At 43.1% G+C, this 288,358-nt stretch overlaps 2 protein-coding genes and 2 long non-coding RNA genes across 15 annotated transcripts; 2 read left to right on the forward strand and 2 right to left on the reverse strand.

The window, feature by feature from the left end:
- Positions 1-2,047: 2,047 nt before the first annotated feature.
- Positions 2,048-17,125, reverse strand: C8B (complement C8 beta chain). 2 transcript variants are annotated; one of them, XM_069981315.1, is made up of 12 exons: positions 17,006-17,125; positions 14,528-14,672; positions 13,616-13,757; positions 12,808-12,949; positions 12,111-12,243; positions 9,522-9,719; positions 8,597-8,837; positions 7,012-7,140; positions 6,763-6,926; positions 5,627-5,780; positions 4,570-4,638; positions 2,048-2,480 (listed from the first exon to the last, which is right to left on the reverse strand). In XM_069981315.1, the coding sequence occupies exons 1-12, from the start codon at positions 17,047-17,049 to the stop codon at positions 2,329-2,331; spliced, it is 1,713 nt and encodes a 570-aa protein (XP_069837416.1). In that variant the 5' UTR covers positions 17,050-17,125; the 3' UTR covers positions 2,048-2,328. The 2 variants fall into 2 exon arrangements, with proteins under 2 accessions (XP_069837416.1, XP_069837417.1); XM_069981316.1 differs by lacking the exon at positions 17,006-17,125 and adding an exon at positions 16,108-16,301.
- A 14,789-nt stretch (positions 17,126-31,914) lies between these two features.
- On the reverse strand, positions 31,915-209,095 carry DAB1 (DAB adaptor protein 1). Of its 11 annotated transcripts, none has more exons than XM_069979392.1 (16): positions 208,986-209,095; positions 169,401-169,594; positions 117,673-117,812; positions 104,534-104,632; positions 90,276-90,407; positions 89,322-89,441; positions 87,352-87,390; positions 82,575-82,640; positions 75,308-75,367; positions 66,020-66,067; positions 60,369-60,431; positions 50,740-50,848; positions 40,930-41,475; positions 37,792-37,916; positions 35,177-35,272; positions 31,915-33,225 (listed from the first exon to the last, which is right to left on the reverse strand). In XM_069979392.1, exons 2-15 carry the CDS (start codon positions 169,465-169,467, stop codon positions 35,192-35,194), a joined length of 1,695 nt encoding a protein of 564 aa, XP_069835493.1. In that variant the 5' UTR covers positions 169,468-169,594; positions 208,986-209,095; the 3' UTR covers positions 31,915-33,225; positions 35,177-35,191. The 11 variants fall into 11 exon arrangements, with proteins under 11 accessions (XP_069835493.1, XP_069835499.1, XP_069835492.1 ...); XM_069979398.1 differs by lacking the exon at positions 208,986-209,095 and adding an exon at positions 185,831-185,887 and having other exon boundaries at positions 50,833-50,848; XM_069979391.1 differs by lacking the exon at positions 208,986-209,095 and adding an exon at positions 185,831-185,887.
- LOC138798798 (uncharacterized) lies at positions 108,072-112,254 on the forward strand. The gene is made up of 3 exons (XR_011364168.1): positions 108,072-108,148; positions 109,305-109,354; positions 112,213-112,254. It is a non-coding gene; the product is annotated as an uncharacterized lncRNA (long non-coding RNA).
- On the forward strand, positions 112,944-113,968 carry LOC138798795 (uncharacterized). Its single transcript, XR_011364167.1, has 6 exons — positions 112,944-112,986; positions 113,163-113,198; positions 113,349-113,381; positions 113,525-113,563; positions 113,694-113,711; positions 113,799-113,968. It is a non-coding gene; the product is annotated as an uncharacterized lncRNA (long non-coding RNA).
- Positions 209,096-288,358: the final 79,263 nt, after the last annotated feature.

Raw genomic sequence — 288,358 nt, forward strand, 5'->3', positions numbered from 1 at the left:
GAAATCCCGGCACTCGCAACTGTAAGCTTATAAGTGATGAATCTTTATTGCGTGAAGCTGTACGCGTTCCGACCTACTGGTCTTTGTCAACAGCGTCAACAGCAGCTTCACGCAATAAAGATTCATCACTTATAAGCTTACAGTTGTGAGTGCCAGGATTTCTTCATCTTTGTATCACTGACAAAATGGATCACATGACCTTAAGGTCCTCAGTGTGGAGCAGTAGAGAAGAAGAGCAGGCAGTAAGTGGTATGTGTGTGTATGGATGTTAGGCCTCATTCTCATCAGATTCAGGCTGTATGTTCAGGGGTATACATCAGAGTATTTGCAGATATGCATGCTAACCTCAAGCTCCCTAAAGTACATCTGAACCCAAGCGTGCAGCATTTGCATACCGGTGGCTGAAGAAGTTGGATGCGGCCCCAAGGCTGCCTGGAAAACATGGATACAAGCATAGGCCATAAGTTGTATCCATGATTTCCTAGACTCCCTAGGGCTGCATTCAACTTGCCGAACGATTGGGCTCTAGCATGTTTGAGATACACTAATCCAGGGGTCCTCAACTGGCGGACCGCGGTCCGAACCCGGACCGCGGAGGCCAGCTGTCCGGACACCTGGTCAGACCTCTTAACCGCCCCAGATCCGGTCCGTCCTAGGGCGGTTAGGAGGTCCCGCTCCCCACCGCACAGCCTCCCGTCCCATAGGCATACTGTCCTTAGATGTCAGTATGCCTGTGGGGCTGGGGGCAGTGTCGGTCTGGCCCCTGGCTGATACGCGCTCTCTGGGGACGTCCCGGGGATTCCCCAGCAAAGCACGCACCAAAGACCTCAGTGTACGCTGCCGGCCTGAACATCCCGGAAGTTCAGGCCGGCGGCGTACACTGAGGTCACTGGTGCGCGCTCTGCTGGGGAATCCCCGGGACGTCCCCAGAGAGCGCGTATCAGCCGGGGGCCAGACCGACTGGAGAAGAGAAGACAGGCGCAGCAGGGGAGCGAGGTGCTAGGTAAGTTGTGGGTTGTTTTTTTTTTTTTTGTCTGGGGGCCATCTACAAGGGGAGAGCGCACAGGGGGGCTATATACTACAGCGGGAGAGCATAGGGGGCTATATACTACAGGGGGAGAGCACAGGGGCTATATACTACTGGGGGGAGCTCACAGGGGGGCTATATACTACAGGGGGGACCTCACAGGGGGGCTATATACTACTGGGGGGAGCTCACAGGGGGGTATATACTACTTGGGGGAACTCACAGCGGGGCTACATACTACAGTAGGTGAGCACAGGGGGCTATATACTACATGGGGAGCTCACAGCGGGGCTATATACTACTGGGGGGAGCTCACAGCGGGGCTATATACTACTGGGGGGAGCTCACAGGGGGGCTATATACTACTGGGGGAGCTCACAGGGGGGCTATATATTACTGGTGGGAGCTCACAGGGGGGCTATATCCTACTGGGGGGAGCTCACAGGGGGGAGCTCACAGGGGGATATATACTACAGGGGGAGAGCACAAGGGGGCTATATACTACAGGTGGAGAGCACAGTGAGGCTATATACTACTGGGGGAGAGCGCACAGGGGGGCTATATACTACTAGGGGAGCTCACAGGGGGCTATATACTACTGGGGGACAGCGCACAGGGGGCTATATACTACTGGGGGAGCAACAGGGGGCTATATACTACTGGGGGAGAGCGCACAGGGGGGCTATACACTACTGGGGGAGCAACAGGGGGCTATATACTACCAGGGCAGTCACCCCCTTTGTACCTAATATCAAAGTGCTGGTGAGAGAGAAAAAAATGCCAATTTTCCCGCTAATAAGCAGCAATTCTGTACGTAAATAGCTGAACGTTTGTGAAAAGTAACAAAACACATTTCCTACTGATGTTCAGCTCGGACCTTCACCTGACTATAGATCCCGGTAAGTGGACCTTCACTAAAAGTTGTTGAGTACCCCTGCACTAATCTCTAGTAGTCAATATTTTTAGCCATCTTTTACTCTTACACCGGCACTATATTTAGCACAAAAACATCAGAAGATGCAATGGGAAAACCAGGTCTAATTTAATGAACAGCAAAAATAATGTTTACAATAGAAAAGCATAAAAATCTAATGAGAGGATTCACTTTGTGATGTCAGAGCTGTGTGCCATGAGCCAATCACATGTCTTCCCTGCTGCTCCCCCTCTCGCAGCACGCAGTCTCACAGACACAGAAACTGCAGCTGCATCTTCCTCCTCCACCTTGTCTTCTAAGTTTTACACTACTTTGGGGAATGGGAAAGAATAGACACTTGAGAAAGTTTGGTAGTAATAAGTATTCTTTAACAGCTCCTAGTGTCAGCAGCGGCTCCTTTACACGGTCGGCCTCCGTTTTGTGGAGAGGGGTTATTACACTGACGCTCCCTCCTCTGAGCTCTCCCCGAACATGTTGTCCAGCTTGACCAGCAGCTCCATTTTCCATCTATTTTTGGAGCTAAAAATACAACAAAATTTAATCTATGAGAAAAGGCTAGCAATGTGTGGATCCGATCATGGTCGATATCATATAAAGGACGTTCTTATAATGGTTATGGAAGGATTATGGAAAACGCAAGATTATCTATGGGAAAATAGTATGGTTGATCCTCATATTTGACTTTGAGTCCCTGCAGTGTTTAACCAATGAGTCTTTGTGTGTTGGTTGTGCCATTGGGTGAGCTAAAGCAGTCATCATGTATAGAGTCAAAATGTTAGGGGGTAAAGGTGTAAAATGATGCTCCTTGACCCCAATGTGAAATCTGTAGCAGGGCCCCATAAATCCAGGCTTTTCCTATGTGTTGGAGTTGCCTTTGGGTCCTCTTTGACACCAGAGTTGGGCTGGGACTGCTACACCCGCATTATAGGGTATGAGATAATGGGAACTAAAAATAAACGAGTCGAGCCTCCCAAAGATATTCTCACCGGTCCGCACTTCCCCTGTGTTTTCTTGTGGTTCTACGGTGTCTTCAGCTTCCTGTAGAGTGACAGCTTGCTCAGCCAATCTTTGGCCATGGTGTTGTCTCATCTTAGTCAGCCTGTGATTGGCTGAGCAGGCTGTCACTCCTGAAACAAGAGTGACAGCCCACTCAGCCAATCACTGGTTGACTGAGGCCGGACAGCACCCATGGTCAGTGATTGGCTAAGGGGGCTGTCACTCTAGAGACAAGAGTGACAGCCCGCTAAGCCAATCACTGGCCACAGTGCTGTTCCACCCCAGTCAGCCTGTGAATGGCTGAATTTGCTGTCATCGGAAAAGATGGGACTGCACTAGAGAAGAAAGAAATCGGGGAAGTGTGGACAGGTAAGTATGACAGGCGAACTTTTGAAACCGCAGTAAAACAGTTAAACGCCTGCAACTGTTTAGCTGTTTAAGTGTGATTCATAGAGATGAGCGAGTAGTGAAATATTCGAGCTTTGAGAATTCAAATCGAATAGGCAACAAAATTCGACTATTTGAACAAATAGTCGATCCCATTATAGTCTATGGGAAAAAAATTAGCGGCACTTGGAAATCCAAATTCGACCACTTGGAGGTCACCAAGTCCCCAATGAAACCTCCCTAAACGATGCCAACACCTCCGGAATGACACTGGGACATTAGGGGGAGCATGCCTGGGTGCACCCAACACCCCAAAATCGCAGTATAATGCCACTCTCCGCAGTTGAGAAGGAAAAATATTTGCGAATGCTTTATGAACGTTTATGGCAATGTTCACACATTTCGTTCTTATTTCTTGCGCAGCCTTACATACATGATTCCAATGTGCGTCTGTAGCGCATCATGGTATTCCCGCGTATCACGCATCATGCTGTACGAACGTTACTGGAACAGTATGTATGACATGCCTTTTTCTGGGCTACTGGAACAGTATATATCAGGTGCCCTTAGTGGGCTGCTGGAACAATATGTATAATGTGCCCTTAGTGGGCTAAACCAGGGACACTATGAGTCAACTGTACACACAGGGTACTGGAATGAATACGCCTGCTGATGCTGCTGCTGTTATCATCGGGAGCCAAGTATTTAAGATTCGAGGTCATGTGGTTCAGCCATCCAATGAGGGTAGATGCCGTTTTCGTGCTGCGTGCGTACTCCCAGGGTCCCTCACTGCCTTCCTGCATGGAGATTGGATTAAAAAAAGAGCCAAGTGCGATGGGAGGGCTTTCGAATGTTTCCCGCGTATTCGCCACACTACTTGATTGAATTCGAATCTTTCGAATACCGCAATATTCGATCAAATACCATCTCGATCGAATCGTATTCGCTGATCTCTAGTGATTCATTAAAGTTCGATTTGGCAGGAACTCGAACTTTACATTAAAATTCTGCGAACCTGTTGAAATGAACTTTTGAAAAGCTTGCTCATTTCTAATGGGAACCCTCACGGGTTATCTGCACATAGTGGGGCTAATGCTCTGCCCACAATGGGAGCTCTTGAGTCATGGATTTCACCCCCAAATGAAGAGTGACTCTACCATGTTTCCATTAGTAATAAATATATAAGTCATACAGAGACCCTATATGGACCAATCTAGTTATTTACCTGGCCTCGCGCTGATTTCACAAGCTGAGCCTTTGAACCCTAATGGACAAACACATTCACATCGATTTTCTGTAAAGACCGAAGAGGAAAAAAAAGTTATTAATCCTCCTACATAGGAGTCAGGCACAAAATGCTCTAAAAGTAATTGTTATATTAAATCCAAATTAAAGGGAATGTCCATATCCTGTGTGTAATCTGATACTACAGTCCTGTACTACACCCCTGCATGTTCCAAACCTCCGGAGGGAACTTAGGGTATGTTTACACTAAGGAATACATGTGGATCACGCTAAATTTCCGCCCGTGCCATAGACTACACAAGATTCCGCCATCCATCTAGAGAATGAACCGGTTCATTCTTTGGACGGACGGCGGAATCCGCCCATCCATAGAATGGAGTGTATGGCATGGGCAGAGGTGCGCATGGCCGTGAGCGACGGTATAAGCGACGGAATCCGCTGGGACTTCTCCGAGCGGATTCCTTAGTCTGAACATACCCTTAGAGTCACAATGCACCAATATGATCTAACACCCTCCCATTCAGACTGTAATAATTTACTGCAGTATCATTAGAAAAAACTACATACAAAGTACAAAAGGTAAAAAAAAATCTGATCTAGTTGGATGAACCCCAGATAAGTTATATCAAGTTAGTTGTACATTGTTATAAAAAATGGGAGGAGTCGTTGGTGTGATGTGTGCACTAAGCCAATCAGTCTCCCTCTGCTTCTCCCTCCCCCCTCTCACAGCATACAGTTTTAGAGACACAGAGAGGAACTTCAGCTGCATCTCAGCAATGGGACCCCAATTAGTCAGATACATATCACCTAAACTATCAGGGGCGCCAAACTTGTGGCTCTCCAGGCATGATGGGAATTGTAGTTTTGCAAGAGCAGGAGGGCCGTGAGTTTGACACCTTTACTATAGCTAGAGGATCATTTTTAACCCCATTAGATAGAGCACCCTGAGAGTCAATGGATGTTTACAACATAGAAGAAATTACATTTTTCCCAAATTTTCATTTTCTTCAGAAAAGTAAATGTTGGAATATTCTTACCGGTGAACACTGCCATGCCATTGTTCCGACACGGTGCGCAGCGGCAGGAACTGGTCTCCCTCTCGAATTCCTCCAGGGCGCGCTTCATGTTCTCTTGTAAGGTGTTTGCACCAATGAAATCATTTATTGTTACAAGTTCATACAAAGGGCTGGCCTACACGAGGGACATTGAGAAACAGGAGAAGGCACTACTGTGAATGTAAGAAGTCACAAAGGAAGCACTTGAACTAATATACCTTGTATACTTGCATTTTTGTTACAATGTATCAATGCGGGGAGGAGCCGCCAGACTGCCTGAGATTTAGGCGCTATATGATAGATTTGGTGCATCTTTGGACTCTACTGTCTAATGATATCCCCCTATTGGTTGAAATCACTTACACCAATATTCGGCACTAAAAGTTTGGTGCATTTGTGGTACATTGGGATGAGGACTGTTTGTGGTGATAAGAGGAGGCTGCTGTAAAGTGATCTGTACAGCATTACAGCAACATTTGACACCAGTAGATAGCATCAGAACTTGGCTATGTTCACATTACGCAAAAGTACTGGCTGGGATGATCTTTGCAGAGACCGGCCGTTCCGTGACTAATATGTTCCGGTCTAATACGTAGTATGAACATAGCCCAAGACAATACCAGCTCCCTGTGGAACAACCTTTTCAAAGGTCACATAGCACGCTCAGTGATGCTTCCCATTCATCTCAAGGGGACAGAGTCTGTCTTTTGCCGTCTATGTCCATGAGGCCTGATGTAAAGCATGTCACTAAATGCTGTTAAGAAAAGCCCAGGCAACATGGCAGCCCCCAAAACAATGTACAAAAAGTAAAATAAAAAAAAAAACTAAAGTCAGAAAATAGAAAGAGATTAAAATAAAAGTACAAGTTTAAGTATCTGACTCTTATCGGCAAAAATTTTTTCCGGTGAGACATATCCTTTAAAACTTGGCACCAATTACTTCAATGAAACTAAGCTGCAATACCCTTTACAAACTGAGAACAAGGATGGTGCTGTTTCTGGAAGTACTGTACCTTTGTTTGATGCTTCCTTCAAGGCTCTGCAGTATTATATGCAACTTGTAGTACATTGTAATTACAGATAGTTATCAATATAAACAGCCTATTAGAATTGCAATACCTTGATGTTTATGATCTCTGGGTTATACAGTACGGCGTCTCCCCATTCTTGCATTAGCTCCGGGGTCGGAAGGTTTCTGTATGCAAGTGAGGTCACGTATTCACTAGCCCCGCCCCTAACAAGAGCGACAAAGTCTTCCACTACTTTACGATTAGATCTGTTATCTGCAACATAAGATGTCCATGCTCATTGGATAAACCATCTTCCTTTATATCTCTAGCCTCCAGGCTGTGGCATGCAGCGTCTTACCTTTAATTTCCTTCAGGACGTTGTTGCACTGAGAATCCGTTTTGCCGACACCCACCCATACGCCCTCGATATTGCCTCCAAGGGAGAACGCGGCATTCGCACATGAGCGCACATCATCTAGGGAATAACCTGTTGGGATAAGGCATTTAGAGGGTTTTTCAGTATTCTGTGGGGAGTCATAGGGAGCTCTGAAGTACAGGAGCAGAGAGCAATGCGGGATTACTGACATAGTCATACTAATACCATGAACCATCACTACTCAGGGGGCTCTAGAAAGCCTTTATAGTTTCCCTTACTTAAAGGGGTACTCTAGGCAAGGGAATTTCTTTTCATATATGCTTGAGGAAGTAAAAAGGCACACTTACCTCCCTGGCCCCTGTGCCACCACTATCCTACTGCTCTGTCCTGCTGTTGTAGGCCTGCCCAGCCAATGAGCACCTGAGGCGGGGCACCACAGCAGTCACTGATTGGCTGGGCAGGCCTGAAACATCATGGCCCAGTACCTGTACCAGTAAGTGGCCGAACAGCAGGACAGAGTAGAAGGATAGCAGTGGCACAGGGGCCAGGGAGGTAAGTGTGCGTTATTATTTTTAAACAACTCCAAAAAGTCCCTTCTCAGAGTACCCCTTAAAGAAATATGTAGAGAAAGCACAAGTCAACCACTGCTTGTTTATGATCCCATACCCTCTCATCCAGGGTCCATTTTGTTGTTGGACAGCCCTACCCTTCTGATGATTGTTAGACGTGAAGGACAACAAAACTCCTGGACCATTTTTTTTTCTTTTTTTCTCTAGTGCCTGAGCTGAAGAATCCTTCATATCTACAATAGGAAGAAACTGAGCTGCCCCCTAAGCCCCCATACCAGGATCGCTTTCTCCTTCTAGGGCACATATGTATTAGGTTCATATAATTTAGGACAATGAAAACAAAATCTGCCTTCTGGAGCCAGAAGTGTCTTTCCTGGGAATTCTTCCACCCCCCAATATTTAAAGAAGTCTTTATTCTTGTCTATTACAAGGCCATTACTTTATATGGTCACTTGGAAAACTCTAAGTTACAACTAAGGCTATGTTCACACTGCGTAAAACTACGGCCGTAGTTTTGCGGTGTGTAACAAAGCCTTATGTTGAATGGGATCCTGGCCGGAACGTACACACATCGCACACGCTCCGGGCGGAAGCCCATGCGGCGCCGGAACAAAACTGACAGGTCAGTTTTCTGTGGCCGGAATTCAGTGAAAGCCCTGTCAGTTCACACAGTGAAGCGAGCGGCTCTGGCCGCTTGCTTCACTGTGGACTATGGGAAGCTCTGATGCGGGCGCGCCCTAATGCGCCCGCATCAGAGCTCCGCGGCCGGAAAGATCACCCGGCCAGTACTTAAGTACCGGCCGAGATGATCCGGCCAGAGACCGGCCGTTCCGGTCACGGAACGGCCAGTCTCATACAACGTGTGAACATAGCCTTAATCTGTAAACTAAGGAACGGGGCTTGATCTTCTATCCTGTAAACAACTTCTGATCTGGGTTGGCCCCTTTAACCAGATCGTGATTATGATAAACACCGATTCTAGAAAATATTTCAGTTACCTTCTTTCTTCATGGATTCCTCATTTAGGATCAGTGTATACTCATACACTCCGCCCAGAGAGGCCTCCGTAATGAAATGTGTCCCGTAATCCCGGTAGAGGTCTCTGTATTCTCCGTACACATATTCCATCGGTAACTGCTGTACTCTCTGGAAAAACTCTGAATGAAGCATCAGGTTTCGGGCTTTGAGTTTGTACTTCGCCACTTCTAGGTCAGATCGTGCGTGGATAAATAAACTGTTCTGAAATATCCAGAACAAAACATTACTAGAAAATTAGAACCTGGACATGGGGAGAGTGGGCTAGAATTGGATCTAGTCTAGAACATGATGTTATTTCATACGAGGGCCTCTTTTTAGACCAGGCCATAATTCTAGTGGGTTAAAAAAGTTTCATCCCACATTAAGTGCTACACGAGAAGACAACTATATCATACATGGTGCAAGGTAGGTATGGGATCCTGTTAAAGATTTTGCATTGAGGCCCAAGAACACCATCTCATCCAGAAGATACTTTCATATGGTCAATGTGGTCATACTTTTGCCTAGTCATGGCTGTAAATACCAAACGGGGCAATGGAAAATGTTGGTTCTCCATCCTAACAAAGGACGCGTAACCTAAGGTCCAATGGCCCATGGGGTATGGTGGTGAATCCAACTACAGCTTGATTCCTTAGCCCCAAATAAGACACAAGCATGGCCCCTATAGTAAGATGTGAGATGTGGGGGACATGGCCCATCATATTAGTTTCCTAATACAGCCTATACATAGAATTATGTAAGTGCAATATCATATGATTTACACACTTGTAGACATTACACATTGGCACTCTTTTACCATTGTTGGACACCAGCCAATTTTCTAGTTATGGGAAATGACTTTTCTCTATAATGTACAGGGCAGTCACATGACCACCATATACTCACCGAGTGTGAATATTTTGATGTCCTTTCCACATAGGTTTTGAAGTTCATATTATTCATACTGAACCCCAATTCAAACACAGACGGGATCATAAGGCCAACTCCGAAGCTGGTCTGTGTTTCATGAGCTTTGAATACGTTACTTGAAAAGTCTGAGTACGATTCATATTGGGAAAGGGAAAACTCATATTTGCCTTTAGCCTGTGAAAGAGAACTGAAGAGAGATGACATGGAAGAGAAGAGAGAGCAGATGCAGAGAGAACACATTGGAGAGAGAAGAGGCAGATATAAAAGAGGACATAAAAGAGAGAAGAGAGTAAATGTAGAGAGAACACATTGGAGAGAAAAGAGGCAGATATGAAAGAGGACATAGAAGAGAGGAAGGAGCGGATGTAGAGAGAACATATTGGAGAGAAAAGAGGCAGATATGAAAGAGGACATAGAGGAGAGGAGGGAGCCGATGTAGAGAGAACACATTGGAGAGAAAAGAGGCAGATATGTAAGAGGACATAGAAGAGAGGAAGGAGCTGATGTAGAGAGAACACATTGGAGAGAGAAGAGGAAGATATGAAAGAGGACATAGAAGAGAGGAAGGAGCTGATGTAGAGAGAACACATTGGAGAGAGAAGAGGAAGATATGAAAGAGGACATGAAAGAGAGGAGAGAGCAGATGCAGAGAGAACACATTGGAGAGAAAAGAGGCAGATATGAAAGAGGACATAGAAGAGAGGAAGGAGCGGATGTAGAGAGAACACATTGGAGAGAGAAGAGGCAGATATGAAAGAGGACATAGAAGAGAGGAAGGAGCTGATGTAGAGAGAACACATTGGAGAGAGAAGAGAAAGATATGTAAGAGGACATAAAAGAGAGGAAGGAGCGGATGTAGAGAGAACACATTGGAGAGAGAAGAGGAAGATATGAAAGAGGACATGAAAGAGAGGAGAGAGCAGATGCAGAGAGAACACATTGGAGAGAAAAGAGGCAGATATGTAAGAGGACATAGAAGAGAGGAAGGAGCTGATGTAGAGAGAACACATTGGAGAGAGAAGAGGCAGATATGTAAGAGGACATAAAAGAGAGGAAGGAGCGGATGTAGAGAGAACACATTGGAGAGAGAAGAGGCAGATATGAAAGAGCACATAGAAGAGAGGAAGGAGCGGATGTAGAGAGAACACATTGGAGAGAAAAGAGGCAGATATGTAAGAGGACATAGAAGAGAGGAAGGAGCTGATGTAGAGAGAACACATTGGAGAGAGAAGAGGAAGATATGAAAGAGGATATAGAAGAGAGGAGGGTGCAGATGTAGAGAGAACACACTGGAGAGAAAAGAGACGGACATGAAAGAGGACATAAAAGAGAGGCGAGAGTAAATGTAGAGAGAACACACTGGAGAGAGAAGAGGCAGACGTGAGAGGACATGGAAGAGAGGAGAGAGTGGACACAGAGAGAAGACATGGAGGAGAGAGAAGAGGCAGACATGAGAGAGGACATGGAAAAGAGGAGAGAGCAGATGTAGAGAGAACACATTGGAGAGAGAAGAGGTAGACATGAGAGAGGACATGGAAGAGAGATTATATAAGGTGTTGAGAAAGGGCATTAAGAGAACAGAAGTGGAGAGAAGAGTTTGAGAGAGGACATGGCACAAAGAAGGAAGAAAACATGGAGAGAATACATAGAAGAGGAAGAGAGTAGACATGAAATAAGATATGAAAGAGAGAAGATATAAGAAATAGAGATAAGACATGACAGATGGGAGAGTGGAGAATGAAACATAGACATAAAGAAGGAGGGAGAGAAAAGATCTGGAGAAGACATAAAGAGAGGCCATGTAAGAGAGAAGAGGGCCAACACTGAGAGTGGACTAAAGACAGAGGAGGAAGAGGAGATTTATAGAAGACATGGAAGACAGAAAATATAAGACATGGACAGAACGGACATAAGGAGAAGACATAGGTCAAAGAAGAGACACATTGAGAAGACATGAAAGAGAAGAGACACATGGAAGGAAGACATGGGAGAGAAGAGACACATGGGGAGAAGACATGAGAGAGAAGAGACACATGGAGAGAAGAGACACATGGAGAGAAGACATGGGAGAGAAGAGACACATGGAAAGAAGAGACACGTGGAGAGAAGACATGGGAAAGAAGAGACACGTGGAGAGAAGACATGGGAAAGAAGAGACACGTGGAGAGAAGACATGAGAGAGAGAAGAGACACATGGAAAGAAGAGACACATGGAGAGAAGACATGGGACACAAGAGACACATGGAGAGAAGACATGGGAGAGAAGAGAATGGAGATCTGACAATGATAGAAGATATAGAGGTAAAGCTATGGAAGAGAGAAGAAAGCATAAAGGAGAGAGGACGTGGAAAGGATTCCTCTTGGAGGGAAGAATAGACACAGAGGGAAGCTGTAGACATGAGGACATGGTAAGGAAGAAGGAGACACTGAATATATTCACACTCTGTAACTCGTGACCCAGGGATGTTTTCCACTGCTTCCAAAATAGTAGACTATGCTGAAATATCACTGTATAGTCCATCTCATACACCTTATACACTGTTTTGTGGTGCCACTCATACTCACTTCAGGACTAAAAGTTTCCACATTATAAGGCTTCCTGAATCTGGTCCCCAGGATATAATGGGGCGAGCAGCCTCCGGCATAATAGCGGTGATCTAATACGAAGCCTTCCCGGTTATTGGTGAGTAGATTGAGTCTAAGAAAAGATAGTCTGTCAGTTCCCATCATACTATGAGCTCTCACAGCTATTACCTCCCATCTGTACAGAGAATAGTTTGCTGCTCTGTATTGTGAGAGATGGGAGCTCAGGCATTATATTGTAGTTTAATGTAAAAAGTAAAGCCATTTTATCTGCATCTCTCAAAATGCATAAAGATTTGGGATTTGGGGATTAGATCAGTGTTTCTGCAAGAATTACACTGCAGATTCATTATATATGGTGCATCTAGAGCCACCACTAGGGGCAGCTGAAGAGCTTATTGCCTACAGATTTGGTATTGCATCCAATGTAAGCACTGTATATGAAAAGCTGACAAGCTGCCCCTAGTGGTGACTGTGGGCAGGCAGAATTATAAAATTTATGTCTATCCAAGAGATCTGTATTAAAAAAAAATTGAGCTCCATCTGATAGAAAAATACATGGACATTAGACCTCTTAGTGTTGGCTAAACTTTCACTTTGAGTTCTGGTTACATAGGATCAGTGTAGGATGTTTCTACTTTGGTTTAAGATCATCCCAGGTCCCATGGAGGGCACCTACCCTGCTGCCAGATACTCTATTGCCCAGTATTGCTCCATCTCATCGGTACACGAACTCCGGACGACCTTACAGTTCTTCTCATCCGACATGTCGCCACAGTCATTGTCGCCGTTACACAGGAGCCGACGCGTGATGCACTTTCCTGACAAGAGGAAAATTTAAGGAGAATAATCAGTATTGAGAGACTAAAATATTCAATATCTGAAAGACCATTCAACGGCCAAAACACTAAATCCAACAATTGTTACTCTGTGATGGACCCAGGAACAGTGGAAATGTTTTTATCATTGAAATCAAGCCACCACTCTTTGTAGCACTGGTGTTATGGTTGTCTAGGCCCCTCTCATTGCTCTTAGCATCACTTAATGACCCAATGTTCTAGTCTGATTTCAACCAAGTAGATATAATGTTACCCATAGCCAGGGCTACATTGTGTCTGTAGGTCAAAGCCCCCAAAATAATACATTCGGGGCTGGGCTGGGGTGTCCTGCAACTAGCAAGACAAAGACCCCTCAACCATTAAGTAGAAAGTCCATGACCAGTAGAAGTTGTATAGTAATTTCTACTACTGCCGTAATCATGGTCAGCACTAGAGGGGGTTGTCTATATATATATATATATATATATATAAGCCTAATGGGTATAGCTGTGATAGGGCCCTGTAACTTGATATAATTTAACTCTCCATAGGATACTCCTCTTCTCTGATGGGTCATTCCAACCCTGAATCCATCTACTTGTTAAAAGTTGTCTGACCTATGAATGAAGGATGAATTATGGACGTCTATACGTTATGGTGAATACTTACCAGACTCTACACACTGGAAGCCTTCACATCTTTTCGTGTTCCTACACATGGTGTTGGTACTGCAGCTCTCCTCCTGTCTGTCTATTACATAGCAGGGGTCCCCCTGGAACTGCGGGACTTGGCTCATCTGGGTGTATCTGTACTGTGTAAAGAGCACAGTCATAGAGATATTACAGAAAGGGATCCTCAGGGGCGGGGGATACTCCAATGTTAGAATTTATTGTCAAGTTATATAGGCAAGGCAGCAGTAGTGGAGTCCAGGAGCCGTTCTGAAGAAGCCTTATGCACTTCGCTCATGTGCGTGTATGAGCACTGTGTGAAGAGCAATACACAAAGATACAAGAGGTAGGGAACCGCAGGGGCGGGGTATACTTAAAAGGGTTGTACCAATGTTAGAATTTACTCTGAAATCAGATAGATAAAGCTGTGGTGGTAAAGTCCAAGGGCTGTTGAAGAAGACCTAGATGAAAAGGTCTGCTACTTTCTGTCTTGTTTTGGAATGTGATAATATTTTTTTTATATAAAACTACTAAAGCATATACTGGAAAATTGATGAATCCCTCCCATTGGGGACAATTTAAGTGGCATACTCACAAATTATGGTCCACCCCTTGCTTGGTGTAATAAATTCATTAGATTTAAGGCCAATATATCCTGATAAAATGGCCTAATAAGTATTAACAAAAGGTCCCCCTCCTATCCACGCCTCCTAGAATACATAATTTTGCAGCTTTCTCTATGAACTGGCAGCTGACTGACCTCATGCACTGCTGAGCGATACTCAATGAGCCTGCTCAATGGACTCTATTACAGAGTGACCTCTCATTTACATTGAGCCAACACTGAGGCTTCAGGTATACAGCTCCTGACTCCTTTGTAAAAGGATCATTTGGAAATTTGTGTTGCACTTACTCTCTTTTTTTGACACGGGTCACATGAGCTCCAGGAGGACCATCCGGAGAGAACACAATCTACAGGTTCTGGAGTGTTCTCCACAGATCTCTCCCATCTCCTCTTTGGGAGACTCTGATGGGCGGCAGCTTCATGGGATTGACAGCTACACACAAGTAAAAGTTTTTATGAAAAAAAAAAGGAATATTTATCTTAATATTTCCAGGATTTGTCAGTAATGAAAAATAAATTCCAATATCTAATTAAAACAAGTTGTTCAGTATTGCACAGATCATTACCGGTTAATTGTCACTATGAACGATCTGTCACTGAAGCCTCACAGTACGAACGGCATAAATCATGGAACTCTATAGAGTGAATCGTCCTTTTTATATCACCCTTTACTATCGTGGATAAAGAGAGTCCATCAGAAATTATAAAACTGCTTGTACATAGGGAGCAGCAGTGGCGTAGCTACAAGGGAGGCAAACCAGGTAGCTGACATGGGGCCTTATGGCAGCGTGGCCTGCCTCCATGATAGCTTCACTAACAGCTCTACCCCCCCGGACAGCATGTGTGTGGGGGGGAGGGAATACAGTTTTTTGCTATGGGGCCCCATGAATCCTAGTTATTATATTATTGTTAGTTACAGTCTTGTAGATAGAGTGCAGTATTATAGTAGTTATATTCTTTTATATAGGAGCAGTATTATAGTAGTTATTTTCTTGTACATAGGAGGCAGTATTATAGTAGTTATATTCCTGTATATAAGAGCAGTATTATAGTAGTTATATTCCTGTACATAGGAGCAATAATATAGTAGTTATATTCTTGTACATAGGAGCAGTATTATAGTAGTTATATTCTTGTATATAAGAGCAGTATTATAGTAGTTATATTCTTGTACATAGGAGGCAGTATTATAGTAGTTATATTCTTGTATATAGGAGCAGTATTATAGTAGTTATATTCTTGTATATAGGAGCAGTATTATAGTAGTTATATTCCTGTATATAGGAGCAGTATTATAGTAGTTATATTCTTGTATATAGGAGCAGTATTATAGTAGTTATATTCTTGTACATAAAAGCAGTATTATAGTAGTTATATTCTTGTATATAGGAGCAGTATTATAGTAGTTATATTCTTGTATATAGGGGCAGTATTATAGTAGTTATATTTGTGTATATAGGAGCAGTATTATAGTAGTTATATTCTTGTACATAGGAGCAGTATTATAGTAGTTATGGTTCAGGGAAGAAAAAGAGTGCTGCACCTCACACCTATGGCTGATACTAGTACCTCTCGGCTGCATAAAAAACATCAGAATTCTGTATGTGAATTGATCAAGCCACACTGCCCCATGTACCTCGTGCAGGTATCTGATACACATGGGTCCCTACGCTAAGTCCACACTGTGCCGGTCAGTGACCACCACCCCCGCAGGCGAGCACAGTCAAGGAAGGGAGGCCATGGAACGGCCCTGCAACCCCCATGCCACAGGACCAGACCCAAAAATGCCACACCAAAACCCAGCCAGCACCACCGGCAGAGGAAGCTGCCCCCAAACAGCACAAGTCTGGATAAGGTATTACACTCACCATAGCTATCAAAGATAGAATGGGACAGACAGGAGGGATTAAAACCATGAGCACTCAGGTGTCTCCTGCTAATTGCGGTCATGTGGGTCTCACCAGGAGGAGTGCAATACACGGAGAAAAGAGAGAAACAAAATACGGTTATATTATAGTAGTTATATTCTTGTATATAGAAGCAGTATTATAGTAGTTATATTCTTGTACATAGGAGCAGTATTATAGTAGTTATATTCTTGTATATAGAAGCAGTATTATAGTAGTTATATTCTTGTATAGAGGAGCAGTATTATAGTAGTTATATTCTTGTATATAGGAGGCAGTATTATAGTAGTTATATTCTTGTACATAGAAGGCAGTATTATAGTAGTTATATTCTTGTACATAGGTGCAGTATTATAGTAGTTATATTCTTGTATATAGGAGCAGTATTATAGAAGTTATATTCTTGTATATAGGAGCAGTATTATAGTAGTTATATTCTTGTAAATAGGAGGCAGTATTATAGTAGTTATATATAGATATATAGATATTTAGCAACCTCCGTATTATCACCATAAGGGTAGATATATATACAGCCATTTCCAATGTTTCCTATAAAGAGATGTGAGAGCTATTCTGCATATCCTTTCTTTACATTGCACTTAGTAATGATCTCACATAATGTATATCAGTAACCTCTCTAGTTATTTGCAGGCAATTTACAGTTTTTAAAAGTCATAATCAACAAAGAACAGAAGATCCTTGCTGTGCTGAAGCTTCACTTCTTCCCATAAACCAGCATGTCTATGATTTATTGACCTCGGCTCTTCTAAACTGTACCCCAACCCATGCCAACATTTTCCTACTGTTATAATGGATATAGCTTGCAGGATTTCCAATCACACACAGTGCGAGCACTTACCTGGTATACAGCCCTAGGCTCAACAGAATGCCATATAACAACATGACAAATAAACCTCACAAGAGTCTTTTTCTCAGTTGGAAGTGATTCCTCTGCACTGACCACATAGGGTTAGGAAATAACACAAAGTAACTGCCCAGTCTAGGAGAAATAAACAAAAAAAAAAAAAAAAAAAAAAAGTAAAACAAAAGGAAAAAAAGAGGGAGAGCTAAGAGTGCCACCTTCTGGTCATTGCTGATTTACAGCTTGCTATGTAACAGTATATTTTTTGGCAGATCCAATATATCTCTTCTGCTCTTACACTCACACAATGTAAGAAGTGATAGAGACCAACAAAAACATTGAGAATGAGTCTGCTATTGTAAATGAGGCAGGCAGTAGAAAGGGAGATGACACAAAAATGACATGCTAGAATTACAATGATACAGTTTTCATGTTATTGAACAAGGTTGCCCTCTAGTGTTAGTTCTGTAGAAGTACAGTCATTTTTTCCCCCCATAATAGGTATCATGGATCTCCTTGTCCTAACAGCTATCTAAAAGCGTCTGCAGTTTAGAACCGGAATTGCAGCTGACAAAATTCTCTTTAAATATTGTTCATGTATGAAAGATTTTGAATTTGTTATAAAGTTAAAAGAAAAAACTGATGACATCCAAGATATGCCAAGACTGCAGGATATGTACCAGTGGCTGCACAATTCTGGCGTTCAATATATCAGAGTGACATCAAGTAACTGAGCTACATATAGAGATTTCTGTTTATGTTGTTTCCTAGATAAATAAAAAATATATAGATAGATAGATATTCTTTTTCTATTAGATATGCATAGATAGATAGATAATAGATAGATAGGAGATAGATGATAGATAGACAGACAGACAGATAGATAGATAGATAGATAGATAGAAGATAGATAGATAGATAGGAGATAGATAGATAGATAGATAGGAGATAGATTAGATAGATAGATAGATAGATAGATAGATAGATAGATAGGAGATAGATAGATAGATAGATAGATAGATAGATAGATAGATAGAAGATAGATAGATAGGAGATAGATAGATAGATAGATAGATAGATAGATAGATAGATAGGAGATAGATAGATAGATAGATAGATAGATAGATAGGAGATAGATAGATAGATAGGAGATAGATAGATAGATAGGAGATAGATAGGAGATAGATAGATAGATAGATAGAAGATAGATAGATAGATAGATAGATAGATAGATAGATAGATAGATAGGAGATAGATAGATAGATAGAAGATAGATAGATAGGAGATAGATAGATAGATAGATAGAAGATAGATAGATAGATAGATAGATAGATAGATAGATAGATAGATAGGAGATAGATAGATAGATAGATAGATAGATAGATAGATAGATAGATAGACAGGAGATAGATGGATAGATAGATAGATAGATAGATAGATAGATAGATAGATAGATAGGACATAGATAGATAGATAGATAGATAGATAGATAGGAGATAGATAGATAGATGATAGATAGATAGATAGATAGATAGATAGGAGATAGATAGATAGATAGATAGATAGATAGATAGATAGATAGATAGATAGATAGGAGATAGATAGATAGATGATAGATAGATAGATAGATAGATAGATAGATAGATAGATAGATAGATAGGAGATAGATAGATAGATAGATAGGAGATAGATAGATAGATAGATAGATAGATAGATAGATAGAAGATAGATAGATAGATAGATAGATAGTGTTTTTATTTTTAGTATATTCTTATGGGGGAAGCCATCTTGTTTGAGCTGTTTTAAACATAATTTACTAACGTGCTTTATTGAAAGCATCAAGTACATAGACACAATGAACAAAAATAAACATAAAATGCAGCAGCAACCTACAGGTGCAAGGGCCTACCGTATATACTCCTCCCAGTGTACACACGATAAACACCTGCTCTGTAGATATTAAAAAGTGAGGATCTTAGCAAACTATTTGATCAAACAGAGTGTACCATGTCATCAACGTTAACATTTCCAGACCCTATCATATGGGGGCTGCAGCTGCTGTGTTATCTATATACTGGTGTCACTGGTCACTGTACATTTGTCTGTGACCTGTACCTTACTGTAAAGCAGAAACTTTTCCAACATCTTAGGTGTACTGTACTGTACTGTATTTTGTACATTTTCTCCGTACCTTTATCTGATCCGACAGACGCGATGATACATTGTTCTCAATTCCCATGTGCAAACTTTAAAGTCACTCTGTGTATTTGTATAACCTCTCACTAAGGCTAGGTTCACACTGCGTTTTCAGCATCCGTTTAACGGATCCGTTTTTTTTAACGTCCAGAAAAATAGGGTCAGCAACGTTTTTTTGTCCGTTTTTGTCCGTCAAAAAAAACGGATCCGTTTTTTTTTATAATGGAAGTCAATGGAAAAACGGATGCACACAAATGAATCCGTTTTTTGCAATCCCTTTTTCATGCGTTTTTTGCAAAAAACGGATGCGTTAAACGGATGCTGAAAACGCAGTGTGAACCTAGCCTAACCAGTCAGCAAATACCTGTAGTCATAGCTTTCAGGAATTCATGTCCTAATGATTTAAGTTGTGTTTTGGTAATGTGTGACCAGGAGCAAATATTAGGAGATCGACAGACAGAAAAAACACATGATAACAAAAGTCATGTCTCTACAACGTGTACAAAGGAGCAGTATTATAGTAGTTATATTCTTGTATATAGGAGCAGTATTATAGTAGTTATATTCTTGTATATAGGGGGCAGTATTATAGTAGTCATATCCTTGTATATAGGAGCAGTATTATAGTAGTTATATTCTTGTATATAGGGGGCAGTATTATAGTAGTTATATTCTTGTATATAGGAGCAGTATTATAGTAGTTATATTCTTGTATATAGGGGGCAGTATTATAGTAGTCATATCCTTGTATATAGGAGCAGTATTATAGTAGTTATATTCTTGTATATAGGGGGCAGTATTATAGTAGTTATATTCTTGTATATAGGAGCAGTATTATAGTAGTTATATTCTTGTACATAGGAGCAGTATTATAGTAGTTATATTCTTGTATATAGGGGGCAGTATTATAGTAGTTATATTCCTGTATATAGGAGCAGTATTATAGTAGTTATATTCTTGTATATAGGAGCAGTATTATAGTAGTTATGCGGTTCAGGGAAGAAACAGAGTGCTGCACCTCACACCTATGGCTGATACTAGTGCCGCTTGGCTAAATAAAAAACACATCAGAATTTTGTGTATGAATTGATCAAGCCATACTGCCCCATGTACCTCGTGCCGGTATCTGATACACATGGGTCCCTACACTAAGTCCACACCGTGCCAGTCAGTGGCCACCAACCCCGCAGGCGTGCACAGCCAGGGAACGGGGGCCATGGGACGGCCCTGCGACCCCCATGCCACAGGACCAGACCCAAAAACACCACACCAGAACCCAGCCAGCACCGCCGGCGGAGAAGGTCGCCCCCAAGCAGCACAAGTCTGGATAAGGTATTGCGCTCACCATAGCTGCAGCAAACAGAATGGGAAAAGACAGGAGGGATTAAAACCATGTGCACTCAGGTGTCTCCTGCTAATTGCGGTCATGTGGGTCTCACCAGGAGGAGTGCAATACACGGAGAAAAGAGAGAAACAAAATGCGGTTCAGGGAAGAAACAGAGTGCTGCACCTCACACCTATGGCTGATACTAGTGCCGCTTGGCTAAATAAAAAACACATCAGAATTTTGTGTATGAATTGATCAAGCCATACTGCCCCATGTACCTCGTGCCGGTATCTGATACACATGGGTCCCTACACTAAGTCCACACCGTGCCAGTCAGTGGCCACCAACCCCGCAGGCGTGCACAGCCAGGGAACGGGGGCCATGGGACGGCCCTGCGACCCCCATGCCACAGGACCAGACCCAAAAACACCACACCAGAACCCAGCCAGCACCGCCGGCGGAGAAGGTCGCCCCCAAGCAGCACAAGTCTGGATAAGGTATTGCGCTCACCATAGCTGCAGCAAACAGAATGGGAAAAGACAGGAGGGATTAAAACCATGTGCACTCAGGTGTCTCCTGCTAATTGCGGTCATGTGGGTCTCACCAGGAGGAGTGCAATACACGGAGAAAAGAGAGAAACAAAATGCGGTTCAGGGAAGAAACAGAGTGCTGCACCTCACACCTATGGCTGATACTAGTGCCGCTTGGCTAAATAAAAAACACATCAGAATTTTGTGTATGAATTGATCAAGCCATACTGCCCCATGTACCTCGTGCCGGTATCTGATACACATGGGTCCCTACACTAAGTCCACACCGTGCCAGTCAGTGGCCACCAACCCCGCAGGCGTGCACAGCCAGGGAACGGGGGCCATGGGACGGCCCTGCGACCCCCATGCCACAGGACCAGACCCAAAAACACCACACCAGAACCCAGCCAGCACCGCCGGCGGAGAAGGTCGCCCCCAAGCAGCACAAGTCTGGATAAGGTATTGCGCTCACCATAGCTGCAGCAAACAGAATGGGAAAAGACAGGAGGGATTAAAACCATGTGCACTCAGGTGTCTCCTGCTAATTGCGGTCATGTGGGTCTCACCAGGAGGAGTGCAATACACGGAGAAAAGAGAGAAACAAAATGCGGTTCAGGGAAGAAACAGAGTGCTGCACCTCACACCTATGGCTGATACTAGTGCCGCTTGGCTAAATAAAAAACACATCAGAATTTTGTGTATGAATTGATCAAGCCATACTGCCCCATGTACCTCGTGCCGGTATCTGATACACATGGGTCCCTACACTAAGTCCACACCGTGCCAGTCAGTGGCCACCAACCCCGCAGGCGTGCACAGCCAGGGAACGGGGGCCATGGGACGGCCCTGCGACCCCCATGCCACAGGACCAGACCCAAAAACACCACACCAGAACCCAGCCAGCACCGCCGGCGGAGAAGGTCGCCCCCAAGCAGCACAAGTCTGGATAAGGTATTGCGCTCACCATAGCTGCAGCAAACAGAATGGGAAAAGACAGGAGGGATTAAAACCATGTGCACTCAGGTGTCTCCTGCTAATTGCGGTCATGTGGGTCTCACCAGGAGGAGTGCAATACACGGAGAAAAGAGAGAAACAAAATGCGGTTCAGGGAAGAAACAGAGTGCTGCACCTCACACCTATGGCTGATACTAGTGCCGCTTGGCTAAATAAAAAACACATCAGAATTTTGTGTATGAATTGATCAAGCCATACTGCCCCATGTACCTCGTGCCGGTATCTGATACACATGGGTCCCTACACTAAGTCCACACCGTGCCAGTCAGTGGCCACCAACCCCGCAGGCGTGCACAGCCAGGGAACGGGGGCCATGGGACGGCCCTGCGACCCCCATGCCACAGGACCAGACCCAAAAACACCACACCAGAACCCAGCCAGCACCGCCGGCGGAGAAGGTCGCCCCCAAGCAGCACAAGTCTGGATAAGGTATTGCGCTCACCATAGCTGCAGCAAACAGAATGGGAAAAGACAGGAGGGATTAAAACCATGTGCACTCAGGTGTCTCCTGCTAATTGCGGTCATGTGGGTCTCACCAGGAGGAGTGCAATACACGGAGAAAAGAGAGAAACAAAATGCGGTTCAGGGAAGAAACAGAGTGCTGCACCTCACACCTATGGCTGATACTAGTGCCGCTTGGCTAAATAAAAAACACATCAGAATTTTGTGTATGAATTGATCAAGCCATACTGCCCCATGTACCTCGTGCCGGTATCTGATACACATGGGTCCCTACACTAAGTCCACACCGTGCCAGTCAGTGGCCACCAACCCCGCAGGCGTGCACAGCCAGGGAACGGGGGCCATGGGACGGCCCTGCGACCCCCATGCCACAGGACCAGACCCAAAAACACCACACCAGAACCCAGCCAGCACCGCCGGCGGAGAAGGTCGCCCCCAAGCAGCACAAGTCTGGATAAGGTATTGCGCTCACCATAGCTGCAGCAAACAGAATGGGAAAAGACAGGAGGGATTAAAACCATGTGCACTCAGGTGTCTCCTGCTAATTGCGGTCATGTGGGTCTCACCAGGAGGAGTGCAATACACGGAGAAAAGAGAGAAACAAAATGCGGTTCAGGGAAGAAACAGAGTGCTGCACCTCACACCTATGGCTGATACTAGTGCCGCTTGGCTAAATAAAAAACACATCAGAATTTTGTGTATGAATTGATCAAGCCATACTGCCCCATGTACCTCGTGCCGGTATCTGATACACATGGGTCCCTACACTAAGTCCACACCGTGCCAGTCAGTGGCCACCAACCCCGCAGGCGTGCACAGCCAGGGAACGGGGGCCATGGGACGGCCCTGCGACCCCCATGCCACAGGACCAGACCCAAAAACACCACACCAGAACCCAGCCAGCACCGCCGGCGGAGAAGGTCGCCCCCAAGCAGCACAAGTCTGGATAAGGTATTGCGCTCACCATAGCTGCAGCAAACAGAATGGGAAAAGACAGGAGGGATTAAAACCATGTGCACTCAGGTGTCTCCTGCTAATTGCGGTCATGTGGGTCTCACCAGGAGGAGTGCAATACACGGAGAAAAGAGAGAAACAAAATGCGGTTCAGGGAAGAAACAGAGTGCTGCACCTCACACCTATGGCTGATACTAGTGCCGCTTGGCTAAATAAAAAACACATCAGAATTTTGTGTATGAATTGATCAAGCCATACTGCCCCATGTACCTCGTGCCGGTATCTGATACACATGGGTCCCTACACTAAGTCCACACCGTGCCAGTCAGTGGCCACCAACCCCGCAGGCGTGCACAGCCAGGGAACGGGGGCCATGGGACGGCCCTGCGACCCCCATGCCACAGGACCAGACCCAAAAACACCACACCAGAACCCAGCCAGCACCGCCGGCGGAGAAGGTCGCCCCCAAGCAGCACAAGTCTGGATAAGGTATTGCGCTCACCATAGCTGCAGCAAACAGAATGGGAAAAGACAGGAGGGATTAAAACCATGTGCACTCAGGTGTCTCCTGCTAATTGCGGTCATGTGGGTCTCACCAGGAGGAGTGCAATACACGGAGAAAAGAGAGAAACAAAATAGTAGTAGTAATAGTAGTAATAGTATAGTAGTTATATTCTTGTATATAGGGGGCAGTATTATAGTAGTCATATCCTTGCATATAGGAGCAGTATTATAGTAGTTATATTCTTGTATATAGGAGCAGTATTATGGTAGTTATGTAATGTGCAGAGAAATACAGTCAAAGCACTCACCGGTCGTAGGTTCTTGCGTGACAGCAGCTTTATTCAGCTCAACATCACAGGGAGGGATAGATGGAATAGGTGCGGGAGTAACAGAGGCAGACGAACGTTTTCGCGCCGCAGCGCTTTGTCAAGTCCTTTACACGTCACTACCGGGGTGGGGGTAACTTATATACCAAATTAGCATAGTGAGTCGTGCATCAGTGTAACAAAAAACAGGGTGAGTATAAATAATACAAAGTGATGAAAATAATACAACATCTTACAGGAAAACACCCCAATCGTTCCTTTCATTGAGGCCATTTGGGCCAGTGGCATCTAGTTTAGCGATCCAGATTTCTTCTCGCCTGAGGAGTCGCTGATGCCTATCGCCTTCAGTACACTCTACCCTTTCAAGTCCTATATACCGCAGGGGCGCAGTGTCTCCTGCGTGGACTCTGTTCACATGTTCGATAAGTCGGGGGACGCCTTTTCCCGTTCTTATTGAGTACGCGTGCTCCTTGAACCTGGTCCACATAGGTCTCTTGGTTTTGCCTATGTAGAACCGGCTACAGGGGCATAGCACTGCGTACACAACATACGAGGTTCTGCATGTGATAAGGCTATGGATATTACAGTCTGTGCCATTCAGATTAATAAATGCAGTGGGGATCAGCTGGGAACAGTACTTGCAGGACCCGCATTTTTTGTTGCCTGTCAGAGTACTGTGTGTCAGCCATTCGCAGCCAGTTCCTTTTGTACCCTTGTTCACACTAAGATTATCGCCGATGGTCCGATTTTTACGATACGTAATAAGTGGTCCCAACTCTGCTATCTGTTTGAGGTCCTCAACCTGTTCTAGGACATGCCAGTGTTTATGGATAGTGTTAGCTATGACTCTGTTTAGGGGTGAATTCTGGAAACTGAAAATGAACCTTTTTTCCTGGTTGTCAGTGCGAGGTTTATTAGTCAATGTTACGTTCAAGGTCCTCATCGTTATGTGGACGATGTTTTTGTGATGTGGGATGGTGATGAAGCAAGCTTTGCCCTTTTTTGTGGAATATCTCAACCAAGTGAACAATGTCAATATGTTCTTCACTCATAAAGTGGGAGGGCTATCCATCGATTTCTTGGACGTACAAGTTGATATTGAAGAGGGCAGATTAATTACTTCTGTTTTTAGGAAAAAAACAGCATGTAATTCTGTACTTCACTATACCATCTCTCATCAAACAAGGTGAAAGACTCTATCCCGTTTAGTCAGATGGTAAGACTTAGGCGGATAAATAACACTACTGAGTTATTCCGCAAACAAGCAGACGACTTAGAACGGAGACTACGTATCAGAGAGTATCCTAATAATGTAATTACAGAAGCGAGAAGAAGGGCTAAGGACCTTGAACGTAACACTATCCATAAACACTGGCATGTCCTAGAACAGGATGATGACCTGAAACAGATAGCAGAGTTGGGACCACTTATTACGTATCGTAAAAATCGGACCATCAGCGATAATCTTAGTGTGAACAAGGGTAGAAAAGGAACAGGCTGCGAATGGCTGACACACAGTACTCTGACAGGCAACAAAAAATGCGGGTCCTGCAAGTACTGTTCCCAACTGATCCCCACTGCATTTATTAATCTGAATGGCACAGACTATAATATCCATAGCCTTATAACATGCAGAACCTCGTATGTTGTGTACGCAGTGCTATGCCCCTGTAGCCGGTTCTACATAGGCAAAACTAAGAGACCTATGTGGACCAGGTTCAAGGAGCAAGCGTACTCAATAAGAACGGGAAAAGGCGTCCCCCGACTTATCGAACATGTGAACAGAGTCCACGCAGGAGACACTGCGCCCCTGCGGTATATAGGACTTGAAAGGGTAGAGTGTACTGAAGGCGATAGGCATCAGCGACTCCTCAGGCGAGAAGCAATCTGGATCGCTAAACTAGATGCCACTGGCCCAAATGGCCTCAATGAAAGGAACGATTGGGGTGTTTTCCTGTAAGATGTTGTATTATTTTCATCACTTTGTATTATTTGTACTCACCCTGTTTTTTTTTTTGTTGTTACACTGATGCACGACTCACTATGCTAATTTGGTATATAAGTTACCCCCACCCCGGTAGTGACGTGTAAAGGACTTGGCAAAGCGCTGCAGCGCGAAAACGTTGGTCTGCCTCTGTTACTCCCGCACCTATTCCATCTATCCCTCCCTGTGATGTTGAGCTGAATAAAGCTGCTGTCACGCAAGAACCTACGACCGGTGAGTGCTTTGACTGTATTTCTCTGCACAATACATTCAACTCTCATCTCTATCGGAGCACCTCCGGCAGGACTTCGCGACCGAGTCCATGAATCCGCAGTGGTCCTAGTGAGCTGTTTGAAGTGGTTATCTGTGTGTCAGTTAGTGCCGGCTACTATATCTTCGTGACTGATTATGGTAGTTATATTCTTGTATACAGGAGCAGTATTATAGTAGTTATATTCTTGTACATAGGAGCAGTATTATAGTAGTTATATTCTTGTACATAGGAGCATTATTATAGTAGTTATATTCTTTTATATATATATATATATATATATATATATATATATACATATATATATATGAGTAGTATTATATACACTACCTAGTTTGCTAGTATTTTAGCTGTGGTTTTGTGTCTTTTCTGTGTCAGTGTTTTGTTTCCATAAAGTTCTTGGAGTTTGTCCTTTGCTTGGATAACATGAGGCTTCTGAATATCGGCAGTAATTCTTTTTGATGGTCAGTGCGTGTCAGTAAATATCACACGTAATCTCCTTTTGATTGATCTTCATCATCTCAGAGCAAATAGAAGATAAGGAGAAGGCTCTTAACTGAGACATTCAATAAACTAAAAGTGAACATTTCACAGTTTGAGATATTTTCGAAAAACAAGCGTTGATCTATCCAGTTATTTTCTGTCGTGTAAAGCATTGAGATGTATATCTGATCCCAGCGGTTTTGTCCGTAGATTGTTGATGCGGAGAGACTTTTTCTTGACCATGGACAAACACCTGTCTCTGTCTTTTTTTAAAATAATTCTGACACTAAAGTTCTAGAAATAACATATAACATGAGCAATAAGTCACTGAGGTAGGTTAGGGCCATAGAAGACCCAGAGATTCTTAAGTATTTTCAGTCTCAAGTCTGTGGAAGAAAAAAATCACTACAGAAATGACTTTTTTTTAACAAGATAAATTAATAAAAATAACCTGTATATTTAAGGGCGCATCACACTGGGCAGCAATCTTAAAAATTGTATTCACGTGACAACCTTTTTTACATGTCTCTATTAAAGTCTTATTTAAGAAAAAAAAAAAAAAATAATAAAAAAAAAAAAATATATATATATTTTTTTTAAATGTTATATTGAGCGTTGGTAGTAAGGGGTAACACAGTCTCCTTGCTGCCACCAATGGCTGCAAAAGCCCTGGTCCTGCCACAGTTGCATATCACTAGTGCTGCTGCATGTAGATACAGAGCCTCCCCTGATGTCTATATAATACATGTTAGCATTGGAATAGATATTACACTTGAGGAAGCTGTCTGTGTCACTAGCGCTGCAGCCATAATACAGTGCAGCAGACTGAGCAGTGACTAACAGTTTTCCCACTCGTTCTGCTACACTAATGACACAGACAGCTTCCCCAAGTATACTGTCTATTATAACATGTATTGTATAGACATCAGGGGAGGCTCAGTATCTGCATGCAGCAGTCTTAGAGATTTGTAATATGGGTGCACCCCGACCACAACCCAACACGACCTCATCTAGTGTCCGTAAAGTGAACTACAATAGGAAGGATAAGAGTGGTAATTGCCCACAAGGACCACAGCTCCAGGGGTCCTAATCTAGGACCCTCAATGCACCTCCTCCTAGACATGTTAAAAGATGAACATACCCACTTTTTTGACCCCTTTAATTTGGGGCAGAGTTTATGCCACGTGCTTGACATGTGCTGGTACAGCCGACTTTTACTTGGACTTTCTTATGGGCCTGGTGGTGGTATTCATGACCAGAACCACAGGGTCTATGATGCTATGCTATATGTGGTTGAGCATCATTACCCAGAAATATAAATCATGATTATTTTTTATGGATTAGGTAAAGAAATGTCATCGTATACATGTCTTCTCTTGTAGACATCTTGGGGGAGATTTATCAAACATGGTGTAAAGTGAAACTGGCTCAGTTGCCCCTAGCAACCAATCAGATTCCACCTTTCATTCCTCACAGACTCTTTGAAAAATGAAAGGCGGAATCTGATTGGTTGCTAGGGGCAACTGAGCCAGTTTCACTTTACATCATGTTTAATAAATCTCCCCCCTTGAATCTGGGTGTCACAATCAATTGTTGACTTCATCAAACTGGTGTAAAGTAAAACTGGCTCCGTTGCCCCTAGCAACCAATCAGATTCCTCATTTCATTCCTCACAGACTCTTTGAAAAATAAAAAACGGAATCTGATTGGTTGCTAGGGGCAACTAAGACAATTCTACTTTACACCAGTTTGATAAATCTCCTCCTTTTCATGACTCTTATTTTTCCAGGAATTAGAAAAAGTTGAATTGAATAAATATAATTCTGTTCATAAAGCAGAAAAATCAGAGGTGGAAAGTTAATTATTAGTATTGATCGTCATCTGCAAAATCCATTCACCAAAGAAGATCCATGTAAGATGTGATTAATGGGAATGTGAAGTAATGCGGAGAACATGCTATATAATAGTTACACCTGAGTGTCTTTACGGAGAAATGTTCTTCTCAAAAAGGCAAACATTATGGTATGATCCATGAGTTAGTGAGAAGACTGTTTAGGGGCAGAGAGGGCCCAATGCCAGGGTTTACAATCCTCCCATGTTATAGTTGGATCCACAATCAGTCAGGTGATGGTTTGAGATTCATTTTAGCATTTTTTCTAAATCCATAAATCTCAGTCCGCCTTTTGCCACCCTAGGCAGCTGCCTACTCCTCCTACCTTTCATCCTGCCTATAAAACTATAATGGAATAAAGAAGAAATGTAGGTCAGATCATTGCAGTCTTGTAGCCTTGAGTGTTTATTGGTCAATATTAATCAATCAAAATATTAATCTGGAGTCAGATTTCTCTTATAGGATTGTTGGAAAAAAAAAACGTCTTTATTGTAGCTCTCCCAGTTTGCAAAATTTTGTATAAAGATAGCAAAATAATAGGTGCTTTATACTTAGACTAGACCAGGGGTGTCAAACTCAAATATAAAATTAACAAATTGGACAAAGTCACGGGCCAACCTTGATCATTATTGAAGAGTGCATGAAGTGTTCCTGGTACTGTCAGAGCAGCGAGCAGCGTTCTGCAATAGTCTCTTATATAGTAGTCAGCCCCTTACAACAGTTTTTGTGTGACTTTTGGGGGGCAATACAATACTTTAATAAAAATTTTAGCCGTACTTCTCCTTAAAAGGGAATCTGTCACCCCTGGATGGACCCCCGAACCTAGCCTACCCCTGGATAGGGCCCCTCGAACCCACCCTACAACCTGGATACGGCTCCCCATACTTACTCCATCGTGCCAGTCCCACTCCTGATGCCGATCCCACCGTGGAGATATGGCCGCCCGCTCATCTTCTCATGTAAGTATGGGGGGGTCGTATCCAGAAGTAGGGTAGATTTGGGGGGCCATCCAGGGGTGACAGGCTGTCCCATAAGCTTGGACCCACCCTTCCCTGCGGCCCTAAAGACCGCAGGAGGCACCTGGCGCAGGATGTGTACCGGGATATCACTGCATTGCCGACATCGGGACTCCACTCACATATTCCTAGGCTGCAGGCTAAAAGCTGCCTGTGGCCTGCAAGATTATAATATGGGCGGTCTGAGTGGCCATCCTGACCTCCTATATTATGATCAATGCCATGTCACCGGGCCAGATGTAATACAAATTGTGATTTGTATGGCTGGCCAAAAATAATGGCGCCGCTGGCCAGATTTGGCCAGTGGGCCAGTTTGACATGCCTGGACTAGGCCTGGACTAGACAGTCTAAAATGTGTCAAGTTTATAATGTACTTGTGAGAAATATGTCACAATATGAGACTGTCTAGTCTAGGTTTACCCTGACTACAGTCAATTATAAACAGTATAAGAAAATCTGGCCCAAACATTTTTACCTTTGTTCCAACACTAGGAGAAGCCTGTCACATAACTGTGCAACCTACTGATAGACACCTCTGTAGGAAAAGGTGGTCAACAGAAATCCATAATGGTTCTGGGTTTCATAATGGTTGACACATTTTACGGTCTTGAAACCTTTGTGAGAAACGTGATACTAGAAAATATTGGGGGGAAAAAAAAACTTGTGCTCATTTGGACCTCAAAAAATCTGCTTTGAACTTTCAGACTTTTTCTTTTCTTTAAAGCCTTTTAAAAGGACTGTTTTTCTTTTAGCAATCTGTTTATAGGCGATTTTTTTCTGGCTCATATAACTGCCTATAAACCTAGTGGGAATACAGCCTAACAGGTAAGGGTATGTGCACACTGAGAAATCCAGAGCGGATCTCCCGCTGCGGTTTCCCTCCACTCGCCCGTATCTCCACCCGTGCCACCATTTGATGGTCGGGCGGATTCCGCCATCTGCCTAAAGAATGAACCTGTGCATAGAATGGAGTCTATGGCATGGGCAAAGATGCACGCGGGCGCGAGCAGCTGAATCCTCGGCGGGTGATCCACCCGGAGTCCTCAGTGTGCACATACTCTTAGGCTATGTTCACACTACGTATATGTCAGTGTTAAACTCCATCCGGGGATTTACGTAAGTTGCGGACGGCTACGTACGGTCCACGAACTTACGCTCGTAGTCTACTAACGCTTCCCGAGCACCTTACGTAGCGATCTGACAGCGGTCTTTTACATGGAAATCTTCACCTAGCCCCGGACACCCCACAGAACCTTTTGGATCGGCAAATCAAAGTGCAAAAATGAAGAAATCACCACTACGTACGGGACCGCATGTTACTCTACGGGCGGAAGTTCCGGCTTTTTCGTCCTCAAACAATGGTCTGGTTTATTTTTTACGCCGCCGCGTACGATCCTGGCGTAAGTTCTTACGAAGTGTGAACTGTGCAGCCGTAGATCGTATACTTTCCATTGTACGCAAACTATGTAAATCTTATTCACGGAACGCGCTATGTCCGGAGACTTACGTAGTGTGAACATAGCCTAAAAGCGTAAAAATACATAAATTGCAAAAGCCCTTTTTAAAATGTTAGATGTTTGCCAATTTTTAAAAAATTTAGCATGACTTTTCCATTGAGAATCTCAAATCTTAAAGGGCCTATACTGGTGGAAGAGCGACCTAAATAATAATAATTAAAAAAGAAAAACCTTTGTCTAAAAACTGCAAAAAAAGCAGTCTCTATTCTGTTGATATGATCTGAACGCTCCTGACTTTCATCGATTTTTCATCTTTAGCTCTTAAATGCACAACCCCGATAGACTCTCAGTCCAGCAGTGAAGGATTGCAGACTAAGATTTTTTTTTTTTTATCAAGGCCAGTGTTATTTTAGGCTTCCAGGACTTTCATGAGTCTCACAAGTAATTCTGTTTCTCCTAATAAAACAGAAATGGTCATACAAGAATCCCCATTCAGTTTATTAGATTTTGACAGGATAATTACTCAGCACTTGGAAAAAGAAAGATGTGATATGAACCCTGTTTATGACACTTCGTAACAAAGTAACAGCCAATGTGTTAGATTCAAATAAAAAAAAATAAAAAAATTAAAAACAAACAAAAATTCTTATATTTACAAAAACCTGTCATTTCTAAGGGAATTATTTAAAGCCTTTCCCCATGTTCAAGAATTTTATGTCACGGTTATAAAATAAAAATCATTTTTTTTCTTCCTAATGTACAAAAGAGACAGAGATGAGTTGTTTAATCACAGAATTTTTTCTTTTCTTTTTTTTTTTTATAACAAAAATTCATGCCTCCAAAGTTCCAGAACAAAGTCTGATTTGATCCAAATCCAGATTTGGAATTATTCCAGAGTTGTCGGGCAAATGAATAAGTTTTTTTTTCTTTTTTTTTTTTCAAAAATGGCACGAGTAGAAGAATCTTGTCTGCATAGCCGAACAGCAGCAAGGTTAAGTGCGGAGGAAAAATACCTCCCAACTCCTTTATTATAAAGTTCCTTTGTTAATAATAACAATCTGGTCATTGTAATGTCCGATACTCCGTACAGTGTTTAGAATCTGGTCTAGAACGGTGCAAGCCCCGAATGTCCTCTCGCCAGTCCAAGAGGCCATATCATAAAAACAATACTCATTTTCTTATAGTACCCAGTCTTCGGAAAGTGTGACCCCTCCCATAACCCTTAACCCTCCAATAACGAAACAAAATAAAAGAAAGAAAAAGGTGTCTTTTCAAGCAACGCCTTGTGAAATAAAGAAACCTTCCTTCAAATTGACGTACGGATAGTTTTTGAAAAAGTCTCTAGCAAAACATTGACAAAAAAAATTGTGTAAACTTCAGTCTCGTCATCTGTAACTTTTTTTTTGCTACATTACGTTTATTTTATGAAAAAAAAAATCAAAGAAAAAAAAAAGAACAAAAAGTTGTGGAAAGAGTAGTAAAATACTAAAGACTTTGTCCTTCAGAAAAGAAAAAAATTCAGCCAAATGATCAAGTCTAGAATCAACGTTCCTTGCAAAGCTTTCGGGTTAATGATGTTAGAGCCGGTGTGTCTTCCGTTCACCCTTGTGCTCCGTTCACCAGGGTTTTGCTCTTCTTTCAGGACGCAGGTAAAAACCATTGTTGCGGTCCATTGAAAGAATGCAGCCGTTGAGTTGTTGAAGCCAGCCGTATGTCCAGTCAAGTCTTGGAGCGCTACTAGCTTGGTAACGCTATTTCTTAGGTCTTTTGATCTGAGCATAGATAGGATCTTCTGATCTGACCTGCAGATGGAAAAAAAAGGATCTGCTTGATTCCCAACATTAGTTAAATGCACGAGTGCCTCAAGCATACAGTACATTTACATATCAGACACCAATGTTAGGCTGGGGTCACACTGCGTTATTGCTGTAATTTTTTATTCGTTTTTTCCATTGACTTCCATAATAAAAAAAATGGATAAAAATGCTCCCTTTTAATAAGTGTACACCAAAACGTGGTCGACCACATTTTTTGTGTATGCTAAAAAAACAGATTCTTTTTTTATTTGTGAAAAATCAGATGCACACAAGTTAAACGGACAGCAAAAACGCAGTGTGAACCCAGCCTTACACTTATTTACCCCCTAAATAATAAGAGTATTATTGGTACAGATAAGTAAGTCAATTCCAGTTTCTTTCCAAAAATTCTAATCTTAATTTTTTTGGATAAGGGCTCGTTCGCACTATGGAATCCGTGCAGGCAATTCTTTGAGTGGAGAGGCGTGAAGAGCAGAGGCACGTGAGGCCTCCCATTAAAAGAGATAGCAGGTGGGATTCGGTGCAGAAATCGTGGCTGGGCGTTCCGAGCAGAATCTCTGCACCAATTCGGTAGTGTCAACGGGCCCTTAGTTTTAGGATTCATCTTGGACAAACTGCTGTTAAAGGCACTGTACTCTTTCCCTGGGCTGTTCAGAACAGGCCTGTTTGTGTGTATTAAACTCTTAAACTGTGTGTGTGTTGGATATCCATCCAATAGAGGGCCTCTCTCCAGACAGCTGTATTCTTCACTTAAAGGGAACCTGTCACCCCCCCGTGCCGGGGTGAAGGCTGCCCGACCCCCCGCTAGAGACCCAGATACTTACCTCATCTCGCCAAGTCCCGCTCCTGGAGCCGGTCCGGTGCGGCCCGGTGCGCGCGCTGCAGAAATGAGTCCGATACCCATAGAAAATGAATGGCTCCATTCATTCTCTATGGGCTTCGGACTCATCTCTGCAGAGTGAGCGACATGCTTTCGACAGGGATATCTCCGTCCTGGGACCCGCTCCAGGAGAGGGACTTGGCAAAATGGGGTAAGTGTCCGGGTCTCAAGCGGGAAGGAAGGGGGGGGGGGGGGGTCGGGTGGCCTTCACCCCGGCACAGGGGGTGACAGGTTCCCTTTAAAGCTAGGTATATCTTGTTCTTGTTGCCTTCTTTGTTCCTTGTAGTACTTGTACTTCTTGCCTAATCTTTGTATTTGTCTTTGTTTTACCTATCACTATGTCTTTTCACCTCGCTGTTGTTTGCAGACATACTAATCCTTGCATCATAGAATCCACTGTAAAACAATTGGTGTCAGAAGTGGGATGTATCGATAAATAGGTCACAGTGAGGGGGGGGGGGATATTCATAAGCACTCACTAAAGTTTGTGTCGAGCAGGATACCTATTCCAGGGATAGAATAAACAGCAAAATGAGGACCCCAGCAAGTGGTGGTGTTTATATTGGCTTATTTATTGCTGATACAGGTAGAGAGGGTATCTGTATTACGCTTCTGTGTGCTTGTAAAATCAGCCTTGATAGTTGACGGTTGTTGTTTATCAATGTAAGTAAACTATGTCTTTACCTATTGTGTGCAGTCCTATTTAGTCTTTCATCATAAGACCCACAATGAAACAGGGGTAGCAGCGGGTCAACTATTATATCACAATTTTTATGAAGCCATTTCCATCTTTTCTTTTTGTCCCGCGAACCCCTCCCACCCCCACCGACACCACACTCAACATAAACTTGAACATCCCTGCAGTATGTCTTATACTATCATAAAAAATAGCAGTCGCATTGGATGCCATGAGCATAGATGAGGTGTTACATGCCACACAGACACCACACCAAAGAAGACCAAGCAAGAAGGCCATGAGATGATAAAAAAAGTGTCATCATGCAAAACAATGCAACAAACATGACAGCAAGAATAGGAGGAAGGACAGATACCTACCCCAGTCTGTGCTCTCTAGCTGCCGACCTGTGAGCTTATAGAGTCACCACTGGGCTCACCTACATCAGCAGAGGCCGACGCCTGAGAAGCATCAGGCTACAACACAAGAACAGAGGGACAGGTTAATTCTGAGGCAGACAAAGCAAAAGGCAAAGTTTAGTACAGAGAGAGAAGATAAAGCGTTAGGAGGAGGCAGAGATCACATAGAGGAATGTTATGTGCTTTACTCCCCCTGCCTTTAAGATTAATATAATGCAAAGATTTGTGATCAATTCTTTTTATACCAGGATAGAAGTTCCCCATAGACCAGTGATTATAGTTATACACAGTTGATGTTTAATTACATTACCCAGCATACAGTTCTCATAGCATGCTACATAATTACAGAGTTAAAGGGCCACTCCAGCGGGGAAAAAAATTCTTTCAAATAAACTGATATACTTTGTAATTTACTTCGATTAAAAAATCTCAAGTCTTACAGTACTTTTCAGCTGCTGTATGTCATAGACATAGATGAAGACATGTAGGACGTACAGCAGCTGATAAGTAATGGAAGATTTCAGATTAGTTAATAGAAGTACATTACAAGTCTCTGTCACTTTCTGACACCAATTGATTTGAACAGATTTTTTTTTTTTTTTACAGACTTGCCCTTTAATAAGGTTAAAAAGACAAGTCCATCAATTGCAACCTACAGAAATCCTACTGTTTAGATCCAGAGAAAGGCAAAAACCTGAATGAGGCAGATCCCAATTGCCCCATCACAGGGAGAAAAATTTGTATTTTTGCAACAGCTGAAAAGCACAACTTGATCACCAGGTTACCCAATTTTTTGCCAAAAAAAGATTGGGTGGGAAATTAACAAAATTTGCCGCATTGGAGGCCACATACCTTTTGCACAATATCACACCCACTTAGCACCAAGTTTACACGGTCTAAAAAGACTGTTTTAGTAAATGTGTCTCATTATGACCACTACCATACAGTCCCAGTCTAAAAGGGTCTTCACCATGACCACTTATTTTCTTTCCACAATGTCTGATTGTGAGTGGTCCAACCACCAGGATGCCTGTGATCCTGACAACAAAATCCTCAAAGCTCTTTTCTGCATGGAACACCAGTTCACATACTAGACTACTACTGTTGAGCGAGCATACTCTATTGTGCATAGTGTATACTGCAGGATACATTAGAAATCCGTCCATCAATGGACAGCATACCGCCGGAGTTCTATCATGTCTTGCAGTAACCTATTGCATTTTTTCATTCTAATTGTTGTACATTTCTTTTACACATCCCTTTAAGGTTAGAACAGGCACCCTCCGCACTGCTACGCAGGGGGCACTGGGTTAAATGCTGGCAATTTTTTTTTAAACGTATTTTATTGCCCCCTAAAAGTTATACAAATCCCCAATATACACTTATTACGGGAAATGCACATAAAGTGCTCTTTTCCCTGCACTTACTACTGCATCAAGGCTTCACTTCCTGGATAACATGGTGATGTCACTTCCTGGATAACATGGTGATGTCACTTCCTGGATAACATGGTGATGTCACTTCTTGCATAAAATGGTGATGTCACAACCCGACTCCCAGAGCTGTGCGGGCTGTGGCTGCTGGAGAGGATGATGGCAGGGGGACACTGAGGGACACAGGACACTGGAAGGACACTGAGCATCCCTCTGCCATCATCCTCTCCAGCAGCCACAGCCCGCACAGCTCTGGGAGTCGGGTTGTGACATCACCATTTTATGCAAGAAGTGACATCACCATGTTATCCAGGAAGTGATATCACCATGTTATCCAGGAAGTGACATCACCATGTTATCCAGGAAGTGAAGCCTTGATGCAGTAGTAAGTGCAGGGAAAAAAACTTTATAAGCATTTCCCGTAATAAGCATATATTGGTGATTTATATAACTTTTGGGGGGGCAATACAATGCTGTAATAAAAATTTTCGCCAGACTTCTCCTTTAAGCATTGAAAAATGCCTAATTCAAGTAACAAACATTTTAGTGCCCACTCAACAATCCAAGCATTATCTTTGAGGGTACTGGATATTGCTCTGAGTGCTGTATAGAGTTGTCTTTGGCACCCTGTTCCATTCCTCAGGAGCTTCAAGAGTTCTGTTCTTTACATCACATGGGTCTCCATAATCAATCCTGTGTTTAGGGATGTGTCCATGATGGCAAAATCCCTTTAAGGCCAGAAGTCTATGGAGTTGAGCAATTGTGGTTGTCTTAGCAGTGGTATCAAACAAGGATAATCCTTGGGACCACCAGGAACACCATGTTACCTATGCTACATCCTAACTTCTATGTTACACCTGACTTTAGAGTGATCACGTTTAGTCCTCCATAGTTTATAGTAACTTTAGGGACAAATCCCAGAGGTTTATGAATTTGTGACATTTTTATTAGTCACTTCAGTTGACTTTCCCTCATCTTGCGGCTCTGCTGGTTTTTCCAAATCACTAACACATTTCAGGCCTCGAAAAGACATTTTACAAAAAGACAAGGCTGCCTTCATCTACTCCAAAAAGAGTTCTTCTCTCCATTTTTCTATTGTCTGGGGGAAGAGGATTAGAATGTGAATATGTAAGAACAACTTACAGCATCTTCTACAGTTTTGCTGGGACTTTCAAAGCCTTCTTCAAAGATGTCGTCTGCATTGGGATCACTTGTGTGAGACGCCGAGGACTTTGATGGGGAGCTCTGCCTTGGGGCTGGAGTCGGAGCTGGAGCAGACACAACATTGGAAACAAATTAGAATATTATATAGAACACAGGGAAAAATCTCATGTAAACATCAAGTTTTTAAGAAAATCCCCCCCACGAAAGGAAAAAAAAAAAATTCATGGAGAGTATTAAAATGACATTGAGAAGGAGTGCAGCTCTGGAGGACATGCTTAGGTGGAGATAAAAGAATCATTTGTTAGAGGATAGATAAAGAACATGGCCTGTTATGAAAGCCATATTTCATTTTATATTACAGATTTGCCTGCCAGACGTTAAACAGACTCCATCAAATTCTTTTTGGAGTCAGTGGTTCGAAACTAATAATTTTCCTCTGCAGCCTGTTTGCTGTCTAAACCTGTTGAGATGCATTTTTCATACAGAAACAAATGCATTCATCACGGCGCCGTATTTGGCTCAGGAGAAGGCGCCGGAACATCGTCTTTTATTCCGCCGCCGTATACATATGCAAGTGAGGTGGGATCCTATCTGGTCGCCGGTGATGAATTTTTATTTGGAGGCAAATGCCGGTGTCATTAATGTTCTGTCTAATGAAAAAGGACACTCCGAGTCAAGCTACGGGCTCAGGGAGAAACGGCGCACCGCGGATGGATTCATAAGACGGTAAATGAAGAGATTTGTCATTTACTGACAATTCATTCAAGGAGGAATAAAATGCTGACAGTAAAAAAGAAAAATGGCTGCAACCCAGAATGTTTGTGAGCAAAAAGTATCAGAAAAAAAGTTTTAGAGAAAAAATTGCCTTTATATTATTGTGTTAATTTTTTCTTTTAAGACTTGGCCGCAACTTAAAAAAAAAATCAGCCATGTTGGATTAAAAAAGTATTACTCCCCTACCCCGATCCTCCGCTGATGCTGTTCAGGAGTTCACCGGTCCCCACTGATTTCCTTTTTCTAGATCCTATCTTGACTTCCAGGAAAAGGCTGGAATCACTCAGCCAATCACTATAGGGGCGTGTCACTGCTCCAGCATGTGATTAGCTGAGTGTGTATTGCCTGTTTGGGGATCGGTGAGTTTCAGAAAAGCAGCAGCAGGGGAATTAGTGAGGCAAACCTACAATAACTTTTTGGTGTATTGTTTTTTTCTGTCTATATATGCACTTTTTCTGCATATTTTCAAGAGAAGCCTATGGGAAAAATGGCTAAAAAATAGGCCATACCTGAATCCCCCCCCAAAAAAAAACCTTGGTCAGGGGAAATGGCCTATCTTGAGAATGGGGATGGCCACTGGAAGAGGTGTTACTTGAATGTGCCACCCTGCTCCAAAAATGTTCAGTGGAGCATTAGGGCGATTTCAGTGCTCAACTGAAAAGGCGGCCATATACCTTTAATACCTGACAGAACGATCAGCCATCAGTTGTATCTCTTGCCAGCTGCAGTAAACTATTTCATTTTTTTCAATCTACTTTTTGTATATTGCAGACCTTGAAGGGATGTTTAAAAATAAATATACAAAAATTTGAACAAAAAAAATACAATAAGTTTCTCTAAGACACATTAGAACGCTGGCGGTATGCCACCAAATGCCAGCATATTGCCAGAGTTCTAATGAGTCTCAGAGAAACTTATTGCATGTTTTTATTCAAATTTGTGTATTTTTTGTTTTAACATCTCTTCAAGGGACAAAATATACAAAAATGAAAAAATGTAGGATAACCAGGCACCCTCTGAGCATACTTGGCTAAATGTTCCAGTCTCCCATTTATTTCACTGGGGTTCATTGAGAACTCAAGCACTGAAAAATGCTTGACTTGAGTAATGAGCATTGTAGTATTTTAGTGCTCACTCAGCATTATTCATTTCATGTTTATAGACACAAAAAGGCAGCAAAATGTGGAGACTCATGCTACATGTGAATGCATTTAAGGCCTATTTACATACATACCTTTTTTGTGGCTCATGTGGCTTTAGAATGGTTTTAGAAGTGTGTCATGCATTTTTATGTGTTTAGTTTCATAGTGTTTAAGTATCTCTGTTTCTTAATTGTTTAATAAAAAAAAAACAACCAACAACAACAACATAAAAGACACATTCAAGCATGAAAAAGACACTGGAGGTGTATGAGAAAAAAATGCCACAAAACCCTTTTCAGGCTTCTTTTGTCCATTTGTCAGGAAATCTCTCAGCACATATGGCAGACATATGCATAGACCTTCGATGACCCCAGAAATGCCATAAAAACTGTATTTTTCCACCATTTTGGCTGTTTCTATCAGGTTTAAAGAAAATGCATACTGTGTTTTTAAAGGGGTATTCCGAAAAAAATAAATTCAACATTTTTGTACAGATTAGTGAATTACTTCTCTTTAAAAAATTCAAAATATTCAGTACTTATCGCCTGCTGTATGTCCTGCAGGAAGTGATGTATTCTTTCCAATCTGACACAGTTCTCTCTGCTGCCACCTCTGCCTGAGACAGGAACTGTCCCGAGCAGGACAGGTTTTCTATGGGGTTTTCCTACTGCTCTGGACAGTTCCTGACATGGACAGAGGTGGCAGCAGAGAGAACTGTGTCAGACTGGAAAGAATACACCACTTCCTGCAGGGCATACAGCAGATAAGTACTGGAAAGCTTTTTTTTTTTTTTTTTTAAATAAATAATTTACAGTTTGTATTATTTTCTGATACCAGTTGATTTGAATTTTTTTTTTCTCTCCACAGTACCAGATGGTGGAAATGAACATCTATAACTCTCTAATAAACTGATCTGTTTAAGTGAATGGTCACCTTCTGCTTTATAATATACACTGAACCCTCAACTTGTCTCCTTATTCAAAAATACTAAAGCTTCAGTTCCGCCAGTTTGAACTGGCATCTCTCCTAAATAGTAACTCTTCCCAGTGGAGGATCCTCATGGGTGGGGCTTTTTCTGGGGGAGGGGTTATCTTTATGATACAGGCTGCTGGCTCCTCCTGGAATCTTATTTTCCACACATATAGGCCTCCAATAAATATCCTATAGCTCAGCCTGCTGGCCCCAGGGCTCTGGTACTTACGTGAATTAGTAGACGGTGAAGTGGAAGTCATAGGCGTCAAGTTTAATTGTGAGATGTCAAAGTCGTCACAATCGTCTGTATCCTGAACCAACCCAACTTTGTCGAAGTAGCTTGAGAAGGCCTCTGAGGTACAAGAGAGGGACGGTTGATCGGGCTGCCGGGATGGCACCGGAGGAGGGTTTACCATCTGAAAATCCTTAAACATCTCTTTCGTTACTTTCTGGTCGGGCTGTAGAGGACATGGTCGCATTGAGTCACTGGTTGGTGGAACAGCGGCTACAGGGGCAGTAGTACCTTGAAACATGGCTGCTTGGAAAGGCAATACAGTTTGTGTTGGCATGAAGGCAGTAGGTGGAAACTGGCCAGGAAGGGTTGGCCATGGCTGTTGCTGAGTAGGAGGGTAGAGGCCCGGTTGAGCCCATGCTATCGTTTGGCTTCCCTGCATGACCTGAGCAACTGGAGACTGGCCACCAAGAACCATCCCTGGTTGTAACAATGGTTGTTGTCCCCAGAATGAAGGCTGGACAGCGCCCATAGCCACATAGCCTAAAAGAAATCAAAAGACAACACAATGAGACAATGAAGACAGAAGAGGAAATATGACTTCAGTATAAACACATGGAGGACCATGGACTTTATGTATAGCACTCCAACAGGTCAAACAAAGTATTACAGCCTGTCCTTAATAAATCAGAAAATCTCCTAGGTCCCAATAAAAATCTGTAAAGCTACTAGTAGAGAAAATCTCCTGTGACTAAAAAGTTCCTTTCCACAAGCAGCACATGGACACTGGTGGATTAATTCTTCTTGCATATTGCGGCTGTAGAGAGATTCAATCTGACTGTAGAGCCCAATGGGAAGCTTGATATAGACCGTTGCCAATGGGAAATTAATTCAAGGTAATCTGTCAGCTGTGATTGACGTTCCAAACTGCTGACACTGTTATGTAGCTGTAGGGGCAAGGAAACGCTTGATACCTTTCATATATCCATCTGTGCTTCCATAACATGGAAAAATGCCTTTATTTTCTGGTGCAAAGTATCACAAAGATGTTCCCAAGGTCCCTAATGGCTAAGGACTTTAATGCCTCCTTATTCCCCCTCCCATCCCTATGTCTGCTTGGGGCTTGGCTTCCAAATCTTGCACATGCACGTAATTTATACGCAGAGTACAGAACAAGATTTGGGAGCACGGGGTGAAACTTCCCTTTCATCATTTACATATTCTGAATCATTAGGGACAAATTTCAATTTTCTGTGGAGTGATTTCCAGGGTCACCCCGCTGCCCCCCTCCTATCAGTCTTCTTATTATCAGCCAGGTGTGAATTAATCATGTCTTGTAAATCTCGACTTTGAACCTTCCTTTCCCAGGAGGCCAAGCTCCGCGCCACTGAGGAGGTCACCGGACTAATTTACAGGGAGTCTTTGCAGAGTTTTAAGGGTTAATTTAAATCTGACACCTCTGTGATATCATCCATCTTGTTTTAATGTACTTATCATGGAGGCTATGCAGCTATAATAGTCACATGGGGGGAGGGAAGGGGGGGGGGCGTTCTACTGTAATCAGGAGATAGCGGTAAAGTGGTAAACTGTTATTCTGAAACTGGAACATCTCTTTGTAAGTATTATTCAGGAACTGTACGGAAATTGTGGGGCATGGTATAGTGGTATTATACAATGCATTACAATATGGAAGTACAGTATTATTATGGCATTGTAGGGCAATATTTGGGCCACAGTATGTTAATATTACAGAATGTATCACTTTATGTAAAATTACACAGTATATAACTATATGGCAGTATTATTGGGGCACAGTATTTTGATATCACACCACATATCACTATAATGCAGTATTATTTAGGCACATTACAGTGATATGACATCACTATATAGTAGTATTATTTTGGCATGATACAATTATATTACACATTTACATCACTATATAGCAGTATTATTTTGGAACAGTGTAAAGCAGTGCAGTACATCATACATCACTATATGGTAATATTATTTGGGCACAGTACAGTGCTATTACACCATATATCACTATATTGAAGTATTATTGGGGCACAGTATTGTGATATTACACAATACATCACTATATGACAGTTTTATTAGGGCACAGCACACTGATATTACACCATACAGCATTATGTGGCACTATTATTAGGGCACAGCTCTCTGATATTACACTATACATCTATATCTGCCAGTATTACTAGGACACAGCAGTGATATTACACCATACATTGCTTTATGGCAGTATTATTGGGGCACAGTACAGTGATCACACAGTACATCACTATATAATGGTATTATTAGGGAGCAGTACAGTGATATTTCACTGTACCACATTATTTGGCAGTATTATTTGAATCCAGTACAGTGATATTACACAGTATATCACTATATAGCGGTATAATTCAGGCATAGGACAGTGATATTACACAGTACATCACTATATGGTGATATTATTAGGGCACAGATTTTACACAGTACATCACTATATGGCAGTATTATTAGGGCACAGCGATATTACATCACTATACGGCAGTATTATTAGGGCACAGGACAGTGATATTACACAGTACATCACTATATGGTAGTATAATTCAGGTACAGGACAGTGATATTACACAGTACATCACTATATGGTAGTATAATTCACTATATAGCGGTATAATTCAGGTACAGGACAGTGATATTACACAGTACATGACTATATAGCGGTATAATTCAGGTACAGTACAGTGATATTACGCAGCACATCATTCACGGGTCTGGCTGATATGTTACCCCAATGCCCCCCTGTGCCCCCCGGTTGTTCTCAGCTCGTTCCATACAATATGGAGGACATGACGACAGCAGCGCCGATCGCTGGGTTACGATCCTTGAGGACCCCTATATCATATCCACATCTTAGGTGCACTGTATACTGAGGCTCTGAGCCCGTCTCTGCTTCATATTCTTCTGACCTCAGACCTATGAAAATCACTTCATTGGAATATCATGAATAATCATTGCGGATCCAGCAGGCGGCCAAGAGGTTTCCTGCTGAAGATGCCTTCAGTATGTAATAAGGATGGAAATAAGAGGCAATAAGAATTCTCCATTATAATGCAGAGAAGCAACAAGATGACAACCGTACCACAAACACGTCACAACTATTCCTGAGTGGGTGCACTTATATAATAGACCATTCTCTATTATCCTCCAGTCACATCCAGGGCTGCTGGCAATTGTTGTTTACACTAAGCTTCAAGTCTTTATGTCTCTCTGTACCCCCTGCTGGTTCAGTGTCTGCATAAAACATGTTCTGCTGTAGTGCATTGTGGAAGATGGAGACATGCAGTATATGAGGACTGGTATAAGTATCTTCTGATGTGACACTGAGATGTATCAGAAAACATCACAGATTATGCTGTATGCCCTGTGATCCTCGCTGATCGCTAGAATGAAGGATCGAGTAGGAAACTGTAGTTAGCATCTTCCATTGCATTATCCCTCCATTGTAGTCAATGTTTGAGTTAGCTCTAAGCTGCATTCACCCCCTGTTGGTTCAGTGTCTGAATAAAGCATGTTCTGTTGTGGTGCATTGTGGGAGATGCAGACATGCAGCAGCTGGAGGTCAGTATAAGCGTCTTTTGCTTATACTGGGGCTACAAGGTTCCATCAAGTAGGAGACTGTAGTCAGTATGTTCCATTTACTCAATGAGGCTGTATTGTGCATTAGAGTCCAATTACAGTCAATGTTAGGGCATGTGCACACTGTTGGAATAGGCGAGGAATTTAAAGCGAAATTCGCTCTTAAATTCCACTTGAAATTCCTCCCATAAAATATAAATAGAGCAATGGACCATTGTGTTCAATAGGATTTCCGCTCTGTTCACAGAATTTTTGCAGAATTTTCAAGCAGAATTTTCTGCCGCGGAGACGCTTTCCGTCCAAGGGGCCCTTGCATGCTACGGAAATCATGCTGCGGATTCCGTCTCTTGCCCCCCCCCCCCCCCCCTGGGCTCCCGCTTGAAGTTAGGCAGGTCCCATAGGCTCCATTCTATGGTCAGGCGCATTCCGTTGTCCGTCCAAAGAAGTGACATGTCAAATCTTTGGGTGGACGGCTGAATCTGCCTGAGCATGGACTGGAGTCTATTAGACGGGTGGAGAGTGGAGCGGGAGTGCGCACGGAATCCGTGGCAAGTTATCTGCGCGACAGGTCAATTCGTTGAGCCAATTTCGCTAAAGAAATCCTGTAGAAGTCAATGGGGCTTGAATTCTGCTTAAATTCCACTTGCATTCCGCTGAATTCTGCCAGAGCTGAAATGAAAGCGAGAAATGAAAACTTTCCTCTTCAATTTCTCGCCTATTGCTCCGTGTGCACATAACCTTAGCTCTTAGCCTGCATGCGCCCCCTGCTGTTTCAGTGTCTGCATAGAGCATGTTCTGCTGTGATGCACTGTGGGAGAACCGAGATGTAGACATGCAGTATTCGTTAGACATGTAGATGTAGACATGCAGTTGTTAGGGCAGGATATGGGCGTATATATGTGTTCTATCAGATGTATCATTTTCTGTCTTTACTAATACATGGGCTGTTGGCCACTCCCTCTCCCAATTAGCCCCACCCACATTAAGAATCACTATTTAAAATAAAAAGTAGCAACACTTTGCACAAGTACAATTTTTTATATGTGCAAAAGTTGCACAAACTGATAGATAAATTCCCCGCTATGTTGGCTGAGTGAAATGCCGAGAGTGGCCACTAGGTGACGCTGTGGCTCTGCGCTGAGAACCTTGCACTCTTTTTCCTGTTTTCCAGGCTGAACGCTGATGAGCAGAGTCTTCAATTATGAATAAACATACGGTCGACCTGCCGCATTGCTTAGAATTAAGTAAACACCGCCATCCCTTATCCTGAATGACCGCGCCTAATTGCTTCATGTGCCGGTGATTGGACACAGAGAACTACGGGGGATTTTCGGTACATTGGTGCACACACAGCATTACCGTGCCTGTCCATCCCGGCAGACAGGGGGTAGTTACCTGGAGCACTTAGGTGGGAAGAAGATGTCACAGTGTTTCCACTGAGCCGTATTATCCGTATGTAAAATGGGGACGGGAAGGTCTGATGAAGGGCGACATCCGCAGGGGCCCCTCCCCCGAACACTCACAGACATTACTTTCAATGTGGGGTCACTCTGGTGAGGAGGAAGGGTCCTTAGTGGGCAAGGCTTTGGCAAGATCTCACTTCCCAACCTGTGGCTCGCCAACTGTTTCAAAACTACAACTATCATCATGCAAACAGCCAAAAATGGCTCACTAGCTGTTGCAAAACTACAACTCCCATCGTGCAAACTGTCAAAAATGACCCTACTTTTGCAAAATTGCAACTCCCATGATGCCACTAGCTGAAAATGAGCCACCAGCTACAACTCCCATCATGCCAAAAATGACCCAACTGTTGCAAAATTGCAACTCCCATCATGCCCTGAATATCAGGAGGAGTTCTGGTTTTGCAACATTGGCGACCCACAGGTTAGGGAACTTACATCTTTTTTTTTCCCCCTATACATATACATTGTTTCAGCTTCTCACCAGTTTCAAGCAGCTGAGGGTTTGTTACAATGTATCAGTGTAGAAAACTCCCCGCAGTGGCAGCACTCATCCCAGCTGTTTGGTAAGGACTGTTATATAACAGGGTATAGGATACAGTCCTATCCTGATGCTGGTGGGTTATAGTATACACCAATAAGGAAAAACTGATGGGGCAAAAGAGCTTTGATCTGGTTAGCTGACAGGTCCTATGTGCCATTCTGGCCTATGGGAGGGGACACCGGGTGTTGTGCATCCAACTTCTTCCAACTAGCGTTCCCATCCAGCATCATATATAGGGGAATGAACATCTTGGCTAGTTCTTTAATCACAGCAGAGATCACCCCACAGAATCTGCAGGATTTGCCTGTATGATGCCTGTCTATGTGCTTCCTTCTGCATGTCTGTATGTGTGTTCACATGTATGTGTTTCTGTGTGTATGTGGCTGTGTGCTTGTCTAGATATAGGTCTATGAGTATCTATGTGTTGCATCTGACTGTATATAGCCATGTGTAGCGATCTGTATGTATAGATGTCTGTATCCAAGCCTATAAATACTGTATATTTATATGGGTGTTAATCTATGTCTGTATGTATGTCTGTGTATGATTGTATATGTATGTCTGTGTGTATGGCTATATATATGTCTGTGTGTGCTGTGTGCGTGTATGTATGTATATGTCTGTGTGTGATGTGTGCGTGTATGTATCTATCTGTGTGTGTATGGTTGTATATGCATGTGTGTATATTTCTGTGTGCATGTGTGTATATGGTGGTATATGTATGTATGTATATATCTGTGTGTGTATGGTTGTATGTGTATGTCTGTATATATCTCTGTGTATATGATTGTATATGTATGTGTATATATGTTTGTGTGCATGTATGTACATGTGTGTATGTGTGTGTGTGTGTATGGTGGTACAGTATATGTATGCCTATATGTCTGCGTGTGTGTAAATGTATGTAAATGTATGTCTGTGTGTATGGTTGTATATGTGTGTATGTATATATCCATGTGTATGATTGTATATGTCTGTGTGTATGGTTGTATGGTTGTGTATGTATGTTGGTATATACAGTATATGTATGTAAATATCTGTGTGTATGGTGGTAAATGTCTTTGGGTGTGTGTGTGTGTGTATAGTTGCATATGCATGTCTGTATACGTTTGTGTCTGTATAGTTGCATATGCATGTCTGTATATGCCTGTGTAGATATGTGTCTATGTCCCCATTCTTCTGTAGCTTCTTCCTATATGCTCTGGGCCCCCTGATGACCTCTTGCCCCCTTTAGTATCAGATATATCATTACACTGCCATGCTTCTCTATGATCAGGACCTGCCGCTCACCCGGATTTGCTCAGGATCAGCTTATACCATTATCCAGTCTATCTGTTTATACAAATCAGATTACTTTGCGGCTTCTATTGGCCACAGGTGGAGGATCGATACTGAAGCGTCTACAGAAAGGTTAGCCATAGATTTTCCTCCTTCCCTGGTAATTTGTCGGAGCCCCCGGCCCCCCAGGGATGATTTACTCATGTCCTATATGTCAGGTCTCCTTGCTGCAAGTCAGCTCTAATTATTACTATGGTATGAGTCCTCAGGATAACATCACAGGATACAATGTAGCAAGAGAAAAAACAGTGAAGCCAGGAAAAGGCTTAAAGGGATACTTACAGTGACATTCTGTTGTTGCAAAACTACAACTCCCATCATGCATGCGTTCATACCTTACTGTTTACCAACCAGCGACTCTCCAGCTCTTGTAAAACTACAACTCCCATCATGCATGTGTTCATACCTTACTGTTTACCAACCAGCGACTCTCCGGCTCTTGTAAAACTACAACTTCTATCATGCCCTGACAACTGTAGACTATGGGAGTTGTCGTTTTTCAGCAGCTGAGGAGCCACAGGTTGGGGGACACTGCAGTACATAGTATTCACAATGTATGTGTACAGGGTATGCCCTTCAAGTATTTCAAGGGGGAGCATGGTTATAATATGTATCTTATTATGAACATCTTTAGACCAGAATCACACACTGACAAAAAGGGATACGACTACTGCAAGCAAACCAGGCGGATGTTGAGTGTTAGCACATGCAGTTTTTCTGTAATGGATGCCGCCATTTTTTCTTAAAGGAACAATAACATTTTTACATGAGATTTTCTTTGCTGTTTTTGGAGTTTCCCGCTCTTACAACTTACGTTTCCTGTGGTTGTCCGCCTATAATAATATTTCATTTGGATGACATTGCTGGGCATCCATCAACACATGACGGGTCTGGGGCTCTTGGTGGTTGACAAAATAACCAGAGCTGGGAACGGTTATGGGCTCCAAAGCACCTGATGCCCTTATTTTTGTGAGGTCTCAGGTCATTGATTTACACAGTTATCATTTACCATGTCTCAATGACATCATAACTAATGGTTGAAAATCCCTATAAGGGTAGCTTCACACTGACACTGTATTGCAGCGGATTTTATGCTGCGGATCCGCAGCAGATTTGATCTAAATAATTAAACACAGCATCAAATCTGCTGCAGATCCTGTATGTGTGAATGCACCCTTGGGCCACATTCACATTCACGGAGCGGCCGGTCTCTGAAAAGATCATCCCGGCCGGCTTTGGCACCGCAGAGTTCTGATGCAGGCGCATCCGTGCGCGCCCGCATCAGAACTCCCCACAGCACACTATAAGGCATATGGCCGGAGCAGCTCGCTTCATTATTGTGAACTGACAGAGTTCTCTGTGGCCGCTATTCACTGAATAGTGGCTGCAGAAAACTGACATGTCAGTTCTTTGCAGCGCCGCGAGGGATCCCGGCCAGAGCGTATACTATGTGTATACGCTCCGGCCAGGATCCCATAGAAGAAAAGGCAACAAAGTATGGCCGTTGTTGTCGATTTCAACAACGGCCATACTTTTACGAAAACATACGTTGTGGGAACATAGCCTAAGGGTGGATTCACACATAACAGATTAGGCTGCAAACTTGATTTATCTGAGTAGAACTTGCAGAAAACCATATGCTTGCTGCCAAAACTCTATTGAGATGACTTGATTTTCAGCTGCAACAAAATATGGCATGTGTGAATTCGCCGCAATACTTCTGCTAGGGCACAACATCTTTGGGGTTACACACCTATATTTGGTCTATAGCTTTTCTTAGCGTCTCCTGACTCTAGCACTACACGGTCGTCTCTCCTGAACTGTCTTTGTCAGTAAATATTTGCAAGAAATAACAGTTCTGGAGTATCTTCTCTGTGTTCTGCTATTCCTCTGTTATCCCTCCTGGAATGCATGCATAAATTGACAACGTGTAGTACACTGATTGGACAATATTTAGGGACACGCCCCCTTAACAAGGGGAATTGTCAATTTATTCCTACATTTCCAGGAGGAATAACAGAGGAGCTGCACAAGAAGTTGCGGAATATAAGTGTTTACTGAAAACTTCCATTACTTGATTATATGGATATACCGTATGTTGAGCTTCATAATAGAGTTATCGTATAGATGTCATCAATGTATCCCTGTATCCTGCTCAGACCATGGTGGCGACACACTACAGTAGTCAGACTAGATATAAAGATATATGACATAGTACTATCCTATGGCCCACATTTACTAAGCTGTTTATGCCAATCTATGACATAAATTGTGCTCAAAAGCAAATGATAAAGTGCATAGTAATAGTAATAATAATAATGCAAACATTGGTGTCAAATTTGAAAAGCGGCAACAAAAGTGCACAGTGATGTTAGATTGTGGTCGAATTACTGAAAAAAAAATGTTAGAAATAAGCGTGCATCTGATTTTCTAATAGTCTGAAATGCGTCAAATTTTTTAAAAGTCATGCACCCTTTAAACAATTTGGCACAAATCTCTCTAGCTATCACCTTAGATCAGGGATGGGGAACCATTGGCCCGCCAGTTGTTGCAAAACTACAATTCCCATCATGCCTGGACAGCCAATGCTTCGCTTTGGCTGTCCAGGCATGATGGGAATTGTAGTTTTGCAACAACTGGTGGGCTGAAGGATCCCCATCCCTGCCTTAGATGGTGTATGCCAGTCTTAGTAAATATGGTCCGATGACTTCTGCTATCACCAGGACCCTCCCCACCGGGTCTACACCTAAGACCACTGTTCCCACCACCACTTCATATCACTGAGAGTTTCCCGAATAGACAAGGGCCTTTTGTCACCTGATGGCAGAGCAACGGGATTGTAAGAAAGGGGTCCGAACATAGGAGCAATGGCTGGGTGGAGCTGGGTGGGGTATTTCATAAAGGCATCACCTGGAGTCGCCGGGGTCTACAAGACAAATCAACAGGGAGAAGATTTGGTTACAAGGATCATAAGGCAAGAAACACGTCAGATACAAGGCAACAAATCAGCAGCAAACGTCCTGTAATCCGGCATGGAGGTCCGTCATGTGATTATAGGGGAGGCTGGGATTAGACTGTGTCATCATGTGGCAGACGTCAGATTGTATGGATGCCGGATTAAAGGAGATTTACGGTAAATTGTTACAAATATTTATCCACCATTCACAGCACCACATATGTAGCAGAGTCAACTATACATCATGTTTTTATAGAGCAGTTGTTATCCGTCCTAGGCAAGTCCTTAAAGGGGTACTCCAGCGAAAATCTTTTTCTTTCAAATAAACTGGTTTCAGAAAGTGATATAGATTTGAAATTGACTTCTATTTAAAAATCTCTAGTCTTCCGTACTTATCAGCTGCTGTATGTCCTGCAGGAAGTCTTGTTTTCTTTGCAGTCTGACACGGTGCTCTCTGCTGCCCTCTCTGTCTGAGACAAGAACTGTCCAGAGCAGGAAAGGTTGTCTATGGGGATTTGCTACCACCCTCGACACTTCCTGACATGGACAAAGGTGGCATCAGATAGCACTGTGTCAGACTGGAAAGAATATACCAAATGTAAGACATACAGCACCTGATAAGTACTGGAAGACTTGAGATTTTTAAATGGAAGTAAATTTCAAATCTATATAACTTTCTGAAGTTGATTTGAAATAAAAAGATTTTTGCTGGACAACACCCTTTAAGGAGAAGGAACCATAATCTTTCAGTTCGTACAGTATAATGTAAGATTAGATTTTGCTTGGGATGCGTTCTCTGCAAACCGAATACATTATACCAAAAATTCTGAAGGTCACTGGACAGCTCCATGTTGAATACGACACAGGATGCTCTATACTTGTATAGGATTGTTGCATACAAACATTCAGGACAGGTATGAAAGAGAACAAATCATCAGAGATTACTGTACACCAGGTTAATTGCATTTATTGGCTTGTGAACAGTCATTAAAAAAAAAAAAAAATCAAAAATATTGCAGTTCCTACACTGGCCACTAGAGGAGATATAATAAGTTGACACCCCATGTTTTCTGCAGGTCACTTGTCAGCTTTGCTGTATAGATTGGGACAGAATGAACAGAGTCATCTCATAATCCTTAGAGGGCTGAAGCATTGCTGGCAGCTCTGTTGTACTGCTGAAGGACTGGATATGACCAGATTGTAATGTTATAACCAGTACTCACAGGTGATCCAAGTTAACCATCAGAAGGGAGCGAGGGTCCCAGGGTCCCAATCCTGAACCTGGGTCCACCTCTTTAAAGTAGACCTCCATTTGGGCCTACGTAAACTTTTACATGTCTTTACATCTTTCATTATATGGCATCAGAACTGGAGCAATTGGAGAAGGTATCTGGTCTGATGGATCACATCTCCATCATGTAGACGGCCAGGTGTGTCACTTACCTGGGGAAGAAATGCTACCAGGAAGCACTATGGGAAGATGGGATGTGATGGGCAATGTTCTGCTGGGAACCGTGTGTCCTGGCATTATGTGGATATTACTGTGGCACCTACCTCCTACCTAACCATTGTACACACCAAGTCCCTCCCTAATGACAGTGGGTAATCTCCCGGCCACACTGCAGACATGGTTCAGGAAGGAGCAACATGACAAATAGATCAAGGTCCAAATGTCCCAGACCTCAATCCGATCGATCCTGTGTAGGATCCATGGAGGCCACACCTCACACCTTACAGGATACCACAGGAGACATCACAAGTGTCCGCACCTCACACCTTATACCACAGAAATATGGGGTCAGCACTTCACACCTTACAGGATCTGCTGCTGATACCACAGGAGACATAACAGGTCTATGTGTGGAGTACCCCCGGAGGTGTTATATCATAGGGACGGACGGTCACTTTCTAGGTGTTGTAGTGTGACACCACTCCGGTGGTGGATGGCCGAGATACAGCTGGTCCTTGGGGTTTTGTCAGTGCCTGGTGGGCACACAGGTGTGATGGCACGCCTGCTTTTAGGGTGTAAGGCCGGTTGTACCCTTTTCCCCTGTGGTCAGTGTCCTGCTGGGTTGCTACCGGGTCTCTTGGGATAGTGTAGTCACGGGTGATATAGTCACAGGTGGCCAGAGCGGTGTAGTGACCCTCCCGGATAGTAGGGCCCGCCACCCACAGAAAGGGGAAGTGTCCCAAGGTTGCGGTGTGTATCCTGTGTAGGTGGTGATGAATGACCACCTTGTTTACTACATTTACTACTTGTAAATGTGCGTCAGGTAATACAGAAGATCTTTAATATACATTTGACAAAGTTCTAATAAAGAACATAGGACAACCAGATCTGTAGGATAAGTGCAGTGTAGGAGATAGTTGTGTTGGTAGAGTTGTGCTGAGGTAGAGTAGCAGAGAGTAGGATGCCGTGAGAGTCTCAACCCATGTAGTAATGTGCTCTGCCGGGATGTTGGAGGATGAGGTAGAATACTTAAAAGAAGAAGAAGACCTGTGCCTGTGTATTGACCTCTGTTTAAGTCTTTACACCACCACTAGTGTTGGCCAAACCGTACTAATGGGTGACACAGGTCCCAGGCCTCGTTACCTGGGTTAAGCAGAATGCTGAGGGTTCCCTGCTGACACCCTGGCTGCGAGATGGAGTTTATAGGCTAACTACATAGGCTTGCTCCCCCCGGATCAGTTCCTAGCTCTTTGGCTCTATAGTGGATACCGTCCTGCTCTGTGACTTCTCCTTGTCCACGGCGTGGGTTGAGGTTATCTTTTAACTAGTCCTCTCCTGAGAGGCTTTAACACTGCATAGTGCTTAGTTTAAGTACGTGTAAAAAGGTTGATAACAGTGTGCTGTCTTGCGTCCTACCCATGCGGGGTACTGGCTAAGACTGACTACTTGGGGACCTGACAAAGGGCCAGGGCCCAGACAGGACCGCTGTGGAGAGCTATCTAACCTGTGTCCTTCTTCCACACCATCCCAAATGGAAGACTCTTGCTCCTCCCCCACCCATGGGACTTACTTCCTCTACAGCGTGTAGGGTGCGCTCTGATTGGGTTAAAAGAGTGCAATAGAAGAACAGAGAGGAGAGATGATAAGAAAGAAGAAAGCAGAAATCCTACTGGTCTACAGATTCTGGTAACACACAAACACAATAACCGTTTGCGATCCTTCAGCTTCCACATACTTATACACAATACAGCGACATCTAGTGGCCAAATACTTCTTAATACTACTTTCATCATAATAAGACCACAAAAAGTACAGACTTTTGCGAAGGGTGTATGTAACAGTAACACCCCTAGTGGGACACCACATATGGAGTACCTCACACCTTACAGGATCTGCTGCTGATACCACAGGAGACATCACCGGGATATGGGTTCCGCACCTCACACCTTACAGGATCTGCTGCTGATATCACAGGGGACATCACAGGGATATGGGTTCCGCACCTCACACCTTACAGGATCTGCTGCTGATATCACAGGGGACATCACAGGGATATGGGGTCCGCACCTCACACCTTACAAGATCTGCTGCTGATAACACAGGAGACATCACAGGGATATGGGGTCCGCACCTCACACCTTACAGGATCTGCTGCAGATACCACAGGAGACATCACAGGGATATGGGGGCCGCACCTCACACCTTACAGGATCTGCTGCTGATACCACATGGGACATCACAGGGATATGGGGTCCGCACCTCACACCTTACAGGATACTGATACCACAGGAAACATCACAGGGATATGGGGTACTCACACCTTACAAGATCTGCTGCTGATACCACAGGGGACATCACAGGGATATGGGGTCTGTACCTCACACCTTACAGGATGCTGATACCACAGGAGACATCACAGGGATATGGGGTCTGTACCTCACACCTTACAGGATCTGCTGCTGATACCACAGGAGACATCACAGGGATATGGGGTCTGTACCTCACACCTTACAGGATGCTGATACCACAGGAGACATCACAGTAATATGGGGGCCGTACCTCACTCCTTACAGGATCTGCTGCTGATACCACAGGAGAAATCACAGAGATATGGGGTCCTTACACCTTACAGGATCTGCTGCTGATACCACAGGGGACATCACAGGGATATGGGGTCCTTACACCTTACAGGATCTGCTGCTGATACCACAGGAGACATCACAGGGATATGGGGTCTGTACCTCACACCTTACAGGATCTGCTGCTGATACCACAGGAGACATCACAGGGATATGGGGTCTGTACCTCACACCTTACAGGATGCTGATACCACAGGAGACATCACAGTAATATGGGGGCCGTACCTCACTCCTTACAGGATCTGCTGCTGATACCACAGGAGAAATCACAGAGATATGGGGTCCTTACACCTTACAGGATCTGCTGCTGATACCACAGGGGACATCACAGGGATATGGGGTCTGTACCTCACACCTTACAGGATCTGCTGCTGATACCACAGGAGACATCACAGGGATATGGGGTCTGTACCTCACACCTTACAGGATGCTGATACCACAGGAGACATCACAGTAATATGGGGGCCGTACCTCACTCCTTACAGGATCTGCTGCTGATACCACAGGAGAAATCACAGAGATATGGGGTCCGCACCTCACACCTTACAGGATGCAGATACCACAGGAAACATCACAGGGAGATGGGGTCTGTACCTCACACTTTACTGGATGCTGATACCACAGGACACATAACAGGGATATGGGGTCCGCACCTCACACCTTACAGGATGCTGATACCACAGGAGACATCACAGGGATATGGGGTCCGCACCTCACATCTTACAGGATCTGATGCTGATACCACAGGAGACATCACAGGGATATGGGGTCCGCACCTCACACCTTACAGGATGCTGATACCACCGAAAACATCACAGGGATATGGGGTCTGTACCTCACATGTTACAGGATCTGCTGCTGATACCACAGGGGACATCATAGGCACCAGGGGTCAGAGACAACATTAGGCAGGAGGTCTTATTGTTATGGCTGTGTCGTGTATACTGTATATAGGGACGCCTCGGCCTGCACAGCACATTTGCCCCTGGTAGATGCTTCTCTGCTTTCCAGTGATTTCATTTAATTATCCGTCTCAATCCTCACTAAACAGTCGCAGTTTATCAGACAGCTGCCTGCGGCCCTAACGTATCCCCAAGGCTCACATCTGCCAAAATGCTTTATTAGAGCAAGAAAAGCGCAATAATATTAAGCAATTTTCAGTGCACAAATGTCAACACGGGTCTAAAAGTTACCCCCTGACATATTATATGGGAGCCTGGAGAATAGGGGGGGGGGGGGGGAGGGGCAGGTGGCTTGTACATTGTACATTGTACATTGGTTTGTTTATTTAGGTTCAAACCTAAAATCATCGCACACCAACTGCGCATCGCTGCATAGAATAGCAATGCGCGGCGGGCGACCGAGGATTCCACAAGCAAAAAAACAGAAGGTGCAACAGCAACCCACAGGTGCAAGGGCTTACAGTATATACTCCTCCCAGTGTACACACGATAAACACGATTCCACAAGCACCATACAGTACTTTACCTAACCATGTTGAAGGTCTTCTCCTGCGCTCCTTCTTCCTCCGGGTCCCGCGCACAGCAGCAGCTTCGGTGCGGCCTGTCTTAGCGGACAGACTGCTCAGCCAATTACTGGCCAGCACCGCTGCGGCCAATGATTGGCTGAGCGGTCTGTCAGCTGCTGCTGCGTGTGGGACAGGGAGGCAGAAGGAGCGCAGGAGAAGACCTGCAACATGCTTAGGTAATGTATGGTGTTTAATCAAGGGCTGCAAGGACATCGATGTCCCTGCAGCCCTTGCTAAACGATTATTGGGGCGTGTAATAGGCCCAGTAAACGAGCACCGATCTAGCAGATTGTCGCTCTTTTACATTATTAACAGTATCTAACAGTATCAGTGGTTTGGAATGTGAATTGCAGCTGACAGAGTATTGTAATGAAAACTGTAGACTGAATACAATTGTATCACTTCTCAGCTGAGAGCAGGACTAGCTATGTACAATGTATCAGACTGGAGTCCAGGCTGTGTAGCTCACAGAGCATTGTCTAGACTGGATACACTGTATTACTTTGCAGCTGGGAGCAGGACTAGCTATGTACAATGTATCAGTCTGGAGTCCAGGATTTTTAGCTCACAGAGCATTTTCTAGTCTGGATACACTGTATTACTTCGCAGCTAGGAGCAGGACTAGCTATGTACAATATATGAGACTGGAGTCCAGGCTGTGCAGCTCACAGAGCATTGTCTAGTCTGGATACACTGTATTACTTCGCAGCTGGGAGCAGGACTAGCTATGTACAATATATCAGACTGGAGTCCAGGATTTTTAGCTCACAGAGCATTTTCTAGTCTGGATACACTGTATTACTTCGCAGCTAGGAGCAGGACTAGCTATGTACAATATATGAGACTGGAGTCCAGGCTGTGCAGCTCACAGAGCATTGTCTAGTCTGGATACACTGTATTACTTCGCAGCTGGGAGCAGGACTAGCTATGTACAATATATCAGACTGGAGTCCAGGATTTTTAGCTCACAGAGCATTGTCTAGTCTGGATACACTGTATTACTTTGCAGCTGGGAGCTATGTACAATGTATCAGCCTGGATGCTGCCAATGAATGAACAGATCTGTCCTGACCCAGTTCTACTTCCACACAGCTCTAATCTCTTACATTGCATCAATCCAGGGAACATTTCCTCCTATGTGCTGGGAATACACTGTAACAACCCTGGAACTAGCCACACACCGGAACACAGTATACTATAAAGTTACAAAGCCTCTTCATTATACAATTATTAATAAGACGGAACGAGCACAATATCTCGAGAAGGAATGACATTTCCCTCCCTATGAAAATACTTTAGATTTTATATAAAAATACATTAAAGGAATATTCCAGGCAAAAGTCCCAGCCAGATCAGAGAGCGACTACAAAGCGTCACCCTGGAGGACTCAACCACTCTATGATAGCTGACTGATTTCAAGAGAAAATCTGCAGTGCTTCTGTCTTCCTCTGGGGGCGCTGTTTTATCACATACTATATACTTAGACACAGTACAAAGGCATTCACCCTTTCAAAAGTCCAGAGACGTGTGGATAGTGTCAGTGTTTTTTTCATACAGCAATACTTTCTTAAAGTGACCTTTAAACATTTTTTTTATATGTCCTAAAGACTTAAAGGGGTTATCCAGCACTACAAAAACATGGCCAGTTTTCCCCCTCTCTTGTCTCCAGGTCAGGTGTGGTTTGCAATTAAGCTCCATTTACTTCAATGGAACTGAGTTCCAAACCCCACCCAATCTGGAGACAAGAGAGGGGAAAGAGTGGCCATGTTTTTGTAGCGTTGGATAACCCCTTTAAGTTTTAATCGGTTGTAGATGTTCGGACGGTAACCTTTAATTATAAATAGCTGGAAAGGCTGGATCCTACATGCTGAATATGAAGCCCAGGAGAGGCAGCTATATAGTGTAGGGTCCGTCCAGTTGAGGTCATCGTCATTTTTTTTTTTTTTTTAAAGTTACAGGATCACTTTAAGGACCAAATACAGTTTTATGTTTTTTTTTGTCTCTATGCATTCTCCTTCTCTCTCTCAGCCATTATTTTGCTATGTGATGCACTATTGAAGACAATTTTTCGGTTATAGACTGGAGATAGTATAGCTACAGTTTTGAGGTCAAAGGGTACTCCGGCAATTTTTTAAATTTCTTTCAAATCAACTGGTTTCAGTTATACAGATTTGAAATTTACTTCTATTTGCAAATCACCAGTCTTCCAGTACTTATCAGCTGCTGTACGTCCTGCAGGAAGTGGTGTATTCTTTCCAGTCTGACACAGTGCTCTCTGCTGCCTCTGTCCATGTCAGGAACTGTCCAGAGCAGGTGCAAATCCCCATAGAAAACCTGTACTGCTCTGGACAGTTCCTGTCATGGACAGAGGTGGCAGCAGAGAGCGCTGTGTCAGAATGGAAAGAATACGCCACTTTTTACTGATAAGTACTGAAAAATGTAAGATTTTTTTCATTGAAGTAAACTACAAATCTGTATTACTTTCTGAAACCATTCAATTAGTACCCCTTTAAGTTTTTATGCTAATTTTATTTTTATAATTGCAAAATGCATAAAAACTCTCTTTGGCACACAATGTGGCATTTAAGCCACACCCACTTACCCCTAAGCCCACGCCCCCTTCGTGAAAGGAGGCACCAAGGTGCATGTAATTTGTATGGGGGGTTAGGGCAGATTTGCATTCGTAGATCTGGCCCATTGTTTTTATCTTGTTTCTATTATTATGCTATTTCCCATTCACTGTAATGGACGCAATACCTTCCCCGAATAGATGTTAGGAATAGGAGGACATCAATCGGTTTGAATGTGTTTTCATTGTTCATTGACTTTTATTGTATAGAAATGAGTTTATTCAATGTTATCTTTTGCGTTGTTTATTTTATTACCTTTATTTAAATATTCTGACTTCGTTTTAGATCCCGTCAGGAGACGTCTACTTCTTAAGTATCTTAGTTAAAACTATAATGCGGTCTTATAGTGCTTGATGATGTTATATTGTTGTCTATGCATATGAAATGCGCTGGCATCTGGTAGGCACTGCACACCTCAACATACGACTACCGCCTCACATTTGTATGGGCAGAAGGATGGCTGGGTGGCTGCCACTTCCAGCACCTTCACTGACTGATTGTTCACCAGTGACAGCGCTGTATATTTTGTAGTGGCCGTTCCTGGTACTGCAGCTTACTGCATCTTGGTTTCATTTAAAGGCGTTATCCAGCGAAAATTGATTTCAGAAAGTTTTATAGATTTGTAATTTACTTCTATTTAAAAATCTCAAGTCTTCCCATACTTATCATCTGCTGTATGTCATGCAGAAAATGTTTTCTTTTTAGTCTGCTGCTACCCCTGTCCAAGACAGGAACTGTCCAGAGCAGGAGAGGTTTTCTATGGGAATTTCCTACTGCTCTAGACAGTTCCTGTCTCGGACAGAGATGGCAGCAACGAGCACTGTGTCAGTCTGGAAAGAAAACACCTTTTCCTGCAGGACATACAGCAGATGATAAGTATGGCAAGAATTGAGATTTTTAAATAGAAGTAAATTACAAATTTATATAACTTTTTAAAACCAGTTGAAAGAAAAAGATTTTCGCTGAATAACCCCTTTAAGTGTATGGGACTGAGCTGCAATACCAGGCACAGCCACTGCAGAATGTATGGCGCTGTGTCTTATAATAAAGAGGTTGCAGCTCTTGGTGGTTTACTTCTCACAGGGGTGAGTACTTTTGCAGGGCATCATAGTCTACATTTTATTGTAACAATATCCCAGCATTCTTCTGATACACTTTTATATGCATTTTTATCGATTTAGTTTTTTTATGGAGAAACTGGGATCGAATCCCTTTGAAAAGAAAAAATTTAAGCCGTACTTACAGAGGGAGATGTTACGTCGGGCGGAGTAGACATATCCCCAAAAAGCGCTAATTGTGTCACAGCCTAAGAGGAAACAAAAAGGGGTAAGAGAAAGAAAACATTACTGATTTCTTATGGGCACAATACAGTGGCAGGAATTAGTGACATGTATGAAATAGAACTTAAAATGTCACTCTCGTATTTTTTTTTTTTTTTTCTTTTTCAGAAATCAATAGTCCAGGCCATTTTAAGAAACTTTGTAATTGGGTTTATTAGGCAAATCTGCCATTATCTGCATTCAAAAAGACTTTCCCCAGCCCCCCCCCCCCTCCTCTCTCTCATTCACTGCTCATATCAGGAAATTGTGTCTTATTGTATCAGACGTGCCCTTTCTGTTCTATGGACAGGGGAGGGGGAAGGAGGAAGGAGGGAGATTAGTCGGCAGCAAAGAGCAGAGAACAAAGGATTACAGCAGGAGCTGTGTGAAAGCCTCTATTCAGAGGTCAGAGAGGTCAGTGCTGACTTCAGAGGAGATAGCCAGGGGAAATAGCTGTAAATTAACTCTTTGTTGTCCTGTTTTGGTGCCTCATCTTCCTCCACCCCTCCCCTCTCCATAAAGAACAATGAAGACCGGGGGAGAGCTTCAAACTGCTTTCTCATGATAAAAATGCATTTTTCGGCTAAAAACCCAATTACAAAGTTTCTTAAAATCGCCTGGACTATTGATTTCTGCAAAAAAAAAAAAAAATAAATAAATTAAACGAAAGGTACACTTTAAAGGAAAACTCCAGTCATTACATCACTATGTTGGATGACCTTGCCCACTGCTTACAGAAACCCCAGTCTGATCATTCTAAAGGTAAATCTATTAATCCCTGATTCCATGAGGCATTGCCATCTGGTATTTGACCCAAATGTTGGGAGGAGCCTCTTTGTCATGTGACTGTGCCTATCCACTTTGTATTGGGGGAGGGTCTAATATCTTAGTAATAATGATGTTGTTACAATGTGGAAACCAGATTGTAACAGTGATTAATTGGGGTGTTACATTTTCAACTGGAGTTATCCTTTAAAGGGGAACTCTGGTGTTTTTTTTCTTTCAAATCAACTTGTCTCAGAAAGTTATATAGATTTGCAATTTAAAACTCTCAAGACTTCCAGTACTTATCAGCTGCTGTATGTCCTACAGGAAATTGTGTATTCTTTCCAATCTGACATAGTGCTCTCTGCTGCCAACTCTGTCCATGTCAGGAACTGTCCAGAGCTGCTCAAATCTCCATAGAAAACCTCTCCTGCTCTGGACAGTTCCTGACACAGACAGAGGTGGCGGAAGAGAGCATACAGAATACACCACTTCCTGCAGAACATGCAGCAGCTGATATGTTTTTTTAAGGTTTTTAAATAGAAGTAAATTACAAATCTATATAAATTTCTGACACCAGTTGATTTGAAAGAAAAAAAAATGCTTGAGTACCCCTTTAAAAATCTGGAAAAGAAAGTCAATTAAAAAAATCATCTAAAAATAGATTAACACCAAAGATTTTTGAAATTATATGCAAATCAAAAAGGTTTCATTGTAGTTTCAATTTTTATTCGGCACATGCAATAACATTAACACAGTAGAAAAAAAGTGGGGGAAAAAAATTCCTTAAAGGGGCTCTCCAGGACTGGGATATGGATATCCTAGTGGGTCCCTGCTCTGGGCCCCCCATCAGTACAATGTATAGTAGCATCCCTTCAATGTTTACACAGGCACAATGGCTCGTTCTTAAAGTGTTCCTGTCATGTAACACATTATCAAAAGCTTTAAGTGTTTGCTTCGTGAGCGTTCAACTCCCTACAGATCCCTGGATATAGGCAGGTGGTGGACAGGATAGCGCACTTCACTCTTTAACTGGCCGCAGATTGCACAAGATGGCGCCATTATAGGTTTATGGGGCTGTCTCCTGCAACTGGATGGAAATCCCAAACAACCGGAAAGTACCGTGCTAGAGATCGGCAGGGGAATGAACACTCACATCTCAACCCTGCAACATGACAAAAGTTTTCTATAATAAAATATAATGGTTCCCTGGCCAGGTCCCTGTACGTCTGATTCCAGTATTGACATATGAGCAAGTATTTCCAATGGGAAGGTGGTCATGTAGCATATCAAAGAAGACCAGAATTGTTGGAAGGATTGGATCCAGCGCCTTCAGCTCTGTGTTCAGCACCATGGACAGCTCTGCTGGATACAATTGTCATGAATAGAGATGAGCGAACCTCGAGCACGCTCTGCATTTGATTACCCAAGACCATGTGAGTCCTGAATAACATGGCTACAGCCTATGGCCTATGACTATATCCATGTTTTTCAGGCATCCTTAGGGCGGCATCCAACTTCTTCGGCCACCGATAACAACAAATTCTCAAAAGTTGTTTGGTTCCGAAATAAAATTAGCCATTTCTTAATGATTTTTATGTGCTGAATTCAAATATCACAAGGAAAAATGTTAATTGGCTCTAGTTTCTATGATATGGAAGAGTTCTCATGTTACTGTTTTGTGAATTGTATAGAATAAAGTATAATAGCCGACAGATTTATTACTTCTGCAATCTTAAGAAAGCAAATTTACTGTTCATAAACTCTTGAAATATATTCATAGGAAACTTAGTTCTATCTGAAATCAACTACAATTTACAGGCATATCTAAGAATTTTTACAAATTAATTATGTTTATTGACCTCTGGGATGTAGCTCCTTATTCAATGGTTACTCGGTGCATTTACACATGTCTTTTGTATTCATACATGGGATTGTCTCTGATAACTGTCCAACAGTAATCTGCAAGCATTGATGGGTTCCATTGAGGCTAGGTTCAAACTGCGATTTTTCAATCCGTTTTTTTCATCAATTTTTTTGCAAAAAACTGATGAAAAAAAACGGAAGCATTTGTAAGCATTTGTTTTGATCCATTTTTCCATTGATTTCCATTGTAAAAAAAAACGGATCTGTTTTTTTAACGGACACAAAAACGTAGCTGACACTGTCCGTTTTTTTTTTCTATAATGGAAGTCAATGGAAGAACAGATGCACACAAATGCATACTTTTTTTCATCCGTTTTTAGCAAAAAAACGGATTTCAAAAACGCAGTGTGAACCTAGCCTTACCCTGATACCTTTTTTCCATATTGGTCATTCTAAGATGATGAAATATACCAGTTGATGATGCAATACTGATGATGCAAACTTTTCCCAGTATTGTATCACAGGCTGTGAGAAATATAGAAAGTATGTCTATATCTTGAAAATTAGAGCCATTTTCAAAATTTGAACATCATTTTCGATTTCAGCACCCCAAAATTAGTTAAGATCAACTGTTTTCATGTCGGAACCTTTTTGGCCGTTGACCAGTGCAAAGTTTTACAAAGCCAAGCATGCTCAAGGTTCGCTAATTTCTATTCATAATAATTGTATCCAGCAGAGCTGTCCATGGTGCTGAACACAGAGCTGAAGGTGCTGGATCCAATCAATATTATCTTTTGAACCACAAGAGATACTGCAAATCGATTTCTGAGACAATTCTGTTCTTCTATGATGCTACATGACTATATTCCATTGGGAAAACTTGCCCTTGATCCAATATGGTGGCTTTGATGGCAGCCATGTTCTGGACATAGCCTAAAAGATATTCCCTCCTCTCCTATTACTCATTAGAAACATTCAGAGTGAGACCATTCGGTTGATCTAATATATGATACTGATTTCTATTTCCTATCAATACAAATGATTATTATTAGAAGAAGAAGAAGAAGAAGAAGTAGTAGTAGTAGAAGAAGAAGAAGAAGAAGGAAAATTACAACTGGATTAAAGAAAATGATTTCCATTAAATGGAAATGAAGACTCCAGAGTAATGTTACCTGGGCAGGCCCGCCCCCTTGGACTCTGCATTGGACACAATGCAAAGTATCGGATCTTTCTGGAGTGTTCCTTTAAGTAACGTGCCGGGCTCTCCTGCCGCACGCTGCTATGTGGCAGCCACTCACACGGTAATATTGTTTGTTACCAGTGAGGAGGTTTATGAATGAATAATTTACAGAGCACTTGACCTCTTTTTAAGCTTATTTAGAATTTTCTACTTAAGAAACCTTCAAAAAACTAAACATAATGTCAGGGAAAGCCGGAGAAAGGAGAACTGGGAATAGATCCAGAGGAGGACGACCTCACGGCTCCAGCCTGTGCTGCTACAGAGGAGGAGAGTGTAATAACACTATAATATGTGCACCAGGGCAGAGAGGGGGCAAAAGAGAAGGGACAGAGAGAAGGGGCAGAAGAGAAGGGACAGAGAGAGGGGGCAGTAGAGAAGGGACAGAGAGAAGGGGCAGAAGAGAAGGGACAGAGAGAAGGGGCAGAAGAGAAGGGACAGAGAGAGGGGGCAAAAGAGAAGGGACAGAGAGAGGGGGTAGAAGAGAATGGACAGAGAGATGGGGCAGAAGAGAAGAGAAAGAGATGGGGCAGAGGGAAGAGGCAGGAAAGAAGTGAAAGAGAGAGGGAACAGAAGATAGGGGGCAGGGAGAAGAGACAGAGAGAGGGGGCAAAAGAGAGGGGCAGTGGGAGGGGCAGAAGAGGGGGACAGTAAGAGGGGAAAGAAGTGAGAGAGGGGGGCAAGGGGGAAAGGCAGGAGAGAAGAGAAAGGAGAGGGGCAGAGGAGAAGTGACAGAGAGAGGGGGAAGAGGAAAACAACAGAAGAGGGGGCAGGAGAGAAGGGGCAGAAAGGAAGGAGCTGAAAAAAAAGGCAGAAGAGAAGGGGCAGAAGAAAAGGGATGAAAGAATAGATACAAGAGAATCAACAGGAGAGAGAAGGGGCAGAAGACAAATTGCAGGAGAGAAGGCACAGAGAAGAATGGTAAAAAAAAGGGGGTAGAAGAAAACGGCAAAGGACAAGTGGCAGAAGAAAAAGGACAGCTGAGAAAGGGCACACAAGAGACAAAACAGAAGTGGTAGAGGAGAGGGGCAGACAACAGAAGCCCAAGAGCAGCAGGTGTGAGGTCAGTATTTGACCCCATGACTACCTTATAATTTCAGAGACAGGGGATTTTGCTGTGGTTTTAGACACAGGGCTGATCAGCGTTCTGTTCAGTTTGTGTAGTTTCACATCAATGAGCATCATATCACTTTGTTTTTTGCACACGCAGTTTTGCACATTTCCGTGAGCAGAATTCACAAGGATTTCAGCATGGAATAAACACCAATTCTATACCAACACCCATGTGAGCTGCCATTGTGTGACAATATTCTACAGGGAGCTGACACTTCATATAATATTAATATGGCCTCCCTCTAATCCCACCCCGGGTGCTGAGCTGCTTTATATCTACAGAGAGAGGAGCCGAGAGACATCCACAGTTATGACCTCCTGGCTGCTATCCACATGGGGAGATGGTGGGAAACAGGCCTGGGGTCTTCTGCATTGTGACATGACAATACAGGACCCCTGCATTACAGAATAGTGACCCCCATGTGATCTCCATGGTGCGATCCTTTATTAGATTCATCAATCACAATGATTTGATAATATTGGAAAGTAAAAAAAAATTAGAACTTGTCTGAATCCTCATCTGTGATTTGCCAAATTTTCTGTGCCCCTTAGAGTCGCGTTTCATGGTGTGACTCTATGGCGCTACTGTCTTACCTCGATGACATCACAAGGATTTTCATCAAAAGAAATTAAGTCTCCATTCTGTAACAGCAAAGAATGATTGATGAGAGTGAAATGAGCGACACAATCCTGAGTAATGACGAATATGAAGATGATGCATGGCAGGACGGGGCGGAGGAGCGGACACCTCGGGAATGGTAATGCTAATGGACGTAATGGGCTCGATCCATCACGAGGGAGACTGAGTAAAGTGAGAGGGTGACAAACTGCGGGGAGCGCTGATCCGCGTCACATGCTTTAAAGGTCATTGCTAAAAGTCACTTATTGCAGTGACTAGAAGCAGAGAAGCCACCCCTACTGCAAACATGGTATGATCCTGGTGCATTCATGCAAAAGAATATTCTCAAAAGGTTGATTCCATCTGTGATCATGAATGGGCTCGGTAATTAAAGGGCAAGCTCACTTCCGAGAACAATTATAGAAACTATCAGTAGATATATACGGCAGATGAACAGTAAGCACTGCTGACTGGCAGCACTGGAGTCCTGGGTTTGATTCTGACCAAGTACAAGATATATATGGAGAATGTATGTTCTGCCACACACCCAGATATTCTGATTCATTTGGAGTGTAGATTGTGAACCAGCATTTCCTGTATTATACTCCAGAGCTGCACTCACTATCCTGCTGGTGGGGAAACTGTGTACATACATTACATAACTTATCCTGTACTGATCCTGATTTACATCCTGTATTATACTCCAGAGCTGCACTCACTATTCTGTTGGTGGGGTCACTGTGTACATACATTACTGATCCTGTACTGATCCTGAGTTACTTCCTGTATTATACTCTATAGCATCACTCACTATTCTGCTGGTGGCGTCACTGTGTACATACAGTACTGATCCTGAGTTACATCCTGTATTATACTACAGAGCTGTACTCACTATTCTGCTGGTGGGGTCATGTACATACATTACATGACTTATCCTGTACTGATCCTGAGTTACATTCTGTATTATACCCCAGAGCTGCACTCACTATTCTGCTGGTGAGGTAACTGTGTACATACATTACATTACTTATCCTGTACTGATCCTGAGTTACATCCTGTATTATACTCCAGAGCTGCACTCACTATTCTGCTGGTGGGGTCACTGTGTACATACATTACATTACTTATCCTGTACTGATCCTGAGTTACATCCTGAACTATACTCCAGAGCTGCACTCACTATTCTGCTGGTGAGGTAACTGTGTACATACATTACATTACTTATCCTTTACTGATCTAACATGTCTAGGACTAAGAGTGTCACGGTCGCAATTTTTTAAAATAGAAATCAAAAGGAATTGTGATCACAAGCAGTTTTGCAACATATCCTTTTTATTTATTTATTTATTTATAAGTTTTCTATGTCTAAATGCATCTCGGCCTCTTCCTGCCTGACTGTGCTCCATGCTCCCTCTGTGCAGATATTTGGTCTTTTCTATGTTCAAAAAAAAAAAAAAAAGAGACCAAACACATGAAGGCCCTATCCTCTCACAGACGTGGAGCGGGACAAATCTTCACTGCACACGTATACAGCTGCTGCGTGTCCACATTCAGTAGCCAAGAATCCTGGGGGGTGCTCACATTGTACGGTCAACTCTCCTGTCACACAGCACCAAAACTAACTGATTTGTTGCATAACAAAGAGCATTGTCTCCTGATAACTTGCAGAGCTGATGATATAATTAGTAGAAGTTAATAATATAATTAGCCTTAGTTGATATTCAACCTGTATGATGAGCAGGTGTCTTTCACTGCATGAGCTCACAAAGACTTCTATGTCTGGAAGACCAGATATCAGCACGGAGGGAGCGTGGACCAGTTTGGCCGTATGTATAACATTGATATCAACATAAAAAACTTAAAATAATGGGATTATATTGCAAAACCCCTGTTGATTTCTTAAGAAAAAAAATTACGCTTTCAGTTACATGGAATATTCCAGATTATAGAAAAGCTGTATGAGTCTTACATCATCCTGGGGAAGGATCAGTGACTAGTAATATATAGCATGTGTGTGGTAGTCACCCATTGCAGTCCTATCTTACTGGCAAATCACGTAACCCTGTATCTGGAGATCCATTATAACATGCCAGCCATGTCACTTTAACACAAGCTATATAATTCTTCTTTCATTGTGTATTAGTTGTACATGGAAACAATCAGCAATCTGCTGCTTAGTGATAAGAAATGTCTGGGACTCCTAGCAAGCTTTTGGTTGCACCCCCTCCCCCCCTGACTACTAAGATGCCAAATGTAGTCAGAACTGCAAAACTGCACACGCTGGTCAGGTGTGCTTGCAGTTTAAGGGAGATTTGTAGAACCTGGGAGTCCTGCTCTACCACCTGATTCTGCAAATGATGACTGCGCAGGGGGCCCGGTGTATTGCAGGAGCAGGCAACAGAGCCCCCTGATGCAGCGACCCCTGATGGATCCTTAGTGATGTCCATGCAGCCCTTGCCCAAACACCTGATACCCTACCTCTCCCACTCAAGGTCTTCTCTCCAGCTTCCTGGTCCTAGCAGCTGCAGCGTCTGAGCAGCCTGTGATTGGCTTAGCAGCCTTTGATTGGCTGAGCAGCCTGTGATTGGCTAAACGGCCTATGATTGGCTGAGCGGCCTGTGATTGGCTGTCAGGGACCAGGAAGCTGCGGAGCGCAAGAGACAAGACCAGGAGCAGGGAGAGGTAAGGTGTCAGGTGTTTGGGCAATCGTCAGCCATGCATCACTGTTACTCGTAGAATGTTGTCTCTGTTACTTGGATCAATAATCGCCCGATTTGGCCGATTATTGCTATGTGTAAAAGGACCCTATGGCTGCTACTGTGGTAGCTACACCACTGAAATGACAGATCTGTTACAAGCAGCTTGTTGAACATATACAGTATATATATATATATATATATATATATATATATATAGCGATTTGCTATTGGTAAAGCCCATGTTATTGCAGGATGGAGAGTCCCTGTAATATACAGGGGCCCTCAGTGTATTGTACGTATCTAGTGTTGTTACCGCTGACATTTTGCTGTATGATAGATACAGGCGACATTTGCTGTGAGGAGAAGCCGTCCCTCCTTTGCCCTTGAAGTCGCCACCCTCCAGTAATGGACGCCATCGACCTGCGCCGGGGTCATTACTTATTCTAAAAATAAATATATCCATGGCACTCTCTGAGTGCGTCCTCATCGCTTATCCAGACAAACAACCGCCGTATGACATCACAGACCGCCAGCGACCACAGACGTCTCATAAAACATCTCCCAGGTGCGGACAGGGAAGGACTTTTCTATCATTCTTTACGGTAACAGGTGAAGTTACAACGGAGGAAGCATAAAGAATGGAGAAAACCAAGAACATGTTTAGATTCTGTAACATCTGTAATGATATCAGGTCATTCATGCAGAACAAAATGGTTAACAAAATCAAATTGGACTGATGTAGCAGAGCCGAGTGTGTTTTCTTTTTCTCTCTGTCGTGCAGTAAGTTTACCTGCAGTCCCATGAATGGAGATGGAATAAGAAAGGGAAATATTGTGATATCAGAATAGATTGTATCCAGCTGTCAAGTCGGCTCTGACAAACTCAGCTCTTGAATTGGGAGAATAGTGAACTGAAGGGAAAAACAGGACGTTGCAGATGTAGCAGAGCTGAAACTTTTTTTGCTTATACTGTAACCTATTTGATATAGGGGTAAGCTGTTCCAAAGTACAAGTCATCTCTGCTACGTCTGACAAACTCAGCTCTTGAACTAGAAAAATAATGAAACAATGAAAAGCCTAGAATTATGCAGATGTAGCAGATCTGATCATTATTAGAGATGAGCGAACCTGGTTCGGGTTCGAGTCCATCCGAACCCAAACGTTTGGCATTTGATTAGCTGGGGCTGCTGAACTTGGATAAAGCTCTAAGGTTGTCTGGAAAACATGGATACAGCCAATGACTATATCCATGATTTCCACATAGCCTTAGGGCTTTATCCAACTTCAGCAGCCACCGCTAATCAAATGCCGAAAGTTCGGGTTTGGATCGACTCCAGCATGCTCCAAGTTCGCTCATCTCTAATCATTATGTTTCCTGTATTGAGAGTATCAATAAATGATAGATGAGATGCCAGTAGGGTCGTGTAAATGGAGATATAACCAGACACCGCAACAGTGAATGCAGCTTTGGATGTGACTGGAGTAGAAGACAATGTCATTTTTGATAAAAGTATCAAGTGACTGATAGGTCAATGATAGATTTGGTATCACATATGGAGACTTAAAGGGCCAGTACATCTAAATTTGACAGCTGATATCAGTTACATAATGTGAATGTCTCTGTGGGACTCAGTACTGAAAATAGCATTAAAGTGTAGTGTCCCTTTAAGAGATGACTGTGGGTGTTCTTCACTTGTCACATTGTATCTTATTAGTGTAAATATGGAATGTATCAGTTCAAGGATCTGTCAGAGGAGAGTCAGGAGGATGATGCATGGCATGCGGATAACCTCCCGATCCGCCCGCCTCCGCCAAAGGCCAGGGCTGCGCTCTGCGCACCGCAGGGGGACGGGTCAGGGGACCCCAATTTATACTGTTCACAGATGTGAGAAGATCTGGTGATGAAACAGAGGGGACAATGCATCAGCTACTAAAACTGATGTGATACACACAAGGGAGAACAAGTACTGTAGATTATATGTCTCAGGCTTAGATACAATGGAATATATACCAAACATGTACTATATACATATAGGGGGAGATTTATCAAACATGGTGTAAGGTGAAACTGGCTCAGTTGCCCCTAGCAACCAATCAGATTCCACCTTTCATTTTCCAAAGAGTCTGTGAGGAATGAAAAGTGCAATCTGATTGGTTGCTAGGGGCAACTGAGCCAGGGTCACTTTACACCATGTTTGATAAATCTCCCCCTTTATAACCCTATTGCACATACTGTCCATCTACTTTTGGATCACCCTGTATATATACAGTATATATCATTAGCCATGTCCGGGCAGCCCTGGCTTTTAGTGTAAAATAATAAAGTTTATACATACCTGTCCATGCTCTCCATTGTCTTCCTGGCTGCTGCCCGTCGCCACTGCTGGAACTTCAGAGCAGTTTCACTTTACACTATGTTTGATAAATCTACCCCATAGTATGTATATATAGCAGCAGACGGTATCAAACATGATAACCTTAGATACAACTGCTCAGCAAACACTTAATGGGCTTAGATATACTGCTCAGCACTTGCATAGACTTAGATACAGCAACTCGGCCCAGTATCACACATGAGAAACTTATATACTACTGCTCAGCAAACAGTATGACACATGATAGGCTTGGATACACCTGTTAACCTACAGATTTATGTGATAGGCTTAGATACACAGCTCAGCAAACAGTATCACCTATGGCATAGATCAGCGATCCTCCGGGCAGCCCCCCCGCAGCTCCCCGCCGCCCCTCCCACACTCACCCGCTCGCTGCTGCTGCGTTGAGCGAGCGGGGAACGAGGAGCAAACGAGCGCTCGTTTGCTCCTCTAAACGACCTGTGAAATAGGGGCTTAAGATACAGTGGCTGAGCAGACCATATTGTACCTTATAGGCTTTAATATAAAGTTTAGAAACTAGTTTTATATATTATAGACCGAGATACAGCAGCTCCACGGTCAGTATCAAACAAAACAGGCTTAGATACATAGCTCAGCAAACAGCATTACACATTGTAGGCTAAGCAGACAGTATCACATATGGCTCAATGAACAGTATTATACTTTGAATGCTTAGATACACTAGCTCAATGAACAGTATCAGGCATAAAAGCATTAGATACTCTAGCTCAGTAGACAGTATCACACATGATAGGCTTAGATACACTAACTCAACAGATAGTATAAGGTATAATAAAACTGGAAACACACACTAGCTCAACAACAGTCAGTATTGCTTATCACAGGCTTAGATACAGTGTGGCGCATCTGTGGGGGGTGCAGGGAGATGATTTGTATCCCCCCATTACAATTATATGGGAAGCTGCTGCGCTGTCAGAAAGCGATTCCAGCGGAGAAGTGCGAGCTCAGACGAAGCGTGCGCCATAAACCTCCCCGCGCTGTTATTAACGCCTGTGGACACAAAGTTATTATTTTTCAACTCAACTTAATTATTTTGTGTCATAAAGATGTTGTATGAGCGTCTGGCAGCCGCGTTCTGCACAAAGACGGGGGGACGATTAAAGGACCGGCAACTCTACAATACAGCCTGACCAACTGCTTTCTTATAGAAACAGTGCCGCCTTAAGCCACAGGACGTGTCAGGTATTGCAGCTCAGCTATATGTGTCGAAGCTGCAATACCACAAACCACCAGTAGGCAGGGGTGGCAGTATACAGTACAGTATAATGTAAAATCTACTTCAAAATCTGATTTTGATACTTATTTGCCATGTCTAAGCATTGAAGGGGTGATTTAAAGGGGTATTAATGTCTGAGAGGTCTTACCTCTAGGACCCCTATTGGTTCTGGCCCCTAATAGCTTCCTCGCTTGGCTCCAACTTGGGGTGTGACCCATCAGAAATGCATGGGACGAGAATACCCCTAGAAGGGTCAGCACTGCGGGTATCATGCAATATTACATCTTTATGTCCTTTTCCAGTTGCATTCACAAATCTGTATTGCATCATGGAAGATGGAGGCTTACATCAGATATTCTGGGCGTTCACTACATCTCCCACAATGCAACGCATCAGTACGTATCCTCTAGAAGGCGCTAGACAGGAGGTCTTTTTGAATGCAGCTCCAGTTGTAGCTGGAGAATACAAAATGGCCAGTACATTATCTGTCAGAGCATGCTGGGAGTTGTAGTTTTGCAGCAGAGCTTAAGGTAGGGGATTACTGCTATATAACATATATGACGTGCTGCAAGTTCTGGGTAAGGTCTGGGGGCTCGGGCAGTAAAGGGTTATTTCAGCAGATACGGGAGGAAATGTCAGATGTGACATATGAGATAGCGCTGTCAGAGGTGATTACATTGCGCTTCAGCATCGCGCCCTAATTAAGACGCCTCTCTGACAAATGCCGCGATCTAATCTAACCGTCCGCCAGCGCTGATCGCTACCAAAAGAAATGTCAAAGGCTAAAAATGTACTGAAAATTATACAAAGAAAATAGAATCTGTTACACAAAGGATATTTATATATATATATATATATATATATATATATACACACTGGTACCTTGGTTTAAGAGTAACGTGGATTAAGAGCGTTTTGCCTTCACAGGGTGGTCTACAGCCCTGTACTCTGACCCAGGAATTCTCCCCCACCTTCCAAATCATGGCAGATCTGTCAGCCTTTCCCACTATAATGTGCCTGCACTCACACTCAGCTATACACACTGCTGCTTTAATGTGGCTGCACTTACACTAAGCCATTCACACTGCTGTATATAAAGTTTCTGTCACTGTCCTCCTAAACACATACCTTCTCCTTTAGCCACACATGCTCCTGTGTGGCTGTGGTAGAACTACAGCTCCCAGCTTGCTTCTGTGTGACAGAGGGAGAACTACAGCTCCCAGCTTGCTTCTGTGTGACAGAGGGAGAACTACAGCTCCCAGCATGCTCTTGTGTGACAGAGGTAGAACTACAGCTCCCAGCATGCTCCTGTGTGGCTGTGGTAGAACTACAGCTTCCAGCATGCTCCTGTGTGACAGAGGTAGAACTACAGCTCCCAGCATGCTTCTGTGTGGCTGTGGTAATACAACAGCTTCCAGCATGCTCATGTGTGGCTGTGGTAATACTACAGCTTCCAGCATGAGCCTGTGTGGCTGTGGTAGAACTACAACTCCCAGCATGCCCGTGTCGCTTTGGTAGAACTACAGCTCCCAGCATGCTCCTGTGTGGCTGTGGTAAACTACAACTCCATCATCCAAAGCCACCCCCAATGCTCCTCCCCTGGACCAGAGACAGGTGAGCAGTATGATCCTCCACTCCACCTCCTCTTCAGGGCAGAGACAGTGTTGTCCTCCAGCAGCAACAGCTCCCTGCGGACCAGATATAGCCGCAGCATATAATCCAGCCCTCCACCGCTCTGGGGGACAGTGAACTGGCCCCCTGTGTAAAAGGTTTGGGGACCCCTGCTATACACTATGTTGGGGCAGCCATGAGGCTATACTGTATGTGGGGCTGCTCTCCACTCTGAGGACCTTTGGGTCATGTGATCAGGTCCTTCACCCTTTCCTCTCTCTGTGCAGGTCCTGCTCTGTCTCCTGTGTCTTCTAATATTCAGCCCTCTCAACCTGCGCTACAGTGAGGGGGCTGAACATTAGAACACCGGGCCCCTCTACCTCTCTGGGCTCTAACATTTGCCCTGGTAAGCCCCATGCTGACGCCAGCCCTGTGCGGTACCATACCTCCCAACAATTTTTATGACCCAAAAGTAGAAAATTGTACAGACATTTCTATACTTTTTAATTTAAGAATTCACTTAAACAGGATCTGCTGCAGATTGATGCATTTAGTTACATTGATATCTGCAGATCTGCAGCAGATCCTGTATGTGTGACTGCATCCTTAGGCCCCATTCACACAAGAGTAACAGTAATATAATATTAGGAAGTAAGTGGTCCATGTGGTTGCTTCACTATGACTTACATATCACAGACTAGATAAAAACCACGAGAACCATCACATAACAACCTAAAAACCTAATTCTGAGACATTATGTGACAGCTCACATAGGACAACCTGAAGAAAAAAGAAGAAAAAAAATAGTTGTCCCCCCAATTCACCAGGCATCCTACACATTAAAACACAAGTGATACACTGACAGCACCAGGAACAGCATTACCGACCATTGATGTGAACAGAAAGAAGGGGTGCACGATCATTTTGAGGCTTGTGTCAGCTGATCTTAAAGTAAATTAAATAGGATTATCCAAAATAAGGGGGGGGGGGGACTTTTTTTTTTCCTGGAACAGCGCCACCCTTATCCCTTAGTTTGTGTCTGGTATTGCAGCTAAAAGGTGCTGAACTGCAATACAAGTGGACACATTTAATGCTGTTTTCGGAAATTCTGGACAATCCCTTTAAACATTCAGAGTCATACAGAGTCAATATGGGGATGTTTTGCAGTCACACCCAATGTGCATTTGTGTTATTAAGGGGTCAAAAAGAGCCTATTAGGCCTCTACTCCCCGGATATAATATTTTAACTGAACACAGTCATATGTTATCATAGATGCATAGATAGCAATAGAAATGTCTTAAGATAAGAAATGATACGTACACTTATCGGCTGACTTTTTGGCACGTCATAGACACCTTCTTTCTTATGGCTGGTAGGAACCTAGAATTAAGTCAGATATGTTCTAGGTAAATATGGAATGTAAATGTATCACAGTCACACACAGAACAGTTATGTCAGGACAAATACAAGACAGACATAGCTAGCTGCAGATCCAGTATGGACATGGTGCGAAACCAGATCTATCCAATACTCAGAGGCTGATAGTATAAAGTATGCATAAAAAAGAGAAAAAAAATAAGGAACATAAAATACAATAATTTGCAGAGTGGAGGATTATATAAAGAATGTTTAATAAATGTAATATAGGACCTTCCTATATTAGCTGGAGGACCACCAGTGCCATTCACCTCAATAGGCACTATGTAATACTTCTTTTCTCCTGTAGAGGAGCTGCAGGCTAAACTATGTTTCTCAGATCACCTTGTGGGCTCTGACCAGAACATCAGAAGAGACAACCGTTACCAATAACCCTCCACTGCATCATACGGAACCGACCGGCTGGCACAGGGGTACCACCATAAAGTACCTATACAACACCATCTGGCGTCAACCCCCCCCCCCCCCCCCCCCCCATCCCCACCTCCCAGTGGAGTGACTGTAGATGCTACATCAGGAATCACAGACTGGTCACATGCTGATTCTCTTTATCTTTTACTACAGGTGATAGAGATAGATAGATAGATAGCTATACAAAACTTTGCAGAGCTATATAGTGCTATACAGAGAGCTATACCAAACTATACAGAGCTGTACTGAGCCATACTGAGCTATACAGAACTATATAGAGCTATACAGAGCCATACTCAGCTATGCAGAACTATACAGAAATGTACAGAGATATACAGATCTATACAGAGCTATATAGAGTCATATAGAGCCTTACAGAACTATAAAGAGCTATATAGAGCAATACGGAGCCATACAGTGCCATACTGAGCTGTGCAGAACTTTACAAACTATACAGAGCTATATAGAACTATACAGAGCTATACTGAGCCATACTGAGCTATACAGAACTATATAGTGCTATACAGAGCCATAAAGAGATATACAGAACTATACAGAGGTATACAGAGCCATACAGAACTATACAGAACTATACCGAGCCATACAAAATTATACAGAGCTATATAGAACTATACAGAACTATACAGAGCCATACAGAACTATACAGCACTATACAGAGCCATACCGAACTATACAGAGACATACAAAACTATACAGAGCTATACAGAGCCAAACCGAACTATATAGAGCCATACAGAGATATACAGAACTATACAGAGCCATACAAAGCCAAACCGAACTATACAGAGCCATACAGAGATATACAGAACTATACAGAGCCATACAAAACAATACAGAGCCATACAGAACTATACAGAGCCATACAGAGATATACAGAGCTATACAGAGCCATACAAAACTATACAGAGCCATACAAAACTATACAGAACTATACAGAGCCATACAGAGATATACAGAACTATACAGAGCTATACATAGCCATACAAAACTATCCAGAGCTATACAGAACTATACAGAACTATACAGAGCCACATAGAACTGTACAGAGCTGTACAGAACTACACAGAACTATACAGAGCCATACAGAACTATACAGAGCCATACAGAACTATACAGAGCCATATAGTGCTATACTGAGCTATACAGTGCTATGCAGAGCCATACAGTGCTATACAGAGCTATACAGTGCTATACAGAGCTATACAGAGCCATACAGTGCTATACAGAGCTATACAGTGCTATACAGTGCTATACAGAGCCATACAGTGCTATACAGAGCTATACAGAGCCATACAGTGCTATACAGAGCCATACAGTGCTATACAGAGCCATACAGTGCTATACAGAGCTATACAGTGCTATACAGAACTATACAGAGCCATACAGTGCTATACAGAGCCACACAGTGCTATACAGAGCCATACAGTGCTATACAGAGCTATACAGAGCTATACAGTGCTATACAGTGCTATACAGAGCCATACAGTGCTATACAGAGCTATACAGAACTATACAGAACTACACAGAACTACACAGAGCCATACAGAGCCATACAGAACTACACAGAGCTATACAGAACTATACAGAACTACACAGAGTCATCCAGAACTATATAGAGCCATACAGTGCTATACAGAGCCATACAGAACTATACAGAGCCATACAGAACTATACAGAGCCATACAGAACTATACAGAGCCATACAGAACTATACAGAGCTGTACAGAACTATACAGAACTATACAGAGCTATACAGAGCCATACAGAACTATACAGGGCCATACAGTGCTATACAGAGCTATACAGAACTATACAGAGCCATACAGAACTATACAGAGCCATACAGAACTATACAGAGCCATACAGAACTATACAGAGCCATACAGTGCTATACAGAGTCATACAGTGCTATACAGAGCCATACAGTGCTATACAGAGCTATACAGAGCCATACAGTGCTATACAGAGCCATACAGTGCTATACAGAGCTATACAGTGCTATACAGAGCTATACAGAGCCATACAGTGCTATACAGAGCCATACAGTGCTATACAGAGCCATACAGTGCTATACAGAACTATACAGAGCCATACAGTGCTATACAGAGCCATACAGTGCTATACAGAGCCATACAGTGCTATACAGAGCCATACAGTGTTATACAGAGCTATACAGTGCTATACAGAGCTATACAGAGCCATACAGTGCTATACAGAGCCATACAGTGCTATACAGAGCTATACAGAACTATACAGAACTACACAGAACTACACAGAGCCATACAGAGCCATACAGAACTATACAGAGCCATACAGAAATACACAGAGCTATACAGAACTATACAGAACTACACAGAGTCATCCAGAACTATACAGAGCCATACAGTGCTATACAGAGCCATACAGAACTATACAGAGCCATACAGAACTATACAGAGCCATACAGAACTATACAGAGCCATACAGAACTATACAGTGCTATACAGAGCTATACAGAGCCATACAGAACTATACAGAGCCATACAGAACTATACAGAGCCATACAGAACTATACAGAGCCATACAGAACTATACAGAGCTGTACAGAACTATACAGAACTATACAGAGCCATACAGAACTATACAGAGCCATACAGAACTATACAGAGCTGTACAGAACTATACAGAACTATACAGAGCCATACAGAACTATACAGGGCCATACAGTGCTATACAGAGCTATACAGAACTATACAGAGCCATACAGTGCTATACAGAGCCATACAGAACTATACAGAGCCATACAGAACTATACAGGGCCATACAGAACTATACAGAGCCATACAGAACTATACAGGGCCATACAGAACTATACAGGGCCATACAGTGCTATACAGAGCCATACAGAACTATACAGAGCCATACAGAACTATACAGGGCCATACAGAACTATACAGGGCCATACAGAACTATACAGTGCTATACAGAGCTATACAGAACTATACATCTGGAGGTATCTACACCATACACTCAGCCAGTCACTGGTCCCCATCCTTGGCTGGGATGGAATGGTTGCTGTTTCTCTGCCTCCCTGTGCCAGGCTGACTGGCATGTATACAGGCCTCTTGTCCTGGCAGGCAGCTGTGCACTATCATCCAGAATCCCTGTGACCCCAGCATCTTCCCGGGATGAGGAGAATTACAATGCTGTACATCAGGAGATCTCAGCAGACTCCTCGCACCCCTTGGGCCCAGCCCGCCAGTATCAGACTGGGCACAGTGATCAGTGGCGGATGATGAGTATTTCAGGAGAGGAGTGTGTTGATACTGATGATCCTGACAACAGAATTGTATGTAACAAGCAGTGATGTGCAGGGTATCCAGCAGCACAGAGGATGTCAGGAGAGGAGTGTGCTGATGGACTGACAGTTATATGGTGGAAAGGGCAGGACCTCGGACATAGGACAGTGCAGAGGGTCATGACTCCAGAGCTGAAGTTCTATAATGCAGCTTTATGTCACCACAAAAGTCACTGAGAGCCTTCTGACAACTATGGATCAGATGTTACAGATACTAAAAACCCATGCAAGATGTCACATCAGATGAAATACTGTGTGACAATGATATTGTTTAGAGAGGAAGAACAAAAGCAACAAAAACGCTGAAAAACAGCAACAAAATAAATAATTGAAAGATACTTCAGAGACCAAATCACTCAGGAATTCAGAGAGGAAAGAAACAACCATTGTATACAGTGTATATACTGAGGAGGAATTGTGATGTGACACCTGGAACAATACACAACCCACCTCCTGTATTCTGCTAATGGGGAGAGACACAAACCCAAGATTACAGAGAGTATAGAAGAGTGGAGAGATGGGGATGAGAATGGGCTGTATACCCCCTCTGGTCACAATGCTATACTGTATATATGTGCTTGGTATCTCCAGAGCTGCACTCACTATTCTGCTGGTGGAATCACTGTGTACTTACATTAAATTACTTATCCTATACTGATCCTGAGTTACATCCGATTCCTGTATTATACTCCAGAGCTGCACTCACTATTCTGCTGGTGAGGTCACTGTGTACATACATTACATTACTTATCTTGTACTGATCCTGAGTTACATCCTGTATTATACTCCACAACTGCACTCACTATTCTGCTGGTGGGGTCACTGTGTACATACATTACATTACTGATCCTGTACTGATCCTGAGTTACATCCTGTATTATACTCCAGAGCTGCATTCACTATACTGCTGGTGGAGTCACTGTGTACATACATTACTTATCCTGTACTGATCCTGAGTTACATCCTGTATTATACTCCAGAGCTGCACTCACTATTCTGCCAGCGGGGTCACTGTGTACATACATTACATTACTTATCCTGTACTGATCCTGAGTTACATCCTGTATTATACTACAGAGCTGCACTATTCTGCTGGTGGGGTCACTGTGTACATACTGTACATTACATTACTTATCCTGTACTGATCCTGAGTTACATTCTGTATTATACTCCAGAGCTGCACTCACTATTCTGCTGGTGGGGTCACTGTGTACATACATTACATTACTTATACTGATATATCACCAAATGAATCTGCCCCTTTTCTATTCTGTATGCCAGGGGCGTATGTTAGTTAATGTACTCCAATGAGTTTACAGCAAATGTGAGCGTCAGTCCTAATATTATTCGGTAAAATCCGTACACCTGAGAACAATCACTTGATTACATCCCCGGTAAGTGTACACGACCTGCAGTGCACTACCATCCTAATACATGTGAGAGACCGGAAAAGAGAAAATACTTCATCCTAATGTAAATGTTACAGCCAGTGCACTATATTGGCTGCCAAACCTGCTCAGAATATTTAGACAATGTATCAGATCTTCTGTATTTCCAGGTTGTTATTGTGCATAAATAATAATAGTAATAATAATAATAATAATGGACAGATGATAATAAAAATAAAGGACAATATGTTCTTTACCAGTATTACATCATAATCTCATTTATTATTCTATATGTCTTCATGTTTTACATAGGGGGCAGTATTATAGTAGTTATATTCTTGTACTGTATATAGGAGCAGTATTATAGTAGTTATATTCTTGTATAGAGGAGCAGTATTATAGTAGTTATATTCTTGTATATAGGAGCAGTATTATAGTAGTTATATTCTTGTATATAGGAGCAGTATTATAGTAGTTATATTCTTGTATATAGGAGCAGTTTTATAGTAGTTATATTCTTGTATATAGGAGCAGTATTATAGTAGTTATATTCTTGTATATAGGAGCAGTATTATAGTAGCTATATTCTTGTATATAGGAGCAGTATTATAGTAGTTATATTCTTGTATATAGAAGCAGTATTATAGTAGTTATATTCTTGTATATAGGAGGAGTATTATAGTAATTATATTCTTGTATATAGGAAGCAGTATTATAGTAGTTATATTCTTGTATATAGGAGCAGTATTATAGTAGTTATAGTCTTGTACATAGGAGCAGTATTATAGTAGTTATATTCTTGTATAAAGGAGCAGTATTATAGTAGTTATATTCTTGTACATAGGAGGCAGTATTATAGTAGTTATATTCTTGTATATAGGGGCAGTATTATAGTAGTTATATTCTTGTATATAGGAGCAGTATTATAGTAGTTATATTCTTGTATATAGGAGCAGTATTATAGTAGTTATATTCTTGTATATAGGGAGCAGTATTATAGTAGTTATATTCTTGTATATAGGAGCAGTATTATAGTAGTTATATTCTTGTATATAGGAGCAGTATTGTTATGAGTTATATTCTAGTATTATAGATATATTCTTAGGCTACGTTCACACAGAGCAAAAGGAGCGGATTACGCAAGGAAATATTTCCGCCTGAAATCAACTGACGCTGAATTCCGAGCAGAATATAAGCAGAATGCAAGCAGAATCCCTGCGTATTCTGCTAGGAAAGTGTTCAGCTCGTAATCAGCTCTTGACAAATTCAGCGCGGAATACTCGAGGAATCCGCGCTGAATCCGCATGCATTCAGCGCTGAAATTCAGCGAGTATTTGGTGAGTAAACTAGACTATACCAGAACATATACTAGAATCCTCCTCCCCCCCCTTTTCCCCATTTCCGCGCTGATTCAGCGAGTAATTTCCGCTTGTATTACGCTTGTATTCCGCGCTGAATCCGCGCTGAAACAGAAAATCAGAGCCCCATTGATTTGTATAGGCTTCCGCTAGCGGAAGAATGAACATGTTCATTCTTCTGGCGGAAAGCGGATTAGTTCAGTGCGGAAATTCCACTGTGTGAACTGCAGAGCAGAATTTCCATTCAACACAATGGAAATTAGCTCTGCACCTATTTTAACGGCTGAAATTTCAGCGCTGATTCAGCGCAGAAATTCAGCTGCTTTTGCTCAGTGGGAACGAGCCCGTAGATTTCAGTACTATAGTATAAACTGTGATTCAGCACTATAGCATATTCTTGCAGTAGTATTACAGTATGTATTATTGTCTAGAAATGCCATGTTCCTATTAGTAACCACTCTTTCATGTAGTTGTCAGTTATGACTGGAGTTGGTCTTTGTTATGGTTGTTATGTTCCCTTAGTTCAGTATGATAACACCTGCAGTATAGATACACTTCTAGTGACATTCCTGTACATAGTATGTGCAGTCTGGCTTAGTATACAATACAATGACATTATATGACAATGCTAGTACCTGGTATATGCTTTCCTCAGTGTCTGGATCACGTATGGACTCATGGCCAGCTTCAAACACTATGTACTATAAGCGGCATCCAGCAGAGGAGGGAGAGCGCAAGGGACAGCAGGAAAAATAGAAAAGACGGAAATTCAGATACAAAATGGAGAAAGCAGCAAAACAGAGAATTTCACCAGTGTACATGCAGCATTACAAGCATTACAAGAAGAACTTTTTAGTATACAGTGATTTGGCTTTATTTATATAGGACGGACTGTTGCTTTTAGGTTGCTGTTATATATGTGTTAGTGATCACAAAAAAAAATAATAATAATAATAATAATCACAATTTGATGTTAAAGTGGTACTCCAGAGAATTTTTATTTTTAAATTCACAGGTGTCAGAAAGTTAAATAGATTTGCAAATAACTTTTATTTACTTTTGAATATTTATCAGCTGCTGTATGTCTTGCAGGAAGTGGTGTATTCTTTCCAGTCTGACACAGTGCTCTCTGCTGCCACCTCTGTCCATGTCAGGAACTGTCCAGGGCAGTAGAAAATCCCCACAGCAAAACCTCTCCTGCTTTGGACGGTTCCTGACATGGACAGAGGTGGCAGCAGAGGACACTGTGTCAGAGTAGAAAGAAAACTGCTGTATGTCCTGCAGGACATACAGCAGCTGATAAGTACTGGAAGACTTGAGATTTTTATATAGATCCTAATTAACTAATCTATATAAGGGCCCTATTATACGGAGCGATGATCTGCCGAATCATAGTCTAGACAACTATCAGCCGAGGATAGCAATCATAGCTATGTCTAATAGTAATGCACGGCTGACGGCTGATGAATGTGTAAAGAGAATGATATAGAATATGCATACCTCTCCATGCTTCCCAGCGCTTCTGCCCATTCCCTGGTATCTTTCTGGCTTCTGCCCCCCACTGTAGCCACTGGAACTTCAGAGCCGATCTCTGGACAGCACCGCAGCCGGTATTTAGCTGAGTGGCCTGTCACTTCAGAGATGGGCTCTGAAGCAGTGGCGACGGGCAGCAGCCAGGAAGACAATGGAGAGCATGGACAGGTATGTATAAACTTTATTATTTTACACTAAAAGCCAGGGCTGCCCGGATATGTCTAATGATATATACTGTATATATACAGGGTGATCCAAAAGTAGATGGACAGTATGTGTAATAGGTAGGGATGGTCCGAACCTGCCGAGGTACGGGTTCGTATGAACCCGAATGCTCGGCAGCAGATTCCTGCTGCGGAGCGGGCGGATCCAGCGGGAGTAACGCCTGGAAAACTGGGATACAGCCTATGGCCAGTTTTCCAGGCGGTCCTCCCGATGGAACCGCTGCCGAGGGTTCGGGTTCGTACGAACTCGGTTCGGACCATCCCTAGTAATAGGGTTATAAAGGGGGAGATTTATCAAATATGATGTAAAGTGAAACTAACTCAGTTGCCCCTAGCAACCAATCAGGTTCCACCTTTCATTCCTCACAGAATCTTTGGAAAATGAAAGGTAGAATCTGATTGGTTGCTAGGGGCAACTGAGCCAGTTTCACTTTACATTATGTTTGATATATCTTCCCCGGAGTCCATAACCCTATTACATATACTGTCCACCTACTTTTTGACCAATATATATATATATATATATATATATATATTTTTTTTTTTTTTTTTTTTTTTTTCCCTGACTAGTTGATTAAAAAAAAATTCTCCAGAGCACCCCTTTAATATGCACACCGCACATCTGTGGCTCATCCAGGTGTTTGATCATGGAGCGCTTTCATGTATCTATAAGAGGGAACCTTTTACACCCCAGACCTGCAGGACCGACATGGAGCTGGTCAATATTACGAGGATCAGAGTCCCGATAACCCAGATACTTCATCGCTGATAGACTCCAGTAGATTAGAGCGTGCTGTATGTGACTTTGATGGCTGTGTGCCGTGAATTACAGGGACCTGTGCCGCCATCTCACTCAATGTGGATCTAGATAATCTGATTCGACTCGCTAAGCTTATTAATTCTGGATTAATAGTGAAACAATGTGACTGCCGCCCGGCTGTGAGAGTCACACAGAGGAAAGTCTGAATCTACAAAGGGGAAACCGCGAGACTCCTGCAGTTTAACACAACCGCCTCTGGTTCCATAGAACTGTTTGACCTATATTGTCGGAGGCCATTGTGCTCATGGAAGAGCCGAGCACTGATATCATTTGTGTCATTTTAGAATAGTTCCAGCATTACTAAAGCTCCAGATTATCAAAACATTTATTACAATACATTTAAAAGCTCTGCATGGTCTTTAAGGGGGGTTCTATCCTTTTACAAGTTACTATGATCAATTCTTTATACAGATGTCCATAATTCGGACACATTGCTTCAAAGCTCCTGTACAGACATAGCTTTTACATGTAACATACTGACTGCGTACAGCCACCACTAGAAGAAGCTTACTTTAAACTGCATAATAGCATAGTATGAGGTATGCCCTTGAGCTCCCCCTAGTGGTGGATGCAGATAGCCAGAATCCGCTCTGCATCAGAAAAATGCAGCTCTGGCTGCTATAAAGATACATTTTATAAAGAATCATATCGTATAGAAGGAAATTAGCGGCACTCACCACTTTGTAGCAATTTCAACGTTCCTTTATTGAAAAAAACACAAAATATTTTCATCGTAGGTGAGACACCACACCACGCCAAAACTGTGTTGCCACCTAACATAGTTTTGGCATGGTCTGGCGTCTCACCTGCGATGAAAATGTTTTGGTTTTCTCAATAAAGGAACGATGAATTTGCTACAAAGTGGTGAGTGCTGCTAATTTCCTTCTATACAATATGATGAACTGAAAGACATAGCTGAATACCTGTTCTATCTGCCTGCAAGGACTCACTCCTTATATATTGGATGGGAGAATGTGTTTCACGGGAAGGTAACTCCTGCTGTGCCGCTGCTGTTTCTTTCTTGCGATTTTATTGATTTAAGAATATTGACTTCAGGATAACCATAACACTTAAAGGGAATCTGTCACTAGCTGTATACTGCTTTAAATGAGGGCAGCATAAACTAGTGAAAGAAATGCTGAACAGATCGGTGTATTACTTACATCATTCTGTTCAGCCGTTCTCCTAATATGCAGTAGAATAGGATTATTGCCATGCCCCCTCCCCCCACCCTCCAGTTGCTGATTGACAGCTGACTGCCTATACACAGCATGGATAGATAACTGCCAATCAGCAGTTGGTGGGTGGAGTTTTCTGCTTCTCATGAATATCCAGGACTACTGGGCACATGCACATAATAGAGAGGACTACTTATTGTCCATGTACATGGATATCTCTGGATCAGCTGCACAGAACAATGTAAATGATACATCATTCTGTTCAGCTTCTCTGTCACTAGTTTATGCTACCCTTAGCTAGGACAGCCTACACCTACCGACAGGCTCATTAAGGAGGATCATTACCATTAGAATTATTCCCAATCTACCATGTTATAGAGGAGGAGCTGAGCAGATTGATATACAGTTGTGTGTAAAATTGTTCAGCAGAATTTAGAAATTATTGATTGAAATCTCTGTTCTCTCTGGGCTCAGGAGTCCAGTGGGCAGTCCTACTCTACATATGTAACTGTCAGTCACTGCATAGGACCACCCACTGGACTCCTGAGCCCAGAAACCACATAACCATATATCAATCGGATCAGCTCCTCCTGATCTATAATATAATCAGACTGCACGGCAATGTTCTTTGTTTTGTCCAGTTTAGAAAATTCATTATTCATACACCCTATTAGGGAATTCTGGATCATCGAGCAGGGTTCTACGTTCATATAGCTATTCAGTGACGTAAAAGGGCGTTTTACAGCAATAGAGAAACACACATCGCTGCTCTCTTCCAAAAATAACGCCACCCCCGTCATCAGGTTGTTAGTGATATTACAACTCAGCTTCATTAACTTCAATGGAACCGAGCTGCAATAGCACACACAACCTCAGGACAGGAGTGGCACTGTTTCTTAAAGGAAGCAGTGAGTGTGTATTTTTTTATATTTCAATCCTATAGAACCTGTTACGTGATTCACATTCAAGTAAATGGGTAGAATTGTGTACCCATAGAGGTATTTTGGACTCATGGGATGACATCATAGGTGTAACTATGACATCATAAAAAAGAGGGCCAACCCATACTAATGGAACTTAATATAATTGTACATAGTAATGTTAGATATTATACATTATACATATAATTTGGGGGCTCATCTCCCTTTAATGGGCATTAGATGTTTTATGTGGGGTTGTGGGAGGGGCATATATGCTCCGCCCTATAGCTACACACCAGCTGTGTTCTTTTTTAACCCATAAATGTATAAGATTTCCAGTGGATACACAGACAATAAATTTTCCTCATTACGGAGCCGGATGGCGCTAGGAAAATGCACACAATTAGCTAGAACATTAGCCAATCCAGACCTATACCCAAAGGGCCGTCTCATAAAAGTCCCAATCTCTATTCTTAATAGCGTACTAAAAATTAAACACTTTAATCTGGATTGGAATAATATTCAATTCCTATTTAAATAAGCGAGCAGTAAAATAAGATGAAACAATAGATCACAGAGAGGCTGAGACAGTATCGTAATTGGTTTCAGTTGGGGCGGATAGGAATGATATATCCTGTTTATGACCCCTTAATAAACCGTAACTGTGTATCGCATTATCGCCGCTCCACACATTTATTTACAGCAGATTGTATTGTTTCTCCGCCAGATGAGGTTACCTGGTAAACAGGATCATCTACATCTTCTTCCAAAATTGTCTGAAGCAATGCAAGCGGAAGGAGAAAGAAAAGCGGACATAAAAAAGGCAAAAGTGAATAAGGATTGTGATCGGAATGAAAGACACAGGAAAGACAAGGCTGGAAATACTGCAGATCCCCTGACATGTGCTAATACATCCTGCACACTTGACTATACTGGACTATACATTTTACATAGGAGCAATGATTGTGCCCATTACTGTACCGCAAAATACAGTATAGCGAAGGCGCAGCCGGATCCCATTGCGGTACCTCAAACCTGGCATCAATCTTATATCTAGTTTTCTAATTCTAAGAAATTCTATAGTTTATGTTTTATTGGGTAAAGCTGACCAATGCTTTTAGAGGACTATCCTATGATCTGGCCTTTATAGGACTTTTCTATGATCTGGAAAGGATAATAAATAAAGTGCCGACAGATCACATTAGAATCACCCAGCCAATTCTAAGGCAAATACTTTGACTGGTTGGGTTGGATTTTTGTGGCCCGAGTACAGATGTAGCAGAGCTGAACATACAGAATTTCATTGGGTTTTGAAGAATGACAGTCTTAAGCCCCACTCCATTGTGAATGAAGGCTACTAGTGACTATGTTTGGCTTCGGTACTTTTTTTGTGTTTTGTTTTGGAATTGGGACAGAGATAGTCACTGCTAGCCTACATTCAGTCCAGTAAACTCAATGTACCCACTACGAGCAGATATTCCAACATATATTCGCTAACATACCTTACATCCTGAACGCAATGTGAATGAAGCCTTGGCTATGGTACAGTGACAAACTCAACTCTGCTGCATCTATATGTCAATACTGAAATTGTTTGATCACTGGCATGTCCACATAACCATACATATGGGAACCATCTTTCTATGCCAAACCTTCATCTAATGCAGTGGTTCTACGGCTGTTATGAAACTATAGCACACTGATGATTCTAGTTGAGTAAGAAGTGGAGAGTGCCAATTGGAGACCCATCAGCTAGTGTCTGTGGTCTTCAGTCATTACTAGAGATGAGTGAACCTGATCGTGCAGCATTTGATCACAGGTGGTTGAAGAAGATGGATACAGCAGTAAAGGCCCTATACAGGAGGAGCAAGCGAGCGCCAACCTATCAGATCAGTGCTTACTATTACATGCACCAACAGCGAGCAGGTAAGAGCGAGGGTGGGGGGGTGGATGCGGAAAGCTGCGGTAAGGGCTCCCCGAAAGATCTTTAGATGGTCCGAGTGGCCTCTAGGAGATAGCGGCGATCTGCTGCCACCATTCCTATTACACGGAGCGATGGCCGGCACACCGTCCTTATTGCTGAAGTTTTTTTCAACATGTTGAAAGACAAGGATCAGCTGACATCAAGCATGTCAACTGATCGTTGCCTTTTAACAGGAGCTATTACACCCATTAATTATCGGCCATAACGGCCGATAATAGGCCAAATTACTTGTAGGAGTAATAGGGCCTTAAGGCTGCCTGGAAAATATGGATACAACTATATCAACTGTATCCATGTTTTTCAGGACTCCCTAGGGCCGCATCCAACTTCTTCAGCCATCGGTTATCAAATGCCACACGACCGGGTTCGGATGAACCTGAGCATGCTCAAGGTTTGCCCATGAGATCAATTGTCTGGGCACAGTCTACTAGTGACTATGTTTGGTCCATTCCTGCAGTTTGGAGTCTTATAAAATAACATGATACACCTGTTGTCACTAGTAGACTGTGTCCAGTCCATGGAACTCAATGGGTGCCAATATACAATGTCAGAAATATGACCATACTCCTCGCATGCTGAGAGTTGTAGTCATCTGGAGACCTCTGACTTAACATCTATGGCTGATGGTTCAGTTGTACAATTTGCATTCACCGGATAATTTCCTACACTGGTATCATGGTATGGGTCAGATACGTGGCCCTTTACCCTCTGCAATCTGGGTACCTGATATACTGCCTGTTCACACTGTTTATCTTTTTGTGCTTTCTTCTCCATTTCCTCCCTCTGTTTCAGTTCATAGATAAGCTGGAATAAATCTCGCAAATCCAAGATGACTGGCTCGGCCTGAAATTGAAGGACAATACTTGAAATTAGTTTTTCGGCAAGAATTCCATGTATCTCCTCCCTGACAGCGACAACAACAAAACGTTTCCTAAATATTGTCTGACTCTTCGCTAACATCAGACGCTCGCAAAGGGGCTCCGAGACACCGGGAAATGTCACCGGAGGAGGACGGTTATTAATCAGCGGGTGAAGGGAAGAGAATTCCTACGTGGGGCGATGATGAATTCTTCCTGCAGCCGCCAAGCCTCATGTTTACAGATTGGGCGATAAGATGCGGAGCTGATTCATAAGCGGCATGCGTCTATGTGGACGCTACCTGCGGCAATCTCAATACCGCATGTTATTATGAACCTTTCAGAGGTATTGATAAATGACAGTGACAGAACGTGAATCAAACACGCAGCAACATGGGATTTCTATTAATAATGGCTCTCATCATGCTCAACTGAGGAAGAGGCCATCTATAAAGAGAAACGTACTATAGGACTATACAGAGTGTCATGTAAGAGAGATGGATGGAGGACAAAACAAGTTATACAATGAATCTGATCATTAGACATAGAACCTTCTCTATAAGATCTCATGCAATTGGTCTGATCATGGTTGGCCATTCAGTTTCATGGTTGGCCATGTAGTCCCTAAAGTTTACCTAGAACAAGGGTAGGGAACCTTGGCTCCCCAGCTGTTGCAAAACTACAACTCCCATCATGCCTGGACAGCCAAAGCTAAAGCTTTGGCTGTCCAGGCATGATGGGAGTTGTAGTTTTGCAACAGCTGGAGAGCCAAGGTTCCCTACCCCTGACTTAGAATGAATCTCTATACTTCTATACTTACTGCCTGGGCGGTTTTTATTGCCACAAATCTGTGGTTCCCCTCCTTCCCACACACGTATCCGAACGCCCGGTGGTCTGTAATATCCTTGGCAATGTAGGAGATTTCATGTACGGCATGATGGTGGTGGAGAATCTGGAAAAAATAAGTAAAAGATCCGGAAGTGAGTTTTAAAAGTAAGTATTGATTCTTTGATTTTTTTTTTTTTTCATATTTTTGGAGCCCATAAAAGAAAATATTAAATATTTACCTAGAAAAATTACAAATGTTTACATTTTAGTTTTATGAGAATCAACCAGTTTGACTGCAGACTTGTTCCTTATTGTGGGATAAGTAAAGGGGAACACTGCCTTTAGGGTGGGACCTTGTGTTGTAAAATCCATCTTTTGCTCCATAGGGAATCTGTTTGGGGTTCTCAGTTTCAAAATCTTTAAATTTGTCAGTGTGACTCTTTATGGTGGACTTCCCCTTTAAATGATCAAACAGCAGTAAATCACGTTATGTCCCTATCTGGCAGATTGTTTGTATCTTTCCTAAAGTCATAAGGAACAAATGATTCTTATTTTTCCATTTTGGCTTTCTTATTGGGGCCAGAACATTTGCATCTAGTGAATTATGTATTGCAAGGTTCTGCCCAGAATACATCAATGAATATTTAACAGACAAGCCGCTAAATCTGCCATTAAGATTGTAGCAATAACTTGGATCAATGTATCAGAGTCACTCTGATACATATAACCCACCTGACCCGCCAATCAGCTGATCAGGTTATCAGGCACAGCGCCATACCTTTAGTAGTGGCTGTGGCTGGTACTGCAGCTTAGTCCCATTATCTCAAATTTAGCTGTTCCAAATCCCTGAATGGCAATGCTGCCAGAAAGTGGTGTATCTCTGTAATAGGGGAATTTTCCTTTTATATAATTACTTTGCATAATAAAGTGCCTCTCCAGCTATTCCAAAACTACAGCTCCCAGCATGCTCTAGTACATATTCATGTTGTATAAGACAATAGTCTCTAATCTTTGGCTTTCCAGTTGTGACAAAACTATAACTCCCAGTATGACCTGACAGTCATTGGTTGTTATGGCATGCTGGGAGTTGTGGTTCTACAACAGATGAAGGACTACAGGTAGGATAACACTGGGCAAAGGGGGTTTAGACATGGCTATGAGTGAAAGTATTTATTTAAAGTGGTTATCCAGCACTACACAAAAATGGACACTTTCTTCAAGAGACAGCCCCCCTCTTGTCTCCAGTTTGGGTGTGGTTTTTGTAACTCATTTCCTTTGAAGTGAATAGAGCTTAAGGGTATATTCACACGAACGGACTCGCAGTGAGATCCTCGCTGCGAGTCCGGCAGGTCCTGGCAGTTCCCACACACTATATACTCGCTGCGGTCGTTCAGTATGTAATTCTACCGCCCTTAACCACTTCTGCTCCTGCCCGGCTCCCCCGCTGTAAGCATACATTACCTGTCCTCGCTGCACGGGTCCAGCGTCCTGCTCTCCCGTCCGGCCAATCAGTGTGTTGCCCAGCCGCAGCCACTGATTGGCCGGACGCCGGACTTGTGCAGCGAGGACAGGTAAAGTATGCTTACAGCGGGGTAGCCGGGCAGGAGCAGAAGGGGTTAAGGGCAGTAAAATTACATACTGAACGACCGCAGCAAGTATATAGTGTGTGGGAACTGCCAGGACCTGCCGGACTTGCAGCGAGAATCTCGCTGCGAGTCCGTTCGTGTAAATATACCCTAGAGGGGTTATCCAGTGCTACAAAAACATGGCTCCTTTTCCCCCTCTCTTGTCTCCAGGTCAGGTGTGGTTTGCAATTAAGCTCCATTCACTTCAATAAAACTGAGTTTGAAACCCCCTCCAATCTGGAGACAAGAGAGGGGGAAAAGTGGCCACGTTTTTGTAGTACTGGATAACCCCTTTAATTGCAAATCGCACCTGAACTGGAGACAAGAGTCATGCTGTCTCTGGAAGAAAGTGGCCATGTTTTTGTAGCACTGGATAACCCCTTTAACATAGGAGGGATATATGGCTGTTACAGGTAATGCTATTGTGTTCTGCAGTGATTTCCAGAGCAGGAGATCCGTCACTTATGCAACTTTTTTTTAAAGTTGTTGAAAAGTCATGGAGTGTTAAAATGTTATAAGAGAAATAGATACAAGATGCTCCCAGACCACATGTGATACAAGGAAATGCACAAAAACAAGTGGCTGAGTAAAAAAGAGGATGTTCCCGGCTGAAATCCTCAACTGTATGTTAATGTATAAAGTGAATGTTTACCATCAGGTAATTGATAGTTATAAGTTCCTGCGAGGAAATGTCACCGCAGCGACAATGTTAATTATCCCTGTGAATGTGTTGTTGTGATTCACGGCTCCCACATGACAAAACCGCCAACGGAGAGTGAGAATCCAGCATCTGGCTCCCATTCAGCCCCAGGGTCCTCTATGGACTGTAATAATACCTCACAGGGACACCTTGGGGGAGATTTATCAAACATGGGGTAAAGTAAAACTGGCTCAGTTGCCCCTAGCAACCAATCAGATTCCACCTTTCATTTTCCAAAGAGTCTGTGAGGAATGAAAGGTGGAATCTGATTGGTTGCTAGGGGCAACTGAGCCAGTTTTACTTTGCACCATGTTTGATAAATATCCCCCATTGTGCTCGGTATCTGTCCTATGATTTTCCTGCTCATTCATGTAGCATTATGTGATCACTGGAGTTTTCCTTTAAGCTTCCATTGAGATTAGTTAGGATATGAATCTATATGAGTCTCATTATCTCATCTCCCGGAGCTGTCAGGACCGCCGACCCCTAGAAGCTCGGACCCGATGTGTCTGATATGTCGTCTGTAGCATTTCTAACACCTTGTCTCCTGCGCTGTCCTCGCCATTGACCGTTCTCCCATCATTATAATTACCCTCTCCAGATGATCAGGCCGCTCACACCGGTGACATTTTCATACATTACTAAGATGTGAACGTCCACATGCAATAGGAGAATAATGTGTGGTACCTGCACTGACCAGGTAGATTAAAGGGGTACTCCAGAGAGAAAAAATTCAAATCAACTGGTGTCATAAAATGCCAGAGATTTTTAATTTACTTCAGTGTTTTAGTACTTATCAGCTGCTGTATGTCTTGCAGGATGTGGTGTGTTATTTCCAGCCTGACTCAGTGCTCTCTGCCTCCACCTCTGTCCATGTCAGGAACTGTCCAGAGCAGGAGAGGTTTTCTATTGGGATTTAGACAGTTTATGTCACGGACAGAGGTGGCAGACTCCTCAGACTAGAAAGCTGTGCAGGCTGTGGCTGCTGGAGAGGATGATGGCAGGGGAACACTGAGGGACACAGGGCACTGGAAGGACACTGAGCATCCCTCTGCCATCATCCTCCCAGCAGCCACAGCTGCACAGCTCTGTCGGGTCATGACATCACCATTTTATCCAGGAAGTGACATCACCATGTTATCCAGGAAGTGACATCACCATGTTATCCAGGAAGTGACATCACCATGTTATCCAGGAAGTGACATCACCATGTTATCCAGGAAGTGACATCACCATGTTATCCAGGAAGTGACATCACCATTTTATCCAGGAAGTGACATCACCATTTTATCCAGGAAGTGAGGCCTTGATGCAGTAGAAAGTGCAGGGAAAAAAGCACTTTATAAGCATTTCCCTTAATAAGTGTATATTGGTGATTTGTATAACTTTTGGGGGGCAGTAAAATACTCTAATAAAAGTTTTCGCCGGACTTCTCCTTTAACAAAATCCTGAGGCTCCTGTGAAGTCAACCCTGTCTGTAGGTCTGTGTAAAGTCAACACTAGTCTGAGGCTCCTGTGAAGTCAACAGTGACACATGAAAGCCAGTTCAACCATCAAATTTTTGTGATTTACAAAAGATTTGGGTAAAGTCTTTAGGGTCTGTTAACTTTTTAGAGAAGTACCATGAAAATAAGATCACCAAATGCTGGGATCTCCAGTGATCAGCAGAGAGCAGCAAACGATCTATTCTCCTGCAGCGCCACCATATGGGAAATAATGTATTACATGAAAAGTATTACTGATGAGGAGGAATGGCAGTGATAATGTTTGATGATGATGGTCATTTATATTGGTGGGTATAAGGATCCATTTACACAGACAGATTATTTGACAGATTATCTGCAAAAGATTTGAAGCCAAAACCAGGAACAGACTATAAATAGAGATCAGGTCATAAAGGAAAGCCTGAGATTTTTCCTCTTTTAAATCCATTCCTGGCTTTGGCTTCAAATCTTTGGCAGATATTCTGTCAGATAATCTCTTTGTGTAAATGGACCCTAACTGATAATAATGGAGAGTGATGATGATGATGATGACGATAATGATCATACCTGTAGAAGACTGATGATGATTTAGGACGACTGATCATAAAGTGACTAATGATGATTGATGACAAGGATGATTATGATACGTTTGGTAATGACTGATGATGACTGGCAGTGATGATGATGATGATGATTTAGGATGGAAAAGATGACTCATAATGACGGCTGCTGCTGATTGAAGACAAGGATCATCATGATTGACAATGATGATGATGATAGTGAGGATGGTTGATAATAATGCTGATTGATGATGACTGAAGATGACAGCTGTGAGGATGATGATGGTGAGGATGATTAATGATGATGAAGGTGATCATATCTGGTAATGATTAATGATGATAATGGGGGTTGTGCTCCCCTTCATGTACCAGCCCCCCTACTCCCTGTCTGTCTTCTTCCCTGTATCCTCAGAGTTGCTGTGTACTCTTCTCCGTCACTTCTCGTGCTCTTTGCTCTTTCTGGCTCCGCGCCCCGTCTTTATCTCACAGATAGACCTGGCAGGACGCCGATGTGAGGCACGGAGTCTCCAGGGGCCACGTTATTCCGCTGCCGAGTATAAGTGACCTAATTGTGAGGATCCAAGAGCCACGCTACGGGGACCCTGAATATTGTATGGAGATGTCCAAGCCGCAGCCAACTCATCATCTTATCCCAGCGACTGACTTCACAATGTGACCATGTAACCTGAACATATGAGGGATACACGGTGATACATCCTCTGCTTGTATACAGCTCCGTATCTAGGCACATTTACAATCAGAGATTATGGAGTATTTCAGGAGATAGTATACTGATATATACGACAGGTAAGGAGACCATACTGCCCAGCAGCACAGAGTATTCTGAGGAGTTAGTATACTGATATATACGACAGGGGGGGGACTGTGATGACAATGAGGACAGGGATCTATGTAACGGAATGGAGACACATTGGAGGTCGCATAGTTAGAGGGGCAGGTACTAAGCAGCACAGAGTATTCTGAGGAGTTAGTATACTGATATATATATATACGACAGGTAAGGAGACCATACTGCCCAGTCGCACAGAGTATTCTGAGGAGTTAGTATACTGATATATATACGACAGGTGAGGAGACAATACTGCCCAGCAGCCAGAGGCGTAGCTAGGATTCACGGGGCCCCATAGCAAAAATTTTTAAGGGGCTCCCCTACCCTAAGCACAACACAAAGCACTGTGTGTATGTATATATGTATATATATATATATATATATATATATATATATATATATATATATACACTATATATATATATATACACACACACACACACTTTACTGCTGGTGTACTGATAACCCCTGAACTCTGCAAGGAGCTCTGCACATTTTCCTTTCCTACTTGATTGCTATCTGGAGAACAGAGGTCAGGGGTTATCAGAGCAGTGAAACAGAGATCTCAGTCTTCTGCTTGTTAACCCTTTTTTTGTTTTGTAGCATTTAAGTAAACATTGGGTCACTTACACGCTGCAATACATAAATGGTTAAGCAGAAGGACACACGCTCTTACCTTCTCCTCCAGGCCCCCCTCCTGCACGGGCCCCATAGCAACTGCCTACCCTGCCTCTATGGTAGCTACGCCCATGCCAGCAGCACAGAGTATTCTGAGGAGTTAGTATACTGATATATATATATATATACGACAGGAGAGGAGACCATACTGCCCAGCAGCATAGAGTATTCTGAGGAGTTAGTATACTGATTATATATATATAACGGAGACACATTGGAGGTCACATAGTTAGAGGGGCAGGTACTAAGCAGCACAGAGTATTTTGAGGAGTTAGTATACTGATGTATCGCAATGTGGGAAGACCATACTGCCCAGCAGCACAGAGTATGTAAGGAGAGGATTGTGATGATAGCGAGGACAAGTCTGCAGGGAGGAGAGGAACTGAGACAAAAGGAAGGTCACATAGTGTGACAGGAGTGTAAAGACTTTGTATGTTCTCTCCCTGTTTGTGTGGGGTTTCCTCCCACACCCAAAACATACGGATAAGTGAATTTACATTGTGAGCCGTATTGAGGACAGGGAGTAATGATTGACAAAACTATGTAAAGTGCTGCAGAATCTGTGTGCGCTATAGAAATAAAAGTATTATTATTATTATATGATGCTAGGAGGGGGATTGAGACAAGTGGAAGATGTGAGACCAGCAGCAGCACAGAGTATTTAAGAAAAACAGTGTAGTGATAGTGAGGACAGGGCTGCATATATCAGGGGTATGATCACTATGTGAGGGGGTGAATGTAAAGATACATGGGGGAGGGGAGGGGCTCACAGGCTGTAAGCTACATGGAAGAAGGGTCCTTAGCAGCACAAAGTATTTCAGGAGAGGAGTGTGCTGACTGCCCTGTCATTCGATGATGTGAAAAGAGTGGGAGGTCATAGGCTGAGAAATACATGGCTGGAAGGGCAGGACCTCAGCAGCACAGAGTATTTCAGGAGAGGAGTATGCTTATCCTCTAAGGCAGGGATGGGGAACCTTCGGCCCTCCAGCTGTTGCAAAACTACAATTCCCATCATGCCTGGACAGCCGAAGCTTTAGCTTAGGCTGTCCGGGCATGATGGGAATTGTAGTTTTGCAACAGCTGGAGGGCCGAAAGTTCCCCATCCCTGCTCTAAGGGGCAGTGACCTGTCCTCTTATGTTGATATTTCTGAGGACAGGGTTAGGGTAATATTGTGAGGACGGGAATGGGGACAAGTATAAAAGAAATGTAAACAGGGGTGTATCTCATATTGGTTACATTGTAACAGACAGGACACAATATAATTGCTCTTCTGAATGAAAAGATCTGAGGGATCAATAAATCTCTCACTGTCATTCTATGTATTGCTGAGATCTTGTGCATGTCATTCCAGCTCTGGCCTGTAGGGGCCAGTATATACAGGTGTTCAGATGATCTATTGTTACTGCAGAGAATAACATTTCCAGTAATATTTACATTGAGAAGAATGATGAAAATGAGGGCGTAATGTAGATATCTGTACGGGAGCTAAGAGTTATCCCTCTTCTGTCTGACCCTGCATTCCATCCTTACTCCCCCCGTCCGGACATACATCTGCCACCAGGCACTTTAGGTGTCACAATCCAATGAAGAATGTAATTGAGCCGAGGCTGGGAACATGCACATTAGCTGAAGAGTCCAGGTGATACAAATGACTCTCCAGACACGGAATGAAGTCAGTCCTGCAAAACCCTGCCAGAGATGGAAAATCCCAACGATGCCGCTCGTACTATTGGCGTCCATTGTTTTACTTGAGCTGAGAATCTATAATCTGTCGCCTGCAGTCACTGAGGCTTAGTGGAGGATTCTGGCTGTAGATATTCTAGAAAAATAGGCAAAATGACAAGTGCTTATAAACTATAATAAAGCTGCAGAGTACTAGTCATAGAGTATACAGCTGCTATGGGGTCTTAGGAGGTGGGCGCCCTATGGGTGGGCACTGTAATCCCCAGAAGAAAGGCGAGGGTCAGGCTGCTCTTGTGTCCTATGCAGCAAAAACTGAAAATTAAAGCGGCTCTCCAGCATTATAAAAAGTACCCCTACTTTTCTTGCAAAAAAAGCGCCACCCCTGTCCTTAGGTTGTGTGTGGTATTACAGTTAACCGCTCATTTCAATTGAACTGTGCTGCAATACCACACCCAAACTGACAACAAGGGTGGCGCTGTCTCTGGAATAAAGCGTTCATGTTTTTCTGAGCCTGGTATGTGTACAAAGGGTGATGAGGGTTGTATGAGCCCCAAGGCACCATCATGATTAGTCTTTACTTATCCTGGGACACAGTTTGCATGTTTGAGATGGTCTGATGAACTTTTGTATCTAATCCTATCATGTAAACTTTGTAAAGGAAACAGTACCGGCACTACCCTTCAGGCACAGCTGCTATGGGGTTGCATATACCAAAAACACTGTACGGGGTGCTCCTCATGGAATACAAGAAACATTCATAGATATGTCCGTGAAAAAGAAAAAAGTATTGATGTGTAGACTTTATTTCATATAAACTTTAAAATTCAGCAGGTTCATCTGTAGCGGGCTCGGACACCAACCACTAATTAGCACAAGCTAGCACAGCCATTTCGCGCACATGCGCGTTTCGTCTGATGAAGCGCGCATGCGCGCAAAACAGCTGTGATAGCTTGGAAATTGGATAGATTTCTTATGGCTGCCAGATCATGGTCGTGGCCACTTTTGGGTCATAGTTCAATCATACAACACCTGTAGTGCGCGAACAAGCACACTCGTCTGGACTGTTCGGATTCAGCAACGTTCTCCAAACCTGAAAGCTTGGCATTTGATTCCCGGATGCTGGAGATGTCAGATGCCGCCCTAGTGAATCCTAGAAAACATGGATACAACCATAAGCTGTATCCATGTTTTTCTGGCAACCTTAGGGCAGCATCCAACTTCTCCAGTTGCCGGACATCAAATGCCGAGTGTTCAGGTTTGGAGAAGGTTGAGCCCACAAAGTTTGCTCAACTCTACTTGCAACATATCCTTAGCAAAAGTTGGTGGCGATTTTCTACCTGGGACATTCTCTTTGACACCATAAAGACCACATGACATAGCAGGTAATGGTGGTGAATGGTGAGGAATTGCAAAAAAAAAAAAGAGAGAGATCTATCCTCGATGGATTTTTGCATGCGACTTACTTTGCCACCATTGACCTTATGGGATTGGTTTATTTTAGGCCGGGCTTCCACACATGCGGTGTTCATCACATTCTGAATTTGTACGTGGAGACACAGGGGGAGATTTATCAAACTAGTGTAAAGTAGAATTGTCTTAGTTGCCCCTAGCAACCAATCAGATTCCACCTTTCATTTTTCAAAGAATCTGTGAGGAAAGAAAAGTGGAATCTGATTGGTTGCTAGGGGCAACTGAGACAATTCTACTTACACCAGTTTCATAAATTTCCCCCCACAGCCTTAAGACTACTTTGGTAGTAGGGAGACTACAATGTTTCACCTCCTAATCCACAGTCCCAGATTTAAAGACAAAAAAAATCCCAATTTTTTTTTTTCCAGATACTTTTCATTTGGCAAATAAAATCCCTGTATTTCCCGGGAAATGTCAGACATATGGGTTGAGGGTTTTAGTCGAGGAGAAGTGATGGCACAGATTCCAGCCTTCCTCGCGCTGGGCCTGACAGATGCCTCTTCATTAAGTCTGCGCACTTAACTTGTATAAAAAAAAAAAAAAAACAGCCTTATATTTCTGCTAACCGATTCTCGTTCGCAAAATGTTCTGCAATTAAGCAGTGATTAAAAAAAACAAAAAAAAAACAGAAATTTTATTTAAAAAATGTCCGCCTTCATAGCCGGGGGGGGTGGGGGTGTCCTTTGGGATCTTTAATCTTCGTTTGCGTAACGCACATTTGTTCAATGGCAGATCAAGTAAAACAAACTTAATGAAGCGAGCGAGCGTAGTTTATAACGCCATAATGAGGCGCCAGCTATTGAGTATTTATCCCCGCTGCTGTCCCTTTATGAAGGAGCCATGTTGAAAACAGAGATGGAATTTATTGATGTGAAAATTTTGCAGATGGTCGTGAAAATCCGGCAAAATCAGAAGGAGCTCTGCAGAGCGGTAGCCAGGATTACCGGGAGACGGTAACCAGTGGTGCGCTGTCCCTTTAACTCCCACCTTCGTACCTGGATTTTATTCTCCTCCTAAGGAAGGAGTAATTAGTGGCGGTGATACGGGACCTCCGCGGGGTCCGCGCTCTGTAAACAGCCTCATTAATTGGAGATGTTGGAGAAGAGAAGCTCGGTTTAATAAAATCCACCCTCCCACTCGCGGATAATCAGATAATGATGAGCACAAATAGCGCTAATTAATGCGATAATTAATATTTCCTCGCTGACGAGGTGACCGGTGACTTAGCGAACAATGCTTCATAAACAGGGGAAGGCTAGTTAACCGTTTACTAGCTAAACCCCAGCACCATAAATTTTTCAGGTGGTGCAAGTCTCTATTGAATTCTTCCTCCATCTATACCTCCCCAGTACACCTCCCATCATGCCCTGACAATGCTGTACCCCCTATAGCATTCTCCCTTAGCTTATAGCTCCCCAGTCAGTGATGTAGCTAACATATAGGCAGACCATGCCACTGCTGAGGGGCCCATGCACTAAGGGGGTTCCCAAGCTCCTGGACCTTTAAAGGGGTTATCCAGCGCTACAAAAACATGGCCACTTTCCCCCTACTGTTGTCTCCAATTCAGGTGCGGTTTGCAATTAAGATCCATTTACTTCAATGGAACTGAGTTTCAAAACCCCACCCAAACTGGAGACAACAGTAGGGGGAAAGTGGAAATGTTTTTGTAGCGCTGGATAACCCCTTTAACTGTCATTGATCATCACAAAAGCTCACAGTTAAAGGGGTACTTCTGTAAAAATATCTTTCTTTCAAATCATCTACTGTCAGAAAGTTATGCAGATATGCACTTTAGTTCTATAAAAAAAAACTCCATCCTTTTAGTACTTTTCAGCTGCTGTATGTCCTGCAGGAAGTGGTGTATTCTTTCCAGTCTGATAGTGCTCTCTGCTGCCACCTCTGTCAGGAACTGTCCAGAGCAGTAGCAGATCCCCATAGAAAACCCTTTCCTGCTCTCCAGACTAGGAAGAATACACCACTTCCTGCAGGAAATACAGCTGCTAATAAGTACTGGAAGACTCAAAATTTTTATTTTTTTTTAAATAGAAGTAAATAATAAATCTCTGGCACTTTCTGACACCAGATGATATGAAAGAATTTTTCTTGCTGGAGCTCCCCTTTAAATGCCATGGAGCTCTGGATGACAGAGCAGGATGCCATTTTTGTTCTGCCAGTCTCCCTTGTGGCCAGAGGCGGCACTGCATCTCCAGCCGAACTCACCTGGCCTGGGAGGTTTTGTAACAGTTAAAGAGCCACAGTTTGAGGAACAATGCAATATGGCCATTAAAGGTTCCCAGGTAGTGTTCAGCGGACCTGTCTAACTGTTTGAGTTTAGGCAACAATTTAAAAACTTGAACGCTCGGCATTTGACTCTCGGTGGCTGCAGAAGTTGGATGCCACCCTAGGGAGTCCTCGAAAGCATGGATAAAGCCATAAACTGTATCTATGTTTTCCTGGTATCGAACCGTCTAAGGCCACGTTCACACAACGTAAAGTTTCTATTTATCACGGCCGTTGTTGCCGATTTGCAACAACGGCCATGATTAATAGAAAATTTACATTGTGCTGCAGACAATGGAATCCCGGCCGGAGTGTATACACGTAGTATAATCTCCGGCCAGGATTGCAGGCGGACGCAATAAAAAATGACATGTCAGTTTTGTGCGGCCGCTATTCAATGAACCCTGAACAATGAAGAGAGCAGTACCGGCTTGGGAAAACTTCACTGACACCAGCTCGGCTGGGTCACAGATTGGCCGGTGTCATAAGTTGTGTGAGCGTGGCCTAAAAGTGGAAACAATACGGAACTGAAAAAAAAATTAGCGAAAAGCTGATATTGCGCTTAACATGCAGGTAAAATGCAGTGATGTAGAACGGCTCCCGCCGCACCCGTCCATTCTTCACTCGGATTACGTTCATTTTAAATTGTCTGTATAAATGACCCCGGCATCTGCTCGGTCCGCTCCCCTCGCAATGTGTCACCAAAGCCGCTGGTTACAGCACATTCTGCCTCTCTGCCCCGGGTGCCCCCATCTGCAGGATCCAGGTGGTTCGGTTCCCCTCCCTGCTCGGCTCCCCCATGCACCGCACTCACATGTCTTGTAGTGGAGCAGACACAAGCAAGAAAGCGCAGTCCCTGGTGGCTGCCGCTGCTGTAGAACAGGCTGCCGCACAATATATCTCTGTCTGGGATCAGCCTATTAGTATGTCTGTTTGCTTTCCATCTGACGGTAACCGCTTGCTTTCAATGCAAAATCAGCACAATCGCTAAACAAGCGGAAGAAATTAATTGGCGATTAACCACATGGTGGCCGGAGATCTGCAAACACCCTTGTTCCTTGTTCTGTGTCTAGTTACAATTCAATACTCATCTGTCATTGGAATGATTGGCCTTAAAGGGACTCTGTGCTAACAATCATACCATATTATTATAAGATAGGAATATCCCTTTAAGGAGCAGGAACCCATGAGCATGGTGATAGTGTGAGATTTCTTATAACTGGTTTGTGATAGAATTTTATTCCACTGATAATTTATTCCAAGATCTAAGGGACCTTTACACAGAGAGCCTTATCTGACAGGTTATTGAAGCCAAAGCCAGGAACAGACTATAAACGGAGAACAGGTCATAAAGGAAAGACGGAGATTTCTCCTCTTTTCAAATCCATTCCTGGCTTTGGCTTTAATATTCTGTCAGACAAATCTCTGTGTAAAGGCAGCTTTAGGGTCCTTTTACACACACAGATATCTGACAGATTTTTGAAGTCAAAGCCAGGAATGGATTTGAAAAGAGGAGAAATCTCAGTCTTTCCTTTATGACCTGTTCTCCGTTTATAGTCTGTTCCTGGCTTTGGCTTCATAAATCTGTCAGATATTATATATTATATGTGTCAGATATAATATTTATTGGCAGCTTATCACAAAATTTCCTTGAATAATCATAGAGAAGAGTGTCAGGAGGGGAAAGAGTGGACTGTGCACACCACAACTTCTCTCTCTGTGATTATAGAGATTAATGCAGGAAAGGGGCAGAGAGGACTGTGCTGCCTTAACTGCATGACCAAAGAGTTCTCTTTACAATGATAAAGATGAGTGCGGGGAAGGGATAGAGAGGACTGTGCAGCTGTGAGTGTATGGCCACACAGTTATATCTATGATGATAGACATGAGTGCAGAGAGAGGATAGGGCGGAGATAGAGAGGACTGTGCAGCTGTAACTGTATGACCACACAGTTCTCTTTACAATCATAAAGATAAGTTCAGGGAGGGGATAGAGAGGACTGTGCAGCTGTAACTGTATGGACACAGTTTTCCCTATGATCATAGAGGTGAGTGCAGGGAGGGGACAGAGAGGACTGTGCAACTACATTTATAGGTCACACAGTTTTCTTTATAATGGGGCATAGCTATTCAGGAGCACTTTGCCTTATCATTAAAGGGGTTTTCTGGGGAAATATGAAACTGTGCCCTGCCTCCCCATGCAGTAAGACAATAAACTAGCCCATATGTCTACTGTATGCGGAGGCAGGACACATTTATATACTTCCCCCAGTAAACCCCTTTAAGGGCAGAGTCAGCATTTCCATCAGAGGGTCATGCTGATGTTCTGTCCCAACCTCACACTTTTCTGACTGGCTGCTGTATGTAAGCACAAGCTCAGCAGGAAGTGAACAGCAGATTTTTATTACAGTAACTACGCACCCAGCAAAAAGGAGATTCTAACTACACAGGCTGAAGCAAAGACACCATCAAGGGTCTAGAGAAAGATGGGTGCCAACCTCTAAGATAATGGTGGTCGGGGTCTCAGAACTGGTTGAATCCAGTATTACAAGACATCACACAAGAAGACGTCTCGGGGGATGATGGATATGGGTCATGCTTTTACATTGTAAGATGAGAATTGCTCATAAAAATAGAAACAAGAAAAATCTTTTTAATGTACGACCATTACAGGGAACAAAGGGAAATCGCTGGAGAAGGTGATGGATCGAGTCAGGAAATAGCAATTCGCGATACACCCCCCTTCTCCCCGAATCGCAGAATACAATCCTACAACTGTGACTATAGCAAAGACACAAAATAAAAAGACGTCAAGAGGGCGGCAGGGGTGAGGTGTGCAGTGTGTAAAGGAGGGGGTCGCGTTGCACACGGTTTTCCAGGTATGTTTCCCATACATATTAAACAGTTGCGTCTACTTACACCGGTCTTTTCATCAAAGATTTTGATTCCTCCAAAGGAAACGGTTAAAAAGACTTTTTGTTTGTGTTCGCCTTTTGATCGCGCTCCCGCTGCAATACCCTGTCGAGAGAAGAAAAAAAATAGATAATCTTGGGTTATGGGGTCACCCTATTATTCTGTGGCCCTTTGAAATATTCAACTTAAGGGAGGACTGACAAGGCTTCCGGAACGTTCAGTCACTTTTCGCAGAGGATAATCATTTGTTAAAGTTTTTTTTTAAGGCTTTCGCAGGTCACAATGCGATCCTGATAGAGACGTATAACTAAAAAGTGGTGCAGCAGTGAGTGGAGATGATCTGCCCAATTCATACAGGCTTCAGTTCACCAAAGACATTTGCAAAGCTCAATGTAGTATTGGTGGTAAAAAAAAATCCATGGAAAATTCTATATGGCCGCGGTTTAAATTATTTTTCTGAAATTCAAACAGGCATTGGGTTACATGAGACAATTCTGATTGCTGAAGCAGAGAGAGCCTGTATGCAGAGAGCTCCCCCTGGTGGTGACTTCTGACACCAGAATTATATCATGTAATCCTATAGCTCTAGGAAGTGTAGCAGCACAAATGATGCACATAAATACACTAAGGGAGATTGTGGATCATCTATGGAACAGTCACAAACTACAGCATCACGGCTTATAATTGACACATTGTTAGTAAATGAGACCCAATGTGCCAGTTCTTTTGCATTAAACTAATTGTTGTGAAAGAGCAGTTCAGGCATCGTGTCATTTCTGCCCGATTTCTAGGATGACGCTACTCGCCACAATGAGATAATTTTCAGGCAGCTTTTGACGGCGTAATGGTGACAGTACATTAGTGGAGGTTTATAGAAGACTCTCATGGTGCGTTTACACGTAACGATTATCGTGCGAATTTGCGCGATAACGATCGAATTCGAACAATAATCGTACGTGTAAACGCAGCGAACGATCAAACGACGAACGAGAAATCGTTCATTTTGATCTTTCAACATGTTCTCAAATCGTCGTTCGTTGTTCACAAAAAATTCGCAGATCGTTCCGTGTAAACAGCCGTTCGTTGATTTAACCAATGTGTGAGATAGGCTTAAGCGATCGCAAAACGATTTTCCGTACGATATAATGTACCGTCTAAACGCTGATCGTTATGGAAAAAAAATCGTTACTCCGACTTCGTTAATCGTACGATCGGGCCAATTATCGTTTTGTGTAAACGCACCTTGAGTAAATCCCCTCTGCCCCAACACAATAATGGTTGCTCTCATCAAAGTGTATACAGGTGACAAATGTGGCACTCACCCATGGTAGTTTAAAACAGACCTTTATTCCATGCTTGGGTCACAGGCCTTGAAGAAGCGCACACTGCCTGGTGTGTGAAATGGTCCATCGCCCCTCTACAAGCCTCTGCTCCGTGACCCAAAGCATGGGATAAAGGTGTGCATCAGAGCATTGCATATATATGGTAAGTCCCCTAAGGCACTTATACATGCAATGCAAAATGTGTAAAAAAAAAAAAACCTTATCGCTTTTTTCTGCCTTCAAAAATTATTAAGATTGAGCCGAAACCCTTGTGTCACACTGCTGGGGATAAAGGTTGTTATGCCTGCTTACAAGATGAGAACATTAATCTGTAAGACCTCCCGGGCTCCATCATCATCCTCCCCGCCTCAGATAAACCTCTCAATTATTGGGAAGAAAAGAATCCAACATCTCTGAGACAAGGGGACATTTCCCGGGCGCCATGGATGGCATATTTTGTCAGCAGGTGTCGGGGCTGCGTGTTGGGTAAGTGGAAATAGAGGGGATTAAAACTCATTTCTAACATGCATATTTCCAAGATGATAAAAGGAATTAGAAATAAAAAAAATTGCTTATAACTAAGGTGTAAAGCGCAGTGAAAACCAGGTTAAATATTTAGACCTGCGGCATGCAACCTGGGGGTGCTGGGGGTGGCTGCCTACTGCAGGGATCCCAGGATGTACCACCTGAACAGGTCATGTATCTAAGCCCCACTTTTTAAGACCGGGTTCACACATCGTAAGACACTGGCGTCCGTGAAGTTTATCCCGGCCAGTACTGCAGTACCAGACGGATTCTTCACGATTCTTTTCTGGCGAATTGGGATGCGGGCGCACACAATGGAAAGTGCGGTCTGAGCTACACTCTCCATTGTGTGAACTGTCAGTTCTGTGCGGCCGCTATTCATGTCAGTTTTTGCTACGGCCACTAGGGATCCAAGCCGGAGTGTATACTATGGGGGAGATTTATCAAACATGGTGTAAAGTGAAACTGGCTCAGTTGCCCCTAGCAACCAATCAGATTCCACTTTTCATTTTCCAATAAGTCTGTAAGGGATGAAAGGTGAAATCTGATTGGCTGCTAGGGGCAACTGAAACAGTTTCACTTTACACCATGTTTTATGAATCTCCCTCTATGTGTATACACCCCCCATTTTTTTTAATTAATCCAATTAATCCATTAATTCAAAAAATACGTTGTGTGTGAACATAGCCTAAGTCAGATTGCTTATGCTGGTTAGTGTTATACTATGCTGCAGCACTGATCAGTGATATCAGCCTCTGCTACTAGAATCGGCCTCAGGCTGGATTGGGATTTGTCGTAAAATACGGATAAAATGTGGTCATATTTGGAATCCTATAACGGGCTCCATTAAAGTCTATGGGACGATGTGGGGCTGTGCACACAATGGGAGGGCAGGCAGTGGTTTTGCCAAAAACTACAAATTCTACAAAGAATCTCTATGGGGGAGATTTATCAAACTGATGTAAAGTAGATTTGTCTTAGTTGCCCTCGACAACCAATCAGCTTCCACCTTTCATTTTTTAAAGAATCTGTGAGGAATGAAAGGTGGAATCTGATTGGTTGCTAGGGGCAACTAAGACAATTCTACTTTACACCAGTTTGATAAATCTCCCCTATGTCTTAAGGCTGGGTTCACACTACGTATATTTCAGTCAGTATTGTGGTCCTCATATTGCAACCAAAACCAGGAGTGGATTAAAAACACAGAAAGGATCTGTTCACACAATGTTGAAATTGAGTGGATGGCCGCCATTTAATGGCAAATATTTGCTGTTATTTTAAAACAACGGCTGTTATATTAAAATAATGGCAGTTATTTACCGTTATATGGCGGCCATCCACTCAATTTCAATATTGTGTGAACAGATCCTTTCTGTGTTTTTAATCCACTCCTGGTTTTGGTTGCAATATGAGGACCACAATACTGACTGAAATATACGTAGTGTGAACCCAGCTTAGAGGTGTAACCAAGAGCAGGTGATATCTGCCTATAATTGAAGGGGGCGCCACAGAGCTGATACTATTATGTCACATCATGGACACAATAAGTCAGTCATCAGTTGGAATGCTCTCCCCCCTGCAGCATGTGATAATGGAATCTTCCCTGTGGTGGTGACATCATGTGATGACATCATCATAGAATCCTGTTCTATATTCTTCTGCCTGATGAGATTTCCTCACATTTATCATGGCAATCCGAGGAGGAGGAGCAGCGATGCTGCTTTATGTACTTGGAGCAACATGATAAATGGCTCTTCAGGACGCCCTATACCAGGTATTCTTCATAGTATTCTATATAGTATCCCTAATAGGAAAGCTTTTCCTCCAGGAGTTATAGGGGTCTCTAGTAGCACTATATACAGTCTATATATACAGTAATTATATACAGTGTATATGTATAGAATAGCTCTATATACAGGATATTATATATATATATATACATATACATATATATATACATATATATATATATATATATATATATATATATATATATATATATACACACACACACACACACAATAGCACTATATACAGTATATACCTATACAATGGCACTACAGACAGTATATATATATATATATATATATACACACACATACACACGCAATAGCTGTATATACAGTCTATGCATATGCAACAGTGCTATATATTGTCTATATATATATATATATATATATACACACACACACACACATACACAATAGCACTATATACTGTCTATATGTGTATATGTGTGTATATATATATATATATATATATATATATATATATATGTATGTATGTATATATAGTTTAAAGTCTGTAAGAGCAGCACAACTTGAGGGTGCCCACAGGTAGTCTTGACCAAGACCTCCACTGTATATCAAAAAGGATCGCCCACAGCACTCCAGGTAAATTAGAAAAATCAGGTGTTTTTTATTCCATAGTGGTGCAGCACAGCATACAAGTCAAAGTGCGACGTTTCAACGACCTTCCGTCGTCTTTTTCAAGCATACACTTGATTTTTCAAGCACTTGATTTTTCTAATTTACCTGGAGTGCTGTGGGCAATCCTTTTTGAGATATATATATATATATATATATATATATATATATATATATACTGTATATATATATATATATATATATATATATATATATATATATACATACACACAATAGCATAATATACAGTATATACCTATACAATGGCACTACAGACAGCATATATATATATATATATATATATATATATATACACACACACACAACCCCACACACACAATAGCTCTTTATACAGTCTATGCATATGCAACAGTACTATATACTGTCTATATTTATATATATATACACACACAATAGCACAATATACAGTATAGGAACTGTGACTATGAGAAATATTTTACACAAAATCTATAGAATCTGATAACTATTTTTCTGTACTTCCAGGACGGACAGATGGATATTACATAGAACAGAGATTTTTGACACACAGGCCGGTGAGTGCACAGGGATGCAGGGGAGCGGCGGATGAGCGGGAGGATGGCTGGATACTCAGCATCGTCCTCGGGAGGACTTCCTGCTGGTTTAATGGCTTCTTTTCTCCTTATTTCTTGTAGACAAGCCTCCCGCTGTCAAGGAAGTGGTTGAGCAGATGCGCCCATTCCCCACCGACAAAGACAGTAAAATATCCTGTAATGCTTTACTGCTCCACCACAGACTACCTGCTGTTAGGAGCACTGGCGGAACTACCGCCGTAGCAGCCGTAGCGGCCGCTACGGGGCCCCGCCGTATCGGGGGCCCGTGGCGCGGGCCCCCGGAGCTCACATAACCTGTAGCACCCGGCGGCCGAGCAGGCCTCCCGGGTGCTACAGCTGTTTGGGGTCCAGGCAGTGGCCACGAAGGGGGGCCCGCAGGGCCCTCCCGATCAATCACTCTTGTGACCGCAAGCATTGTTTTGCTTGCGGTCACAAGAGTCGGGCTCCGTCTTCCCCCGGCTGCTGCGCGGCTGCCGGTGGTGTCGCGTCTTATCCCCGGCAGCCGCGCATCCCAGAACTCCCTGCGCGCCTTGGGCCCTGACTTCCGGTTCCGGCGCGCAGGGAGCTCTGGGATGCGCGCGCTGCCGGGGATAAGACGCGACACCCCCGGCAGCCGCGCAGCAGCCGAGGACAGACCAGGAGGAGTGAGGATCAACGTGGGAGCGTGTTGTCAGGTGAGTTAAGTTTTGTTTTTTATCAGCCTGCAGGGTGGGGGGGAAGGATGGGGGCCATCTATGAGGGTGGGGGGGAAAGAGGGGGGCATCTATGAGGGTGGGGGGGAAAGAGGGGGGCATCTATGAGGGTGGGGGGGAAAGAGGGGGGCATCTATGAGGGTGGGGGGAAAGAGGGGGGCATCTATGAGGGTGGGGGGAAAGAAGGGGGCATCTATGAGGGTGGGGGGGAAGGGGGCATCTATGAGGGTGGGGGGAAAGGGGGCCATCTATGAGGGTGGGGGGGAAAGAGGGGGCATCTATGAGGGTGGGGGGGGAAAGAGGGGGGCATCTATGAGGGTGGGGGGAAAGAGGGGGGCATCTATGAGGGTGGGGGGGGGCATCTATGAGGGTGGGGGGGGGAAGAGGGGGGCATCTATGAGGGTGGGGGGGAAAGAGGGGGGCATCTATGAGGGTGGGGGGAAGCAGGGGGCATCTATGAGGGTGGGGGGAAGGAGGGGGCCATCTATGAGGGTGGGGGGGAAAGAGGGGGCATCTATGAGGGTGGGGAGGAAGAGGGGGGCATCTATGAGGGTAGGGGGAAAGAGGGGGCATCTATGAGGGTGGGGGGAAGGAGGGGGCATCTATGAGGGTAGGGGGAAAGAGGGGGCATCTATGAGGGTGGGGAGGAAGAGGGGGGCATCTATGAGGGTGGGGGGGAAAGAGGGACCATCTATAAGGGAGGGGGGAAGGGGACCATCTATAAGGGAGGGGGAAGGGGGCCATCTATAAGGGAGGGTGTGGGGAGAGGGGGCCATCTATAAGGGAGGGTGGGGGGAGAGGGGACCATCCATAAGGGAGGGTGGGGGGAAAGGGGGCCATCTATAAGGAGGGGGGAGAGGAGGCCATCTATAAGGGAGGGGGTAGAGGAGGCCATCTATAAGGGAGGGTGGGGGGAGAGGGGCCATCTATAAGGGAGGGGGTAGAGGAGGCCATCTATATGGAGGGGGGAGAGGAGGCCATCTATAAGGAGGGCAACATGGGGGGAGAGGGGCCATCTATTTGGGGGGGGCAACATAGGGGGAGAGGGAATACACAGTGGGGGGCATATATTATTAGGGGGTCACATAGAGTCAGGGATACCCACTAAATGAGGGTGTAAAGGGGACAGTACAGATGTGCAGTGTGTATAGAGATAAGGATGGTGCCAGAGTGAGGAGTCTAATATGTCTGTCTGGCAGATTCTGTGGATTCGTGGCTCGGAGAAGTTTTCATAATGGCCCAGGACGGATGGAGAAGATGAAAAGGAAAGAACTCCGATCAGAGAAGACGTCTCCTGTAAGTCACTTAATATAACTGTACTGTAATTTATATGGTGTACAGAACCTGTGTAGAGCTGAGTGTGTTTATGGCGTAGTGGTCGATTGAGGGGGTTGGGGCCCCAATCAAAAGTTTGCTATGGGGCCCAGCCATTTCTAGTTACGCCCCTGGTTAGGAGGGCACCTCTTCCCCTACCCTTTAGCAGGGCCCCTTCTCTTGCCCCTTCCCATAGTTGGGCCCCTCCTCTTACCCCTCCCCTTTGGCAGGGCCCCTCCTCTTCCCTTTCTTTCAGCTGGGCCCCTCCTCTTACTCCTCCACCTTTTAACTGGGATCCTCCTTTTGTTGCTCCACCAAAGTTTGGGCTCCCCTCTTACCCATCCCTCTTAGCTAGGCCCCTCCCCTTACCCTCTCCCCTTTATCTGGACCCCTCCTCTTACCCTTCCCCCTTATCTGGGGCATCCTCTTTTCCCCCTTTATCTGGGCCCTTCCCTTTGCATCCTCCATAGATTGGAGCTCTTGTCATCCCATATAGACTGAGGCCCCTTCTATTTCCCCTCCCCCTTATCAGGCCGCTCCTCTTGCTTGGTCCACATGCCCATATGAGACTTAATATATGTGTTCTCATAATGGTTTTGTTGTGGAGTGTTCCTGGTATGTACTGGTCAGTATGAGGGGTGAAGGCTGCAGCGCCATCTACTCTCATCTTATTGTCAGACATCTTGTGCTCACTGGTCAGAGATGTTTTGATGAAACAAGGAGGAGCGATACATCATTAGGCCGGAGGCTATAAAGTTGTAGCTAGTGGGTTTTATTCTTATTAAACATTAAACTTTTCTTTTTATATTACAGAATTACCGATAGTGACACAAATAACCGACTTAGACAATGCAGGTGAGTATGACTGTATCCTGCTGAAGAACAGGGCAGAGATGTGTTTGTGAAACAGGAGGCCTCAATACAATATTAGGCTATGTTCACACTATGTAAGTTCCGTAGTAATTTCTACGGAACTTACGTAGTGCTGCAGGCTGAGGGAATCCAGGCCAGAGTGTAAAGACATGATATACACTCTGGTCGGGATCCCTAGCGGTGCCGCAAGAAACTGACATGTCAGTTTTCTGTGTCTGCTATTCACTGAATAGCGGCTGCAGAAAACCCTGTCAGTGCACTCAATGGAGCCAGCGGCTCCGGCTGCATGCTCCATTGTGTGCAGTGGGGAGTTCTGATGCGGGTGCGCGCAGATGCGGCGCTAAAGATCATCCTGCCGGTACTGAAGTACAGGCCGGGATGATCTCTTCTGAGACCGGCCGTTCTATGACCCGGCCGGGTCACATAACGGCCGGTCTCATACTACGTGTGACCATAGTCTTAGGCAGGACACTATAACCTAGATATAACTAATGTTATATCTAGGTTTTACTTTTAATATTAAACATTACTCATTTTCTTTTTACATCTCAGATTTACAGGAAATGACACTTTTTGTAGAAAAAGGATGGAGATACACAATATTATACAGGAGGCTTTAATGTTATGACTTTTTTGTTTTTATGAAATATTAAACATTTTTTTATATCTCAGGAATAACAACAACTCCTATACCTGTACCAGTGGACTCTGAAGGTGAGTATGACTATATCCTACGGTACAGAATGGCAGAGATGTTATGGATGCGCCAATATAATATTATACAGGAGGCTTTAATGTTATATCTATTTCTTTTATTGTTATTATTATTATTATTATTATTATTATTATTATTATTAATAAACATTACTCTTTTTTACTTTACATCTCAGATTTACAGGAAATAACGCATGTACCCAACTCTGATGGTGAGTACGACTGTATCCTGCTATATCTGTGTTCTTTCATCATAACATGTTGTATAGACACAAGATGAAGAAACACTATATTACACGGAAGGCTTTAATATTATTATAGTTTTTGTTTTTTATTAAATATCTTTTTTTTTTTCTTCTCAGAAATAACAACTATACCTATACCGGATTATGACAGTGAGTATGAGTGTATCTGTGTTCTCTCATCCAAACATGTTTTATGGGCACATGGTGGAGAAACACATTATACAGGAGGCTTTTATATTACAATATTATAAAAAAAATTTTTTATTAAATATCAAACTTTTTTTATCTTTCAGAAATACCAGCTATGACTCCCGATCCAGCAGACGATAAAGGTGAGTATGACTGTAATTGCAGGATAGACCAACAGCAAGATAACATGTCCCGTCATTCATATATTTGGCCGCTAGACCAAGATCTGATGTGAATTTCCTCTAACACTATGAATGTCTGTGTTTCTTTTAGGCTCGAGGTCACCAAACTGTAAGTAGTGGGATTCCACAGTTGCTTCTTCTTCTCTATATTGATCTTTAGTATCTGACTGACATGTCCGATTTTTTATGTTAACAGAAAAGAAACCAACATATAGTGGCAAAGAAAGGCGAGAAGCTTCCATCCTGCATCCCAACTCTATATATCTTCACCCCTACCCCATATACTCCCCCTTCCCCCTTCTGAAAATAAAAATATCTAAAAAAAAAAAAACCCTCACCCTATATGTTCACCCCTTCCCCATGTACTCACCCTTCCCCTTCTACAAATAAAAATCTGCTTTAAAAAAAACTCAGTTTTTTGTCTTGATCTTTGTTAAAAGTAAAAATGATTTCTCAGCTTCACAGTGTGGTGAGCGAGGGGTCTGCAGGATATTATATGCAGGGCTAGCAGGTGTTGTGTTACCACTGTGGTTCTTGTTAAGGTGCCTGAATACTATTCAGTTCTCCAGTCAGTTCAGAGTGATAGCAAGACACAAGACACAGTTCCTGCTGCAGTGAAGCCTGGGCCTGGCTCCGGCCAGGACCCTTGTCTGGGACCAAGATACAGACATTTCTAAGTAACTACTAGCATGCAGTGCTAGACCCCCTCAGGAGAAAAGGACATCCTCTGAGGATCACTTTGTCAATGCCAGGGATACTAGCAACATCGTACAGGGCAGTGACTTGGATCCAGTTAGGCACTGACCCCAGTGGAACAAAGCTGCAGTTAGCCTACGTATTCCACTGTGTAATGCACAGCTAATGTTCGGGAAGTCTGCTCAACCCAGAACAGGGACCTGGGACCTCGTACTACCCTCACAGGACAAGTACCTTGACACTGTAGGGCATTGGGCAGTCAGTAAACGTGAATCTTTTCTTCTTCTCTACTACTCTTAGCTACACTATTCCGGCAGAGTACAGTACTACATCGGACAGGGCCCTAAAGATGCTCCACTACTCCATTTTTCTTCCGGTTCACAGACTTGTTTGGTCTCCTATCTGCACCAGCAGTTATCGAAGCAATATTTATTTTTGTGTACTGCACCAGAGCACTAAGTAACCGGACAATATTCTGGTTAAGTCATTGGACTCTGTCTATTTTTTTTGCACCAACACACCAGCATATACATGGACTAACTAAACCTGCGAAAGCAGAGCCCGTCCAACCGGGGGTGGGTAATAGTCACTCCAGGCTACCGTGACAAGTGCCCAAGTAACTCTAAACCCACCTAGCTGCCACAACACCGCTAGAGCTACCCTGGCCGACAGCCACTATCCCGGTGCTCCCGCCGCACTTTTAATGGTGTATTGTCTTCTGGCTACAGTTTTGCCATGATTTAGAAAAAAAAAATGCTGTTTTACCACGATTTTGCACAAATCAGGGCATCATAACATTATCTATAATGTACTATGAATACCACGTAGTGCTACCATAGTTACAGTGGGGGGCCCGAGCTTGGTGCACAGCCCAGGGCCTATGGTAAAGTTAACCCGCCCCTGTCCCCAATCCATTGTTTTCCTGGTACAGTTTCTAGTGTATAGCAACCTACTAATCTACTACTTGATCTGTCCCTGGTATTGGGAAGTTTACTGGTCTAATTCCTAATATCCAGTAATTTATGGTCCCTGTTACCACAGGTTAAGTGGATTGGTCCCTGATGTTGAGAGGTTAACTCATCACTTTCCTGTTGCAGGTTTGGTCCCATTTACAAGGGTTCAGTGTCAAATTTATAGTGTCTGAAGGGTCAATGTCCATTATCATGATCATGAAATAAAGAGCTCTAATCCCTGGTGTGCTGAGGTTCTTGATTCAGTCTTCAGTCTACCGGTCTGGTGCCCCAATTATTCAGCTCCCCAGACCCTGGAGTCTAGTGGTTAACTGTCCATGCGTTCAGATCTTTAGTTTCCGTTGTCCATTGGTTCAGTTCTTCTATCTCTGTTATCCATCGGTTCAATTCTTCAGTCCCCATTGTCTTTTGGTTTAGCTCTTCAGTTCCTGTTGTCCATTGGTTCAGTTCTTCAGTCCCCATTGTTCATTGGTTCAGTTCTTCAGTCCCCATTGTCCATTGGTTCAGTTCTTTAGTCCCCATGGTCCATTGGTTCAGTTCTCCAGTCTCTGTTACCCATTGGTTCAGTTCTCCAGTCTCTGTTGTCAATTGGTTCTGTTCTTCAGTTCCCATTGTCCATTGGTTCTGTTCTTTAGTCCCCATTGTCCATTGGTTCAGTTCTCCAGTCTCTGTTACCCATTGGTTCAGTTCTCCAGTCTCTGTTGTCTATTGGTTCTGTTCTTCAGTCCCCATTGTCCATTGGTTCAGTTCTTTAGTCCCTATTGTCTATTGGTTCAGTTTTTTAGCTCTTCAGTTTCTGTTGTCCATTGGTTCAGTTCTTCAGTCCCCATTGTTCTTTGGTTCAGTTCTTCAGTCCCTGTTTTTCATTGGTTCAGTTCTCCTGTCCCTGTTACTCATTGGTTCAGTTCTCCATTCTCTGTTGTATATTGGTTCTGTTTTTCAGTTCCCATTGTCCATTGGTTCTGTTCTTTAGTCCCTATTGTCCATTGGTTTAGTTCTCCAGTCTCCGATACCCATTGGTTCAGTTCTTCAGTCTTTGTTGTCTATTGGTTCTGTTCTTTAGTCCCCATTGTCCATTAGTTTAGTTCTCCAGTCTCTGTTGTCTATTGGTTCAGTCCTCCAGTCCACTCTGTCCAGTAGTTCTTTATTATACAATGTTTTCTCATCTTAGTTGTAGCTATGAATTTATATATGTACCTCCTGTCCTATTCATTTCATATTTATGTTCTACTAAAATGAGGACAGCCAAGCTGTCCATTGGAGGTCTATCAGATTGCACCGCAGTCTTCTAAGTAACACAATAGAATGAATATAGCTGGTAATCTCATTGTAAGCTTGATGAGGAATCTACAGTAATGTTACCATCTGGGCGTCACGTCTTCATATCTCTTATTGACTTCTATTGCTTCTTGTGTTCCTCAGGATAAATATTCTATCACATTTGAGCAAGCAGCTGCTCTGGGAATCTCAGATAACACCGATCGCCAAAGCTTATCCCCCTGCTTTATATATAACATGTATTCAGGAGATTATTTGTCTTTTAATAATATTACATTTCAGGTTTGTGGCTGAAAGCTTCTTCCTATCTGATGGCTGCTTGTGGAAGGAATTATTCCTAAACCATCCATTGCTCATTTGGTGCCATGGCTCCCCGTATGCTGCAGAGCTGTACATCGAAAGCATCCTCTCACAATGGTCTGGAGCCAAATACATGAGATATGTTTGTTGGCACAACCCATTGGTTTTATAGGATCGTCCAACAATCTCATCTGGCTTTGGCATCTCTCATTAAACAAAGCAGACAATGGACAGTATTGGCAGGAACTTTTTCCCTTACTGGAACAAGCATGGTATGGGAGTACCAAAGGCATCCCTACTAAGGAGAGAGCCGATGCAGACGCTATGGAGACCATGGTGAATGATCTTCATTGAGTAGCAAGACCCTAAGCAAGGAAAGTTCTCCTTTAAAGGGGAACACCAGCATGAAATGTTTTCAAATCAACTGGCAACAAAAAGTTATATAGATTTCTAAATGACTTCCATTTAAAAATCTCAACTCTTCCAGTACTTATCAGATGCTGTATGTCCTGCAGGAAGTGGTGTATTCTTTCCAGTCTGACAAAGTGCTCTCTGCTGCCTCCTCTGTCCATGTCAGGAAGTGTCCAGAGCAGGAAAGGTTTCCTATGGGGATTTGCTGCTCTTCTGGACAGGTCCTGACATGGACAGAGGTGTCAGCAGAGAGAACTGTGTGAGACTGGAGAGAATACACCACTTCCTGCAGGACATACAGAAGCTAAAAGGAAAGGAAAATAACTAGAGAAAATGCATAGAGACACAAGGACATAGTGCTGGCTGGCCCACTGCATTAATAAGACGACCAATAAAAGTATAATGAGACAATACCTTGAGTTTCATCATTGAATCCTGGCATAACTTGTCTCCTCTTGCGGCCGAAACCTCATCGATCCCAATCAGTTTTGCCTTGTACCGAACACCGTCCCCTTTAAACCTTTTTATTAAAGTAGCTTCACTGCGATCTTGGCCTGCAAGGACATGGGAAAAACAAAAAGTGTTCAGAAAAACATAAAAGTCACAACAAAGAAGACATCTCCCCCCTCAAGGTACAGCAGGCCCATGAAAAGTAACATTTTAGACATATCTGACTACCAAATGTTTTCGTTTTTTTTGTTCCTGCTGGAGGCTACACTGGTGCAGACAACAAAGACGGCGAAGAAATTCATAGTAAACAACAAAAATAATTGCCATCTGCTTGAAAATATAGGACACAGAGAATCACAATCCCATGCTATTAAATGCATATGTTCTGCTTCTCCTATTGTATTTCATACAGCAATATGATGCATCCATTAATTCATTTTACTCCTAAACATCATTTATAACAATATGCGACTTATAAGGGAACCGGAATATCCAGATGTTTAGAATTTGTGGAAATTAGATTATTGTGCTAAAATAATCCACTCGCTAGAGAGCAGTTACATCACTGAGAATGAAGCCTATCAATCACTAGAGAGCAGTGACATCACTGAGAATACAGCCTATCCATCACTAGAGAGCAGTGACATCACTGAGAATACAGCCTATCAATCACTAGAGAGCAGTGACATCACTGAGAATACAGCCTATCCATCACTAGAGAGCAGTGACATCACTGAGAATACAGCCTATCCATCAGTAGGGACCAGTGACATCACTGACAATACAGCCTATCCATCACTAGAGAACAGTGACATCACTGAGAATGCAGCCTATCCATCACTATAGATCAGTGACATCACTGAGAATACAGCCTATCCATCACTAGTGGTGACATCACTGACAATACAGCCTATCCATCACTAGAGAGCAGTGACATCACTGAGAATACAGCCTATCCATCACTAGAGAGCGGTGACATCACTGAGAATACAGCCTATCCATCACTAGAGATCAGCAGTGACATAACTGAGAATACAGCCTATCCATCACTAGAGAGCAGTGACATCACATCGGCTGAACTTCAAATAACTTGCCCGCTGTGATTTTTCAGCCTTGGCTGGAATTATCCTTTAAGACAACTTAGTGAAGCAATGTATTTCTTTTCTGTGCCAACCCCCCAGATTGCTCTTTCTAAGCTGCTGTGTGGTTGTGCAGGAGGAATACGCAGCATATGGACAGGGAAATATGGTAGAACTATAAACAGTAACCCGAATCACACTGCAGTTTAGCGCGGCTCCTTCCCCATGTTAGCGCTTCACCTCACATTGTCCTAATACTGATAATTCTGAATAAAGAAGATTTTCCCGTTACCTTCAGCAATAAGCGGCCAGCTATGGCAGGAGTGATGGCGGTAGTTATGTCCCCCGGCTCCCCCATAAGCCTCCATGTTCAGCTCATACACAAGGATGTAGTACAGCTCTGTGTCTCCGCGTGTTCTGGTTTCATATGGAGACATATGACGGTTATTTTTAATTCAATATATAGAGGGATATCTCCATACATACAAGATAACAAGCTGCTATTTCCACTATCAATTGGTGGAGGATATATGACTGAAATTACATAATATGAGATTGCAGCCTATGGAGTTCTATAACTAATAATATAACAGTCATCATGGGACAAAGGCAAAACCTAAACTGGGTCAGCATCCCCTTAGTAGGTTCCCACTATCCCCCTCCTCCTGCTTCATTACATCCATTGGAGTTGACTATATAGGGTCAGTCCCATAGAAGTCCTTATGCCTGTTACCCTGTGGCCATGCTTGTTATTCAATAGGATCACCATTGGACAAATCCTCAAAACCAGGTGTCCAAGGTATCCAAAAACCTATTATGGGGCTCTGACTTTTGGGACTGTTGTCTCTTGATGTCTATGGGAGTCCACATTGCCACAAATGGCCACAAAAAAAGACAAATTGCCACTGAAATAGTCTATGTAGCCCTTAAGTGGTTTTTCTGTCTTCTTCTAAAGTCTATGAACCCCACCCCATCAGACTGATAATGGATCCAGAAAGAGTGCATTACATCTATCTATTATCTATCTATCTATCTATCTATCTATCTATCTATCTATCTGTGGTGTCCCACCACGGGTGTTGCTACTTTGAACATCCCTCGAAAAGCCTGAAACTTAACTTTATGTGGTAATGAAGTTATGTATAAGTTTTGCCACTTGATGTCATTATAATGTATGTACATTGCACAGCTGTAGTGAATCAAGGGTTAATGTTTTTTTCGGCATCTGCACTACCAATGAGAGCAGCTCTTTCCTACTGCCTATCTCTATCTTCCTTTCCCTTTTCACTCTCTTCTTCACCACTCACAGAAGCTGTTACACACCTTGTAGAAAGTTGTCACATGGGGAGAGGAAGTGTACACCCAAACTTACTTAGGTCCCGGTAGTGACTAAATCCCATACCGTACAGGGACCTCGCTGGGGGCGCGCACACAGCTCTCCAGGCAAACCGCGCCCCGGTCAGATTTCATTGGCTGCTCCACTCTGGGATTCCTAGCAGCTAAAATCAGACCCTGTCGGACCCCCGACCCTAATCCGAACTTTTAGTTTTAGGGTTAGGATTGGGGGTCCGATTAGGGTTACTACCAAACTACTTAACTATCACCTGCCCACACAACAACTCTAACCCTCGGGATTGGTGCTAATCAGGAGGGTTAGGGTTAAGGTTGGGGCTGTGGGGAGGGTTAGAACATGACAAGCAGTGGGACATAACTCTAATCCGACCCCCAACCTAACCCTAAAACTAAACATTCAGATTAGGGTCAGGGGTCCGGCAGGGTCTGATTTTGGCTGCTAGGAATCCTGGAGCGGAGCAGCCAATAAAATCTGGCCGGGGCGGGGCTTGAGAACTGTGTGCGCGCACCCAGCGAGGTCCCTTTACAGTATGGGATTTGGACGCTACCGTTAGTTCTCATCTGTTTCTCAGAGGAGCAAGACACACAGGTCAGGCATCCCTCCTGAGTTAGCCAGGGACGTGGCTCTGCCAGGTTCCCCGTCCGCAACAGACCAGCTGTAGTGTACAGATGTATGAGAGGCGCAGAAACTTTCTTCTTTGAAGCAACTCTTATTCTTACTATGCAGTGCTAAACACCCAACAGAGAGGACAAGTCAGGGATCACCCCAACCCGCGCTGTGAACATCTCTAAGAGTGCAGGACGGTATCCTATAGCAGAGGAACTGATCCAGATAGAGCAAAGTTGCTACAAGCCTACTTACTCGGACACCCTCGGACACTTCGCTCAACTCAGGTAACTAGGAATGGGGCTTGTGTCATCCTAATAGGACGGGTCACCCGAGACTGTAGGGAAGCAGGTGACACAGCAACAACAAAGGTCGAGACACAGGCACAAGTATTCTTCTCTCAAGTATTCTCAGGTATTCTTCTTCTAAAGTTCCGGCAGAGCACAGTACTAAATTGGGTTGGGACTCTCAAGACAAACTCCTCTCAACTACTCTGAACTCTCAAGACAAACTCCTCTCTACTGTTCTCAGCACGCAACCCATTCAGCACTATCATTTTACTTTCTACCTCAACAGCTCTCAGTACAGATCTGGAGAAGTCAAGTCTGTATCAGTCACATATTCTATTATTCACTTTTATCACAGATTTTCAAGTAAAAAGGAAGTTTATTTATTCTACTGGGACTCAAAGATTATTGTTCCGGCACCTACACACAGGATACACCGTCCTTGGGTCATCTCCCCTTTCTGTGGGTGGTGGTACCGACAGTCCGGGTGGGTCATAACTCCACTCTGGACCACTGTGATAAGCACCTAAGGGACGACAACCTACTATCTGGGCTATATTCCACTGACCAACCACTACAGTAGTGGCGTCATACTGTACCACCTAGCAAGTGACCACATATCTATCTTTCTATCTATCTATCTATCTCCTATCTATTATCTATCTATCTATTACCTGCAGAAATACATACAGTAATTTCCATGCATAGTTTCTCTGTGTTTCTTAGTCTTAGTAGTCCGTGGAGCAGCCACTATAATTTAGTTATTTTTGTTGCACTTTCCGCATTTACCTTGCACGCAGCTTCGCACTATATTCGCCGCCCTTAATATAATATTGGGGCACTTTCCGAGTTAGTTCGGGAGGGCAGGGGGCCGGCATTTATCGGCCTTTCAGAAGCGCCGTGGCCTATTTATGGAAATATTTCTTTTTTTCTCCTTCTCTCACACTAAGGACTGAATGCTGGTATATACGGAGCCGGCGGGAGTTTCCATAGTTACCAGGCAGCTATTCTAAGATGTATTGGCAGCGCCTTGTAGTGTGCGAGGCTGTCTCATCTAAACGTGTTATTACTGTACAGAAACGGTAACTGGTTTCCAAAAGGGAGAAAGCAAGACATTTAGTTTAACAAGTTAAAAGATGTAAAATGCAAAAAAAAAAAAAGTATTTAACATAGTTTATTAAGTTAAAGTGTCTGTAAGTTATAGGGATCCTGCTATAGGGGTGCAAGGGTGGGGGGAACCCATGGCCCAACATTATACATCACTGCTACCTCTTCTTTATCTATCCTTACATCCTAGGGATATGTCAAAACTTCAGACCCCGACTGATCGCGAGAACTAATAGGGAGAAGCGCACAACTGAGCACTTCTCCCCACTTACTGAGACAGTTCCATTGACTTATATATAGACTTATACAGTATAACCAACCAGGTGGTATAGAGACAGGTGATAATGCACTTAGCATTGACTTCTATCAGCAAATCCTAGTGATTGATCAAGGTCCCCACACTCAGACCCCAATCAATCAATACTGTTCTGGGAACATGTCAAAGATTTTCTGAATGCTCAGTGTTCCTTTAATGTTACCAGTGTTTTGTATCATGTTGGTCATGATATAAGATGTGTTGGAACAATGGCTAACTCAGCTCTATCCCCCTCTCTCCCAGCAGCAAGTCCCAGCACAAGCTCAATGAGCTGGTTCCTCCTGCCATCTTGGAGGTAGTTGTGTGTTGGGGGTAGTTGTTTTGGACTCAAAATTCTTAGGGGCACAAAATGTAATAATTATTGCACACCCTAACCTTGTCTGGTGAATGTAAAGTGAGCAGTGGTGCATACAGTCAGTGTATACATTGTATGCAGCACCACTCAATACTTTACAGAAGCAGGGAGTCCCCCTCCTGTGTGTATACCCTATGGTGGGTTATGCCATAGCCAGATCCCTGCTCCTGTATACTGTATTCACCATCATTCGGTTCACGGCTAATGCAAGGTACAGTTTGCATTACTGCTCTTAATGCCCTTACACCCATCTAGGCTAATGTGACGGCTTCTAGGGCACCCAGATCTGAGTGTACTGTAGTGAGTGGTGATGCATACAGTGTATATATCATTACTCACTTTACATTGACTGCAGTGGCTTAGGGGGCACAATACTTGCCGCAGACTCTGGTCACCACACTGGGCGGATACACCATGATGCCAGTGTACAGTAAGGACACAAATAACCAGGCCATCCAGTAATGGATGCTGTTCAATACTGACAGGTCTATTTAAATTGGCAAAGTTCAACTTTTTCTGGATGATTCCTCTAGTCAAGTATTGATTCTTCAAGCCTCCTTGTCTTCTGACCTTGGATTTGTCAGACCCCCTATTAGACCCTCTGTCTTTGATTTGTTGACCCCTATTAGACCCTTTGGTAGAGATTTATCAAACATGGTGCAAAGTGAAACTGGCTCAGTCGCCCCTAGCAACCAATCAGATTCCACCTTTCATTCCTCATAGACTCTTTGGAAAATGAAAGGTGGAATCTAATTGGTTGCTAGGGGCAACTGAGCCAGTTTCACTTTACACCATGTTTCATAAATCTCCCCCTTTGTCTTTGATTTGTCAGACCCCCCATTAGACCATCTGTCTTTGATTTTTTTCGGACCCCCTATTAGACCCTCTTTCTTTAATTTCTAGGACCCCCTATTAGACCTTTTGTCTTTGATTTGTTGGACCCCCTATTAGACCCTCTGTATTTGATTTGTTGGACCCCTATAAGACCCTCAGTCTTTGATTTGTCGGACTCCCTATTAGACCCTCTGTATTTGAGTTATCGGACCCCCTTTTAGACCCTCAGTCTTTGATTTGTTGGACCCCCTATTAGACCTTCTGTCTTTGGTTTGTTGCCCCTTTGTTTGACCTCTTCTCTAATCCTCTGGATTTGTTGTCCCTCACTAGATTTCCAGTTCCACCACTTTAGCCGCATTACCCATTGTATCTTTTGCCAACTGGTGACTCTTTTAGAAGAAAGTGACCCGGGGGTCCTGGTGAGGGTCCCTGGTGAGGTTTCCTGATGATCTCTCAGACTGTGCCCCTCACTTTAGCCAAGTTTCCAAGGTGCCTCTGCCTTTTAAGCCTCTTAATGCCCTGACTGTGATTCTTACCGAGATACGGTACAATGGTTTCCCTCCGTCCCACCAGAATCATTACGGTGCAAACACAATGTGAATAGAACCGTTTCATCAAGATAAATAGAATATACAGAAAATTCTGTGCAGCCGAACCAGGAAACAAAAGAAGAGCTACGACTGCCATAATACCGGCGTCTATGAGGAGCGATAGCATCGGATGTCACATGTGTTAGAATAACATGAAATGCGTCTGGTGTCTGGGAGAAGCCTTTGGTCTTTTCTTCTCCGCATAAAAAGCCATAAAGACGTCCTGAAAGCTCCCCCATAATTAATTACATCCCATACACAAGACTGAACTCATCACAAATGAGAAAATTACAAATGTTAAATTGAAAATTACAGGTCTTAAAGGGATATTCCATGTACAGCATAAAGCCAGTGAGACCCACTTGTTTACGATCGCACCATTACACCTATATCTGGAGACAATGTTCACCTCTCCTTAGAGGTATTGATTTCCCTGAGTATTAGTGCAGCCTAGGAGAGTATGTACTCATGAACAGTGTTGACTTGACTTGCCGAGCTGTTCGGGTCCAGCAATGTTCTCCAAACCCAAACACTCGGCACTCATCTGGAGAAGTTGGATGCCGCCCTAAGACTGCCAGAGAAACATGTATACAATGGCATCCAGACGTTCAACCATTTACTGCCCCAGACCACCAGGGATTTTATTTTTAAGGCTATGCTCACACAACATATTTTTTATAACAATAACGGCCATTGTCAATTAAAACAACCTTCGCTCTTTTCATAAAAAATGAGCTGCACTGATGTCAATGCCTTGATCACACAATGTACTAAACAACGGACATAACATGGAAATCAATTCTTTCCAACCGATCAGCATTGATTTTGATGCTATTTTCACTGCGAAAAAGGCCGTTATTTAACACTCAAGACAATGACCATTGTTTTTAAGTGCCAAACAACGGCCATTGTTCATTCGTGAGAACATAGCCTAAATCCTGTAGTGCCCTAGACGACCAGGGACATTACCATCAAACCCTTGTCTGTCTAAGACCACTAGGGACTTTGATGTTAAACTTTTAACTGCCTACTCTTACAGACTTTGGCTATGTTCACACTACGTAAGTACCGAAGTAATCACGGTCATTGTTGCCAATTTGCAACTACGGCCATGATTACTACAGTACTCACGTAGTGCTGCATAGTATAAACTCCGGCTGGGATCCCTAGTGGTGCTGCAAAAAACTGACATGTCAAACAAAACCTGTCAGTGCTCACAATGAAGCGTGTGGCTCTGGCCGCACACTCCATTGTGTGCAATAGGGAAATTGGATGCGGGTGCACACTGGTGAACTACCTGCCTCTTCCTTCAAAGTAAAAGACCACTTTCTGCCCCCTCCCACACACACATATATTTAGGGTGCTGGTCCTCATGTATTATACCAGACCCCATAGCAGCAGAAATATCCTCATAGATACGGGTATGCATACTTCATACTTGTGTGCGCCTCATATAACTGTGTGCGCCTCATATAACCTTCCTCCGCTACCTGTAGAAATGAACAAATAAATGTATTTCATGTAATTCCCTATTATCTGCAGCGGCCTCATAGGGGCGGCTAATCCATCACAGTGACACCCCCTCCCCCCCCCATAGATGCCCCTCTCACCCGCAATCTTCCTCATAGTCGCCGTCTCTTAATCTATTCATAAGAGCGCACTCTAAACACTGATCCTATCTGGTAGTATCGGAAATATGCCGCCATCTCCCAACAAACTCCGTCGAAATTATATAGCTGGGGCACAATGTGATTCCGGCTATGAAATTCTAGGTTATCTCCCCAAATCTGGATTGAACGAGGTCATTCTGTAAATTGTATGATCGCTCGCTCCGGGCCTGGAAAGTGTCACCGAATAAACGGGCAGCAGGAACTGAAGGCGAGGAGGGGTGGAATATCACCGGAGGACACACTGAGTGTATATATAGCTACACATCCATTTGTACAGCTGTATACGCATACATATCCTGTCTTCATTGTATTTCATTTATTAGTGCTGCAGTTTGTACTCCAGAGCTGCTCTTCATTAAAGGGGTACTCAAATTTGTTTTTCTTTCAAATCAACTGGTTTCAGAAAGTTGTATAGATTTGCAATTTACTTCTATTTAAATATATCAAGTCTTCTGGTACTTATTAGTTGCTGTATGTCCTGCAGGAAGTAGTGTATTCTTTCCAGTCTAACTATGTGCTCTCTGCTGCCACCTCTGTCCAAAGCAGTAGCAACTCCCCATGGAAAACCTTTCCTGTTCTGGACAGTTCCTGACATGGACAGAGGTGGCAGCAGAGAGCACTGTGTCAGACTGGAAAGAATACACCACTTCCTGCAGGGCATACAGGAGCTGATAAGTACTTGAAAACTTAAGATTTTTTAAAAGAAGAAATCTACAAATTTATATAACTTTTTGACACCAGTTGATTTGAAACAATTTTTTTGTAAGTAGATACAAGAACAATTTGGAAGGCAACTGCAGCTATCTATGGTCACCCAGTCACTGAGCATTGATATATACAAGGTAGTCCCATAGTGAATTCCCCATGCAGGTCACTCCTGTGTTCAGGACGCAACATCCACATGTATCACAGATGCTGAGAACACACAGGAAGAAGGACGTTACTATAATGTTATCTATATGCAGTGCACCCAGTCTGGTTATAATAGCCTGCAATCGGAAGATGATGGTATAATACATTATCTTGAAGTCCGTTTTCCGTCTAGATGGGTTTATTTGCATACATTTCCCAGAGTTCATTACTCAAGTCTCCCTCACAGATTTAATATTCCATTCAGCGGAGTTATCGTGGGCTCCTACAAGATTAGAAGATAGATAGAAATCACTGACCGCATTCATCAGGGTGACCGCATCTAGAGGCATCCATAATGCCTTCTATCCTCTTTACTACTGCTCGGCCCGTGTAAGGGCCCTATTACATGGGACGATTATCGTGCGAAAAATCGTTAAATCGTTTAAATTTAAACGATAATCGTTCTGTGTAATTGCAGTCAAGGATCGAAAAATCGTTCGTATGTAGTTGATTAAAGGTGCGTTTACACGAAACGATAATTGGCCCGATCGTACGATTAACGATGTCGGAGTAACAACGGAGTAACTGTCAGCATTTAGATGGTACGATATATCGTACAGAAATTCGTTTTGCGATCGCTTAAGCCTATATCACACATTGGTTAAATCAGCGACTGTTTACATGGAACGATCTGCGGATTTTTTGCGAACGACGAACAACGATTTTGGAACATGTTGTAAGATCAAAATGAACGATTTCTCGTCCGTCGTTTGATTGTTCGCAGCGTTTACACGTACGATTATCGTGCGAATTCGCGTGATAATCGTTTCGTGTAAACGCACCTTTAGATCTGAACCTAAAATTATCGTTAATCATTTGCTGTAATTCGCTCAAGTTCCACGTTTTTTTCACTAATCGTTCAGTGTAATTGCACATTGTTCATTGTTTTTCTGGGATCAGAAGGAATAAACGATCATAGTAACGATCTCAGTAATGATCATAGTAACGATCGTAATTAACGACCATCGTTCTGTGTAATAGGGTGAACGATTTCAGGTTAACGATAAACAATCTCGTTTGTGATCGTTAATCGTTAGTCGTTAATCGTTAAAAATGGCTCAGTGTAATAGGACCCTAAGTGTCAGTCTTTACTGTAGTTCTAGTATTCTATTCAAGAATGCAAAGAAGTTCTCCACCAGAAGGAAAGGAGCTTGCTCTTCTTAAAGGGATACTCCAGTGATTTTTTTTTTTAATTCCTTTAAATCAACTGGTGTCAGAAAGTTATATCGATTTGTAAACAACTTCTATTTAAAAATCTCAAGATTCCAGTACTTAACAGCTGCTGCATGGGCTGCAGTGAGTGGTGTTTTCTTTCCAGTTTGACACACTGCTCTCTGCTGCCACCTCTGTCCACGTCAGCAACTGTCCAGAGCAGGAGAGGGTTTCTATAGGAATTTGTTTCTGTTTCAGGCAGTTCTTGTCACTGACAGAGGTGGCAGCCAAGAGCACTGTGTCAGAATAGGAAAAAAAAAAAACTTCACTTCCTGCAGGACATACAGCAGCTGATAAGTACTGGAAGACTGGAGATTTTTAAACAGAAGTAAATGACAAATCTATATAACTTGCAGGCACCAGATGATTCAAAAGAAAAATAAAGTTTTGTCGGTCTACCCCTTTAAAACATGATTGTTGAATTTTAGCCAATTCAGAGTTTCTCCCTAAGGTGGCAGCAGAGAGCAAGCTCTTTTTTATCTGCTAGAAAGCTACTTTGCATATTTATTTCCCATAGAGCATTGCACAATCTTCTCAATGAGTTACACTACCTACCAGGAGTCTATTCATGTAACAGGAGGTTCTGGATGAACAATTTAATCTCAGAAAGTAGAGCCCAGAATGCAGATGTTTCTTACTATATGTTATTAAGCAATCTGCAGCCGTGATCTATGAGGCTCCATTGGTAGAACATTATGCAGGATTTCTTGTGATGTGAGAGTTTATCAATAGTTCACCTGAGCATGCCCCATCTCCGGGGTCAGCCGTGGATTATTTATGTAGCCGGATTTCACGGCGTGTCACCCCGAGCCGCACTATGAGTCATGAGAGGCCGCTCCAGCCCCTAGCTTTTGCCTATGTTTCTCATCTTTGATTACATCGACTTTATGATTCATCATACAAGCTGGAAACATCTGTTCCACAACCGGTTACTGCGCCTATTGCTCCTGTAGAGCCGGTAGGCAGCCGCCCACGAGGCCTGGGGGTCACTCTGACATCATGTGGGGGTGTATAGGAACCCCCCATCAGTTACAACCAGTCTTCTGGGTTAGGAGTGTGGGCTGGTGTCAGGCAGCTGCTTAAAGGGGCCTGCTTTTTTTTTTTGTGCTATGGACTTTCTGTCATCTATCTACGTCATGCTTATTTAATGAGAGTAAATCAGCAGTTGTTGTTGACAGATGCAAATATATTCAGTATATGTAAACACTTGTTTTGCGAATATTTTATTCACATCGGGCCCTTCTGCGCCACTTGCGCCAGAGGGAAGGGGGTTAACGGGGGGCGCGGTCTCTGCATGCTTTACATTTAACATTTTGCAGTAGGTACACATGGAGGGGCTCTGGGGTGAATGTAATTTAGGTAGCGGCTTTGTACCTCTACATATACCCTGTGAGCCTCTGCGCCATGGGGACATTTCTAAGCCCGGTGGAAAAAAGGTGACCCCGGCCGAAATCTTAGGACAATGACATACTCTTCAGGAGGCTGGCCGGACCGCTCCAGCCCTCCCTCATGCTGGCCCCCCTCTGGCACGTCATCAGCTGCTCAGCCGTGATTGGCTGAGCATAACTATCATAACTGAGCATAACTATGCCATGAGGGAGGGCTGGAGCGGTCCGGCCGGCCTCCTGAAGAGTACGTCATTGTCCCAAGATGGCGGCCGGGGTCGACAGTAATGCAGTGATTATAATGCACCACACTTCCGGGGGTGGGGGGAACACGGGGAAGGGGGCCATTCACTTAAATAACACACATTACAAAGTTGTATAGTGAATAAATGTGTAGCACCACACTACCCATTTAATAAATGTACCCCAGAAATCTCGGGATGAGCAAAGGCTCTAGACCAAAATGTTTGGTAAGTCTTAGAAATGGTGGAAGGCAAACAGAAATAATATATAGTGTAGAAAGATAGAAGATAGATAGATAGAGATAGGAGACAGATAGAAGATAGATAGATAGATAGATAGATAGATAGATAGATAGATAGGAGACAAATAGATAGAGAGATAGATAGGAGATAGATAGATAGATAGATAGATAGATAGATAGATAGATAGAAAAATAGATAGGAGATAGATAGATAGATAGATAGATAGATAGATAGGAGATAGAGAGATAGATAGATAGATAGATAGATAGATAGATAGATAGGATATAGATAGAAAAATAGATAGATAGATAGATAGATAGATAGATAGATAGATAGATAGAAAAATAGATAGATAGATCTGGGAAAATTAATCAAAATAGAAATACAATTCTTTCTTCAGACAACAAGTAAAATAAAGTCAATAAAAAAGTTGAACATTTTTGCACAACAAACATATGACACATTATTCGCACCATTGAGTGATTCCTTTAACATTTACGACCTACACAGAAACCATCGGTAAATCCCCCCCCCCCCCCCCCCCCATAATTCCTTATCTCATAACTAAACAAAATCTGATGTTCTAAAAACTTTTAGTAGCAAAAAGTTTCCAAACCCATCTCTTTGTACCTCTCTTTCCCATGAAGCCGCAGCACCTGCGAAGCCTTTTAAGCTTCCTATAAAAGCAGTAAGCAGGAATTTACTAGAAAGTCTTAAAATCTTCGCAGAATGATCAGCGCAGTTATGAGAAAACCGCCGGAGAATTACTCACTAACAGAGGCCGGCGAACGGCTCCGATGCCAGAGCCAATGAGATAGAAATTCAATTTCTCATGAAATCTCTTCAGTTTCTTAGACTGCAAAAATAACATTAAGCTGAGCGGGCGGAGAGGAGAGCACAGAGCGTCCGGGTGAGCTGGATCCAACCTCTCTACAGCTTTACGCCTCTCTACAGCTTTACTCCGGATTTTCTCTCTTTGCAGCAGAGTCCTGGTCACTGTAAACCTTTTACTGTAGAGAATCCCTTTGTTAGGAATCCAGCTATAGTTCAGTAAACGAAGATTAAGAGGCTCAAGCTTATCTCCTGAATCTATATTGAGTTAAAGCTTCATACAGTGATAGAGGCTGAACGAATATAACAAGTTATCGGAGGAATAATAAAATGTTATAGACATAGGCCCATTCCCGCATGGGGAAATATGTGTAAAACTGTTCTATTTTAGCTGTTCTGTTCTGCATTAGCTATTGGGAATTTTGATGTTTTTTGTTGCCACCTTAAACATACATTATAATTTCTGTAAAGTTTGCGTAAATGAATAGGAGAAAAGAATTTAAGAAAATCTGTAATATACCTTATCAGAGAAAAATGCCTCCTCAATTTATCGAGCTCATCTCTGCTAACCTCAACATTCACTGTGCAAAATCTGCTTAAGACGATCAACTCGGACAGAGAGAGGAAGAGGAAGCCAGGGACACTCAAAAAGCTTTATAAAGTGTTATATTAAGTTACAGCTGCCCATAGAAGTCTATGGAGAATGGGGAGCAGCACAGGGGCTGAGGGACACAAGGAAGCTGCTAAAAGCTCTAGTTTGTGTTATATCAGATTACAGCTGCCCATACAAGTGTATGGAGAAGGGACAGAGAGACAGTAATGGCCCTATTCCACGGAACGATTATCGTTCGTTTTCGGACGATATCGACCGCTACGGACGATAATCATTCCGTGGAATAGAGTGCAACGATCAGCCGACATCGTTCATGTCGGCTGATCGTTGCAGTCGCTTGTTTTTCAACATGTTGAAAAACAAGCGACTGATATAGCAGCGATCTGCTGCCGTCGCTCCGTTGAATAGGAGCATCGGCAGCAGACGCTGCTATATCCTATGGGCTGCCCGGACGATCAGCGATCCCCCGGGCAGCCCCCCCCGCAGCTCCCCGCCGCCCCTCCCGCACTCACCCGCTCGCTGCAGCCGCGTTGAATAGCGGCGGCAGCGAGCGGGGAACGAGGAGCAAACGAGCGATAATAGCGCTCGTTTGCTCCTCTAAAACGACCCGTGGAATAGGGCCATAAGAGCTGCAGAGACAGAGGCAGAGAGATAAAGGGAAACTGCTAAAAGCTCTAGTAAGTGTTATATCAGATTACAGCTGTCCATGGAAGTCTATGGAGAAAGGAGGAGGAAGAAGCTGCAAAGATACAGGGAAACTGCAGAAAGCTGTAGTATATATTATATGTCCACCTGTTGCATGATTAACAGCTCCATAATGTCCTCTATGCTGCTTCTGATGGTGTGTCATACATATATAGGGGAGCAGGATCTCCTCTTCGGTGTGCAGTCTATGGAGACATCATAGCAGGCAGTCTACACGTGGCATACAGGTGGGAAGCGGAAATTCAAAGCCCCATTGACTTCTATAGGAGTTCTCTAGCGATATCTATCATGTCATTTCTTTAGGCGGAATGCGGATCCCCAGCTGAATATTACGTGTGTAAATTCCACCATGTGAACAGCAAAGCAGAAATCCCTTTGAACACGATCGGTATGTATTTTACAGGTGGAATTTAAAGCGGAATCCATGTTAAATTAAGTGCGGATTTTGTAGGGAATTACCCGCCACCAACTAGGAAAATACAGACACTGAACCAGCAGAGAATACCTGGGAGGGTCTACAGGGCCAGCAGTAGAGTATATCGGCCTGTCCTCTATATGTATGTCCCTTAATACATTGTGTTGTATAAGATTGAGCGATGTGTCAATGAAATGATTGTCCCTTCAGAATCTCTATTTAGTCGGGTGAAGGGGGATGTAAAACTGCAGTATAGGAGCAGATGTCACATACTAGGATCCTATGCATCATATGTAATAAGGCTTACTGTATACTGTAGATGACAATGTAGAGACGGATTCTCAAGATGAATATGTCCGGGGGGTGAGAGGACTCACAGCTTTCTCGTGTCCCGATATAAATGCGTTCACCCGACAAGCCCCTCAGCCCCCGGCAAGGACACCAGGCCCCATTACATGGAGATCATGTAAAAATCATGAAAGTGCCGTCACATCACAGAACGGTGATCTCCTGGCTGCGGGATGAGAGGAGCTTGTGATGTGGAGACAGATCAGTCACTACATACAGTACCATGATGAGAGCCGCCTGGTATCCAGCTTTATTGCTATTTAGGGTAAGTTCACACTGAGCAATAGGTGAGGAATTAAAGAGGACATTATCCTGAAGAAATTTTCCTCTTCTTGAGTTGGTGCTGAATTGGTGCAGAATTATGAATTTCCGAAATTTAATGCCCCATTGACTTCTATAGGATTTCTCTGGCGGAGAAGATCCGCCGCGGAATATTACGCACAAAAATTCATTCGTGTAAACGGCAAAGCGGAAATCCCATTGAACACAACAGGACATTGTTCTGTACATATTTTACAGGCAGAATATGCTTTAAATTAAGCGTGGATTTCACCGGAAATTTTTTGCCTATTGCTAAGTGTGAACATACCCTTATCATTATAATAAGAAGATCATTATAATCTTCACAATGTAGATCAATAGTCACTCTGATTAAAAACTACAACTCCCATAATGCCCTGACAGTATTTGGCAACCCATATCTTTCCAGCTCTTACCAAACTACAACTCCCATGATATCCTTGCAGCCCCCAGCTGTTGCCTGATTACAATTTCCATCATGTCCTGCAAGTCTTTAACAACCTGCATCTCTACAGATGTTGCAGAACTACAACCCCCATCATGCCATGACAATGTTGAACAACCAGTGTCTCTCTGACTGTTGCAAAACTACATCACCCAGCATTCCCTGTGTGTCTCCCCTGCTGTTACGAAACTACAACTCCCAGCAAGGCCTGACAGCCTTCAGCAATGAGGTCATGCTGGGAGATGTAGTTCTGCAACAGCTGGGGGAGTCACAGGTTGGAGAACACTGATCTAGAAGGCGGCCTAGTTCCCAGACATTGTGGATGTAGTTTCCATTAGAGGAACATGAATAATGTCGTCCTTTCCTATATGCAGCGGATTTGCACTCGCTTTCCATCACATCGCATTTATTTCTACACAACATATGAGGGGTGCCCCTCCCCCAAGTACAAGCTTCTATCCACCCCTAATGCATCCTATGGATTGGGGGTCACAAAAGGGTTAAAAGGATTGTCGCATCAGGATTACTGAACTGTAAAAAACGGGCATGTATCATAAAGATTTACCTTCTGTACAACATAATACATTGTGGTATTACATGGCGTCCTGGAAATACAGGGAAATGCATTATACATATCTGTGTGAATAAGGTGCACGGAATCAGTGATGAATCGGAGGACGTTCTCCAGGGTAAAGGCTGAGAATTATCTACACAGCCCTCATCATCCAAGGCCGAGACAATTACTGTGTGAGACAATCTAGGGATTAACTCAAGGAGAAGTGTAAGTGTCACACAAGGTAACCCCAAGGTCACTGCCGGATTGCTGCACATCTTACTAAAGGATTACAGAGGAATCAGCCCTTGTATTATACTTGTACATCATTTCCATAGCATCAAAGAGACAATGACAATGGTAAACCACATCCAAAGAGCAATAATCTCTAATAGCTACATGTACAAATGTCCTCAATGTGCAAGAATAGGACTGCTAGAATACTGCCCCCTATGCAGAAGAATATAAGTACTATAATACTGCCCCTATGTACAAGAATATAACTACTATAATACTGCTCCTATATACAAGAATATAACTACTATAATACTGCTCCCTATATACAAGAATATAACTACTATAATACTGCTCCTATATACAAGACTATAACTACTATAATACTGCTCCTATATACAAGAATATAACTACTATAATACTGCTCCTATATACAAGAATATAACTACTATAATACTGCCCCTATATACAAGAATATAACTACTATAATACTGCCCCTATATACAAGAATATAACTACTATAATACTGCTTCTATATACAAGAATATAACTACTATAATACTGCCCCTATATACAAGAATATAACTACTATAATACTGTTCCTATATAAAAGAATATAACTACTATAATACTGTTCCTATATACAAGAATATAACTACTATAATACTGCCCCCTACTGTAAGCCTCTACTGAGTGAAGTGTTACACTCTGTATAAGATAAAGTCATCCTGTATAGCATGAGTTCCTATACTGCAGGCTTTCCTGTATACAGCTGCACCCTCCTCTCTGATTCATGCAAACAATAAAATCAAGCATTGTAGTCAGCAGTCTGGCGGAATCTAGGCCGCCCCATTATTCTAGTTGTCACCCATTGCTTACCGCTGATATATCTACTCTATTTTATCTGTCCAACTTAAAACATTAAGAAAGTGTGCACTTCATCAGTCATACAGCATAGAGACAGACAGATAGATAGATACGGTAAAATACGGTAAGGCCCCTTTAAGTACTGTCTGTTCTTCACCTGGTAATAGCTCTGTGTATAGTTGTTGTCAGGAGGTGAGGAATCACTTGTTACATTGTATCCTCTCCATATGGTAACATTACTATGATGTTTTTTTTTTTTTTTTTTTTAGTTTCTTCACTTAAGAAGCAGCGTGCAGTAAGTGCGGCCCCCACGCTGAGACATTTCCATCTGACAGCCCCATGTGTCTCGCCTCTGCTGAGACTTTCTCCATTATGTGTGAACCCGATGTAGAATCTTTGCTCTGATATTGTCTTCACGCCACGTGGTGCATTACTCCTCCTGAAGAATCTGGGGGGCTCCGGCGTTAAATAACATGACAAGCGTTGACCTTGTGACCTCAGGGAAGTCACATCATGGCTGCATAGAGCAGAGATGTATATGGATTATAGGGGACAGACCAGAGCAAAGCAGCATGGGGGAGTGAGATGGTGTCTGACGGGCCCCTCTGCCACCCAACAGGACAGGAGTAGCATACAGTGCCTGTATCTGCAGGATGGAGAAGATGAGGACCACTGTCACTATACAGCAGAGGAATGGCTGACTGGTTCAGATGGGTCTATACCTTGTGGAGGAGTCTCTGATTTAGCTAAAATTCCTTATCATGTTTCAAGACATTTATGTGACTTGGATATTAACTTACAGGAAAGCTACCCATATCTTTTTTTTTACATGGTCTTGGATTTTTAGGAAATCTGTGTGGTTGTATATTTACAGCTGCACAGTCCTCTCTGCCCCCTCCCTGCTCTCATCTGTATGATCATAGAGAGAACAGTGGTCATATAGTTACATCTGTACAGTAAACTCTATCCCCTTCCTGTACTCACCTCTATGATCATAGATAGAACTGTGCGGTTATACAGTCACAGCTGCACAGTCCTCTCTATCCCCTCCCTACACTCATCTCTATGATTACAGCTGCACAGTCCTCTCTATCCCCTCCCTGTACTCATCTCTGATTACAGGGAGAACTGTGGCCATATAGTTACATCTGTACAGTCCTCTCTATCCACTCCCTGTACTTACCTCTATGATCATAGAGAGAACTGTTTGGACATACAGGTACAGCATCACCTCCCAGTACTCACCTTTGTGATCATAGAGAGAACTGTGTGGTTATATAGAGTTACAAATGTAAAGTCCTCTCTATCCCACCCTGCACGCATCTCTATAATCATAGAGAGAACTGTGTGGTCATACAGTTACATCTGTACAGTATACTCTCAATCACCTCCCTGAACTCATCTCTATGATCACAGAGAGAACTATGGGGGGGATTTATCAAACATGGTGTAAAGTAAAACTGGCTCAGTTGCCCCTAGCAACCAATCAGAGTCCACCTTTCATTTCTCACAGACTCTTTGGAAAATGAAAGGTGGAATCTGATTGGTTGCTAGGGGCAACTGAGCCAGTTTCACTTTACACCATGTTGGATAAATCTCCCCCTGTGAGTATACAGCACATCCATCCTATAGGAAAGCATCCAGGTGAAACTACAGACCAAAGCTGCAGGCTGCCAGGGCATGCTGGGAGTAGTAGTCCTGCAACAGCTGGAGAGACACCAGTCGGGGCCCACTGTTATAGACTCTTGTAGGAGCCTTATAACAGTATCTGCTAATGCTCATTATTTCCTATTGAGAGAATCCAGCTGCCTGCAACACAAAGGAAATCTGAAATATGATTCCCTTTATAAAATCTGGGTCGGGTCGCTGGATGAAAAATGCGCTGGAGGAAAAAATTGCAACCTCTGCGACTGATGTCCCGGCAGCTCTCTGCCTGCTCACCCCATTTACCGTACAGCTGCGGAGCCACAATGGAGGATGGCGGCTTTACGAATGATTTATTCTGCAGAATAGGGACTAATAGACCCAATGGGCCTCGGAAATACAGATGTCCCGGCTCCTGCTGCGGAAAAGCGAAATACAGCAGCCGTGCAGATTCCAGAGGCGCCGATGCCAAATCTGAAGGGCACCGGCGACTCTTCCCTCCATCGCTTCAAATGATTCATGACATTGTTACTAGAACAGAGACGCGGCACCTTGGAAACACCGAATAAAAGATCTCCTGGTGACAAGCACATGTACTGCCCGGCCGGCGAATAATACCGCAACAGCTTCCAGCCTTTCTTCTCACACAATGCTGTCAAGGCGATGAAACGCCAGCGGAAAAGCACCAAGAACCGCGTCAATGTCATCGATTCACCGCGTCAAAAGCCAAATTAACATACAGTAATTACACTACATGGTAATTACGCAAACAACGTCCCGCAGGAGGATCCGCCGCTCCGGGCAAAGCGCTTCCTCTATTGGCAATCGCCAGTTACATTGTCATAAGGGAACGACAAGATCATCCGGAAAAGGGAAGTTATGATTGTCACCCAACTTTCCCAGACTCAGAATGGAGAAAATACAGATTTTTGATTGTCACCCAACTTTCCCAGACGCAGCAGAACTGAGAAAAAATTTACTCCAAGGGGAACTCCAGCGAAAATCTTTTTCTTTCAATTCAACTGGTGTCAGAAAGTTATATAGATTTGTTAATTTATAATTTATTTCTATTTAAGTCTTCCCATACTTATCAGCTGTTGTATGTGATGCAGGATTTTTTTTTTTTTTTTTCAATCTGACAGGAACCATCCAGAGCAGTAGCAAACCCCCTTAGAAAACCTCTCCTTCTGTGGACAGTTCCTGACATGGACAGAGGTGGCAGCAGAGAGCAGTGTGTCAGACTGAAAATAAAAAATTATTTCCTGCAGGACGTACAGCAGCTGCTAAGTATGGGAAGACTTAAGATTTTAAATAGAAGTAAATTACAAATCTATATACCTTTCTGAAACCAGTTGATTTAAAGATTTTCAATGGACAAAACCTTAAGATGGTTGTCACCCAACTTTTCTAAAGTCTAGGTAACTAAAAGAGTTCAATGGAATTTCTTCTGTTCGTCTTAAAAAGAGAAAAAAACGAAAGAAAGCCAAGATAAGATTTAGCAGTTTTTCTCTTTGCTTTTTGGAGGCCAGAAAAACGCCACAAAAAAAAAAAAAAAAACACAGTTTGACAACATCCTACAGATACCTTTGGATTGAGAATTGATATTACTTCTTCCACAATTAAGTTATTTACTCAGCTCTGCTACATCTGAGAAAGTGGTGAAATAGAAACCATTGCTTCACTGTCAGTGACTCAGAGTCTAATATAACTTGGGTGATGCAGATTGAACTGTTTTAAGAATGCACATAGCACTTCCCTGACCCCCGAGGAACAGGTTCATTTGCTTGGCAAACACATCACAGGCTCCGGGGTATTAACGCTGAAATTAAATTCTATACTTCTATCCATATTAAAGTCATCACATGACAGGAATATTGTGATTAGAAATACTCAGTACACTGCATGCCCACTACACCAGATACTACACTGCATGCCCACTACACTAAATACTACACTGCATGCCCACTACACTAAATACTAACACTGCATGCCCACTACCCCAGATACTACACTGCATGCCCACTAAATACTACACTGCATGCCCACTATACCAGATACTACACTGCATTCCCACTACACCAGATACTACACTATATGCCCTCTATACCAGATACTACACTGCATGCCCACTACACTAAATACTACACTGCATGCCCACTACACCAGATACTACACTGCATGCCCTCTATACCAGATACTACACTGTATGCCCTCTATACTAAATACTACACTGCATGCCCACTACACCAGATACTACACTGTATGTCCACCACACTGGATACTACATCGCATGCCCACTACACAAAATACTACACTATATTCCCACTACACCAGATACTACACCGCATGCCCACTACACCAAATACTACACGCATGTCCACTACACCAAATACTACACGCATGTCCACTACACCAAATACTACACCGCATGCCCACTACACAAAATACTACAACGCATGCTTACTACACCAAATACTACACACATGTCCACTACACCAAATACTACACCGCATGCCCACTACACAAAATACTACACTATATTCCCACTACACCAGATACTACACCGCATGTCCACTACACCAAATACTGCACCACATGCCCACTACACCAGATACTACAGCGTATGCCCACCACACCAGATACTACACTGCATGCCCACTTCATTAAATACTGCACTGCATGCCCACTACACCATATACTACACCGTATGCCCACTACACCAGATACTACACTGCATGCCCACTACACAAAATACTTGCTCTGCATGCTCACTAACCTACACACTCAATAAACTGCATGTCCATTGATTTTTCTGAACGGATCTTACGTTAGCACAATGACGGCCATCATTATGAACCACGTCTTTCATTTTTAAATAGTGAAAGGGCTTATTCACACTTCCTGTAAATTATGGGCCCTACGGCTGGCAGCTGTACTTTTCATTGTGCGCACAACTATTATCTACGGCCGCTGTTTGCCAAACTGCAGCTGTAGAAAACAGACATGCTCATTATTTTCTGTGGCCGCAGTTCAGCAACGGCCATAGTTTATACCCTGTGTATACTGTGTGTATACACTATAGCTGTTGTTGCATCGAAATCAATGCCAATGTAATGATTTCATTACCAACTTTTCCCTGAAAAGAGCGGCCGTTGTTAATCAAATTTATACTTTGTGTGAACACAGCCTTAAAGTAATAAATAAAAGAACATTCTAGATAAAATAAGTGTGAGCCCTTCCCCCTTCTCTACATGTCTCAGTATATTATGATGCTGCGGTGATTTCTTATTTTATATGACTTTGGGGAGATTATATTGCTCTTCTGTTTCGGCTTCATAACATAAAACACACAAACACAACGACGTCGCTTTCTTTGTAGCCGGTAACTCCGCTGTCAGCTTGATAGAATAAATACCTACGTAGAAATTTGTAATGAGGAGCCGGCCCCCCGGGACCCCACCAGGCCTTTAGATCACTGCATCGACAGCAACTTGCTGGGGCTGCACCTGTTCCGCAGACTGTGTATGCAGACCCGGGGGTGGGGGCAGGGAGCGGTGCCACCGGCGACTACCAGCCATGTACACTGTACCGCTAATTATCTTTAGAGGAAAAAAAAAAAAAAAACAAGACACAGGACAGGTGGTCTCCCATGTTAAATTATGTAGCAGAGTTTTCCGCTTCTCACCGGCGCTGCTTCTTTCGACATGATCGCAGCAGACAGCTTTTTGTCCTAACATCTGTCCTACTTATTCTTAGAGGGGTTTTTTAGACGCTGACACAACACAATGCAAGAGAACTAATAGGGCGGAGTGGGCCGTACCATCACAGGCTGCACTGCTTACAGTACGCTGCGTCTCACTTAAAGGAGAAGTCTGGCAAAAAATTTTATTAAAGTATTGTATTGCCCCCCAAAAGTTATACAAATCCCCAATATACACTTATTACAGGAAATGCTTATAAAGTGCTTTTTTTCCCCTGCACTTATTACTGCATCAAGGCTTCACTTCCTGGATAACATGGTGATATCACTTCCTGGATAAAATGATGATGTCACGACCCGACCCTCTGCCATCCCTCTGCCATCATTCTCTCCAGCAGCCACAGCCCGCACAGCTCTGGGAGTCGGGTCGTGACATCACCATTTTATCCAGGAAGAGACATCACCATGTTATCAAGGAAGTGACATCACCATGTTATCCAGGAAGTGACATCACCATTTTATCCAGGAAGTGACATCACCATTTTATCCAGGAAGTGACATCACCATGTTATCCAGGAAGTGAAGCCTTGATGCAGTAGTAAGTGCAGGGGAAAAAAGCTCTTTATAAGCATTTCCTGTAATAAGTGTATGTTGGTGATTTGTATAACTTTTCAGGGCAAAACAATACTATAATAAAAATTTTCACTGGACTTCTCCTTTAAATACGATGTATACAGCCATGTATTACTGGAGCAGCACTTCATGTGAGTATATGATGCCTTGTTGTATAGCTTATTACAGCGCCACCTCCCTTTCCAGCAGTCTATAGAAATATTCATGAACCTCCTCAGTCACCAATAAGTCCAATAAAAGAAAAAACTTCCCTTTAAACATTGATGTAAATTAATTTCAGTACCCTTCCTGGCCACATGGTGTGCAATATCCAAACTAAAGCTGCATTTTTGTTAAAAAAAAAACAAAAACATTCCACTCAAACATAGCTTTTCATATTTTGCTGCCCATGGTGAGACTAACAATTAATTCCAGACATGTTGTTATCTATTCAGTCTCCTTCCCCCAGTTCTGAGCTGCTGCTGCTTTCTTCTGAACACACAAAAACCTGTGTGTGAGCTTTTCTCTCATCTCCCCATCCACCCCCTTTATCTGCAACTTTATAGCATCTTTGTAAGTTGCTAGTCACACATCTGTGGTTCTGTCCATAGTTGCAGACCTGAATGTGTGAACAGGGCCGTGATCAATGACCTGGAAAAAAAAGCACAGGTCCTAGTGCAGACCCAAATTTACGTTACGGATCGCTATCTTCTATGTAATGGTCCGTGCAGCATGGAGCACTACTGATCGTAGTGCAGTCAGCAGTCGCAGGTCCACAGGCTGCACTATGGGCCTAATGCTGGGAGGGTTAATCTGAGGTCAAGTTGCTGATGAATTCAATGTAATTTACCCTTTTGGCATTACAAAGTTGCAGATAAAGCCTGCCAGCAACTTGTTTATATCAGCTCTCTCCTAAGGGAGGGGGGAGGAGGGGGAGACAGAGAGAAAAGCTCACACACAGATTTTTGTGTCTTCAGCAGAAAGCAGCAGCTCAGAACTAAGGGAAAAAGACTGAATAGATAATGACAAGTATGGAAGGAATTGTTAGTCTCGCCATGAGCAGCAACACATCAAAAGTTATATTTGAGTGGAATGCCCCTTTAATTAAACATTCTTTTCACTTATTTCTTAGTTTGTGGATCTAGAAGAACTGGGAGAACCAATATGTCGGCCACTCCGGAGAATATCCCTCAGCTTTCTGCCAATAGGGAGTCCTGGAAGAAGTTTTTATGATAGAACTATAAATGGCTCCCCGGGAACTTGTGGCTGCGCTGAGGGCTGCTCGGCGGTGTAAGTGACATCTATCACCAGGATTATACCGCGCTTCAATGATTTATTTAATTAATGCGATCAATGGCGAGCGCAATGTAGGATCATTAGAATCCAGACAGGAACGTGAAGAATTGAGGAGCGAGAGGACAAGGCAAAAATTAGCCAGCGACAATTACAGCTGACAAACTCCTTAATGGAACCGTGAAGGCGAGCTCCTTCCTTCCTGGCGGACGTTCACCTGAAGACACGCCGCTGCCGATACGGCGCCTTTCATATAAAACAATGGGGGCTGAAAGGAAGATAAAGTGATTTATGATAATGTGATGTGCGAGCGCGAACAAAAGACAATGCCAGCCGGAAAAAAAAGCAAAATGCACCTATGCCCCCCCCCCATCCCCAAAGTGGATAATAACTCATATTTTATTCATTCTTACATTATTTTCTGGGCTCCTCGCTGCTTTATGTCTCCGAATGACTGCGCTAAGTGGCCGGATATTTATACCATGGACTGAGGTGACTGCGAGCCATACATCAGCCATGTGCCGCTTATCTAATAGACCATGCGGGGTCAAAGGGAAGAGCATAACACCCATCATTGTGCCCTGTCCAATCTCCTGGCCTCATACAGGAGATACCCAGGTTATACCATCAAGGCCTGTATCACTATATACAGGAAGATCTATAACTTATACCAGCTGTACATATATAACTATACACAGGAGATACCCAGGTTATACCAGCTGTACGTATGTAATTATATACAGGAGATCCCCAGGTTATCCCAGCTGTACATATATAATTATATACAGGAAGATCTATAACTTATATCAGCTGTAAATATATAATTATATACTGGAGATACCCATGTTATACCAGCTGTACATATATAATTGTATACAGGAGATACCCAGGTTATACCAGCTGTACATATATAATTATATACAGGAAGATACCCAGGTTATACCAGCTCTACATATATAATTATATACAGGAAGATCTATAACTTATATCAGCTGTACATATATAATTATATACAGGAGATACTCAGGTTATACCAGCTGTACATATATAACTATATACAGGAAGATACCCAGGTTATACCAGCTGTACATATATAATTATATACAGGAGATACCCAGGTTATACCAGCTGTATATATATAATTATTTACAGGAGATACCCAGGTTATACCAGCTGTACATATATAATTATATACAGGAGATACACAGGTTATACCAGATGTATATATATAAATATATACAGAAGATACCCAGGTTATACCAGCTGTACATATATAATTGTATACAGGAGATACCCAGGTTATACCAGCTGTATATATATAATTATATACTGGAGATACCCAGGTTATACCAGCTGTATATATATAATTATATACAGGAGATACCCAGGTTATACCAGCTGTACATATAGAATTATATACAGGAGATACATAGGTTATACCAGCTGTACATATTGAATTATATACATGAGATACCAAGGTTATACCAGCTGTACATATATATTATATACAGGAGATACCCAGGTTATACCAGCTGTATGTATATATATACAGGAAATACCCAGGTTATCCCAGCTGTACATATATAATTATATACAGGAAGGTCTATAACTAATATCAGCTGTAAATATATAATTATATACAGGAGATACCCAGGTTATACCAGGATTGTACGTATACTGGACCTATCGCACACGCATTAGCTTGTCATATTGCAGATCACTATTAAGGAACAAACTGCATATAATAATTTTTTTGTCAGCGTTCTTTATCTTACACCCAATATGGGGCGCAGATTTTAACAGCAAGGATTAAACATTAGAGTGAGATGCGGAGAGAGAAACTTGTGTTAGAGGAATATGGAGGAGCCTGTAATGCCGCCCAGAGGAGCACTTAGTGCAATACAAAATGTAGATGTGCTTGGTGTATGGTCTGATGCACAGTATCTAGATTACACATCTGCGGATGAGCCGCTTATCTCTGGCAATGCGACCTAATTGGATGATAACAAGGAGCGTATAAAGCAGAGATGGACATGGATTCTAGAGGGGAAAGGAGTGCCTGATACTGTGTCCTGAGCTAACCTTATAGCAATGATATCCCAGTACACAGGGGGCAGTATTATAGTAGTCATATTCTTGTATATAGGAGGCAGTATTATAGTAGTTATATTCTTGTACATAGGAGGCGGTATTATAGTAGTTATATTCTTGTATATAGGAGCAGTATTATAGTAGTTATATTCTTGTACATAGGAGCAGTATTATAGTAGTTATATTCTTGTACATAGGAGCAGTATTATAGTAGTTATATCCTTGTATACAGGAGCAGTATTATAGTAGTTATATTCTTGTATATAGGAGCAGTATTATAGTAGTTATATTCTTGTACATAGGAGCAGTATTATTTTAGTTTTATTCTTGTATATAGGAGCAGTATTATAGTAGTTTTATTCTTGTATATAGGAGCAGTATCATAGTAGTTATATTCCTGTATATAGGAGCAGTATTATAGTGGTTATATTCTTGTATATAGGAGCAGTATTATAGTAGTTATATTCTTGTACACAGGAGCATTATTATAGTAGTTATATTCCTGTATATAGGAGCAGTATTGTTAGTTATATTCTTGTATATAGGAGCAGTATTATAGTAGTTGTATTCTTGTATATAGGAGCAGTATTATAGTAGTTATATTCTTGTACATAAGAGCAGTATTATAGTAGTTATATTCTTGTACATAAGAGCAGTATTAAAGTAGTTATCCTCTTGTTCATATGTAACAACATGACAGTAAGGGTACTTTTATTCATCTGGGTATTATGATTAGCGTCCACAACGTCTGTATTATTTGCCAGGAATATTCTCCTTGGTTTCGCCGTATCCTGGCACAATGAACATTGCACATTCAATAATCATCTGTAGACGTCTGTGTTATAAATGACAGGCGTGACGCTGAGTCCCATCTCAGTAATAAAGTAATGTGCCATTACCATGCAGGACAATATTTCCAGGAAATTATTGGTGTTCCCTGATTAGTATTATGGTTTATTAGAAGAGATAATGGGATGGCTGATGCTTTCCTCCATGTGCAGTGGACGCGACGCTTCCGTTTTACATGTTATAATGATTATTTGTGTTTTCTCTCTCTCTTCCCTGGAAAGGTTTATGGCGGCTGAGATGCTTATTGAGGAGGCAGGACATAATTGGAAATTAAATGTTATAATTCGGCGATGCGTTCATTACATGAGAAAAAGTCAATTACTAGATGGACACAGGGAATGTCTATTATTTATCATGTTCTGGATGCGAAGAATAAAGAACACGGCAATCGCCAAATCACTGGAGAGCTGCACAGAGCTCTATGAATTCATAGGAATTGCTGTAATATTGAAATAAGAGTCCGCAACTTACTGGAATGAGTTTTGGGGAGAATTTATGACGTTTCTGCAACAGGTTTATAGGGTACAAAAGCTGCAGTTTTTTATTAGAAGGACTAAGGTCGGTTTAAAATCTGGGGAAAATGGCAATAAAAATGCCATGGTGTTTTATTTTTATTTTTTGCAAGAACATCAGCAGCCAGATGTTAGCTGGAAGTCAACGGAAGTTAGTGAGTGTACATGCTTGGCGTTTACATACATGGGGGTGGCGTTTTCCTCACCTTTTTGGAAGTTTTTGAGGCTCTGTGGAAGTTGTTCCAATTTGTAGCATGCTGATAGTGTGGTGTTTTTTGATCAAACTGTGCCCAGCCTCTTGCTCACTCAGTTTTAAGCCAGTGTCTCTGATTGCAGATCAGTCCTCTGTTTTCAGGTATGTCTGAAAGAAACACTTAGATATAGTTGAATCTCTGACCCCAAATGTGTTGGAGCTGTGGTCTAGGGGTAACTCACCTGTCTAGAGACCTGCCAGCAGGTCATTCCTTGGTTCAAATTTGTGTTGAGTGGATGGCCCCAATAAAGGTAAATAATTGCTGCTATTTCAAAACAATGGCGGTTGTTTTAAAATAACAGTAATTATTTGCCATTAAATGAAAGCCATACACTCAATTTCGACTGTGTTTTCAATCCATTCCTGGTTTTGTTTGCAAAGTAGTAACAAAAATACTGAGCAAAAATACTGTGTGTGAACATAGCCTTAAAAATGTAGAATAATCAGAAGGAAAAAAAAAGAAAAAAGTAAAGAGATATTTCATTTCCGTCAGGGTAGTTGAACCAAAGAAGTACCTGTTGGCAGGTCTCTAGACAGGAGAGTTACTTCTAGACCACAGCTCCAACCATACTGGCTTTAGAGATTCAACTATATCTAAGTGTTTTGTTCAGATATAAACTGCCTACAGAGGACTGATCTGCAATCAGAGACACTGGCTAACAGCTGAGCGAGCAGGAGGCCGGGCAGCATTTATTATTCATGAAGAAGGGGGAGGAGGAAGAAGTGGAGAGGTGTGCCAGACTGTGGCACAAACAACTCTTATTTGGCACTTCAGTACAGTAGGATTGTGCATAATTCACTGCACGGACAAATTACTAAAAGTTACCATGCTCACAGCGCTACAGAATACAATTGTCTACAAAAAAGAATCTTATCTTTTTTTTCTAAATAATTTTTGCCTTTTTTTTAATCTAAAATAAACACTAGAAAAAAATGTCTACACTAAAAATCTTTTTGATTTTTTTTATTTAAAGGGTCCATTTTCTGTCTGCTGGATGTAAATATGTGCATGGACATCTCTCTTATTTGAGCTGTCTCTGCTCATCAGCTCCGTGATGCCGATGTGTCTTGTGTGACATTTATCAGTTGTCTTTTTTTGCAGTTATTTGTTAATATGAAGACACAGAAGAGAAGGAGATCACCGGAGGCGTCTATTGGAGCCTTCTGCAAAATTATAAACGTCCTCTCCAATTGTCTCCTGACGATTCCGCTATTGAAGGTAAAGACTCCAATCTGTCACCTCTGGCCAATACTTCCTAAAGTATGGCCAATTGTGCTGGAGGGGACATCCCATAATGCACACACAGCTGCTGAACCGTCCTCGCTCAACGGCTCTATGCAAATAATTCCGCAAGAGCGGCTTCCACTCTGGATGAGGGCACATCTGGGCTCTAGTGGAATAACAGGGCGTTATGTTGAGTTCCACTCATTCATATTTGTACACTATATTTAAAGGTATATATTAAAAAAAACTGTGTATATGTGGTGCGAGTATTGTGTGCTGTGGGGGTGTATTGTGTGGTGTGTGCATCTGTGTGTGTGGTTTGTGTGAGTATGGAGGTGAGTGTCTGTGCGTGCGTGTGGTGCGTGTTTGTGTGTGTGGGGAGGGAGGATGGTGTCTGTGTGTGTGGTTTATGTGTAGTTTGTTTATCTTTGTATATGTGTGTGATGTGGTTGTATGTAATATGTGTGTAAGTGATGTATCTGTGTGTGGTGTCCGTGTCTGTGTATGTGTGTATTGTATAGTGTGTGGTTTTTGTGTAGTGTGTATGTGGTATGTGTGTAAGCAAGTGTGTGTGTGGAGGGGGTATGTGTGTGGTTTGCGTGTAGTGTGTGTCTCCTTGTGTATATGGTGTGTGTGTGTGTGTGTGTGTGTGTCTGTGTGCATGCATTTGTGTGGTGCATGTGGTATGTGTGTGATGTGTGTGTGTGTTTGTGTGTACATGGCACTAGGCTTTAGAGGAATAACGGGGTGTTATGTTCCGCTCCCCTCATTGATATTTGTACATATATGAATGAGTGTGTATGGTGTGTGTGTGTCTGTGCGTGTGTGTGTATCTGTGTGGTATGTGTGTGGTGTGCGTGTCTGTGTAGTGTGTGTGGTGAGTGTTTGGTGTGCGTGTGGTGTGTGTGGGTGTGCATGTAGTAAGTGAATGTAGTGTGCGGTGTGTGTATATGTGTGTCTGTCTGTGTGGTATGTGCGTGGTGAGTGTGTCTGTGTAGTGTGTGTGCTGTCTGTGTGTGTGTGTAGGAGCGTGTGTAGGTGTTTGTATAATATGTGTATGGTGTGCGTATAGCTGTATATATGTCTTTGTGTATATTTGCATGTTTGTGTAATAATATTGGGAACAATAGAAATGACAAAAATACTAAAATGTAGAACTTGCTATTACTTTGCCTAAGTTAAACTTGATTGATTAAAGGGGATCTCTACAAACCTTAGTTTTTAGAAGAGTCACTTGCCAATACCTTCATCCCTAAATACCCCCTGGTAGATTCACCAGGGATCAGTTGTGATCATAAATATGTGTCACATGATCCAGTTACAGTAATGTAACTCCTGGATGCAGCTGTGCTGGAATGAAGCAGATGGCACTGTAGCACTAGTGATAAGTTTGTACACTACGGGCAGAAAGTGACACCCCGATTAACCCTTTACAATATGTTTCATGGTTCTCCCATAATCCTGAGAGGTTTTTTTCTCCCTAAACCTCCAGTCACTTTCTATAATCCAAAACATCCTGATAAATCAATTGCCATCCTAAAAAACAGTGTTTAAGATGAGAGAAGTGGATTGTGAGACCCAGCGGTGTCAGGGACCGATGTGAGTGATGAGGATAGGCTGGTGCCGTACAAGCAACACGAATGGATGAAAGAAAGAAATGTTAAAAAAAAAGTCATAAAAGACTGGAAAACACATTTATAGAGAAATTTCTGATAAATTTCCTAGAATATTCTATTTTTTTCTATTATAAAACATATTTTCAGAAATTTTCACAGACAAGAAATACAATGCAATATCTGCTATATATCAGAGTAAAGGAGAAAAATCATCATCTCCACAGCTCTATGCAATGTGGAAACGGTGTATAGATATTTGTAGAGTGTTAGGCGGGGGTGAGGCTTGGGGAGGGGCCTGGAGAGAAGTTGGGGGTGGGAACTATGAAGATTGATCGTATGTTTTCATTCAGTATTTGCTGACATTATGTTAGGGGATTGCTATTTAGGCAACTGCACACCTCTCTATACTTGGTATATATCCTCCCATCATTACTACTCACTGACATGACAGTATGCCAGATGCTAGAAACCACCGCCACCCCACACACATCACATGACTATTTAATGTAAAGTTTCACTAAGTAATTGCTGACTCGGCTCATTCATTATTCTCCTTATACACGAGACGCCTCAGTCATTAATGGGTTAATTGTTGGAGCTTGAACATTTTTCTCTCCGTGTCATTATACATTTTAATTTTCATCTCAAATACGAAATCAATGATTGGGATTTGTTTCCATTTTTCAAAAGTTAATTATAATGAAGAAAAATTAATGATTGCCATAATATATAACAATATAATAGCCTGCAATAATATATAATAAGCCATACCGAGGAAACCTATTGTACATGTGGTGAATAACATTTATGTAAAATACTTCCTTATTACAATAGAGGGCAGTATAACAGTAGTTATATACCTGTATATAGGAGCAGTATTATAGTAGTTATATTCTTGTATATAGGAGCAATATTATAGTAGGTATATTCTTGTATATAGGAGCAGTATTATAGTAGTTATATTCTTGTATATAGGAGCAGTATTATAGTAGTTATATTATTGTATATAGGGGGCAGTATTATAGTAGTTATATTCTTGTATATAGGAGCAGTATTATAGTAGTTATATACCTGTATATAGGAGCAGTATTATAGTAGTTATATTCTTGTATATAGGAGCAGTATTATAGTAGTTATATCCCTGTATATAGGAGCAGTATTATAGTAGTTATATTCCTGTATATAGGAGCAATATTATAGTAGGTATATTCTTGTATATAGGAGCAGTATTATAGTAGTTATATTCTTGTATATAGGAGCAGTATTATAGTAGTTATATTCTTGTATAAAGGAGCAGTATTATAGTAGTTATATTCTTGTATATAGGGGGCAGTATTATAGTAGTTATATTCTTGTATATAGGGGGCAGTATTATAGTAGTTATATTCCTGTATATAGGAGCAGTATTATAGTAGTTATATTCTTGTATATAGGAGCAGTATTATAGTAGTTATATTCTTGTACATAGCAGCAGAATTATAGTAGTTATATTCTTGTACATAGCAGCAGAATTATAGTAGGTATATTCTTGTATATAGGAGCAGTATTATAGTAGTTATGTACAAACAAAAAAGAGTCAAAGATACGTGCACTCACCGATATAGTGTGCCGCTGGGGTACTTTACTGGAGGTTACATCCACACATGCAGGGAGGGGGGAGTGGAGGCAGGTGTATTCTCAGTAGTAGACAACAATTGTTCCACGTGTACCCACGCTTCTTCCGGTCTACGGAAAATTCTTGTACATAGCAGCAGTATTATAGTAGTTATATTCTTGTATATAGGGAGCAGTATTATAGTAGTTATATTCTTTTATATAGGAACAATATTATAGTAGTTATATTCTTTTACATAGGAGCAGTATTATAGTAGTTATATTCCTGTATATAGGGGCAGTATTATAGTAGTTATATTCTTGTATATAGGAGGCAGTATTATAGTAGTTATATTCTTGTATATAGGGGGCAGTATTATTGTAGTTATATTCTTGTATATAGGAGCAGTATTATAGTAGTTATATTCCTGTATATAGGAAGTAGTATTATAGTAGTTATATTCTTGTATATAGGAGCAGTATTATAGTAGTTATATTCCTGTATATAGGAAGTAGTATTATTGTAGTTATATTCTTGTATATAGGAGCAGTATTATAGTAGTTATATTCCTGTATATAGGAGGCAGTATTATAGTAGTTATATTCTTGTACATAGGAGCAGTATTATAGTAGTTATATTCTTCTACATAGGGAGCAGTATTATAGTAGTTATATTCTTCTACATAGGGAGCAGTATTATAGTAGTTATATTCTTCTACATAGGGAGCAGTATAGGAAAAAATTGCACCAACAAATTAGACACAGAAGATTATGGACAACTTTTGTTACATCTTATACTATATTGCTACCATTTGTAACATAAATAATAGAATAAAATGAAAATAATACACTTATGATGCCTACACTATATAGGACAGTACAATACACCCACAAAAGCACAATCAATATTTTGCAGAACAGATATATCTGAATATATCACAGTAGCCGATACGGTATCTGTTGCTGCAACATGTGACTAAATGGTAATGTTGCAGGGAGACTGTGGTTGGAATCCTATGTCCCCTCCTTGTAACCTTGGACAAGACACTTCATCTCCTGACGTGTCGAGAATCGGATAGACCGTAGGCTTGATTAACCAAGAGAAGAATACTTAGAAAATGTTGTCACTGCATTGCTGAGTAAATAATATATATATGGTATGTATAAAAGATGCCTCTGTGCCCTTACATCAGGGAGATGGTACAATATTGCTGCTTCCTGGAACGCAACTTAAAAGAAATAACAGCGAGAGGGAGATTTACAAGGAAATGATCTTTACATTGAGAAAAAAAAAGACGTCATTATATGACTATGTAAGATAATACACCAATGTGATTTCAAGGCAACTAGGTAAATGCCCAGGGGCATCAATACCCTGAACTCCGCCACCAGCCATGCACAATTTGCACACAGTATTATTTATCCACTACATGGCATTACTATGGGCAGCGCTGGTGATATTGATGGGTATCATCCTGCACTTTAATTTGGGCAGTGTTGACTGGTATATTATATTTGGGCAATATATAGATAATAACTTTTAGTTTCCCTTTTTTGATTTACAGTGTGTTTACTGGGCACAGTAGTTCTTCAGCTAGCTGGTAGGCATTAGGACCCTGCTGCCCGCCCATGACTGAGAGAACTGGAGGATGGGATTTAGCAGGGGAAAGTCACATAGCTGCAACATGGGAGACACATAGCTCCAACATGGGAGACACGGCGTAATACTAAGAGCTGCTGCAGGGCATTACACAGATGTGCAGCTTGATAGAGAGATCTGCTGCAGAGTATTACAGAGAGATGCAACCTGATAGAGCTGCTGCAGAATATTACACAGAAATGTCGGGGGCTAAAGAGCTGCTGCAGAATATTATACAGAGGAGCAGTTTGATAGAGAGATCTGCTGCAGAGTATTACAGAGAGATGCAACCTGATAGAGCTGCTGCAGAATATTACACAGAAATGTCGGGGGCTAAAGAGCTGCTGCATAATATTATACAGAGGAGCAGTTTGATAGAAAGGGCTTCAGCAGGACATGATACAGACAATCAACTTGATGGAGAGCTGCTGCAGAATATCACAGAGGAGCAGCTTGGCAGAGAGAGCTGCTGCAGAATATTACACAGAGGAGCAGCTTGGCAGAGAAAGCTGCTGCAGAATATTACACAGAGAAGCAGCTTGGCAGAGAGCTGCCGCAGAATATCACACAGAAGCAGTTTGGCAGAGAGCTGCTACAGAATATTACACAGAGGAGCAGCTTGGCAGAGAGAGCTGCTGCAGAATATTCCACAGAGGAGCAGCTTGGCAGAGAGAGCTGCTGCAGAATAATACACAGATTAGCAGTTTGATAGAAAGGGCTTCAGCTGGACATGATACAGAGATGCAACTTGATGGAGATCTGCTGCAGAATATCACAGAGGAGCAGACTGGCAGAGAGAGCTGCTGCAGAATATTACAGAGAGGAGCTGCTTTGCAGAGAGAGCTGCTGCAGAATATTACACACAGGAGCAGCTTGACAGAGAGAGCTGCTGCAGAATATTACACAGAGCTGAAGTTTGTCAGAGAAAGCTGTTGGAGAAAATTATACAGATGAGCAGTTTGTCAGAGAGAGCTGCTGCAGGATATAACACAGAGAAGCAGTTTGTCAGAGAACTGCTGCAGGATATTACACAGAGGTGCAGCTTGGCAGAGAGCTGCTGCAGGATATTACACAGAGGTGCAGCTTGGCAGAGAGAGCTGCTGCAGGATATTACACAGAGGAGCAGCTTGGCAGAGAGAGAGGTGCTGCAGGATATTACACAGAGGAGCAGTTTGTCAGAGAGCTGCTGCAGAACATTACACAGAGGGAGAGGTAATAGAGCTGCTGCAGAACATTACATAGAGGAGAAGTTGATAGAGCTGCTGCAGGAGATTACACTGAGGAGCTGATGTAATGTGCAATGACTGCAAGAGATAGCCTGAGGGCCTCTGAATGGAACATCATCAGCCTATGAGTAGTTGTCAGTTGTCAGTTGAGACCACAAGCTGTAAGTGTCAGGTACTGACCCGTCTCCTATCCAGCTGCTATGTGATCTTATTGCCTATAAGACAGACACTGAATGAGTTGTTTATTCCCCTGTACTATTACAGACTGACAGATCCGGCCGGGTCAGTTTGCTGTATTATCACTGGTTTTTAGTGGTAAACTTTGCTTTTTCCCAGTAAAGACTCCACTTATACTATAATCTGGTATAGTTTGGTGTACTCCATGCTGGACACGTATGCTAGGGGGTACAGTCTATGTTTTGGGGGTACGCCAAGTTTGAGTTGTGCCATAGCCTACCAAGATGGGTCTGTAAAGCCCAACATGTCCATCCTAAAATCCAAAGCCATATACATAAAAGTATAATATATTATCAAGATGACTATAAAGAAAGAAGAGCAATAGTGGATTTAGCACTGAAGAAGGAAACAAAACCATCATCCAAAGTAAGCAGAATCATGGACGCACTGGTAACTGTGGAGCCCAACACATGGAAAATGAAATTTTAATTCTAAGCCTCATAATAAAATCATGGGCCGCGCTTAGCTCCAGCTTCTCAGAACTCTGTGCTATTTTTGAGCATCCAAGTTTAACATATGACTCTGAAATATTCCATTGGCCTCGGATGCTGAGAGTTGATTTAAAGGAGCCGTCCTCGAGAAGCCGCCTGTCACTCACCGCCGCCATGAACTTCATTTATTTATCGTGTGTTTGCAGGAGCAGACTGTGTCAGAACAATCTTTACCAGGGCCCAGACTTCTTGTAAAACTTGCCATCTGTTCTGCCATGTTCTGTGCTGCTCATCGTGCCAAGAGTGCAGAGAAAAATGTCACACTAAATAAAAGGCAGGAAACGCCGGCAGGAATTTTCTACATAAATTTAGAAAATTATTTCTGGATTTTAAAATTAAATTACATTTATTTATTTATGCTGTAGCTATATATCTCTCTATTTACAGTGTATCTGTCTAATATATATGTCTATTAATGTTTGTCCTATCTATCGATCTATCTCCTATCTATCTATCTATCTATCTATCTATCTATCTATCTATCTATCTATCTATCTATCATCTATATATCTATCTCCTATCTATCTATCTCCTATCTATCTATCTATCTATCTATCTATCTATCTATCTATCTATCTATCTATCATCTATATATCTATCTCCTATCTATCTATCTCCTATCTATCTATTTATCTATCTATCTATCTATTTATCTATCTATCTCCTATCTATCTATCTATCTATCTATCTATCTATCTATCTCCTATCTATCTATCTCCTATCTATCTATCTATCTATCTATCTATCTATCTATCTATCTCCTATCTATCTATCTCCTATCTATCTATCTATCTATCTCTCTTTCCTCTTTCTTTCTTTCTATCATTTATCATCTATCTATCTATCTATCTATCTATCTATCTATCTATCTCCTATCTATCTATTATCTATCTATCTATCTATCTATCTATCTATCTATCTATCTATCTATCTCCTATCTATTATCTATCTATCTATCTATCTATCTATCTATCTCCTATCTATTATCTATCTATCTATCTTCTATCTATCTATCTATCTATCTATCTATCTATCTATCTATCTATCTTTCCTCTTTCTTTCTTTCTATCATTTATCATCTATCTATCTATTTATCTATCTATCTATCTATCTATCTATCTATCTATCTATCTATTTATCTATCTATTTAGCTATCTATCTATCTCCTATCTATCTATCTTCTATCTATCTATCTATCTATCTATCTATCTATCTATCTATCTATCAATCATATATCTATTATCTATCTCTCTATCTATCTATCTATCTATCTATCTATCTATCTATCTATCTATCTAATCTATCTATTATCTATCTCCTCTCTATGGTATTAATGTTGTTCCTTCTCCGCTGCATACTGTATATTGATCCCCACTGACATCTTTCCTCCGATTCCTCATCCAGCCAGTGCTGTGTGACTATACTTGGCTATAAGGACAGTATTGGGGGGCTCTCTAGCTTTGGGCCCCTCCTGTCCTCTCCGGTAGAGGCTGGGATAATGGCCTTAAGCCTCCAGTAATTGGGGCCGGATATGGATCTGGGTTTTAATTGCTATTTTTAGGCAGTGGAGCAGTGAGTGTCTATGATCACAGGTTACAATGTATCACGTCTATAATTACTGTCAATCTGAGATAACGAGCCGTCTACATCGTTACAGACGCCTCACTGCAGTGAATGCCTTGCGTGTTTGAAGACGCCGCGTCCGTTTCCTGGGCCGTTTCATTGACCCATTTCTGGAGAGCGCTTAGTTTTATCGCTTCCTCTATTCCCACAATTGATGCCTCATGTCACCTCCAGTTACTATCTCTATAGGATGTTTTTCTCTTTGAACCCTTGGATTTTTTTTCAAATGCAAATTGGAGGCAGAATTCCTCAGTGACCTTGGAGAAGGTGGAAGAGTCGTCATTGTCGCCTTTTACAGGAAGCTGATAAATGACCTGATGTGTCTGAGGGCAATGAGCTCAAGCATTCTGGGTCACAGGTAACAATTAAAATGGGTGCCATTGAAACAACTCCCGCCCCATGTGATCTGTAACATACTGTAAAGCCCCTCTTGCTGCTGCTGAGAGGTGCGGGGGCTGCCCGGGTGATCGCTAGATCGTCGTGGCAACCCATAGCGTCTAGCAGCGGTGTGCTGCCACCGCTCCTGTTCCATGGAGTGACAGCAGCAGATCGCTGCTATATGGGTCGTTTGTCTTTCAACATGTTGAAAGACCAACGACTACAACGATCAGCCGACATCGTTCATGTCGGCTGATGGTTGTGTTCTATTACACAGGACGATTATCGGCCTTAAAGTGACACTGTCACCCCCTTTTTGCATTCTGACTTCTCTACACAGGTGTAAAGGGTAAATTTAGCAGTTTTCATACCTTATTACCTGGGTGGGGCTTCACGGCTGAAGCCCCACTTAGCCCTGTCCCCTCCGTGACGTCATCTGCACATAGGCCTCGGCCCTCAGCGGCCATTAGAAGGGCCGGCCTAAAGGTCTGCGCCCCACCCCCACTAGATTGGCCCACATCAATGGCCGCTGAGGGGCAGTGCCTATGAGCTCATGTCACCACATAGGGGTGAGGCTAAGTGGTGCTGGGGGCGGGGCTAAGTGGCGCTTTGCCTGTGAAGCCCCGCCCAGGTATCCCAATCAGCAGATGATAAAAGATCACTTTTTACTGGAACAAGGACCATGACGTATGATATAAAATAAGGTATGAAAACTGTAAAATTTACCCATAATGCAAAATGGTGGCAACATTGTCACTTTAAGTCACTTCATTTAGCAAAAATTACTCCTTACCCCAGAAAAACAGCTCTAAAACCTCAACCACTAGTTGTCTCTCTTCCCTGCATTTTGTTGCACTGCCTGTTGTTAGGGGAAATCTGTCTCTATTGACAGCCTAAGCAAGACAGATGACAGGAAGTGGGGGCTAGGCTTAACCTGTGCTGTAGATGAGGAGCAAGCGAAAGAGAGAAAAAACATAGACTGTGTACCTATAAACTGTGATGCTCCGGATGATCTGCACTCTCCATTCAGGTTAAAGGCTTCCATGTCACCTTATATCCTAAATAACCTGCTTTCGAAAGAGTGCTATGCCTTCCAGTTATGGATAAGACATTGCAAAGAGGGCGCCATTTTGAATTTTGATCTGAGGCCATATCTCTATGGACAAGGTGAGAATGGCCCCCTAGTGATTCAGTAGAGCAAAGAGAATACTGCTTCCTAAGCCAGACTCCTTATCAAGGAATCATGGGGCTGGAAGTAACTTGCACCCATTGGTTCCGCCTCGATAGATCATCTAGTAAATACCCAGAGAGAAGCTGATGTGGTGACAGGTTCCTATAACAGGCCGAGCGTGCTGTGATGAAATGGCCGCTTTCCCTCGGTGCAGGTGAAGGAGACGCTTTAAACACAGTCCACAAGGCAGATTCAATTTCTTTGTCATTGTGAGACATGTCAGAGCGCGGATGTAGTTGTTATGTCGCTTTCCATAAAGATTAAACGTACTATCTGCGGGCGCTGTCGATGCCAGAGGGGACCTCAGTAATAAACGTCTTGTTATCCTGACATCTATAGGAATCTCTTCGTCTATTGACACATTGACAGTCACATCATGCTCCGTGAGAAGAAAGAAAAAAAAAAATATATATATATATATATACAGTATATATATATATATATATATATATATATATATATATATATATATATATAAAATTCTGTGATCATGAAACCCTATGGTCGGCCGTCCTCTTGTTACCTGACTACACAGAGGCTCAGAGCCCCAGTTTGCATTTAGATTAAAAATTGTAGAAGAATTTTCTGTAGATATAAACAGCAAGTGGCGACTATCAATTTACAATAGTGAAATACTCTCGAGATCCCTCGTATGAAAGTGTCTCAGCTCTATCGGAGGGTAATTGAGCATGACAAGAGCAAACTTTTGGATTCTTCTTTTTTGCTTCAATAAAAGAAACTTATAACATTATATAATATAAAAAAAAAAACAACAACATATGGACGCCCCTCCAAGCAACCAATATTCCTCTTATGTGCTTGACAATAGACGCAGCAAGTCTAATATACCATTACCTTTCTTAGAGGAGTATTCCAGTGATGTAGTCTATGTTATATATTATGTCAGTACATTACGCTTTGATGAAAACTGTCTGATCTGTGGTTTTCATTGTACCACTTCCTGTCTATTGTACATCTTATAACAAATTTCTTGCTCCTGTTATACACTCTAGCTGGAAATTTAGCCAACACTATCTCCCACTACACCTTCTTGTCTGTACCCTCGCCGACTACACCCACATAGCAGGAGGTAGACAGAGTTGGCTGAATTCCACCTACAGTTTACAGCAGGATCAAGAAGTCTGGCCAGGCAGCTCTATCTCTCAATACACCTTCTTGACTATAGCCATGTCCATTACACCCACAGGATCCTCAACATAGCGTGAGACAGAGTTGACTGACTTCTCATTTACAGATTACAGCAGAATCAGAAATTTTGTTCAGGCCACTCCATCTGTCACTACATCTTCTTGTCTATAATCGCACCCACTAGGTAGATAGAGTTGGCTGAATCCCCACCTACAGTGGACAGGAGGATCAGGAAGTCTGCTCAGGCAGCGTCATCTCCCAATACACCTTCTTGACTATAGCCACCCCCACTGCACCTACAGGGTCCTTCACAAGGTAGGAGGTAGACAGAGTTGGCTGAATTCCCACCTACAGTGTAGAGCAGGATCAACAATTATGTTCTGGCTGCTTTATCTCTCACTACATCTTCTCCTGCATAACCCCACCCACAGGATCCTCCACTTAAAGAGAGGTAGAGAGAGTACCTTGTACCTGGATTCCATCCTACAATGTACAGCAGGATCAGGAAGTCTGTTCAGACAGCTCCATTTCCCACTACACCTTTCTAATTATAGACACACCCACTACCCATAGGAACCCCAACACAATAGAGTCAGATAAAGGTTGCTGAATTCCCAAATACAGTGTACAGCAGGAAGTCTGTTCAGACAGCTCTATCTCTTACTACACCTTATTGACTATGGCCCCACCCACAACTCCAACAGGATCATTGGCTAAATTTCTAGCTAGAGTGTGCAGCAAAAGGGGGTGTGGCGTCATGACGTAGGACGCCCTGCTGCTGCGCTCCTGGCTGTGTGCCTGCCTCCACCTCCCTCCATACCTTCTCCTCCTGACCTCGGGACTTCTTTGCCCGCCATGAGGCTCTGAGGCGGCGTCGGAGACGGCGGCACCCCGGATCGGGGACGACGGCCCTGACGCGGATGATGGCGGGACGTACCGGTGTGGTGGCATGCCTGCGGAGCTCCTCCGGGTGCCCCTTGGGGGGGCCGCGGATGCTGGCGATGGTGCGATGGTGCGGTGGTTTGTTGGCGGCCGGCGCTTGCTGCAGCCGTGGGACTGCTCCAAGGCGTGGAGGAACGGGATCTAGATCCGGCCGCATGAGAAGATCCATACGCGGCTCCGGTGATAAAGAGGAGACATCCGGTCACTGGTGAGAGCAGTGGACCGGAGGTGCCTCCAGATGTCCCACAGTCTTGGTGGACTCTTCCCCCCCACAGGACGTCTGTTGCACATTGGGAACCAGTAAGTGGCTGAGCTGGCTGAGCTGGGCAGTATGGGGACTCGGATCTCTCTCATCCCCCAGTATCTGGACAGTATCAGTATATTGCAGAGGCCTCTTGGCGGACTGTCTGGAAATCTGTATGAACTTCCTGGACTTATACTACCTATGTCCCTGAGGAGGTAATGGAGAAAAGGTTCTTAGAGGAGTGTTTAATATAAACTGGAGAGGCAAGCTGGTGTAAATCCTGAGCACAATCAGTCCCGGGCCACGCCAGCGCAGAATGCCGCCTAAAGCACAGAACAGGAAGTCCGTTGGTGCCGTCTCCCCGAAAGATGCTCCAAGAGCCTCAAAAATTGATAAGTACATGAAATCCCCTGTGCAGCCGGCTAAGACACGGCAGGCCCCTACAACTCCCCCTGCTGGGAGAAATCCTGATTCTAATTTAGAAGAGGGGTGCCTGCCAGAATCAGCTGAATCAAATACCTTAGAGGTGATACTTTCTGAGCTTAAAAACTGCACCAAGTCAATTGGAGTCCTGGCTACAAATGTGGGCTCATTAACGTCAGATGTATCCATTATGAGAGATGACATGAGAAAGATGAGGGAGAAAATTGTGTCTATGGAGGAGTCAGTACCTGTATTGGAAAAAGATGTAACTGAGCTGAAAGCTAAACTGCACTTAATGGGAAATCAGCTATCTGATGTGCAGTCTAAAGTAATTGACTTAGAGGACCGGGCAAGAAGGTCCAACATAAGACTGCTCGGTTTTCCTGAGGGGGTAGAGGCGGCTGACCCGCTCAAGTTTTGTTATGAATGGATATTGGATACGTTTGGGAAGGATGATTTGTCACAGCTTTTTGCACTGGAACGGGCTCACCGGATACCTTTTAAGCCTCCCCCCCCAGGTGCCCCCCCAAGGACCATGATTATTAAAACTACTAGCTCGGCTGACCGGGATAGAATCCTGAGAATGGCCCGACAGAGGGATTCTATCTTATATAATGGGTCTAAAATTGCATTATTTCCTGACTTCTCTTTTCAGACTCAAAGGAAGCGTGCATCCTTCAGGGAGATCAAGAAGAGAATGCATAGCGCTGGAATCTCGTTTTCCCTCATCTTTCCAGCTAAGCTGAGAGTAATATACAAGGAGTCGGTAAAATTTTTCCAGAATCCTCAGGAAGCCTCGGATTGGCTGGAGAGGGAGGGAATGTGAGAACATGAAGTTATCTTTTGTTCTCCTCTTCTTTTTTTGTATGTTCCTTATTTCTCTGGTCTTTTTTTCTCTTCCTCTTCTTCTACTGGATTGTTTCTGCGGAGGGGGGGGGGGGGGGGAGGGGGTGCATGGCTGAGGGGGTGTAGCAGGAGTAACACCAAGGTTAGAGGTCGTTGAAGCGGGTGACTTCCCGCTCAGGGGCCATGAGATTGGGGAGGGAGGGGGGGGATATGGAGGGAGGGGCAGGGGAGGGAGGGTTGGCTCGTGGGTTGGGTTTTTTTTTTTTTTTTTTTTTTTTTCCTTCTATTTTGAATGAGTTATAGAATATTGGTATGGAACATTAGGGGTATGTCGGACAGACTGAAAAAAATGGCAATCCTGGAGGTTATAACTAAACATCTTCCTGCGATAGTTATATTAGTGGAAACTCATGCCACTAAGGACTGTGTCCCTTTAGCTAAAAGAAAATGGGCCCAGCTGGAGTACCATTCGGTCTGTTCGGCATACTCCTCTGGAGTCTCGATCTTCATTCACCATAAAATTAATTTTATTTGTAAAACTGTTAAAATTGATACCAATGGGAGGTTTATTTTTCTACATGGCACATTGGAAGGAGTTGAAACTATTCTCGCAGCAGTTTATATCGCTCCTCCTTTCAGAAACGAAATACTGATTAATCTTGTAGGGTTTATGAAAGAGAGGAATTGTGAAGCAAGTTATGTGATGGGGGACTTCAATTGTGTCATGAATTATTCTCAAGATAAGAGACGCCCTACGGGGACCACTGAGCAATGTGTTTCTCCCTTATATAGATTATGTGAAGAGCTAGGCTGGGTAGATGCCTGGCGAGTACTAAACCCTGGGAAGACCGGTTTTACATGCTATAGCACCTCATACGATACAGCGTCCAGAATTGATCTAGTCCTGTGCAATGATAAAGCACTGAAATATATAAGGAAGATAAAAATTGAACCGAGGTCTGTTTCCGACCACACCCCGATCTCTGTGGAGATGGTGGGAAAGAGAGTGGAAGCGGCTCCTCCCCCTTTCAGGCTGAACCCCTATTGGTTGACAATTTTACAGAAAGAGGATGTAATTAGGAAAGAAATCTGTACGTTCTGGGAGGTGAACAGAAATTCAGCCGATTTGTTGGTTGTTTGGGATACGTTTAAAGCTTACATAAGGGGTATCTTCTTGAAATTGATCTGTCAGAAGAAGAGGGGTTTTGCCTGGAAGGAGAGGGAGCTGTGTGAGGACGTTGAGAAGGCGGAGGCCTCCTATGGGTCAGATCGCTCTGTTGACTCCTGGAATAGGCTCCAAGAGGCGCAGGAGAAATATGCAGCCTTTTTATCGGAGAAAGCGCAACATAAAGTCTTTTTCCAGGGTCAGCAGAGATATCTGGGTGGAGGGAAACCGAATAAATTCCTGGCAGGGATCCTTAAAGGTAGGCAGGAAAGACAGGATATTACGCTCCTTAGGGATTCTGGGGGGTGTTTGATCTCGGATAGTAAGGAAATTGAGCAGGAGTTCCTGAACTACTTTGTTAAACTATACAGCTCGGAAAGTAAAGTTGGAGAGAGTGAGCGTGGCGACTTTTTTGAGCGCGTCACTCTCAACTCTCTCTCTGAGGAGAAGAGGGGGTGGTTGGAAGAGGATATCACTCTGGATGAGCTAAGGGACTCATTGGGATCATTTTCTGGGAATTCTACTCCAGGGGGGGATGGGTTGCCTTTTCAGTTTTATAGGAACTACTCGGATGTTGTCCTGCCCATGTTGCTGGAGGTTCTCAATGAATCCTGTGTTAGGGGAGAGCTACCGCAATCTATGAGAGAGGCCCATATTATACTTATCAGGAAAAAAAATAAGGATGCTACGGAAATGGAAGCCTATCGTCCAATATCACTTTTGAATACGGATGTTAAATTGTTTTCAAAGGTTATAGCTAGACGTCTTGCCAGTGTGATAACTGACTTGGTGGGGCCTGAACAGGGAGGATTCATGCCGGGGAGAACCGTGCATGATAATCTGGGTAAAGTGTTTGCAAATATTCAGTTTAGTGCTTCTGGCTCCCGCTCCATCCTGTCACTTGACGCCACTAAGGCGTTTGACAGGGTGGAGTGGGAGTTTCTGTGGCACTCTCTTAGAGTTATGGGACTCGGCCGGAGATTTATCGGATGGATCCAGACTTTATATAACGATCCAACTGCACGTTTAATAATTAATAGGGTTCCTTCCGGCAGTTTCTCTCTCACTAGAGGCACCCGCCAGGGTTGTCCTCTCTCCCCTCTTTTATTTGCGTTATATATTGAGCCTCTGGCGGCATGGGCACGGCAACATTCAGAGTTTAAGGGTTTTGGTTTAGAGGGGGAAGATAGCAAGATATTACTATATGCAGATGATATTTTGTTGTTTGTCTTAGAACCAGATAAGTCTGTCCCAAGCATAATTAATAATCTGGAGCAATTCGGAGTTCTGTCAGGGTTGGAAATAAACTGGGGGAAATCCTGGCTTCTCCCATTGGATGAGGAAATTAATAGTCCAATTGGTGAGGTGAGGATAGCTAAAAAAAATGAGGCCTTGGAGTATTTGGGAATAAAAATAACGGCAAAGGGGGTAGACTTTATTCCAGCAAACCTCACACCCTTTCTACAGAATCTGGAGAGGCGTGTAGGGATTTGGAAGAAGTTGCCTCTTTCGATGGCCGATCGTCTGGCCATTATAAAAATGGTGGTTCTTCCCCAGTTGCTGTTTTTGTTTGGCGCAGCCCCGGTATGGATAAGCGATAAATGGATAAAAAAAATAGAAGTATTATTAGGTAGTTTGATCTGGGGAAGAAAGCGGGTACGTATTAAATATGAGAAATTTAGTTTTCACAGTCAGAGGGGAGGGTACTCCATGCCAAATCTTAGGGTTTACTTTTTGTCTTCACAATTGGCGGTTTTGGTTAAAAATCAGAGTAATTCACTTAACGGTTATTTGAGATTAAAATATAAGGCACATAGTATATTTGAATTATTAGAATCGGGGAGACTGAATTCAAATCATCCTCCCGACTGTACAATAGAGCATTTAATGGTGTTGGTGTGGAAATCATTGAAAGGTCTATGCAACACAGGTGGGCATCTGTTATGTACCCCAATTTGGGATAATAGTAACTTTCCGGAGTTTGAGAAAATTCAAAATAAACAATTTTGGGTAGATAAAGGTCTTACTGGGGTGGCACAGTTATTTCACCAGGGGAAAATTCGCAGTTTTAGTGAGGTGGCCGTAGAATTTCGGCTTGAGCACAAGCATGTTTTTTACTATTTTCAGCTGGCCCATGCGGCGAGCCGGTCTGTAAATAAAAGTTTGTTTAGTTTATCTCAGAATACGGTTATGCACACTTTAATGGCTATGGGGAATATGAGAAGGGGTGTATCGCTTATCTATAAACGTACGGTATTGGATATTAAAACAAGGGCAGACTTTAGTTGTCGTTTAAAGTGGCAAGAGAACTGGGGGGCGATTTCGGATGAGAGCTGGGATAATATTGTTCAGAATATTGGTAAGGTTTCATTGTGTGAGGAACATAAATTAACCCAGTTTAAGATTCTACATAGGAGTTATTACTCCCCTGCGCAGTTGTATAAAATGCAGATTAGGGAGACTTCATGTTGCCAGCGTTGTACTAACTCTGAGGCAGATATAGCTCATATGTTTTGGGATTGTCCAGCAATTCAAAGATTTTGGAAAGAGGTAGCAAGGAGTTTAGACACAAAATTAGGTTATAATGTACCTTTAACTCCTTATATAGCCATTTTGGGTGCAACCCCTACACTATCTGAGCGTGATGATGTTATATTAGTTTTAAGAACGCTATTTTATGCCAGGTTAACGATTTTGAGAAATTGGATGAATGGTGACCCGCCGTCCGCGAAGGAATGGGTAAATGTAGTCTCGAAAATTAAAAAATATGAGCAGGTCTGGTATACCAGAAAAGGAATAAAGGGAGAAAGGGCTTACTCACTGGTCTGGCATAAATGGTAGTTTTTTGTTTTTTTTTGTTTTTTTTTTTTCTCTCTTCTCACGAGCCAGGGTGGGTGGGTGGGGGGGGGAAGGGGGGAATTGGGGGGGTGGGGGTGTGGGTAGGGGAGGGTTTTAACAATTATTATAATGTAGTAATGTTTATTACTCATTGTTTATACTTGTGCAATCTAAGTATTTATTTGCAAAAATAAAGAGAATTAAAAAAAAAGGGAAAAAAAAAAAAAAAAAAAAAAAAGAGTGTGCAGCAAAAGAAGGAAGTCTGTTACAGTAGGCTGGAAAGTCAGAGGCAAAAAAAAAGTAGTAAATTAACTTTATTTACCAATATATGTTCAAATTTAACTCACTTTTTTGGAGGCAATTTCCATTTAATGGGATTGTCCATTTTGGAGAACCCATTTCCATACACCCTGAGGCTATGTTCACATTATGTAAAAGGCTGGTCTCTAAAAAGATTATCTTGGCCGGTACAGCATGATCTTTAGCGCCACAGAGTTCTGATGCGGATGCGTCCGTGTGCGCCCGCATCAGAACTCCACACAGCACACTACGGAGAGTGCGGCCGGAGCCGCTCACTCCATTGTGTGCACTGACAGGGTTTTCTGCAGCCGCTATTCAATGAATAGCAGCCGCAGAAAACTGACAAGTCAGTTTTCTACGGCGCCACTAGGGATCCCGGCCGGAGTGTATACTATGTGTATACACTCTGGACGGGATTCCCTCACAAGGCAGTACCGTGATTCCCATGGAACTTACGTTGTGTGAACATAGCCTAATAGTAATTGTAGAGTTCAAGGAGGGGTCTACTGTTCAGGACCTTCCATTGAAGTGAATTAACACTGTGTAATGCTTCATATCTCCTGTGGTGGCGCTGCAGGGTCACTGATCACTTATTGCCCGGTTCCCCTGAACAATTGTTGGCAGGTCTCTTTCCCCTGATCTCTGGGGGACATAACCTCTGGTCATATTATACATGCGGGATCCTTCCTGTCTTAGATCCCATCTCTACACCTCCAGATCAGTTCTACTTTGTAAGTTCAAAAAGAAATCCTCATCTAGAATTAAAGGAGAAGCAGGAAATGAATTGTAGCCAGTTCTTCAATATCTAATTATTGTATCAATGTTTAATTCTCCTCTGCGCTGTTGCTTAGCAACCCCTAAGAATTCTATGGATCTCTGCGAGTCATTAGATACACTGTTACATCCTATGTGTTTCCTTTGGCTCTTTGTAGATGCCTCCCAGTCATATTCTCTGACAGCAACAACACTCAATAGTTTACAGTACAGGTTGTGCCACCGCTAGGACCTCCAGCCATAAGCTGTGAACTGTGGGGGAGATTTCCCTGCAGCGCCACCACAGGTGAAATGAAGCATTACACCATGCCTATTGGAATCATTGCTCTGTATACATGGGTCCGCCAAAGAGAGATACTCTTTGTAACCAGTCTGACGTGGCTAAAATATGAGGGTTCAGAATGGGAAATCTCTGATGTTCAGCATCTAATTTGATATAGTATTAGCTCATAGATCCCCATGTATGCTAAACTTTTGAGCTATACAACATAATAAGCCTTTATTGTAATGTTCTTCAACCTGTCTTTCTTTAGCTAGAGCTTAAAGTTTCTCTGTACCCACAATCTTAGACCCCCAAACCGCTTGTACCTTCTGATAGCTGCTTTTAATCCAAGATCTGTCCTGGGGTCCGTTCGGCAGGTGATACAATTATTGTCCTAAAAAACAACTTTTAAACTTGCAGCCCTGTGTCAAATTGGTGTGGCCTAGAGTGCCTATGCCCTAGGCTTGCACCGCCTCTCTGTCCCTCCTACCCACCCTCTTTACCATTAGGAATGCCCCAGACAGGATTCCTCCTTAATTATCCAGCACCTATGCAGTGGCCAGAAAAGTGATGAATAGGAGAAATCCTGCCTGGTGCATTCCTCATGGTGAGGAGGGTTGGGAGGAGGGACGGAGAGGCGGTGCAGACCTAGGGCACAGACACTCTAGGCCACTCCAATTTGACACAGGGCTGCAAGTTTAAAAGTTGTTTTTTAGGACAATAACTGCATCAGCTGCCAAACGGACCCCAGGACTCTATCTGACGGTTCAAGCAGTTTGGAGGGGCAGATTGGGGGGACTGAGTCACTTTAAGGCTGTCATGGTAAGATGGGAGTTGTAGTTTTGCAACAAATGGAAATCAACTGGTTCAGGAGAAACTGTTTGATACCTGAGCAAATGACTTCCTGTAAATCCCAATCCTCTTTTCCCCTTCACAGGAAGCTTCTCTCCGCTGTCTGGATACATCTCACAATCCATGTCCAATTCTCGCATCCTCTAATAAGGAGCTGTACTGAGCTGAGGTAGAACACGCACCACCTACAAGTGTCTGGAAACATTTACCGTAGCCTTCCATAATCCTGTCTAATATCCTCTGCTGACAATCACCGACTCTCACCGCTTGTTAACCACAAAACTGGAGGAAGTTTCTATGTAGCGGAATCCAACAGACGTCATAGTGGATCCTGCTCATGGGAAATCCTGCACAGCGATAGACCTGACATAGCGTGGCAGCGACTGGCCCACACTATGCCAGTAGCATAAAAAGTCGCATTTAAGATTGCACCAAAATTGCACAGGTCAAAGTGCTGCAAATGCATTACTGTTGTAATCCTAATGAAACAAATATATAAAGTGTAAAAGAAAGTTCTGTTGGGAGATCCCAATTCTCGCTAACCACCATCTCTACATCATTGGAGCACAGTACTTTGTTATTTATAAACATAGGGGGAGATTTATCAAACATGGTGTAAAGTGAAACTGGCTCAGTTGCCCCTAGCAACCAATCAGATTCCACCTTTCATTTTCCAAAGAGTCTGTGAGGAATGAAAGGGGAATCTGATTGGTTGCTAGGGGCAACTGAGCCAGTTTCACTATACACCATGTTTGCTAAATCTCCCCCTATTGACTTTATACAATAAAAACAAACCAGGTTACAATGTATCAACTTGTAGCACTGAACATTATACAAGACAGGTGAGTACAGGACTGAAAGCTATAAGTGGTTATTATAAAAGCTCAGCAGCTTTATATTGTTATAACAAAGCAGTGTCTATAATATAAGAGGAGCGGCTGACACCTGTCACATGTTACGTAAGCACTGGACATACCTGACATATGGCAGGTGAGAGGTTTCTGGACTTTTGCCATAGAAGAATAATGCAGTCAACCTCTCTCCTTCCTGTTATGGCTGATAACAGGGAGAAATAGAAAGTGCTACATTAAAGGGGAACTATCAGCAGGTTAGATGAATCTAACCTGCTGCTAGCCCCCTATTGGGCAGGAGGCGCAGAGGATGAAGGTATCAATCTTACCTTCATCCTTAGCACTGTTACTGTGCACTCCTTGCACCATTAGGAGCACTGACCCACTCCCATAGCGCCGATCTGGTCGGCCTGCTCCATTGATAATCATTAGAAGGGGAGGGACAGCCGGAGGCGGATCAGCACTATGGGGGTGGGGCAGTGCTCCACTACGATGAAGTGTACCGGAACGACGCCAAGGATGAAGGTAAGAGACATACCTGCATCCTCTGCATTTCCTGCGCAATAGGGAGGTTCGTCTAACCTGCTGATAGTTCCCCTTTAAGGCTGAAGTGGCAGATAACATGGACCAATAGATAACAATCAGCATCACACTATCCAAAATGCCTCCCAGTGAAATATGCTGGCATGTTGGCCTATGCATTTCGGCCAAAAGTCCCATCCCGCTTGCAAATGTAATGACCAGACTTGACTGCATCATAAGGATCTATGGGCAGCGATGGGGAACCTTCGGCCCCCCAAACTACAACTCCCATCATGCCTAGACAGCCAAAGCTTTAGCTATGGCCATCCTGGTTGTCAATGCAGTCAGACTACGGATCTTAGGGTTACCAGTGAAATTGATTCTGGGGCCCACTTTACAACTATATGCAGATATCACTTGACCCCCAACTGTTATAGACTTTAAGATGGCCACCTTCATGTGCACACGGAGAATGCATTAAGCAGCAGCTGCTTGTTGGGTCAATCCGAGACTGAATACAGCTCAATGACATGTGCTATTGCCCCCTGGTATCAGCCACGTACACCAGGGAGAGACTTGCTGATGGATTTCCTTAGGTTAGTGGCCCCTCCAGTTTTTTCCTTTGTAGCACTATTCCCCTGAAACTTTTTTTTTTTTTTTTTGCCATGATTTCTGTAGAAAACATTAGAAGGACGGAATTCAGTATAGGAACCATTTCTGTGAAATATCATTTCCAACATGAAAAATAAGAAGGTTGTGTAATATAAGCGCCGGCCTGACACTGCACCTCCCAGAACATGAAACGTACCTTTCTTTTTTGATTCTTTCTTGGCGCTGGTTTTCACGGCCACTTGAAGTTCTGCCTCAGTTGACATCCTATTAAATCCTCCTTAGACCTCTTCACACAGATCCAGGCTCATCTAGAAGTCTTCTCCAACAGAATCGCTTAGCCCTTCAGATGCGGCTCTCCAAATCACATATCTCACTCACATCTTTCAAGAGCTGCGGGAGAAATGACAAACAGCCATGTTAGAAGGGGCTTGGGGGGGATGCGCTTTGTCACAAGGCATGGAGCGCACTTGAAGGTTTGCAGCTTGGCGGTCGCAGCAACCTTTTCCATGGTGTCAGTTGCTACTTATAGGAGACCATCATTAAGAGGCTGCAATTCTCCTTCAGGGAGGATGGAGCATGCTCAAGGTGACAACCAGGCAGAAAGTTTTCAGGATACAAGGTTAAGTTTTTAAAGTTAAGCAAAGTTTCCAGAAACAACTATGTGTGTTTGTACTGTGAGATTGTGAGATTAGTGTGTGGTACTACTATGAGGCTGGCACTATGGGACTGCTAAGAGACTACCCCCGATGAGACAGTAGGTTGGCACTTTAGTAGTACTATAAGGATGGCATTGTGGGACTGCTATGAGGATGACACTGTGGAATGACAATTAGGTTGGCACTGTGGCACTACTATGAGAATGGCATTGTGGGACTACTAGTAGGCTGGCATTGTGGCACTACTATGAGAATGGCATTGTGGGACTACTAGTAGGTTGGCATTGTGGCACTACTATGAGAATGGCATTGTGGGACTGCTATTAAACTGGCACTGTGGGACTACTAGTAGGTTGGCATTGCTGGACAGCTATGAGGATGAGACTATGGCATAATAAAGTATAACAAGGATGTGGGAGGGCACTTGTGGCTGCAGGACACCTGCACCATCCTTCCTGAGAGGAGGGGGATGCAGCTGCAGTTTCTGTGTGTAAGTCTGCCTGCTGTGTAAGATCGGAGGGTAGGACAGGGAGGAGGGGGAAGCAGCTGCAGTTTCTGTGTCTTAGTTTGTAGGCTGTGAGAAAGGGGAGGGGACGGAGCTACAGTTTGTTTTACTGATTCTGTATATTGTGGGAAGGTACAAAGAGGAGGGAGATACATCTGCACCTTCGGTGTTTTAGTCTGCATCTTGTTTAAGGAGAGGCGGGGGGAAACAGTCTGATAGATGCAGTGATATAGCTGCAGTTTCTGCATGCAACGAAAGGAGAAAGGGAGGTGAGAGAAAAGGGGGGATGCAGCTGCAGTTTCTGTGCAATGAGAGGGGAGGGGGAGGAGATATCTTGATGCCTTAAAGTATATTATAATACCCTTACATAAAGGTATGAAGAGCCAGTCCACTCTAAAATGTACTGTTACCAACAACGGAAACAAGCCCCCACAATCTGTAGGTTATAAAACATCTAATAGACCTCTGGGACAGCCGGAGGAGGGATTGTGATCCCTGTTCTGTGATAATAGATATGCTATAGATTCGGCTTTGTACATCAGACCTTGTAACGTGAGATCTGAAATGTAGATATGAATAACTATAAAAAAATAAAATAAAAATAACTCAATTTATTCCAAAACTCCCTGGCAACCAACGTGAAGTTATCGGAATATTTTGCATTTATAATGTGAAAGCCGGCACAGATCTGGTGGGGAGTGAGAAGCTCGGCGTCTATTTCCAACATTCCAGCTGTCCTGATATTTGATCATGTGGATTGAAGTTCAGTAAAAATAACACGATCAGATCTCTTCTGATCATCAATGTATATAAAGTAACACCTGGCGGGGGACTTTCATATAAAGGGAACTCATCTCTATTACCAGCCCTTTCATAATAAGGACACCAATGGGAATCCATTGTAAATGTGGGAACAGTTATACAAACTAAAAGTACCAAACAGGGGTACATCACATGATCCCTCTAAGCCAGTAGAGCAGCAGTACAGATGAGGATCACATGGTGTAGCCTGTGTCTCTTGATACAATCTTCAGAAGACAACACCATTATAGCCAATTATTCACTACTAGCGTCATTGTCTTCTGGACTGATTCACAAATAATAGGGATCAAAGCATCGACTAATCCGGTGAAACCAAGAAATCACAGTCCAACATTATGCAGAAGAGAAATGGTTCCCCATCATAGGGTCTGCCTATCCCCACCATAAGGCCTGCCCCATCTGCACCACACAGTCTGCCCTTTCTCCATAGGATCTGCCCCTTCCACCACATAGGGTGTGCCTATCACCACCAAAGGGTCTACTACTTCTCCACCGTAGGGTCTGCCTATTACTCACCATAGCGACTGCCCCTTCTCCACCATAGGGTCGGTCTACCACCACCAAAGGATCTACTCCTTCTTCACCATAAGGTCTGCCCCTTATTAACCATAAGGTTATCGTGATATAATACAATTATTACAGCACCAAAAATGTCTTCACCATTATTTACCCCCAAAATATAGTCACACCGAAAACCACAAAGAAAAAACATCACAACGTCCAACAGAGGTAATGGAAGGAATAAAGAAATCCAGATAAATTACAGAAGCGTCATATAAACCTGACAGTAACTTTTTATAAGGGAAGAAAAAAAAAATAGGATGCCCTGTAATCTATAGTATACAGTGTGACAGAAGGACAGCTCCGAACACCTTCTATCTATCTATCTATCTATCTATCTATCTATCTATCTATCTATCTATCTATCTATCTATCTATCTCCTATCTATCTATCTATCTATCTATCTCCTATCTATCTATCTATCTATCTATCTATCTATCTATCTATCTATCTATCTATCTATCTCCTATCTATCTTACTGTAACCAGGTATCTAAATTCAGATCTCTCAAATCATCACTGCCCCTAGTGGTGAAACTTGGCAGAGTTCTTTGCTCACTGTCTCCCCCCGGTTACATATTATGTAAATGTATGAAAACTAAACTTTTAACTACCTTTAATGCCTTTAATGCAGACAATTGATTCAGCCGCTGCCAAGGGCCGCAAATAAACTGATAGAAAATCCAATTAAATGTATCCAGATTCATATTTAAACCCTCATAGTAGATGGCGGATAAATATTTACATGGTTGATCGCCTGCACTTTATTAAAAAGCACAGAAGTAAATGTGATTAGTATTCAGATGGAAGAGAAATGCTATTAATGGCATCCCGGCGGCATCGGCACATGACCCGCAGCCCGAACCCCAGCAACACAATGGAAATACAACAATAGAAATTATCTCCTATCTCCTATCTATCTATCTATCTATCTATCTATCTATCTATCTATCTATCTATCTATCATCTATCTATCTATCTATCTATCTATCTATCTATCTCCTATCTATCTATCTATCTATCTATCTATCTATCTCCTATCTATCTATCTATCTCTCTATCTATCTATCTATCTATCTTTCTTTCTTCTATCTATCTATGTATCTCCCTATCTCCTATCTATTTATCTATCTATCTATCTATCTATCTATCTATCTATCTATCTCCTATCTATCTATCTATCTATCTATCTATCTATCTATTATGTATCTATCTATCTAGTTCCAGAACTACAATTCCCATCAACTCTTAACAGCAGGCTTACAAAGGCATGCTGGGAATTGTTGCTTTGCAGGCGCTGTACCTCCACTATCCACCAAACCAGGGATATTGTAATTGATCCATCCTCTACCCTAGACCACCAGGGACATAGTAAGTAGACATTGTAATTCATTCCTTTACTAGCCTAGACCACCAGGTATATTGTTATCAACCCCTTTAACTACACTAGACCACCAGGGACATTGTAATCAACCATTGTACCACCCCGGACTATGGATATTGTAATGAACCCCTTTGCTACCCTAGACCACTGGGAATATTATTATCAGACCCCTGACTACATTAGACCATTAGTGCAATTGACATTACCATGTTATTACTCATAAAGAAAAATAATTAATTAATAATAATAATTACTACCGCTCTGCTCATAATCAGCTTCTGTAAAATTGTATCCAGCCTTCATGATGCCGTCCCCTTGTGGTTGTGCTGGGTTAACAATTGTTTCCGAAATCCTGTAGATGTTCTCATCCTAATCTTGTTCTGATCTTCTACAAGGCCGCTCTGACGGAGGCCGCAATGAGATCCCAGACAACAGAACATTCTGGTGAGGAAGGGCCTCCGGCCTACAACCTTGCTGTGTCTTTAACCTGAATTGTTTATCCTAAGATGGGAAACGGGACCGGGGTGGAAGGATTTGGGGTTGGATTTCTAGATAAAATAACGATTATTATTATTATTTATACGTCTAGTTGTAGCTGTATATAGAGATTTCTTAAATGTCAAAGTTGTAACTTGTAAGAAGCCACCAAGATGGCAAAGAGCCCGAAACTGGTCTCACATATGACCCATGTTGGGCACATGGCAGACTTCTTTCTACCTGCTATACGGGGGGGGGGGGGGGGTCTCTTGCCTTATCAATACCCTAGGTCACCAGGGATATTGGCATCACCCTTTGGGAACCCAATACCAGAAGAGATAACTGCATTTACCATAAAGTGTAGCTGTCATTTAACTGTCACTTTGCAAAAATCGAAGCGAATTTACAAAACTCTCTTTTAATAATCAAAAGAGTTTCCCTCTGTACTCAAAAAGCAGTTTTCCAGCCTCCCCCCTCACTTCAGAAGAAGCAGGATTTCAGTGTCCATTATGCTCTATGGAGAGGGGAGGGGTCGAGGGGGATAAGTGAGCAAAGAGACGACAGATTGGACATCTTCCTATAGGACTTGCTAATTCTTAGTAGATGCAGCCATGACAGGCGAGGTCATGCAGGGTAACGGTGGACGCCATGTGCTGTGATGTCTCATGGGATCTTATCCAGTCTACATTTCAAAGACTTAATTCTAATTAAGACAAATGTCTGCTTCATGTTTCCCTGAGAGCAGTGACATGTGTCCCCCTGTCCCTGCAGGTTATTGTGACCCTAAGCGCTTCATAATCATCTCCAGAAACCTCGTACACAGAGATCTTAAAGGGGCTGTATGGTTCTGTGCTGCATACTGAATATACAGAGACATCAACAATGAAACAGTATGGAGAAAGCGTCCATGTTTCCCCTCTTTATGGTCACAAGTTATCAAAATGTTATGAATTAAATTATATCTTCAATTCGAAACATTTTCTACATCGAAAGTGCCTCTTTATCCATCTATCAGACTCATCTCCCCTCCCCCAGAGGTAGAGAAGAGATGGATTTGCAGCTTAATTGAGAGAACAAATGCAGCCCATATAAGTCTATGGGGAAGGGAGGGTGGGGAGGGAACAGCTGCAGAGAGGAATGGTGGTTTTACACGGAACGATTTATCGTTCGAATTTGCACGATAACGATCGAATTCAAACGATAATCGTACGTGTAAACGCAGCGAACGATCAAGCGACGAGCGAGAAATCATTCATTTAGATCTTTCAACATGTTCTCAAATCGTCGTTGATCGTTCGCAAAAAAATCGCAAATCGTTCTGTGTAAACAGTCTTTCAGGGCCTTATTTCACCGGACGATTATCGTTCAGATTATTGTTAAATCGTTCGAATCTAAACGATAATCGTTCGGTTGAAATGCAGTTAACGATTAACGACCAAACGAGAAGTCGTTGATCGCTTTATAAGACCTGGACCTATTTTTATCCTTGCTCGTTCGCAAAACGTTCGCATTGCATAAGACGCCGTTCGGTGGTTCGCAGTAGATACGAACGCAATAGCGAAGAAAAAACGATCGCAAATACGATCATAAGTAACGGTTATCGTTCCATGGAAATGAGTGAACGTTTTCAGGTCTTTCGCAATAGCGGTCGTTTGAGATCGTTAATCGTTAATGATTATGCTAACGATAATCGTCCGGTGGAATAGGGCCCTAAAAGAGACTCACAGCAATACTGCTTATTACTGCTGTATAATGTTATCCATGCTGTGGCCTCTCTCTGCAGCTGTTCCCTCCTCCCCACCCTGCCCTCTCCATAGACTTCTATGGGCAACAGTTATCACCTTAACAGGCTACTCCAGAAAAAAACATTGTTTTTAATTCAACTGGTACTTGAAATTTGTACAGATTTATAGATTACTTCTATTTAAAAATCTCAAGTCTTCCAGTACCTTTCAGCTGTTGTATGTCCTACAGGAAGTGCCGTCTGACACAGTGCTCTCTGCTGCCACTTCTGTCCATGTCAGGAACTGTCCAGAGCAGTAGCATATCCCCTAGAAAACCTCTCCTGCTCTGGACAGTTCCTGACATGGACAGAGGTGGCAGCAGAGAGCATTGTGTCAGAATACACCACTTCCTGCAGGACATACTGCAGCTGATAAGTATTGGAAGTATTTTTTTTAAGTTTATAACTTTCTGACACCACTTGAATTTTTTCTCCAGGGTACCCCTTTAATCCACATCACTCTGTGTATAAAGGCGGAAAGAAGTGTGGCTGATCAGTACAGAAAAGAAGATGAAAGTCGTCTGATAAGTGGAGACACGGGCATTTCTCTGTGCTCTGATATTTTACAAAGTTTCTTATCACCTCTTACTATTGATTTATACAAAGTCTTTTATAATTGGGGGTAAACTTTCCTTCTGTAACTATGCGGCGACTTTGTGCGCTGGATGAGGAACATGAACCTGTGACTCCTCGAAAGGAAATAAGAAACTATAATCAACAACAACGAGGTAAACAGACACCAAAAACACAAAGCAAAGAGGGGCTTCAAAGTACAGAACTTCACCAGGTAATGGAGACGTCTGAAGATTATGAAGCGTTTCCAAGTACATACAGTACCTCTACAGATGAAACAGTAAAAAAAGTGGGAGGTTATAGGCAGGGACAAGATCATAGGGGAGAAATGATCAGCTCGGAAGGGGTTACCCTAGTGACGGGACACTGGTGCATTCATCCAAGGAGGAGGAGGATGGATACTGCGCATGCGTATTGGGAGAGATGTGCATGTGTTTGGGCATACACACCTAGCTGTACAGGAATTAGAGATGAGCGAACCTGGAGCATGCTCGAGTCCATCCGAACCCGAACTTTCGGCATTTGATTAGCGGGGGCTGCTGAAGTGGGATAAAGCCCTAAGGCTATGTGGAAATCATGGATATAGTCATTGGCTGTATCCATGTTTTCCAGACAACCTTAGAGCTTTATCCAACTTCAGCAGCCCCCGCTACTCAAATGCCGAACATTCGGGTTCGGATCGACTCGAACCCGGTTCGCTCATCTCTAAAAGGAATGTAAGGAAGTATCCATGTGATCTCAGAGCTCTTCTGTACCAGATATATGTCCACTTTCTGCTTCTTCCCCTATTCTTCCCCTCTTGCTATTTTCATAGTGAGATACTGCAGCTGCATCCCCCTCTTCTCCTCCCTCTTCTCTCCTACTTAATGTTGGACTTCTGGTGGCTGAGGAGGATTGTAAATATTTACCAAGAAAAAGTAACTACAGGCTACAAGAAGGTAAGACGGATGTTACAGCTCCATCATATTATATTCATGGGCAAGAAGAAAATGATTAAACGTACATAGATTATGTCATTTATACACCTACTTTCTATGGTCAAGTCTTACCGTGCAGTTACTGTCAGGCATGTGCTCTTAATTTTTATGTTAAAGGGGAGGAAAAAAATGTTTTTAAATCGAGTGCTAGAGATTTGCAATTTACTATTAAAAAAAAAATCTCAAGTCATCCAGTACTTATCAGCTGCTGTATGTCCTGCAGGATGTGGTGTATTCTTTCTAGTCTGACACAGTGCTCTCTGCTGCCACCTCTGTCAGGAACTATCCCATAGCCGATCCCAATAAAAAAACCTCTCCTGCTCTCCAGACCGGAAAGAATACCACTTCCGGCAGGACATACAGTAGCTTGGAAGTATTGGAAGATTTGAGATTAAGTAAATTACAAATCTCTGGCACTTTCTGTCACCAGTTCATTTCTAAGAAAATATTTTTTGGGGGTGAACTGACGCTTTAAAGGGGTAGTTAAAAAACCAAATCTGTACCAGAAAGTGCCTGACGTGTAATTGACTTCTATCAAAAAATGTCAATTCTTCCAGTACTTATCAGCTGCTGTATATCCTGCATGAAATGGTGTGTTCTTTCCAATCTGACACGGTGCTCTCTGCTGCCACCTCTGTCCATGGCAGGAACTGTCCGGAGCAGTAGCAAATCCCCATAGAAAACCTCTGCTGCTCTTCAGACTAGAAATAATACACCACATACAGCAGCTGATATATACTGAAAGACTTGAGATTTTTTAATAGACGTAAATAACAAATCTGTGGCACTTTCTGGCACCAGTTATTTAATTTTTTTTTTCTTCTTGCTGAACTACCCCTTTAAAAACATTTAAATTTTTTACAAAGTTTGCAAAAATGTTTATTTTTAACTATTTCATATACTTTCTATCTATCAATCCGTGAGTTTAAAATGGAAGGAGGCGGACGGGTGTAACTTCTGCAGATTTTGGGCAGTTCATACAGTTCCATCCTATCAGTGCTGTATCCGCCATTGTTGCCGCTGTTACAGTCTCCAGACTCCGCAGACCTCATTGTGCGGACATCACAGCAATCACTTGTATGTTATGTCCCTGATGCTTTGCTGACGACTTGTCTGGAAATCTTTCTGACCATTGAAGTCGACATCACCTCCCTGTGTTATTGCCCCAGACTGTACGGGTCAGCAGAAGCGGTGACCCCGGAGGTACAATTACCAGCCGGGTCTCACAACCTTCCAGGACGCAGTGGTGAAGTGTAGCAGAATGACTGCGGGCTCCGGGGGGCCGGACGAGACGGGTGACATTCCCTGACATTTCTCTAATGCTGCTTTTTGTCTGCTTTAATGATTTTATATTTTCGGGATATTTACTGACGTGCAGCAGAGACGGAGACAGCTCTGACGTTATATGACATGCATCCTATACTGAAGACAGATGGTGGGAACAGTACACATTATTATGTCTCACCACCCCCAGAGCTGCATCCACAATTCAGCTTTCTTCATGTTAGCTCTCAGGCTGCATGACCTAACATGTCAGTAATGATCCCTGCTTGTTCAGTGTCTGCATATATAATACATCAGCTGTTCAGATAAACCCATGGGCAACAAAGCTCTTATACAGATTAACCCCCTAAACTGGGAGGGCCCTGACATCGCCTGATGCTGCACCAACCCCTGCTGCTGTGGATGTGACTGGAGGGGAAGAAAGTTACTCAAAAAGATGTAAGATTAGATGTAGTCATGTATACAAAGCTTTAGGGCACGCAATATAACACCAATACTGAGTGATAGACTACTAAACAAAACAGCTAGTCACACATTGGCGGGTTGATGAGTTCACATCTTTCTGTGTCCCCTGCTTATTCATGTGCTTGGTCCAGTGATCTGCACAGTGTTATCTATTGTATGTCCCCTGTATTAAAAGAGATCAGCTAAGATGGAAAGCAGAATAGTGAGTGCAGCTCTGGAGTATAATACAGGATATAACTCAGGATCAGTACAGGATAAGTAATGTATGTGCATAGAGACTCCACCAGCAGAATAGTGAGTGCAGCTCTGGAGTATAATATAGGATATAACTCAGGATCAGTACAGGATAAGTAATGTAATGTATGTACAAAGTGACCCCACCAGCAGAATAGTGAGTGCAGCTCTGGAGTATAATACAGAATGTAACTCAGGATCAGTACAGGATGAGTATTGTAATGTATATACACAGTGACCTCACCAGCAGAATAGGGAGTGCAGCTCTGGGGTATAATACAGGATGTAACTCAGGATCAGTACAGGATAAGTAATGTAATGTATGTACACAGTGACCCCCACCAGCAGAATAGTGAGTGCAGCTCTGGAGTATAATATAGGATATAACTCAGGATCAGTACAGGATAAGTAATGTAATGTATGTACACAGTGACCCCACCAGCAGAATAGTGAGTGCAGCTCTGGAGTATAATACAGAATGTAACTCAGGATCAGTACAGGATGAGTATTGTAATGTATGTACACAGTGACCCCACCAGCAGAATAGTGAGTGCAGCTCTGGAGTATAATATAGGATGTAACTCAGGATCAGTACAGGATGAGTATTGTAATGTATGTACACAGTGACCCCACCTGTAGAATAGTAACTTGGTAATACAGTGGTACCTCTGTTCTTGAACTGGTTCAAGAAGGCAGTTTGAGAACCGAGCAGTGTCTTCCCATAGGATATAATGTAAATGTGTTTAATTGGTTCCGGCACCCACCAGTAATTAGTAATAATTAACTACAGCGCTCAAGTAATCTTATAGAGTACTGTACAGTATGTTAGGGCTCACTAGTGCTACGATTACCCTCACTTCTGGAACAGGAGGAGTCAGGACACTGGAAGGGGTAGACAAGCGTCACGTGAAAATGCGCAATGCTGCAACCGCAAGGGTCCAAACTTGTGATGAGTGAACTTGCCAAACGTTGGGGTTCGGTAACATTCATCTGAACACGAACGTTCGTCAAGTTCACTTATCACTAGCATGAGACACCAGACATCAGATACTAAGCAGTTCAAGTTCCGAACATAATTTCCTGGTACATTTTCATTCAAATATCGAACAGTTGGAACTCATAAGTGTCCGTAAACCGATGAGGCACTGTATAATGTATGCAGGTGGAACCATGCCTATATATCCATATAGTAACATAGCTGCCGACCCTAGCAGCAAATCACTGACTTCCCTCCCTCGTTGATAGCCATAATCTTATTGGTCACTTTCGTTTTTTTATTTGCTACAGTTCTCCCCATATTTCTGACCCAGTTCTACATATCCTGAGCCTTCAGCTTGAAGCACTAAGATTTATATTTGGCAGCTCTCGTCTGTTCGGAGCAGGATGGGGGGGGACGTTGCCTGGGAGATTAGTAGTCATAATAGTGGGTCTGTCACAGCGTGTAAGCATTCACCATACTGTCCCCGGCTGAAATGTTTGTTATGCAGATTACTGTGACAGTCAATCTGTTTTCCCAGCTTCCTACTCACCCTAATGTAGGTCACTACAGATAATGGAACAATACGTTCCAAGTGATACATTAACCATCAACATTGTTCCCATGCACAAACAACGGCTGGAAATAAATCACATTGTAATGTAACAAAAAAGCTAAGAATATAATTTCCTAAAATATAATATGGCGACTTGCTTATCAAGTCAATGTAGTGTGTAATCAAATATTGTATTGTGTGGTCAAGAAAGCTGTTTATCAGCCTCCACCCCGCGCCGTCTGCTTAATGGACCGCGGCTACTCCGACATAAAGAGGCACCATCTGTAAATTTCATTTTTGTCGAGAAGATTTTAAAAAAATTAATTCGTTTTTAATTTCGTTTTCAAGAAAAAGGATTCATTTCAACCTGACGGAATAAATATATTCTTTCAATGCAATTTAAGATCATTCATAGAGGCAGAAACCTGAGGATGGTGAGGAGACTATGGAAAGAGGTGAGATTGGCTTCATCCTTGCTCCTCAGGGGTGGGGTGAAGCTGCTCAGGGCTCCACCCCTGAAGAGATGTTATCCAATAAAGAACAGTGGAAGTGAATAGGGTTTTTTTCCTGATTTTCTATCTTATAAGAATGTCTCAGGAGGTTTTTGTGATGGGTAGCACAAGTAAGCACAAGGAGGTGGGAATTGTGGGCATCACTGTGGCTTTTCACATGTAATTCCTTGTTTTCTAATAACTATTCAGTCTTTAGGAAAGTGCCTAAGGGCCCTTACCAGAAGCGGCTCCTAAGACATACATGACATGATGATTGCTCATTCTGTCTATTCTTATAAGACAACCCATGACCTTTAAAATCATAGAGGTAAAAAACTGAGGATTATATAGAGACAACGTAGGGAGTTAACTTTTGTTCCTTGGGGGTGGAGCAAGCCTGGGCTCAACACATGTTACGTATTGGCTATTTTATTTGCTTTACTATTTAGCAGGGGTCCTCAACTGGTGGAGCGTGGTCCGAACGTGGACCACAGACAGCTGTCCGGAACCCTGCTGCAGCTCAGTATACATTTATACTGAGCTGCGCTCTGCATAGTGACTATGAGTGCTCATAACGAGCGCTCATAGTTATCGTGCAGCAGCACTGACAGAGAGGGAACCATTGGCTCCCTCCCTGTCACTCTTGAGGCTGCAACGGTCACAAGAGGCCGCTCTCTGTCTCTGGTGCCGGCACTCGAGTGATGTCACTGTAGCGCCGGCGCCAGGACAAGAGGAGAGCAGCCTCTTGTGACTGCTGCAGTGCGGCCACAAGAGGGAAAGAGAAAAGAAGACGCCCAGACCCAGGTGAGTATAAGTGTTTGTTTTTATGTTATATGCTATATGGGAGGGGGAGCACAGGGGGACTATATACTACTGGGGAGCCCAAAGCGTGGGTTGACATACTACTGGGGGAGCGCACAGGGGGGCTATATACTACTGGGGGAGTGCACAGGGGGGTTATATACTACTGGGGGAGCGCACAGGGGGCTATATACTACTGGGGGAGAGCACACAGGGGGGCTATATACTACTAAGGAGCACAAAGCGGGGGTCTATATACTACTGGGAGAGAGCACAGGGGGCTTTATACTACTGGGGAGCACAAAGCGGGGGTCTTTATATTACTGGGGGAGCTCACAGGGGGGCTATATACTACTTGGGGAGTGCACAGGGGCTATATACTACTGGGGGAGAGCCCACAGGGGGGCTATATCCTACAGGGGGAGAACGCAAAAGGGGGCTTTATACTACTGAGGGAGCGCACAGGGGGGGCTATATACTACTGGGGAGTGCACAAGGGGGCTATATACTACTAAGGGAGCGCACAGGGGGTATATACTACTGGGGGAGCGCACAGGGGGCTATATACTACTGGGGGAGCGCACAGGGGGCTATATACTACTGGGGGAGCGTACAGGGGGAATATATACTACTGGGGGAGAGCACAGGGGTCTATATACTACTGGGGGGAGCGCACAAGGGTCTATATACTACTGGGGGAGAAACAGGGGGCTATATACTACTGGGGCAGTCACCCCCTTTGTACCCAATTTCAAAGGGCTGGGGAGAAGGAAAGAAATGACAGTTTTCCCACTAATAAGCATCAATTCTGTATGTATAGTTCAACAAGATTTTGGAAAGTTAACAAAACACGTTTACTACTGATGTTCAGCTCGGACCTTCACCTGACAATAGACCCCGGTAACTGGACCTTCACTAAAAGTTGTTGAGTACCCCTGCTGTATAGTAAATATGAATACGTTAATAGAATGTATGGAATGTCTCTGGATGGTTGGCAGGAGGTTATGGAATCTCCTGACTTGGGTGGCTAATAGGTAGGTGTAGATTAAGTAATTAGAAAAGTGCCTTTTAGAAAAGGGCTCACTGCTACAAGGTCTACAGTCCAAAGGGAGGCATGGATTAAATAAATGCCACTTAAAGGTAGTTAGGGGCTCATGACCATTATTGCCCTGGGAGCCCAGACCATTCTCATTTCTCCCTCTAGAAGGACTACTACTTTTCTTGTTGTCACTTCCTTTCCCTTGTTTGCGGAATATGTGAGTGGAGGATCATATGAAGGACCCCCCACCCAATAGTGAGAACTTCCACTGTGGTTGTAGTTGCAAAGCACCCTGGTCTGGTCTTCTTGCTGTGCAAAGATTGTGGGCAGAAAACAACCACCTCAACCATCTAGACTGATTATATGATTATATAACTGACTAATATATTTATATATATATATATATATATATATATATATATATATATATAGTGTTAGGATAAGTGCAGGCTTCAAAAAAGGATATGGGAAATTAGTCCAAGGGTCATTGATAAACATGGGTAGAGGTCAAATTCCGGCCACTTCTTTTGGGGTCCACTTTATCTCTGCTACTGTATGAGGCCTCTTTCCTCTATGAAAGTTACAACAACATTTAAAGGGATTGTTTATCATAATGCAAGAACACAATAAGGGGGTCTGGGACTCCCCAAAAGACAACTCCTGGCTAGCAATGAGTCATGTAACTTAGTGGGATTTACAAGTTCTATCAACCACCGGTTCTAAGACCCAGTTTTATTGGAATCCAATGGTGGATCTTCCTATTATTGGGGGTTCCAGCCGGCTGAACCCCACCATGGTGACTCTTCCCAGACTAGCAGCAGCATCTCCTCCCTGTCTCGTGTCTATTCGTTTCTTATTCCGCAGCAGTACAGTAGTTTAGGAAATGTCGCCTCTAATCACAGGATTACGTCGCAGAACGTCTCTAAATACATGTTTCTATATTTTTCCAGAAAATCCTGTATTTCAGGCAATGTTTAATTAAAGCAATGTGAAAATTACCGGCTGATAACAGAGGAAAGCGACATAATAAGGTAATTGGTCCTTAACCAAATTATAACCCTTCCAAATCTCAGGAAAATCATTTGCAGTAAAAACCGAACATTATGGACATTTTAAACATAGTTCTGAAATCTAAAAACAGAGCGGTGCACTTCACAGCTCAGACGGGGCCGCAAACCTAGGACATACGGGGTGTGGGGAAGTCTGAGGGGGCAGACACAGGTCCCCCCACTAGGTTAGACCTCCTCATGTCATCTCATTTGCTGAGATGATAACCATTCTCTGAAGCTGATTCATATATAGGGAGAGATATATCAAACATGGTGTAAAGTGAAACTGGCTCAGTTGCCCCTAGCAACCAATCAGATTCCACCTTTCATTCCTCACAGACTCTTTGGAAAATGAAAGGTGGAATCTGATTGGTTGCTAGGGGCAACTGAGCCTGTTTCACTTTACACCATGTTTGATAAATCTCCCCCATAGTGTCTGAACTGTAATACCGCACACTACCTGAGGACAGCGGTGGCGCTGTTTGTACAAGAAAGTAGCTGTGTTTTTTTTCTAATGCTAAATAACCCCTTTAAAACCACTGAGTGGTGAATGAAAAACACAGATGATCTGGTGACAATGGGAAATTTGAAGATGCCACAGGGGACATCACAGTTCTATTTGGTCGAGGCTCCAGGGGGTGGGGGGACACATCACAGGGCTATGGGGTCCAGGCCACCGGGGGGAAAGTGCATCACAAGGCTATGGGCTCCAGGCCCCAGGAGGGACACAACACAGGGCTATAGGGTCCAAGCCTCAGGGGGGACACATCACAGGGCTATAGGGTCCAGGCCCCAGGAGGGACACATGACAGGGCCATGGGGTCCAAGCCTCAGGGGGGACACATCACAGGGCTATGGGGTCCAGGCCCCGGGGGGGGGGGGGGAGTGCATCACAAGGCTATGGGCTCCAGGCCTCAGAGGGGACACATCACAGGGCTATAGGGTCCAAGCCTCAGGGGGGACACATCACAGGGCTATAGGGTCCAGGCCCCAGGAGGGACACATCACAGGGCTATAGGGTCCAAGCCTCAGGGGGGACACAACACAGGGCTATAGGGTCCAAGCCTCAGGGGGAACACATCACAGGGCCATGGGGTCCAGGCTCCAGGGGGGACACATCACAGGGCCATGGGGTCCAGGCCCCAGGGGCGGAAACATCACAGGACCATGGGTTCCAGGCCCCGGGGGGGGGGGGGGGAGGGAGGGGGTAATCACAGGGCTATCGTCTCCAGGGGGGACACATCACAAGGCCATGGTGTTCGGGCCTCGGGGGGGGGGGGGGGGGGGGAGAACACAGGAGCATGGGGTCCAAGCCTCAGGGGGACACATCATAGGGCCATGGGGTCCAGACCCCAGAGCAGACACATCAAGAGGCTATGGGATTGAGGCCCTAGGAATAACAACGCAGGGCAACAGACACAACAATGGTGTTTAAAAGAGCTTTCCCCAACTTGTAACAATCTGTTGCAATGCTACAATCCCTAGCCTTTGGCTGTCAGGGCATGCTGGTAATTGTAGTTTTGCGACAGCCAGAGGGCTACAGGTTGACATACACTCTTTTATAGGAGATTATATTGTGATTTTTATGCTACGGTGGCAATTTGAAATGTAAAAGAATACATTTCCCTCTATAAACCCCCAGAGATCCCCCGGACTATTCCACAATTTGCGGCTTTATATCGGTACGTGCAGAATCCACGCAGCCCCTTCTCTTTTTCACACATTTTCACCCAATAGTCCAACAGGAAATAATGAATTAGTGTCCCACAGGGACCGAGAACAGCGAGACGATCCCTGGGAAGCCTCCGCAGATCACAACATATGAGCAGCCATACAGAATTATCCGATTACAACAACACACGACTGGATTAACCATTTACCAGCCGCTCTATGGCCAGCCCGGGCTCCGTCATCTATACACTACACAAAAATCCACAGGATGTAGATACAATAAACCGGGAACGAATGCAATGTAATATATGGGTTCACTTACTTTCCTCAGGTTCCTTCATGGAATACGGTCAGACATCATCTCTGACGGTGATAACCTTATCTATGGTAACAGAGGAAGGCAGCGCACGGGGGCAAAGTACGGAGCAGAGATTACAGGAGTCCGGGATTGCGGAAGAAATAATAATGACGCCAATAATGGAGGAAAGCGAATATGGTTAATAGAAAGGGGAAATTATAAAATCTTCAGGGTAATATAAGTCCTTCAGTCCTCCTCATCTGTTGCATTGTAAAAAAATAAACAAGTATTCAGATCATAGTTATGTCTGATCCTGGGAAAGCTGGGTAACAACCAATATGGCTGCCATTACAGCTGTACCCCAGAAACTGCAAAGCCCTGGACGTCAGATGTTCTGTAGTCATAGATCTAATCTCTAATCTAGCTCCTATTATCAATCTATTATCTATCTCCTATTATCTATCTATCTATCTATCTTCATATCTCTCTCCCTGCCCTGCAATTGTCCACACAAGGTACATACAGCAGCAGGGACTCCGGAGAGTGTGGCCAAACGCATTTGCTGGAAGCTATAATGCATAAAAGTTGAAGCTAACCTCTAGGCCACTCAGTGTACAGGAGCAGGGACACCTGTCTTTGACAACAGTCCCTGCTCCTATTTCATAAGAAATGATAAAATACATTGAGGAGAATTCAATACTGGCTTTGCACTACATGTTTTTTATATCATAAATGTTGCAAAAAAATGCAAGAAAGAAGAAATGCACCACCAGCCATAAAGAAATTCACCATTTCTAATGATATTTCACATATGACGGATGCATTATTGGATGTCCAGTCCAAAGCTGGGTTTTTAAAGGGGTTACAAAGACATAGCAGCTTTCCTCCAGAAACAGAACATCTCTTATCTTCAGTTTGGGTCTGGGTTTTGCAGCTTAGTTCCACTGAAGTGAATGGAGCTGTATTGTAATACTACATACAACCTGAGGACAAGGAAGGTGCTGTTTTTACAAGAAAGTAGCTGTGTTTTTTCTTATCCCGGATAACCTCTCTAACCACAACATGAAAGCTGTGGTACAATCCATACATCGGGAGAACGTGTCTCTAGAGGAAATCCCGGCCTCGTGCCAAGAAGCTTTAATGGAAATGATACAGTGCGGCGAAATGTATCAATCACAGCTCAGCGCACAATTGACAAAGATTAAAGTCTTTATAATATTGAACACAACTTGTATCAACCCCGATCGGGGACATCAAGGAAAACAAATGAACGTGAAGAGACAAGATTTATCAGATTTGTAAAGTTAATTACATTAATCCGAGTGAACATTAGATCCGGTCACTGGAATCAACAATAATGCGGGCAGTGTCCCTGGTATGGAAATGATGTGTATTTATAGCTCCTGGTGGTCACATGGTGATGGTGGTTCTCCCTCCCCCTTCTTTATCTCCCACCATACCCCTTCATTCTTTTTATTTCTTTTTCCTTTATTGAACTCCTTTCACCCTGTCACCACCTCTCTAACCATCCTTCTCTCTGTCCCCTTTTCCCCTCTCTCTCTGTCCCTCTCTCTCCCCCTCTCTCTGTCTCTCCCTCTCCACCTCTCCCTGCCCCCTCGTTTCTCCACTCTATGTTCCTCCCTCTCTCGCTCTGTCCTGTCCTCTACCCCCTTTTTCCATCCACTTTTCTCCTGTCATCTCTTCTCTCCTTCTTCCTTCCTCTCTGTCCCCTCTTATCCCCTTATCGCTTTCTTTCTTCTCCACCCCTCCCTATCCTTTCTGTCTCATCCTCTCACTACCCCCATCTCCTCCTCTCTTTTCATGTCCCTTCTTCTTCCCTGCTCCCCTCCTGTCTCCTCTTTCTCCTTCTATCTCTCACCCTGCCCCCATCTCTTCATGCCCCTCCTCTCTCTGCCCTCTCGTCCCCCTCCCCCCTCCCCGCCCCCTCTCCATTCCCCCTCTTTTTCCTTTCCCATCCCCTTCATTCCTGTCCCCCTCTCTCCCCTCACCATTCTTCTCCTCTCTTCATGTCCCCTCCCTTCCCCCATTTCCTTCTCTCTCTTCTTGTCCCCTACTCTCTTCTCCCCATCTCATCCTCTCTCATCCCGCTTTCTCTCTATTACCCCCTTTCTCTTTTTTCATCTCCTCCATTCTTGTCCCCCCCTCTCCCCTCACCCATCTCCTCCTCTCTCTTCCTGTCCCCTCCTCTCTCCCGTCCCCCAATTCCTCCTCTCTTCTTGTCCCCCCATCTTTTTCCCTACTCTCTCCCCCATATTCTCCTCTCTCTTCTTGTCCGTTCCTCTCACCCCCATCTTCTCCTCTCTCTTCTTGTTCCCTCCTCTCCCCCATCTTCTCCCCTCCTCTCTCTCTCCCCCCCATCTTCTCCTCCCTTTTCTTGTCCCCTTTTTTCCCATCTTCTCCTCTCTGTTCTTGTCCCCTCCTCTCCCCCGCATCCCATCCTCCCTCTTCTAGTTCCCTCCTCTCTCCCCACCATATTTCTCCTCTCTTCTTGTCTCCTCCTCTCTCCCCCCATATTCTCCTCTCTGTTCTTGTCCCTTCCTCCCCCATCCTTTCCTCCCTCTTCTTGTTCCCTCCCCTCTAATCCACCATATTTCTCCTCTCTCTTCTTGTTCCCTCCTCTCCCCCATCTTCTCCCCTCCTCTCTCTCTCCCCCCATCTTCTCCTCCCTTTTCTTGTCCCCTCCTCTCCCATCTTCTCCTCTCTGTTCTTGTCCCTTCCTCTCCCCCCCATCCCCTCCTCCCTCTTCTTGTTCCCTCCTCTCTCCCCGCCATATTTCTCCTCTCTTCTTGTCCCCTCCTCTCTCTCCCCCACCATGTTTCTCCTCTCTCTTGTCCCCCCCTCTCTCTGGGTTTATTATCCGAAAAATGCATTTTTATCATGAAAAAGCAGTTTGAAGCTCTCCCCCCTGTCTTCATTGTTCTCCTATGGAGAGAGCTAAAGAAAAGACCAAAACAGGACAACAAAGAGTTAATCTACAAATCCCTCATGGGATATCTCCTGTGACAGTCACCAGTGACCTGTCTGAGCTCGGATTACAGCTGTCACCCAGCTCCGTGCCTGTAATCCTCTGTTATCTGCTTTCTGCTGCCGGCTAACTCCCTCCTTCCTCCTCCCCCCTCCCCTCTCCCTAGAGCAGACAGGGTACGTCTCCTGCAACAAGTCACAATTTTCAGATTTTTCAGAGTGGATGAAAAAGAGGAAGGAGGGGGGGACCTGGGAAAAGGCTTTTTACATGCAGATAATGGCAGATTTGGCTAATAAACCCAATTACAAAGTTTCTTAAAATCGCCTGGACTATTGATTTCTGCAAAAAAAAAAAAAATACGACAGTGACTCTTTAAGGGTGCGTTCACACCTACAGGATCTGCAGCAGATTTGATGCTGTGTTCAGTTATTTAAATGAAATCTGCTGCAGAAAATCAGCTGCAGATCCTGTAGGTGTGAACGCACCATAAAGAAACATCAGTCTAGAGATGGGCGTCTGTTCCTTCTGGAGGAGGTTCTGGTTTGGCTGATAATCCCAGGTCATGTTTCCATTGTTTCAATGCAGTTGATCTAATACTGATGATCTATTTGTAGGGTGACCATCAACCTTAGGATAGCCCATTTAAAGGGGTTCTCCATCACTACAAAAACATGGCCACTTTTCCCCCTCTCTTGTCTCCAGATTGGGTGGGGTTTGGAACTCAGTTCCATTGAAGTAAATTAATTGCAAACCACACCTGAACTGGAGAGAAGAGAGGGGAAAGAGTAGCCATGTTTTTGTAGCGCTGGATAACCCCTTTAACTTACAGTGATGCTACACCCAGGGGGCACCAGAGAGTCAACTCTTTTCCCTCTGGAGGTGAGCTATGTTGTATTCTTCTTCCAGGGAGCATCTTTGGAAGTGACCCCATTACATGAGCTTTACAGGGTAGATGAGATACAGTATATCCTATGCAGAACAGATATTATTATTAGTGTAATCTACTCTCTATGGCAGATATATGGTTATAATCCCCGGGGACATTGTGATAATGAATCACTATACCCGATCACACATGGAATACATGTGTGAATGACTGAGTTGCTGGTTTTCGCCCCAGTAAGTGCGGAGCCTGTTCTGCATTCTGCAGGTCTGCAGCCGTATCAAGCTTTGTACATCAGCAGATAAGAGGAGATGCCAGCTCTGCAAATTAACATTACTTGGATAAGGAATCACGCTGAGCTGGCAGAAGTCCTCTTGGCTTCTCTTCGCGGTTCGTGAACCTTGGTGTTAATCCATTGGAATTGGAAAAAAAAAAATCTTTAAATGTGATAGCTCCAATAAGCAGCTCTATGGCCAACGCAACAAACAATGTCAAGTATTACTCCACAATATGTGCTCCGTCACGCATCATAACGCTTGCCGGGGTTATCGTCATTAGCTGGAGTCACACTTTATTCCAATAAAGCGTAAGAGAGAGCTTAAATACTGGAAACCGGAGGGCTCCACGCCGGCCCGGGAGCAAAAGGTTTATAGGCGGAGGGGAATTAAAATAAAGTAAGTGGAGGTGGATAAGAGACGCTTTCTGCACAATGATCAACCTGCAAACCCAGCGGCATGGAAGCTGCCGGGGACTATGGCTTCTTACAGCTACAAGGAAAGGGGATTATACATTGGAGTCTTTTATGATTCTGGCTTTTGTATATACTAGTCATGGAGCAGGGGGATGCAGCTGCAGATTCTCTCCCTTAGGGTAAGTGCATGCAGGCTTGCTGATGGATTATAGTACATGGCATGTGGATGAACATATCTCATGCACTCAATGCAAAAATTTTCCAAAGCTTTGGCTGTCCAGGCATGATGGGTGTTGTAGTTTTGCAACAGCTGGAAGGCTGCGAGTTTGACACCCCCGATCTATGCTGTGCTGTGTTTCCAAGGTAATGAATGCATCTGAAACTACGCCCCCTTGTGTTCTCCAATGGCTGTGCAGTGTTACTGAAAGCCCTGGCAACTTGCACAGCCATTGGAGAATGCAAGGGGACGTGGTTTCAGACACATGTCGAAGGGCTGAACCCTATAGGTATCAGAGCATGATGGGAGTTGTAGTTCTTCAACAGCTGGAGAAGTTAACATTATTGTAGATAATTGCTGAGGCTATGTCCACACTATGTAAGTTCAGTGGAAATCCCGGCCGTTGATTCAACAGCCGTAATTTCCACGGAACTTACGTAGTGCTGCAGGCTGAAGGGATCCAGGCCGGAGTGTATACACATAGTATACACTCCGGCCGGGATCCATAGCGTCGCCGTAGAAAACTGACATGTCTGTTTTCTGTGGCCACTATTCAGTGAATAGCGGCCACAGAAAACCCTGTCAGTGCACACTATGGAGGGAGCGGCTCCGGACGCTCGCTCCATAGTGTGCTGTGGGGAGTTCTCATGCGGGCGCACACGGATGCACCCGCATCAGAACTCTGCGGCCCAAAAGATCATCTGCCTGGTACTACAGTACCGGCTGAGATGATCTTTCCAGAGACCGGCCGCTCCATGACCCGGCCAGGTCACGGAGCGGCCGGTCTCTTACAGTGTGTGAACATGGCCTGGGAATGGAAAAAACTGTAATTGATAAATACAGTAAATAAATAAACAAATAATTAAATACATAAACAAATAAGTAAATGAGTACTGAAGCACAGTATATTAGAAATTTGCAGGAGCAGTCAAGCATTTTGGGCTCACTGACTTTTTAAAACTTTCCCCCCAAAAGGCTTGCACTTATATGAATTACCGTATATGGTTCAATAGAAGAGAACATATTGTAAGAGTGCAGGGTTATAGCTCCTCCGTGCACACATCTCCATAAGAATTGCACATGAATGTTTTCTAATTGTGCAGAAACATATTGCTGAGAACTCCCAGTGAAGTCTGCAAACTTGGCATATTTCCAGGGAGACCATCTGCCCTTCTGGCATGACCGCATACGCACGATGGCCGGGGACCTTATACATTTCATAGGATGAAGAGCCTTATTCTGCGTATTGGGACTGATTGGGGCTGAGAGGATTCTTCTGCTTCACTCAGTTTGATCCCTTTGGGTCCAGCATTATAGAACTGGAAATTAACCCCCAACAGCCTGTCTGATCATCTTCCCTACAATTGCTGGATTATTCTTGATTTTTCGTTTATTGTCGTTGGCCGCACATCTCCCTGTGTAAACATGGGATGTGAAGCTGATAGCAATAAAGCGAAACTGACAGCACGGATATACATTTATCTGCGCTGTCAGTCTCCATATCATAGAACAGTACGTACTTACCGCTGCTGCAATCTGGCATCCTCATCTCTGGCTCTCGCCATCCAGCGGCTGTGTCTTCAGGCCCCACCTCTTCCAGCTATCAATCATTCTGGAGGAGGCAGGGCTGCTGGACAGGAGAGCCAGAAGAACAGAATGCCGGACCACAGCAGTGGTAAGTATATACAGCTCTGTGATATGTAAACTCACAGCACTGATATGTATCCAGTGATACACTGATCAGTTTCCATGGCTGCACGAACCTCACTGGTCGGAGCTCATTTGTGGCCCTTGCGGCCAAGAAATCTCTTCATTGTATATGATAAGAATGTCTGACACTACTGTGACCTCTGTTATGCAACTTTATCTGAAGAAGCCTCCTCTAATGTTATTGTGGCACAATCTACTAGAGGATCTCTTTATTATCATGGTCTTACTACTTTACCTGAAGATTGCATCTGAAGTTCTTGTGATTTTAGGCCATCTTCACACATTGTATAACACTGACTGTTCCGTGACCCGGCCGGGTCACGGAACGGCCAGTGTCAGATAAGATCATCCCAGTTGGTATTGCAGTACTAGCCGGATGATATTTAGCGCCACTGAGTTCTGATGCAGGCGCACCAGTGTGCCCCCGCATCAGAACTCCCCACTGCACACAATGGAGAGTGCAGCCGGAGCTGCGCCCTTCATTGTGTGCACTGACAGGTTCTCTGTGGCCGCTATTCAATGAATAGTGGTCGCAGAAAACTGACACGTCTGTGTATACGCTCCGGCCCGATTTTACAGACAGCAACGTAACGTATATTTTCGTCTTTATCACGGCCATTGTTGCCATCAGCAGCAACGGCCGTACTTTTATGAAAATATACGTTGCGCGAACATGGCCTTAGTTGGAAAACATAATCCAATGCAACAGGATGGTCCTTGAGCAATCCCTTCTGGGTAATGTTCTGGATAGAAGATCTGGCTGTTACTGCTCTCCAATGCTACCACTGAGTCTTCAGAAGATGTGCAGGCACTGTTCTCCAACCTGTGGCTTTAAAGCTGTTGCAAATCTACTACTCCCATCTAGTCCTGTTGTCAGGTCATGATTGAAGTTGTAGTTTTGTAAGAGCTAGAAAAAGCCACAGGTTGGGGGAGACTGACTGAGAAGTGACGGGGAGCATTTCCCAGCAGGCAACCATGAAGATCTTGGATCTACACATTAAGAAGACCACAGATCTTATTAGATATCTCCCAACACTCCCAAGACCAGCGTTCCTCACACTTTACCGCACTCCTTTAGATGATACTACAAGCGCAAATCAAGATCAACAATGTTTGCAGTATGAGGTTTGAGACTTTCTTGCAATTGATGCACCATAAAACGCGTGTGTTGAGCCAAAGTCTACTGCTAGTATTTCCTGAAGGTGACGGTAAAAAACCATCTGTCCTTGGCTATCACAAAGTCAAGCTAAAGAGCACATAGCTCAGCTGTTATGGTCAAATAATCTAGTTTTATGGTAGAGCCACAAAAGTTCTAAAAGGGTGATTTGTACTGGAAGCCCCGAGACGGCTCCTACCGAGACGCTCCACCTTTTAGGAGAGGTTAATGCGTCGTTCTATGTCTCAATCTATAAAAGAGAAGCACGTGGAGCACTTTACATCAGCCTTGTTCTCAGCCCCCCTTCCCATGAATGAGATTTATCACACCGCGCCAACGCTCGGATTCAGCGACATTCTCTTAAACTGCATTTTAAGACCCCATTTCGATGGCAATCTTTACGGCCGAGCAAAACAAACCGTGTCCTGGGTCTCATCCGCTCTCTTTATTGAGCAAATGTAAGAATGAATGATGCAGGGTTCTAAATAGGGAATAAACAACCAGCACCATAAAGATTACCGGCTCCAGGGTCTTGTTGCGATGGCTTAAGGTTCACAATTACTGGATTTAGGATGGACTCTCGCTGGGACAGTCCCAGTATTCCATCCCATACAACACCAAGCATTTATGGCTATAGGAGGACAAGGCTTCTTGCCAACCAGACATGGTGAGGATCGTTGTATCAATGGCATATTCTTTTTATTTTTTATGTAACCAACCATGTGGATAATAGAGCCACACAGTAACAAACATGTAGTAAACCATGTGATTGCACCATTGGTGTCACAACCACGGTGGCATTCTGTGCGTCAGGCCTCCGCACCCGCTCTGTCTGCACTTCCCTCTTGGCGGGTGCTGGACCCCATTTGCAGGGACATGGCACCACCATTTCTTCAGCCCAGCAGGGTGTCTGGACTTCTCCACGCTCATGGCGGCTCGGTATAGTATGTAGTCATCTCTGTAACCAGTGTCGGAAGGATGTTCCTTGGGACTGAGCAGATTATCTAGATCCCCCCTTCATCTAGACTAGAGAACATGGTACTTCCTCTATAATTACATCCTAAATTTTGTTGTTATTGTCAATAAGATCTAATAGGTTATTACTGAATCTTCCAATAAACCATAAACTCTATGGACATATGGTTGGCTCCATCTTCTGTCGGATTACTGAGGCCCATTACTGTATGAGAGCCAAGGCCCACCAGGAGATCTTCTTGTACCCTGGTTAACCAGCACAACCTCAGTTGTATGGTCCTCGGGGGTGGGCTCAGCTCTCCATAGACTCCTTGCTGTGAGTAATGGAGCTGAGCTGAAGATAGTAAAGGAGATAGAGTGCTGGAAACCAATGGAAAAAAAAAAAAGTGCAGCGCATCCCTAATAGATTCAATTGACGAGAGGTATACTATAAAACTATTATACCATACTATTGACTGCTATAAAGCCCCTCATTGGGAGGGGTCAGCTATAGAACCAGTTACTGGAACAAGTTGTAAAAAAGTAGATGGTGAAGTGCACTTCCCCGACAGCGTTTGTGGCTATGTATGCCCCCTGGTGGCCTTTGTTAGACTCATCCACCAACCATAGTCCTCCTTACAGGGGTGGCGTACAACACTTTACTCAAAAGGGGTACTAGCTATAAATTCATATTCTGTGAGCTCCCCCTAGTGGTGGCTTTATACAGACAGATTTGAAAGATTTGTTAAATTATAAAACAAAGCCCCCCATATAGACAGGTTATAAAACTAAGCAGCACAGAATTGGGGATCATAAGACATTTAAAGGGGTAACCTACCACCCATTTCCATAGGACATAGGTAATAGAAGGGATCCTCTGACTTTTATCACAAAGTGAGGGTTAGAAGAGAGCTGTGCACTAATTTGAGATTTCCTTTTGGACATTTTAGCGGATTTGCATTTATTCACCTAATACGAAATGTAAAAAAAAAAAAAATCCCATCTGAAGTTCTAGCAATGAAACTTCACAAATCCCAAAGAAAGAAAAACATTTCACTAATCAAAACATCACATTTACCCCCGGAAAACACAGGTGGCAGATGACAGGCGCCGGGCGTAATCGCTAGCGTCAAGGTGACCTGCAGTTGTACGGTGCCAGGCTCTTGATGTAATCTCCGTCTTGTAGAACACATTTGATCATCTCACATTAATCAGACAGAGCTAAATGGCCGATACATGCGCCGACGCTCATTATATGTGGAACAGTCAAACTGTCCTGACTTGGCAAGAAAAGCGTCCCATAGGAATGATAAAAATCCTCATCCACCGACAGAAGGAAGGATGGGCGAAAGATCACCCCCCCTCACCCGCTTCACTGACAATACGGGCAAGAGATCTGATGGTCAATGACAAGCCAGGACCAGGAATATATCACTGTATGATGTAAGCAAAAATAAAGCAGGCACTGTTACTATAAGAATACACCGAGAAGGAGAGGTTGGAATGGAATGAAGCTTTCTGTGGGATGTACTGATGATCTATGTGTAATGTAATGATGAGCTATGTATGATGTAATGATGATCTATGTGTGATGTAATAATGATCTGTGTGAGGTAATGATGATCTGTGTGAGGTAATGACCTATGTGTAATGTAATAATGATCTGTGTGAGGTAATGATCTATGTGTGATGTAATAATGATCTGTGTGAGGTAATGATCTATGTGTGATGTAATAATGATCTGTGTGAGGTAATGATCTATGTGTGATGTAATAATGATCTGTGTGAGGTAATGATGATCTATGTGTGATGTAATGATGATCTATGTGTGATGTAATAATGATCTGTGTGAGGTAATGATCTATGTGTGATGTAATAATGATCTGTGTGAGGTAATGATGATCTATGTGAGATGTAATGATCATCTATGTGTAATGATCATCAATGTGTGATGTAATAATGATCTATGTGTGATGTAATAATGATCTATGTGTGATGTAATAATGATCTATGTGTGATGTAATGATGATCTATGTGTGATGTAATGATCATCCATGTGTAATGTAATGATCTATGTGCGATGTAATGATCATCTATGTGTGATGTTTTGATCTATGTGTGATGTAATGATCATCTATGTGTGATGTAATGATGTAAGTGTGTAACGATGATCTATGTAAGTGATTACAGGAAAATTGTACAATTGTTTTGTGTCTCTAGGCTGGGATTCAGATGATATAAAGTTGGGAACTGCCAGCCTGGATCCAAGATGGGATACAGATGGGCACTTCTAGCCTGGATACAAGATGGGATACAGTTGGGTACTTCTAGCCTGGATACAAGATGGGATACAGATGGGCACTTCTAGCCTGGATACAAGATGGGATACAGTTGGGTACTTCTAGCCTGGATACAAGATGGGATACAGATGGGCACTTCTAGCCTGGATACAAGATGGGATACAGTTGGGTACTTCTAGCCTGGATACAAGATGGGATACAGTTGGGTACTTCTAGCCTGGATACAATATGGGATACAGTTGGGCACTTCTAGCCTGGATACAAGATGGGATACAGTTGGGTACTTCTAGCCTGGATACAAGATGGGATACAGTTGGGTACTTCTAGCCTGGATACAAGATGGGATACAACTGGGCACATTTAGCCTAAATACAAGATGGGATACAGTTGGGTTCTTCTGGCCTAGATACAAGATGGGATACAGTTGGGCACTTCTAGCCTGGATCCAAGATGGGATACAACTGGGCATATTTAGCCTAAATACAAGATGGGATACAGTTGGGCACTTCTAGCCTGGATCCAAGATGGGATACAGTTGGGTACTTCTAGCCTGGATACAAGATGGGATACAACTGGGCATATTTAGTCTAAATACAAGATGGGATACAGTTGGGCACTTCTAGCCTGGATACAAGATGGGATACAGTTGGGTACTTATAGCCCTGATACAAGATGGGATACAGTTGGGTACTTCTAGCCTGGATACAAGATGGGATACAGTTGGGTACTTCTAGCCTGGACACAAGATGGGATACAACTGGGCATATTTAGTCTAAATACAAGATGGGATACAGTTGGGTACTTATAGCCCTGATACAAGATGGGATACAGTTGGGCACTTCTAGCCTGGATACAAGATGGGATACAGTTGGGTACTTCTAGCCTGGATACAAGATGGGATACAACTGGGCACATTTAGCCTAAATACAAGATGGGATACAGTTGGGTTCTTCTGGCCTAGATACAAAATGAGATACAATTGAGGACATTTAGCCTGTATACAAGATAAGATACTGTTGGGCACCTCTAGCCTGGATACAAGGTGACATACAGTTCGCTGAGTTGTTAATGTCTTACATTCCACTATTAGGGGTAAAGACTTTTAAATGAGATTGCTCCCACATCATAACACCAGCAGGGGGCAGTGCCTGTGGGAACAGGTGTTAGTGGATCACACTTGTTCACTGTGTGTGTCGGTGTCCTCATATAACCACTACTCTCAACATCTCCTAACAGCTCAGTCAGGATGGCCTATGGCCTATTCATCAAAATAACCATCCTGCTTCTCTTGTTCCGGTGTTGCGCCAACACTGTAGAGTACACTGCAGAGGCTTGTCTAATCACCGACCTTTCGCCAATAGGTACACTACCCAAAAGTAGCATCTGGGAGCCTTTTTTTAAGAGAAATAGCCCTGGGGAAATTTTGTTTCCAATAAGAATTGAAGGCGTTATCCAGTGCTACAAAAACATGGCCACTTTCTTCCAGAGACAGCACCACTCTTGTCTCCAGCTTGGGCGAGGTTTTGCTGTTCAGTTCCATTGAAGTGAATAGAGCTTAATTGCAAACCGCACGTGAACTGGAGACAAGAGTCGTGTTGTCTCTGGAAGAAAGTGGCCATGTTTTTGTAGCACTGGATAACCGCTTTAAGAACGAATATATACAGTATATATATATATATATATATATATATATATATATATATATATATATGAAGAGTAATTTGGGATTATAACACAAGTAAAGTTGTAAAATGTGTTGGCTATTTCTATTGCATTTTCCATCCCTTTCTCTTTTGATATTTTTTTCCTTTATTGTAACAGATTTTGAAATTCTTTCTCTGTTATAGAAGTGACAGAGGTGTCTCATAGCTGCTGAGGAGACGGGAGGAGGACAATGTTGTAAGCAATAAGCAATGATGTATCTGAAAAGAAATGTATTTTATAATGCAGTCTACTGAAGAGAGCATTGACAGAGGATGAAGGAGCGCTGCTCTGAAGTGGAAATGTGTAAATAATTACCATTTCACTGGAAATAACAGCCTAGAAACAGCGAAGTGGAGCCTATTAAAACACGATCAATAAGGAATTTTGTGGCGGGATGAACACTGTTTTTCTCCCTGTCTTCTTCAATATCTCTGATATGAGGCACACCTGAACTGGGTGAATATATGTGGAGGAGAAGAGAGATTGTAAGCAGTGAGGACCAGACAAACCCTTTACATATAATATCCACACATAAAAGAGCACAAGCAATGATTTAGATAAAATATGTGAGTTGTGTAAGAAGGACGTTATGCTCATTCTATAATGAACTTTATATACAAGAATATAACTACTATAATACTGCTCCCTATATACAAGAATATAACTACTATATAACTAATATATAACTACTAATGCCTAGCGGCATTAGTATCAGCCATAGATGGGATGTGCAGCGGTTCCATTCTCTCCAGTTCGTGTTTGATAACTACTATAATACTGCCCCTATATACAAGAATATAACTACTGTAATACTGCCTCCTATATACAATAATACTGTAATACTGATTCTACTGTTGTTTCAGTAACTTACAGGTGTAATGAATTTCTTGCAGAGTAAATTTGTTTCCTCGTACTATAATAAAACCAGAATATATAATAAAGTGTTCAGCGTTTCTCTCTCTTTAAATACTTATCTTCAAGTTAAGTATAAAACTTTCCTAAATTGGTTTTCAGCAAGAGGTTAAAGCGACTCTGTACCCACAATCTGACCCCCCCAAACCACTTGTACCTTCGGATAGCTGCTTTTATTCCAAGATCTGTCCTGGGGTCCGTTCAGCAGGTGATGCAGTTATTGTCATAAAAACAACTTTTAATCCTTCAGCTCTGTGTCTAATGGCTGGGGCTTAGATTGTGTATGCATTAGGCTGGCACACGCTCTCTGTCCTTCCTCCCCACCCTCCTCATCATTAGAAATGCTCCAGGCAGATTGCTTCCTATTCCCCACCTGTGTGTATAATGAACATGGGCTGGATCGTAAAGACACCTGTGCAAAGCTCAAACAGCAGTAAATGTTCCTGGATCATTCCTAATGATGAGGAGGGTGGGGAGGAAGGACAGAGAGGTTGTGCCAGCCTAATGCATATACAAATGTAAGCCCCGGCCGTTAGACACAGCGCTGCTGGATAAAAGTTGTTTTTATGACAATAACTGCATCCCCTGCCGAATGGACCCCAGGACAGATCTTGGATTAAAAGCAGCTATCCAAAGGTACAAGTGGTTTGGGGGGGGGTCAGATTGTGGGTACAGAGTCACTTTAACAGGCCGGAAAGAGAAGCGGCTGCCATGAATCCTGTGTGTTCTCCCTGCACCCCCCTCCCTGCCTCTCCTGGCTGCCCGCACCCCCCTCCCTGCATCTCCTGGCTGCCTGCACCCCCTCCCTGCCTCCCTGCACCCCCCTCCCTGCCTCTCCTGGCTGCCCGCACCCCCCTCCCTGCCTCTCCTGGCTGCCCGCACCCCCCTCCCTGCCTCTCCTGGCTGCCAGTACCCTCCTCCCTGCCTCCCCTGGCTGCCTGCACCCCCCTCCCTGCCTCTCCCGGCTGCCTGCACCTCCCTCCCTGCCTCTCCCGGCTGCCTGCACCCCCTCCCTGCCTCTCCTGGCTGCCTGCACCCCCCTCCCTGCCTCCCCTGGCTGCCAGCACCCCCTCCCTGCCTCTCCCGGCTGCCTGCACCTCCCTCCCTGCCTCTCCCGGCTGCCCGCACCTCCCTCCCTGCCTCTCCCGGCTGCCCGCACCCCCCTCCCTGCCTCTCCCGGCTGCCCGCACCCCCCTCCCTGCCTCTCCTGGCTGCCCGCACCCCCCTCCCTGCCTCTCCCGGCTGCCCGCACCCCCCTCCCTGCCTCTCCCGGCTGCCCGCACCCCCCTCCCTGCCTCTCCTGGCTGCCCGCACCCCCCTCCCTGCCTCCCCTGGCTGCCAGCACCCCCTCCCTGCCTCTCCTGGCTGCCTGCACCCCCCTCCCTGCCTCCCCTGGCTGCCAGCACCCCCTCCCTGCCTCTCCCGGCTGCCTGCACCCCCCTCCCTGCCTCTCCCGGCTGCCTGCACCCCCCTCCCTGCCTCTCCCGGCTGCCTGCACCTCCCTCCCTGCCTCTCCCGGCTGCCAGCACCCCCTCCCTGCCTCTCCTGGCTGCCAGCACCCCCCTCCCTGCCTCTCCTGGCTGCCTGCACCCCCCTCCCTGCCTCTCCTGGCTGCCAGCACCCCCTCCCTGCCTCTCCTGGCTGCCTGCACCCCCCTCCCTGCCTCCCCTGGCTGCCAGCACCCCCTCCCTGCCTCTCCCGGCTGCCTGCACCCCCCTCCCTGCCTCTCCCGGCTGCCTGCACCCCCCTCCCTGCCTCTCCCGGCTGCCTGCACCTCCCTCCCTGCCTCTCCTGGCTGCCAGCACCCCCTCCCTGCCTCTCCTGGCTGCCAGCACCCCCTCCCTGCCTCTCCTGGCTGCCAGCACCCCCTCCCTGCCTCTCCTGGCTGCCTGCAGGCTGCTTCACTTTATTTGCTCTGTTCTAAAGGGATATTTGTAATATAAAGGAGAAGTCTTTGTGTGAGGGGGGACGGGGCTTCACATTCACAGCCTGGAATTACCTCACTAGTGGGAAATGTCTGTGAGCTCTCAGCTTTATAATGGGTTGCTAAGTGCCCAAAGTTAAATTATTCCGCACTTGCAGTAAATTTCTCAGGCAGTTCCCACTCCGGTCGTCCGTGTTGCTCACAGCGCAATCCTATAATTGTCTTCTGTACGTGTAATAGGCAACTGCACTGTGTCAGCCACCGCCGTGTCACAAAAACCTGTCCTGCATCTCTGCTCCTCATCAAACATGGACCTGACATGATATCAGAAACTGCTGCCAGTCCCCTGACGCTGATGTCACTTCCCTATGGATTATTTACCCTGTGTTTCCAAATAGTTTTGAATCCTTGTTGATACAATGTAACAATATGGAATTATTATCATAGGGGATCTCTAGTGCAAAGTGCATCACCCCCTTTTTGCATTCTGACTTCTGACTACACAGGTGTAAAGGGTAAATTTATCAGTTTTAATACCTTATTTTATATCATACCTCATGGTACTTGTTCAAGTAAAAAATAATCTTTTATCATCTGCAGATTGTGTTAAGTGGGCGGGGCTTCACAGCGACAGCACCACTAGCCGCGCCCCTTGGTATGGGCCGACCTAGAGAAGGTGGGGCCTAGACCTTTAGGCCAGCATGTTCCAATGGTAAGTGAGGGGGTGGAGCCTATGTGCCGATGACGTCACAGAGCGGCAGGGCCAAAAGTGGTGCTGTTGCCGTAAAGCCCCGCCCACTTAGAACAATCTGCAGTTGTTAAAAGATCACTTTTTACTTGAAAAAGCACCATGACATATGATATAAAATAAGGTGTGAAAACTGATAAATTTACCCTTTACACCTCTGTAGAGATGTCAGAATGCAAAAAGGGGGGGCAGTGTCACTTTAATGGGATTGTCCACTCTGGACACCCAGGGGCATGATTCAAATGGAATAATTAGCCTGATGTCATTCAGGGGCGCGCCGTGCAATCGTTCTTACTACGCTGCGCATGCACAGTACAGCGGTCCTGATGCGCACTGTACTGCGCAGGTGCAGAATAGACTTGAACTCATTGCTGTATCTCCGGCAATGAGTTAGAGGCCCAGATGACTACTTGTGGCCGATTTGCATACACGGCGCCAAGAATATAAAGTAAGTTTGGGGAATATACATTGCAGGGAGGAAATGTGCTGCTGCAGCACATTTCAATGGCGTTGTTTTAGGTGACTGGTTCCCTTTAAAAGTTATGGTTAAATCAAACTTCGCAAATGTAAATAACATTATTTTAAAAAAATAATAATATTTTGCACCTACAGCTCCTATGAAGAACTAGGTGTTGCTATGGTTACAAACTAGTTTAAAGGAGAACAATTAGCAGGTTGGATGTATCTAAAGGGCTGAGAGGCCTCTATTGTGCAGGAGATGCCAAGGATGATGGTATGTCTGTTACCTTCATCCTCAGGGCGTTCTGGTGTAGTTAGCCATCTGCTCCCCAGTCCAGTAAGAGTGGTAGTAGCACTGGGACACCATTAGTAGCACTGCCCCACCCCCATATTGCCAATCTGGCCCGTCACTCCATTGATAATCATTACAAAGGGGTGTGCCAGCCAGCAGCGGATCAGCGCTATGGGAGCGGGCAGTGCTACTAATGGTGCCCCAGTGCTTCTACCGGTTTTACCGGACCATGGAGTAAACGTCAAACTGCATCAGAATGGCACCGAGGAGGAAGCTAAGTGACATACCTTCATCTTGGCCCCTCCTGCACAATAGGGAGACATCAGCAGGTTAGATTCCCCTTTAAACCGTTGGCCTCCATTTCTGTTGTCTGTAGGGCAGTATCATCCAACCTGTAACTCTACAGCTGTCACAACACTACAACTCCCATCAGGGCCTAATAGATGTAGTTCCGCAACAGTTGGGGAGCAGTGGGTTGGAGAACTGCTTTAGGCTGGGTTCACACACAGTATGTTTCAGTCAGTATTGTGGTCCTCATATTGCAGCCTCAACCAGGACTGGATTGAAAACACAGAAAGGATCTGTTCACACAATGGTGAAATTGAGGGGATGGCCTCATATAACAGTAAATAACGGCCATTATTTCAATATAACAGCCATTGTTCTAAACTAACAGCAAATATTTGCCATTAAATGACGGCCGTCCACTCAATTTCAACATTGTGTGAATATAGCCTTCCTGTGTTTTCAATCCACTCCTGGTTTTGGTTGCAATATGAGGACCACAATACTGACTGAAATATACGTAGTGTGAACCCAGCCTAAGGTGTAAAGAACAAGTGACAAAGGGAATAAAGTAACACCTGACTCTGCAGGTCCAGACTACACAGACCTTGTTTGTAGTCTGTAACCACGGAAACTAGTTCTCCACAAAGTTACTGTATTTCTTCTCTCAGTCACAGTATCCATATTTTCACAACACGTAACTATATACTTTTAAGTGGGTTATGTGGCGTCTGGAACTGATACTGATATATGGTAGTTTGAAGGGGCTATCAAGCGCTACAAAAACATGGACACTATCTTCCAGAGACAGCCCCACTCTTGTCTCCAGCTTGGGGTAGGTTTTTGCTGCTCAGTTCCATTGAAGTGAATGGAGCTTAACTGCAAAGCGCACCTGAACTGGAGACAAGAGTCGTGTTGTCTCTGAAAGAAAGTGGCCATGTTTTTGTAGCACTGGATAACCTCTTTAAGAATATAATTATGCTACTACTCTAGTTCAGCGTTACATTACATTCTGCAGCAACACTTTGCTCTAGAACAGGATTATTATAAATTACAACAGGATTATCTGGTATTCTGGAAAAATAATAATAATTCAGGATTGCGGGGCGGTACGACAGGATTGCACTTGATAACAATGCTCAGGATCAGGATTACACTTTCTTCTGGAAGAATATGATGATGCGCACAAAGGTTTTACTCAATGATCTGAAGACACAGAGTTCACCATGATCAGCTCCTCCTCAGATCCAGATTACATCCTACTCTAATCTAGAACAGAAATGGGATTTCCTAGGATTGTGTTTCAAGGCGTTTCACAGCATGCCAGCCCAATTATCAGGACAGTACTCCACAATGTTCTAGATCAGACTATCATTTAGCTCTAGAGCACATGTTGCAAACTCGTAGCCCTCCAGCTGTTGCAATACTACAATTCCCATCATGCCTTGAGAGCAATGGCCAAAGCTTTGGCTGTCCAGGCATGATGGGAATTGTAGTTTTGCAACAGCTGGAGGGCCACAGTTTGACACCTGTGCTCTAGATAGAACATGACTATAAAGTCTTCTAGAACATGGTAGAACAATACCCAAAAAACATATAACACTTTGGTTCGGATTAGAATATTCTCTGTGAAGTTAAAGGATTAACAAACAATAAAACATAACTGTGCAATGCTGATAAACGTATATACTATATTTTAATCAGAATGACATCATCATATGACATCATCACGGTCCTGTAAGTAGTGTCAAGGCTCCCAGACAACACTGTAAATTGCTCTGGAACAACTGGTGATGAGCAATCCTGAGGAGTTCTCATCTGCCACGGAGAAGCCGGCAAGACGTATTGATTCTTCAGAGTTTACTAACAATATAAATCTCTTGACTCCTAATAACCTCAATGGCGTATAGCGAGAAGGAATGGATGGGGCTGTCCTCAACCCCCGTACACACTGCCAGTTATTACACCAGACTCCAGTCAACAAAGCATCAGAGGGTGAAAGGAGAAGACGATGATGATGCACTTCACTGACTGATCACAGCGTGGGATATAGCACTGGTCTCAGTCACTGCACAGGATGGAGGAGACCTGTGATCTCCAGGATAAGTGCTGCACAGGGGACTTCACTTACAGCAGGGCATCACTAAAGATAAAAGACCTCTGGAGAACAAGTAACTGCTAGACCACCAGGGATGTTACCATTAAAGGAGAAGTCCAGTTAGTCAAGTACTGTATAGCCCCCCAAAAGTTATACAAATAACCAATATAGACTTATTACAGGAAATGCTTATAAAGTGCTTTTTCTCTGTACTTACTGCTGCATCAAGGCTTCACTTCCTGGATAACATGGTGATGTCACTTCCTGGATAACATGGTGATGTCACTTCCTGGATAACATGGTGATGTCACTTCCTGGATAACATGGTGATGTCACTTCCTGGATAACATGGTGATGTCACTTCCTGGATAAAATGGTGATGTCACTTCCTGGATAACATGGGGATGTCACTTCCTGAATAACATGGTGATGTCACTTCCTGGATAAAATGGTGATGTCACAACCCGACTCCCAGAGCTGTGCGGGCTGTGGCTGCTGGAGAGGATGATGGCAGAGGGACGCTCAGTGTTCCTCCAATGTCCTGTGACCCTCAGTGTCCCCCGCCACCATCCTCTCCAGCAGCCACAGCCCGCACAGCTCTGGGAAGCGGGTCGTGACATCACCATGTTATCCAGGAAGTGACATCACCATTTTATCCAGGAAGTGACATCACCATGTTATCCAGGAAGTGAATGCAGTAGTAAGTGCAAGAAAAAAAGCCTTTTATAAGCATTTCCCATAATAAGTGTATATTGGTGATTTGTAAAACTTTTGGGGGGCAATACAGTACTTTAATAAAAAATTTTTGCCAGACTTCTCCTTTAACACCTTCACTCTTCTTAACAATCAGGGTGCTTACCTCTATCCCTTTCATCACTCTTCACCACCCTTCACTATCCTAGACAATCTATGACATTACCCTTATTCTGTTTATCACTCTAGATCACCTGGGATATTACAGTAAACTCCTTCACCACTTTGTCACTATAGATAACCTGGGATATGGCAGCTAAAGCTGCAAACAATAATCCATTCACCAATCCAGACCAACGGGGACTTCTCTACTATTACTTTTGTAACCCTAGACCCCCAGGGCTGCCAATTTCCCACTATACAAAATTAGGGACTTTATCCCTTTTACCAGGGATATTACAATTTACTACTTCACCACCCTAAACAACCAGGAGGACTTATGATTAACCCCTTCAATACTCTAGACCACCAGGGATACTACAATTAACTTCACAATCCTAGACTACCAGGAATTTGACAATTTACCTCATTATTGCCTAAACAAGGACTTTATTACTGTTTTCTTTGTAACCCTAGGCCACCAGGGATTCTAATTCCCCTCTTTACAAAATCACAGATACTGTAGGAACTTTATCCATTTTACCAAATATATAACAATTAATCCCATCACCTTAGACCACCAGGTATATGACAACTTACCCCTTCTCCACCTTAGCCCACCAGCAATATTAAAATGAACCCCTTCACCACTATCAACTATCAGGGTCTTTACTTGTATCTCTTTCCCCACTCTAGACTACCATGCATATGAGATTTTACCCCTTTACTGCCTTAAACCACCAAGGACATTACAGCACCCTAGACCACCAGGGACCACATCAGTGGATAGTCTCTGTATTACACACACTATATGGCAATATTATTTAGGTATGGTGATATAATTTATTATAGCAACTTGGCATTGAATGGTGGTACTATGTGAGCACCTTATTGGAGTATTATATCGGCACTATATGATGATATATGATATACATTGTGGAAATATAGGGTGTGAGGGGTCTGTGTTCATTTTCATGCAGGATCATATTTTCACTAAAACAGGCCCATCAGGCAACCAAGTACTATGTTATCTGTTCTAATTCCCAATGCGATGACATCACCGCTCTCCAGTGACATCAGAGTTCCCCTTCATATTCAGGCTTATCACCTCCCCAGTACACAGGTGACAATGTAGCGGGATGTAAGCACCACAGGGCAGTGACGTGCCGCTCACAGCATAATAGAGAATGCACAAAAGAAACCTTGTTTTCCTGCCGTTCATCCTGTCACCGACTCAATTCAAGTCCTCCTATTTTCAGAGAAAAATGAAGTAGCGGCCGGGAGCCCTGTGTGATTTAACAAGTAGCGGTGTGTGATCAGAGTAATTACCAGGAATTGGCAGACTCTGCAGACTAAATGGACTGGATCGCCTGTCAATTCCAATGTTTCCATTTTACTACGTTAAAAATCACTTCTGCAATATTTTGCAGAATCAGATCAGACATTTGGCAAATGAAGTTCGAAAAAAAATTAAAAAGGAAAAAAAAAAGTTTTTTTTTCCTCACAGATTTCAGATGCAGTTTTGCTTCCCGGTTGTAATCTACATTCATTTATGAAGCTTTCACAATGAGATGACAGGCAGGGGATGAGATGGAAGGAGACTAGAGCCCTGTTCATACTGTTCATCCTCCAGGTTTAGGAATAGAATGCAAAAGCTGCAGTAAAGACTGCCACGTACAACGTCAGGAGGCAGCAATCTCATCCTCATGATTCTTTAGGCCAGTATTCCCCAACCTGTGACTCTCCAGCTGGTGAAAAACCACAACTCCCAGCATGTCCAACAGCCAATGGAAAGCCACAGGTGGCCACAGCTATATACATATATATATATTTTTATACAATTTTACATTGACAGGCAGTAGTAAGGAGTAACATGGCCTCCCTGATGCCCCAATACATGTGTTGGGAACTGCAGGGCTGCATAAGCCCTGGCCCTGGCACAGCTCCATATCACTAGGGATGCTGCATGCAGATACTGAGCCTCCCCTGATGTCTATATAATACATGTTAGAATTAGAATAGACATTACACTTGGGCAAGCTGTCTGTGTCGCTAGCGCTACAGTCGCAGTACTCTATAGCAGGGCTGGCAGTAATTGTGCATGCACACTACGGAATCTGCACGTATGACCCGCGGTGGATTCAGTCGCTTGTACCCGCACGCGGCGGCGCACATCTCCGCCCGTGCCATAGACACTATTCTATACACAGGTGGATTCCGCCAAAAGAATTCTTTCAGCAGAATGCGGAATGCGCCCATGCATAGAATAGTGTCTATGGCACGGGTGGAGATGCGCGCCGCTGTGTGCAGGTACGAGCAACGGAATCCGCTGTGGGTCATACGTGCAGATTCCGTAGTGTGCACGCACCCCTACACTATGTCGTGGCTGCAGCACTAATGACAGCTACTGACAGCTTCCCTAAGTGTAATGTCTATTCTAATACTGACATGTATTATATAGACATCAGGGGAGGCTCAGTATCTGCATCCAGCGACCCTAACAACATATAACTGTGCAGGGCTTGTGCAGCCATGCAGTTCCCCACACAGCCACTGGTGGCAGCAGAGGACCCATGTGGCCACTCAATGTAAAAATGTTAATATAGTTATATAATAAAGTTATATAAAACTTTACTTGAAAAATGCAAAAGAAAAATAATAATTTTCCTTTGCCAGAATATCCCTTTAAGAATTAAAGCAATAAAAAAAACACAGCTGCACTTCCCAATGCTGTTTTTTTTACCCCCCCCCAGGCTGCCCTCACATGAAGCAACAAACCTGCTGCAGAAATATCTGCTATTTTTGCATCCCTCTGCTTTCCTGCACTTGGTCAGGATGATGAGGTGTCAGTGATTTGCATGTAACATGTGTGAGGCTCCTGCAGATAGGACCAGATGCTATGGGGTATGAGGGTGCACTTACTTTTGCAATGAGGCAACCTGCACTATAGTAACCCTCCATGTGAGGATAAGTCACCTCGGTGCAGCAGGACATGGAGCAGCACTTACCTTCCCCATAGTGAATCATTGTGGGAGATGCAGCTGCAGCAATCAGGCGGCTCCGGGACTCTCTCACTTTCTTCTTTGGCTCATGATGATGTCACACGGTGCTCGGGAGACTCTGGAAGACAAGCGGTGTGCCGGTAGTGTGAGTCCCGGCCATTCATCATGCTTTGTGCGCTAATGAGCGGCTCATGCATAGCGGAGTCTATACAGGAACAAGACGGAACCCGGTGTCAGCAGCGCAGCGTGTGAGCGGAATCCTCAAGCAGGGCGCCGGCTATTGCTGCGGATCCGGGGGGCGCAGGAGGCAAAGGGGGGCACAGGAGGTGGGAGGGGCCACAGGAGGGTACATTGGGCACAGGAGGCAGGGGGGTACAGGAGGATGCAGGAGGCACGGGGGGGGGGTTACAGAATGCACGGGGTTACAGGGGGGGGGGAGAGGGTGAACAGGAGGTACAGAGGGGCTTGGGAGGCACGGGGGGCCACAGGAGGTACAGGAGGATGCAGGAGGCACGGGGGGGGGGGGGGGCACAGGAGGATAAAGGAGGCATGGGGGATACAGGAGACACAAGGGGCATGGGGCACAGGAGGTACGGGGGCACAGGGAAGGAGGGGGTACAACAGGCACAGTGGGCACAGGAGGGTACAGGGGGCACAGGAGGATACAGGAGGCACGGGGGGCAGGGGGCACAGGAGGTTAGAGGGAGTACAGGAGGATACAGGAGGCACAGGAAGAGGGGGCACAGGAGGTACAGAGAGGGTACAGGAGGCATGGGGGGCACAGGAGGTACAGGGGGAGGGGGCACAGAAGGTACGGGGGAGGTACAGGGGAGGGGGCACAGGAGAGTACAGGGGGCACAGAAGGGAGGGGGTACAGGGGTAAAGGAGGCATGGGGGCACAGGAGGTACAGGAGTTAAGGGGCACAGGAGAGTACAGGGGGCACAGGAGGGAGGGGGTATGGGGGCACAGGAGGTACAGGGGGGTACAAGAGGCACGGGGGGCATAGGGGGTACAGTGGGCACAGGAGGTACAGGGGGAGTACAGGATGCACGGGTGGGCACAGGAGGTACAGGGGTGAGGAGGTACAGGAGGCCCGGGGGGGGGGGGGGGGGGGGTTTACAGGAGGCACATGGGGCTGCTGCCTTATCTCCACAGGAGAAATCCCGGGATAATAGGCAGCAAGTCACACAGGGAGATAGATGGCTGAGTGTGCTACTACGGAGCAGGAGCACAGGGGCCACAGAGAATATTAAAAGGGCAGACTAGATGGACTGGGGGGGGGGGGGGGGGCTTTTTCCTTCTATGGTTCTAAGAAGATGTAGATGGGAGTTAGTAAAAGGAATGCAGTGTCAGACTACACAGGGTTGATTTGTAGTCTGTTACCATGGAAATATACAGGGGAAAACCCCCAGATGATCTCCAGCTCCCAGGAAATTGAATTTTATCCTACATATTGGAAACATATAGCTGTAAACAGGAGCTACAGTATACACGCAAAACAATAGGAGGTTTTTTAATCAAGTCTTTGTGTACAGATGCTGAATATTGTATTTTCGAAGCATTGGAACAATAAACAACAGGATTGAAAAGATATACAGACCCATAAAAATTACCCCCAACATAAAAAATCTGAGCGTAGTATAATCCTGTACAAATACAGTCTGATCATTCTCAGTTGCTTGAGATTCTGGGAATTGGTACCATGTAGGTCTGTGTCTATGCAGAGGATTTGGAGCTTTGTATCAGAAACATGGAGCACTGCCCCTATAAAGATATCCGCAGAGACAAATTAAAGGGGTTATCCAGCGCTACAAAAACATGGCCACTTTTCCCCCTACTGTTGTCTCCAGTTCAGGTGTGGTTTGCAATTAGGCTCCATTTACTACAATGGAACTGAGTTCCAAAGCCCAACTAATCTGGAGACAAGAGAGCAGGGAAAGTGGCCATGTTTTTGTAGGGCTGGATAACCCCTTTAACCTACCTAAACCTAGTTAACATTTGTAATTGTGTAATTGATAAGCGACACGATGAGCAGCGACATTACGTTACATTACACTGTGTTGTTTTCCTTCTATTATATGTAAATGGCCTCCTGCTGCTTTATTTAGTTGGCGGTAACTTATTGTCCGATTATAGATGGAGCATTTAGTCCACAGCGCTGCTGAGATAGATCACAGACTCCTACGAATGTCTCCATCAGCAGGGATTATTGATCAGCTTCCTACATTGGGATTTCTCTATTCAAATGTCAAGTGAAGATGAGACGTCTATCCTGATGCATCTCTATAAAGACTATTGTTATACAGAAGGCATCGGGTTCTAACTGCACTGATACATTCATCTAGAATAACAGAAAATCTCCTGGTGGAGCCACTGTGTAACATCCTGTATTATACTCCAGAGCTGCACTCACTATTCTGCTGGTGGAGTTACTGTGTACATACATTACATTACTTATCCTGTACTGATCCTGAGTTACATCCTGTATTATACTCCAGAGCTGCACTCACTATTCTGCTGGTGGAGTTACTGTGTATATACATTACATTACTTATCCTGTGCTGATCCTGAGTTACATCCTGTATCATACTCCGGAGCTGCACTCACTATTCTGCTGGTGAGGTCACTGTGTATATACATTACATTACTTATCCTGTATTGATCCTGAGTTACATCCTGTATTATACTCCAGAGCTGCACTCACTATTCTGCTGGTGGGATCACTGTGTACATTTATTACATTACTTATCCTGTACTGATCCTGAGTTACATTGTACATTATACTCCAGAGCTGCACTCACTATTCTTCAGGCTGCAGAGTGCTCTGTATTTATACTAAACCAATAGGTGGGTCTTTCAGAACATTTACCATGTAACCTAGGAATGTTTACTGCACTTGTGATGATACTCTTAATTTTGTATAGAATTCCCCTTTAAATACTATCAAACCTTCAGCCTGGGATAAAGTCACCTCCACTACAGGCCTTTGCTGTGTCAGTAAATACATTACTTTTGCAGCTTCTATTAATCCATATATGAGGCTTCCCATCTCTCACCCCCGCCCTGTGCATCTCCATGTGCTAAAATCTCTCCTACACCTGAAAATGACACTTCAATAATAAATGAACTTCAATATAAAGGAGTCTACAGAGGGCAAGTCGCAACCAGAGCAAGCGGTGGGATTATTTTTGCATAGAGTCTATCTATCTGTCATCAATCTATTTCCTATCTATCTATCTATCTATCTATCTATCTATCTATCTATCTATCTGTCTATCTATCTATTAATCTATTTTCTATCTATCTATCGATCTATCTATCTATCTATCTCCTATTATCTATCTATCTATCTATCTATCTATCTATCTATCTATCTATCTATCTATCTATATATCCAGATATTCCTCAGCACGCCAGCATAGGTGGTAAAAAACGTGATTTTAATCCATAAAGTACAGAGATACAAAAGATGCGACGTTTCGACCTCCTCACGAGGTCATTATCAAGCATCAAATCTATCTATCTATCTATCTATCTATCTATCTATCTATCTATCTATCTCCTATCTATTATCTATCTATCTATCTATCTATCTATCTATCTATCTATCTATCTTCTATCATCTATCTATTTATTTATCATCTATCTATCTTTATTTATCTCATATCTATCTCCCATCTATCCATCTATCTATCTCCTATCTATCTATCTATCTATCTATCTCCTATCTATCTATCTATCTATCTATCTATCTATCTATCTATCTATGAATCTATTTTCTATATATCTATCTATCAATCTATCTATTTATCTCCTATCATCTATCAATCTATTATCTATCTATCAATCTATCTATCTATCTCTCTATGTCTCTCATCATCATCCATCTCTATATCATCAGCAGTAATATTTCCCACTATCTAGGCCATAAGACAGTGATATGGGGGCTCTTCAGAGTGCGGGTTTCTCAGGCCCCCAGGAGTAATCCTGTGCATTAGCGGCTCTCGCCTCTCTCCACATTGTTCTAAATACTCTGTAATGTGCTTTTTGCAGCACTTGAACCGCAGTCCCTGTCCCCTGATTGATAGGATGATTATTGTAATTTTCCTTCCTCTGGAAACAAGCGGAATGACTCTAATGACTGTTTCTGCCTGGAGACAATGGGCCAGGTAAATAGAGTGAGCGGTGGGGATGGGGCCCTGCGCTGAGAGGCGGTCCCCCCAGGAGCCGCATGGCTGATAATATGTCATTACTCGAGTGCTTCTCAATGCTGAAGTGGACCTCTGCCTCTTGGTGACATCTCCTGTACCGCTCAATGTACCTAATTATTCCCAACCTCAAGAATTCTGCTAAGAAGGAGGTGGAAAGGAATTAAAGGAAAACTCTGAATAATACTAACCTGATGACCAATGGGAATCAGATACAGGAGGAAGAGGAAGGAATGGATATTTTATAACAGGGTTCCTCAACCTATGGCCCACCAGCTATTGAAAAACTACAACTCCCATCATGCCCGGCAGTCAAACTACAACTTCCATCATTCCCGGCAGTCAAGCTACAACTTCCATCATGCCCGGTGGTCACACTACAACTTCCATCATGCCCGGCAGTCAAACTACAACTCCCATCATGCCTGGCAGTCAAACTACAACTCCCATCATGCCTGGCAGTCAAACTACAACTTCCATCTTGCTTGGCAGTCAAACTATAACTTCAATCATGCCCGGCCGTCAAACTACAACTTCCAACATGCCTGGCAGTAAAACTACAACTTTCATCATGCCTGGTAGTCAAACTACAACTCCCATCATGCCCGGCAGTCAAACTACAACTTCCATCATTCCCGGCAGTCAAGCTACAACTTCCATCATGCCCGGTGGTCACACTACAACTTCCATCATGCCCGGCAGTCAAACTACAACTCCCATCATGCCTGGCAGTCAAACTACAACTCCCATCATGCCTGGCAGTCAAACTACAACTTCCATCTTGCTTGGCAGTCAAACTATAACTTCAATCATGCCCGGCCGTCAAACTACAACTTCCAACATGCCCGGCAGTAAAACTACAACTTCCATCATGCCTGGTAGTCAAACTACAACTTCCATTATGCCCGGCCGTCAAATTACAACTTACATCATGCCCGGCAGTAAAACTACAACTTCCATCATGCCCGGCAGTAAAACTACAACTTCCATCATGCCCGGCCGTCAAACTACAACTTCCATCATGCTCGGCAGTCAAATTACTACATACATCATGCCCAGCAGTCAAACTACGACTTACATCATGCCCTGTCCATGGCTATTTGCACCAGGCTTATGAAGCCCACAAGATAAGTGAGTGGAATCTGACACCTAGCTGTTGGCAATGGGAAAACAGGTATCATGGAGGCAGCAGTCTCTAGTTGCTTTAATGTAGAAATCATACCGTAACCCTGAATACATTGAGCTCAACGGCTTATATTAATCAGTTTATTAAAGGGGTACTCCTGTGAAATGCTTTTTCTTTCAAATCAACTAGTAGCAGAAAGTTATATAGATTTGTAATTTACTTCTGTTTAAAAATCTCAAGTCTTTAAGTACTTATCAGCTGTTATATGTCCTGCAGAAAGTGGTGTATTCTTTCCAGTGTGACACAGTGCTCTCTGCTGCCACCTCTGTCCACGTCAGGAACTGTCCAGGGCAGGAGAGGTTTTCTATGGAGATTTGCTACTGCTCTGGGGTGGCAGCAACGAGCACTGTATCAGACTGGTAAGAATACACCACTCACTGCAGGACATACAGCAGTGGATAGGTACTAGAAGACTTGAGATTTTTAAATAAAAGTAAACAATAAATCTATATAACTTTTTGAAACCAGTTGATTTAAAAGAAGGGAAAAAAAATTGATGGATTTCCCCCCTAATAATAAATGTGTAAATCTTCCAGCAACGCAGCTTCATATGTATAGGTAAGGAAATCAATAGGATGTTCATGTAATGTATGGAAGTACCTGGTTCCCCAAAGAGTTAGAGTCTTGTTTCCCTGGTTATGACCCTCTTCACCAGAAAAGAGAGAGGCCCTAAAGAGCTTCTCCTACTGTGGAGGACCCACCCTGTCCTGCGTTACACGGACAACCCATTGATGTGAATGAGCAAAGTGTAATGCTTTGTTTCTCCTGTGGATGCTTAGGGGGAGATTTATCAAACATGGTGTAAAGGGAAACTGGCTCAGTTGCCCCTAGCAACCAATCAGATTCCACCTTTCATTTTCCAAAGAGTCTGTGAGGAATGAAAGGTGGAATCTGATTGGTTGCTAGGGGCAATTGAGCCAGTTTCACTTTACACCATGTTTGATAAATCTCCCCCTTAGGGTGCGTTCAGACGTAACGGATCTGCAGCGGATTTCTCGCTGCACATTCACAGCGATATCCGTTGCGGATCCGTGCCCTGTAGGCCCTATGGGTAGACAACCATCAGCAGCCCGCCCCGTTAACCCCCCGTCGTCGAAGCCAATACTTCACCTGGTCCCCGCTCTGACTTGCTTCAGGGCTCCCGGTGTCTTCACACCCCGCTCAGCCAATCAGTGTGCTGCGGCGGGGCAGTGCGCTGATTTGGCCGAGCAGGACGTGCCGGCAACCTCCAAAGCAAGCCGGAGCGGGGACCAGGTGAAGTATTGGCTCCGGCGACGGGGGGGTTAACGGGGCGGGCTGCTGACAAACTCGCAGCGGGATGTACATTCTGCTGCGAGTTTGTCTGCCCACATTCCGTTGTGAATGCCCCCTAAGTGTTCTGCTTCTAATAATAATATTAGTATTTATGTACTCTAACAATAATATTTATGTAAAAATAATAATAATAATAATAATAATAATAATAATAATAATAATAATGTGATAACAATAGTGATAATAACCCGGCATTGTGAGTGTGATATTAGTGGCGGAGAAGGCGCGGGTCTGCAGAGGAGATGCGGTGCGGCAGTAGGAATCGCCCTGGCGTGTCGCCAGCTGTACAAATATCTCCTGGTGCTCGCACAATATTGAATAGAAAGCCTTTAGTGAGGAATTAAAGCCGAGAACACTTGCAATTAAATTCACGTCTTGGATTGTTCACAAGACGCCTTCCCACATAATTGTTCAATTCTGCTACAAGCTTCTCCCCTGCTCCAAACATCAGCGCTAATGGCGCCTGCGACAGGTTCCCCTCTCCTTCTCTCTCTCTCTTTAGTCTCTGTTTCTTTCTTGTTTATTTCTTAATGAATTTAAATCAATCAGTGACTTGTAGGACCGACAGCTAACAAAACTGGTAGCGACTCTTTAAATGTGTATCTAAGCCCGTCCTGGGTGATACTCAGCTATTATATGTAATAGACGTGGGCCCTGTGGAAGATTTTGTATTGGGTCTAGAAACCTAAAGTTACACAACTATTGTAAAAGTGCCTGTATCTAAGCCTATTGTGTGTGATACTAAGTTCATGTATCTGAGTGTATTATAAGTGATAGAGAACTGCAGAGAACTACCATTCTTAACTGAGTGATAACCCCCTGTGTGCTACTAAGTCATTGTATCTAATCTCTGTGTGTGATACTGTCCATTCATATATCTAAGCTAATCATGTGATAGAGAACTACCAATTCCCATCAAGCAAAGTTTCTGAGGTTTATTAATAAATAATCTCCAGGATCAGTGCGCTGCTGAGAGAGTGTATCTAATCCTTGTGTTTGTCACTTTTTTATGATACTTTCATAGTATCTAAGCCCATCATGTGTGGAGCACTACACCCACTATTATGCAATTATACTGAATGAACAGTGAGATGTTGAGCTGCTGTATCTAGGTCTATCAGGTTTGATACTTTTTACTGTCTTGTGTTTCTAAGCTTGTCATGCGTGATACTGTCTGCAAAACTGTTTCTATAACATTATGATGTATAATTCTGTCTACAGGGGCAGTGTATCTAGTTCTACAATGTTTGATACTGGCATTTGTGTATATAAAAATATAGATTTATCAAACATGGTGTAAAGTGAAACTGGCTCAGTTGCCCCTAGCAACCAATCAGATTCCACCTTTCATTCCTCACAGACTCTTTGGAAAATGAAAGGTGGAATATGATTGGTTGCTAGTGCAGTGTCCCAGAACATGCAGACTACTACTCCTATTGTGCCCATTTTTATTTCTGTGTCCATGCCTGTTCTGGTGGGTGTTTGCACTGCAGCTGCTGCTGGTTTTCCCCTAGTATTCTCTGGTATTGTGCATTTTCATGTGTATTCTCATGTGTTCCTGTGTATTACAGTGTACAGTGGTATGCAAGGCTGTTGATCACGTGACCTGTAACCATGGTTCCTCCAATGGCCGACTAGCTCTGGCCAGGAGCAACCATGTGACCTCCCACTTCCGGCTGACAAGTTAGTCTTCCCCCTGCTTCCAAGCAAGGAGGATGTGTGTCGTCCCTCTCCTGCCTCAGAGGAGTTGTGGATCGAGTGCTCTGCTGTATTCAAGTCTTCGGCTGTATCTGCCTGCTCAAGTGACCGGATTCTTCTCTCTCATCTGGGTGTCATTCCGTTATCTCTCCTCATCGCTACAAGGATTCACAGCAAGTATTACTCTCAAGCTAATCCACCCAGCAACGCTATTCCTCTCATACTCCTACTCCCATCATCCGGCACGTATTCTCACAGCCTATGCAGCACCACTCCTGCTTTATTTGTCAAAGTCTGCTATATACCCGGTTGCATCCGGACAGAACTGTTGCTACTAGTTACCTTATCTATAATAAAACCGCTGTTACTGAACCCTGGCATTGGTGTCCACTAACTGGTGCCCTGACTAGGTGCAGCGAGGAATCGCATGCCCATCATCACCCGCAGATTCCACAGACCGGCCCTGCAGCTGTGCTGCCCTCAGGCCTATACCGTGACAAGTATAACCCCTGCAGCTGCCCCGGTCATTGCCCGCTCATAACACCAGCACTGCGGAAGTGGCCCCCAGGGGCCAGGGCATCGCATTTGGCGTCACGAACAGGATCTACCCGCCACGCGGTGTACCAGATCTACAGTTTAATATCGTCTCCAGAGACTGTGCTAAAATTGCCATGGGAGTTCTGATAACTGAGTCGCTGCACGGCTGGGACTGTACACAAAATGGCCGCTTCTTGCTGTTATTTCTACCTACGCCATCCCCCAGTGACGAGGGGGTTAACTGCCATGCGGCCGAGAAGCGGGAATTGCTTGGCGCCATTGATAATGACTGTGTCTCTCCTGATTGGCCGGCCGCTTCCACTGACGTCATTGTTGCTGGGCAGACTTTGGAGCCTGATCCTCCAGCCTGGCGCTCCTCCCCTTCCTGCTACAAGTTCCGGCCAGTGGAACGCAAGATGGCGGCCTATGAAGAGCACCTGCCTGCAGCCCCAGCGCTTGTGATGCCTACACTGCCTGAGAGTCTGCCTTTGCTCAATCCTGCGTGCCTGCTAATGCCGCCACCCTCCGACAGCGATATCAGTTGGGGCTCTACACCAGTCTCCAACGGTCCGGAGGAAGAGCCTGTCTCCATCGCCAGCGTCTCACCGGGATCTCGTTGCTCCAGCACTCCCGAGGTTGCCTTCTCCACAGGAGGATCGACCTCGCCAGAAAACGATGGATCCGTGAGTACCGGGGTTCCGGGCGCCCCTCTTCCTGCCTCTAGCCAGGGGGATAACTTTAAGGCCACCTGCTACGCCAGTCCCTGGAGGCTCCCCGGGCCCGAGTCACCATCCCTGCCTCAGTGGGTGTTTGGGGACGACCCGGTTATCAAGAAGTTGGCGGATGAGATCAAGCAGGCCCTAACCTTGCTACCTCCGGTGGCTAAAGCCCCCATCACCATGGCTACTACGGTGACTTCCCCTACCACTGCCGTGGCTAAAGCTGCGACCACCACCACTACCTACCATGTGGCCCCTACTGTCTCTCCTGTGACCACCGTGACCCCTAGCCTCGTGGTCACCACCGCAGTAGATGAGGCTCCTGCTCCGGCTTCCTCCCGGTATTACCCCTGGGAGAAGAAGAGGGGTGCCACTTGGGGCCCTCCAGGACACCTCTATTAGGTGTTCTCTTCAAGGGCTGAGTTCTATGACTGTGTTTTTTTTTTGTGTGCTGTTTCACCATTTAGTGTATGCAACGTTCAAGGTTCGTGCCTGGTCCTCCTGACCAAGTTCCCTGTACTAACCAGCCATGAGCTGATGGACACTTACCATAACAAAAAGTTCTCTAGTGCCTGTCCCAGAGCCTTTTACATGGACGATGTCTAATTGCCTAAAAGAGACTCTACCTAACAGAGACACTTAACCCATTCCTTCCTAATGCACTTTCCTGTGATTGTGTGTTCCACACAGGGTATTATTGCACTTATTTCATTATTGCACTTATTGTACTATTGCATTCCAGTGTTATCAAAGTCTTTGTATTTCCTCCTCTGAGTAAGCACAAGGTTACATAGATAGCCTCAGAGTAGAGTGCCTCTTTTGTAAAACAGTATATTTTTCCAGTGTCTAAGTCAGATAGCTCCTCCTCTGAGTAAGAGAAGTCAGTTTACATATACCTCAGAGAAAGTCCAGTTTATGTAGGAGTGTATTTTCTCATCCAGTCTCATTATTGTCTATATTATCATATCTATAGCTGGAAAGATTTAGTTGAGCCAGTTTGTATTCAGATTTTCCTCAGATTTTCATTCAGATTTCTCTCAGGTTTCATTCAGATTCATGTGAGCCAGTTCTCCTCCAGACCTCGCAGTATTTGTTGTCTGTTGTGTTTCCCTTCCTTTTTGTTTCCAGTATTTGTTTACCTCTGTCTTGTCCCAACACAGTAGTTATCACACATAGTCTTACTTAACATTCACACTGGTCCATACATATCGCACCCTGGATACCTTTTCGTGTGTTTGGCCTGTGGAGTGCTTGTGTGTGTGATTGAGTGGTATGAAAGGGAGCTCCCCATGTATGTTTGCTTTTATTATTTTGTTCTTTTCTCTTCCAGGTATCCCAGACACTACTCAGACACGCCAAGGTAGTACACAGGTCTTCACAGTTCTCTTTTCCAGTAGGGTAACACATTTAACAGAAAACCTACTGTCTAACTGGCTGGAATATTGAGGGTCCCCCGCCAGCAGTTAAGTTGTCCTGGCTTACACGTCAGATGGTTCACGCACTAGCTACCTGGTCGCCAGAGTACATTAGGCACCCCTAGGTGAAGTCCTGCCACTAGGGTTTCTCATTCTCTCTCTCTTCTCACCTGTGCCTTGGGCGTGGGAAACACACACCTCATCACACTCACTCTCATCATTCATTCCTGTTGTTTGATTGTCCAGTCTATTCATGTTTGCTGCCTTCTAGATTCGCCGAGGTCGGCTCAAATTTGCTAGGGAGGTATGCAGTGTCCCAGAACATGCAGACTACTACTCCTATTGTGCCCATTTTTATTTCTGTGTCCATGCCTGTTCTGGTGGGTGTTTGCACTGCAGCTGCTGCTGGTTTTCCCCTAGTATTCTCTGGTATTGTGCATTTTCATGTGTATTCTCATGTGTTCCTGTGTATTACAGTGTACAGTGGTATGCAAGGCTGTTGATCACGTGACCTGTAACCATGGTTCCTCCAATGGCCGACTAGCTCTGGCCAGGAGCAACCATGTGACCTCCCACTTCCGGCTGACAAGTTAGTCTTCCCCCTGCTTCCAAGCAAGGAGGATGTGTGTCGTCCCTCTCCTGCCTCAGAGGAGTTGTGGATCGAGTGCTCTGCTGTATTCAAGTCTTCGGCTGTATCTGCCTGCTCAAGTGACCGGATTCTTCTCTCTCATCTGGGTGTCATTCCGTTATCTCTCCTCATCGCTGCAAGGATTCACAGCAAGTATTACTCTCAAGCTAATCCACCCAGCAACGCTATTCCTCTCATACTCCTACTCCCATAATCCGGCACGTATTCTCACAGCCTATGCAGCACCACTCCTGCTTTATTTGTCAAAGTCTGCTATATACCCGGTTGCATCCGGACAGAACTGTTGCTACTAGTTACCTCATCTATAATAAAACCGCTGTTACTGAACCCTGGCATTGGTGTCCATTAACTGGTGCCCTGACTAAGTGCAGCGAAGAATCGCATGCCCATCATCACCCGCAGATTCCACAGACCGGCCCTGCAGCTGTGCTGCCCTCAGGCCTATACCGTGACAAGTATAACCCCTGCAGCTGCCCCGGTCATTGCCCGCTCATAACACCAGCACTGCGGAAGTGGCCCCCAGGGGCCAGGGCATCGCACTAGGAGCAACTGAGCCTGTTCCACTTGATGATTCCCCACCATCATGTGTGATACTCTCTGCAATGTATCTAATCCCACACTGGTTTATACTACATGCTCATTTGTTTATTTCATTCTGCTATATCGGATACTGTCTGCAGGATGTCTAATCCCACATTGATTTACACTATCTGCTCGTCTGTCCAGGCATGATGGGAGTTGTAGTTTTGCAACAGCTGAAGGGCCGAAGGTTCCCCATCCCTGCTTTATACTTACACCCCTGCGATCTATCTTATCTGTGTATCTAAGCCTATTATGTGTGATACTGTCTGCTGAGCACTGTATCTAAGCCTTCATTTGTGATACTGTGTTCTGTAGCTAAGCTCACAGAACCAGCTATTTCCTATCATGCCTCTGATAGCATTATTAGAAACCCCCCAGAAGGTGGCGCTGTCCCTGGAACCGAGGGATACTTGTCTTCTATGTGAGTCATCTAACACACAGAAACTACACCGCCCCTCTACAGAACACCACTATAAAATTCAGCTTCCAGGAAATGAAAGTCCATAGAGCTGGGGTCATGGAGACGCCGTGTTCATGGCTAGTCCATAGTGACCTAAACCATCCCCGGTATAAATCACGGTCACATCAATGCGTGTCGGGGCGCTCGCCGGTGACTTTGACATTGCCGGTCAGCAGCCCTCACCCTCGTCCTCCATCAATCTCCAGATGAGTTTCCTTTTATTACGCTTATAATTCTTTGCGGGCACTTTGAGGAAATATCCGGCGCTGCCCTCCCGGCTCCACATCTCAGGGCTGTCTACCGGGATGGACGACCAATTATTATATATATATATAAAAGGCGATAGGTAAATGACAGAATGCGCTTGACCCCTGTCCCCGCAGCACACGCTGTCCTTCTCCGGGGCGAGCGCTAAGATCTGACCTCATCTTGACTCGTGTCGGCTACATAAAGATATAGAACGCTGCTTTGGTTTGATTAAGCGCCTAACGTCGCAGTCGCTCTTCATCTGTACAAGTGCTTCTCCGAGCAAAGTGCGGGAGGGAACCTTCTAACCCCTGTACATTACACTTTCCTGATTATTGTATGCTGTGATATAAAAAAACAACAAAGAAATAACAAAACGCTATAATGTGGAGCTCAGACCAACAATATACAGATGTGTCCACCGTCATCTTATTTCTACACTACAGTTATTGGCTATGTTCACACACTTGTTATTGGACAGCCGTTAAATGACGGACGTTATTCTGATGGTGTGTGAACATAGCTACTTAGTGATCTAAAGGTGAGATTAGCCGCTTTTCACAACAACTTGAGATCATAACTCTCTTGCACTATGCATAAGCCTATGAGAGACAATGAAGTATGAGTTTCCCTAACTTATCTAAGGTAAAGGTGAGACTGGACACATCAGAAATGTAATCGGTGCAGAATGCCGAACCTGATTTTATACAATGATAATGTATGGTGAACTGATTTCATAAGAGTCAGATTCAGACGAAATTTGCCAAAAAGATTCTGATTTGTTAGAATGTGATCTTTCTGTGAATTCTTTAGATTGATTTGGTCGCTGGTCCTCTGCATGGATCAGCCCAGAGGTAAGTGGCAGCACTGTATGCATCACGGCTTCCACTCACTGGCCTTGCACTCTGTACTCGGCCTAGCTGCTCCATGTACCATACAGGATCAGGGACTCCTGCGTCTGATGGGTATCCATGCTACTGTGAATACTTTCCATGGGCAATCACAGGAAAGTCAGGACACTAACAAACTGCAAAAGATGAGGAGGTTCATTTATCTTTAGTGGCGGTTTAAGGTATTGTCCACTATGGGCAAGTTTTTATAGTAGAGAACCGATATGTGAACACTGCTGCAGCTGCTAATAGAAAATAGATAGATAGATAGATAGATAGATAGATAGATAGATAGATAGATAATACATAAATAGAAGATAGATAGATAGAAAGATAGATAGTAGATGGATAAATGATAGATAGGAGATAGAGAGCAAGAGAGATATGAGATAGATAGATAGCTAGATAGATAGGAGATAGATAGATAGATAGATAGATAGATAGGAGATAGATAGGAGATAGGAGATAGATAGGAGATAGATAGATAGCTAGATAGATAGGAGATAGATAGATAGGAGATAGATAGGAGATAGATAGGAGATAGATAGATAGGAGATAGACAGACAGTAATAGATAATTACATTTCATCTACAGAGAGTGAAATCCTGATTATTCTGTATATTATCCTTCACCCTGTCTCCCGCTGATCATCCTTGTCTTTGTTGGATGGGAATTAGGATCTGTCGGAGCCCCCCCTGTGGATTATTACCTCAGATGATATAATTCCACTCTATCACCTTCCTAATTAGTCTTCGTTACTTCTCTCCGGTGACTTGTGTCCTTCTGTTGTGGTAAGGTCGCGCCGCGCTCACTTCATTTACTCTACATACATTTAGCACCGGGGTCAATTTTTACTTTTCTGTAGAATTTGCTCTGCAACCTTTACATTATCTCCAGTGACTTCCATCTGAGCATATTAACTAGTGCTGCGCCTAATTCCACCACTACAGCTAATACAAGAGAGTCTGTCAGACATTAGGAGCTGCATGGAGTAATCCAGACCATCACACCTCAGGACAATTAGCTAAGGTGCTGCAAAATATAGAAGGAACGTTCAGATGGCTCATCTAGTATCTATCTATCTATCTATCTATCTATCTATCTATCTATCTATCTCCTATTTATCTATCTATCTATCTATCTATCTATCTATCTATCTATCATCTATCTATCTATCTATCATCTATCTGTCTGTCTATTATCTATCTATTATCTATCATCTATCTATCTTCTATCTATCTCTCTATCTTCTATCTATCTATCATCTATCTATCAATCAATCTATCTATCTATCTATCTATCTATCTATCTATCTATCATCTGTCTGTCTATTATCTATCTATCTATCTTTCTTCTATCTATCTATCTATCTATCTATCTATCTATCTATCTATCATCTATCATCTATCTATCTATCTATCTATCTATCATCTATCTATCTATCTATCTATCTATCTATCTATCTATCTTTCTTCTATCTATCTATCTATCTATCTATCTATCTATCTATCTATCTATCTATCTATCAATCTATCATCTGTCTGTCTATTATCTATCTATCTATCTTTCTTCTATCTATCTATCTATCTATCTATCTATTATCAATCTATCTTTCTTCTATCTATTATCAATCTATTTTCTTCTATCTATCTATCTCCTATCTATCGATCTATCTATATGCACAGATATTCCGCAGCACACCAGCATAGGTGGAAAAAGTGAAATATTTATTACAAAGGATGTAAAAAATACAGAGATGCGACGTTTCGACCCTCTCACAGGGTCATTATCAAGCATCACCTATGCTGGTGTACTGCGGAATATCTGTGCATATTATTGGGGATCCCCAAGCCGGGGGACTGACTTCATACAGCACCCGCTTCACGAGGTTTTGGACGTGCGGCTTTCTCCTGTATCTATCTATCTGTCTATCTGTCTGTCTATCTATCTATCTATCTATCTATCTATCTATCTATCTTTGTGAGATTAAAATATACCCTATTCTTATAAGAAATGCATCCAGCTGAAACCCAAGTCAATATATGATGTATCTCCCTTCACAATGTATTAGAGGTCCTGGTCATCTAATCTATGGTGAGATTGATTGATCTGCAATAACAAGGCTTCCCTGTACTTCCTCCTCCCATCCCTGAGTCACTGATATCAGGCTTTTATACGAAGCCGAAAGGCCGTAAAGCACAATTAGCCGCTCCACCGGATGATCATCATCTCTGATCCATTCGTCAGCACGCGTCATCTCAATCTTTATATGGCTACTGACACCCCAATCTCATGTCAGGACACCAGCCGCCATTCAGACGTGTCATTCACACCTGATGGTCTTCATCCGAATTTTCCCTAAAGTCATAAATAGAATTTCTGGTTGGCGCTGAATGTTCTAATGAGCTCCAATGTGTCAATCTCAGGACTCGACTATCCGGAATATGGAACGCTGTCAGATAAATGGATACTCGAAAAGAAGGAAGCACAAATTGGATTGTTGAAACATCAGGGACCTCATATTAACCACGACAGGTACTTAAAGAAGAGAAAGAGATGTGGTGGCTCCTCTTGTAGGGATGACAGTGACGGAGTGTACCACCTCTCAGCGGCCATGTTATTATATCATTAGCGTCTCCTGATAGAAGTAACAGTCCTATAATGGACACTTGTCGGCTTCATCCAGAACATAATTATCGGCCTCTTATTTGGATTTTTTTTTTCCTAGGCGTCTCCTCGGGTCTCAGCCTTTCAGTATCTGACATTTTAATTTTACAGCTATGGACCACAGGGACTGAGCTTTCAGTCTTAAAGTAATTGGTTGCTGTCTTGACGTCTTTTTCTTTTTTTTATATATGTGTAGTAGGAGCGATAGAGAGTTTGTTACATTGTATCAAAATAGAAACCAAAATAATTATCCAATATGAATGAGTAAGGCGGAGACCCCCAAACCGGCGACTCCCCGGCTGGGACAGAACCGCAAGCTCCTCAACACCCTGACAAGAGACGCTGGTTAGTACTTATATTACCACAGTATAACCTTATAGCTCTCAGTTTTATCTCATAGCATTATTACCTCAGAAATCTGAGTTTTATCTCACTGTATTATTAACTCACACAACTGAATTTTAATCCCATAATACTATTGCCTCAGAGCTCTGAGTTTTATTTTATTACTACGTCATTTATTTATTATTACGTCAGACATCTCATTTTATACCTTACAGCATTATTACCTCAGACAATTGCATTTTATTTATCTTATAATACTATTACCTCAGAGCCCTGAGTTTTTATTTAGTAACACTATTACCTCAGAACACTGAATTTTTAGCTCGTATTATTACCTCATTGATATGATCTATTCCATAGCATTATTACTCATTCTGATTCTGATTCTCTATCCTACATCATTATTACCTCAGAGCTCTGATTCTCTATCCTACATCATTACTGTCTCAGTATTCTGATTCTCTATCCTACACCATTATTACCTCAGAGCTCTGATTCTCTATCCTACATCATTACTGTCTCAGTATTCTGATTCTCTATCCTACACCATTATTACCTCAGAGTTCTGATTCTCTATCCTACACCATTACTGTCTCAGTATTCTGATTCTCTATTCTACATCATGACTAGGGAAGTTGCCAAGGCCCTTCCGCCTCCCAAGGTCCCCCTTTTTCCAACCCTCTGACCCCCTCCCTTACCAATAACCACAGACACCGTTCTGGAATTAAATGGCCAAGTATATTACCAAGTATAAACATCTCAAAAACTGTAACATATTTATTTTGACGGGGCGGTCCTCGGAGCCCCAAAATTTCCCCTCAGGCGGCTTATTTAAACTTGACCCCAACAGCACGCAGGATTTGCCTCTGGCCGACGGGCCACATAACCCAGAGGCACCAACTAAACACCTGTGTGCGTATAACTGTACCCTTTTTAATGGTGGCTAACTACAGCCGCCCAGCCCAATAATTGCATTTCCTTTTTCCCGGGAGTCCGGAACCACTCCGAGGTCCCCTCCCACCACGACCAAGTCCACACCAACCCCGAGGACCCCCACCGCCACACAGCTGCTATGACGATTGCCATAACCAAACCCACCACCGCTGCTGCACCACCCAAACCCCAGACACCAAACCAAAAACCCCGCAACAAAAAAGGGGGAGGGTGGGTGGGCGATCTCTGCCTGCTAAACCACAATGGGTGACCACCCCCTCTTAAGGCTAACTTTTATACCCCGGCCCCTTAAACTACTCCCCCCACTACCTTCTGACCAACCACCTCTTCTGTTTACTATTCCACGCTCACTTGTTCTCCTCCCCCCCCCCCCCCCCTTGTACACGTGCTCCCCTCCTGCTCACCCTGAGCCTGTTGCCCTCTATCTGACCTGCTACTGGTCTGTCAATCCCTGTCATGAGGGACTCCCTTTAAGCTGCGCCTTAGTCCGTCCCCACTGTATTACCTCAGAGCTCTGATTCTCTATCCTACATCATTACTACCTCAAAGCTCTGATTCTCTATCCTACATCATTACTGTCTCAGTATTCTGATTCTCTATCCTACACCATTATTACCTCAGAGTTCTGATTCTCTATCCTACACCATTACTGTCTCAGTATTCTGATTCTCTATTCTACATCAGTATTACCTCAGAGTTCTGATTCTCTATCCTACATTATTACTAACTCAGAGTTCTGATTCTCTATCCTACATCATTATACCTCACAATTCTGATTCTCTTTCCTACATTATTACTAACTCAGAGTTCTGATTCTCTATGTCCTACATCATTATACCTCACAATTCTGATTCACTATCCTACATTATTACTAACTCATAATTCTGATTCTCTATCCTACATCATTATTACCTCAGAGTTCTGATTCTCTATCCTATATCATTATTAGCACTGATTAGCACTCAATATTTTTATTCAATAGCACCATTACCTCAGAGCAGTGTACTTGTATCTCATAGTATTATTTCCTCACTGTCCTTGTTATTTTTCCCATAACATTATCACCTAAGAGCTCTTATTTTGTTGCACTGGTACTTCACAGAGAGTTTTTATGTCCTACCACTATTACCTCAGAGCAATCCGTTATGATCTCATAGTATATTTCCGTCAGTACTTTAATTATCCCAAATCATTATTACCTCTGAACTATTGCCTCAGCAGCAGCAGGTGTACATCTTTGCACCCTCCAGGTTTACTGTAGAGGTTTGGCCTCTTAGTAGATCTGGTGGGATGAATGGGGGTGAGGCTAAAGTTAAGACCAGAGTATGGGTACTTAATAAATGTCCCCCATAGTGCTATCACCTCAGAGCTGTGATCGTGTGCTTTATAGTGCTATCACCTCAGAGCTGTGATCGTGTGCTTCATAGTGCTATTACCTCAGAGCTCTGATCGTGTGCTTCATAGTGCTATTACCTCAGAGCTCTGATCGTGTGCTTCATAGTGCTATTTACCTCAGAGCTCTGATTGTGGGCTTCATAGTGCTATCACCTCAGAGCTCTGATCTTGTATTTCTTAGTGCTATTACCTCAGAGCTCTGATCGTGTGCTTCATAGAGCTATTACCTCAGAGCTCTGATTGTGTGCTTCATAGTGCTATTACCTCAGAGCTCTGATTGTGGGCTTCATAGTGCTATTACCTCAGAGCTCTGATCTTGTATTTCATAGTGCTATCACCTCAGAGCTCTGATCGTGTGCTTCATAGTGCTATTACCTCAGAGCTCTGATCGTGTGCTTCATAGTGCTATCACCTCAGAGCTCTGATCGTGTGCTTCATAGTGCTATTACCTCAGAGCTCTGATTGTGTGCTTCATAGTGCTATTACCTCAGAGTGAACTGACACCAATATTGAAGCCCAGGGATAGGGCCCCCATTTACCTGCACAACACCGTCCCTCTTTCTAGCAAAATAAAAATTTGCAGACTAAGGATACTATTACACCAAGCGATTTTTTGATGACTAACGATTAACAATAATCAATCTCAAACGACCACTATGGTAAACGACCCGAAATCATTTGCCCAATTACATGATGATGATCGCTACTTATGGTCGTTCTTGTGGTTGTTTTGTCATCGCTATTGCAATTCAGCTATGACTTCTTATTACACCGAACGATGTGCGAATGATAAAAATAGGTCCGAATTCTATCAAACGACCAACGATTTCTCGTTGGTCGTTTATTCGTTGTCTGCTATTACACAAAACGATTATCGCTTAAAGCCGAACGATCTAGCAATTTTTTGAACAATAATCGTCCCGTGTAATACAGCCCAAAGCAAAATGGACAACGTGCCTAACCCGGTCTGATTTACCTTCATGTTTACCCAAATTACCATGGGCCCCTTGAAGCCCATCAGGACATTGACATTTGACACAGGGTTAGAAAATTGGAGCCCTGACCCCCATATAGAAACTATATAGTAAAACTGGCTCAGTTGCCCCTAGCAACCAATCAGATTCCACCTTTCATTTTCCAAAGAGTCTGTAAGGAATGAAAGGTGGAATCTGATTGATTGCAACTGAGCCAGTTTCACTTTACACCAAATGTTCTGAACATTTCCTTTTGTTCGTGTTTTTTTTTTTATTAACCAGAAAGTGTCATTCTAGGTAGATCTGCGTATTTGTAACTTTCTAGTAAATCGCTTTAAATCTGGGATGAGGAACCTTTGAGCCTCCAGCTGTTATAAAAGTACAATTCCCATCATGCCTGGACAGCCTAAGGGTACTATTACACGGAACGATAATCGGCCGAATTGGCCAGATTCGGCCGATTATCGCTCCGTGTAATAAATGCGACGATCAGCCGATGACAACGATCATCGGCTGAGCGTTGATATAGGTTAGACCCTATTTTTGTCGGGCGCCGACCGCGCACCGCTGCGTGTAATAGCGGTGCGTGGCCGGCGACTAACGATATACATTACCCCTCCACGTTCCAGGGCTGCTCCTGCCGTCCGCTTCTCCCGGGGTCCCGCATGCGCTCTAGCTTCACAGCAGCCTGTCAGCTGATAGGCCGCTCAGCCAATCACAGGCCGCGGCGGTCCCGGCCTCTGATTGCTGACAGGCCGCTGTGAAGCTAGAGAGCGCGCGGGACCCCGGGAGAAGCGGACAGCAGGAGCAGCCCTGGAACGTGGATGGGTAATGTATGCCAGTTTAGCAAGGGCTGCAAGGACATCGGTAACGATGTCCTTGCAGCTCTTGTCAAACGATTATCGGGCCGTGTAATAGGCCCAGTAAACCAGCAACCAGCTGCTCATTTACAGGTATTATCGGGCCCTGCTCGGCCTGTGTAATACCACCCTAAGCTTCCCCATCCCTGCTCTAAACAATACAAATCCGGGAATGAATGTAAATAGTGCTGAATACAGGAGTCTGAGCAGGCGGCTAAATCAGCAAACCTGAGATGTGATTTGCTGGGGTTGAGCTGTTGGTTAATGATTTAGTATAATTATTCAGGTGAATGCGCGGCGGGGCGCCCGCCATCATCAGGGTCTCACAGATAATGGGCAGAGCTGGCGTTCTAATTGTGGAAGGATAAGTGGTCATATTGTGGAATTTTCTGCTTGTCTGTCACTGGGAATCAAATGATGCAGATTAGTTCCACCTTATCTCAGCTATGGGACGTGCGGAATAGAAATCAGGGATGAGCAGAAAACAATCATCCAACAATACCAAATAACTAAGGAATAGAATAGAATGATTCTGCCGTCACTAGGCAGCCGCTGGTAATCTCCTGCAGGCCGGGCTCACATGTGGCTGCGGGGATGTGGAGGGGAACCTGGGCCATTTATGCTTCTAAAAAACACCAAAAACTGCGTTCCTGTAAGAAATTAATAAAATAACAATGTTCCCTTTCATCCCCTGTGTTATGCTGGTTGGTCAGGAGCCTCACTGCTTTATATATGGACACTGATGACTTTATGGATGACACTATATTGGATAGTGATAGACAGGCAAAGTCATATCACATCCTTCTGGGTGCACACAGGAAGCGATGCACATAGGGAGCGGAGGGGAGCGGTGCACACATGGAGCGGCAGGGAGCGGTGCACACAGGGAGCGGCAGGGAGCGGTGCACACAGGAAGCGGCAGGGAGCGGTGCACACAGGGAACGACAGGGAGCAGTGCACGCAGGGAGCGGCAGGGAGCGGTGCACACAGGGAGCGGTGCACACAGTGAGCGGCAGGAAGCGGTGCACACAGGGAACGGTGCACACAGGGAGCGGCGGGGAGCAGTGCACACAAGGAGCGGCAGGGAGCGGTGCACACAGGGAGCGGCAGGGAGTGGTGCACACAGGAAGCGGCAGGGAGCGGTGCACACAGGGAGCGTTGCACACAGGGAGCGGCAGGGAGCGGCAGGGAGCGGTGCACACAGGGAGCGGTGCACACAGGGAGCGGCAGGGAGCGGTGCACACAGGGAGCGGTGCACACAGGGAGCAGCAGGGAGCGGTGCACACAGGGAACGACAGGGAGCAGTGCACACAGGGAGCGGCAGGGAGCGGTGCACACAGGGAGCGGCAGGGAGCGGTGCACACAGGGAGCGGTGCACACAGGGAGCGGCAGGAAGCGGTGCACACAGGGAACGGTGCACACAGGGAGCGGCGGGGAGCAGTGCGCACAGGGAGCGGTGAACGCAGGGAGCGGTGCACGCAGGGAGCGGTGCACATGGAGCGGCAGGGAGTGGTGCACACAGGGAGCGGTGAACACAGGCAGCGATGCACGCAGGGAGCGGCAGGAAGCAGTGCACACAGGGAGCGGTGCACACAGGGAACGGCAGGGAGCGGTGCACACAGGGAGCAGCAGGGAGCGGTGCACACAGGGAGTGGTGCACACAGGGAGCGGCAGGGAGCGGTGCACACAGGGAGCGGCAGGGAGCAGTGCACACAGGGAGCGGCAGGGAGCAGTGCACACAGGGAGCGGTGCACACAAGGAGCAGCAGGGAGCGGTGCACACTAGTACTATTACCTCTGAGCTCTGAAAATGCATCTCTTAGCACGGTTACCTCAGAGATCTGAGTTTCTATCTAGTGCTCTACTTTACAAACTTTGGCTTTATAGACTAATTACGGAACCTGCTTTGAGTGTTTACCTCATAGCACAATGACATCACAGATTTCACCCACTATACCTAATACCTGTATTTCTATTCCTTTCACTGCACTATTACCTCAGATACTGTATATAATTTTTTTGAGGCTCCGAAGTCTAATACTAATATAATAAATATTCCCAGAATTTTTACACAGTATTTTCCAGATATTGTAACAATTAATTTCCAGGCTGAACATGTTTCTAAGGAAATTGTTTTATTTAGAGGTAAAATGAAGATGGATCTGTTGTCGCTTGCAGCGTTTCTGCTACAACAATCCTCACATTCTTATATTTCTTATAAATGGCTTGTATTAAGACTGTGTCTCTCCTCACAGAGATAAGTGTTAAGAAAGAAATGGGAATTGTGTGTTCCCCGAGGATATTTTACAAGAAAGTTGTTTAATCACAGCCGCCAGTCGCAGTGTTGACTATTTTGTGAGGGTTTTCTATGAACCTGCTCATAACCCGGCCCCAGCCACCCGCCTAAGAGTGATGGCTGCTTCGCCTTCTCTGCTCTATTAAACTGCAACAAAAATGTGAAATGTAAGAAAATGGTAAAAGTCACTAAGATTACTAAGCACTAAAGTACAGAGGGTGAGATAAAATATAAGGAAAATATAGAGAGCACTCCAAAGCAAGCAGCTCAATGTCACCCTCAATTGGACACTGCAAAAGGCAAAATCTGCTGCAGAGAGCAAAACCTGACAAGTAGAAAATGTACCAACCCACTAAAATACTGCTTCCTGTGCACAAAAATAACAGCTATGAAAAGGGTGCTTCCGAAAGTCAGAAAAATAGGATGACTACTATAATACTGCTCCTATATACAAGAATATATCTACTATAATACTGCTCCTATATACAAGAATATATCTACTATAATACTGCCTCCTATATACAAGAATATAACTACTATAATACTGCCCCTATATACAAGAATATAACTACTATAATACTGCTCCTATATACAAGAATAAAACTACTATAATACTGCCCCCTATATACAAGAATATAACTACTATACTACTGCCCCCTATATACAAGAATATAACTACTATAATACTGCCCCCTATATACAAGAAAATAACTACTATAATACTGCTCCTATATACAGGAATATAACTACTATAATACTGCCCCCTATATACAAGAAAATAACTACTATAATACTGCTCCTATATACAGGAATATAACTACTATAATACTGCCCCCTATATACAAGAAAATAACTACTATAATACTGCTCCTATATACAAGAATATAACTACTATAATACTGCCCCCTATATACAAGAAAATAACTACTATAATACTGCTGCTATGGATGATAATATTAGAGGTGCTGTGAGTATCACATGCTATTGCTGGGTGTATGCTGTATGGATATCTCTTGCTGCTCCTCGGCACAGAAGACGTCTTCCCCTGGTTGATGGCGGTAATGGCCACATCAATGCAGTATTGACATTTTGGCTATTGTGTGAGCTGGGATTTCACAATACAGTATTTGCTGTGATCCCGTCATGACGTGCCAATTTTCTGGGTGCGCGGCCTGCTGATCTCTGCTAATACTCCTGCCCCAGGTCCAATAACTATCTGACTGGTATGAAGCGAAAGTGGAAAATAGATTTATAGATGAAATTTTCCAGGCAGAGACAAGAGATGTAATTTTGTTTGGGAGGAAGGCAGAGCAGGGTCACTGGCGGAGAAGGCAGCCTCTCTGCAGAACATTACATTTAACTAGGTTAAAGATTGAAAAGTAAACGGGACGCTCCGCAATCTCTTCTAATGGAGCATTTTACATCGGCTGCAGAAGCTCTCTTGACTTTGCGAGGCTGCGGCAGTGGTCGGGGAGATCGTCCATGCAATGTCTTTGGTTTTATTGTTGCATTGATGCGGAGAACAGTTTATCATTACATCGCTTCTTGGGACCCTGATTGTATCGAAAGTCACCATGGGGGAGATTTATCCAAAGTGAGGCTGGCTCAGTTGCCCCTAGCAACCAATCAGATTCCACCTTTCATTTTCCAAAGAGTCTGTGAGGAATGAAAGGTGGAATCTGATTGGTTGCTAGGGGCAACTGAGACAGTTTCACTTTACATCAAGTTTGAGCAATCCCCCCCCCCCCCCCATAAATGTATGGGGGAGGGTGGGATCTCAAACTCGCGGCCCTCCAGCTGTTGCAAAACTACAATTCCTATCATGCCTGGAAAGCCAAATCCCTCAGTCTCTTATGGGATAGGAGACATCGCAAAGAGCTACAGAAATTGCTTCAATCATGGTCGACCACTGGGCCTCATGGTGTGAGATGGATTGAGGTATTACGGCCACTAGCTACCACGCCCCTGAGCATCTCATTATATAAGGTGCTTTCTTAAAGGGGAACATTTTTTTCTTTCAAATCAACTGGTGTCAGAAAGTTATACAGATTTGTAAATTACTTCTATTTAATTTTTTTAATCCTTCCAGTACTTATCAGCTGCTGTATGCCCTGCAGGTCACCTCTGTCCATGTCAGGAACTGTCCAGAGCAAAAGCAAATCACCATGGAAAACCTCTCCTGCTCTGGACAGTTCCTGACATGGACAGAGGTGGCAGCAGAGAGCACTGTGTCAGACTGGAAAGAATACACCCCTTCCTGCAGGGCATACAGCAGCTGTACTGGAATACTTATGTCAAGAAGTTATATAGATTTGTAACTTTCTATTTCTATTTCAAAATCTCAAGTTTCCCAGTACTTATCAGCTGCTGTATGTCCTGCAAGAAGTGAGGTCTTTTTTTTCCCAGTGTGACACAGTGCTCTCTGCCGCTCTGGACAGTTCCTGACATGGACAGAGGTGACAGCATAGAGCACTGTGTCACACTGGAAAGAATACACTTCTTCCTGCAGGACATACAGCAGCTAATTAGTACTAGAAGGATTGAGAATTTTTCAAATAGAAGTAAATGACAAATCTGTATAACTTTCTAACACAAGTTGATTTGAAGAAAAAAATAAAGAAAAAAATCACCAGAGCACCCCTTTTAACCCCTTAAGGACCCATTAGGTCCAGGTAGGTCAGTAGGTTTAGAGGCTCTATGAAGTGAGTTCAAGACCTAAGCACTCCTCATAGAGATTGAGGGGGCGGCTGCCCATAATTAACCCTTTCAATGCCACAATCACAGAATTAAACTGACAGTGGCATGACCTATGCTCCTGGCACTGTCTGATCAACCACACTGAGGGGTCCTGATCGTTTTAACTGACTGCCAAAGGTCTCCGTGCAGTCAGCTCGGTGATCATCACATAGAGTCTGCCACAGGCAGGCTCTACGTGAAGATCGCAGATAACACTGATCAATGCTATCCTATGGTATTGCATTGACCAGTGTATGTATTGTAATAAAGGAATGTAAAAGTCCTCTTGGAAATTAAAAATTGTAAGATAATTTTTTTTAAATGTTAAAACACACACACAACAAAGCCCCTCCCCCAATATATAAAACACCAAAATAGAGAAATCTTAAAAAAGGTGCAGAAGGAAACGTGAAGACCCGACTCCAAGATAAGATTCAGCAGATTTACAGATGACAATTAAAATATTTCCTTCTTTCTATTATCTGTCGAAATATAATCGTCCTTCTCAGACAATGGAGATTTAACCCAATTACAGATGATAAATGGCGGAGATACGGGAACGACGCATCGCTCGTGTAACATCACAAAGGAGATAATAAAATAACATTCAAGTGAGTTTAAAGAGAGAGATTGTCAAACTTTAGATAGTGAGGGAAGATAGATTCCTAACATTGACAGATAGATCAGGTTGGGAATAAGCTGGATAAGGATTTTAGTATAGCCAGGCATTGTGTAAATGAAGGGAAACTCCGGAGGAAAAAAGTTTTCAAATCAGCTGGTGGCAGAAAGTTATATGGATTTGTAAATTACTTCTATTTAAAACTCTCAATTCTTTCCAGTACTTATCAGCTGCTGCATGTCCTGCAGGAAGTGGTGTATTCTTTCCAGTCTGATACAGTGCTCACTGCTGCCACCTCTGTCCATGTCAGGAAGTGTCCAGAGCATGAGAGGTTTTCTACTTTCTACTCTGATAGAGGATAGATAGATAGATAGATAGATAGATAGATAGATAGATAGATAGCTGGATACCCTGTTTCCCCTGAAGAAAAAAACTGGTAGAGGTTTGGCTGAATTGGGAGTTCATGTTTAAAAGCATACCCACAGAACAGGACGCCAGGACATTTATCTGTGATTCTTTTTAGCCCGCCGCTGTTGTCCCCTACCTTCACTGTCCGTTGCAGAGCAGTTGCACGCAGGACATGAAGGCCATCAGCTGCTGCCAACCCATATGTTCCCTTCTGCGGCCATTACTTGTACATATGTAGGCAAAGCATCGCCTGCTGCCATCCCCATTGTGCCCTATCACTAGATGTAGAGCTGCACATAGTTTACTGTTATCCCGTCGCCTGCCACCATACGGTACACTGTCCCTGCTGTGCTGTACGAGTGTGCTGTGGTGAGTTCCCCCTGGTGGTCGGAAGCTGCCATACCATAAACTGTCCCTGCTATGCTGTACGAGTGTGCTGTGGTGAGTTCCCCCTGGTGTTCGGAAGCCGCCATACCGTACACTGTCCCTGCTGTGCTGTACAAGTCTGCTGTGGTGAGTTTCCCCCAGTGGACGAAAGCTGCCATATGGTACGCTCTCCCTGCTGCGCTGTACAAGTGTGCTGTGATGGGCTCCCCCTGGTGGCTGACCAAGTGCTCTGTCCCTGCTGTGAATCTGACATGTGAAAAATAAGACATCCCCTAAAAATAAGACCTAGCGCATCTTTGCAAGTAAAAAATAATATAAGACACTGCCTTATTTTCGGGGATAGACAGACAGGTAGCGGACAGTATTCGTTGTCCTAGCATTTCCACAGCTCAGCTGATATAAGTGAGTGTTATAGTGAGGAAAGTAGATTGTGTGTAATATCTATATAGCGGTAAGGAAGATGGATCTGCTCTATAAGCACGGCCTGTGAGCCGCAGTCCTCTCATCACTTCCACAGCCCGACCCTGACTCCATAATTAACCTCTGGAGAGAGAGCGGAGCGGCGTGAGGCCCCCGTCATCATTCAGCCACCAGAAAACGCCATGTTCTGTAGATCATGTCCGATAAGATCACAAAGGAGAAGGAGACAAGGCGGCCGTGGTGTGGCTATGACACTAGGGCAGCAGCTGACATGTCACTCTCATGTCCATAGACTCTTATTACGCACTGATTTGACAAGAGAACGTTTAGCCCATTACCCCCCCCCCCCCTGAACAGCATTATTATTATTTCTGAAAACATCTCTCTGTTCAGCTGGCGGATCCTGCGGCACGTTAATGGGTAAGCGCTCGCATGTCGCCTTCGGTGGGTTACGCCTGGGAGTCTGCACACACTTTTTAGCTTCTGATCATGCGTGAAATTCGCCTCGTATCCCGGCCCCGCAGGAATAAAAAGATATACACTGCATCAGATCCCATTGCCGTTCCTCCAGAGACGAATAATACGGCACAACATTGAGATCAAAGCGCGCTCCTTTCACCGACCTAATGCATTTCATTGGCGCTGCTGGAACGACTCAATAATGGGATTTACACCAAACTGATGGGAGGCCGAGCCGGCGCGGGGAGCGCTCCCCTCTCTGGGGAGCAGTTAAACAAACCACGGGGTCACCAGCAGAAATAATGGACAAGAAATCAGACAAAGGGATTTCTGCTTCCCCTTTATTCCCTATTATTCCCCCTCCGGGACGTTTCCATCCGCCATTCATCTAATGGAACACAGAAATGATGTTTGCCTTAAATAAATACCGATACAACGAGAGATGGGGGCGCCCCCCCCCCCCCAGCCCAGCACCTCCTATACACAGCGTAATAAACATCGATCCCATCTCTTATACATTCTGCTGCAGTCACAGTAAATCCCCCCGTAAATAAGAGATCATATATAATCCGTATAGTAGATACGGCTCCATTCATTATACAGGGAGAGGATCAGAGATGCGGGAACAGAGCAATCAATGGAAATGTAATCCAGACTAACAGGACAACCTGATAATCCAGAAATAATACACAATACAACTAATATCATAGAAAGAGGCGGCAAGAAGCATTGGGAGGTTTCTGCATGAAGGAAAATGTATTCTGTATTTATATCAATATAGATTATTCCTCTACAGAAGAGCAGTATTATAGTAGTTATATTCCTGTACATAGGAGCAGTATTATAGTAGTTATATTCTTGTATATAGGAGCAGTATTATAGTAGTTATATTCTTGTATATAGGAGCAGTATTATAGTAGTTATATTCTTGTATATAGGAGCAGTATTATAGTAGTTATATTCTTGTATATAGGGAGCAGTATTATAGTAGTTATATTCTTGTATATAGGAGCAGTATTATAGTAGTTATATTCTTGTATATAGGAGCAGTATTATAGTAGTTATGGTTCAGGGAAGAAACAGAGTGCTGCACCTCACACCTATGGCTGATACTAGTGCCGCTAGGCTAAATAAAAAACACATCAGAATTTTGTGTATGAATTGATCAAGCCATACTGCCCCATGTACATCTGATACACATGGGTCCCTACACTAAGTCCACACCGTGCCAGTCAGTGGCCACCAACCCCGCAGGCGTGCACAGTCAGGGAACGGGGGCCATGGGACGGCCCTGCGACCCCCATGCCACAGGACCAGACCCAAAAACACCACGCCAGAACCCGGCCAGCACCGCCGGCGGAGAAGGTCGCCCCCAAGCAGCACAAGTCTGGATAAGGAATTACACTCACCATAGCTGCAGCAAACAGAATGGGAAAAAACAGGAGGGATTAAAACCATGTGCACTCAGGTGTCTCCTGCTAATTGCGGTCATGTGGGTCTCACCAGGAGGAGTGCAAAACACGGAGAAAAGAGAGAAACAATAGTAGTAGTTATATTGACGGCCGAGAGGAAGCGTGTACGTCATCACGCGAAACAGGCTGTCGCCCGTTCACCATTTTCTGACCGCGTCCTAAACCACCTGTGGAATATGAAATAAAAATCAAGGATTATATGGACTGGTGAGTGCTTCATCCTTTATACTTCTGTTTGCAATTATAGTAGTTATATTCTTGTACATAGGGAGCAGTATTATTGTAGTTATAGTCTTGTACATAGGGGGGCAGTATTATAGTATTCGTGTCAGCCATGGGTGCGATGTGCAGCCATTTCTGTCTTTTTGGCTTGTGCATATTTTATGTATTCTGTCCCTTTTTTCATTGTGGCTAGCACTCGTGCTGTGTAAGACCCATGTGATCCAAATTAGCAGGAAGCACCTGTGTACATAAGAAGAGGATCTCCTAGTATTCTCCCATTCTACCAGCAGAGGAATGGAGAGAGAGGTAAGAGCTTTTTCACACTTGTGTTGCTTGGCGTCCACTTTTTCCGCCGGTGGCGCCTGCGGGGGCCCTTTAGGGTCTGGTCCTGTGACAATGGGGTGCAGGGCCATTCCGTGGCCCCCCTTCTCTGTTTGCGCACGATTTGCGGGGATTGTGGTCGGTGACCGGCACAGTGATGTTTTTTGGTTAGGGACTCATGTGTATCAGAAGACCTGCACGTGGTACATGAGGCAATATGGTTTGGCCAAATTATATACTAACTTCTGATGTTGGTTTTAAATGTAGCTGAATAAGCTTTCGTGTCAACCATGGGTGCGATGTGCAGCCATTTCTGTCTTTTTGGCTTGTGCATATTATAGTATTTATAGTCTTGTACATAGGAGGCAGTATTATAGTAGTTATAATCTTTATATAGGGGGCAGTATTATAGTAGTTATATTCTTGTACATAGGAGCAGTATTATAGTAGTTATACACAAACTGGAGAGAGTGGAACGGCTGCACATCCCATCTATGGCTGATACTAATGCCGATGTGTTTTTTATTTAGCCTAGCGGCACTAGTATCAGCCATAGGTGTGAGGTGCAGCACTCTGTTTCTTCCCTGAACCGCATTATAGTAGTTATATTCTTGTATATAGGGAGCAGTATTATAGTAGTTATATTCTTGTACATAGGGGGGCAGTATTATAGCAGTTATAGTCTTATACATAGGAGCAGTATTATAGTAGTTATATTCTTGTATATAGGAGCAGTATTATAGTAGTTATATTCTTGTATATAGGGGGCAGTATTATAGTAGTTATATTCCTGTATATAGGGGGCAGTATTATAGTAGTTATATTCTTGTATATAGGGGGCAGTATTATAGTAGTTATATTCTTGTATATAGGAGCAGTATTATAGTACGGTAGTTATATTCTTGTATATAGGGGGCAGTATTATAGTAGTTATATTCATGTACATATAGAAGCAGTATTATAGTAGTTATATTCTTGTATATAGGAGCAGTATTATAGTAGTTATATTCTTGTACATAGGGGGGCAGTATTATAGCAGTTATAGTCTTATACATAGGAGGCAGTATTATTGTGATTAAATACTCGTAGGGGCAGTAGTATAGTAGTACAATATAAGCAGCTATATATTTTAGCTTTACCCTACTTACATAAGCATGTCTTACTCAGCAAGGGTTGGCACTGAGTATAAGATAAATCTTGTCCTATAGTTCAGTAATTACTTCCATTTACCTTTCATAGGTTTTATGTGAAGTTTTAGCTTTGAACACTTCATTGCTCTTTGTTAATTCATCTCACGACTATCGGAAGCTTCAAAAATAAAATGAACCTGTATGAGAATGGCTGCTCCTGAGCTTTGTAGCAGTCGGCAGGGGAAATGCACCTGCTGCTTCAGGAAACATCCTCAGCCCTAGAATTAAACTTGTTGCTAATTATTAACACTTCTATTTTCGGTTCCCATCCAGCTGTATCAATGGCTTCAAAAACTCCTCGGCCTATAATTTCTCCTGTCTCTTTAGATTTCTTTTCTAAAAATCTGATAACTACTTAGTAACTGTGAGAATCTCTCTAATTTACCGTCTCATTTGTAATTAGCTGCGTCTGTGGTAGATACTTTGTATCTGTTTGCAAGAAAGAAGCTGTAGTATCCCGGGCCAAGTTTTGGAAGAAACCATTTCTTTATTCCAGTGATGGGGGTTTTAGTGGATTTAAAGGAACTCTCCAGGTAGAACTGAGACATCATGTTATGTCTAGTTGGATGTGTGAGCAGATAGGTCATGATATGGGGGATTCAAGAAAAAACAAAGCATCCCTGACTCATCAGACCCAAAGTAGTTTTTATAGAGAGTATTAGTTTAAAGGGATACTCTGGTGAAAATAGTTTTCTTCTAAATCAACTGGTTTCAGAAAGTTATATAGATTTGTCATTTACTTCTATTTAAAAAGTGTTTCTGTACTTATCAGCTGCTGTATGTGCTGCAGGAAGTGGTGTTTTATTTTCAGTCAATGCTCTATGCTGCAACCTCTGTCCATGTCAGGAACTGTCCAGAGCAGGAGAGGTTTTCTATGGGGATTTGCTACTGCTCTGGACAGAAGTGGCAGCAGAGAGCACTGTGTCAGACTGAAAGAAAAACACTAATTCCTGCAGGACATGCAGCAGCTGATAAGTATGGGACGACTTAAGATTTTTCAATAGAAGTAAATTACGAATGTGTATAACTTTCTAAAGCCGGTTGATTTGAAAAAAACAAGATTTCCCCTTTAGGCCAGGTTGACACTATGTGAAAACAATGGCCGTATTTCATAACAACGGCTGTAGTTGTGCAAATGAAATACGGCCTTGTTTTTACATATTGTAAACCTGGCCTTAAGGTGGAGTGCTCCTTTGAATAATGTTCTGGTTTGGAACCTCATCGAATTATATATTAGTTGAGTGGATCACTGTAAAGGTGCGGAACTTGATTCCCTCTTAGCCCTATTGGGTTATCATGTAGCTGAAACATGTATCATGTGTATTTTTTTAATTAAAGATTAGGAAGTTTATTGGGTGTTAAATATGACAACTATCCAGTTTACTAAAATTTCAGATAGCTGCCGGCCAGACAAGTAGACCTCATGATCTCCATGTACATGCACGCTCAGCTCACCCGAGCATCCATATATGAGAATGAGTAAAGATGGGAAGGTCAATGGAAGACTTTTTTGGCCACATTCATTACAGAGTCTATGGCACAATGGTACTCAGTGTCTCCATTTGCCGCCATATGTTCCACTTTACGGCCCCATAGATGGTTGTATGGGGTTGTATGCTTGTATGTAGGTTATGGGTGTAGCTTTATAGCCCCTTACAGTATATATACTTCTCCATAACATGCCAGTCAACATAAAAAGTCTACAAGTAAAGAGCCTATTTATAGAGTAGAAGTATCGATGCCGCCTCATCCTTGCACTTTTTCTCATGTCTCTTGGAGTAATTGCCGGCTGAATCGGCATTACGCATGCAAATTAACTTAATTGTAGCACGCAATTTACCGCATTAAAATACTTGAAAATAAAAGAGGCCCGGGCCGTAATTTTGCCTGTAATTTTTCACTGAATTTCCTTGTGCTGGGTCATTTTGTAATCTTTACCAGTTCAGCGCGGGACATTGGGTTTTTGATTAGAAAAAAAAGATGTTCTTATCAGCTGCGCTATATTTAGAGGGAATATACTATTGCCGGGGATTCGGCTCCTTTGGAAATAAAGGAGACAATTTAAGGAAGGTTCAATCAAGAACAAATTATCAGAAGAAATGTAAAATCTTAAAGGGGTACTCCAATGTCAGGGAAGGGAAAATAAAGATCTTCAGAAGCCTATAGCATTGCTTACTGGTCTAAAATCTGTAAAAATCCATGTCTTTTGTGTGTAACTCATTTCTCAGTACTTCCTGGTTGAGCAGTTGCTCAGTACTACAATTCCCAGAATGCATTGCATTACTTTCCCTACAGCATTGCGGTAATCACAGCCCTTTTACCCCGTTTCCTCCCCTCCCACCCAGAGCTGCTGCAGTACATTTCAATACGCAGAAGCTGTTGCTTGTGGACTGTTAATTTTGCAGCACCTGCTGCATCCATTCTCTGTCTGTGAACCCACCTGTGGCATTGTTCAGCACAAGACAAAACCTCATTCTTTCTGAAATGTCCCAATAAAGATGTATACATCTATATGACATGGAAATGGTGATGTAGGCAATAGGACATCACTCATTAGGGTGAAGCTATAGTTCCAATACAGCATTCAGTCAAGTCTTTTAAGACTGAAGATGCATCGCCTTGGAAAGAGGGAGGAGCTGCGAAGATGCTGAGACAATACCACACTGATAATGAGAGGACTACACAACCTCCTGTCAGGGTATTTTGAGTATAAACATGCTGAAGCCAGTACTATTAGTGATAACACTATATTAGTAAGTTAGGTGTCTTGAGCCCATTCAAATACAATTTTCTGATACAAAATATCCCTTCAAGGTATCTACCCTAGAGGAATTGCTTTGGATGCCTTTCATGTAATGGGGAAGGGAAGTGCTGAGCCCCATCCTCTACAAGGTGTCATGTTTAAAGGAAGCACATAGAGGACAAATGGGCGGTCACTTACTGAGAGTTACATAGTGGAAGAAGCAGAAACCCCCAGCAGCACAGAGTATTTCAGGAAAGCAGCATGCTGATCTTATGTAAGGCAGGACTATTTCCCTTCATGAGATTATGTCATTGAGGTGTTGAAACAAGTGGGAGGTGACATCCTGCAAGTTACATTGTAGAAGGAGCAGGATTTCCCAGTAGCACAGAGTATTTCAGCATGGTTATCTTAGGTGAGGCAGTAGTATGGTCCCCTCATGTGATGATGATAAAAATATGAAGATAACGGGCTGGAGTTTTGTAGGGGAGCATGCAGTGGCGTAGCTACCATAGAGGCAGGGTAGGCAGTTGCTATGGGGCCCTTGCAGGAGGGGGGCCCGGGGAAGAAGGTAAGAGCGTCTGTCCTTCTGCTTAACCCTTATGTACTGCAGTGTGTAAGTGACCCAATGTTGCAACACAAAAAAAGTGTTAACAAGCAGAAGACAGAGATCTCTGCCTCACTACACTGATAACCTCTGACCGCTATTCTCCAGCTGGCAATCAAGTAGGAAAGGAAAATGTGCAGAACTCTGTGCAGAGGTTAGGGGTTGTCAGTGCACCAGCAGTAAAGTGTGTGTATATATATATATATATATATATATATATATATAGCGTAGGGGACAGGGCCCCTTAAATTTTTTTTGCTATGGGGCCCTGTGAATCCTAGCTACGCCCATGAAAGCATGGTAAACAGCAACAGCAGCACAAAGTATTTCAGGAGAGAAGCGATGGAATATTATGGAAGGTCCGAGAATAGCCAACCATGTATAATCATATTGCTCCTAGAAGATTATATATATATATATTTATTTATTTTTTCTCCCCACAATATTCACCCCAATATATTTGGTGCACAGTATTTCAGTAACAATAGTGCTATTACCAAGGGCATTTGCTGTCCTGATTATTGATGAAGCCGCTGGTGCGGTAATGAATGTTAACTCTTCTGTCTACTCGTTCACTTATTGACTTTCCAATATATTATGTCAGGGTGGGGAGGGGCCGAACCATATAATTAATGCAACTGAGAACAATTATAGTATGACGCTGCGGTTGTTGGTGGGAGATCACCATGTGACCTATGACCGGGATACAATGATAGCATCTGCCATTTTCATCCCCATTACATGTATTTCGTTAAATAATGTACCGCCATATGGTGCTATACATGATGCTGTATGTTGGAGATATTGTCCTCAAGAAGAAATGTCAGCAATTTCTCTGTTTTTCTGTGCGAATTCCTCCTCCCCTTTCCATAGACACTCCATCACACTAAAATGTTCAGCACTCTCTCTCTTTCAATATCATACTAGAATTTTCAGTCCTTTCTCTCTCTCCCTTTGTTTTTTTGTTTTTTTTTTCCCATGAAGTTGCTCCCTCCTTCTCCCATCTGCATTGACCTCTATGGGTAGCTGTTTTTAGTTCTCTCTCTCTTTCTCTCTCATTCTCTCTTTCTCTCCCCCTCCACCTCTTTGTACAGCTACTTCCTTCTTCACACCCTTCCTCTTTCATAAACTTCTATGATCAGCTGATATAACTCTTGAATTTTCAGTAGTCTTTCCCTCTTCCTCCCTCTGTGGAGCTGTATTCTTCTCCTTTGATAGACTTACAGTATATGGCAGCGGTAAGCTGAAATAAAACTTACTAGAACTATCATTGTCTTTCTCTCTGCCTCTCTTCCATAGACTTATATAGCAGCTGTAAGCTGAAATAACACTTACTAGAACTATTACTGTTTTTCTCCTTTCCCTCCCCATTCTATAGACTTATATGGCAGCTGTAAGCTGAACTAACACTTACTAGAACTATCATTGTCTTTCTTTCTGCCTCTCCCTTCCATAGACTTATATGGCAGCTGTAAACTGAAATAAGACTTCTCAATCTCAGTCTGCAACTTCCCTTTTTCCTCCTTTCCCTCTCTGTAGATTTCTATAGGAAGTTGTAACCTGATTTCTCAGTGAGCCCATATAATATTTCAGCAGTCTGCAGTAAATTATGAATTTAGGAGGAAGGTGATAAGGAATGAGCCAGATAAATAAATAAAGAAGCATTTCTTTCTCTGATAAGATATATTACATATAAAATGTGTTAAGATATATTACATATATTACTTTTTTTTTTTACATTCACTTGTACTGTTAACTTATTTAGGATTCCCCACTATATAAAGCACTACAAAGGTGAATGGAGTAGCTGTTATAAAGCAAATAGGAGGAAGATGCATTTGGGTTGGAGTTGCCGTTAAATCCAATAAGCTGTATAATATTAATGATGCAGTTTCACTGAATTCTACAAGCACAAAGTACACTGGACTCAGTCTAGTGATTTCCCTTGTTGTCAGTGTAAGTTCTCCCTGTGCTGCTGTGTTATACCGCTCTATAAGCGCAGCGTGGGCTGGCGGTGCCTCAGAGCATGCACACTGAGTAATTAACCCACACTCAATATTAAAAAGTCACCGGGACAAATGTGCTCAGCGACCTTCCTTCAATTGAGTTTTGCACCTAAACTGAGCCGGGCTGTTGATGGTGCGGATCCATCTGCTCCACACAGCGGCGAGGCGATCGGATACAGGCGTCCCGGAGATGGTCTGAACCTCACAGAGAGCACCTGTGAACAATTAATTATATTAATAGAACAGCAGGGGCGATGCCAGAACACTCACACTGAGGTGGAGAGCACCTTCTGTTTTCAAGGCTGCTGGGGGAGCGAGCCAAGGATGCTATGATAAATAAATGGCGATCTCCGGAGAACACAATGGAGACATCGATGGCGGCTGCGTTCTTACCTGTCAATATCCACATCTGGCCGGTGTTAATCACTGGAATGAAACATTTCAGAAAAAAAATTGTTTCATTCCAGGTTAGCAGATCAGAATGTCAGTGAAGATCTATCTATCTATCTATCTATCTATCTATCTATCTATCTATCTATCTATTATCTATCTATCTATCTATCTATCTATCTATCTATCTATCTATCATCTATCTATTTATCTATCTATCTATCTATCTATCTATCTATCTATCTATCTATCTATCCCTCTCAGCACACAGAGACCTCTATCCCTTTTTCTTCTGCCCTGCAGGACATCAGTCACATTACAATCTATAATTGGTTTCTATAAGGATCACCGGTTCAGGGACACTGAGAAGAGGCAGAAGGTAAGAAGGAAACTGAACCATAGAAACAAAGGGATGAAATAGGGCAAAAATGATGAAACCCTCTCGTATAGGTAATGAAATTCTGTGCAGACCCAACCGGAGGGGCCAAAAAAATAATAAAAATGAGTTTCCAGATTCCCCAATCTGCTTCTTAGATGCATTAGTTTGGCGCGGCGGCGGCATCGCACTCCGGGATAATTATAGATTTTGTTGGAGAGGAATCAGATACATGAACGGTGAAAGGTTAATAGAATTTTTTAAGCACACTTCTGCCATTAGTAATGTTAATGTGTCTCTGGCCATCAGCCATATTGAGGAGAGCACTTAGGGGGCGATACTCACTGACCAATACGCTCCACAGGCTCCGGCCCTTGGACAATGCTCTGTGTCACAGTTGGGATGGATGGCGCTGGACACATGTACGGGGAGCATTCTGGGAAATCAGGTCATTTGGAAAAGAATATGGGAATATGGTTACAATAAAACAAAAGCGCAATGAGCCGGAGCCATATGTGCAGCACACAACAGAGGAGATGCTGAAATACCGTACAGTGTAGTATAATAGTGGCGCTATATAGCATTGTTACTAGAGATGAGCGAACCTTGGGCATGCTCGAGTCGATCCGAACTTTCGGCATTTGATTAGTGGTGGCTGCTGGACTTGGATAAAGCCCTAAGGCTATGTGGAAAACATGGATATAGTCATTGGCTGTATCCATGTTTTCTTAGACAACCTTAATCAAATACCGAACGTTCGGGTTCGGATCGACTCGAGCATGCTCGAGGTTCGCTCATCTCTAATTGTTACCAAGTGAGTATATGAATTTGCTGCTTGCCTGCATTGCCATGGTGGCGCTGTATAACCTTGTGATTAGATCACATGGTTACTGTATGCTGGTATGATATATGTACGCTATGGTGGTATTTCCGTTGGCATTGTCTGATATGAATATAGGCACTGTACATTATATCTTTTTTTTTCTGTGGTGGCGGCACTATATAGCACCGTTATTGGGTTACTTTGAACAAGGATCTGGTATTTTGTTACATTATGTTAGTATGATGTGAGCACTGTATGGCGGTATTTCCATAGGCGTTGTATGGCACTGTTATTTAGGCACTGTGCTGTATAATTTACAGTGTATTGGGATGGGGCAGTGCATAGCGCTGTTAGTATTTAAATCGAATATATATTACCCTGTCGGCACCGGCAGTGATCGCACCGGCTGGGCTGGTGCAACAGAAGAGGCACCAAGTGCAGATATCGGACATTGTTTTAAAAAAGGACAGCGGCACTGGGAAAACCCTGCCAGCGTTATACCGTTATATACCATACAGTGCGGTCACTTATACACCATGGGGAGAGATTTATCAAACATGGTGTAAAGTGAAACTGGCTCAGTTGCCCCTAGCAACCAATCAGATTCCACCTTTCATTCCTCACAGGCTCTTTGGAGAATGAAAGGTGGAATCTGATTGGTTGCTAGGGGCAACTGAGCCAGTTTCACTTTACACCATGTTTGATAAATCTCCCCCTATATCCCTATACAACTACATTATAGCTATATATACAACAGCCAGACCGCTGCTTTTAGAGCAGAGTGGTGGTCATTAACCCAGACAATGAACTGTTAACAATTGGAGTGAAAGAGCGGCATATCGGGAGAAAGAATATACAGTATCTGCAGAAATATTTCACTTGAATCCTACTAGTATAGGGCTATATTCACACAAAGTATTTCCGTCAGTCTTTTGGTCAGTCTTTTTTCAACCATAACCAGGAGTGGATTGAAAACACAGAAACTTCACAAATCTTTCCCTTATAATTTTGCCCTGTCAGTTCTGCTTCTGATTGTGGTTGAAAAAAGACTGATGGAAATACTATGTGTGAACATAGCCTAATTATGTTAGTTTAGATGGAAATGCCCCTTTAAGTTGACGGGGTAATTCTATCCCTGCCCTCCCAGCAGGAGCGGATGTATTAAACATGAGCACCGTCTCCTTCACACCGACATCGGAGGTCACTTATCAGGCGTTTACCGGTCACGTAAAGAGCAGATGATAAAAAATGCAGGTGCTGTGAAAGATTTATAAGTGCGGAGCTGGTGACGCTGCGCTCTGGCGGATGGGAGATGACATCTCAGCACAGAACACTCATCCCCCAGGACAGGCCTCAGAAAGGCCGCCGCTTCTTAAAGTGGCATCTTTCATAATACGGAGGCGTCAAACATGGCGAGGCGGAGAGAGGTGGAGGCTGTAAAGTGCTGAAGAGGTCAGAGGCTGGTCAGCGCAGAGACACCTGCAGGACAGAGGACGCCTGTAGGGCATGGGCTCTGCTGGGTGCCAGGAACTATAGGCTTGGTGTGGACATTAAATCAGGATCACAGTGACCCCGGAATATCTATAGGGTGTGGCTGCAGGATTACCAACCATACACAAGAGCTGTATCTAAGCCAGGGTATCTAAACCTATTAAATGTAATATTGTTTGCTAATCTATTGTATCTAAGCTGTTTAGGTGTGATACAGTCCACTGTATCTAAGCCTATCGTGTGCGATACTGTCCAGTATATCTAAGTACTTTCTGTTAATGCATTGTGTCTAAACCTATAATTTGTAATACTGTCTGCTAATCAACTGTATCTAAGGTGTTTATGTGTAATACTGTCCAGTGTATCTAAGCGTATCAAGTGTAATATTTTCTAATCAACTGTATCTACACTGTTCATGTTGAGTGCTGAGCCACCACATCTAAGCCTATCATGTTTGATACTATCTACTGAACCACTGTATCTAAGCCTATCGTGTGATGCTGAATTCTGATTTTCTGCATCTAATCATTTACCTGACTTATGACGTGGTGTATCTAAAGGGCCTTTTACACAGGCCTATTATCTTAGAGAAGAGTTGCTAGAAACTCTCCTGCAGCCAATAATCGCCCCATGTAAAAGTGACAGCGATCAGCTGAGGTGCGGGAAAACGCCTGATCCTCGGCTGATCAAAATTTACTGCTATCAGCTGTACATCATTCTGCCTAAAAAGGGTTATGTGAGCCCGATAACGATAAAGAGAAACTGACAGCACAGATATATGTATTTGTTCTGTCAATTTTTCAGATCACACAGCAGTACATGCTTACCTAGTGCACTGCTGCTGTGATCCGGCATCCTGCTCTCTTACTCTGCTGTCCAGCCGCAATATCTATAGGCCGCTGTCTCTTCTAGAATGATGGATAGCTAGAGGATGCAGGGCCTGAAAACACGGCGGTTGGACAGAACAGCCGGAGAATAGGATGCTGAGTCACAGCAGCAGCACACTAGGTAAGTATGTACTACTGTGTGATCTGGAAAGTGACAGCACAGTTATATAGATATCATATATACAATATATCCTATATACATATCTGTGCTGTCAGTTTACATGGCTGAATGAACGAAACAAGGATCGTATTGTGTCCTATATCTAAAAGCCTATCATTTGTGATGCTGGCTATCGAATCAGTGTATCTAGGCCGATCATGTATGATACTGTCCACTGAAGTGGTGTATGTAAGCCCATCAAAAGTGATACTGCCTACTAAACTGGTGTATCTAGGCATATTATGTGTAATGCTGTCTATTGAACCAGTGTATCTAAGTCTATTATGTGATACTGTCTACTAAACTAGTGTATATAAAGCTATCATGTGTGATACTGTCTTCTGAACTGGTGTATCTAAGGTTATCATGTATGAAGCCGTCTACTGAACCAATGTATCTAGGCCCATGGTATGTGATTCTGTCTACTTAACTGGTGTATCTAAGCTTATCATGTAAGATACTGTTTACCAAACCAGTGTATCTAGGCCTGTGATGTGTGATACTGTCTTCTAAACCAGTGTATCTTAGCCAATCACCAGTAAGTTTGGTATTTTTGTGATCGCATTACCAAAGCTTCCAAAAATGTAAAAATTTTTTCCATCTTTTCCCCTGAAATTGAAAAAGTAAAGTCCTTCCAGAACAAAACAAGTCATCCTACGGAACTGTGGACAGAAAAACTAAAAGTTGCGGTTCTAACCGGATGGGGTGAAAATAATCATAAACGCCATCAGCAAACGAGGGGTTAATCACAGAAGCGTACACAGCCGTATTACAGCTGAAATTAAAATTCCCCTTTCCATACGGAGTTGGCCTGATATCTGGGCTCTCTGCAGCGCGGATCAATCACACACGACGTTCGGTGATTTGATCAGCAGGATTACACTCTGCCCACCGCACGACGTCTGCAAGAAAACGGAGAGACAGAATAATAATGGCTGGCACAGGACGGGAGGCGGCGGGCGCGGTAATTAATAGCCGGGTCATTACAGCAGCTGCTGGATACAGAAATCGTTCTCCATCCTCCGTCGCTTCATAGGAAAAATTATACAAGAATTTCCGTGGGGGGAGATGGCGGTTTTTCTGCATCCAAACACTTCCCGCCGCTCCTTCCGGGCTGTTTGCGATTTATGTAAATCAGGAGGGATAACACATCTCAGCGCGGCGGAAAACGACCGAAGAGAAGCGAAGCATCAAGCATCCAGGTAAAATATCTCCGCACCGCCGCACTGTCAACAAAATAAATCGACGGAGGGCGAGAAATACAGGTGTCTGCAGTAAATACTCCGAGGAACTCCGGCTCAATCAGTCAAGCGGCAGGAGAAGTCACTGGTAATGGCGTCCTCACCGCGCTAAATAATGTCCCGCCATCCGGTTTACTCATTTTTTAACATCATTATTTCCGTAAATTCTATTGCTGGGGAATTAAAGTGGAAACATTGTACGAAGATATCCCTATAAATAAAACATAGTGAGGGTTACAATAACAGTAATATACAAGACGGATCGTCCTCCTGTCCCCACATGACTGATAGCCAAACCAGAATCCATAATGGCATCAATAAAATAAGGGGAGGAAGACATTTACACCAGCGCTATGTATGGGGGAGATAATGTATGGTGCAATTCCAGACAGAAAGGAGATACGTGTTCAGATCCATGGGAAGCTGTCCTGTAGTAGTTAGATAGGGGGCAGTATTATAGTAGTTATATTCTTGTACATAGGAGCAGTATTATAGTAGTTATATTCCTGTACATAGGAGCAGTATTATAGTAGTTATATTCCTGTACATAGGAGCAGTATTATAGTAGTTATATTCTTGTATATAGGAGGCAGTATTATAGTAGTTATATTCCTGTACATAGGAGCAGTATTATAGTAGTTATATTCCTGTACATAGGAGCAGTATTATAGTAGTTATATTCTTGAATATAGGAGCAGTATTATAGTAGTTATATTCTTGTATATAGGAGCTGTATTATAGTAGTTATATTCCTGTACATAGGAGCAGTATTATAGTAGTTATATTCTTGAATATAGGAGCAGTATTATAGTAGTTATATTCCTGTACATAGGAGCAGTATTATAGTAGTTATATTCTTGTACATAGGAGCAGTATTATAGTAGTTATATTCCTGTACATAGGAGCAGTATTATAGTAGTTATATTCCTGTACATAGGAGCAGTATTATAGTAGTTATATTCTTGAATATAGGAGCAGTATTATAGTAGTTATATTCTTGTATATAGGAGCTGTATTATAGTAATTATATTCTTGTATATAGGGACAGTATTATAGTAGTTATATTCTTGTATATAGGAGCAGTATTATAGTAGTTATATTCTTGTATATAGGAGCAGTATTATAGTAGTTATAGTCTTGTATATAGGAGTATTATTATAGCAGTTATATTTGTGTACATACAGTAGGAGGCAGTATTATAATAGTTGTATTCTTGGATATGGCAGTATTTTTTATAGTAGTTTCCTTTTCTACCTGTTCCATTCTAGCAGTTTCCAGCCTTTCTTTGCTCAGTCTAATCCATCAGGCTCTCCATACTGTAATGTTTCACCTGTCTCTATGAGTTAGTATAATAACTGGCAGTAATAACCTGACTGATGTGTTTGCCGCAGAAGTTCACTAGTTCACATTTTATAGTGAATATTTAAAAAACAAATTGAATATTGAAATGTAAAATTATGTTGAGTATTTTCCGCGCTCAGACCCAACCTGTTCTGGGGAATATTTATGGCTTGTCAGACCTTTCCATTTCTCAGCCTGATCCTATGAATGATTAGAAGAGGGAAGATATTTTTTATATAAGGATCTGTGATCTGAGTTCAGTGTCTCTCTTACATAAACGTTTATTGCATCCAGCTTTCCCAAATTCCTGAATGTCAATGTAAATTTGAGTTAATAAAATGTTGATGTAGTGATGGCGGCCATATTGTTTGTCACTCAGCTTTCTTAGGTGCAGATGAACCTCTCACTGTTAAATAGAAGTTTGAACTGAAGTTTATAACAGAGGAGGATATCACCAGCATTTATATTTGATGAGATTTTTACGATTTTTTCCCCTTTTTTAGGTGCTGTCGTATCCAGCTCTTTAATTCACTTTCCGTTAACTTCACCGTGCATAAAAAAAATAAAAATTAAAAACCCCTCTGTCTTGGAGGAGAGCCATTTACTGGAGTTTTTAGCTGGATTGAGGCATTTTCCGCAGGGCATGAAAAGTTCTTTGAAAAAAGTGAATATATTATAAGCGTTTGCCACGGAGAGAAAAAAAATCATAATTTGGAGCCTACAGCGAAAAGAGCAAAAAAATGAGAATTTTATCTAAAAAGTATCCAGATGTTCTTATTTTTTATGAGACGGAGCGTGGAACCTGCGAGGCAGCTACAGGGGGTGCAGCGGAGAGAGACGCACCTGGTTCCTGTAGAGTAAATGATACATGACAGACGGGCCCCTGTGCATTAGGGTCGGAGAGAATCCAGGTACATTATAATGCAAGTATACCAGAAACAGGAAATCCTTATGAAATCTATTCTCCTTTATGAAAGGGTTTTCCTATTAAAACTTACTTGTCTCCTATCGAAAGGACTTGTGCCAGTTGTCGGCCCCTTGTGGCTGGTGGGAGATGCTGCCTGCAACCATTAGAGATACTGTCAGAGCGGGAGCTTTTGGTTCCAAGCTGTGTCAGTACACTCATTACTGCTTATAGCTAAAGGTATGGGGGTGACGGGGTGGGGCTTCCTGGCAAAATTGGGACTGTTGGCAACTATGTACATCATATACCGGGGTGCCTTAAAGGGGTTATCCAGCGCTACAAAAACATGGCCACTTTTTCCTCTACTGTTGTCTTCAGTTCAGGTGCAGTTTGCAATTTAGCTCCATTTACTTCAATGGAACTGAGTTTCAAAACCCCACCCAAACTGGAGACAACAGTAGGGAGAAAGTGGCCATGTTTTTGAAGCCCTGGATAACCCCTTTAAGTAATACTCTGAAAACCATAGAAAGTACTTTGATACTGTAGTCGATATTGACTGCGGCATCTATGGGATTGGGCCCATATATATGTAAGTGATCCCCAGCCTGTGGTTCTCCAACTATAGCAAAACTACAATTCCCAGCATGCTTTGACAGCCACAAGAAATTGTGAACTACTTTAGTTTATCTTCTTCATTTCCTCCCATTACTGCAAGTGCGATGCGCCTTCCTGCAATTTTAGCTCCCAGTATCCAGAGGTCAGACCGGGTGACTGTTGTATTAGACATCCATCATGGTAAATTGAGACTCTGTTTGCAGAGATCGGATGATGGCTGATCACACAAAGGCCAAGATGTGGCGCCATAAAGTCGTAATAAAAACCCTATTAATATATGTCCCCAAATCAATATTTACAGTGAGATGATTGGAGAGTAATGAAGCCGCGTCTCCATTTCTATAGCATTTCCCAAACTCATCTCTATGGCAAAATCTGCTTCCATAACAACAGGCCCGATCATGGCGGCTCTCAGTAAATCCTATTATTTATGAATAGTCCTTCCTATATTAAAATTAGACTCTCATTATTCTTATATTAGAACCAATCACGGGGAGGAGGTTAAAGTCAACATGAGGGTACAATGTCCAGTAAAGTAATGTCTCTGATCAAAGCTAAAAACGTGATCATCTCAATTGTAGACTCACCTTGCACTGTAAGTCTACTACCATACAAGTCTATGTATCTTCCGGCTTGCTTTAGGAGTGGATTGCGTAACTGCCGGCATTTTGTAAGAGAGTCCTGCCGGGCAAATGGAATGATAGTTACCATTCAATAACCATTAAGATGTCACACGGCCACTATGGCATCATGGGGTAGTGATATAACGACACCTGTGATGTTATAATCCTAAAGTGGCCATGTATCATGTACCAGTGTATTGGTCCTTTAAGGCAAAATGGACATTATGATGCCATAAAGTCATCTGCTAGACACTACCCCACCTGACCCCCATGCCTCCCCATACACTACCCCACCTGACCCCCATGCCCACACAAACACTACCCCACCTGACCCTTTCACACACACACTTCACACCTGACCCCAATCCCTCCCCATACACTACCCCACCTGACCCCCATGCCCACACATACACTACCCCACCTGACCCTTCCACACACACACACACACACTTCCCAACTGACCCCTATCCCTCCCCATACACTACCCCACCTGACCCCCATCCCCCCACACATTACCCCACCTGACCCCACACACACTACCTTACCTGACCCCCACCCCCACACACACTACCCCACCTGACCCCCCCCCAACACTACCTTACCGGACCCCCATCCCCCCAACAAACTACCTCATCTGACCCCCTTCCCCACACACTAACTACCCCACCTGATTGTTCCACACACACTACCCCACCAGACCCCATCCCCACCTACACTACCCCACCTGACCCCCATCCCTCCCCACACTACCCCACCTGACCCCCCCCCCCCCCCCACACTACTTCACCTGACCCCCATCCCCCCCCACACACTACCCCGCCTGACTACATCCCTCCCTACACACTAACTACCCCACCTGACCCCCATCGCTCCCCACAATACCCCACCTGACCACTATCCCCCCCACACTACCCCCCCACACACACTACCCCGCCTGACCCCCTCACACTACCCCACCTGACCCCCCCCCACACACTACCCCGTGTGACCCCATCCCTCCCCACACACAAACTACCCCACATGACCCCCATCCCTCCCCACACACAAACTACCCCACCTGACCCCCATCCCTCCCCACACACAAACTACCCCACCTGACCCCCATCCCTCCCCACACTACTCCACCTGACCCCTATCCCCCCCACACTACCCCACCTGACCCCTATCCCCCCCCACACTACACCACCTGACCCCCCCCACACTACCCCGCCTGACCCTATCCTTTCCCACGTACAAACTACCCCACCTGACCCCTATCCCTCCCACACTACCCCACCTGACCCCCATCCCCCCCCCGCACACACTACCCCGCCTGACCCCATCCTTCCCCACGTACAAACTACCCCACCTGACCCCTATCCCTCCCACACTACCCCGCCTGACCCTATCCCTCCCCACGTACAAACTACCCCACCTGACCCCTATCCCTCCCACACTACCCCGCCTGACCCCATCCCTCCCCACGTACAAACTACCCCAACTGACCCCCATCCCTCCCCACACACACTACCCCACCTGACCTATCCTTAGAAAATCAAGCCTGTGATGTCACAATTACATAATAATGGCCAATTTGCTTGTTGCTGTCCTTAAAGGGGTTATCCAGGATAGAAAATACACAGCTATTTTCTTGCCAAAACAGCGCCACCCCTGTCCTCAGGTTGTGTGTCGCATTGCAATTCAGCTCCATTCACTTCATTGTAACTGAGCTGCAAACCCCACACCCACACTATTGGCACTAGTGGCACTATTTTTGGTAAAAAGCAGCCATGTTTATTTTCTTTACGCCTGGGAAGTGCATCCTCAACCTGCACACTGGCCCTTTAAGGGTAAAAAAGTTGTCAAAGAACTGAGTGTCTGGGGACCGATAAAATGAGCGAGAGGTGGTCATGGCTCTGCCCATTACTGTAAATCTATAACGCTCATCCTCAATTACAGCAGAACTTCCAGTTTTTCTTAAAATTGATTAGAGCTGAGGATCATGGTAAGTTTTTTTATTATTATCATCATAATGTTTTATTTATCTTCATACAGCTTTGCTGGATATGTAGACAGAGGGATGCTAAGCAACAGCATCTAATGGATGACTGTTATTTTAATTTGGCCCTTTCTGCCACAGCAGCACAGAGTAAACAAGCATAAACACTGTAGCACCCCCATTGTTCAGGTAGAGAAACTCTATAAGACAGATGGGGAGCTTTAAAAGGGTACTCTGGCGGAAAAAAATTCTTTCAAATCAATTGGTTTCAGAAATTTATACAAATTTGTAATTTACTTCTATTTAAAAATCTCAAGTCTTCCAGTACTTATCAGCTGCTGTATGTTTTGCAGGAAGTGGTGTTTTCGTTGCAGTCTGACACAGTGCTCTGTGCTGCCATCCCTGTCCGAGACAAGAACTGTCCAGAGCAGGAAAGGTTTTCTATGGGGACTTGCTACTACTCTGGGCAGTTCCTGACATGGACAGAGGTGGCAGCAGAGAGCACTGTGTCAGACTGGAAAGAATATAACACTTCCTGCAGGACATACAGCAGCTGATAAGTACTGAAAGACTTGAGATTTTTAAATAGAAGTGAATTACAACTCAACTCAAATCAACTTTCTGAAACCAGTTGATTTGAAAGAAAAATATTTTCACTACAGCACCCCTTTAAGGCAGGGATGGAGAACCTTTGGCCCTCCAGCTGATGCAAAACTACAATTCCCATCATGCCTGGACGGCCTAGCTTTGTGCCTTTCCAGGCATGATGAGAATTGTAGTTTTGCAACAGCTGGAGGGCCAAAGGTTCTCCATCCCTGCCTTAAGGGATCCTAAAAAAAAAAAAAAAAAAAAAGAGAGAGAGAGAGAGGGAGAATGAATATCCCTTTAGGGAAGTAGATTTATTAATCCCTAGTGGTGGAGTGTGGTACTGCAATATAAAAAAACAAAACCGCAGGGGGTGATATAGAGCACAGAAGCAATCTTCTTCACCAAAAAAAAAAAAAATCCCAACAAATGTGACACTTACAGATAATGTATTTTATTTTTAATTTAGCAGCCTTTTTATTAGGCTTTTACCCAGTTGTACTGATGTTAAAGGGTTGTTCAGTATTAGTAAAATAAAAAAAAATTAAAATTGCTTTTTAATTCCAAAAACAGCGCCCCATCTGTCTATGGGTTGTGCGCAGTATTGCAGCTCAGCACCATCAACCTACAAGAAGTTAATCTGCAATACCACAAGCAATCTGTGAACAGGGGTGGCGCTGTTTCTGTAAAAAAAAAAAAAAAGGTCTGTTTTTCTTTCCCTGTACAATTATTTAATATCAAGCTGTAACAGGAGTTGCCCTTTAAGTAGAGATAATGAACCTGTAATATCTATTCCTGTAGGACGGTTGGGAAACGTCTCCAGCGCTGCTCAGATGCCGGAGCTTAGTGGATTTTGCTCGGCATTAGACTTGCTGTATGTGGAGATTTAGGCATTAATCCTTGATGAATAGCTAACTGATTTAATCCGCCATTTGTTTAAGCTGCGCGGCCCGATATACGATAATAAGGCAACAAATTATTAGATATCTGTATAGAGCCGGCGATGGATGACGCTTGCGGCCGTCGCTGAGCGCCCATATGTCTGTCAGTATTCGCACAGTTACAGGGGATATATAGGTTTACATAAAGAGACATCATTCCATGTAAGTACCTCGCAGGTTCATCCGTCAACAGCTCGGGTGGATTCACGACAAGCGTATTAGGAAAAATAAAGTTGTTCAATGTCTATGGAAATATTATCACGGGGAACAGACAGCGAGCGGCTCGCGACGCACTTATCCCGTGATTTAAAGTCGCGCCGATCGTCGAGTGATAAGACGAGACGTCTAATAGACTTAGATGGATTATAGACATGAAAAGAAATATAGACACATCAGGAATGCTGCACTACAGGACAATGCTCAGGCAGAGTATCCTCGGCGATTTTCGTTTCGCCGTAAGATTGCAGCTTACTGTTACGCAAATCACAGGCGAATGGCTAGAGTCGAGGCTGGATTTATTTCGATTGTTTCAGGGAGACATTGTGGAGAAATTTTGTTTCAAGTCAACTAATATCCGATAGTTATTCAGTTTTGAGTCCTCCAGTACTTATCAGCTGCTGCATGTCCTGAAAGATAAGGAGTTTTCTTCCCAGTCTGACACAGTGCTCTCTGCTGCCACCTCTGTCCATGTCAGGAACTGTCCAGAGCAGTAGCAGACCCCCATAGAAAACCTCTCCAGCTCTGGGCAGTTCCTGACATAGACAGAGGGGGCAGCAGAGAGCACCATGTTGTAGTGGAAAGAATACACCCTATCCTGCAGGGCATACATCAGATAAGAAGTACTGGAAGACTCGAGATTTTTAACTCGAGATATTGTGTATGGCCGATTGGGTAAACCCACAGTGTGTTGATCACTGGTTGGTGCTCACTTTTCTGAAATGTATAAGTAAACGTAACAGTCCAGCAATAGTAAAAAAATGAAAAGGGCACTCACCCCTAGATGTGATCTTCTTTATTCGTGCAGCATTAAAAATACGCAGGACATACTGGGCTTTTCAGCTAGATGCCAAGCACCTAATGAGAAGTAAGGCAACAACTGGTTCGCGCGCATGCGCGCTTCTTCAGGTCTAAACACAACTATAGATGGCACATAGGGGGTTAATGAGCCACTGGGCTTTCAAGGTGCTATGTGAGTAGAAAGGTAAAGAAATAGCAGCACATCAAGGAAGGGGTTACATTAGGAACTGCTGCTGACAAGCTAAAAGGAGCAGGGAAGGGACCAGCACAGCAGCAGGTAAACTGGTATTTACACAAGGGACAGCTGCCCTGAGCCCCATGGGTGATGGGGACATTATGGACCCTATAAAGGAGACATACAGGCTCACAGTTTGCAGGTACACAGTCCCAGCATTCTCTCCCCTTACCTGTACATAACACTAAATAAGCCCTGCGGCCACTTCCTGTGTTCTGTCCTGCTCCAGCTGTTTCCAGAGACAGATTTCCCCAAACAACAGGCAGTGGACAGCAGGCTGAAGGGAATTGAGACACCTAGTGGACAAAACTTTGGAGCTGTTTTTCTGGGGGTAAGGAGACATTTTTGGTAAATAAAGTGATTTGTAAACAAATAAGAGAATTTACTAAGTGATGTATCCCAATTTTCTTTATAAAGGTGACAAAACTGTGGGCAGGGTTTAGTGGAGGGGGTGTGGCCTCTGTGGATCGACAGATTTCCCATTTCTTATCCCACTGGCGTGAATTATGGCACAAACCTATGCCTGCTGTCATGAGAGGTATATGTATATGCTAGAACCGGAAGAAGTTACCTGGCAGAGCTAAGAAGGTGACAACCAGCTGTTTATAACCAGGATATGGTTAAAGTCCTAACAGTACAGGACATCTATTATGACTAGTGGTGTACAGGCAATGCGGCCAGTCCACGTCACACTAGCCGGATGATTAGCCAGGGTGTCATTACTGACATTGTCGGTCTGAGAATCTCATCTAGAGAAAAGTCTCATCACACAGAAGAGTCTGACCTCCAAACCAGCCCCATATATAACACTACCAAAAGAGGTGTCACTGCCAGAGTCACTGTGCACAGACAACAAAAATCCGCCCTGTCCCTCCCGTAACTCATGGATCCTGACACTTCATTTACCGACAGATATATATCAGGATTACCAAGCTGATTTCTTCTACTTCTATCTGGTATTAAAGAACTGACATGAGAAAACTGAATATATCAGATCCCTCCTACATAGATATGAGTTATCACAGTGGGGATAGTAGTTATATTCTTGTATATAGGAGCAGTATTATAGTAGTTATATTCTTGTATATAGGAGCAGTATTATAGTAGTTATATTCTTGTACATAGGAGCAGTATTATAGTAGTTATATTCCTGTATATAGGAGCAGTATTATAGTAGTTATATTCTTGTATATATTAGCAGTATTATAGTAGTTATATTCTTGTATATAGGAGCAGTATTATAGTAGTTATATTCTTGTACATAGGAGCAGTATTATAGTAGTTATATTCTTGTATATAGGAGCAGTATTATAGTAGTTATATTCTTGTACATAGGGGCAGTATTATAGTAGTTATATTCTTGTATATAGGAGGTATTATTATAGTAGTTATATTCTTGTGTATAGGAGCAGTATTATAGTAGTTATATTCTTGTATATATTAGCAGTATTATAGTAGTTATATTCTTGTATATAGGAGCAGTATTATAGTAGTTATGGTGTATAAAATAGAAAATAATTGGTAGAAAATTGGTAAGACTTGACAAAGCGCTGAGGCGCGAAACAGTTGTCTGCTACACGCTCCCGCACCCTTGCCACCGCTCCCTCCCTGTGATGTCTTGATTAAACGCACAAAGAGATCCCTTCATCCGGTGAGTGCTTGGACTTATTTTCTATTTTATACCCCGTACTGCCCTTGTCTCTGTTCGAGCACCGCGGCTACTTACCAGTGCAGTTTATTAGCCCTTAATCCGACTCCAGCGCACAGCTACTGATTGAGCAGTATTCAGACAGTGCCGGCACCTGTATCTTCCTGAAGCATTATAGTAGTTATATTCCTGTATATAGGGAGCAGTATTATAGTAGTTATATTCTTGTACATAGGAGCAGTATTATAGTAGTTATATTCCTGTACGTGTGTAGCACACCGTGTCGGTCAGCGACCGCCAACCCCGCAAAGCGTGCACGCGCAGGGTCTGGTCCTGTGGTTTTGGGTCTGGTCCTGTGGCATGGGGGTCGCAGGGCCGTCCCATGGCCCCCGTTCCCTGGCTGTGCACGCCTGCGGGGTTGGTGGCCACTTACTAGCACGGTGTGGACTTAGTGTAGGGACCCATGTGTATCAGATACCGGCACGAGGTACATGGGGCAGTATGGCTTGATCAATTCATACACAAAATTCTGATGTGTTTTTTATTTAGCCAAGCGGCACTAGTATCAGCCATAGGTGTGAGGTGCAGCGCTTTTTCTTCCCTGAACCGCATTATAGTAGTTATATTCTTGTATATAGGAGCAGTATTATAGTAGTTATATTCTTGTACATAGGAGCAGTATTATAGTAGTTATATTCTTGTACATAGAAGCAGTATTATAGTAGCTATATTCCTGTATAGAGAGGGCTGTATTATAGTAGTTATATTCTTGTATATAGGGGGCAGTATTATAGTAGTTATATTCCTGTATAGGGAACAGTATTATAGTAGTTATATTCTTGTATATAGGAGCAGTATTATAATTGTTATATTCCTGTATATAAGAGCAGTAATATAGTAATTATATTCTTGTACATAGGAGCAGTATTATAGTAGTTATAGTCTTGTATATAGCAGCAGTAGTATAGTAGTTATATTCCTGTATATAGGGGCAGTATTATAGTAGTTATTGTCTTGTATATAGGGAGTAGTATTATAGTAGTTATATTCTTGTAAATAGGAGCAGTATTATAGTAGTTATAGTCTTGTATATAGGAGCAGTATTATAGTAGTTATATTCTTGTATATAGAAGCAGTATTATAGTAGTTATAGTCTTGTATATAGGAGCAGTATTATAGTAGTTATAGTCTTGTATATAGGGGCAGTATTATAGTAGTTATAGTCTTGTATATAGGAGCAGTATTATAGTAGTTATAGTCTTGTATATAGGAGCAGTATTATAGTAGTTATAGTCTTGTATATAGGGGCAGTATTATAGTAGTTATAGTCTTGTACTGCATATACACACTGGCTCCCACCAAAGTTGATCCTCCCTGAATCCATAAAGCTGGTAAATACCGACAGGAACAGTAACTGAGAATTATTATGTAATATCCTCATAGCATTCAGCACACAGGCAGCGATGAGCTCTCATGTACAGTATGATGCAGCTGTAGGATTTGCTACTTTATTACCCACCGGTGGGACGTGTTTATTTTACGCACTGTCTGGATTAGGTCTGGCTGTTGATTGAGCGCAGTAATAAAACTTTGTCTTTCGATACATGCGGTATATTAGGATAAAATGAAATCTCCCATGTTTGATGTGTCTTGTAGCTTAATGATTTTCCATTAAATAAATAGAAAGAACGTCTTGTGTAGAATCAGACATTATTATCTAACCGAAACCTCACGCAAATTATCCTGAAGTCGTCTCCGCTCTATGTACACAGATCATGTCTCAAGTTTTCTTCTGGAATTACACTTCGCCACTTCTGCTTATTCAAACAACATGATGAAAATTACATGATCCCATATTACTCCACATGTCTGAACGTGACTTTACCCAAAAGTTTAAATAAAAAACATTTGTACTGTATATTTGTACTAGGGGGAAATCTATCATTTGCGCAATTATTTTTGCATTTTCACACTTGTCACAGCCTGCGCAAAAATTGCAATCTTTTGTAATTTGCGCTTTTTTCTTTTTGGCTTATGGGGTCTGACTGGAGTACTGCTGCACAATTTTAATTTTGCAAAAAAAAAAAAAAAAAAAATTGTACGTGATAAATCTGGCTAAAAAAGTAGCTGACTCAAACCACGCCCCCAGCATGTCCCCTCCCTCCATTGGACATTTTTTCTTTAGTAAAATAGCGCAAACAACTTTATAAAGGATGCACAAAAAATTTGAGCCATGCACAAAAAAAAAAAATACTCCAGAATAATGGCGCAAAAACAAATATACATGTGCCCCCTAGTCTAGGCTGTGTTTCCCTGGTTAGAGCAGAAGTTTGTGCTCCAGAGCTGCTTTTTCTACCTTGCTGCTTTCTACCTTGTGGACCTGTCCTGTTCTTCATTACACTTAGATCCTATTTGAAAAGACATGGTAATGCCTACTTTCTCCTGGGGTGGTGCTAGAGGAAACCTAAAAACTTACCACCAAGTTTACTCACAAATGACCTCACACTAATGGTCCCAGCACTTTGCGATATCAACAAGGCCTAACAAGAAGAAATTGTTCTAAATAAGGTCTGTATGTGGCTTTCCACTGAGGTTACAATAGAGGCCATGTCTTAAGACTTTAGGGTCCAATGCAAAATCTGTAACAGGGCCAAGGAACCATGCACCACTTAAAGAGGTGCTCCGGTGGGTAAAAAAAGAATGTTTTTAAATCAACTGGTGTCAGAAAGTACAGATTTGTAAATTACTTCTTTTTAAAAAAAACTCAACCCTTCCAGTACTCATCAGCTGCCGTATGTCCTGCAGGAAGTGGTGTATTCTTTCCAGTCTGATACAGTGCTCTCTGCTGCCACCTCTGTCCAGAGCAGTATAAGTTTTCTATGGGAACTTGCTACTGCTCTGGACAGTTCCTGACATGGACAGAGGTGGCAGCAGAGAGCACTGTGTCAGACTGGAAAGAATTAGAGATGAGCAAACCAGGTTCGGGTTCGAGTCGATCCGAACTTTCGGCATGTGATTAGCGGGGGCTGCTGAACTTGGATAAAACTCTAAGGTTGTCTGGAAAACATGGATACAGCCAATGACTATATCCATGATTTCCACATAGCCTTAGGGCTTTATCCAACTTCAGCAGCCACCGCTAATCACATGCCGAAAGTTCGGGTTCGGATCGACTCCAGCATGCTCGAGGTTCGCTCATCTCTAGAAAGAATACACCACTTCCCGCAGGACATACAGCAGCTGATAAGTACTGGAGGGATAACGTTTTTTTTAAATAGAAGTCATTTACAAATCTATACAACATATATTCTGACACCATTTGATTTAAAAACTATTTTTTTCACCGGAGTACCCTTTTAGGGCCTTTTACATGGGCCAATTATCAGGCAAAAAATCATAAAAATTTAAGCGATGATCTTCTGGTGTAAACGCAGCCATTGTTCGGCCATCAGTTTTTGAAGTTGTTTGGCCAACTTTACCTGAGAACTACAAGATGATAGGTCGACCATTGTGCCCAATGAACCCTATGCTTTGCTGAGCATGCTTGCTCAGCACTACTAAACCCTACTCCTGAAGAAGGTAAAACAGTCCCCCCTCCCAATCTCGCAATGATTGACGTGGGCAACTTGACCCTCCATCTCAGCACACACCTGCACTAGATGAACCGATTATTTAGAACACTATGTGACGGTGCTATTGGGGCACTTGTATATTGTGTCACTATATTGGGCACTATAAGGGCCCTATTACACCAACAGATTTTTTGGAGCCAAAGCCAGGAATGGACTATAAATAAAGAACAGGTAACAAAGGAAAGACAGGCGATTTTAAGAAACTTTGTAATTGGGTTTATTAGGCAAATCTGCCATTATCTGCATTCAAAAAGGCTTTCCCCAGCCCCCCCCCTCCCTCCTCTCTCTCAGTCACTGCTCATTATCAGGAAATCTCGACACTTTTACATCAGTCGAGCCCTGTGTAACTTATGGAGAGGGGAGGGGGGAGGAGGGAGATTAGTTGCCAGCAGAGAACAAAGGATTACACAGTGGGAGCTGTATGAAAGCCGGTATTCAAAGGTCCGAGAGGTCAGTACTGACTTCAGAGGAGATAGCCCAGTGATGTAGCTGTAAATTAACTCTTTGTTGTTCTGTTTTGGTGCCTCATCTCCCTTCACCCCTCCCCTCTCCATAAGAGAACCATGAAGACAGGGGGGAGAGTTTCAAACTGCTTTTTCATGATAAAAATGCATTTTCGGCTAATAAACCCAATTACAAAGTTTCTTAAAATCGCCTGTACTATTGATTTCTGCAAAAAGTTAAACGACAGTGACACTTAAAAAAAAATCTGTTGGTGTAATAGGGCCCTAAGGCACACCATATAGAAGCTGCACAAGGCACCATCCATCCTAGGTTGGATCTAATTAGATGGGTGTGCTCAACTACTAACCAAAATATTTTCACATATTTACTATAATAATAATAATGCTTTTAATTCACCTATCTGTATGTTTTTGTTTGTGTGGGAAGAAACCGGAGTACCCGGAGGAAACCCACGCAAACACGGAGAGAACATACAAACTCTTTGCAGATGTTGCCCTTGGTAGGAATTGAACCCAGGACCCCAGCGCTGAGCCACCATGCTGCCCACCGTGCTGCACTGTGCTTTACTATTTCTTATAAATCATTGTTTTTTGAAGAAAACAAACATGGTGGCTGGAGTCAGTATCCTATACAGTGGTGCGAGATAGGAGCCATCGCTGGCACGGTAGCAGTTTCATTTGCGCCGAGCAGATAACCCATTTTCCATCATGAAAGATAAATGTTGCTTGTGCTCTTCCCTCCTGCGGTGATACAGAATAAGCAGTGCGTCGCTCCCCGGCCGCATTTTTACAAGTTCTCTCAATCACTTTGACCTCTGTCAATTGAGCGCTGCCTGAGAATGCTAAAAAGAAAATGCTAAAAAAAAATTGAAGTGCAAATGGTGAGTGAGACGGAATGCGGGAATCCGGCGAGAGGCCGCGGAGAAGAGGAGCGCAATTATGGCGAGACAAAGTAAAAAGCTTCCGCCTGTCATTTCCTAACTTTTGATATTATCACTGACAAGGTGTCAGCAGAGTCCTCCCGCTCGCCATCAGTATTCATGAGGCTCGCGGCGCACTTTGCAGAATTTCCCCGGTTCTCGTGGGGTTATTAAACCTCGACGTTCTTTATCATCGCGGCAAACAAACATCAACATGAGGCGTCTAATAAATGTTTCAAGGTGACATCAGCTTTACAGTAACTAGGAGCAAGGAGGCCGGGGAATCGCAGGAAACACTCGAAGGATCTTTCATTCTTCTCCTTTCTAATTCCTCATTATACAAGAAGGACGGACGGATGTCTGAAATAAGTTGCGTCGTAACAAAGAGACGCCTGTCCGTTCCTGACGCTGAGATGGATGGATCCGACAGGGTTTGTAGGAAATCCCACTCACTTATTTTTATTATTTCCTATTATATCATTTGTTATTGTTTTTAAAGACTCTGATTGGACTTGAAAAAAATAAAAAGTATACTCACCTCCCCCCATCCTCTGCTGCTGAGGTTCTGATGCCTCCCGGTCCCTACTGCTTCCTCTGATGTGCCAATCCTACAGGAAATGCTTGCTAGGACAGTCATTGGCCACAGTGGTGACCGGCCTGTGACTGCAGGGTCAGCACGTAAACAGAATTAGGAAGCAGCGGGGATCAGAAGGATCAGCAGCAGGGCCTGGGGGCGGGTGGGTGTGCAGGTTCTAATATATATATATATATATATATATATATATATATATATGTATATATATATATATATATATATATATATATATACTCTCTTTTTATTTGAATCTCCTTTTAATCTTTTTTAATCTTTTAATTCAAATTTTCTTTTTTCTTTTTTTTTTTTATTTATGCGCTTTTTTCAAATTTTTTCTTTTTTATACTTTTTTTTTGTGTTTTATTGCTTAATTTATAGATTTGTAATTTCCTTCTATTTTAAAAATATCCAGTATTCCAGTACTTATCAGCTGCTGTTTGTCCTGCAGGAAGTGGTGTATTCTTTCCAGTTTGATACACTGGTCTCTGCTGCCACCTCTGTCCGTGTCAGGAACTGTCCACAGCAGTAGCAAATCCCCATAGAAAATCCCTTCTGCTCTGGACAGTTGCTGTCACGGACAGAGGTGGCAGAAGAGAGCGGTGTCAGACTGGAGAGTATACAGCACTTCCTGCAGGACATACAGCAGCTGATAAATAGAAGTTAAATAGAAGTCAATTACAAATCTATATAACTTTATGACACCAGTTGATTTGAAAGAAAAAAAACTGAGTTCCTTAATTTTTTTGGCTTATCTAGATGGGGTATTTCTATCAGATTGATGAGAGTCTAAAGGTCCCATACACTTTATACTTATGTTAGATGAGCACACGGCTTATAGCGGGTACAGCTGTCAGTATGAAGTGTACAGGGGTCTGCTGAGACAGATGATGTTGTTGAAGATAGGGGCCAGGTGTGATGGAATTTCACCCCCCGACCCCTTTGTTCTTAGAGAGTTAAGCTGTTTCTGTTATTTTATATTATAATAAATATTTGCAGCATTTTTATTTATCTATTGTCACTTTCAGTGCAGTTTTTGTGTGTGTGTGTGTGTGTGTGTTTGTTGTGGGGGGGGGGGCAGTTTTGTCATCATTGTGAATCTTTTGCCAAATTCGCATCTGTTACATGAAAATTCAGTGCAAACTTATATCGCAGTGAAAGAAACAATTATATTCACAGAGAACTAATCTATGGTGTAAATTTATGCAACGTGTCTGGATACAGCTTGTATATGGGGCTGAAAAAACACCAAGAAAACGAATGACACAGAATTAAAAAAAAAAAAAACAATAGTGATGAGCGAATAGTGAAATATTCGAATATTCGATATTCATACGAATAGCTCCCGATCCCATTAAAGTCTATGGGAACAAGTATTCGATTATTGAAAAACATCTATTCGACCACTTGGGGGTAAAAAACGGAAGCTGGGGGATTTGAACGCTTATCGAATATTGATCAAATATTCTGCGAACTATCCGATAATATTTGATAGATCGAATACCTTACTATTCGATCGAACAGTATTCGCTCATCACTAAAAAAACCCTTCCTAATAATGCAAATTTGCTAACTTTTACAAAGTTTTTCTTAGTTTAGCCATTTTAAACATCGCTCTATGAATGATGGCTATGGAGAATTTTTGGTTGAATCCCCCCCCTCCCCTCCCTCCTTTACAGAGAAGACTGTGCCCTCCATAGACAGACAGTCAGCCTCCTCCGGCGATCTCTTCTGCTCCTCTGGATAGTCCTTATTCCACCCTTGCCGTAAGTCCCTGTGCGCCGCACTCGCTTAATCCACCGCCACGATCCTGACCGGAATATTTCCTGGCATCTCACAGGCCGGGGCTATTTATAGAATGGCAGAAAAGTTTGCAGCTCTCTTTCGTTTTCTGCTCAGCTGCCTTGTAAACATCAGAGAGAGCATGCAGGGCTCGGGTAGACAGCTCCTCTCCAGGTCAGATGTGGTGGCAGATGGACCAGGCAGCCGACGAGATTAGACTTAGGCGCGGATGATGCTCCATGCGCTAATGAAAGGGACTCGCTGTATAAATAGAAACAGATGACGACGGACACAAAACTATTGTTCCTCAAGTTGTACGCTGCAGAGATTAGCAGTGCGGATGCTTATGTATATACAGGCACTGGCCTAAGGCGGCATCTGGACCCGGAACACTGGGTGGTTTATCCTGCGATTCCCAACCTCATCTCACAATGCAGCGTCACTTTGCTTTTGCTATAGGACAGGGGTAGGGAACCTTGGCTCTCTAGATGTTGCAAAACTACAACTCCCATCATGCCTGGACAGCCAAAGCTAAAGCTTTGGCTGTCCAGGCATGATGGGAGTTGGCTGTAGTTTTGTTACAGACGGAGAGCCAAGGTTCCGTTCCCCTGCCATAGGAGATGCAGAGGCAGTCACCTCCAGGCCCTGGGGCATATTTGGTCTTCAAATGTAAATTTCTTTTAAAAAGTCAAATCTAATTGAATCCAAAAAATACATAGCACACCTGTCAACGCCAAGGGCTTTGAAGTGCAGTTAGAAGAGAGTCTCTGTGAAAGTGGCTTAAGCTGTATTAATTGCAGAAAATCAGGAGAAAAAGAAGAAGAAGAAACAAAAGGGATTACAGTATAGGGCTTTTTCCAAGCAATATAACAACACAAATAGTGATATACTGTATACTGATATACCATACTGCATTAATAGTGGGATAGTGCACATAGTAATGTCATAGTAAATAGATAGCCCACGCAGTGAAGGGACACAATTGGTATAATGCAGACAGTGATGTCACAGTACAGGGATAATACACACAGTGATGTCACAGTACAGGGATGATACACACAGTGATGTCACAGTACAGGGATAATACACAGTGATGTCACAGTACAGGGATAATACACACAGTGATGTCAGAGTACAGGGATAATACACATAGTGATGTCACAGTACAGGAATAATACACACAGTGATGTCACAGTACAGGGATAATACACATAGTGATGTCACAGTACAGGAATAATACACACAGTGATGTCACAGTACAGGGATAATACACACAGTGATGTCACAGTACAGTGATAATACACAGTGATGTCACAGTACAAGGGTAATACACACAGTGATGCCACAGTACAGAGATAATACACACAGTGATGTCACAGTACAAGGGTAATACACACAGTGATGTCACAGTACAGAGATAATACACACAGTGATGTCACAGTACAGGAATAATACACACAGTGATGTCACAGTACAGAGATAATACACACAGTGATGTCACAGTACAGGAATAATACACACAGTGATGTCATAGTACAGGGATAATACACACAGTGATGTCACAGTACAGGGATAATACACACAGTGATGTCACAGTACAGGGATAATACACAGTGATGTCAGAGTACATGGATAATATACACAGTGATGTCACAGTACAGGTATAATACACAGTGATGTCACAGTACAGGGATAATACACACAGTGATGTCACAGTACATAGATAATACACACAGTGATGTCACAGTACAGGAATAATACACACAGTGATGTCACAGAACAGAGATAATACACACAGTGATGTCACAGTACAGGAATAATACACACAGTGATGTCACAGTACAGGGATAATACACACAGTGATGTCACAGTACAGGGATAATACACAGTGATGTCACAGTTCAGGTATAATACACAGTGATGTCACAGTACAGGTATAATACACATAGTGATGTCACAGTACAGGGATAATACACACGGTGATGTCACAGTACAGGGATAATACACACAGTGATGTCACAGTACTGGGATAATACACAGTGATGTCACAGTACAGGGATAATACACACAGTGATGTCATAGTACAGGGATAATGCACACAGTGATGTCACAGTACAGGGATAATACACACAGTGATGTCATAGTACAGGGATAATACACACAGTGATGTCACAGTACAGGGATAATACACACAGTGATGTCACAGTACAGGGATAATACACACAGTGATGTCACAGTATTGGGATAATACACAGTGATGTCACAGTACAGGGATAATACACACAGTGATGTCATAGTACAGGGATAATACACACAGTGATGTCACAGTACAGGGATAATACACAGTGATGTCACAGTACAGGGATAATACACACAGTGATGTCACAGTACAGTGATAATACACAGTGATGTCACAGTACAGGTATAATACACACAGTGATGTCACAGTACAGGGATAATACACAGTGATGTCATAGTACAGGGATAATACACACAGTGATGTCACAGTACAGGGATAATACACAGTGATGTCACAGTACAGGGATAATACACACAGTGATGTCATAGTACAGGGATAATACACACAGTGATGTCACAGTAATGAATGCACACTGTGATATCATAGCAGAGGCATAAAAAAAATAAATATATATATATATATATATATATATATATATATATATATATATATATATACACAGTATATACACACACACACACACACACACACAAATACACTTGTGATATCACAGTACAGGAAAACTGTTAACAGTGCAAGAATAATGCATAAAATATACACAGCAAAGATAGCCATGGGAATCCACTGTGGGATGTAGGTTGGGACCCCACTCGATTTACCTTGCCGCCACATGTTACCATAATATAACCGGCCCAAGTATTGACACAAACTGCAAGAAATGTAAATGACACAATTACAAGCGCTATTGTTAGCACCATCAATGCTCGTCGCCACCGGCATCACTCAGGCATCACTCATGCTTTATCAGGCCGGGTTATTACTGCGGCTTCCATTATGCTGAGTCACCAGGAAATATGTCAGAAGTTGTTGGCCGCAAATTAAGAAGAAAGAGTCGGGACAAACGCATTAAGCAATTTTTAAATAATAGTAAAAAAACCCCAAAAAAACGTAATTCATTGTATTTAATCAGCGGTTGGCCGACTCTACCTGGGAAGCGGGATATTTATCAGAACGGCGGATTCTGATTTTATTTGAAGAAGGTGGCGCTGGCCTATTATGTCTGGACGGCTTACAATTATCGCTTCATCTGAATCACAGGTAAATATATAAAGTTTCGGGCTGGAGAGCGAGATTGCGGAGGTGCTTGACTTATAAAAGGGAAAGTATCAATTACTTCTAAATAGAAGGAACAGACATTAATGATAATCGTGAGAGCGGCCGCCGCCACTGATACGTTTACTGCGGATTATGACAGACCAGGCGTTAATTGTCCTTGTGTCAAAAGTATATTGCCTGTGTATTATATATGCTGACGGGAGAAAAATAAAACTTTATAGGGAATACAATGCATGTCGCTCAGATTTCCCAGAGTCTTAAATAGAAAATGAAACTATGTAAACATATTATCCAAGGGCTGTATCGCTGCATAACCAGGCAGATTTACCACAGCTGTATTATACTCCAGAGCTGCACTCACTATTCTGCTGGTGGGGTCACTGTGTACATACATTACATAACTTATCCTGTACTGATCCTGAGTTACATCCTGTATTATACTCCAGAGCTGCACTCACTATTCTGCTGGTGGGGTCACTGTGTACATACATTACATTACTTATCCTGTACTGATCCTGAGTTACATCCTGTATTATACTGCAGAGCTGCACTCACTATTCTGCTGGTGGGGTCACTGTATACATACATTACATAACTTATCCTGTACTGATCCTGAGTTACATCCTGTATTATACTCCAGAGCTGCACTCACTATTCTGCGGGTGGGGTCACTGTGTATATACCTTACATTACTTATCCTATAATGATCCTGAGTTACATCCTGTATTATACTCCAGAGCTGCACTCACTATTCTGCTGGTGGGGTCACTGTGTACATACATTACATTACTTATCCTGTACTGATCCTGAGTTACTTCCAGTATTATATCCCAGAGCTGCACTCACTATTCTGCTGGTGGGGTCACTGTGTACATACATGACTTATCCTAGTATTCATGGTATGGCAGCAGTCGCAGTAATCTTGGGTTCCTTCCCATACTATACACTCAGCTCCCTTCCCCCTCCATCTTCTGTTCCAGTCTTATTAGCAGTCGTCTTGGGTGGTAACAATTTATTTAAAGTGAAAGCATCTCGTCCATATTGCAATTTACGGGCTGATAAAATTAACGGTTGCGTTAAACAAACTCTGTAAAATGAAGATTGGTTTTATAATGTTAAGGAGACGGGAACGTTGTCTGTTCCGAACCATTTCCCGACTTTGCGGCGAGCGACATGGTGTGATAAAATATGTCGGACAAGCTGTCTTCACTGATGCTACTTTGTGCACATCTGGCGAAACACGGAGACTCTGATTAAACTCATCAATACGGGGTGACAACCGCATCAGAGCCGCAGATCAACAGGCTGTCACCACTTCCCAATAGTATCACAGTGGGGGAGAGAGGTAGATGGGGCCCCAGGGACGTTGCATGACATCTATTACTCTCTGTTGTCAGCCAGTTCTGGCTGCGGAGATGCTCCCTATCTCTCTGATCTCCATTATGTTCCATATAAAGAATGCTTAGAATCTTCAGAAACAGTTATGTAAATATTTGCAACAATTGTATCCAGTCTACAGTCCTATGTGATGTAAGCCGCCTGGACTCTATACAGATGCACTATAGGATCAGTTCACTTACCTATAGGCAGTATAATTTTCAAATGTATCTGTCAGGTATATCTATAAGGATCCATTTAGCCAATGGAGGGTGAGAAAAAAAATCTTTGGGCTAGTAACTTTTCTTAGTTCTTACTAAAGAAAAAAGCGGCAGTACTCCTATGCCTCTGTTCACACTGTAGGTTGCACGCTGCATGTGGCTAAAGTACAGACAAAAAACAAGAAGTGCAACAGCAACCTACAGGTGCAAGTGCTTACTGTATATACTTCCCCAATAAAAACCTGCTCTATAGATATATATATAAAAAAAAATAAACTATTTGTTCAAACAGAGTCCCAAGGGTGCTATAAAAAGAGATTATTTGCCCAGTTGAGGCTTTTATCCCAGGAGAGGCCATTGCCAGGGTGAGAATGCTAGATGTCTCTAAGGACACCTTGGGCTCTGTTCACATGCAGTAAAACTAGCAGTATTCCTCTGCGGAGAATCCTGACAGCCTCCCTGTTATACTGGCAGTCTATGGGAGGCTCGCGCACCTCCTCTCTCCGTACGGAATTGACATGTCCATTCTTCCGCGCAGAGAGAAGAGGCACACGAGCCTCCTATAGACTACCAGTATGACAGGGAGGCTGTCAGGATCCCGAGGCGGAGAATTCCATGTGAACAAAGCCTTAATGTAGTGACATGGTACACTCTGTTTGATAAAATAGTTTGCTTAGATCCTATTTTTTTTGTAATATCTATAGAGCAGGTTTTTATTGTGTCTATGCCAGGGGGAGTATGTATGGTAAGCGCTTGCACCTGTAGGTTGCTGTTGCACTTCTTGTTTGTTTGTTTTTTTTCACCTTTATTACTATAAAGAAAAGCATTGACTAACATTGACTGCTAATAGGAGCCATCATTTACAAGTATAACTACATCAGTGAGATGGGGATATCCCTTTAACATGGCTGTAACTGGTGAAAGAGGATCTGGACAGTTCTCACTGCTACCTGTGTCATGTGACGCCTGAGGGGCGAGAAGAGACATTTCTGACAGGATCCTGGTATGTCTGCTGTTCCCGAGCATGAGCGGGCTCCATGAGGAGAGGGGCCCGGCGCTGGGGCCGTCCTGTGGAGCCTTATTAGTAGACTTGTAAATGCCTGTGGTGTAATGAGTTACTTTCATAAGCATGACTCGCCTTCAGAGCAGATGTTCCTGATATTTCCCACCATCTCTCGGGACATTTCACATATGTTTGCTTATTGGTGCACATTAGTCTGTGAATTTCCTCGCTCGTGTTATTACAATTTACTAGTTAACTATGTCATGATGGGAGCGCGGCAGGAAAAATAGTGCCGATATACTGTGCATCGGTAGTGAGTGTCACAGACGGGAAAGGGTTAATCCAGAGTCCGCCGAGGTATCAGGAGGGCAAATAGATGACAAGACAATGACTTTATCAGATCAGTCTGCGGCAAGAGGTAATAAAGACTAAAAAGTGTAATAAGAATATCACACCGCTATATAGTATACCTATAGGCGCAGCTGGTATAACATAGGCATGCTTTACAGTATAGTGAGAGGACCATGCTATCTTCTGTATGCTGTTATACAGCTGATATGTTATCTTTATAGACCGCGTTCACACATTGATCAATTATTTTGAGTATCACCTAACGGCTGTTGTAAGGCTGTGTTCACACAACGTCCTGAAAGGGAAAAAGGCGTCCGCTTTTTGTGTTTAAAAAGACGTCCGTTATTGTATCATTTTAATTGGCTTGACTAAAATACATTGAAGTCTATGGAATAACGGACGTCTTTTTCACACATTGTACTGAAAGCGTCTGTGCAGTCTGTGGAAGGATGCCTAGCCTTGGTAACCCTTGTCTTATGTCGTTATACTCGCCACAGAGTTAGACTTTGACTCACAGGGGCCACCCTGGTGTTTCCCTATTTAGGTCCCAAAGCTCGCAACAGAGTGAGGACCTGGGGGACTACGTATCAGGGTGGTTTGGTGCTCTCCCCACTAGGAGGCGCCCCTTGGCAATGGGCTTCCTTCTCTGGAGAGAGGGATATCTGGCTATTCCCGTGTTTTGAGACTCGTAACTGAGGCTCCACGGACCCCTTTTTTGCATATATATATATATATATATATATATATATATATATATATACACATACACACACACTTATATATTTACAGCTCGTATTACCTGGGTATCTCCTTTATATAAATATATATGTACAGCTGGTATAACCTGGGTATCTCCTGTATATAATATATATGTACAGCTGGTATAACCTGGGTATCTCCTGTATATAATTACACATGTACAGCTGGTATAACCCGGGTATCTCCTGTATATAATTACACATGTACAGCTGGTATAACCTGGGTATCTCCTGTATATAATTATATATGTACAGCTGGTATAACCTGGGTATCTCCTGTATATAATTATATATGTACAGCTGGTATAACCTGGGTATCTCCTGTATATAATTACACATGTACAGCTGGTATAACCTGGGTATCTCCTGTATATAATTACACATGTACAGCTGGTATAACCTGGGTATCTCCTGTATATAATTACACATGTACAGCTGGTATAACCTGGGTATCTCCTGTATATAATTATATATGTACAGCTGGTATAACCTGGGTATCTCCTGTATATAATTATATATGTACAGCTGGTATAACCTGGGTATCTCCTGTATATAATTACACATGTACAGCTGGTATCAGTAATAGATATTCTGCACTGAATGACCCTGTGCAGACCCTTCCATTCCCTTAGTAGTTGGCAATACACTTATTTAATGAGTAATTATTTCCTATTTCCCTCGGTCTGGATATAATAATAAATTACTGAATTGTATATTATTGTAAATTAAGAAAACTTTATGGTTTTTAGTGTCGGCATCAATCAATCCCAAATCTATTTATAAACTAGAATTTAATAATTACTTGTACAGATAATCTACCTTGACTTCTCAAATATGCCCATAACAAATGTTCTAAATCCAATTACATTCTGCATAATGAATGATTAATGAATAATCGCCGTCTATTACCTCGTGCTGCTGCCTACAGAACAGGTCTGATTATCACATTTTGTTGATATATTGTTTTCATACTGTAATTATTTGATGCATATGCATGAGATTAGCTTTAGGTCCTAATTGCTAATATAATTTACACTCAGGAACCGGGAATATAAAATGGTTCTTATTAAAAGTCTCAATCACATTCATAAGTTTAATAGAATCAATGTTAATCTTACAATGGTCGCTGTAATGACCGGTACTGAGACTTCTGGGCAGATGGCTGGGCAAGAGCTGTAATAGCTACTATGGGCAACAATGCAGAATAAGCCTGGGACCATGGTGGCAAATATTAGCATTGCACTGGTATGCATTATTGGATGGGTAGTGTATTATAGTAGGTATATTCTTGTATATAGGAGCAGTATTATAGTAGTTATATTCTTGTATATAGGAGCAGTATTATAGTAGGTATATTCTTGTATATAGGAGCAGTATTATAGTAGTTATATTCTTGTATATAGGGGCTGTATTATAGTAGTTATATTGTTTTATATAGGAGCAGTATTATAGTAGTTATATTCTTTTATATAGGAGCAGTATTATAGTAGTTATATTCTTTTATATAGGAGCAGTATTATAGAAGTTATATTCTTGTATATAGGAGCAGTATTATAGTAGTTATATTCTTTTATATAGGAGCAGTATTATAGTAGTTATATTCTTGTATATAGGGAGCAGTATTATAGTAGTTATACTATTGTACATAGGAGGCAGTATTATAGTAGTTATATTCTTGTATATAGGAGCAGTATTATAGTAGTTATATTCTTGTATATAGGGAGCAGTATTATAGTAGTTATATTCTTGTATATAGGGAGCAGTATTATAGTAGTTATATTCTTGTATATAGGAGGTAGTATTATAGTAGTTATATTCTTTTATATAGGAGCAGTATTATAGTAGTTATATTCTTTTATATAGGAGCAGTATTATAGTAGTTATATTCTTTTATATAGGAGCAGTATTATAGTAGTTATATTCTTGTATATAGGAGCAGTATTATAGTAGTTACATTCTTGTATATAGGGAGCAGTATTATAGTAATTATAGTCTTGTATATAGGAGCAGTATTATAGTAGTTATATTCTTGTATATAGGAGCAATATTATAGTAGTTATATATTCCTGTATATAGGAGCAGTATTATAGTAGTTATAGCAAATGGAAAAAACAGATCCGGGCACTCACCGGCATGGTGTTTTTTCCATTTGCTATTGCATTTGTCTTTTTCTATACGGAGCACCCCGGTGGATTTATTATCTCACCTCTGTCCTGACTACTGCTGTATGTTTGTGGTGCCGACTGCTATCTGCCTTTTGAGATTATAGTAGTTATATTCTTGTATATATTAGCAGTATTATAGTACTTATAGTTTTGTATATAGGAGTAGTATTATAGTAGTTATATTCTTGTACATAGGAGTAGTATTATAGTAGTTATATTCTTGTACATAGGAGCAGTATTATAGTGGTTATATTCTTGTATATAGGAGCAGTATTATAGTAGTTATATTCTTGTATATAGGGGCAGTATTATAGTAGTTATATTCTTGTGCATAGGAGCAGTATTATAGTAGTTATATTCTTGTATATAGGAGCAGTATTATATTAGTAATATTCCTGTATATAAGAGGCAGTATTATAGTAGTTATATTCTTGTTTATAGGGGCAGTATTATAGTAGTAATATTCTTGTATATAGGGGGCAGTATTATAGTAGTTATATTCTTGTATATAGGGGCAGTATTATAGTAGTTATATTCTTGTACATAGGAGCAGTATTATAGTAGTAATATTCTTGTATATAGGAGCAGTATTATAGTAGTTATATTCTTGTATATATTAGCAGTATTATAGTAATTATAGTTTTGTATATAGGAGTAGTATTATAGTAGTTATATTCTTGTACATAGGAGTAGTATTATAGTAGTTATATTCTTGTACATAGGAGCAGTATTATAGTAGTTATATTCTTGTAAATAGGAGCAGTATTATAGTGGTTATATTCTTGTATATAGGAGCAGTATTATAGTAGTTATATTCTTGTATATAGGGGCAGTATTATAGTAGTTATATTCTTGTATATAGGGGCAGTATTATAGTAGTTGTATATTCTTGTACCTAGGGGCAGTATTATAGTAGTTATATATTCTTGTACATTGGAGCAGTATTATAGTAGTTATACATACGTAGTTATACATGGGGCAGTATGGCTTGATCAATTCATACACAAAATTCTGATGTTTTTTTTATTTAGCCTAGGGGCACTAGTATCAGCCATAGGTGTGAGGTGCAGCACTCTTTTTCTTCCCTGAACCGCATTATAGTAGTTATATTCTTGTACATAGTTAAAGCATTTATAATCTTGTGCATTACTTGGTTAAGTAACCTTTATTAATAATAATAATAATAATAATAATACTATTTATTTGTATAGCACCAACAGATGCCGCAGTGCTTTACACTCATTCTGTAGAATAGAAAGCAGGACCTGAGTAATATAACAAGTTTACAAAAGTTTTTTGCTTTGTGAATGAGCTTTTATTTCTGTAGCATTCCTCTCAGAATTATTAGTAACTAGAATAACCACACTGTTACTTCCGTCTTTCGAGGTCGTTCCTCTTACAGTCTCGTTGCCAGTTCATGTGGTTTGTGTCTCTTTTTGGTCTTGTAAACCTCTCACGACACAACATTGTAAATCTTTCAATCCCTTAAAGCTAAGCAGAGGTTTGAGGCAATTGGCTCGGGCGCACACAGTAGCTTAAAGAACATCTGCGAGATTTAATAAGAAAAGTCGCGCTCGTCTCTGTGCTGCATTTATTGAACACATCAAAACAAAAACAGCATTTTATTAAGTTTGTGGTGAGCGCGGCACACAGGGACAAACATTGTCCAAAGCCGGAATAAAAAGATTCCAACTTCTCAGCAGTTTTTCTCAGTCAGAACAAATCCCTGAAGACGTATTCTGTTCTCTTACACATCGGATTTGACAAGAAAAGCGTGTTCTCTCAAAATCACAAGGAAAGATTTGGTATTTACTGCAGACGGATGGAAAAACATCCCCATAGTTCCTTATTTGTATCCTCTAGGGTTGGGTTTCTTAGCTACATTCTATGGAAATCCGATTTTAACGCTTCTTACCTGTCTATATTGGTTGAACAGTCCAGATGTTCTGATATTTAAATTGTTATGGTTTGTCCTTTATTTTAGTTTTCTATAATATTTATTCCAGGCTGTAATATGTGTTATGGCTCCATCCCAAGGACCTCCCCCGAGGTTCTGCTGACCCAAACTTACATCACTATAGCACCCTGTAGTTCGGCTCTGTATAACCAAGGGGTTCAAGATACAGATCCTATATCGTTGACTCCTTTAAGGCCTTGATCACACACTGTATGATTTAGTTAAACAACGGCCGTTGCTGCAGCTTTGCAACAATGGCCGTTGTTAACTAAAAGTGCTTGATTACATTGAAGTATATAAAACACTGGCAGTGGTGTATACACTCTGTATACACTAGGGCTGGTGTTCTATGCGGCCAAATAAAAAACTCACATTTCAATTTTGTACAGCCGCAATTCAGTCAACAACGGCCGTACAAGATAGCCTGTGCACACCCTGTTAAGTATGAGGCTAGGTTCAAACAATGTCAAATGACGGCCGTTAAAAAACGGCCATTTTTGCCGCGATTTAACTAAGTGCAATGGCAACGCATTGAAGTCACTGGGAGGACGGACGTCCAGTGCACACAACGCATTGAAAAACGGCCATTTTTGCCGCAGTAAAAACGGCTGTTTTTCAATGCGTTGTGTGCACTGGACGTCCATCCTCCCATTGACTTCATTGCACTGCCATTGCAGTCAGTAAAATCGCTGCAAAAACGGCCATTTTTTAACGGCTGTCATTTGACATTGTGTTAACCTAGCCTGACTCCGGTTGTACTTTACACTGTGGTCTATGGCTAATTGGCGTGCAGGCACACCCAAATATGCTTGCATTCCAATTCAAATAAATAATAATATTTATTTGTGTAGCGCCAACAGATTCCGCAGCGGCATCCGGCCTATACTATAGTATCAGCCGGGTCAAACAATGACCGATATTCATAGAGAATGTGAACATGGCCTATAGATGTTTTGTGAGACTCACACTTTGCAGACCCTTTTATTTGATTGGTTGGGGGTCTATTTACTGGGACTTTCATAATTTATCAGAAAGAAGAGGCCACAACATTCTCCAGCTGGCACCAGTTTCTATATATTGTTTCCTGTAGCCGACCCTGGTTCTGCAGTTCGAGAGAATGGGACTGAGCTGCAATGGTGGGCACAGTCATACACATATGTACAGGGCTGTATCAGGCACAGTCATACACATATGTACAGGGCTGTATCAGGCACAGTCATACACATATGTACAGGGCTGTATCAGGCACAGTCATACACATATGTACAGGGCTGTATCAGGCACAGTCATACACATACACTATGTACAGGGCTGTATCAGGCACAGTCATACACATATGTACAGGGCTGTATCAGGCACAGTCATACACATATGTACAGGGCTGTATCAGGCACAGTCATACACATACAGTATGTACAGGGCTGTATCAGGCACAGTCATACACATATGTACAGGGCTGTATCAGGCACAGTCATACACATATGTACAGGGCTGTATCAGGCACAGTCATACACATATGTACAGGGCTGTATCAGGCACAGTCATACACATATGTACAGGGCTGTATCAGGCACAGTCATACACATACACATATGTACAGGGCTGTATCAGGCACAGTCATACACATACAGTATGTACAGGGCTGTATCAGGCACAGTCATACACATATGTACAGGGCTGTATCAGGCACAGTCATGCACATATGTACAGGGCTGTATCAGGCACAGTCATACACATATGTACAGGGCTGTATCAGGCACAGTCATACACATATATACAGGGCTGTATCAGGCACAGTCATACACATATGTACAGGGCTGTATCAGGCACAGTCATACACATATGTACAGGGCTGTATCAGGCACAGTCATACACATATGTACAGGGCTGTATCAGGCACAGTTATACACATATGTACAGGGCTGTATCAGGCACAGTCATACACATATATACAGGGCTGTATCAGGCACAGTCATACACATATGTACAGGGCTGTATCAGGCACAGTCATACACATATATACAGGGCTGTATCAGGCACAGTCATACACATATGTACAGGGCTGTATCAGGCACAGTCATACACATATGTACAGGGCTGTATCAGGCACAGTCATACACATATGTACAGGGCTGTATCAGGCACAGGGGTGTGTAGGGGTAAGTTTGCGGAACCCTAATATTGCCCCAGGTTCATTGATGGGTGCACAGGGGCACATTTATTGAACCCTAATATTGTCCCAGGTCCCTTGATGGGTGCGCAGGGGTAAGTTTACTGAACCCTAATATTACACCAGGTCCCTTGATGGGTGTGCAGCGGTAAGTTTACTGAACCCTAATATTACACCAGGTCCCTTGATGGGTGTGCAGCGGTAAGTTTACTGAACCCTAATATTACACCAGGTCCTTTGATGGGTGTGCAGCGGTAAGTTTACTGAACCCTAATATTACACCAGGTCCTTTGATGGGTGTGTAGGGATAAGTTTACTGAACCCTAATATTACACCAGGTCCTTTGATGGGTGTGTAGGGATAAGTTTACTGAACCCTAATATTACACCAGGTCCTTTGATGTTTACTGAATTGCATTCTTACAGCAGGTGCTAAAGTAAGGTTCCGTAAACTTACTCTAGTACTTTTCAGATTCTGGTGCAGTTGACCTGCATTTTGCACTATGGGATCTTTAAGACCCCAGACCTGTTACAACAGATCTTCCAATGATTTTAGATGCTATCACTATCTAGAGTAGTGTTGACAACCAGTATTATACCTGTTGCAACACTACAATTCTCTTCTGTTAGTTGTGCAGGATGTGGAGGGTCACGCACTGCAGACCCCTGCTCTCCAGGTAGGTTTTGCTCTTTCTTTCATCTTGTGTGGATACTATTACTGGATATAGTCCCTTCCCCAGCACTGTCTAATAGTCATGCAGCGAATGTGGATGCGAGAGACATGCTGTATCAGGCACAGTCATACACATATGTACAGGGCTGTATCAGGCACAGTCATACACATATGTACAGGGCTGTATCAGGCACAGTCATACACATATGTACAGGGCTGTATCAGGCACAGTCATACACATATGTACAGGGCTGTATCAGGCACAGTCATGCACATATGTACAGGGCTGTATCAGGCATAGTCATACACATATATACAGGGCTGTATCAGGCACAGTTATACACATATATACAGGGCTGTATCAGGCACAGTCATACACATATGTACAGGGCTGTATCAGGCACAGTCATACACATATGTACAGGGCTGTATCAGGCACAGTCATACACATATGTACAGGGCTGTATCAGGCACAGTCATACACATATGTACAGGGCTGTATCAGGCACAGTCATACACATATGTACAGGGCTGTATCAGGCACAGTCATACACATATATACAGGGCTGTATCAGGCACAGTCATACACATATATACAGGGCTGTATCAGGCACAGTCATACACATATGTACAGGGCTGTATCAGGCACAGTCATACACATATGTACAGGGCTGTATCAGGCACAGTCATACACATATGTACAGGGTTGTATCAGGCACAGTCATACACATATGTACAGGGTTGTATCAGGCACAGTCATACACATATGTACAGGGTTGTATCAGGCACAGTCATACACATATGTACAGGGCTGTATCAGGCACAGTCATACACATATGTACAGGGCTGTATCAGGCACAGTCATACACATACAGTATGTACAGGGCTGTATCAGGCACAGTCATACACATATGTACAGGGCTGTATCAGGCACAGTCATACACATATGTACAGGGCTGTATCAGGCACAGTCATACACATATGTACAGGGCTGTATCAGGCACAGTCATACACATACACATATGTACAGGGCTGTATCAGGCACAGTCATACACATACAGTATGTACAGGGCTGTATCAGGCACAGTCATACACATATGTACAGGGCTGTATCAGGCACAGTCATACACATATGTACAGGGCTGTATCAGGCACAGTCATACACATACAGTATGTACAGGGCTGTATCAGGCACAGTCATACACATAGGTACAGGGCTGTATCAGGCACAGTCATACACATATATACAGGGCTGTATCAGGCACAGTCATACACATATGTACAGGGCTGTATCAGGCACAGTCATACACATATGTACAGGGCTGTATCAGGCACAGTTATACACATATGTACAGGGCTGTATCAGGCACAGTCATACACATATGTACAGGGCTGTATCAGGCACAGTCATACACATAGGTACAGGGCTGTATCTGGAGCAAAGCACCCAATCATTCTGTTCAGCAGCAGGTTTCCTGGGGGCTTCTCGCCTATCCTTAAAGTGTAGCTGTCGTTTAATTTTTATTTTTGCAGAAATCAATAGTACAGGCAATTTAAGGAAACTTTGTTATTGGGTTTATTAGCCCAAAAAAATGCATTTTTATCATGAAAAAGCACTTTGAAGCTCTTGTCCCTGTCTTCATTGTTCTCTATGGAGAGGGGAGGGGTGGAGGGAGATGAGGCACCAGAACAGGACAACAAACAGTTAATTTACAGCTACATCACCGGCTATCTGCTCTGAAGTCAGCACTGACCTCCCTGACCTCTGAATAGCAGCTTTCACCCAGGTCCCACTGTGTAATGCTTTCTTCTCTGCTGCCGACTAATCTCCCTCCTCCCCCCTCCCCTCTCCATAGGTTACACAAGGCTCGACTGATGTAAAAGAGTCGAGATTTCCTGATAATGAGCAGTGACTGAGAGAGAGGAGGGGGGGGGGGGACCTGGGGAAAGTCTTTTTGAATGCAGATAATGGCATATTTGTCTAATACATCTAATTACAAAGTTTCTTAAAATCGCCTGGACTGCAGAAAAAAATGAAACAACAGTGACACTTTAGGATGATCATACACATAAGAAAACTGTCAGGCAAAAGTTCATGTAGCATACACATACATATGCCCAATCCTTCTTTACCCCAACATCTGCTATAGGATTAAAAGTTGTTTTTATGACAATAACTGCATCACCTGCCGAACGGACCCCGGGACAGATCTTGGATTAAAAGCAGCTATCCGAAGGTACAAGTGGTTTGGGGGGGTCAGATTATGGGTACAGAGTCAATTTAAAGAGGTACTCTGATGTAAAGTAAAAAAAATTAAATTCTACAGAGGCTTACTAGTTTTAAAAAACACCAAAAATCCAAGCTACTCTACTATGACGCCCTCTAGAGGCAGAGATAGACATTGTACATTGGCACCTGCTATATCTGTATTGACTAAAATTATATTATGGCTCAATATAATTTGACCTCCAATAGCCAAAGTCAAACTCTGCCTCCCATTATGGTTGTGGGTAGGATCAGCCAGGTCCGGACCCTCCTTCTCTACAACCATCACAACAGTCACATGGTCTGCTGCTATGGTACACAGGCCCTTCATGGGCGGGATTATAAGCATTGACACTACTGGCTCCTATCCCATCATCACATACACCGGCTATAGTGCCGCCGCCGTGGACCGTCAACATAAACCTGATTTCCTTTGTGATTCTTCTCTGCTTTCTATTCTATGACTCCCTGGGATTTTAATGATCCTCTATAAACCTATGGATTTTACCGCTCCTCCTGTGTTTATTGTAGGCAGAGCTCCATCACTTTCTACCATAGGAAATAATGACACGGACGATGATATTTTGATGTTGAAAATGGCGACAGAATAATATTTCACCACTTTTCGTCTCTGTTGCTTTCTTATCGCTATTTCTGCATTCTCTGAAGGACGACATATAAGAGTGATTTTTCATTTGTGATGCCAGCTTGTCAGATGGAGCAATAAAATCTAATCTGAGTCAGCACCATGGGTAGTAGTTGCCTTATTTACAAGTGGTGCTCAGTGTGATGCATTGCAAGATACAGTATATACTTCAATACCACATTGTGTCTGACTCTAGGACAAGGAGGAGGAACTTAGGGAGAAGAGTCATGTCAATCAGCTGCCTTCAGCCAATCAGTGTTATTGGGCGTGTTCTCAGGCTAATCAGCTGACAGCAGAGCCCCTCCCCAATGTCCTGTTCAGTAGGATGCAGGCACAGTATACAGCTTCTGTTATTCTCAGAATTATCAGGTTTGACCACAAGAGAAGTTGCAGTAAAATAACAATGTGGAAGTTTGAACATTTTACAATATACAAGATACAAGTAATGTAAGTAAGGGTAAATTTACTGAACCCTAACATTGTCCTAGGTCCATCAATGGGTGCTCAGGGGTACATTTATTGAACCCTAATATTGTAACAGGTCCATTGATGGGTACACAGGGATAAGTTTACTGAACCCTAACATTGTCCTAGGTCCATCAATGGGTGCTCAGAGGTAAATTTATTGAACCCTATTATTGCAACAGGTCTTTTGATGGGTGTGCGGGGGTTTACCGAACCCTAATATTGCCCTAGGTCCATCGATGGGTGCACAGGGGTAAGTTTACTGAGCCCTAATATTGTAACAGGTCCATTGATGGGTACGCAGGGATAAGTTTACTGAACCCTAACACTGCCCTAGGTCCGTTGATGGGTGTACAGAGGTAAGTTTACTGAACTCTTATATAACCTTTGATGGGTGTGCAAGGGTTTTTTCTGAACCCTAATATTGCCCCAGGTTCATTGATGGGTGCACAGGGGCACATTTATTGAACCTTAATATGGCACCAGGTCCTTTAAGGGGTGTGTAGGGGTAAGTTTGCGGAACCCTAATATTGCCCCAGGTTCATTGATGGGTGCACAGGGGCACATTTATTGAACCCTAATATTGTCCCAGGTCCCTTGATGGGTGCGCAGGGGTAAGTTTACTGAACCCTAATATTACACCAGGTCCCTTGATGGGTGTGCAGCGGTAAGTTTACTGAACCCTAATATTACACCAGGTCCCTTGATGGGTGTGCAGCGGTAAGTTTACTGAACCCTAATATTACACCAGGTCCTTTGATGGGTGTGCAGCGGTAAGTTTACTGAACCCTAATATTACACCAGGTCCTTTGATGGGTGTGTAGGGATAAGTTTACTGAACCCTAATATTACACCAGGTCCTTTGATGGGTGTGTAGGGATAAGTTTACTGAACCCTAATATTACACCAGGTCCTTTGATGTTTACTGAATTGCATTCTTACAGCAGGTGCTAAAGTAAGGTTCCGTAAACTTACTCTAGTACTTTTCAGATTCTGGTGCAGTTGACCTGCATTTTGCACTATGGGATCTTTAAGACCCCAGACCTGTTACAACAGATCTTCCAATGATTTTAGATGCTATCACTATCTAGAGTAGTGTTGACAACCAGTATTATACCTGTTGCAACACTACAATTCTCTTCTGTTAGTTGTGCAGGATGTGGAGGGTCACGCACTGCAGACCCCTGCTCTCCAGGTAGGTTTTGCTCTTTCTTTCATCTTGTGTGGATACTATTACTGGATATAGTCCCTTCCCCAGCACTGTCTAATAGTCATGCAGCGAATGTGGATGCGAGAGACATGTCATTTGGAATCAACATAAAACTTAATTATTTCTTTTTATATTTTATGGCATTATTATTACTTAGATGTAGCCTGTGCACTGGCGCAGAAATCCCAGGATGCTTTACATGAAAACTCTGGTACCGCAGCGCCATCTTCTACATCTCAGCTCAGCGTGAAGACACTAAAGCTGCCTGCCCCTCCATTGCACGCCTCGTCCCCGCACAGGCTCGGCAAGCCAATATCAATAAACATAAGTAAAAAAGCAATATTGTGTCTTTGTGTAATTTGCAGTTATCGTAGAAAAGGGAAGAATGGATACCTGGGGATGAGCGCACATTTCTTCTAGAATATCCACATCATGCTCACCATGACTTCTTCACTGGTAAAAGGAAAGAAATGTTGTTAATGTAACAGTCTAGAAAGATATAAATAATTAGTAAACTCCAAGTTGTTTTAACTGTTTTTTCCTCTAAGAAACATAAAAAAAACCCTTTAAATATATATATTATTGATTCATCCTCCATGGCCATATTGATGGGGGTCTCCTGCTTGGAGTCTTCTTCTATTAGACAGAGTAGATAGCATGTAAAGAGTTTACCATGCCATGTAAGATATGGTTGGCTATTTATTTCAATGGTTCATGTTCAGTGATTCAAATGTGACCACTCTCAGCTTATCTATAAATAAACATATTTAGTAGAGATGAGCGAACCTGGAGCATGCTCGAGTCCATCCGAACCCGGACTTTCGGCATTTGATTAGCGGTGGCTGCTGAAGTTGGATAAAGCCCTAAGGCTATATGGAAATCATGGATATAGTCATTGGCTGTATCCATGTTTTCCAGACAACCTTAGAGCTTTATCCAAGTTCAGCAGCCCCAGCTAATCAAATGCCGAATGTTCGGGTTTGGATGGACTCGAACCCAAACCCGGTTCGCTCATCTTTAATATTTAGTTATCATGTGGTTAGATTACCAGCTTGAGACCATGACCTTTTTCCCTAACTATAAAGGCTACCATACATTATTAATAAGTGTTAGCTGAATGATAGTGTTAGGTATATAGACACCTTAAGTTGTCACTGTTTTTATAAAAAAACTTT

The sequence above is a fragment of the Dendropsophus ebraccatus genome, chromosome 8 (assembly GCF_027789765.1).
Source record: "Dendropsophus ebraccatus isolate aDenEbr1 chromosome 8, aDenEbr1.pat, whole genome shotgun sequence".
Classification (NCBI taxonomy): domain Eukaryota; kingdom Metazoa; phylum Chordata; class Amphibia; order Anura; family Hylidae; genus Dendropsophus; species Dendropsophus ebraccatus.

Bases quoted from the DNA above. Each gene is read 5' to 3' on its own strand.
- C8B (XM_069981315.1), bottom strand. From the start codon at position 17,049: ATGTTGTTATATGGCATTCTGTTGAGCCTAGGGCTGTATACCAG. The intron at 13,758-14,527 runs GTAAGTGCAACA...CTCTTTACACAG, and splicing joins ACCCGTGTCAAAAAAAGAGA to TACAGATACACCCAGATGAG. The intron at 9,720-12,110 runs GTGAGTATGAGT...TCTCTTTCACAG, and splicing joins TGGAAACTTTTAGTCCTGAA to GCTAAAGGCAAATATGAGTT.
- DAB1 (XM_069979392.1), bottom strand. From the start codon at position 169,467: ATGTCAACTGAGGCAGAACTTCAAGTGGCCGTGAAAACCAGCGCCAAG. The intron at 89,442-90,275 runs GTAAGTATAGAA...CTTCAATTTCAG, and splicing joins CAATAAAAACCGCCCAGGCA to GCCGAGCCAGTCATCTTGGA. The intron at 50,849-60,368 runs GTAAGTACGGCT...TTTGTCTTGTAG, and splicing joins CCGACGTAACATCTCCCTCT to ACCCCGGCGACTCCAGGTGA.